We start from the raw sequence: 288358 nt of genomic DNA on the forward strand, positions 1-288358 counted from the left end.
AGCGAGCGAGCGAGCAAACGAGCAAACGAGCAAACGAACGAACGAACGAACGAACGAACGAACGAACGCACGCACGCACGCACGCACGCACGCACGGACGGACGGACGAACGAACGAACGAACGAAAGGAGGAACGAACGAGCAAACGAACGAACGAAAGAACGAACTAGTTCTGCTTTGCTGATTCATTGAAAATTCAGGACACAATATACGAACAGCAAAAACTGAATCACAAGTGGCTTAGCATTCGGCAATTTACATAAGCAAAGCAGAGATCATTAACTTTTGATTTCTTCGACACCAACCACTGTTTCAGTAGAAGGTTACAAATTGCGAAGTCTGCATTTTAAGACCGACACCCTGACCCGCAGTCCAGTTGTAAACAATACGATAAGTAATATTGCCAAAGTAAAAGCGACGTCAACAGAACTTATTTTTTATAGAATAAGAAAAACATCTAATTCGTATGTTCTGCATTTGTTTATTTTATTTTTACTTATTTCCTCATTTATTTGTTTATTTATCTTAAGTTTAAAATAAGCGATAAAAACTACGTTTCGATGTCATATTGACATTGTTGTCGCTGGTAACTGAGGCGGAATGCTATAGTTGGTCCCGAGGGTGTCAGATTATTAGATTTGTTGCAATCAAATAATCGCAATTTGCTGCATCGCACAAACAGTTTACAGGAAATCTACACCAAACGCTACTAAAACAAAATGCTGGACTAGAACATTTTAAAATCAGCAGCACTTTTTAGCTCTTATTGTATTAAATTAAGTTTAAGTTTAAATTTTTATCACTTAAGTATATAATATGGAGTTAGGTTTATATAGAACATTTTAAAATCAGCAGCATTTTTTTTAGTTCTCATTGTATCACTTAAGTATATAATATGTAGTTAGGTTTATATAATATGTACTTAAGTATGTAATATGTAATTAATTAGGGAGGGCCATATTGTAAACTACTGGGCCACCAGTAAACTATGTTACCCTCGTTAAATAAAGTCTTATTATTATTATTATAATTATTATTATTATTATTATTATTATTATTATTATTATTATTATTATTATTATTATTATTATTATTATTATCATTATTCCACCACATGACGGCATGACAGAAAATATAATGATGATAAACCCAGACCTCCAATACTGTTTACTGTGTTTAATCGTGTGTTGCCTCGACCGATAAGAAAATTCTGAAATATAAACAAGCTAACCATTCTCCGGCTAACCGGAAAGCTATTTGGGCTAGCCTTTGTAATATTATAGCCCAAAGGTAAAAAAACAACACCCCGATAAGAAAAAGCGTTTATCAGGAGCTAGGCCAAGACACTAAAAACACTTTAAAATCAAAAGAAAGAACAAGAAGACTGAATTTGGTCCAAATCGGCTAGCGGGTAAAGATCACCCGGTCGATATTCGTAAGAGGATTGACACCCTCCCCACCCCCTTCGCGAATTTGCGCCTCCCGGAAAAACTCATGTAACGCGTGATAAAGAGATCATACTTTACTTTCCAGCACTTGGGGTCGTCAACGAAAAAAAGCAAAGCTAATTTAACAGTAAAGGACTATTATGTCAATGCAAATATTTTGTGTACATCATTAGTTGAAATATAATTAAGGTACGTCCCAAAGTACATCAAAAAATCTTCACAAACGTTTATCGATTTTCTTTAAGGCTCGAGTTATGGAGACCGAAATTTCCGAAAATTTCAGTTGGGTTAATGGAAAGCGCCCATGGTCTGAGCCACACACAAATACTACAATTTTAGCCTCACATAACATCGGGCACCTCTCCTACACGTTCCCCTTCCCCTACCCTGAAGCGAAAGGGTCACCCCTTGGCGCCTTAAAAGTCTTAAAAGTTTGATAAAAAGGAGAAAAGAAAAAGCCTCTTGACTCGGGGAAGTAAGTACCACGTAATATGTGATATAAAACCACACTGACCCACATGGAGCAGAGGAGCCAAATTCGACCTTTGTAAACATTAAAATGTTCCATCATGGCGCTTGTCATACGTTATCCGATCTTTTTTGTTTACGCGACGGTTAAGCCAGCGGGAATCCTGTCTTGCTCGGAAAGCTAACGCTTTTCGAAAGAGTTTCCCGTTGGCGTAACTGTCACGTAAACAAAAAGATCGGATCGATAACTTATGACAAGCGCTACGAAATTAAGATCGACGACTTAATGTTTACAAAGGTCGAATTTGGCTCCTATGCTGTGACTGACCTTTACAAAACTTGGGATAAAAACTGTGATTTATACTTTGGCGCCTGTTGAGAGACACAAAAACTGCTGACCATAAATTATGTCATTACACAGACACAAATGGGGAATCCCCTGCATTAAAGGACTTTCGCTTTGCAATATTATAAATGATAATGGCGTCCGTACAAGACGAAAATTGCTTGAGCCCTTACAGAAAGCTTCTCGTAGGTTTATCGATTGCACTTTCTAGCAGAGAGGTAGAAACGTTAAAACTCGTTGGGGTCGATTTTATTCCACGCGGAACCACAGAAAAAATATGCAGTGGGTTACAGTTCTTTGATGTTCTCGAGCAAGACGGAAGAATTGGTCCGCGGAATCTAGCTCTTCTACACGATATGCTCAAAACAATTGGCAGGGCGGATCTGACACAGAAGATAAAGGCCTTTTTAGCGGCATCCGTGAACGATAAGACTGATGGTATGTAGTGAAAGCAGTTCTGAATTCCATTTATATAATTGCGTATGATAACGTTGTTTCAGTAATTGTCATAATTTGCTACAGTGGTATTTGTTGGTTCACTCCCTTCACTACTTTCCCGTTGAATAGGGTGTAATAAGTTTCGAAATTGTTTAACGAAACTTCGAGAATTGAGCCTTAAATCAGCCGCAATCAAATACCCGATAGTAAGATTCGAAATTGCAAAACTGTGTACGTAGTTAGTAGGCCACGACTTTCTGCCGTTTCATGAATACGTTCCAGCTGACCAATCTTAGTCGTTGAGCAAAAATTGTATCGTCATCAGGCACAAACTAATACCCCGTGCATGTTTTTACAGCTTCAGTAATGTAAACGGCCATGGGAAATGTGTTTTATACAAAAATCGAGGTTACTCTGTAAAGCTTTACTTTCCTGGCTGGCGTGTATTCATTGTTCTGCTTATAATTTAATGATACGCATATCCATGGATATTGGACACGGTAGACTTTGTTCTCAAATTAGCATGTTGTGAGCATTGTCGCCGCCATTTGCTCGGTTCTCTTACTCAATCGATGCTCGGTAATCACATTTATTTACTTTTAAAATGTTTTAAAAGTGTCCGGGCTTCCCGTGAATGAAAATGTAAGGCACTGACTTAATAATTCTATTTATTTTTTCCATGAGGGCATGGTAACGAATCCTGCGATCTAATTGGTTCTCAGCGCGGGCAAAATTTTCTTATCTCTACCCACGGGCCACGGTAACGCTTCCGTGAGTTTCATTTCTCGGCGAGACGAACGAATCCATGACAGTTTTGCTCTCCAAAATCGATCGAAGTTGCTCACCAGCTGTTGTAGAACGTTGTTTGTGCATTCGCACTGATTTTCACGCCATTGCGGTTAACTGCATGTCTCTTTTTTCTTCTGCTCTCCATAGCATAATATACCTTGTTTATTTTTTAACGTGCTTTGTTTGTAGTAAGTAATGTTAAGCTTGTAATAATTTATTGTTGTAGTGTAAGTAAGTATTGTATTAGTGTAAGTAAGTAGCGTTAGGACTGTAAGTAATGTTTAAATTGTAAGTAGTGTTTCTTTTTTCTTTGTAATTTTGTACTGTATGTTTGTATGGCAAGAAATTAAAAATATTAAAAAAAAAAAAAAAAAAAAAAAAAAAAAAAAAAACTGCAAGTCGCAGTTTACAGACCCGATTCATCCTTTCAAACACCTTGCTTCTCTGCTACTCTTCTCTAAAACTGAACGCTGCTTATCGCCCTTCAAGAATGAGATGCTTTATTAAAAAAAACAGTCAATTAATTCTCGCAATATTGTGCCGTGTGCAGGCGACCAAACTACACATATCTCAGCTTCATTCACTTTCGCAAACTTTTTATCAAAACAAAGTACTGTGGGAATTAACACAGAGGTTATTGACTCGTTTAATACAAATGTAAATAGCTCGAAAATATGTTTTAAGCGCTTTCCAGTTTGAAGCTAAAATGGAGTTAAAAATCTTTCGCGACTCGCTGATTTGTTTTGGTGCTACATTGTGTTTTTTATTTCCGTGAGTACTTTAGCGAATTAAATTTGTTTGGCAGTAAGCTCTTATAGCAAACATATCATCCTTCACTCTTGCCGTAACTTAGCGATGGACTCAACATTGGAGCGCGCGTATAATACAAACACAATTTGCACGACAATCTTAACCATACACATTGCATTAAGTAGAAAAAAAAAGTTATTTACCAGCTTAGGGTCGGTCCGTATAGCAAAAAACTCTGACCTCGGCCTCGGGCAGCCGGCACCTCCCTTCCAGACGGCGCCGGCATTAATAGCATACCGTAAAATTCCGGTTATAAGCCCTCCCCGGTTATAGGCCTATCTACCTGGAAACCAAAAAAAATACATCCGCTTATAACCCCCCCCCCCCCCCGATATAAGCCCCCCTCTGCCGTATGAGAGTACTGAAAAGGGCTAAATGTTGCTTTTTTATGCGTTTTTAAATAAAAAACGCATTTCGATCAACACTCCCGTGGTCCGTTTCGGAACGTTTTTTTATTCCCCTTATAAGCCCTCCCGGATATAAGCCCCTCCACTTATAAGCCCACCCAAAACCCCTTATGAAGTTGTATATTCCCAGGGCTTATAACCGGAATTTTACGGTATATTTCAGATTTGAAATGTATTTTATGCCTCAGCAAGATTGAATAACTTTTACTTTGTAATTTAAATAAATTTGTTTCCTCACAGAAAATACATTTCCTGATGGATTTATTTATAAATCAGAAAATGGAAGTCCTGCAATCCCAGTTAATGAAGGCAGCATCCCGTTCCTGAACAAAAAAGAATGTAAGTCGGTTATATAACTTAAATGTTTCTTTAGTCTTTGTCGGGTGCATACAATGAATTTCATTAGATAAAAATTTCTTAGTTTGTAGATAAATTATCAGAAAGATGTTGGTAGTAATTTCAATAAAAGTTATCTATATTTCTACTTCCGAAAAGGGACGATAGTATTAGGAAACAGTACATTTAGTATTTACCAGACTAATAAGACAATGAACATGACTGAAACCGGGAAAGATCGTTCATTTGTCTTACGATAGAATCGCTTTGAGGTGTTAATCGCTACGTTTTCACTGCAATACTGCTAGTCTGCATCGCCTTATGAAGACTAGCAATATTGCATTCGATGAACAATAACCACGTCTTTAATGACATGATAATACCAATCCTGAAACAACTGTTTATTTTAGCTCTGCCGAATGGCGAATTACAATATGATCGTATGCAATGGCAGCATCTAACCGATGATGACTCAGTCCCTGACGGCCCTGGGGATGACCCTCCTCCGAAGAATGAACAGGAAGATGCAACTCGCCACACAGACCATTTTAGAGAAATAGGTCAGTCTTCACTATCACTATCACTATCACTACCTTCACTATTCACTTTGTTCTTTTATTAAGGACTGCTCGATGTTTCTTACGGTGGATTTCCACTGTCGCGTAACCTTTACGTACGTAAAACGTGCGTTAAATAACGTGTGTTGACAAATTTCCACTGTCGCGTAAAAATTTATAAAAAGCGTTTCTTTTTTACGTGCGTTGAAGGTACGTAAATGCCTGTCATCCTGAAGTTGGCGCCAAAAAGCAAGGATATCGCGGGTAATTTAATTTTACTGCCGCCAAAGTAACACTACTAATGGCGTCCCCGTTTCCTTCTCCTGTTTTACCTACGCCAAAGAGTGACGTAAGAGAAGAAAATATCGCAAGAGATACTGGGTAAGAGAGCTGTATGAAGCTAAGTGGTTTAATACCACACGCTAGTAAAAGAAATGCGTGAACGTGACCACGAGTCATTTTATAAATACTTCCGAAAGACACCGTGAAGTCAACAAGAAGCTTGAAAAGCTTAAAATTGGGCCGATAATAATTAACTATCCGCTTTGACTTGAACGGCAGAGTTCAGTACACCAAAAACCACGAAGCAGTTACTTGAGAAACACTTAAGGTGGATTTCCACTGACGCGTAAATATTTACGTACGTAAAACGTGCGTAAAAAAAGGATACGTAGGCAAATTTCCACTGTCGCGTAAAAAGTAATGAAAAGCGTTTCTTTTTTACGTGCGTTGAACGTACGTAAATGCCCGCCATCCTGAATTATCAAGTTGGTGAATAGAGTGTGTTATTGGCGGCCATATTGGAGGAGTGAAACAATAAATTGTTTTTCCTTTGGGAAAAAGATCATTAACATTTTTATGCAAATATCTTGTTGTTTGACCTAGAATATGGCTGTCATGAAAACACTTTGTACCACACGCTAGTAAAAGAAATGCGTGAATTTGACCAAGAGGCATTTTATAAATACTTTCAAAAGACACCATCAAGTAAAAAAGATTTGAGGCTACCTTCCCGGATTGCCAGTTCAAAGCCTACGTGACCTGACGCCAGGCGTTTTCTTTCACTACTGCTTTCATTTAATTTGGTTCTGCAGTCAGTTCTATAGTTTATTGCTGAAAATGTTCGGACTTTCTCGATGAAAAGTCCTTCTACATCTGAATGTTTTCCCATATAAATCGACGGCGATTTAAAACAAAATGGTTTTCCACATGGTAAGTGGTGTCATGTGACAAAATCCAAAAGTATGATTGGGTAAATTGCTGCGTAACTGCAGACAGCGGCGAAAAAAGTTGAACTCAGTTCAACTTTTTTCAAAACACTCGCGATCGCTACGTGCGTATACGTGCGTGTAACGTACGTAAACACCAAGAAAAAAACGTGGCATTGGAAATTGGACAACGTAAATTCGACGCGCGTAATCGCGCGCGTAAAATTCATTTTTACGTACGTTTACAATTTTTACGTACGTTAACGTGCGTCAACAAAAACGCGACAGTGGAAATCCACCTTTAGTCCGAGGTTTGCGTAAGTCACACGCGCGGTTTGCATGAGCTGCGTTAGTGCGCATAACTTAATATCTAGAATGTTGTCGATTGCACTATTACTTAATGACATAATGGTCTCAATTTATTAATAGATTTCGCACAATTCAAATAAACGATTGAACTAGATGAAAAGAAAATATAAATTTTTAACACTTAGAAAAGTGCAGTCTATTCGCAATACTTCAAGGCGGGGTCACACCTGAAGGCCGTACGCTTTTCGGTATTTTCGAGCCATTACACTTTGATAGGACAGTACTACAACTCTTTATCGGGTAACTACTATTGTCAAGAAAATGATCACAACTTGTTGACTAATGATTGGCCGTTTGTTTCATACCATTACTGTCAAAGCAATTGGTGAAGAATTGTAGTGCTGACCCAAAGTATAAGGGCCGGGAAACACTGAAACCCATTACTAAACGGAAATGAGAGTAACTAATGTGCGAGCCTGCGAGCCAGTGCCACGAGCCGCAAGCCTCTTTTTGCGAGCCACTATTTTTCTGCCTTATTTTTCCATTTTTACTAAAATTAAATGCAAATTCACCCATTAACGTTGACAATCAAAGTATTCTGTTCAAATTTTACGCATCCACCTTTAGGTCCTTGCAATTTACCGCGAAACCGGGTCGCGTGACATTGCTGCGATGTAGTCCGATGTAAATAGTGTCACATCATCGGTACCAAGCTGGGTCACGGCTTATTTTTTTTTGCGCTAGAAACATGTCTGATGGAAATGTGATGATTAAAGCCATAAACCTGCCCGCACCCCTAAGAAGTTAGGTTTTGATTCAGAAAGTTAATTAAATGTTTCTTGAAGTACGTCAGACTCAATTAACTTCCACTTAATTCATGTTGTTTTAACTTTCTTGAATGAGTCATTTAAAATTGCTGGGTTTAGCTGTAAGGTTATAGCTTTACAATTTCTAAGATTTTTCGATATTTCGAAGCATTAAGCCCCCACCAGGAAAATTTAAAATATAGATCGATACTTGGAAATGCTATTTTCGGCATTTTTCATTCAATATTTGTATACATTTGCTGTCCGTTTTAGTATCCTTTTTTACTACTGAATTTACTCAGGAGTTTAGTAGCTAGCCCAATGACACTCGTTGGTCGGACGGTCGGACGGTCGGACGGTCGGTCGGTCGGTCGGTCCATCATCTGTAAAGATCTCATTGCAACTCCGCTGACCAGCAGATATACTAGAAGAAAGAGTGTAGCAAGACGGCCGTATAAAGGCGGCCTTTTAAATTTAAAGAGCTTTACAAGAAAAACAAGAAGCAAAGAAACAAAATATGGCTGACAGTTATGTGTGGGAAGTGTTCGACCGCCGAAAAAGTGGAAATCGAGAGCCGCAAAAGCGATGTAACGATTGATCTCTTTAGTATATATCTGTCGAGCTGGCGTCGTACATGTAGGAGCATTCGAAAACTAAATCGGGTTTCACATAAGCTTCATTAGAGCGTTGGCGTAGAGAGGATGAGCGCTTGCATATTAATTTTTATTGCTGCCCATTGGCTGTCCACTAGGTATGTTTTATAGAATCAGTACAGATATAATTGTATCAATGTGGGATGTATGTTTAATTTATGATTTTTATGCAGATTGTAACATGGCTCAAGCAATTGCAGAGATTGAGCTTGTTGAACAAGCTGGAAAAGCATGGGAAACTGTGAATGATTTACTACTCGCTGGTAAAGGGCAACATAACCTATTTGTTGGCAAAGCAGAACCCGGAGATATTCTATTACACCAAGAGCAAAGGCGTGCCGGTTCTGAATTGTTTCGTCGCGTCGAGTACGTTTTTCAATACAGTGGGAAATCATCAGCGGTGGGACTGGTCACAAACACGTTAAGTTGAGGGTTACGTCAAAATTAATGAGAGGATTCAACCACACTGTTTACGTCTATGGCAAAAAGTAGACATTTTTCTAATCAGTACTTTTAATATACCGGCTTTCTTCTAGCTGAACTGCGATGTCTTATTGCCTACTTTTAAAAGAGTTTATTTACTATTTAGTGAAAATCACAGTTTAGGCGTAGAATTTGTTTTGGTAGAGTAAATAAATTGATAAGGGATGGATTAAAAAACGTTTGGAAAAAAAATGTTTTCACCCCCCCACACAAAACTAGTTCTCTTTTAATTAACTGGCTGTAATCTTTTCTTTACTTTTACAATGGCCGTGCTTGGACGAGAGTGATTTTCGTAGAAAGAGATGTTCAAGTAAACAAGTGTGCCTTTGTTTTATCGTTGACAACTTTTTTTAGACGTTTGCTCTGAAACTTGTGTTTCAATGTTATTTTTCCAGCTACGAAACGATCAGTATCTAGGTATTGATAAACATTTAAACCTAGCAAAGAGACGTCAGAGCGTGAACCTTAAAAACGCGCAGACTTATTTAGACCTTTGCCCGGATTTTGTGATCATAGTACAATATCAGTGCATGCAGTTGTGAGTTAATTAAACGTGCTGAAATTCAACAAAACTTGTCGTCACTGAGGGATGTATAAAGAGCTTGTTCGCAATTGTAAGCCTGTAAAGCTCTCGTCTTACAGTTTACCTAATAAAACGTGTTTCTGAGCTTAAATTTTGGGGGGTTCTCCCCTATAAAAAGGACGGGGGTGCTTGTAGTACCTTTTAGAGGATAACATTTGTGGATTTGTACCGCTTAGGGTGCTAAAACCTAAACTGACCGCCGCTAGAGTTGTCGTGCGCTACCTTTTAGGGGCCTTTAAGGTTTCTGTTTAAGAATTGGTACCTCTCAGGGGTGAAAAATAAATTTGGGCCACACCCACAAACTTGAGATTCCGGTTCCTTTTTGGGGTGTTTTCGAAATTTCCTGACATCGTGTTTCTGCGCGCCTCAAAAAAGATGAAAAACGGATGATGTGATGGACACAAAAACGTGCTGCGTGGATCTCGTCACATGGCAAGCGTAACTGCATGTATCTCATAGCTGCTATCAGTAATGTCACGATCTCACTTCCTTTGCCTTTCAATATTTTCTTGCGTGAATGAGTCATTGATACCTTGTGCTCTCAGGCTTCGTGAGCGATTTTTTTGCCATCGAAATAAATGAAAACAGTTAACTTCCATCTTGCCAAATTTGTCCTTACAAAGAGTAAATCATCTCTCATTTAGTTCTGTGTACGCTGCCACAAGGTTGTGTTTTTCTGAGTATGGTACAATGAAAGAAAGTAAGGAAATTGCATCTTAAAAGCAAAGAGTCCAAAATAGTTCGCCCTCTCGTGTCGCTGTTTTTCTGTGCTCTTTTTTCTGGCACACCCAATTTCAATTTGTTTCCAATGGGAGTGACCTAATATCATTTAAAATTAATGTGACCTGACATGGCTAACACAACCACCATAATGATAACTTTTAGTCGAAAACGTTCGGTTTTTAATCTACCTTTTAATTTTGTGTACATATAGCCAAGGCCCGTACCTAGCCGGAAGGGGGGGGGGGAGATCGGGCAGCGGGGGCAGTTGCCCCCGCCAGAAAAACTAAAAAAATAAGCAAACTAAAGAGCCCCCGCCAGGAAAACTTGCCCCCGCAGACAAAAAATCCTAGGTGCGGCCCTGTAGCCTTGAAAATTTTAAATACTTTACCTTTTAGCGAACATTATGTTGAATGATTGCAATATTTTGTTATCATTAAACGCACATGGCAGGCTCGATAACAGGTATGTGGGCTTGCAATTTATTGAGCCACCATTCCATCCGCCCCCCCCCCCCCCCCCCAACCTTTGCTTCGGGAAACTTACGTTCTCGCTTCGGCAGCCATTCCATGTTTCTTCGCTGAGTGACACATCAATGTTGTCTTTGCACCCCACATCCTCCCTTATTCTGGTTACATTCTTTCGTTATTATAGGTGGTATGTCTGTTAATTAGGGTCCGGTCAATAAACCTGGAAATGTGTTTTAGGGGGTGGCTTGAAAATAATTTCAATGCTCTCCCGTATTCTATACATAATACTCGTACATAATTGAATTCATCTCCACAAGTGTATTTAATATTGCTGTTATAAAATTTAACATGTTTATAACCTTTCTTGAAATTTCTGTTGAGAGACACTGGTATGATTTGGCTCATAGTAAAAGATTATAAGCTAAATAGTAATTTCGGTTGATTTATAGAACAACATTGATAGTTCAAGCTTTAAATACCCTCTTAGTCTGTGTGAGAAAGTCACAGCATATCAATCTCCCAATGCATCTTCTTAATTTATTGTACATCAGAATCAAACACCCTGACTTCTAACGAGCTAAAACACTTATTTCTGAATCTGATAGTTATGATCCTGAAGGATCACCATGAAAACAACTTGAGATCTTTGTTGTCAAATCTACTTGTTGTGACGTTGACCTCTTTTACACAGGCTTTAAGAATTCCAGGTCCAAGATTACTTCTTGAATTCTTACTTCAATACTGTTTCCAATGTAGCCTTTGTCATGTAAGTACATCTATTTCAACGCTTAAAGCTTGAACTTTGAAATTCGTTCACATTCAAACGTTTCAAATGACCAATCTTTTTCCATTTCCTGTTTGTTTTTTTATGCTCTTTCTTCCTGTCTCTTCCTTTTTTCCTCATCCCTTTTAAGAGAGGTTCTGAATGTTTTCCACGCATCTTTCGTGCGTTTCGAGGACAGAATTATAAAAATACACAACAATGTCGAGTTTCACCGGCTCATCTGTAATATGTTTGGCGACAAACTACAATAAAAGCCTTCTACACGGCAAGACATTCATTTCTGCACCATACATTGATTTTTTATTTGAAACACTTATCACCTCCTTATCTCTCATGACAGTAAGTATCTGGAGCAATGTATAAAACACGATTTCTAAATCATAACTTTTTTATGCTGGGAAGGGGGCGGCTTGAAATCCTGGAGTATGAAGTCAGGCACGCCCGGGACATCAGTATTCTGGGAATTTCTCGTCCGCCGACCTCCTCCCATAATAAATGACCGGTCACTCGGAGCCTAGTAAACAGGAGGTGAAATGCAGCCAGTTGACTTTTGCTTATTAGTCAGGGGCGTCCTGAAAAACAATGGCTTGTCTTAAGGGAAGTTTTGAAAACAAGAAATCAATATTCTTGGAATTTTTCGCCCGCCGACATCCTCCATAATTAATGACCGGTCCCTTAGAGCCCAGTAAACAAGCGTGGAAATGCTTGTTAAGGATACGATGAAGGGGTTAGGAAATGTACTTTTTATTTTGTTTGTCTGTTTGTTTGTCTGTTTGTTTGTTTATTATTAATATTATTATTATTATTATTATTATTATTATTATTATTATTATTATTATTATTATTATTATTACTATTGCAAGCGACCACCCTGACTGATCAATAAACTATTCGTTAAAATTAACTTAATCAACCTAGTTATTAGCTTATATCTGTGAGGCCAGTGCTTAATTCTTCGTGAATTAATTTAAGTATGCATCAATTAAAGTTATTGTAGTTTTTAAGTATGGTATTAGTAAGTATTGTATAGATAAGTGCGACAATGTGAGTGTGTGTTTTTGTATTTTATTTCCTGTTGAATGTGGTGTTAAACAATTGAATAAAAAAAGCTAAAAAAAATAAATATATATAATATATATAATAATATATGTGCACATGGAACCCAAACGCTGTATTAGTTATTCATAATCTTAAAATAAAAATGCTCTTATTTAACTGCGTTCCTGTGTTGTTGTTTTTTTTACCGGTTTGGGGGCGATTTGAATCAGAGCGAAGGCGGTTTACGTTGCGAGTAATCGATCTGTCGCAATGTCAATACGACGCGCCTCAATTATGTCTCAAGTTTTACTTTAACTGTTGTTATTAACTATTAACTCCCCTCTTGTTACCATTAAATTGAAACACGAAACTCTCCGCGAGGAGAGTTAATAGTACTATATTATTTCTGCTGTCATTGTTATATGGCTAAGATATGGAGAGCGACACTCCGGTGAAGCCATAGGCGACACAGAGTGTCACCGGCGGAGCGGGAGATTTTTTTCTTCGGGCGTCCATGGAAACAAAGCGGTCAACAGCAAACGCGAAAGATACAAAAACAAGGAAAAATACGCCCGAAGACAAAATAAACGCTCCGCTGGAAGTTGAAGCACCGAACACAGATCGCTAAGGGAGGGAGGGCGGGGCGCGACATTTGAACTGTAGTCGTGGTGTTTTACCGTCGAAAGACCTAGAACTATGGTGCACTTTGTAGGAACGGTTAATATAGCACCGCTACACCAATAGGAGAGAGCCATGGGAATAATTAGCCATTTCCACGGGACTTATGACCTGCATGCATAATAAAGTACTATGCAAATGACTTTGAATAGTTAATGGTGTTAGTAACTTGAGTTAATAACAATCGAAACTTGAGGCGCGACCTGCGACAGATAATCGATCTGCGACAGATCGATTACCGTTTAAAACTTGCAACGTAAACCGCCTTCGCTCTGATTCAAATCGCCCCCAAAACCGGTAAAAAAAAAAACACCGGAACGCAGGTAAATAAGAACATTTTTATCTTAAGATTATGAATAACTAATACAGCGTTTGGATTCCCTGTGATATGTGTTGAAAATTCAAAATTAAATAAACTAAGAAAAGGGATATTCTCATGCTACTCAATTTTTACCCTTTCAAATTTTTCTCCTTCACTCGTCGCTGCGTTACTCTGTCGGGAGTCCCCTGACTGTATAGCAACAGCCCTGATTATAAAAGTTCTGAGATGAAAGGTTATATCAGTTCAGATGACGACGCACGACTAAAAACAAAATTACTGCATCTATTACAACACTTCTATTGTGCCAACCTTGTTCCCGGCGTCCTCTCTTGCCCAAAAGATGCGGCGGAACCGGTTCCTCTCCTTCTAGGCAACGTAAAGGAGTGGACCCTGGGAACGAGGTTGGTGTATTGCGGAAGCGGGCATCACAAGTGACCGCTTTTCGAGTATCTAAGGGCAAACGGCTTATCAGATTCGACGCCTGCTTTGACGTTATACAAAACTTCACAAAAAAACTGCGATTTCAGCGAGACAACGTAAACTTCCTTTAGCATTACTGAGCCTAGTAGTTCAACCTCTCTTGCAAGATGGCATTCGCATCAGGTTTGTTTTATTCTGTAGTCTAGTCGACCAAATGTAGTTATTATGCGATTTCCGTCATCGACTATCACTAAATAAGGAAGATTTAGTGCTGTGGCGATGGGATTTTCGGCTAAATGGACAACTTTTGGACGTTGGCGGGGAATGGTCTTAATAATTCTCTGAATTACGGGGGAAAATTTGCTCGGTAAAGCACCACTCGTCATGCGACATGGAATCTCGTCACCAATGATGGTTAAAGAAGATCTCCTTCAATCGTCTTCTTACGGACATCAAGGATAAGGCAAACCTTGGGTCCAACAGTTGTTTTTTTTTTTGCTTCAATTCATAAATGTAATCGACTAAAATTTACGATGTTTTGTGCTTATATATAATCCCGTGCATGTTCCTATGTTTACAACGTGAGAAACTCGTCAGTGAACAATACTGCCATGTGTAGAACACAATTGGAGCGGTTCGAGGTTTTCTTTGTTATACTAAATGATTGGTAGCAGGAAGAACCTCCCCGTGAATAGAACGAACGTGGAATATCCCCAACACGAATTTTCAACAAAGAAAGTATAAAAGGGAAGAGGAACACAAGTACACAGTTCAGTGCAAACGAATATCTAACAAAGGCATTAACTAAGGCAGCTGTACAAACATATAAGGTGCTACTGAATAAATTATGTGTGAATTTGACAAATTTACGGTTGCTTTTGCTGTAAAGTGGAAACGACTGTTGCCTTTCTAAATTTTTCTTGATAGCGAATATACTGTATTAAAAAAATGACTAATGTAGCAAAATTATCATAACATGACTAACTCCTCAAAACGACATGACGATAGAAATTTTGTAACTTGATAACTGTACAAACATATAAGGTGCTATTGAATAAATTATGTGTGAAGTTGACAAAATGACGGTTGCTTTTACTGTAAACTGGAAACGACTGTTGCCTTTCTAGCTAAATTTTTGTGATAAAAAAACGACTTATGTAGCAAAATTATTATAACATGACTATCTCCTTAAAACGGCATGACGACAGGAATTTATAACTTGATAACGCCACTCCTAGATGCTCATCGTTTCCTTTATTTCCACAAAACTGAGACGCCGGATTTAGTACACACAACACACAGTTCCAAACTTACAGTGACTACGAGTTAACACGCAAACTTCTTTGTTTAAATTTAACCAAAATAACCGAACCGAAGTCTTCACAACAGTGAATAACAAATAACATTAGGAAGAAGACGAATTTAAAAGGCAAAATCTTCCTTTCAGTTGTCCCTTGAATTCGCAGCCAACGAAACTACCGCCATTCGAAGCGTGGAATGAGATCGAGCACCTTGCTGCCCCCTCTTTAGAAACGAAAAAAATATTTTTCTAAAAGTTGCAACAGCGCTAGAAACAGTCTAGAAAAAAAATTACAGTAAAAGGAATGGCAAATTTCAAACATTACACGAGCTATAAGAAAGTTGTTAGTTCTAGTTCTGTTGCCACGATTGTGGACGACGAAGAAAAAATCCGATTCCTCGATGAGGGCAAGTTTTTTGTAAGAACTAGAAGAACTGGAAATAACCTGGAATTCGAAATCTATACAAATCCGAGGATCGTATATAACATATGTTATCTCTGCTCTAAACCTAAAGTTATTAAGGGTTCCTAAGGTCGTTAACTAATTTATCCGGGTTTGTTTTTCATTCACTATGATAATTATATATTGCATTAAGTATATACCAGAGTGCCGCATGTTTCCCTGCGTTGAACTGTTTATAGATATCGATATTGTGAAGCTCGGAGGCTACCAAGTTAAAATCATTGGAGGAGAGCTATACACAACATTCAAGGGAGACCATTACGTGGAGATGAAGAGTGGAACTCAGTATAAAATTTGGGCCTTTAACGGTAATCTCTACGGTATGATCCAGATGAGTCTCCTTTTAGCTTTTTATTATTTTTGTCCTTCGTAGTTAGCTAAAGAAAATAAATATCAGGAAAGACATTTAAGAGCGCAAAATATATAGATTTGCGATTTTATTTATTGTTTTTATTGACGTTGATGACGTGTTTGTCTGGTGTTCATTTCAGTGGAGAATTAAAAAGAAGTATTTTTAAAGGAAAAGTTCATTTCAAAATGGCACTTTTCTTTCTTCACGCAAACGACAAGGTGATTCCAAAATATGTTAGTCACCAAAATTTTAGCTTCCAAAGAGTATTCCGTCCCTATGAAATACTTGTCTGAAGAAGTCCGAAAATCGAGAACCGGCCGGCGCCATCTTGGAGTAACTTAGCAGCCGGGCGATGTATGTGTGAAGTCAAAGAGCTCAACCTGAAGGTTTAACAGATAGTTTAATCATTTTTTACTGGCTTGTTTTTCAAAATGTCTGTTTATATAGCATCATTTTGCACAAAATAATTCTGCAAGAGATAGTAAAAGTTTAGCTCATTGACGTCACGCATACATCGCCAGGCTGCTAAGAGTTATTCTAAGATGGTGGCGGCCAGTTCTCAATTTTTCAACTAATTCAGACAAGGATTTCATTGGGTTTGAATACTCTTTGGAAGCTGAAATTTTGGTTAATAAAATATATTTTAATTACCTTTCCGTCGGCGTGAGGGAAAAAAATTAAAGTGCCATTTTGGAATGAACTTCTCCTGTAAATTTGTAGAGTGGAATCCGGATTTTTTTAGCCACCCAGGGGAAACAATCAAAGGTGGCCGATGGTAATCTCGCCCGGAATGGAACTTCAACGATTTCGTAAGCAATTCCTGAGGCAAAACACTTCTTTGATTTTCAACAGTCGTTGACTGTCGTGCATGTCAATAATGCTGATAATGTTAAACAGTAAAATTGAAAAAGTCGTCAAAGCAAAAGAGGATAGTAACAGAGCGACTGATGATGACATTTTTACCGAATAAGGCCACAAAGTTTTGTTACCAAATTAAAAATCATATCTTTAATATAGTTTAAGTAAGACATGTAGACAAGACTGGGCCGACTAACAATCTGTCATGTCAAAATCCAGTAGAAAATAGTGCTTCAATTTGAGATCTCATTCGTGTAGTAAAAATTAAAGCCACAAATTAAAGCCACATGACCGGTATGAAAGCAATTCTAACGTAACATTTGTTTGCAATCAGCAATCAAAGAAGTTTTTGGTGTGTACTACGCGACTTATTGCTTGGCTGCTTAGGTTGTCATTTAGATATTACCATAGATGGTTATAAGATGGGTACATGGATAATTGACCCCAGGGAAGACATAACGTTGGAGAGACCAGCAAGTATGGCTAAAAGATTTACCTTCTACCGAGTTGAAACTGCACCAAAAGAAGCAGGCATTGCGTCAGGGCGTAAAGAAAATGGTGTTGTTGAGTGCGTGTTTACACCTGACAAAGAAGGTAAATGCTTTGGATATATGTCAGTGCATGTATATTTATCGGTTTGGGGAAAACACAAACTCAGAAGGGTTCGTATAATTTCTAAATTAGCTGTTATGCCGAATCACAGCCATAACAATGGCATCGCCTTCTTCTTTTAATCTTATAAATTTGAATTACCTGATTGTAACAGGCAATTGCAACCTTCTACACGTCGACGTTGAAACGGCAGAAGGTGCCAGTTAAGTTGCGAGGTTTACCTTATCCATTTTTTTTTCTTTTAGACATACCACAGTTGCTGTCTTTTGTGTTAACTTAGAGCAAAGGCTCTCTGGAGGAAAAATCTGTCTGTTCTATATTCAAGTCACTTTTACATATAACAAGTGATTTTAAGACGCCATTATCGCTAACACAAAGACATTTAGTTCTAAACCTTTTGTCGATGTGTGTATTTCTTATTGATTATGTGAAATAGCTAGTTTTTGTCCCATTAAAAAAATATTACTTTTATTATTATTACTATTATTATTATTATTATTATTATTATTATTATTATTATTATTATTATTATTATTATTATTATTATTATTATAAAGCAGATAGACTGATTTATGCATCACCTGCCAAACTTGTTTTTTCTCGACCTTTTGCGCGTGCGCGTTGCTACGTCAGCGTGCATTGAAGAAACCTACAGCACGGACCATAGGGAGCCCAAGCTGAAGTTATTAAATAGTGCAAAAAAACTAATAAACCGTCATTGAAGGTACCTTTGCTCTTTATTGTTGTCGGCATGGTCTTTTCGAAGCATCGCAGAGTGTAATCAATTTTTTTCGTCCAATGTTTGATACCACCAGGGGTGACAAAGTCCGCACTCCACCACGATGATCAGCGGCTATCCTTAAAGCGTGCACTATGATTGGTAGATCGTTGTCACGGAAATAAAGACGAGCAATCATAGCGCACGCTTTAAGAATAGCCGCTTATTGATCATCGCGGCGGAGTGCGGGCTTTGTCACCCCTGGTGGTATCAAGCTCTGGACGAAAGCTAATTTATGAACTAGCGTGACATTTTTTCGTCTTTTTTGGGAGTCGTCACCTTGCTGATCAAACTTAAGGACACAGTCCAAATGGGGCAATCTTTTCGACACGTTGAGAGTAATTTTGGAGCGACGGGAGCCTTTTTTGAAGCGAATTTTTGCGTTGTTTTTGAACCTGCCATTATTGCTCGCGTGTGCCCTTGTCATGCAATTTTATACGGATTATTCGTCATTGATTCGTCATACGGTATGTGACACTTTGTAATGACCAGGCTGTCAACAGTAAAGAGCAAAGGTACCTTTAATAACAGTTAATTACTGTTTTACATTATTTTATAACTTTAGCTTGGGCTCCCTTTGCCCAAACGAAAACTGTTTGCAGATAAATTAACCTTCATCAATAATTTCTGTTCATGACTGTACTATTAAATTGTTCATTTAAACTTATTTCTTTAAATACTTCTAAGTAAATGCAATTTTTATTCTAACCAAATGACCCCATTCAGGCATAGAAGCTATGAAAAGGAGAGAGTTAGAACGGATCCGGCGTTTGGAAGAAGAGGCAGTAATGAAGGTCCATTGTCAAAAAGAGATCCGATATCGCTTTGAAAGAGAGCAACAAAAGAGTAAGGAGTTTAAGTGCCGTTATAAACGGCAAATTTTTGTTTACACCATCGCATGGAAGATGCTTAAGACACGATTGGGATACCAATTCTTAAGGTGGCTCGATCGGATATTTAAGTGACGATACCTTTCAACTTTGAGCAACTTGTATGTCACCGTAAACAATCCGACTGAAAATCGATCAGTACAGCTGTACTTAAGAAAGGTGAAAGTTTCGAATGAGATAAGTTTCATCGAAATCGGAGTAACCATAGCAACATAATGATGTCACCACCCATTTTACACGGGACCGATTTTCTTGTCATACATATATGTAGAGGGATATTTTTAAAAAAGGCTAGATTTTGGACTTGACACAGTTTTCTCAAGGTCTGCGAAATTTGAAGAATTTCTGTGAGAGCATTTTCGAGAAAATTTCGAATGAAGTTTTGAGGTGCGAAAATACAACAAAAACCATTATTGCAGCTTATACGTCTCTATTGTGTCGAGCCCCGGGAATTTGTAAATTTCAGCACATCTTTAATATGTATAACAGCTGCTTGTTTTCCGAAAACTTTACAGAAACAAGCTAATTTAACAATCCAAAATACAATAACAACGAGGAAAAAGCTAGTAAAGCGCTTGTATTATCTTCAGTCTCCTAACAGTTTCAATGCCAAGGCAGAATTGTCACAAGAATCTTCAGTAATAAATTATTAGTGATTCGTGATCTACTGGAATTTACAAATATTAAAATGCGCGCTGCTTGAAACAATGGAGACAGATAATGAGGTAGCAATCCGTTCAGTAGGGTGAAAAACAGTGCAATGTTTACCTGAGTTATGGCTTTAAATTAACTTAGAATATTTCAATTATTTATAAAATCGGACATTTTATTACATACTTATTCTTCCTTTTGAGTGCCAAGTTGAAAAAAAAAATTATTGAGCGCTTTTTATTTTGCGATCATTTTAGTAACCAAAAAAGGCTCTTTTTTGACAAAGGAGCGAAATAACACTTCATACATGTTTATATTCAAGCCGATGTTTCAAGAAATCAAATGAAACGATTTCTCTGAGATTTTCGCCCGAGGTAATTAGATAGTACAAGATTCACTTAAAGCTAAAATGGTATTTGATCGGGCCTTGTCAACGTCTTCTCAAGAAAACGTTGACTGCTTTGTTTTTGTGGTATTTTAGCACCTCAAAACTTCATCCAAAACTTTCTCGAAAACGCTCTCATAGAAATTCTTCAAAATTCACAGGCCTTAAAAAAACTTTGTCGAGTCCAAGATCTAGAAGCCTTTTTTGAATATAATCCTTCTATTAGAAGAAAATCAGTCTTGTGTAAAATGGGTGGTGACGTTATCATGTTGCTATGGTTACTCTGATTTCAATGAAACTTATCTCATTTGAAACTTTCATCTTTCTTTAGTACAGCTGTACTGGTCGATTTACAGTCGTATTGTTTACGGTGGAATACAAGTTGCTCAAAGTTGAAAGGTATCGTCACTCAAAAATCCGATCGAGCCACCTTAAGGCTCGGGACGATTTCATTATGACAATAATACGGGTAGGCCGAATTGGACGAGACAAGCAATTCGTTTCGTTTAGACTAGACGACTTTCATAAAATTTGAAAGTTATGACGCATTTTTTAGTAAAAGTCGGTAACAGGATTTTTCTTAAGTAATTTGACCTGCTGAAAACGAAAATGCTTGTTACCAAAAATTCTTTTGCGATCTTCAGTCTGAAAATGACGTCACAAAAAAGGCACCTAAAATGACGTCATTGCACCGTTAACCCTAACCATAACTTCCAGAATATTAAAGCAATCACAATGAAACTTAGAGGATATATAGTTTGTCCGAAAATCTATCTTTTGTTATACGTCACGTGGGATGATTACGTCACATCACGTGACAATTACATCATAATGTCAAAACAGGCGCCATCTTGGATCCGCCATCTTGAATTTCAAATTTTTTTCCAAAACGTCAGAAAATCGCCCAAAATTACTGAAAAGTACTCAAAATAAATAAAACGGTGCAAAACAAAAAACCTAAAAAGATTTTGTGTTCTATTAATTTCATTAATAGAACACAAAAATCACAAATTTTGGAAAACATTCCTGTCAAAATGCCATTGCCATTGTAATGTCAAGTTCCCCAAACAACAACCTATCCTACCAAATTATTCCCAGATAAATTTTAGATAAACTCGCAAAGTTGGCAGTGTTCGGTTAAATCTTGAAAAAGTTATAAGCGTTCAAAGTTAGCGCGGTTACTTCCCCCTCCCACCTTCCCCTACAGGTCTGGATAGGGTTAACTTTGTGGATAAAAATAGGTTCTAAGCCGTATGCACTATATTTGCATCTTTTTATACCAAATAAATTGCCTCCAACCTAGTTCCTGCCTTTTTTTAGAATAGGCCACAGAAAGCATTCCAGGCAACCTGTGGCGTCATGTAATGACGCCACAGATAGCTTGCCATTTAACTACACAGCGACAGGATAATTGAAATGCTGAATGAAAAATATAATAAATACTGTCGACTTTATAGGCTGTTCAACTGTGGCTAAAAGTTAAAGAAACAACTGAGATCTATACCTTTACCGTTATGGAATCTTCGTTGGGTCTATAAAAAGGAACGGTTTCATTTAAAAAATGCGAACACATTCCTTGGACGTTTCGCTATTAGGAAATAGTCATTTACATCTTTGCCTTATACTTATTCATATTGGCGGTGTTTTTGCTTCAAATATATCTTAGAAGAAATAAAAGTACTGAACAACCAGCTTTATAGGCAATGATAGGGCTTTTAAGTTATCGAAAGTTGGAGCGTTATTCTTGTGCATCGTGTCCCAGAATTTCATCTTTGACGATTCATCTTGCTCCTGTCAAGACACAGTTTCCAACCTTTTGCACCACAAATTCTCTCACCTGTTTTTGCTTTTTTTGACCAAGCTCTTTGGTATTTAACAGCGACAGATCGTTCGTGGCAATGCTATAAAGTCAGGTTTGATTTTCTGGTGGCGAAAATACTTATAATTACTTAAGGATGGCGAGCAATAAAGATTCATCCTTCTTGCCCCAATCTTTCCTACCAGGAGTAGACTTGTTGCGGGAAAACTTCTTGGCTCAATCCAAACATTGTGTGTGTAATATCAGCAATCTGTGACAGGGGATTATAGAACAGTGCCGCTCTACTCAATGCTGATTACTTCTTGGATATGTCCACGATCCCTCCTGCTCTTTTCCCTATCTCATTTAGCCATTCAAGACTGTGATCAGCACTGACCTGGCTGAATTTGCTTGCATTCCATTTGAAAAGGAAGTTTCCCTTCATATGGCAACATCGGGCGGAAACTTGCAAGTACAGATCCCATATCCCCTCTCTATGAGCCCGTGTGAGAATTAAGAGGATAGAGTCCATTTCCATGTAGTTCCAACAAAACGTGAAATTGACCTTTTCTTCGGATCTTTGTGTTACAAATTCGTCGTCAAGGGCATATTTTTCTTTTCCAAAATTTGTAATTTTTGTGTTCTATTAATGAAATTAAGTTAACATTAATGCAATTATTTTCACCTTTTTAGTTTTTTGCAACGTTTTATTTATTTTGAGTACTTTTTTTAGTAATTTTGGGCGATTTTCTGACGTTTTGGGAAAATTATGAAATCCAAGATGGCGGATCCAAGATGGCGCCTGTTTTGACATCATGATGTAATTGTCACGTGATGTGACGTAACCATTACACATGACGTATTATAAAAAATAGATTTTTGGACATACTATATATCCTCTAAATTTCATTGTGATTGCTTTAATATTCAGGAAGTTACGGATAGGGTTAACGGTGTAATGACGTCATCTTAGGTGTCTTTATTTGTGACGTCATTTTGAGACTGAAGATCGCAAAAAAAATTTTGGTAACAAGCATTTTCGTTTTCAGCAGGTCAAATTACTTAAGAAAACTACTGTTACCAACTTTTACTAAAAAATGCCCCTTCATTTTTCTGAGAATGACTTTACGCAAATACCGACTAGTCTAGTTGTCACTTTGAGGGATTTCCGTACCCAAATTCGCAAGTAGACAATCAGAAGCCACGATCTACTGTCCTGATATCCTACGATATCAAGTCACTGACCTGATATGCCACGATACCATGGCCACTTTCACGTAAAGTAGTGTTACCGTGCGACGAAAAGAAAAGAGATTTTACCAATAAAACAGAACCTCGTATTTTAAGTTAAGCTGTTTTTTTAGGTTGTAAAAGGAATAAAAGCTTTCCCGCCAAACCCGGCTAAACTTGTGCGCGATCGCCCGTTGCGCGATGTTTGCCGAAGAGTGCTGAAACATTCAGACTGCAGTCGAAGTTCCTAATGTTTTTGTTAAATTTTGATTATGAAAATGTGGAGAATAAAACTTCAAACAAACGAGACAAAAATTTTCAAAAGAGAAACTTGATAAAAGTGTCAAAGACAAAAAAAATTCTTCTCGCAGGCCACACCGGGAGACGCGTGAAAGATTTCATTATCGTAACTACTAAAATTTCACCGGATTTTTGGTTGAATTTGGGTACGGTAAATACCTAATCGAACCTTTTTGGTACGCTTAGGCGGCATATCAGGCTTGTTTAGTCTCGCCATTGGTATTTTGTCTCGACTGCGTCTCGCCAAAATACGAGTCATGGCTCGACCAAACTCGCCTGATATGCCGCCGAAGCGTACCAAAAAGATACGACTAGAATAGAAAAGACTATTAAGCTTTCAATGCCTATTGCAACTTACTACTAAAATCAACACTTTTGACAATGTTTGACTATTGCCTAGAGTAAATGACAGAGCAAAGTCGAATTACAGTCTTCGAAGAGTCATTCTTATTACTGGCTATACTTGAACATTGACATGTACCTTTTTTAAAGAACATTGTCCTGACAACACGAAAAAAGGATGGACGTCAGTTTCAGAATTACCTGTAAGACGAACTTGAGATATAAAATCATTTGAGACACTTGGTATAGATTAAGGGGTGAAAAAATCAATTAATAAAGTTAATGGCCCTCCTCAAATGGTGCTCAAAAAATGGTGACCCTCCCCCCAAATATAGTGGCCCTTCCCCCCCCCCCCTCCTTCGCTAAATAATGACAGGTCCCTTACAGCGTACACCCTTCATATGCGGAACTCGAACAATGAAAATGTTTTTAACACCCAAAATAAACGACCGAGTGCTTAGAAGTGTCAATTTCGTTTTACTCAAAACCTACACATGACTCCACCTCAAAATTTTAGGATTAGAAATTGGCTCTGAACATTCATGCAAAACAAAATAGAAATCTGAAAGATTGATTTTCGCAAATTAGGAAAATAGCTTAAAACTAAAGTTATACCCAGGCAGGGTTCATTGGTTAGTCTTAAGTTTTTAAACAAACAACCAATCAGGATGTGACATTTCTTTTGGCACGTGCGAGGTGAGCATTAATGGTTTCTTAAAGTGCAGGCAAACAGGAGCGAACAATTATTCCGCATGGCCAATCACGAGCGAGAAGTTTTTCCCTTCGATATTCCGAAGGGAACAATTCATTCAAGAGTAATTTTTGTTCTCTATTTTATCAAAGCTGTGGCTAACTTACCAGTAAATAAATGACGTAACGTGTACTAGTTATGTTTGTGGGCTACACAGATATTTCAGGGCTGTATGATTTGCGCAATGGTCTCAGAAGTACTCTTGAAACCCTTTGGTCAAAAAATATTTTTTTTACGTGCATCGTATTTCCGAAATAAATGCAACAAAACTAAATACAATAATAAGAACTTTTAAAGTTTAAGTGTTCTAATTATTTTTCTACTGATTTCCTCAAGAACTCAATGAGCAGCGGATTATAACTGGCCATGTGCCTGAACCAATGTGGAGATCAGGCGCAACAACTTTACAAGGCCGCAGCTAGGGCTTTCCACAAGTTGCTCGGCAACTTTTTGGCAACTTTTCATGTTTCGAGCAACTTTTTCCCCTTCGAGCAACTTTTTCTCTCTCGAGCAACTTTTTGCATTTTAAGCAATTTTCAGACCGAAGATCTCCGAAGATAATCCGAGTGTTGTTCAAAGGCAATACGAACGTTTCCGAACGTTTACGAAGTTTGCCGAACATTTTCGAGGAACGTCTGAAGACGTTCCACCTTTCAGCTCATTCTGCATATTAAAACATTACAAAACTCGTCACTAACATGACGTCATCGATATCATCACGATTTTTCTCAGTTAAAGAATTCCTTGTTATTTAACAAATTTTCCCCCTAATATGTTGTTTAGATACTTCTTTTGCTGTAAAAGTGCATAAAACTGCTTAGAAATCTTACTCTCAAAGGGAAATTAGCATATATTTAGAGAAATTCTCTTGATAAGAAGCAGCGTTTTGGATTTTTTGGAGCAACTTTCGAGCAACTTTTATTATCAGAAGCAACTTTTTGTATTTTTGGAGCAACTTTTTGAGAAATTACGGGCAACTTTTTTGGAAATCTCGAGCAACTTGTGGAAAGCCCTAGCCGCAGCCCTCAACAGTTTGTCACACTGGAACCGTTGAAACTTGAACCATCTGGAAAGGTTACTATAGTATTGAGGCTAGTAGCAAGGTGAGTTTTAACAGGCTTGCTACAGTTTAACATAGCTTACCACGACTTTTATAACCTGGATATCACTGGATAGAAGAGTGAATGGAAAACAGCTCAGCTTGAAAAAAATACGCCTCTTTCCCCTGTCAATGCTGTTTTACTGAAAAACTGTTGTCGATCGATTCTGTTCGCTTTTCCCATGTTGAAAGGGGCGCGGGGGAAAATTCCAACGCAAAACGTTTGACGTTGTAGATGTTTACCAGTTATATGTAAAACGCACGAAATCCGCTAAAATAATGTCCTTTCCTCCGTCTCTGTAAGGCACACAACAGAGCCTGGGAACATTTTATGGTTTCTACGCGGACCATGAGGTATATTTCGCAAGGGAAGGGGAAAAAACTCAACACGTCGGGCTTCAGCAAGCCTTTACCAACGGGTGTCTGAAGTGGAATACACCTACATACCATTTTTCGCGTCTTGCAATAGATGTAATCGCCGTTTTCCTTGTAGTTGCTTAAATCTTTTTTATGTCCTTTTATTACTTTACATGATGGACTAAAATATCAAATTCCCAGTTTTGTTTGTACGGTAGCTTGTCTAGGTATCCGCGTTTCCATCCCAGGCCTTAAAAGGGGTGTTAAGGATTTTTTGGAGTTAAGTTGAACTTTTCTAGTAACCCCTAGCTCCCTTTACAACCTCAATTGATTTGTTTTTCATTTTTTTTTTTACCCCCACCCCTCCTCCTGCTTACGTGGTAAGGCATTGCAAATTAACAACAAAAGAAATTGTTTTTAAACAAAATTATGTTCTTAAAGTTGTTCATCCATCATACTCATTTTTAATGTATTATTTTGTGAAGTTTTGTAACTGAATGGCAGCTGACATACAGAGTCTATTCTATTTCTTTTATACATACCCCAGTTGATTAATGATTGTTAAGTCCATCTCTCTATTTAACTCCCCCTCCCATCAATGGGTTTTGGAATAACATAGACCCCTTCCACCTTCCGCGACAATTTTTTTTCAAAATATCAGTGTTATATAATGGACTGATTATTCAACGATCCAACATTCAAGACCAGTTCTAACAGGAAATTATTTTTTTATTATTTTCAGAGAGGATGAGAGAGACCTCCGTTTACCCACGGGCGAATTCACCCCTCTTTTTACCTCATGCGCACCACCCGTGCCAGACTAAACTGCAATACCATCATGGTATATCAGCCACTTTGAAGAAAAATCAAGATATAATCTTGATAAAGACATAAAACATTGCAATTTGTTTAGATTTGTAGTAAACTCCTAGATGATTGTAATCTGTACAGGCCCGCAAATGATCCCGACCCGCAAATGATCCCGGGACTGCAAATGATCCCCAAATTGGACCGCAAATGATCCCGGGACCGCAAATGATCCCAAAATTGAACCGCAAATGATCCTCGGACCGGAAACAGTCGCTTAACCGTAAAAGTTGGATATGCGTGGACTAAAGAATTTGGACAGGGGATTTAAATTTATTTAATCAATTTCTTTATTAATAATACAACAATAAGAAAAACAATTAACGCGAGAGAATGTACCATATTTGAACGATTTACTAAAGTAAATTCAAAACCACAACTGTATCAATATAGCTGATAAATATGCTCCGATTAGTCACCTAAAACGTGACATAAAGTTTAACAATCCAACCAACAGAAATATGAACTCTCTCCAATCAAGGGATGATTTATTTGCGGCGAAATTCTTTAAGCTAATAGCCATTCACACGCAGTCACGCAGCGTTCATAGCGACATTATAAATGTCTAGACGTAAAGTCTGGAAGAAAGTTGAGTTTTGTTGCTGATTTCTATCATATCGATCTCCGACTCTTGTTATCGAGCTACTCTCTTTCGAAAGCTGTGGTTATTTTTTTCTTTGAATGTCTTTATCAAGTCACTGAAATAAATTCTGACACAGGCAACTAAAAATTCTCTCAAAAACTGACTTCAGTACAGATTAATTGACAGTAAGAAACTTGCACGTGCAAAAGTTGACAGCTCTATGCGTGCGGTATGCAAATAAATTTACCCAGAGACGCTGTAACCGTTTACTGTATTTCATTTTATATTTGCAAGAACGAATTGTGAAGGAAAATGTGTTTTCAAATAACGGTTTCAAAATCTGTCATAAACTCAAAAATTCGCACGTAGAAATTTTGTGCGCTTCCAAGGAAAAGGAGGCTCGTGTCCACCAAGGCAGCATTGTACAGGAAGTGGCTAATTAGACAGCAGAGGCGTCTTCGAAGATTCATGTTTATTTTTTAGGTGCGTTTTCTAAATTAATTTTGCTATTTCGCGCGTTATTTTCACCGCTTTTAATCGGTGCGTTTTATTATGCCTGAGGCACTTGGTCTTTTATAAAAAATACATCCATAGACGATTCATAAAGTCCACGCCATTCCAAGTATTCTGTTGTATCATTTACACAAATCATTTCCGGTCCTGGGATCATTTGCGGTCCAATTTGGGATCATTTGCGGTCCCGGGATCATTTGCGGGCCGGGATCATTTGCGGGCCTGTACAAATCTGGCCTAAAGGTTCTTAATGTTTCGTATAGCACTTACAATGGGCAGGATTGTCTGGCACTTAAACTAACTTATACTAAGAAAATGATACATAAAGGTAAAAAAAGTCTGCCTGTGTTTTAAATCTTTCGGGGTTTTGCTTTAATTATTTTACAATATACAACCCACCGATCAGTGATGTCAGACTAGTTTGTTCAGCTACTGATGACGTCATAGGTAAGGATCAGTCGAAGTATATTTAGCTTTTAAACGTGTAGTAATTTGACGAGTAAATCGTAATAAATGTGCGAAATTCTTTACTCGCTAGTTTTATTTGGGATTGCTATTGTCTAGCAAAATTGAAATTTTTATAGAGTACGTTTTTATAATTTGCTCACTCAATCTTGATTTTTTTCCTGGCATCCCACGTTAACTGATGCAGAGCAACCCCGAGCAATCAACGCGTGACGAAAAACGTGTCACGCAACACTCAGTTCTCTTGTGTACGAGGGAATCATATCATGCTTGTTTTTAACTTGACAAAAGACCAATACTCCTTTCTGACATTGTTCGTGTGTAGGGAAAAAAGGTTTTAGAGGAATTACGTCACTTATTGTCAAAATCCAGTGAAAATCTAACTACTTTCTTCTACTGTACTGTACTACTGCTCTCGGTTACTGCCACTGTGACCTTGGGATTTCGACTACCCCCCTTTTTTGATAACGCCTCCCACCCTTATTCAAGGATGATCAAGGCCCCCACTTACCTGAAGGTCTGAATCCGCCACTGCTCTCTTCCACCTTTTGTACACCTCCCACCTCTATTCTCCTTGTTTCTCCTTCCACCCCGTCTGTTCCCTTCCTCACTTGAAGGTTTCGACGAGACTGCAAAACTGCTATGGATGCAAAATGCTATGGGAGGTTTGCTAAGCACTCGAGAAGCAAGAGTCGCACTCTGCTATCGCCTTGGGCGACCCTTACGCTTCTTTCGTGCTTAGCAACCTCCCGCGTGCATCCATAACTCAATAGTGCACCCGGTGGCGTTGTTAAGTCAACTTGACAAAGGTTATTCTACGCTTGAGGCACATTACAAAGACGGAGCAAACGACAGTAGAAGAATATTGGATTGGTTTAGATAGTTATCTGAACAACCCACCGTACAAGAAAGGCGTACCACTGCTACCGACTCCGCTGGATCTGCTGCTTGTGCTATGATTCTTCATTAACCAGCAAAACAAGGCACGATGAGACTTCTCAACCATGTTATGGGGCTGCCAAATCGAGCAAGTTCGCGTCACTTTCAAGAGCGATCAACCACAGTGACATTTATTTTCAGCTTAAATAAACTCCTGGACTTGAAGTTCTTTTCTTGCAGAGCCGAATGTTTTGAACATGTCTTCTAGCTCCGTTTTTTCATCAGGTAGCGCAATGCATAAATTAGTTAATCAGTGAATGCATAAATTGTGCTTCGCATCAAGAAGTCGAGGAGTGTGTGCTTTTACCCAATTTTCATCGAGTTTTATGCATTTTCGTGATTTCTTATACCGTCTGTTTCGCCTTGTTCATCGCTGAGTTTTTCACTTTTGTACAAAATTGAAACACCTTTGTGCCATTTTGTGTTTTCCTGCATTTTCTGTTTTCAGAGGAAAATGGCCGCCACTGATGACAAAGACGGGCCACGGCCGGTTCTACGGACAAGCCGAATAAACAAGAGTCTAGTACTCTCATTGCTGTGCTAAAGTATAAAATATATTATTATATGACTAGCTTCGTAAGCGGTCAAGATGAAACGAATCCCGTGCCCTGATTGGCTACTCCGAGCGGTCAAGATGGAGCCATCTTGACCGCTCGGGATCGCCCGCTGTGTTCCCGCAAGCGAAAAAACTTTTCCGTCTTAATCTTGAGCTATGAAACCATTTTCCGAAACAAAACAAATATTTTCTGTCTGTTTCTAGCGAAAGGGAGTCCGATGACAAAGAAATAGGTCTTGAAGCGAACGAGAACAAACTAATTATTAAAACAACAAATGCTAGCGACTTTCGTGAATTATATTTGCCACAACAACCAGCTAATACAAAAAATTAAAACGCAAAGCGACTTCAAGCCATGATATCGGTTTTGTTCGGCGGAAAATTAAGGGAGAGAAGTCGGTGACATACCTGAAGAATAAAGAATTCGGCAAACTTGTCGTTTGTGTAAATCTGGATGGAAATCTTGATGGAAGAAAGCAGAAGGCACGCCGAACCAGGCACTGTAAGTTTTTAAAACATCTTTTCACCGAAGCCTCCAACGCTCACGTCGAATAAGGTCTGGTCGAAAATTTAAATCAATGATGTAGGAAAGTTCAAGCTTTTCCCGTGAAGTGGTAAGTCCCAAACATTTTCAACAATCACAATTTCAATATTCAGGTCGTGACACCGTGACGGCAGGTTTGCACCACTATTAAAAGCGCCAGAAGCGAGCAAATACTCTGCAAAACGTCCGGCAGTAATCAAAACTCATAAGCTGGCTCAAAAGCTGGCGGCCAGATCATGGAATGGACATTCTTGTTTTTAGGCTTCAAACTCAACGTTGATTCGCAAATTAAGCCATTTAAATATCCTTTAGAGGGTTGAAAAGAGGTTAATTTCGCTGTTGTCGCATCGTTTACTTCGCGTCGATTCATTCAAGAATTTGACAGTCACTCGTTAAACTTTTAAACCAATCCAGACGCGGATCCAGGGGAGGGGTTGAGGGGGTTGCAACCCCACCTTGAGCAGCTTTTTTTTATTTGTTTGACTTTTCATAAAATTGTCTCATACGTAGTTGTTTCACTTCCATTAATTGACTGATTGTCAAGTTAAGAAAAGATAATGTACGTTTTGCGAATTGCGTTTTAGAGGGTAAAATCGGGAAAAAATTTCCGGGGCGCAAACCCCCTGGCCCCCCTACAAGATCGCGCCTGCGGCACTCGCCACCCCGCCCGTAACGTCGAAACCTATTAAAGGTGTACAACCCCCCTTTCAGGAATTCCTGGATCCGCCCCTGCAATGAAATGATTTTAGCGTGTGCCATTGAATGTGCATGCAACAGGCTTCCTTTCAGTACTCGAAAAAAGTCATATAATAAATTCTTTATTGACCAAGCTTGTTCGGTCAAGAAGGCAGGATATTAGCCTCGTTCTTTTCTTGCGTGGTTATGGACCTCGACTTCGTCTCGGTCCATAACCGAGAACTTGGCCAATATCCTGCCATCTTGACCTCACGCTTGGTCAATGACCCAAATGTATTGATTCAGGAAAGAGCTTGCTCATAGAGCTAGTAAACCGAAAACTGTCGTCTCGTGACTGTGAAACAGAATCAGCCAAACTAAGGAAAACTGACACGGCTTCACAGAAAGCCAGCACAATGCCCTCAGAAGAAGACGAGCATGATGCGTCAAAGAAGGCAAATAGGCGCATCAACAAGATGCAGATGATGCAGATAAATGCTCTAAAATCTTGTACTAGTCCCAAACGACCTAGGCTGATGACCAAATAGAATTTCAAATTAAACGAGACTTAATTACCTTTAAGTTGAAGTTTGATTATGATTCTATGAGTCATCAGCCAGGAGTGTAGGGAGTGGTACGCCCACCTTATCTCAGTTCGTCAACCCACCCAGTGTGGTCTAAAGCCTGATTGATGCATTGCACTACGCTCTCTCGTACCACTCCATACACTCCCAGCTGAGGACTCATAGAATCATAATCAAACTAACTTACAGGTAAGTCTCGTTTAATTTGAAATTTTTACCGTACTTTCGGTATTTTTCTGCAAGATTTACGAAGAATTAAAGCTGAAATCGCTTTCATCGACACGGCGCTACTTGCTACAAATTTTACTTGAACTTGACTCTTACAACGAGAAGTTTGATTGGTACATGTGTTGTCAGATGCCCTTTTAAAAAAAATCTATTTCAATCATAAAATAATAACACTGAAATAAACAAAATCCTCTTCAATTGTCAAATTATTTTGAGAGATATTTTATAAAGGCAATGAGAACTTTTTTCCGTGTTTACATAGCCTCATCTAAGCACTCGGGTGGTTTGTTGGGAGAATTCTCAAAAGTTATGCAAACCCTCGACTGCGACCTTGACTGTCTCTAATTCTCCCAGCCCCCATCGTGTTTACATGAGGCTATGTAAACACAGAAAAAGCCTTCTATTGCTTAAATAATAAAGAGAGATATAAAATCACACGAAACGACAAGAAGACAACGTCGGTGAGTTCAGAACAAACCTTATTGCGAAAAATTTGTACATTTATAAGAACAAGAATATTGTCCATACAACCTCTTACAACGGATCAAAGAATGCGAAGAATGACCATTTTCTTATTAAATGCGAAATGATATACAGCTATTTCAATAAACGTTGTCGGGTCAAAGCTTAAAGCTAAAAGGCAATACCGTATGGTTTTTTGGGTTTTCACTAAAATTTTTCTTTTGGGTTTATTTAAATGCAAAATTTTTTTTTTCGCCGGGGAGATTTTTATTTTTTTTTTTTTCTCAGGAGGCCTTTTTGTATTTTTTTTTTCTTTTTCTCTTTTTTTTTTTTTTTTTATTTTTTTTTAAAATTTCTTGTGGCCAAAAATTTTTTTTTCATGTGAAAAAAAAAAAAAAATATTTTTTTTTTTTTTTTTTTTTTTTTTTTTTTTTTCCCCCCCCCCCCCCCCCCCCTTTCCCCCCCCTCTTTTCTTTTTTTTTTTTTTTTTTTTTTTTTCCCCCCAACATCTAAAAAAAAAATATAACCGAAATCTAAAATTGTCGCTATTTCGTAATCAGATAACAAATCACAAATACTGAGCGTGCTTGGGCTACCAGTGATTCATCCGCTTTTTTCTTTGGCGCCTGTTGAGAGACACGGAAACTGCTGACCCATTAATTACACCATTACACAGGCACACATGGGGAATCCCCTACAAGGTTAGCATCTCAAGTAGTCCATTTTAGGAGCGAAATACGATCGCCTTTAAAACAACTGCGTGTGTGGCTACTACAAACACTTCCGCTTTGCAAATCTAATGACAATGGCGTCCGTAGAAGACGAAAATTGCTTGAGCTCTTACAGAAAGCTTCTGGTAGATTTATCGTTTAACCTTTCTAGCAGGGAGGTAGAAACGTTAAATCTCGTTGGGGTCGATTTCATTCCGCGCGGAACAACAGAAAAAATATACAGTGGGTTACAGTTCTTTGACGTTCTTGAGCAAGACGGAAGAATTGGTCCGCAGAATCTAGCTCTTCTACACGATATGTTTAAAACAATTGGCAGGATGGATCTTGCACAGAAGATAAAGGCTTTTTTAACAGTATCGGTGAACGATGAGACTGATGGTATGTAGAGAAAGTAGTTTTAAATTCCATTTGTATTAATTCTGAAGTATGCACGCCGTTTAAGAAGTCTGATATGGGATGGCGGTATTCGTAGGTTCACTCCTTTTACTATACTCTCACACTGAACAAAGTGCAGTTATCCATTTTATTTGGTCAAGTAAACTTTCAGAATCGAGCATTGAATCTGCTGCAATCGAATGCCTGGTGGTAAGATTTGAGGTTGCAAATTTGCGTTTGTATAAAGAAATGGCCGCGACTTCCTGTCGTAAAATTCTGATTGACCAATATTAGTCGATGAGAAAAAAATCGTTTCATGGTCAGGCACACTTTGATACCGCTCTCATACAGCTTCGATAATGTATATGACCATGGGATTTTATACAAAAAAGCGAGATTACTGTGTAAAGCTATAATTTGTTCAATTTCCTGGCTGGGATGTGTTTCTATGTGTTCTTTGTTCTGTTTATTTTTTTTAAGAATGTGCGCATTTTCATGAATATTGGACGCACTGAATTTTGTTTCGTTCTTGTTTTTAAATTAGCATGTTGTGAGCATTCGTCGTCGTCATTTGTTCGGTTATCTTACTTCATTGATACTCGAGAATCACACTTGTCAGGGATACCATTTACTAAATACAAAAGCCACTGACTTCGCTTCTTTTATTTCAGACTCGAAATATCTTCGATATCTGATCAGCAACATTGTTGCTTTTTGATTTGAATACATTTGTTTTCTCACAGAAGATACTTTTCCTGATGGAACTTTTAATAACGGAGAAAATAAGAGTTCTGCAATCCCAGGAAACGAAAGCAACAACCCGTTCCTGAACAAAAAAGAATTTAAGTCAGGTTTAAAGTTCTTCTTTATTCCTTTGTCGGTGCAAAAAACGAATTTTAGGTTCATTTACAGGTAAAATGTCCGTCTCATATCAGAAAGATGAAGGTGGTTTTGCAATGAAAATTTTTTAATTTTGAAAAGGGAGCGGCAATTTTAAAGAGGAGGAGGACAAATAGTACATTGAGTATTAACCAGACTGCAATAAGACTAATCCTGAAATTACTGGGTTTTTAATTTATTTATTTGTTTATTTGTTTAGCTGTTTTAATTGGCCCATTACCGAATGATCGTATGCAATGGCAGCATCTAACCGATGCTGAATTGGTACCTGACGGCCCTGGGGATGACCCTCCTCCGAATGACCTTGAAGATGGAAGTCGCTGCACAGGCCATTCTAGAGAAATAGGTCAGTCTTCAATTACTTGTATCCCCTTTATTCTTTTATTAAGGAAATGTCACAAATGCCAAAATTCTCAGAAACTGAAGACCTGATCAGGATAAAAGAGATATTCATGGCAAGTACTGAGGCAGTTCAAGTTATCCGAGTCTTACATCTGCACACTACCAGAAGTGCTGCAGGCTGTATCCAACTCGTTATTGCCTTTCCAGTCAAATTAAGGCTGATGGGCCTCACGTTCAGCTTGCCTTTGCATGCTTGTTTCTTCAATATACCTCTCTCAGTTTGTGGCCATCTAGCCAGGCCGTTCGACCGTGGTTACTTTGAAACATGGATACTACTGAAACGATACTTCGGCTCAGGAATTTTGTGAGTGACTATCATGTTGAACGACTCTGCCTCAGTCGCAACCATAATCTTTCTCTTTGAGGTCTAGGGCAATAGCAGTTTTTTCGGGTACTTTTCAACATTTTCCAAACGTTTTACGTGGAGTCATCTTATTAGTAGAAACAGTTTTTGTAAATTAAAATTATTTACTGTTTTCCGGGATCTTTTCCGAGGTTAAGAATATTTAAAATTCGACGTTTCGATCAGTTTCACTGATCTTCTTCAGGTTGTTGTTAAAATGACAATATGGCGGACTGTTTCTCATGTTCAGTTTAGTTTTTGTAAAGTTAACTAGTGACTACAATGCATTGAGATTTTCTTTAATAATTTTTGGAACCAACAGCCGCAGAACAACTTGAGGCAACCCAGCAAGTTTGTCAGCTGTTGCACAGTGCAGATCATACTGGTGCTGTTACAAGTGCAAAGCGTGCCGGTCAAGAAGCGACTGCTTCGCAGATAATTAATTGTTTAGCTGCTGTGGGTTATACATCGTGTGATGGGAATCAAGGTGGGTTAAAGTTTTAAGCTCGGTTAATAAACAAATTTAAAACAATTGGAACAGTTCGTCTAGCTTTAGGGAAAAGGTCGCCATAAACAACTCCAGGATGTTAACAAAAGGCGAAGAAATAGGTCACAATATCGTGACCATTTTTATTAAAAACATTTTCTGCCACTTTATATATAGAATGACTTAAATAGGCCATTTCTTTTTATTATCTCTGGATTCCAGGTTCCGCGCCTTCAGGGCCACAGACGGGTCAACAACGTGGGGCCCAAGCTCAGGGAAGTTCATCTGGACGGATCAAACCTGTTGGACCAGAGCCCGTACGATATGTGAACTTTTTGGCTTGTAAGGGCTATACCTTGGAAATAATAGGCGGGAAGCATTTCAAGACTCCAGAAGGAGAGTTTGTGGAAATGAAGAGCGGGACGCAGTATAAGATACACGTGAAAAACACACATGCATACGGTAAGAAGTGATCATGAAGTCAATCAACATGCATAGTTTTAACGTGTTCCAAAGTCATAAATCGACGTACAATTCGTCTTTCGGGAAAGCTTACAAAGTTAACATACTAGAATTTATCAACTTGATAGAAGGTCAAATGTCTGTGTCTATATAATACACGGATGAATATACAACGTACTTATGTGAAATGCAATCAACTAGTAATAGTGCGACCATTTAAATCTCGTAGGTATTGTATTCTCAGCGAATAAAGAACAACCTTTTTGGAAACAACACTAGTATGTTTTATTCCGCAATGATACATACATACTTTATTGGCTCGTCCCCACTGGGCTTTTCAGAGTCAATGTACTTTATAATTACAAAGTTACAAAAAAAACTCAAAAAGCTAAAACACACATGGCAATAATAAAGTGAAAAGATGAAAAAGGTTGAATAAAAATTAATTAAAACAGTCATTAAAAATCTTTTGCCTGAGTAGATCAGCTTGAAATCGGTCACGGATGGATTAAGTATGAGTGCAGGCTGCAACTCATTCCACAGAGAGGTCGCTCTATATCACTCCAGGGCAATGTCCACTTTTGGAAATGCGGAAAACAATAGCGTGACGTAACAACATGGCGGTTGTCAATTCTTCCCGAGTGGACTCCACTTGAATTTTACATTTGCCTTTTTCAAGTTTTCCCGTGGTGTGTTTCCTGCAAGATGGTAACACAACACAAATAAAGCATTGAAGAAGTGTTATACGCGACAATTGTGTGAAATCACGGCGGATTGTGAGCGGAGGTTAGGATTTACTTTCGATTCGTATGTTTGTTTTGGTTGTCTTTTGGGTCGTTTCTTCAGCTTTTTAAAATCCAGTGTATCTCTTGTGAAAATTTTTTCTGAGCCTTGAAAAAATTCAGAGACGTTCTACAGTTATTCCAGTTGCACTGTGTGAAATCTGAACGATGGGCCGCAATTTGGGTGGATGGGACGCGATGTTTGCTGGAAAATGAGACTGCCTATGAATAATCTTCTTTTGGGCCTCTTTTCGTTCGCTTCAGTCGATGATTTGATGGATAACTGACGTCAAAGAACATCTTAAATATAACCAGGATCGCCACAGATTATCTACTGGACGTGTTTAAACACAGGAAGCCCAGGCTCTGGCTTCGTTAATAATTTGCAACGGTCGTTGTCGGTTCGACTGAAAAAATATGCTCCATAAATCGATAAATTTCGTCCCTTAATTTCAATAAACTGTAAGCCAGAGCCAGCAAATTTTCGGAGATTCCAAGGGCGAATTGCGTGGTTTTGAGGTGACTTCGAAAATCGCCTCGAAAAAAATATAAAATATCGAATTGATTCAAGTAAATGTGATACTTATTTCTGGGATATAATTGTCGACTTTCATTGACAAAATCAGGGAAATCGGTGAAGGTCTGAAATTTGCCTTGTCCGTTTTTACACGGACGCCCTCTTAAAAGGTAAATTAGAGTCCTGTGTGACGACAAGGTCTCTTGCAGTCTTAACGTGTTCGAGTTCCTTCTCCAATAAAAATAGCCTAAAGTCACTAACCTTAGCAGTCATTTGCCGGCTTCCGAATATCGTTAGTTTCGATTTATCTGGGTGAAGTAAAAGCTGATGTCCTTATTCATCTTTGCTATCGCTTCGTGCTGATCGTGGAGTTGAAAATGACAACGTAACACTGCGATTAACAATTCTTTGGAACAGAAGGGAGGTCATCAACATCGATGTTAAAAAGAAATAGACCAAGATACTCCCTTGTGGAACGACAGCGCTAACAAGTAGTTTGGTCGACAAAGTTGTATTTTTTCGCACAACTTGGTATCGCGAGGTTAAGTAACTGCCGAACCATTCTGTCGCAGATCTGGACGTACCAATGTCCTGTAACTTTTGGTCAATGCTGTTGAAAGCTTTACTTAAATCAAGAAGTACAACTGCAAAAGTCAATGCCATTTACGATTTCGTCAGTTGTTTGAATGACAGTTGTTTCCGTTGAATGCCACTGTTTATTTCCGCTTTGTTTGGATATATAATAAACGGCCTCTTGAGAGCAGATATGACGTACAATGATCGTGATCGACACGCTCACAGACTTTAGAAAGGACAGGGAGTAGTGAAATCGGTCTATTATTGTTTGGAATCTCGTGATCTCCAATCGTCTCCATGCTACGACTTGAAGAGAAATATCCTTACCCGCTTTGGAGATATAAGTGAACAGTTTCTTGGTACTTTTTTGATGTACCGTATTTTCTCGTTTAAACGCCCCCGGCGTTTATTTCAAACTTGGCCCGATAGAGCCGGCGTTTATGCGATTCCAGGAGTTTGTTCAAGCCCTATGATTCTTAGAAGTGATTTGATCCATTGTTTTTGGCAGAAATATATTTAGACATTATTTTAAAAGCATGTTAAACCTTCAATAATTAATTGTTTAAGGGGTTTATTTTCAAATACAGCTTGGAGATCCGGCGTTTATTCGGGGTCCGGCGTTTACTGGAGAAAATACGGTATATTTCTGAGCCAGTTTTATTTGTTATTGTGTGTTAAAACTGTAGGAAGTAGATTGTAGACGTTGAACTCCTAAGAATAGCCATGATTCCGTGTAAAAAATCACGCGTGTATGCCAACTCAGAGCTTTTCTTGTTAAACTTCAGTTTTACAAAATTTTTCAAAGCATGCATAAATAAGACGCTGCCTTCTACAACTTTCAGTAAATAAAGGTTTTCTTTACGCGTTGTAATTTCTACACCTACAGGTTGCACCTTGGATATATCCATTGATGGCTATGACGTAGGAGGGTGGGTTGTCGATGGAGGACAAGAGTTTACAATAGAGAGGCCGGCTTATGAAGCAAAGAAATTCACCTTCTACCGCGTGAAAACCGCGCCGAAAGAGGCGGGCATCGAATCGGGCCGACCCGAAAATGGTGTTGTGAAGTGTCTGTTAACACCCGAAGCATTTCTGAACATCGCAGTGATTATTTCTGGTTTGCCTCAGCCACTGGATATGAATATGCCTCCATCCGCCACGGTTGGTGATCTAAAAAGAGAGGTACAGCGCCAGTTGAATGCAAGTGATGACCCGGATCAAGTTCTTTGTTCAGATAACACGGTTCTGTTAAACTCTTCTTCAGTGAGGTTAGTGCAGAGATTAAAGGACTTTGGGTCTTTGTTGTTTTATCTCATATATTTAAGAGAATGTAACCAACTGCTTAATCGTGGATGTTATAATTGGCGCCTTAAGACTTTCCAACAAGCAAGCATGCAAGTTTAGGAGACATGTTGCATGTGCAAATTCATTTGTTAAAGATCATGATCGTCGCCTCGCTGCAAAGACGACCTTTTTAATGACGTCTGATTTGCAACAGACAGACAGCTAAAAGACTTACGAAATATGTGTTAGTTCATTAAAACCCTTTTTTGTCGGTTCTTTAACTGGAAGTTACCATTTCTTGTTTCTTTTCAATCAGGAATCTTCCTCCAGGAGGCGTAAGATTAATCGATACAGAGCTGGAGATTGTAATCGAGGCATCTTCCAAAGAAATTTTTCCGATAAAGATACATCCAGGTAGAGCAAAGGTGCGCGATATTATGGAACAGATAGAAAGAAAGCTTCAAGTTCCTATCAAGGACCAAAAGCTGTATCATGGAAGAACCCGCCTATCAGACGCGCCAAGAAGTGGCCTTCCTGATGGGGTCACCTGTAGTCCACAGCCTACTGTAGTTGTCATTGTCCCAGAGTATATTCACATCACAGTAGAAGATCAAAATGGCTACTCACACGAAATAAAGATAGATAAAGAAAAAAGCCTGACAGCGCTTATGGAAGAAATACCTTCGTGCAACAACCTGCAGGAAAACGAAGAAGCCGTGTTCTATTTTAACGGAAAGCAACTCTCTCCTCAACCCAAAGATGAAGGAACCTTAACAAGCCTTGGTATTTGCTCTGGAACAAAGTTGGAGCTGAAAGTGAAAACTGCATTTATCAAACTCTCTGTTGAAGCTTGGAATTTTTCAGTCAGTGTCAGGTGCAGTCCTCAAGAAACATTTAAGGATTTGGTGGAAAAGGTGGAAATGGAGGGTTTAAAAAGAGAGGAGAAGAAAGTTACATTTTCAATGAAGGAAAGAGTCTTTGATCCGGAGCAAGACACAGGTCCACTTCAAGGTAGAGCTGATATTTCTTAAACTATTTAACAATTACACTAAAAAATAGAAACAAACAAAAAGTCAATTACACTAAAAAAAGAAACAAACGAAAAGTACTGCTCGAATGTACTCTAAAAACGTTCATCAAGAGTATGAAAGAAAAGGAAAGAAACAAATGAGCGCTACTTGTTTTCTTTTGTCAATCAGAATATGGAATTACCCATGGCTCCGTACTTCAGTTGAAGATGGATAAATCTCAATCAGTGACTGCTAGTAATTACTCTGAACGACCTGGCGATGCCAACGATTTAATGCCTGAAGAAGAGTAAGTATCACTGAACTGCTGGCATGCAACTTGTTTATTTTTGTCCAGCTCCTTAAAGCTTTTCGAAACAAATTAATCAATGTTGGATACTACTTCTTAGAACGAGCCACCGTCTCCATGGTCCCAGAAGTTTCCTTTCTTCTTTCTTTTACTGACGCGAAAAAGACGTTGCGGCTTCAAATTAAATGTGCCTGATGAAAAAACATGCAACTTGACCATTTTCTTAAATTTTAGTTAATCGCAAAATTAATAGCGAATTAAATGTCCCCTTGATTTCGTTTAAAAGAGCTACGTTGTGCAAATAGACAAAAGACAATAGATAACTGCTCTAAATGTTACAAAATGTGATTATGTCGTTTAAAGAAAGATTTCTATTTTTCAATATGCTCTTTACTGTAGCTACTATTTCTGTTTGTTCATTTGAAGAACTCTTAATGTATAGCAGATTATGGCCGTAGCAATGATTAAGCCAAAGGTCGTAAAAAGACAGCGAAACCTTTATTTTGATAACGTAAAATCCTGCATGATGTGCATGACATCGTAGCAAAAATCAGATTTTCTATTTTAATGATTTGTTAATACAGTGGTGAAGCGATGCTTGTGAATACACTCGCTGCCGGTGTCAAAAGAATTAAAGGTAAAATATTTTCTTGCATGCGTATACTGATTTAAGACATTGTAAGTGTTTCAGTTTATAGTCTTTATATAGTTTCAATATATAGTTTCAATATATCTTAAACAATATTAATCTTCCATTGCTTTTACTGTTTGATGCGTGACGTTATCCTGGTGCTTGTGGTAGGTAACTACTGAGGTCATTACTTACGAAGTAAGTAAAGTGGTTAAACAGTGAAGTACATTAAAGCCATTCATTTTTTTCTCAAACAAAAAACATTATCATGAATGAGCAAAGTAAAATACTTACACGTAGGGACCGACTGCTTTGGTTTTTGATTGTTTTATTAGTTTTTATTCATTTTTTTTATTTTGGTCGCAGGGGTTAGTCATACACAAGAGGGGACAAGCAAAATTTTATGGGACTGGCCCCTGCGATAAGTCCCACGAATTCAAACTAGTTTGAATTCGTGGGACTAGTACAGTCGCAGGCAGTATAAATTTTGAGAAAAAATGGGTAGTTCTTACGAAGAGACTTGTTCCCCGAAACTAGTCGCAGGGACTAGTCCCCACTTGTGTGCCGACTTTAGTCAGGCGTAGTGACAACAACCCAACGTAATAAGGTGTTTTCATAATTTTGAAAAGGGGATTTACTCTATGATTCTGAAACTTTCATGCAGTAGCTGTTTATTCATCCCTTGTCAAAATTTTGGCATGTTAACTATTCTTCAGTAAATTTTGATATTGCCATACCAACCTCATAGTTACATTCAGATAAATTATAACCAAAAACCGTGATTTTTGCAATAATTCCTTAACTTTCCAGTTTCTTGAATTTTATAATTCAAGCAAAGTAAATTTACATGCCGTTAACATTTTTGCTTGATTTTGTATCAATAACAATTATTGTCTGACTTTCAAAGACATCTCAAGGGGAAGTATGTTTGTCAGTCACAGAAGAACTGATTCGCAACTTTATTTACAGTCTTATGGATAAACAAGGTTTATTTTGAATATTTTTAAATAACTTTCTTACAGACCGAACAATGGAGATTTCATTTACAGAGGGTAAGTATTTGTTTTCTTTCTCAAAACATACTTCCATTTTTATCAATTATTTAACGAGCGAGAAATTGAAAAACCATTGTTTTCGACTATTTTGCTTGTTTACAAGCAAAAGTAGGAGATTAGGAGTGGTGTGGGCAAAATTTGGAACCACATATTTGTAAACTCTCAAGGGACTTTTTTAATTTCTCAAGGGACTGTTTTAATTTCTCAAGGGATTTCTTTCCGCTCAGTGGGCGATGAAAGGGTCTCTTATTATTACTGCGTCAACACTTGCAAGCTCGTGTTAAAGACGTGACTTGTCACATATTCCGGTGTAGGTGATGAAAGGGTCTCTCATTAGTATTGCGTCAACACTTGCGGGTTCAAATTGCGGCCTCGCGAAAAAGCATTAAAAACGCTAACAAAATTACAGAATTCAGACTACTACAGAGAACCTTGAAAGGAACTTTGTTTAGAATTTATTTCTAGTTCGGATGAAGTCAAGAAATGTGTTGACAAGCGGCAGAGTATCGAAATTTTTCGCACCGTGCTGTACTGCACGGCAGAAATAATTATCCACATGTTCATGTTGAAAGCGAAGTTTTAATTTGAGCGGCCGGCTTTTGAAGTCAATTGTACACTAAATGGATTTACCGATCGTTCAAAAAATTACATCCAAGTTCAAAGCAATAACAGTACATTACCATTTCGTTCTCAAAAGATTTGATAAGCCGCAATTGGTCCTTGTTTAACTCCGTGATTTGAATTCAAAACGCATTTGTAAGCACCATTACAGCATGGCGGCGGTGGAGGGAAAGATAAATCCTTCATCAACAACGTTTTAGCACTCTGTAGTCCATGGTTTTCCGTTTTAAGGCCACTTTAAAATTCTATAGTGTTTCTCCTTATCGTTTTAAGTCCCAAAGATGGTATTTTTCTTGTTGGTTTTCAAAGCCTGGTGAGACCGGCACAAGCAATTTGGGGGTGGTTTCCAATGTTTGGGTCAACACTGGCGAGCTGGTGTTAAAGACGTGACTTGTCACATATTCCGCTGTAGGTAATGAAAGGGGCTCTCATTAGTATTGCGTGTTCAAATTGCGGCGGCGTGGATTGAAGATTACTGTAATTTTTGCATACGCAAGCCAAATCGGTCATAAACTGTTTAAAAACGTTTTGTTCTTTGTATTAAAAGGAAAGTTCTTGGAGAGTGCGTTTTATCCAGTAGTACCAAGTAATCAGTACAAAGATACGCACGTTAATGCTTTAATTTGGCAAGAGTGAAGTTAATGAAATAACATAAACGGATACAAATTCCAGTGGTTTTCAACTGTTGCGGAGTGGAGTGGTTTTCAACGGTTTACGAAGTTTAAAGGAGCAATAGAGCTCTATCTACTGCTCAATAAATTTGTTTTCAATAGCACTGAACTTGACAGTTGTCATAAACTTTTCTTCACCGTTGGAAGAATTCACTCTGGAAAAGAGACAGATGTTCAGTGGAGCAAGAGAGTTACCTTGAGTGCTCAACAGATTTCCATTTGCAAGAGAGACACCATAGAGTGCTTAACATATATATAACGGGAGAATTTTATCTCAACTGGTGTGTCAAGGGGTGTGTCAGCATTGATAACAACTAAGACAACGGAATAGCGTTCACGGCTATAAATAAACACGGCAGAACAAAAGAAAACACGTGTTAAAAAAATTGAACATAACAGAAATGAGAGAAAAAAAATAACGAAAAGCGTAGCACTTTAAAAATTGTACGTTTTGGCAAACGATGGCAAATGAGTTAAGCAGTTACTGATGGCAAAAATCACGAGCATAAATGAGAATTACCAGATACTGCAACTCCGTTGACGTTTCCCCACTCGCTTACCAACCGCAGTGCGGAAATACTTCAAATTCCAAGACTAAAAGCGAAACCATGTAGCGATAACTTTATCGAAAAAACATCTGTACCACATGACACATTCATACAAACAACATCAACGCAAGTTTGTACTCACTTTCTTAAATCCCCCCACAAAAAAAACAACAAAAAGAAAATAACGAACCATTAAAATAAATTCAAACAATCCTTAACCGATGTGTCAAATTGAACGTTTCGTAAACGTCGTCTGCTATTTGTAGAACCAGACCACACAATTTGTACACGCACTTAACAAACGAAAAAAAAAAACAATAATGAGTGGAACAAATTAAAATGCAATCCATCGAATCAAAATAAGTACTATTGAATTTTAAAAAAAAAACATAGAAAAAAAAATGTTCTGTACGAGTGTAAATGCAAAACACGTCAAATAAAAATCAAAGTCTCTTCGAGATATCGGCGTTTTTGCATGAAGTATGAGTCGAAGGTTTATCCTATGCATTGTTCTTCGAACTTATCATTACAGTTTCTTTGTAGTTTAGTTTATAACAATTTCCTATCTTCGCGGAGGAAATGCAGCCATATAATTTTGTCAAAAATGGCTCGTCCGCGCCGGGTATTTATACACATATTCCTTAACATTACACAAATAAACAGTGCAAATTTCACCGAGATCTGACAATTCTATACTTTAAAATTGCAAGGACCTTTCGAGGCAGTCGATTACGGCAGCGAAATTAGCAAATGAAACAGCAAAATATGCGTTCGACGCTTTGTTTTTGCGACGCCATATTTGAATTGTTATAGGTAGACCGCTGTTCAATGTGTTCAAGGCCGTATCGTTACGATTGCTCCACGAAAAAGCACGAAAAAAAATACGGATATTTCCGACTACTGTCGGAGAAAACTTTGCGCATATAATTGGGGCGTAAACAAATCGTTACACTCAAACTGCGTTTTGTCTAGGCTCTGCGAGGGCACGTAGGGGCCAAACCACCCCCCAAATGTTTCTGAACCTATTTTGGTTTTTCAACTTATTTACTAAACTTGTGGTGTTAGCCAATTGATGTCCACTTCATTTTAGCTGAAGAATTTCCAAAATTCACATAGTGACGTCACAAAGGATGACGTCACAAAAACCAGTAAAGTAAATTTGAATTATTTTTAAAAAGTGTCCATCTGGAAGGGGTACAAGGGAAGTAAAAACTGAAAACCGTTCATCGCTGCGATTTTTGTTCCCGAATAGGCCAGTAAAAACAGATCAGTGTCCCCCCGAATATGGTTTCCACCTGTAAGTATGTCCTTGTGTCAGTTCCGCTGAGGATGGTAAAGAGACTTCTACTGTCCCAAAAATCGTATGGTAGTTTCCCTTGCCTCCAGGACATATATGGCGGATTGTCACGTGACCTTTTATTACGTCACAAATCGCTTAGCTTCCAGGAAACAAAAATTTTTTCATTTTTCTTTTCCCTTCTACTTTCTGCAAATACAACCAATGTGTATGTCAATTGCACTACTAGAAAAGAGTCAAATAGTATTACCGAAGGGGGAGGTCCCAATTGACTTTTTCCATGCATCTCACCAGACGATGTACATACTGTCGGTCACTTCTCTGATGCGCTCACAACAGTGAAAAGAAACATCCACTTTTTTAGAAATCGTCATCAGAGACGTCAAAGTGACAAGCACAACAAGCTCAAAATATTGGATGTTGTCATATTAACCACCAAGTCGCAAGGCGACAACATCAACAAAGTAAAAATCTCACCAAATACCCAATTTTAGATGAAACATTTGGGGGGTGGTTTGGCCCCTACGTGGGGTCGGATATCAAGACCCAGGATTAAACAAAAGCCATATATACAGTGAATGCTTTCGAATTATATTTGAAGATGAAATACGAAAGAATTTTACTGTCTTTGACTAAAATTCCACTCGAACTGCGTAGATACGATCGCATGTTGTAAAGGCGATTCATGCAACATTGCTGTCATTCCCTGTCAACGCGAGGTCACGTCCCTAACGACCTAGGCTGATAACGAAATAGAATGTGGCCTAATTTTTAACCGCTCCTAAGCTAAAAGAAGCCCCCATCTCTTGCATTTGTTTTAACTTCAATAATATCTTTGAAAAGAGCGAGTTTTTTGGTATGGTTTACTTTTGACGTTTGTAATTTTTAAACGATGTAAGTGCTAGCGATTATCTATTTGTGTTTTAGTTACGCAATCCATTGTTTGTGCGACGCTTTTTATAGATCGCCTTTCAGACACACGTGCGTTGAGATAAGAAAGCTGACATGTCACTTTTAAAATTGTTATATAACGATTGTAAATGTGACAAGTCACGTTTTTTTCAAGAGATCGCAAGTGATTACCCACAGCGGAAAGTAATCCCTTGAGAAATTAAAACAGTCCCTTGAGAATTTAAAAAAGTTCCTTGGGAGTTTACAAATATGTGGCTCCAAATTTTGGCCACATAACCCCTATTCTACGTTTTTAGCTTGTAAACGAGCAAAAACGTCGAAAAAAGGAACAATGACACCGTCTGTTCTTTGTAAACTGCCCTTACGACAAATTCCACTTAAAGTACTAATTACGTGGACCCAATACCACCCATTTGTTGGTATTTCACAATTTGTCAAGCGCCACGAAGTCTACTAAGCGTGAAACGATTACACAACGTCAAAAGCAGTGAAATAGATTACTAAAAACTAATTAACAGAGATTGACACCTTCTCGAAAACAGATAAGAACCGGAAGTACCAATACTAAAAACACACATACACATACACATTCACACATACTGCGTTTTAAGAAAATACGTCAATGCGCATTTTACAATGTTCCTCCCATCAACCGTACCGTTCCACCGTTCCGCCGTTCCACCGTTCCTACATTCCTCATAATAAACTAACCAGAATATCCAGAACAACACAAATTTACATATTTTAACACTTGCACTCCTAAACAAAGTGAAAAGCCTAATTCACCCTTTAAAAAGAACTACTCCATACCACAATTGACTGCCAACAGATAAACCATAGCAAAATAGTCGTAGTCTCACAGAGACCTTTGATTGTTTTTATAAACAAGAGTACAAGTTGCAATCGAAATCGTGCCTGGGTTTCACAAAAAAGAGAAACGCGCCACGAGATTGAAATCAGTAACTTTGAACGCATTAAAGGAGAAGTTCACTCTAAAATTGCCTTTATCTTTTTTTACGCCAACAAAAAGTTCATACAAAGATATGTTACTCGCCAAAATTTCAGCTTCTAGCGAGCGCTAAAACCCTACGAAATCCTCCTCTAAAGTAGCCTAAAACTCGATGACTGAACGCCGCCATCTTTGAAGCTGGTAATGTATGCGTGACGTCAAAGAGCTCAACCTGAATTTTGCGGGAAAATTTAAATATTTGAGCTCCTTGTTTCTTTGTCAAAATGCCTGTTTGTGCGGCTCCCTTTTGCACAAACAGAGCTCCAAGGGACACAAAAAGAGGCATTTCTTTTCACCGTCTGCCGTTATCGAAGAGAAAAATTGCCCAAGAATGGCTGAGAAGAATGGGCAGGAACGAAAAATTCCTGCCAAAGCAGGCACAGCTATTTGTATGTTCGGACCATTTTACCGATGATTGCTTTGAAGTGGAACACCGATTCGATCTCCTGGGTGGTAATATCCGCAAAAGAAAAAAGAAACCAGAAGCAATTCCCACAATATTAAAGAAATCTCCGGCAGTTAAAGTTCCTTTTAAACGGCACGCCAGCGAAAGGAGGCGAAAGGCTAAGGATAGAAGAGAGGTTAGTCATTTAATTCTTGATAACATTAATTAACAACCACAACAACAACCATTTTATTTTCCAGAAAACATGCAAATAACTACAGCATAAACAAACTTAGATTGGCCAAAAAAAGCTAGTCCGAATTAACTAAACGGGCTGAAAAAATAAAAAAAAAATTGTAAATGCTATGACTGGGTTGTACATGTAAATAAATATAGTAGGGCAAAAAGATTTAAAAGTTATAAACAGATAATTAGTGAGGTAAAAAAATTCCTTGGTCTAAAGTGGAATAATTTGTTGCTGTGTTAGTCAATTACAAAAAAATGCCATAAAGGTTTCTTTGTGAGTGCGATCTTAAATTTGATCAAGAAGAGTTTCTCGAGTTGTTTTTACTGATTTCTAAGACATTGATTAAAAATCCTCCCTAAAATAAAAATAAAAAGGCGAAATAACATAAATTTAACATATATCGGAATTGATCTATTTCAGTCGTGATAAGTTTTGTCATGTATTCGAAATACTTTCGTAGCTCATGGCACAAGTACGAAATGGTTTTTCCCTAACTTGTTATAACCTCCTTTATTATTATTTTATAACCCGTAAATAATTTCATTTAGGAAGTCGAAAGAATTTTGGAGAATGCAAGGATAGCCGAACAGGTGGCCGAAGAGGCCAAAAAAACAGGAGAGGTGGAAAATCGTCTTGAAGAAGAGTTACTTCAAGTCAACCAATCTGCTGATGTTTCTGATGTTCCGGAACCATAACAAGACACCATTACAGAAGCACCCGTGAAAACGTTTGTTCACGTGGCGACGCAAACGGAGCCCCTGGATTTCTCAGTTAAAAAGTGGCCAGTTGTTGAAACACCTGAAGTACGTCAAAGAAATGTGTCCCTAGATCACGCGTACGCGTACAGCAGCAAAGTGAAGCGGGACGTCGAACCTCAGAATGCAGTAACAAAAGAAAGCCCGGACTCCATGCCAGCAGTAGAAACCGTGATTTCGGAGCAGTCTGACGAGTCCGACGAGGAGTGGGACGACGACGTTGACGACGCAGGATCGGTCGGTAGCCGTGTGATACGTCAGATGAAGACTGGGGACCCGAAGATGAGGAAGATTCCGATGATGAAAATGCAGACTTCTCCCCCTGCCCAGACACCAACTGGCTTGAAGAAACCGAGCATTCCAGTAACGAGAGAAAATCGATTGTTTTTGACAGCTGCTTAAAGCAGCTGTTTCAGTTTTGCAGGAATTGTGGCGCTACTGTGATTAATGCTGATCTCAGACAGAGAGGAACCTTGATTTGTGTGACCACAGTGTGTAAGGCTGGCCACATCGAGCCTTGGTTCTCTCAACCATTTTTAAAACGGATGGCAGCAGGAAACCTCATTTGCAGCGGGTACTTCACGACAGCAACAGATACACCAGAATAGATTTAATAGTCTTTCCGATTCTTCGTTGTCATCATCAGACGCTTGGCTTTCATCGGGGACGCGTTCTGGCTCAAACCGATAAGGCTCCAGAGCTGCAGCCATTTTGTTTACATGCGAGGTTGAGCTCTTTGACGTCACGCATACATTGCCAGGCTGCTAAGTTATTCCAAGATGGCGGCGGCCGGAACTCGATTTTCGGGCAACTTGAGAGTAGGATTTCATAAGGTTTGAATGCTTTTTAGAGACTGAAATTTTTGTGAGTAACGTATCTTTGGATAACCTTTTTATTGGCGTAAAGAAGAAAAATGGTCATTCTGGAGTGAACTTCTCCTTTAAGCAAACTGCAATGTTAAAAGCTTATTTAACATGAAGTTAAACTCGAACTTCTGGGGGAAGCCTCCCGAATGCCTGCTTAATTAGAGTGCCAAGCCGATTGCCGATCGTGCGAACCGTTTAAAGTATTCGCACGTTTAAAACCTGCTGAAATCTCTACAGCTGCAGTTTTCAACATTTATTCGAAAATTATCCAGCGACCTTGTGTCAAACTCCTTCAACATAAATTTAAAGGAAATGTAATATCTATCACATTTATTGTAAATCGAGGGAACTTTACTCGGTCTAAATATATAGTGTCAAATAGCACAACGTGCCTTTGCGCAAAAGAAGAACATAGTTCTACAACGACTGTCTGAAGCCACCAAGGATGGCGACCTATGATTCAAACTGCTCGTTATTAGGTTTTTACATATTAAATTGTAAGCTCCAAGATTGAGCGGTGCTTTGGATGCTTGTGGTTGCTTTTGCGCGCACATCGCTGATCTTATCTTCAGTGGCATTCGCCGAATTTGTACAGCACAGAAATGAGTCAAAAGAGGATCAATATCCCTTAGCCTTTGCCTGCGAGCAGTACCATTTGTATACTGGAAAGGTACTAATCATGATGTTTGCAGATTTCCAGTCTCTTTGTTCATTGTTGAGATTAAGGAGCCATTTTTTGCTCTTGACTATTTTCTGGGATCTGACTTTTTCTTTCTACAAGATTTTTGTATTAAAGTTTTATTTTGAATATTTAACTTTTAACTTTCTTACAGACCAACTAATGGCCATTTCATTTACAGAGGGTAAGTATTTATTTTCTTTCTCAAAACATACTTCCATTTTTATCAATTATTTAACGAGCGAGAAATTGAAAAACCATTTTTGTTTTTATAAACAAGAGTACAAGTTGCAGTCGAAATCGTGCCTTGGCTTCACAAAAAAGAGAAACGCGCCACGAGATTGAAATCAGTAACTTTGAACGCATTAAGAAAACTGCAGTGTTAAAAGCTTATTTAACATGAAGTTAAACTCGAACTTCTGGGGGAAGCCTCCCGAATGTCTGCTTAATTATAGTGCCAAGCCGATTGCCGATCGTGCGAACTGTTTAAAGTATTCGCACGTTTAAAACCTGCTGAAATCTCTACAGCTGCATTTTTCAACATTTATTCGAAAATTATCCAGCGACCTTGTGTCAAACTCCTTCAACATAAATTTAAAGGAAATGTAATATCTATCACATTTATTGTAAATCGAGGGAACTTTACTCGGTCTAAATATATAGTGTCAAATAGCACAACGTGCCTTTGCGCAAAAGAAGAACAAAGTTCTTCAACGACTGTCTGAAGCCACCAAGGATGGCGTCCTATGATTCAAACTGCTCGTTAGGGTTTTACATATTTAATTGTATGCTCCAAGATTGAGCGGTGCTTTGGAAGCTTGTGGTTGATTTTGCGCGCACAACGCTGGTCTTATCTTCAGTGGCATTCGCCGAACTTGTACAGCACAGAAAGGAGTCAAAAGAGGATCAATATCCCTTAGCCTTTGCCTGCGAGCAGTACCATTTGTATACTGGAAAGGTACTAATCATGATGTTTGCAGATTTCCAGTCTCTTTGTTCATTGTTGAGATCAAGGAGCCATTTCTTGCTCTTGACTATTTTCTGTGATCTGACTTTTTCTTTCTACAAGATTTATGTATTAAAGTCAACTTTTTTTTTTACATTTAACGAATTTCGTTAACAATGGTTAAGGTTGGAGGATTTCAAGAGTTGCCTGTGTGACGACTGCATTAACTCCATAGTACATGTATTTGAGTTTGAATAACAACGTACGCTTAATGTAATACCAACTGTACATGTAATTAAAATTAACCTTAAATGCTATAACTTACCCCACCGTAAATGTAACACAATTTAACGCTATTTAACGCTAAATGTAGGTAGGTCGTGGTGGTGGGTAGGTAGGTAGGTAGGTAGGTAGGTAGGTAGGTAGGTAGGTAGGTAGGTAGGTAGGTAGGTAGGTAGGTAGGTAGGTAGGTAGGTAGGTAGGTAGGTAGGAAGGAAGGTAGGTAGGTAGGTAGGTAGGTGGGTAGATGCTAAATTAAGTTATTATTTACAATAAAAACATTTCTAATTGTTTAAAAACGGAGAAGAATGGTTACAATTAATTAAAACTGGACTTACAATTACAAACATACTACGAGAAATAAGAATAGTTTATCTTCGCTGTACATCTGTCTTCTTCAAAAGCATCATTGAGTTTATCTTTAGAAATTCTCAGTACCTCGGTGATCTCTGGAACGACTTACTAAGACTTCGAGTGATGTTCGGTAATCTTCGGAAAAGCTTTAGTGATCATTGGGTGATCTTAGTTAGTACAGTGTTATAACATATAGGGTTGACTTGTATTACTTTTTCGGTTGGTCAGGTTATAACATTTACCGTTAAATTTTGTGACATTTACGGTGGAGTAAGTCATTACATTTAGCGTTGATTTTTATTACATTTGCAGTTAGGGACCGATCGTTAATTACGTCCCAGGAGGGGAGAGGGGGCGGTGGTTTAAAAAAAAGTTTAGTCAGTTTTCTTCTTGTTTGAAAAACGTACCCCCCCCCCTACCGTTTTTTGTTTGAAAAACGTCCCCCCCCCCCTACCGTTTTACATCCCAGGCTTTGAAGATTGGCATTTTCGGTCTTTTTTTTTTCAAATATACCGATTGAAAGACGGCGAAAAGATCGAGCACAAAATGGCGAGCAGGAGCGAGCAATCCAACTTGATTATTAAAGAGCCTTCTGGGTAATTTTCAAGGTGGCGGATTGAGAGCTAGGTTCCAGGCTCTTGCGCGACCATGTAAAACAACCCTTACCTCGGGACCTGAAATCGCGTCAAATTCTTTCCTTTTCCCCAACCACGGGATCGAGGATAGATCATTGACGTTAAATTCCCTCGTCTGTTTCTGAGGCCCCGTTTACACGGGTCCGGACAAATTTTTGCACGGTTCCACCTTGCGTTTGCACGGGACCGGCGGAACTGGACGAATTTTTGAACGGCTAAGTGTGCAAGTTTGGGACCTGAAAAAAGCAGGTCAACTTTTTGACCGGTACGGTTCCATATTTCGTACGGACTCGTGTAAACACCAGTATAATCTCTAAAAGGACTACAGTCGATCTTTCTTCGCATCGAAGTAATAAACGGGATAGCGAAAAAGAATCCACGGATAATTTCTGTGGTATGTTTATTGCCTGGGTCTATTTGTCGAGTAGGAGCGACCTCCGTCGTCAACTACGTCTTTGGTGGCTCTGTTGTTGTTGTGCCGTTGATGGTAGCTTCACAATAGTCACGAATGGAATTTCACTTGGAACGCAAACGCCAATTTTCCTTCGATGATTAAGAGCAAACATATAAAATACTTCGTGAGGTCTATCAGTAAACAAACATCCAGAGGGATGATTTTCTTTGCATAGATCCACAGCTTTGTTTACAGTCTGGCGGAAAAACAAATTTTACTAATGATTACTAATCGGTGGCCTTTCTTTGTTGTGGTGGGTTTAAGCTTGGTGGGAGAAGCTTTCTCAATGATTGCTAAATCAGAGCGCCAAACCGATTCTCATTCGTGCAAACCGTTAGAAAGTATTCGCTAGTTCTGCTCTAATTATAAATTGCTCGCTGAAATCTCCTCATCTGCATTTTTCGACATCTTTTTCGAAAACTTTCCAACTGGTTTATGATAAACTCATTTCACATGAATTTCAGGATACTACAATATTTTGCATCAATTTTTGCTGTTGTGTAGGGCTTTGTATCAGTATAGTCTGTGACCGTACGCTAATTCCATCCATCGATAGCTATACACTCTTTCTTTTATAAGAATCTATTTTATAAGAATATCGAGGATAAAATTTGCGAAATTTTAATAATATTTTAAGAATAAACCCGAGCCTGAGATTGGAAAGGAATAAAAATTATGGGTGTTGAAACTTGCAAACACAATGCAATAATAAACTATAAAATTCGTCCTTTCTCTAAACGGGAAAACTAGCCAATAAAACGATAAAAACCTGCACTAGCCAAATGTTCGATGCTATTGACAGTTCGACGAATGGTACTAATAATACATATGTATGAATACAGCACAAACAGAAATGTCATAGGCTACAATCTAAGAATATTTTCAGGCTAACATCGGCAGAAAAATAAGAATATTAGGCCTCGGCCGGAATAACAATATTCTTATAGACTAAAATAGAATGCAGAGAACCGTCTGACATTTGGTCGAAAAATTGTACATACTAATGAGGCTGAACCGCGTAGATCAGTGCAGTGCATCTCATTGGTTGTTTGTCTAATTTCAGTTATCAAAGTCAGTCCCAGTGGAGATGGGAATCTGGAATCTTCTGTTTCTCCTGTGAAAATCAGCGCACGGCTACAAACGTATATTTTCTTTCTCTAAAATTAACTGCAACAATGATTGTTGTGGTGGTAGTTTCACTTACATTCTTACGGATTTCTTTTCATTTTTACTTTTTCTGTAGGTGGTGACAAGAGCATTGGTAAGTACAGTTTCTATTTGTGTTGAGACACGTTACTGATATCTTTAGTATTATGTTTCGGCTTGATATTTAATTAAATCAGTGTTTTAAATGAAAAGTTATGATCAAATAAATTAGAAGCCACTTTGCATCTGACCTGAGGCAAAGTAGACACTCAGTGAACATTTTCAAAGCGGAGTAAAGGCGGTTGCAAAATGTATTGCCATTTCTTGTTGAGGGTTTAATATGAGTTAACGTGAAGTAAGCAGCTACCCAGGCCTAGACAGAAACCACAGGCAGACCACCCTCTGGTCGTGTGGTGTGTTTATTATTGGAACTTGCGACTTGAGTCTTAAAAATTTAATTTCTAGGCGATCGGTCGTTTGAAATTTTTGTTCTACAAGTATTGGTATTCAACTCAACTTTTAAATTGATGGTTCAATAAAGCTAAACAAAAAGTTAACTGAGTCACGAGTGTGTTTTTTTTTTGTTTCATTCCTAATGAGATAAGATGTCATTCCGGCCAAAGGCTGGTAAAGGCCGGTAAGAGAGAAAATGGAGTCCCTTTTCTCCTTCAGAATGGCAAAGAAGCACCAGTCGTGACTCAATTAAACTTTTCTTAAACTTAACGATTACAGTCAACTCTCTCTTAACGGACACCTCTATATGACGGACACCCCCATAAGACCAACACCTGGTGATGGTCCCAGTCATTTTACTGTAACCAAGCTTTCTATAAGACGGACACCTCTCTAAGACGGACAACGGACACTTTGAAATCATTAACGGACACTTGAGAAGTGTTTTTTATCATGTTTTATTAGTGAAAATACTTCCAAACTTCGTATCGACCTAAAGCAAAGTTAGTCAGCGCCCTAAGAATACGTTATACCAAGTTTACTAACCAAAAAAAATGACGCTTTGACGGATTACTTCTCTGCTTACGTGTTGGAACACTTTTAAGAGCTCGTTTCCTACTTACAGTATTACAGTTTGTAAAAGCTCCTTTTATTCCTCGCGAAGCGAGGCCGAAGGCCGAGCGTAGCGGGGTGTATAATTTTGTCCCTCAAAGGGCTCAGGCGGGATGAAATCTCGTGTGGAGTTTACGGTCATATATATATATTTGTGAGCTTGGTGTCTGGCGGAAATGACGTCACACGGCCGCGCGCTGGTGGCCTAATGGTAAGGCGTCGAACTTCAAATCAGATCTTCGGGACCGAGGGCGGGGGTTCGAACCCCGCTAAGGTTTTTTTTTTTTCTTTTTTTTTTGTAGGTTCGAATCCTGAGCCTTTCATTTTTATCGTTTTTCTTTTCGGATTACAATAACACTGATTTCCACATAATACTCCCTCAACGCCTATTCAGGCTATAAACCTTTCATGGCCATCAGGGGCGCGCGGGCGGAGGGTTCGAATCCTCCTGCCGTTCGTTCTTCTTTTTTTTTAATGCCCTGAAATAAATGTCCAAAATGCGAATATCCAATAATTTGTCGATGATTTTGAAAATAGCCTGCGCTTCCCAACGCTTTATACCTCTTTACGAACCAGAAAGAGCCGCCATTTTGAAAGCGGAGTAGACCCTGGGAACGAGGGTGTCGCGGCCATGTCCGTTACTAGGCAACAATAACAAATCACCGGTTAAAACCGGTTATCACTCCTTATTTATAACACCCCCCCTCCCTCCCCAACCCAGAGCTTCGCGAGGCCCTGCGAGTCACGTATTACTAGTTATTTTAGTCTTGTTGTAGTTAGCGATGGTTTGTTGCATTGTGCAAAGGTTTAGCTTTATTAACTCAGAATTACTGGTGTCATGTTACCTCGACTCTCTACAAAGCGGACACCTCTTTAAGACGGACAGCTGCGGCCGGTCCCGAAGGTGTCCGTCTTAGAAAGAGTTGACTGTACTTGAATACCAGTACTTGTAGAACAAAATCTCAACCGATCGAAATCGCCTAGAAACTCCAGTCTTAAGTTCCAACAGTAGGTGTAACAGATATCTTTAAGCATATGCTTTAATGTGTCAACTCCCCTCCACATAATTTTCAAGGTACTGCAATATGTAGGGCTTTGTAACAGTAGTCTGTAGAAACACACGCCTCTAGCTTTTCGTACGCAGATTCCTTCCAACGTTAGTGAACTGCGTAGATCCGTGTAGTGTTTAGATCTCCATTGCTTGTTTCTCTAATTCCACTAATCAAAATCACTACCAGTGGAGCTAAGTGTCGTGACTGGAATCTCCGTCAAAATTCACTGAAATGGAAATGGTGGCGATTATAGTTTCACTTACATTTACTCTGTCTGTAGAGGCTCCGTTTTGCGGTGGTAAGCATAGTTTTTGTATTGAATCATTCTATGAAATTTTTAACTATTGATATTCAGTTAAATCAGTGTACGGAATAAAAAATTGTGACAAAAGAAATTAGAAACTACTTCGCACACGACCTGAGGCAAAGTAGACACTGCAAGAGCATTTTCAAAACTGACATAAAGGCGGGTGCTAGATTTATTGTCATTTCTTGCCGCGGGTTGAATATTAGTAATAAGTAAGTAGTTTGCCTGTAAGAATTGTGAAGTAAGTAGCTATCCAGGCCTACGTTATCACAATTAAGTCAAGGGAAGAACATTAAAACCATTCACAGAAACCACAGGCAGACCACCCTTTGGTTGTGTGGTGTGTCTATTCTTGGAACTTAGACTTCACTTACATTCTCGCGGATTAATGCTTGTTTTTACTTTTTCTGTAGGGCATGTTAAGTACTCTGGTAAGTATCGTTTTTGTATTGACTCACGTTATGAAATCGTCAGCCATTGATATTTAAATAAATCAGTTTCAAAACTGATATAAAATCGGGTGCTAGATTTATTGCCATGTTTATCCAGGCTCCTTCAGACAACGGAAGAACTTTTAAACCATGCCACAGCCAGTCCTTTCTCTTGTTGTGTGTTTTTTTTTTTTTATTTTTGGAACTTGAGACTTAAACTTCTAGGTGATAGATCTTTTAAAAGTGTTCGTTCTACAAGTACTGGTATTTAAGTGATATTTTGCATTAATGGTTTGATTACGTTTAACAAAAGGTTAACTGAGTCATGAGTGTGTTTTTTTTGTTCCGAGATGTATAAGATGTTCGGTAAAGAACATCTTATACATCTCGAATTGAAAACATATTATACATCTCATCTTATACAAAGAAAAACAACTTGTTACTCAATAACCCTTTTCTAAACCTTTATGAAGCCATTTATGTAAAAGATGATTTGTATACCAGTACTTGTAGAACAAACTCTCTACCGATGGAGTCGCCTAGAAATTCAAGTCTCAAGTTCCAGTATTGTACACACCACACAACCAGAGGGTGGTCTGCCTGTGGTGGAAAGTGTTGAGAATTTCCAAAGCGGAAAAGAGCAGGTGTTAAATTATCATGAAATAGTGATTTTTTCCGTTACTTCACATACCTCGTCTAGTCTATTAACCTCCCTTTCTCGATCCGTACTGTAAGATACGGATAAATATTTCTGGCAAGGGGGGCCGGAAACGGGGCGTACTTTTCGTTATGTGCCGTACTTTATATTCTTTACACAGCATACCATCCCTTAGTTTCTGTAGGCCTTTTTCGTGATCAAGTTGATAACATGTCGTTTTGCGACCGAGGTGAAATTGAGTGAACCAGAGGTGCATGCATTCACTCCAAATTTATAAGTAGTTTTGAGAAAACACCCGTCCCTTGTAGTAAGCAGATTTTATGCTTCGTGGCAGAGAGATGTCTGAAATTTAAGCTGCCCACTGACTTCCATGACGAGGCAGTGCTGCATGTAATGTCTCTCACTAGTTGTTTGTCTAGTTTGGTCAATCAAAATCAATACCATTGGAGGTATATGGTGCGACGTTATCAGCGTAGAATTTTCTTGTTGAAGTCTCAGCCGTCTCTACCGTGAGGCATGGAACGAGCGAGCGACGACAGACATGTATTTTGTAACTGCACAAATAAAAACGACGGTGGCGATTTAATTTACATTAATCGATTCACAATGCTCTGATCAATTGTCTACGTAAGCGGTGAAGATAATTCATGTTTCCCGCCGATAAATTCGCCCTTACACGACTTCAAACTTATTTCAAAGAAAGCACGAGGTTCAATCAAAATAAACATCCCACAATAAAAACTAGTCAGGGCCGGAATCAATAGAAGAATCAAACGCATAACCAAGCCTACTAATTTATGGAGTAATTTGTTTTAACTAGTTCAACATGCATTTTAAAGATATGTATATAGTGTGCCCTTTTATCATTTGCATTTTCCCCCTTTCTAGGCTGTCAAAGTCAAGGTGCTGACGGTGCTGGTAAGTTACATTCCGTCTTACAGTTTTTGTTGTTGTTGTTATTGTTGTTGGTTGTCAAAACAATTGTGATGATGATCAGCAATGCTGCCTGCATTTTTTAGACGACATTTTGTATGTGCTTGTTTTTTAGGCTGAGTGATTTATATATCATAAAAATGCAAAACACTTGCCCACGCTTTCAAAATCGAAACAATGGCTTTATTGTCCCTTTCTCTAGATTCCCTTTTTCCTTTCCTTCCTCCTATTATTTTGGTGCATGACGTGGAGCTATAAAAACGTTAGTCACAAAACTCAGGCCTCTGTTTTTAGCAGGGGGGGGGGGGGGGAGACCCTGCCTGCTTTTTCGGGCCCAAAGTCCTGGAGCCTTGAGGGAAATAACTGTTTACAACACAGACGTTATCCCTGCTACTTGTCGCACGCTAATAGGCGTTAACCCTCTTTAGATCGGGCTTTTTTGGACCTGCTCTGACCGAAAGGGACTTCGGACCACCCAAACCCCCCCCCCCCCCCCCTGTAACTTCCAGAATATATTAGCAATCACAATGAAACTTATGGGATGTATAGTATGTCCAAGCATCTTTCTTTTTGTATACGTTACGTGGGATGATGACGTCACATCACGCGACAATTACATCATGATGTCAAAACAGCCGCCATCTTGGATCCGCGATCTTGGATTTCAAAATTTTTCTAAAATGCCAGAAAACCACTCAAAATTACTGCAAATTACACAAAAACAATAAAGCTGTGCTTAAAAAACATGAAAAGGTAAAAAGTAATTGCATTTAAGTTAATTTTCATTAATAGAAACACAAAAATTACAAATTTGGGAAAACATGCCTATCAAAATGCCATTGCCATGGTGATGTCAAGTTCCTGGCACAGCATCTTACACTATTTAATTATTCCCAGATAAATTTTAGATAACCTTGCAAAGTTTGGCAGGGTTTGGTTAAAAAACTTATGCGAGTTCAAAATCAGCGCGGGCCTCATACGCCCCCCCTTCCCCCAGTCTGAATAAGGTTAAACTAGTCCGTTTTGTGTACTGTGTATGACTAGTCGCAGATACTCTACTACTCCCTCTCGTGAGTGCTGACCTTCTTGCTATTTGTTGGGTGAGTTTAATATTAGTTAGTCCAAAGTTGAACCCGAATTTCAAGGAAAAGCCTTCCCCATGTTTGCTAAATAAGAGTTCCAAGCCGATTGTCGTTCGTGAAAGCTTTCAGGGTTCTATCTAGAGGTGTTCAGGGGTAGAAGCTTCCCCCCAAAACAGCCCAGCTTTTCCCCAAAAACAAATTTGTGATAATTTATACAGTACATAGTTAAATCAATATATCATTCAGGTCAGTGTACATGCAGTTACATTGCTATCTAGACATTTTCCATCGCTACGAAGATAAGTTAAGAACTGAAACATTGCCGCTGTTTATCTCTTTTATTCACTTCTTTGTAGTGTATAAATAGCCCAATAGGAACACTTTGTCTCAGCCTAGCTAAAATTTTAAAAACCTAATCATGTGATGACCAAAAAACAATATACAATTACAGTGAAAATATATCAAGGTTGTGTCTCAAAATACACCAGATTGCATCTCAGCACATATCCATTTTTATTATTCAACACATGCGCGCGCGCCCTATATGGTCAAAATGTTAACGTTATCTGTCATCCGTACATAACAGATATCCTGCGATATACGAGGGCGAAGATTCGTCCGAAATCTGCATAAATACAGTTTTTCTATCTGCAAAATGTGTTTCGTTGACAACTTGTTGAATAATAAAACAATTATCCTGCTCACGCGGAATATCGCTGATTTAGCCAACCGGCCTACGGCCTCGTCGGCTAAGTATCAGGCGATATTCCCGCGATCGCAGGATAATTGTTAAATATCCGGACCCCCCTAGAAGGTCGTGGCCTGCGGCCACTCGCAACTTCTCCCCCAAACGAAAAATCCTACATAGAACCCTGAAAACCGTTAAAAAAGTATTCCTTTGTTTTGATATAAACTTCTCAAAAACCTGCTGAGATCTCCTCAGCTTAATTTTTCGACGTTTTTTCAAAAACTAGTCAGCGGCTTCGCGTCAAATTCCTTCTACATAATTTTCAAGGCCTATGTACTGTTGGCCGGGGTCACTCTGTCGTGTTCTTTGGAAAGACACTTTACTCTCATATTGCCTTTCTCCATCCAGGTCTATAAATGGGTACCGGCGACATAATGCTGGGGGGAGTCCCCCTTTTGTCAAACCAGTGTAGATTGTAACCAAACATGGACTTGGAAAGGCCCCAGCGGCACCCAGCCGGTGCCCGACTCTCTGTCCCGGCTGGTTAGCAAGGCCTGCAGGCGCTTGGGACGGCCAGGTTATTTTATGCTGGCATAATCTGCCTTGTTTCAACAAAAGGTACCCGGCCCGCTGACAGAAAGGCATAAAATTCATCAACAGCCACCCTCCCTACCCCTGAGGTCCCCTGGCTAGACCAGGGGGCAAGGTGAAGTGCCTAGCCAACCCCGGTGACATCCAAGCTATTATTTTAACTAAGCGTTAAGGAGGGTTGCAATCGAAATTGTGTTTGGGTAAAACAGTACGGCTTCTGAAAAGCTAACAAAACAGAGGAAACGCTATGAGATCGCGTTGCGTGAAGCTGAATCAGAAACTTTGCACGCACTTGGGAAAAGACAACTCAGATTACCAATCATAATCGCCCCCAGTAATGATAAAGCAATTGCCATTTGTTGTGTTGTGTTTACTATTATTAAACATACATGAAGTTGGCAGCTACTCGGCCTGGAATAATGGAATAACTTTAAAAAAAACTTGCACAGAAGCTGTAAAAAATACTTGGTAACCTTGGAGTATTAGAAATTAGTGTTCTATGAATAATGTATCTCTGTTCTATAAGTTAGTATATACCTTTCCGGGTTAGAACTGCAAAGATTACAGTCTGAGCAAGGAAGTGGTCGTGTGACTGAACCTGATCCAGCCTGGAGAGCGGGCGGGACAACATTGCAAGGCTACAGTTCACAACAGTTCATGACTGCTGAGCCAATCAAAGTGGATCCTTCAAGGAAGGTTGAACTGGTGCTGAGGCTCGTGGCAAGGTAATACTGAACTAATTGCACGTTTGCACCCTTACTTATAAACAACTCGCCACTTTTCTCCAATAAGGACGAGCTACCTTTAAAGCACAATTTATATAGTGCTTCATTTCTTTGCGATAGTAATTTCCGTACCAGTAATAAGGTTTTATACTGTCTTGTGTTTTTGTTGTTGTTGTTTTCAGAGAAGACGAGGAAGGCATCGTATTTCCCGAAGATGGATTCACGCCGCTGTCTACTCTGCATCCGCCACCAGTCCCAGAGTAGAGAGGAATTGGGACAGAGAAAATGGACACCCAGTATAAATAAGGCACAAGAATGTATGCAAAGTGGGATCCATAAACCTATGTTAACAAGTTTTTTCAGTATTAAGTCGCTGCCTGATCGATAACGCTCTCATTAAAATGCCGCGAAAAGCTATTTAAAACGCGAAATACATTGAGGTGTTTTCCCTTTGCATTTGCTGTGAAACTTAGGATAAATAGCTTGAGTTGTAGACTAGATCTAGATGGATTTGTAGCCAGAAATTGTCATGGAGACAAAAGATAAGAAACTGACGTTAAAATTTTGATTTTTTTAATTGATATATCTAGTAGTTGTCGGAAGCGTGTGTAGCTCGTCTCCAAGGAACTAAGTTTTATTTGAATTTAAATTTACAATATGTAACCCAAACATCAGTGAATGGCTTGCAACTAGTACCTTGAGTTACTGATAATGCCCAAGCTTTAGTTCAGTCGCAGTATATTAAGCATGCAAGCTAGTAGTAGATTTTACGAGTTAAACGAATAAACATGTTAAATGCTATACTCGCTCCACTGTTTGAGATTGCTTTTAAAATATTTTTTGTCGAGTGAAATTGTAATCTGTTCACAGTAAATGATTTTCAATGGAGTGGTTTATCTTTTACGCTTCCTCAAGAAGTCCCATCTGTTGCTACACCAGGACACTATATACCCTGAAGTTCAGACGTCTTTCTTTGGTTGCTTACTCCCGAGAAGAGACGTCTTTTAAACAAAATAGCCCCCTATGCCGGCCGGTGACGTGACTTCACTGCTTAATTCATGCGGAAAGTTTCTGTCGAGGCCATCACTTTGTGAAAGAAAAATCGCTTCAGTGAAGGATTACAGTAAACTGGTATGAAATACATGAGACGATGACATGACAAACATGAAATTTTAATCGACTGGGTACTACATTCTTTACGGCACTGAATTAATGTAATTTGATTTGATTTACACACTAGAGATGAAGTTGAGCACTTTTCGAGTGTCGTAATATGTCCTAAGCTTTAGCCAACGCCGCAACGGTTACAGAGACAGAAAGGAAAGGAATTCATTAGAAGAAAATCTCATTGATCGTGGACACTGAGTTCAGAAATAACTTGTTGCACATAAGCGTCGTGCGTCTTTTTGAGTCTGCATCATTTGTGCATGTCACAGCAACTACCTTAAAACCTACCAGCTTTCCAACTGATGTATTGGTAGAAACAAACGTGACAAATCATAAATATTCATCTTTATTCTTCAAGATTATTTCGTGATGGTGGAATTCCTCTCATGTTGGCTGACAGAATGATACAGATAGAAATCTTACCAACATTTTCCACGAAAGATAAAAGTACAGTGCTTGCATTAATTTTTTTCATTTACTTCTTGTTAAATAGAAAGTTGAGAATCTAAGGTAATTTACTTCCATTGTGTGTTTGTGCTTTAAAAATCTAGTCAATAAATAACATTCAACGAACAGCTATTATATTCTATAGCAATCTTTCTACATATAATACAAATAGTGTGCCGGAAAGGAGTTTCGTTCAATTTTTGCGTGACGCTGCAGGAAAAACTAGCGTTACAGTCACGCAATTGAGAGCAACAGCGCACATAACCTACAGGCTAAAAAATGACAATGGTAGTCCCAGTTGACTGCCATTACAGAAGTCTTTAAAACGATGTGTACAGATGAGTGATGTAATTTTTCACTTAATGTCGCATAACAAGGCGACACCGCGCAGAATCCAATGATCTGGATTCTGATTGGTTTTTAAGTCCACGCTCGCGATGTACGTCAGATCAGTTCTTCTGGGTTTCTTGTATATCGGGCACTGGTACATCCGGGCATCGCGCCCAGCGGTTGTGTTAATTGCGTAGATGTGAATGACAGGCATGGCAGTAAAGAGAACCTTTTGAGTGGGTTCCACAAGTTTGCAGCCTCTGCGGTCCCACCCGGCACCGTCAAGGTACAGTCCGTGTACATAGACCCCTTCTGCCGGGGGCTGAGTGATGTCATCTTTAAAGAACCGTGTGACGTCATTATGCAGTACAACACAGTCTAGGGCCCAGCCCTTGTGCGCACGCGTCACCTCCTGTAAAATAAGAAAAACAGTTCGTGAGTACTTCGCTTATTTCAACTTTTATTTTTCCATCGTAGAGAGGGGGTATATTTTAAGAAATATTTTTATGTATTTAGATGGACTCTTGGACCTCTCTTTAGCCTAAAGTCCCCGTTTTCTTGGGTGTACTTGTTTCGGGAAATATTTACACGTGAAAACTCTTATCGATGCGAGTTGGATAGCAGCATTACAAATTGATTTTATACGGTGTTTTCAACGTGACTACAGTCAACTCTCTCTAAGACGGACACTATCGGGACCGGCTCTTACTGTGCGTTTTACAGAGGTGTCCGTCTTATAGGGAGTTTAGTTACAGTAAAATAACTGAGAAACGGTAGGGACGGGGCCAACACCAAGTGTCAGTTTAAAAGTGTCCGTCTTAAAGAGGTGTCCGTTTAGAGAGCGTTGACTGTATTTATATTGCGAGTTTACAGGAAGGGCAATTCACACTTATTGTCCATTTGAATCACAAATACGGGATCCATCTTGAAATGAGAACCGAGATGAACTCGTACCGAGCCTGCAACATAGCCTGCGAATACAGCGGCCTCTCATTCGCTCCCGCTACTACGTAGGAAGTAACGGAGGCCAATGAGTGGCGGCTGTATTCGCAGGCTAGAAACAACATGGAACACAAAGTGATGCGATTATTACCTGTCTCATGGCGGTAAGGAATCCTTGAGGGTTAAAGAATCCTGTCATCCAAAACACATTGGGTCTTCCTTCAAAACACCAGTTTCTAAACTGACCGTTTCTTTCCAATAGTTCAGTGTACCAAAATCCCAGCGTCGAGGATTCCCAAGAGATCTGGAGTGAGAAGAAACGCAACTCAATCAAACTGTACAATGCCTCACAATTAAATAGTAAGCTTTACTTATCATTAGTAATAAAAGCAATATGTTTTAAAACAAATATATCCCGCAAGAATCTTATGCGACGTCTACCGTCGACCTCTAGAAATGCATTAAAAATTGGAAACATTTTATACACTTTCGGCGAAATATCTGAATCACGTTTCCACTTCGATGCAAGGTTTGTAAAGCCTGGTTCTCATATGATCGTCCCGATCGTCTCTGTCGCTTCTGTCGCTTCAAAAAGTTTGCTTGCTCCAATCACCTCAGACTTTGCAAACGACAGAAGCGACAGAGACGATCGGGGCGATCATATGAGAACCAGCCTTAAGAGTGCAACAATATTACCCGGCCAATGGCATCATTAATTTTTTTTTTTATGTTGGCGAAGGCAGAACAATGTAACGTTCACACGAACAATAGACAAAGTGTTGGCAGTGCACGTTCTGTTTGTCATGAAAGTAAAGGAATGAAATTATAAACTGCTCATTCTTGCGATAGCAAAAGCTTTTCAAAAAAATGTGCTACGTGGAGTCCATGCATTACTTAGTGTCTAAATAATTACACTCAGCTCAATCGATTACTATTTACCTCAGTGTTGTTATTGTCGCCAGAACTGTTAACTTAAAGTTATAAGCAGCGTCTACTACTTAAAATTACACTCGTCGATCAATAGCACTCTTCCCATCTTTGTGACTACATACCTTTTTCCAGTGAGTGGGAATCCTAGCATCGTACATGCAGTCAAGGGAATCTCTAAGGGTCTGAAAAAGATAACATCGACATATGAATACTGGACGGAACTAAAATCAAATGCTACCTTTATAACCAACAGACATTCGATTCTAACGAACCAACAAATTTTCTAGCTTCACTAAAGTCCAATTTCAAAATTTTCTCCCGCACAGACAGGAGACAATGATAAAGAAGATTATCAATTAGAAAATATAGTCTTAATGCACTACCGAGTTATACTTCGAGTTTGGGACGGAAAAAGGTATCAGACTGATTAAACAAACCTCGCTCATTATGATGGTGCCATCAATAGCAAGTTTGAGATCCGTCAGTGTCTGTCGGACAGCGCTTATCACCCTCTGCATGCGGTCGATCTCTTGCCGCAAGAAAATATTCATTGGAGAGAGAGCTCCCATTTTCTGTAGTCTGGCCTTTACCTAAAAGTGACAAATACGAATGGTTAATTTGGAGCGATAAGCATAGTAGCATCTAAAATGAATTTGGACACGCACTCACTACATACCTTTTACTGACTCGCGCGACTTAACGCTATGCGAAAAAGTGAGCTTTCATTAATATCTCATTAAGAATCAAAATCACCAGTGAAATGTGATGTAAAAATCTGAGCACTTATTACAGATAATTTAGCAGTCCGCGCAGTCGGTGTGTGTTTTTTTTTTTTTTTAAAATATTTAAAAAAAAACTTTGCTCGACACTGTATGACCAGCAATATGATTTTGACGTTAAATAAAAACAAATATAATTAAATTCTGGTCGTAAGTAGCCAATGGAAAAGTCAACAGAAAAATTCCTAAGTCTTTGGAAGAAAACCCAATGAGAAGGACAGTCTTTGTTCTATCCTTCTTGTGCTTGCTCTTTTTTCTGTTGTTTTTCTTTTTTGCTTTTGTTGTCTTTTTTTCCAAAAAGCTAAAAACAGATTATAGAAACCATTATTTGGAAATTTACTTATTCCAGAAATGATAACAACCAGCGGTCTTCCAGCTTACCTCATGCGCAATGTAGTTCTCAGGAAGCTTATCAAGCATGTCATCAGCCAACCGCTGGACAACAGCCTCGCGGGTTTCTCCTCCGCCGCCCGAGCTGTCCTTCGGTTGAATGCTCAGAATAGTGTCCAGGCAAGACTTAGCCAGGTTACTCTGGTAACTGCAAGCAGACACGAATAGATTATAGATGAACTTCTCGTCCTTAAACTAACGGTTAAAACAATATCAGAAGTTTATCAGACTAGAGCAAGAAAAAGTTTTCAAGACCGCCGCGATCAATGGATTGAACGAAAGTCTTAAGTTTAAAATACACGTTCCTCCATAAGGAATCACAACAAATCTGTCAATTCTTGAATTCTTTATTTAAAAATTCACAAGAAATACAACAATACGACAAAAAAGACAAAAGTAACGAGCTCTTCTGAAAACTACTCACGTGATGTCAGCATTTGGATGCAGACCAAACACCTCAGGGGAGTCCACAAGGGGAAGTGTGTCGATATGGTCCATATACTGTTGAACAGAAGTACACTTTGGTATATTGTAACCTTTGTAGAAATTGAAACTCTGCTGGAACATCGACTCGCTAAACCACACCTGCAAAGTTCAGAACGAAAGAGTTGTTAATCAATGAGTAAATTGATCTTTGTTATTATATGTTTAATTAAGTGTAACCGTTAGCTATTTATTTTATCTTTTTAGTTTTTAAATTTTTAGTGTCCCCAATTAGCGCAATACCGCGCTAGAACGTAGTTGACACTATAATAACGTTACTTACTTACTAAAAGGTACAAACAAAAGCGATTAACTTTGAAAACTGTTTAGCCTTACAGTATTTCGAAATCCCATCACAATCCGTTTTAATCTTCTTAAATTTTTGTCCATCCGTACCTTCTTTTGTATTTGCTGTGTTATTGAAATGTTCCTCTACTGTTTTAAGTGGATAATTCTTTATTTTACACAATCTGAGGGTCATTATCTTATGCCTTAATTTGGCTAAAATCCGTGACACAGTTCCTTTAACACGCCCTAATATTGGACTTAATGCTAATATTGCAAACCATGGAATAATAACCTTGGCAAACGTGTTGAGCAGTCGTTTATCGAAGTCATCTGTGACTCTCCCTCCATACTGCACCTCTCCCAGCATGTACCGCACCGTGTTCCAGGACACGCCCTTTTTGATATCCATGTCATCCAGATGATTCTGAACAAACTGCACGCTGGCTGTGAAGTCCGCCTGATTGAACTCGTAAGGAATATTCCAACCCAATGGACCATACTTTCGACGCTCCTGAAGAAAACAACAACAAAAATAGACTTTTGTAATAGCAATACCGCTTCAATAAGTCAAAGGTACAAGAAAAATTGAAAGAAACATCGAACCACGTTGCCAGTTACGCATTTCCACACATTTCTAACCGGTTCTGTTTTTGTGCAGTCGATCACTTCACCTATGATTGGCATGAAATTTTCTCTTTTACCTGAACAGTAGAATGAAGGAAAGCAACAGCGTACAGCATGGGTTTCCATTGAGAAAGGTTGCTGATGTCCAGTTGGTCTTGATTGATGCCTGGTGACAGCACCACAAATGAAGAGAGGTTAAGACATGATCAAGAAAGCACGCAAAAAAGCAAAAAAAACAAACTGGAATCGAGTAAAAAACCAACTTACCATTGTAGGTACGTTTGAGACCAGCTCTAAGTCCTTGGGGAGGTTCATTAGTGAATTTGATTGACATCTGTCAAAATGAAGTTAAACAAGAAAACGTCACGCAGAGTATTACAATCATTAAACTCGAAGCATGAAAAAATTTCGCGAAATCCAGCGGTTTGGATTGAATTAAACTCTAAAGTATGATTCCCCACTCCCCCCCCCCCCCCCCTTCGACGCGCGCCTTCGAGAAAAGAGGTATGTCTCTCGAGAAACGACGACGAGCAAGAAACCAGACACAAGGTGCGAAAATATGTCAACGTCATTCTGAGCGGTACTATATTTGCAAACCACCTTAACACATAAAGCAACTGAACACTTCAAAGTGTATTTTGAGTTGTTACAAACCTGCAAGAGGCCGATAGGGAAGTGATTGTGTTCCTCTGTAGTCATCCACAATCTGAACGCGTCATGAACTTGTTCAGTGTCCACCACAGTGTCCATCAACTCGTCCATAAACTCCAAACCAAGATGACAGTTCTGAAGAAGCGCCCATCCGCCCTAAAATCACAAAAAATATACATTTCAATGTGCAAGTTCTCCTTACAAGTCTCTATACATTTCTAAGTGTGTCACTTGGGAGGCCTGGGTTTTATATCAACACAAATTTCCGTGGTGTTCGATTTATGACTTTGTGTTGAAATCGTTTGGGGAATGGAATAACTAAAGTCGGAGACCGTTTCAAGGCCTGAAAATATTGAACAAAAGAAGCAAAACTTATAGTAGTGTTTCTGCTTCCTTCGGGTGAAAACTTTTATTGTATATTTTGTTGAAATTGTATTAGATTGATCGTAAACGACACTTGCGAGTTGTGAGTGACTTCTATTTAACATGACTGAACCAATTTCGATTCAACAATAACAACAACAACAAAAACCGAAACAGAAACAAGGGCTAGGTCTGCCTGTACTCTTCGAAGCACTTCTATAGTCACGTCTTCGCCCAAGGTTACGTGACCAACCTTGACCACTGGACCACATAAAAACGGACGACTGAGCGATTTGGCCGAAATGGCCTATTTTCAAGTAGGAGGTATTGAACTAATATGAACGGAAACAACAAATACTTACTGTTTGCATGAACTGTCCAACTAGCTTTCTAGCATGAATCTCCTGACCTTGGCCCATGGAAATAGCACGGCAATCTGCAATTGAAAAATAAAGAAAGAATAAAACCGTTGCGTAATGTTAAGTTAGGACGGTCCTTGTACTCGATTAGCAAAGCCCAAAAAGTCCAGAAAATGCATTCACCCTCAAGTAACCATGTATATTAATCAATACATGCCTTATTAATAGTTTCCCATCGTCAAAGACTAAACATATATTTTGGGGCTCTGCTTTTAAACGATTGTTAATCAAAATGCTTTACGTTTACGTCGTTCTTACCAAACTTGTGTCTTTTAGCCAGGTTTTCAATGAGACTTGTAGGGTCTGAGCCCATGGACAGGAAGTTGATCAGCGGTGTCTTGTTGTCACTCTCTTCCCAGGTCTTCTCCAAATCAAGGATCACATTCTCGGCGTAGTTGGATCCCATGGATTCCGCAATGTACTTTCGCGCCTGCGCCATCGTTCGGTCTGGGCACCAAGACCTGGTAATGACAAATTAAAATTTCAATACAAACATGTCTTTGTCTTTTTTTACTATAGTGCAAAAGCAGAGATTATTTCAACTGCGTTTCGCAATAATCAGAGCAACTAAAACTTCCATGGTACACTTCTTTGACTTAGAACAAGAACTGCAAGCAGTTTATAATCGTGCGGGTAATGTTTGACCTCCTGACCTCTTTCAGTGCTTTGGCTTAAAGGCACGGCACCGCACAGTAAAATATTTAGAAAAGCAGTCACTTGAGAAACACACAAGTGGTGTTTGCGTTAGTCACGGAGTGAACGTGACATGAATTTCCTTTATCACGTCATCTTTTTCTTTTTAAAACCACATGCCTAGCCGGAAAAATGCCTGCTTACGCATGCCAATATTTATTTTGTTCCGAATGTCCAATAAAATAACCCAAACCAGTTCATTTAAAAGAAAGCCAAATCACGCCAAAATAAAGAGAAGACTAAGGCCATCCCATTGTATTTCTCCGTTTAGCGGATGAGGTGTATCCCGTGCTTTGACAAATTCTTGCTGAGCTTGCAACTTACATTCGATAACGTTTCGATCTCAAAATACCGTAAATCAAAAAAAAATTGGGATATCCAGAAAATAGTCTTTTTTGCAATTTTAACACGTTCTGCTAAATTGTACGACTTATACTCGCTCCGAGCCAAACGCTGAGTAAAACACAACAATAAGTATTTCACACAAACAGAGCGCAGAGTATCAAACAGAAAATAGGTGAATGATTATTATAGCTACAAGCGAGAGATCGCGTGACATGGGTCTGAGTAGTGTATTTTAAATAGCTTGGACATGTCCAAGCGGTCTTTGTTTTCTCTATGTGATTATATTCAGCCCTCTCTTCTTGTAAAATATGGAATGAAACAAAATTATACATTTCAGAGAGCAGAGTGTATGTTAAACGCGAGTGATCGGCTGATCGCTACGGTTTTGAAATCTGTCATGACCTAATGGTTCTTTATTTAGCTTGCACCACTGTACATGTCAAACTGCGTTGTTTTGCAGTATTCAGTACGTCCGGGTACGTAATACGGCGTTTTATTTTCACTCTGAGTCAAACGCTTCAATAAAACAGTTATTCCTCATAAATTTTAAGTGGAGTGGGAAAAAAGTGCACTGCAGTGACGCTTGCAGTTTCCGGCGAAGACAAAATTGCGTGAATGACGTAGTGTTTACTACGAAAATAGCTTTCAAAATAGTCTCGCGAGACACGTAAACTCCAAAAGATGTTTAGATTTTTTTTTTTTCAAGATAAGAAAATGTGAAAATGATACCGTAAAAGTGCGTGTTGAGCGTGGAATATTGTACCCACAAATGGCGGACGCGCGGAAAAAAAGAGAGAAACGAGGCGTTTTAGGATAAACACTTTCGTGTCAAAGGGGAAGAGGAAAATTCGCGAGTTCCGAAGTTTTTTGTTTGTTAAATGGGGAAAAGACCGTTTTCCTTCCAAGTTTGAAAAAGGTTAACGAGTTTACAGTCTAGTTATTTTGTTTCCGTGTTGCAAGCAGAAAGGGAGAGATCTCGGGAAACAGAGTTAAAAGCCAAGGAGCTCGATGCCGTACACGGACCGACGACAGACGCAAGGTCATTCCTTTCCAGACGCCAAGGTCGAGCTTAGGTAGTTTAGAGAAAAGACCTCCTTGCGGTAGAGAGCCGAAGACCGGTTGAAATAACAGCTGCGTTATGGGGACTTACCCATTAAGACACCTTGTTCGCACAATCCTTTAAGCAAATTTTTTACTTCCTTCGCTTTTTAATCTTTTTACTTCATAAAATATTTGTGTGCCAGCAAGTCGTTGAAAGTTGACAAATAATTAAAAAGACGGAGACACCGAACCGCTATATATTTCTTTTTAATAAACAAATGAGAAACTTGATAAATAAATAAAAATCGCCTCCAATAACTCAGCTTTATATAAATTAATCGGAAGGCGTAAAAGCTTGTAAAATGAAGCGAAAGCGTGTTCTATCAGATGTACCTTCGTCGTGTTGCCTAGCACGTATTAATTTCTCCCGAGATTAAATTCAGTCGTCCGACGCAACCAGTAGACAATTAAAATAGCATTTTCCTTCAGATTGAAATGTGATGATCTGTTCACTAGGATTTTGAACATTTACTATCCGCTTCACTTAAAATACTGTAAAATGTAAATCCTTTGCGTAGAGCCAACTGATTTTTTTTATGCCATCGAATAGCCGCTTTATCGTCTAATTATTTGAATACAATTTTTTTTCAAAATGCAAAAAATCTACCCCTACTAATTCCCAAAAAACTACTAAGTCGATTGAAAATAACACGTTTTTATTGATGCGTTTCAGGTACGTATGGTTATTTCACCAGAAAAAAATAAAGAAACCGGCCCGAAAAATCATTGTTACGCATTTTTTCACATTTATGTTTACAAAGGAAATTTTGGCGTGTTTTTTTCGATATTCTTAAATGACTCACCAAAATCCTTAAGAAAATATGTTCACTCGTCTGGATACCGGAGCTTTCTTGATGAGTCCGAGGTTTAAAATTTTGGCGGCCCGCCGTATTTCAAGCCATGTGCAGCCCAGGGTTTTGCTTAGAACCCGAAACAAAACGACAAATATTAGACCGCGAACTTATTTCGACCTCGGTAATCTCGAAATCAACCTAGAAAGCGATCTAATACCCCCATTTAACGGTGGAGAGCTTCAAAACTCCTGTAATTTTCCCTTTTCCCCTTGTAACACGAAAGTTGTTTATCCTAAAACGCCTCGTTTTCATGCTTCAGTACCAGTTCTTTTCCGCGCGTCCGCCATTTGTGAAATCGGTGTTTTTTACTATTTTAAAAAATAGTTTGGACATGGCAAAGAAAGCAAGATTTTGCAATGCGAATCTCCAGTACTCGCTCCAAGTCAAGACTTAAATGCCGGACACAAAAATATATATATATTTCGCGTTTAACAGAGCATAGAGTACTCGTAAAATTAGACGGGAATGATTTTGTAACACAGCTTCCAGAGAGTGAACATTAAAACTTGTACGATTTGAACGTAATATTTCGCAAGTAATGAAAACTTGCGTGACCGTGACCAAGGGATCGGCTGGGCCGCGAGGTTCTGGAACGATTTACCGACAAAAAAAAAACGACAAAATCTGACACAGATTATGAATCGGGCCCAGGCCCCGCCCGATTAATAATGTATCAAAATTATGCACGGTGATAACCAAAAATACCCATTAAAGAACACTTCCTTTTCTCCCAGATTGGTCAATAGAAAAAGACACCTAACCTGATTAGCAGGAGTTTTCTAAACGTGTCCAGCGAGTTTGCATATCCATCGGGAATATCGGCTTCCTCGGGGGCATCCTTGTCAAACCAGTTTTTCCACTGTTTCTCGTTACGAGCGATCTGAAAGTTGAAATGTGAGAGAGTGATGAAAGAAAATTTTAAAACAAGTAACAAACGAGTTAGATAGCGAAGTTAGGAATAGCTACTCAGATAAACTAACGAGAAAAAGATACGAAATTGGCTTAGAAGAAGAAAATTGAAAGACTTATCACGCGCTTTGGTTGTTTTTTTGTTTTTTGTTTTTACCTGATTGAGTACGTCGGAGAACTGCGGCAGTTTACTGAGCTCAACAAGGTTCAGCCAGGTCATGTCTGTTATCCATCTGCAAGGCTTTGGCTGCACAGCCTTCAGGTCCAGGGACGCTCCTCCTTTGATGAGCGTCATAAACTCACTGTGTTTCACCTGGTACAGAACATTGCGTTACAATTAGAGCCTGTTTTAAAACCTTCATTTCTTTATACCGTGACTTAATTTTAGCCGTTTTGGTATCAAGCTCGGCATCTCCTAGCTAATACTGGTAATAACTTCTTGTCTTTTGACTTGTAGAAGGCGGACTCACGTCTTTTGCTTGAGAAAAGAGACATGTACTTTCCAGTCGGGGAACAAATGCCAGTTGATGGCGACATCACTTCCCCGAGAAGTGACTGAGCCCGCGGTTTTCGTCCCAAAAGTTGCTAAGCAAGATGACGTATTATACGCGCGACAGCTTTCGGAGTACTCGTGAGCGCTCACGCTAGTTTTTGACCGGATGAAATAATCCCGAAATTCTTGGAATTCTTCAACGAAGATTAACGAAAACTGGCACTTAGTCCTCCGACTGTTTCGGGAGCCTTACTCCCTTCATGCCCAAAAGAGTCGTCTGAGAATCGAGCGGAAAAAATCCCACACTGATGACGTATCACTACAAAGATCCACGTAGTGTTTTCCCGTTGAATAGAATAGCATAACAACCAATCAGACACTATATGGCTCTGTATAGGGAAACGTCATCAGTATGGAATTTTCGTCAAAAATCCCAGACGTCCTTTTACAAGGGTTGAAGGAAGTGATGTCCCCAACGTGGCTTTTTTATGAATTTCAACTACTTCCTTTCTCAATTTTTTCCATCCTTGCTTTTGTTAGTCACTCTCATTCCTTAACAGGTTCCTGTCATTTTTACTTACCTTTTTATTCTGCAGATCAATCTTGAGAGCGAGGAGAAGCGTGAATAAAAACTTATGATTCTCATACAGGCCTCGGCATGAGTACTTCCACACTTCGTACGTCAAGTAGTCTATAATATTGTGTATCCTCTTGGACGTGATTGGAGATGGTTGCGACCTTGAACAAAAAGGAAACAGTTGCAAGTTCTGACCCGTGAATTAATTCTCCTTAGAGATGTCTATAAATTTCTTTGAAAGTAAGTTTGGAGAATTTGGTAGCACAACTAGACAATATCCCCTAGTTGATGTTTTCCGTTATTCTCAACACCTGTTTGGTTGACAATGTATAAATACCGTGTGGAGAAATTAGATTTTGACGCTCTCGGGAATTTGTTCACTATTTCAGCAGGTCAAAGAGTCATATTAAAGTTAAAAATTCAATACAAAGAAGTTCCTTGCACCCAGCACTTACCTTGCCATAGCGTTGTCGAACAGTCCCAGGAACTGTTTGAGAGAGGTCTGGTACATACAGTTTACCATGCTCATCTCAACAATCAAGAAATACAGGATACTGCCACGGGTGGCCACTGAGAAAATGAAATAAACAGATTACGTTATTTTCTATCAATTACGGAAAACATGGTAACGAAAATAGGAACCCCGGATTTTTTTGGTGACTGCAATATCTGGGGTAAATTTGAGCAAGAGGTAGAGTTTAGAAAAATAAACAACGTTTATGCCTGGATGGATATTTTTCGCGTGTTATATTGACTACAAAACTGGTGTAATAGTTTGCTGATAGACGCACGTTGAAAAAAAAAACTTTTAAACCCAATAAACAACACAGCAGCAATATATTTCAATGTAACAATAAAGGCTACACCAAAAAATTAATATATATCGCTGGCTATGGGCACTGGTTCTGTGTTCCTACCTGGTCTAAACTCTTCTCTTGCGCCGTTGATCTTGATTTCCGTGTCAGCGGCTACAACCAACTTTTGACTGACTTCCTCAGCTGTCGCTTTAGTTGTGCTGAGCACCTCAATCAGTGATTCATCGTCAACAAGGGAACCCTGAAATAAAATTGTACCAAGTTGTTATGCAGTATAACATCGGAGCAATAAGTAGATTCTTCAAAATCGGTCTCAATTAAAAGCAACATGATACGCGGTTAAAAATGTTACTTTTGATTGGATAACAAAAAATCGAAAACACTTCGGGAGTTCGGCTACTTTAACGATCGAAGATTAGCCGGAAACGATCCTGATATTGAACGAATTGTATTGGCAAGAAGAGAAATGAAAATCGAGGACTGAATACTAAATCTTGTGAAATAATTTTTTGCTATACAGCGGAATAACAAGAAATAACGAAATCAAAAGTTATAGTTATTATCCAGAACAAGCCTTTTTTTGACTGGATGAATTAGCAAACAATTAGTGAATAAGTGGCCATAGAGAAGTTAACTTGTGTAAACTAGATGTAAAATATGAGTTTCGTACTTGTGTGCTTGTAAGCCTGTACAGCAAATTATCTTCCAGCTCTTTCATCTTTCTTTTGTTAGAAGCCACATCTTCCATAAGCTTCGTTCGCTCAGCTTCCAACTCCTACAACAACAACAACAACAGATCCATAACTAAATTACAGTGAAACCCCGATATAAGGGAAGTGGTCATAACAAGTGTACTCGACGAGGACCCACCTTGTGTAGGGGTAGGGGGCTATGCAAGATACCACCTGTCTGATTAGCCAAATGGACAAAATTTATTGGCCTCAAAATTCAAGTTGAGACTTTCATATTCGGTGTGCAGAAGCTTAGCTGGAATGGCACTAGGAAGTTTGAATCTTTTCTTAGTTTCTACTTCTGATGGAGTGGGGGCTATACAAAGAAGACACAATCTTTTAAGGTGGGAGAGGGGGTACATGAAGAGACCACCTGTCTGTTTGCAGAGTGGTGGGTCCTGTCTGAGTACAATAGTTTTGACCATTTCCCTAACGATATGCCAATGGAGCAGTAAAATAATATCGTTATATCGAAGAATCGTTATATCGAAGATCCCGATACATATAACGATATGGTCGTAAAATAACTGAAAATATCGTTATATCGGGGTAAACCTAACATATACTTTTTTACTACATATTAGAGGAGGATAAAGAGAATAATTTTGATAAGAAGGATTAGAACACAGTATCATTTTCGTATATTATCGAACAAAGCTGTTTTTAGAAACGTTAGAGATGACTCGATTACCGTAATGTTATTGCTTAAATTCGATGTTTTGGAAACAAAATGTGACTGTGTACTGATAATATCGTTATATCCGGAGGATGTTACGTTCGGTCCGCTAAATTCTCATCGTTATATCGGGAATATCGTTATATCGAGGATCGTTATATCGGGGTTCCAAAAAGTAAAGAGATCGAAAATGAAGAGAAGACTATCAATCGTCTGCAAATTTAAATAAGCTGAAGCAAATGTACAAAAATGTGTACCTAGATTTTACAACACGTGTTACAAGTTAATCTAAGAGTTACAAAAGGTAAGTCATCGTATGAGTAGATCCAAAGTTTATAAATGGCATTCACATTACAGACGGTAACGTTTATGTTTTGCCATCAACACGCCAGTAAAATACTGAACTAGGTTCCACAGGTCTGTACCGGGAATACCACCTGACAATGGAGTGATGAAAACTCACTCCATTATCGAGGTTACTCACCGCTTTTTCGGTCAGAATCACGCGACCAAGTAGCTGATCTTCCAAACCTTTCATTGTCACAGTGAAGTCAATAATGGAAGTACGAGCACTGATCTGTGAATGGAGCAGATGAAACAAAACAATTAAATGGCACCACGGCATTGTTAGCTGACAATATACATATCTTTACAACAACGATGTCTTCTGATAGCCCTTTTTTATTGTTTTGGGATTTTCTGCAAGTTTAGATCAACCCCCGATTTTGCAGTCATATGTTTTCTCGTTTTATAGATGTTTCTAAGGTGGCCCACAATGAGATTCTTTTATTTGCATGTGATATAAAAATGTTGCGGCCTTTCGAATGGTTGTGCTCCATCCGTCTGCAGTACTAATGGTCACAGACCAGACTGTTCGTTTCAAGTTTAACCCATTTGAAAGACACAGAAGAACGAAAGATTCTTCCAAAACAATCACGCGTATAGACCTTTAGTCTGTTCACAGCCCTCAATTTTTTTTCGTATTTTTTCGATCGACGAACGCGGGGAAAAATGGCGAGAAATCTGGACGCCAGCGCAAAACGCCCCCTCCCCCGCGCTTTACGCCCACGCTCGCGTAACTCGCCGATTCTCTTTTCTTGCGTTGAAAAATAGAGGCTGTGGACAGTTTAATAGACCTTATGCAAAAAATGGTTGTCATTGTTTGATGAAGTCTCTGAAAATGCTACAATAAAAAGTTTCAGTGTTTTGGTTAAAAGGCTGCTGATTCGAATCAAAAGATCTGTATGAGGGAAAGCCTTGAAACAGCACACTGATTACTTTGACCTGATCTTTAAGTTAAAAAAAATTAATTTTGTTGGCAAGTGATCCTACTGGGAGATGAAAATTAACAGCGGCAGTATTTGCATAGGGTCTATAGCATTATATATGATGGACGACTGTCACTCACCTCGGGTGTGTACGCGGGGTTCGAAAGCTTCGTCGTGATATATAACATGAAGCCCTTCATGACATCAATCTCCTTGTCTCCAACTTTAACTTTCAGCGTGCTTCCAGTTTTGATGAAATTCTTCTCCAGCACGTTGTCGAGAGCTGGGTCCAATTCTTCGCCCACGTCCTCGAGTAGCAGCGGTCTTCCCAACGAAAGGCAGTCTTCGAGATGATTTCGGAAATACTTGTGGTTTAGTGACGAAATCTGTAAATGAAAGAAAAGTAGCCATCTTGTCACTTTTTATGGCGAATAAGGGAAGATTACCGTCTAACATTGTAATACAAAAACTGGGTTGTATAAAAAGGGAGACAGCACATCAGTGAAACGAAACCAAAGAGAAGAAGGGTGGCGTTTTCTACAATCTAGCTATGTTTAAAAAGGATAAAGCAACCAACCTGCATTTGACTCTCTTTTTCTCTGTTTTTAATCCAGGCCTTTCCTTGGCCTTGCGGGTCTATCAACAGAGGGAAACGAGTTGCCTTGGTGACGATAATGCCGTTTTGGACTGACAGTTCATCGTTTGGCAAACCCTGAAGATTCCACTCTCCCACCTGAAATCACAAAAAAACATGGCTACTGAAACCCACGAACTGAAACCAAAACTTAATATTTCTTATTAATTCTAAACCTTGTCACTTACAACACAACTGCCAGTTACAAATTCAAGACATAACAGGTGGATCCTGTTATAACGATTAAAGCAGCTACCTCGCGGGAATTTCGCAGATTTTTGATCTAACCTGTTCTGAAATTATTGGTAGGCAACCTATCCCATGAAAAACATTATCTTTGAACATCTAGAGGAAGATATTACCTTAATTTGTGGATATAAATCAGACTTCGGCTGTAAATATCGATTTTTAGAAGACGCGCGGAAACAACTTGAAAATATTAGCCTCAATTTTTCAAGTTGCAATCCATTTCCATCCTAGCCATCCGAGGCAGAGACGCTTATTAACAGTTTCATTGCTTTAATATAGCATTTTTTATCAAAATGGACCATTATTTGTATGTTTACAAAGACACAAACATAAGTTTTGGCTGTTCAAAAATCTGTTATCATTCGTGAAAAAAGCCCCTTTAATGCTTACCGTTGCCGCATCTACGAGCATGCCCGTGACATTCAGGTTGGCTGTAAAGGGGATCTTGCGTGACTTCATATCCTTCTGCCATTTTCCCATCAACATGTCACGGAACTCCTGGTTAAAGGGACCAGAGTAGGACAAAAATCCTGTACAGAGTAACACGTCACCCACCAGTCTGTAATAGAAACAAAGCAAAGTTTCTCCATTACCTTAGACATCACTGGTTCTTGTTATTTATTGTGCAAACTATTACTCAGGATAGCAAGTACTACAGGACAATGTCCATGCGATTACGAAGCATCGTTAAAGGTGATTTTAAAGGCTTCGATGGACAATCAAAAGCTAAAAAAATCTAAACTTCGCTTGTTCGAGAAAACCTCGGTCATACAATGACCAGACGATATAATTGAGTTTAGAGGTCTATTTCATGTCACCGCTTCACTGTGGCTTTGAAAAAATGCAGTGAATTTTGAACGGTGAAAACTCTTCAAATTTTCGCGACACGGCCACCCTAAAACCTGTCAATCACGATCCTAAAGAGTACAAAAAATTTAACAGCTACTCCTTAGCTACTACAGCTACAGCTACTCCTTAGCTACTACTTAGTTGCGTTATACCTTCCAATCTGAGCTTCAAACTCTTTACTCTGTTCTGTCCATCTTTCTTTTTCTCCTCCTAATCCGCCAATCAGCGTAGAAGCTGCCAGCATCTTGCGGCGACACGTCTCCGCGTCATCTAGAAGATCCTGTTTATAATCCAGTTAAACCAGTTAATACTTGCACCACTTACCATATCTCATTTCTCCTTGAGGTTTCAGTGCAAAGCCAGGTGTGGACGAAAACGTGAAGAATACCATAATATCGCAAATAAAGAAAAGGAACGTTTTTCCAATTAATACTTTCAATAATCCACGGAGAATGTAATTTCAGCGTTTCCTTACACCCGGGCGAATGTATTTAAAACTTTGAAATTTGGTCGTTATACATAACCGGAATTCTGTATCTCAGGTAAAAGACCAATTAAACCTTTAAGTTGAAGGCCTGTTTCACAGTTGTTGTTATATCCAGATATTTGCGCGTACGAGGTTGATATGTGTGCGTACGAGGTCATTAACCCTATTCAGACCGGGCTTTTTTGGATCTTTTCAGACCGGGGAGGGGGGGACGGATTCCGCCCCCCCCCCCCTCCGTAACTTCCAGATTATTTAAGCAATCACAATGAAACTTAGAGGATATATAGTATGTCCGAAAATCTATACGTCACGTGGGATGATGGCGCCCAAAATTACTGCAACGTACTCAAAATCAATAAAACTGTGCTTAAAACCGTAAAAAGAAGAAAATAATTGCATTAATGTTTGTTCTCATTAATAGAAACACGAAAATTACAAATATGTGAAAACATGCCTGTCAAAATGCCGTTGCCATGGTGACGTCAAAATCCTGACACAACAACATATCCTACCAAATTATTTCCAGATAAATTTTAGATAAGCTCGCAAAGTTTGGCAGCATTTGGTTGAATCTTGAAAAAGTTATAAGCTTTCAAAGTCAGCGCGGGCACTTCCCCCCCCCCCCCCCCCCCAACCAGGTCTGGATAGGGTTAAGGGAGTTACACCAACGATTCTTTTTTCGCATGTTAGTGTAACAGGAGATGTTCGAGATTATGAAAAAAAAAACAGGCACCGTAACTTAAACAAGATTTACCTGTTTTTCTTGTACTGCCTTATCGTACAAGGCCTGCACTTGATCAAGTTCAGCCTGTTTAGCATCAAGCTGTGCCTGCGCTACATTCAGGTCGTTCTGAGCTACGTTCAGTTTCGCCTCTTGAATTGTCAAGTTGGCCTGTGAGACAAATAAGGTTACGATTAGTTATCATTACAAGACTCGAGACACATTCAGTGGCATGGAGAATGGTCTGAACCCGAGAAGTTCAGATTACAAATAACCAGTAGCCCTAACGATTTGGCCACGCCGCCTTCTAAACAAGCAACGTTCTCTGAAGAAATGCGCCTTCATCTTCTAAACATTACGAGATCATATACAAGAGAATATAATAATAATAATAATAATGATAATGATAATAATAATAATAATAATAATAATAATAATACTTTATTTATATAGCGCTATTTCTATTTCTAACCAATACCGCTTTACAAGTTATTTACAATTAAAAATTACATATCTATATTAAAAAAGTTACAATTTGTATATAATAAAAAAAATAAAAGATCAATAAAAGAACTAAAACGAATAAAAAGACTAACTAATTCACCTAAGTTAATTGTAAAAATACACTAAATTAAATATGATTAAATCATGACTCAAATTTCAAGGAAACAATCATCGAATGACTTATGTCGAAAGAGGCCAATGATGCTGCATTGCAACTTACCTTTAATGGCAACACTTCTTTGTTGATACCAAAGAACACAGACATGGCATTCGTCCACGAACACAAACCAGCGACGTCACCACAAACCTGTCAAAAGAGAATTTTAAAGAGAACACATTAACCATCGTTACATTTCATCGTACGTCACAAAACTCTATCAAAACTAACAAAGTTAAGCAACAACAACAACAACAACTTTATTTGCACCCTTTTCATTCAATTAAAATTAGCAATACAATAAATAAAATAAATAAGCTAAAAACTGCTACCATTTCGGTAGGCGGGAAACCGTCTACGAGACATGAGCTCGCAGTCTCCCTTTAAAGAGGTTACTTAGCAACATGGGTGAGCCTGCAGTCGTTACTAAGCAACATAACGTAACCTGGTAGCGTCATACTGGCTGTTTTCGTTCGTTCGTTAGTTCGTTCGTTCGTTCGTGCGTTCATTCGTTCGTTCGTTCTTAAGAGCAGTCGGTCGGTCGGTTGGTCGGTCAGTCGTTTGTTACTTCTAGCAGTTGAGGTATAAGTATCATTGTCATTTGCAGAAAATCCTGGTAAAACGAAGAATGGCTACAACATAGTCGATTTCGACTTGTTCACCACCTGTTTAAGCGTTGTTACGTTGAAAGATAAAAAGCTTTTAAGGTATTTAGAATAAGCCATAACTAACCCTTTTAGCAGTTTCCATATTATAATCCTCCATTTCCAAATACGGGGCAAGGAGTTCAACCATTTCGTCATTGATGGTATCTTTCGCAAAGCTTTGAAGCGACAGCAAGAAGTTGGACTGACTCATAGTCTGGAAAAGAAAACAGCATGCATAAAGATAAATTGATATATAAGTATTTTTGTAAATACTAGTTTCTTTTAAGTGTATAATGTATTTTTGCAATCTATTTTACTGTATTTTTGTGTTTTCAAAGATTAAGTATTAGCTTCTGTAAGTTCCTCTGAAATTTGAGAGTAAATAAAGTTTATGTTATGTTTAATTCATCTAGACATCTACGCGATAATATTCTCGTCGAAAGTCCTCTCAAAAAGCCGAAAGGCAGTGCTAACGCAAAATACGATGGAAACCAAGTGCTGTATCATCTCGTTTGAACAAGTTCCCTCGAAAATACCATAATGAAATTCCAGGAATCTTATGGACCTATGCAAAACTTCCCTCTCTCCCTCCTTTAGCCTAAAAAGGAAACTCATTCATACCTTAAGCGATTCACTCCATGACGGCTTGTTACAGTTTCTCTCCGCATCAAATACCACCGGGTCCATTTTCTTTCGAAACAAGAGCAAAACGCAGTCCATAATGCGCATGATCAGATGTGGTGGCTTGGGAAGCTTACGGACTGTGGAGATGTGGCTCGGTTTGATGGTCTGGGAACGAACAAACGTAACCTGGTTAGTATTTTACTTGCATTGTAACCAAAGGTACATGGGATATCACATCCGCAGACTGTACCCTAGGCGAAGATACGTCGCGGTCTATAAAGTAGGCTCTCCTTCCGGGGATTACACAAGGCGAGAAGTAAAGAAGAAAGAACTATTTCATAATTTCTTTCTCCCTGTTTCAATTCCTAAACTTAAGGCCAGTTAAAACAGGCGATTTTTGTCCCGCAACTAAATGCGATTTTTGTCGCGCCGAAGTTGCACGAAGTCTCCTTCTATATCGCGGGATAAAATTGCCATGAGTTTGGAACTAGTGGCGATAAAATCGCTGCGATATCGCAGAAGTTTCGAGGCTGTTTGAAAATGTGATGCAACTTCGGCGCGACAAAAAACTGCATTGAGTTGCGCGACAAAAAACGCCTGTGTGAATGGACCTTATTTAAAGCTGAGAGATCGTATTTTTACCTCGGTTTACAACGAGAAATTTTTTGGACTTCAAAATATATTAGTCTTGCTTACAATAAAGCCAGGCACAAAGCTAAGATTTAGTCACAGTTACATCGGAATTGAACTGTACTTTACGTGTAACCTTTAATATTTTATTCAAAGTACCCCCAGGCTTTCTTTCCCTCCCCAGCCCTACCCGCTAACATGGCATAATAAACCTGTCATTAACCTGTAAAGCGGCTTCTGCTTCCTCGAGAGCTGGTCTTGCGGCTTCTAACTTTTCTTCAGCCACAGCTTTGTCGACCTGAAAAAAAGAACCCAACCACACACTTATAAACGATACTAGTAAGCAGGAGAAAATAACACGGAGAAACTCCATTCACCTGACATACAATTGACAGAACAGTTTGTTAATAGCGCAAACCACTGGGAAATGAGGACAGCTTACGATGGCTTTACGCTTTAACACTCACTCATCCTCTTCGCTCCTCTAACTGGAGCATAAGGCCACCAGAAACGTCCTCCATCCTTCACGGTCTTTTGCTCGCTGTTCCACCTCATTCCAGCTAGTCCAGCCCAGGTCTTTTACGCTTTAAAGTTTGCTCTAATTCCTTTGAAATTTCTAAAACGTATTGCTGGGAAATTGTTGCATCAGACAACTAACGTATAACTTAGTACCGATTGATACAGTTCCTTTGTCGATATTATTAAACGTTTAGTTAAACTGTAAAGAAAAGAGTGTGGGTGTTTAATTTTAATTTGTTGGGGGGGTTTTGATATTTTTTAGGGGAGAGAAAAAAAAAAAGGGAATTGTATCATCTAAGATCTTACCGCAATATCGTCCACAATAGCTTGAGCTTTGTCTTTGACTTTCTGGACCTGAGCTTTGACTTTCTCAGCCGCTTGTGCTTTTACGGTAACCTCTTTCAAAACCTACCGGACGAAAGGCATCAGATCAATAAAAAGTATATTGGTTTGGGGTTTTTTTTTTTTACACATCTCATTCTGTCAAACATAAACGACATCGAAAGAGTCACAGCTGCAGACAATCTTACCAAGTCAGCCTTCTCGGATGCCACAGCGAGCTCTTTCTCTTTCACAGCTAACTCTTTGGAGAGCTGAGCGACTGATTCGCTCGCCTCCATAAGCTTGGCCAATCCCGTGTTCATTCTTTTCGCCAACTCGCCAATTTGCTCTCGTTTTTCGCTATATATTGACTTGTAGCCGTTGATAAAAGAAAGATATGACTTGGGAGTAACATGTGTCGCTCGACGGTATCTATAAATAAAAGGACAAAAAAAAGTTATTCGAAATAAACAGTTGGCGAGGGAGGCGATCGAAGCTAACCAAAGATTTTAATGAACAGTACAATGGTTCTGCAAATGGGTTGTAAATCTTTGTACATTTTTAGCAGTCGTTTTAGTTTGCAAATCAACAACGCAAAATCATGACCAAACCGGGTGACATGGCCGATTTGTCTTGTCAAGCTCAATACGAAAACTAAAACGGATTAAACCTCGGGTGAAACAGAATTGGGCGTCTGCTGGCGTTTGGTAAATGCCGTCGCACAAGACAGGCGAAATTGTATTGGACGAATTATGAATTTTTTTTTACGAACATTCCAAGATTAACACGACCAAAGACTGTGTACAGCCCTCATTTTTTCGTGTTTTTTTTTTTTTTTCAATCGATGAGCGCACGGTGAGAATGACGAAAGAACTGAACACCAGCGCAATCTGCGTTTTATGGAGAAAATGAAACGAAACGTCTATTTTTCTATTTCAAATTGGACGTTGTGTATACATATTCAACTATAAGATAGAAAGACGATGAAACATCGACAATAAAACCCGAAAATCGTCATTCCTTGTTAAGTATGCTCTACATAAAAAACACCTTCTGAAGTTAACTATTAAGTTTTTAACCACGTTAATGCGTTGATATAGTACAATTAAACAAGATGGTGATCTGAAATTGTTACCTTTGGAAGTAATCGGTACAGCTAACGGCCACACCATCATGATATATTCCCATGGCGTGCACGACTTGTTTTTTAACTTCACTCTCGCACACGATTTCAAAGTTGGACAGAAAATGATCTGCTACCGCGATCAAAGCATCTTTAGGCCAGCGGCTGAACCAGTCCATTGTGCAACCGCTGATCAGACCTGGAAACTTTAGAGACCTGTTACGGAATTTCTCACCGACCTGCGTTGAAAAAGGACGAAAAATCGTCAATATAAAATTCTTTCTTTGTGTGGTTTGTAGCAAAAAAACCTTGTAACATCAAAATCCTTCCCGGAGTAAATAAATCCCAAAAATAATTAGCCTGCAAGCTGGCCTCTATTCGGGGGCAACGTGAATCTCTCTTCGAGCGTCGAAGGCGCGAACCCGCAAATGTGGGAGAGATTCACGTTGCGCCTGAATAGAGAGCCTGCCGCAGGCTAAAAATTAGAGGCAGCAGTGACTCATAAATTCAACTAAGATACTCAATTATAAAAAAAAATCGAGCGAAAAATCAAACGCAAGCAAAGTAAATCTGCTTCGCCATGCGTCTATGCCATCTCGCCCTTCGTTTACTTTCCGGGAAAACGATTTGATTTGATTATGTTTAATTTTGTGCCACCATCATCAGACATAACACCATGCATTTCAAAATTCATTGATTAAGGCTGGTCTCATATGATCGCCCCGATCGTCTCTGTCGCTTCTGTCGTTTGCAAAGTCTGAGGTGATGGACCAAGAAACTTTTGGAAGCGACAGAAGCGACAGAGACGATCGGGACGATCATATGTGAACCAGGCTTTACTGGTGATTGCTGCACATTTATTCCAGTGTATTAAGAATTTGGCGGTTCATCAAAACAATATCCCCTAGTTGACGATTTCCTTAATTTTCATCACATGTCTGCTTGTTAGCAGAAAATAACTGGTGAACATTCTAACAAAAGCAAAGACGTACCGGCGAGAAGCAGAGCACGACGTGAAGATTATGCTTCGCTCGCGTCAAGAAGTAGTCGTACAGATTTTCCCCCGTGGGTGGTCTCCTGGGGAACTCCTTTTTCATCACAGGAATCAGTTCGCCACAGATTTCGTCAATTTCGTCACGAGCAAAGAGATTTGAGATCTCCCCAGAGGACAGTAAGTTGTTGAGATATTCAAGGAAGCCTTCTTCTTTGATTTCTTGGTCAGTGAAGATAAATGTTATTCCTTGACCCTGCATTCCGGCTACCCTGTAAAGATACTTCAAGTCCTCCATGAGGTTTGATGCATTGTAGGACCTGAAAGATTTACAGAGGAGTTTGTAAATTGATTGAGCTGACTATGGACTCACTGACTAACTGACTGACTGACTGACTAGATAGCAAACTGTCTGAGTAACTGACCTACTGACTGACTGACTGCTTGCAGGCTACAAACCGCCTGAGTGAAGACTGAATTACTTGCGTGCGGACTGTCTGAAAGGAACAAAGAATTGCTAGCAGATGGTATCGGCCTTCAAACTGTCTAAAGAATAAATACCCTAGTACGTTGTCTAAATACGTTGTCTAAATAACTGGCTTGCTAATAAACTACGTGATAGAAAGATCGGACAAAACCTTCAGACTGACTCAGTTATTGACTTGATTCAGGAATTGAAGTTGTTCTAATGTATGGAGCAACACAACTGAACGTAATCTCGATAAACTCCAAGCGGTTCAGAACTTTGCGTGTCGCATCATTAGCGGAGCTAATATGAAGTCGATCATATTACACCGATACTGAAGCGTTTACAATCGCTTTCAGTCAAAGACCAACTGTACTAACGCATAACGCATAAATGTATATAGTATAATATAGCATAGTAGTGTACAGTAATTTAATGATAATTATAGAGTTGTAATTGTAAATATCATTTTATTTGTTAGGTTAGGGTTAATTTAATTGGTAAATGTAGAGCTACTCTGTAGAAATGTTACCAATAAACCATTATTATTATTATTATTATTATTATTATTATTATTATTATTATTATTATTATTATTATTATTATTATTATTATTATTGTCAAGCAATGTGTGTTAAGTGCAGACAGGGAGTGCCCCAAGTTACTTGACTGAGCAGTTCATTAAACGCTCAGACGTGTCAAAGCCCACTAGAACGCAAAGCCGTGATATCCCACTACAGATCGCAGTGGACAGAAACTACTATCAGGTTTTAGTCTGGAACCCGACACCCAAACATAAACTTGCCTCCCAGAGAATTCCCAGCTCACTTTTACGGAATCTTTATTTTTTATTTTTATTCATAGTATATTTTAATTTAGTTAATATAAATAAACTCTGAAAAACCTCAACAGGGATGGGTTAATAAAATTGGAATGTATGTATGTATGTACTTATTCACAAACTAAAAAAGAAAACCGAACAAATGACTCTTAAATAAGAAATTAAGTTAGCTGTTGTACAGCGTGACTAAAAGCCTAGTGAATCAACAACACAAAAATTGACATTCTGGAATAATAACAGAAACAATTCGGGAGTATGAACACACCTTGTAAGTGTAATCTGGAATGTCTTGTAGCCAGCAATGAAAGAAGCCAAACGTGTCAAGCTCTGTTTTCCTGAGCCTCCCACTCCTACAAGGAGGGCGTTACCCCGTGGAGTCCTAATGATACGGGACACCTGAAAACGATTTAAACAGAATGTTAAACCAACCTTCCCGTTCATCAAGGGATACTTTTTTACGACCGTAAACCATTTTTATTTGCCATGACTAAAAAGAGTATATTTCTTTTGCGAGCCTCTACTATTCGTTTCATAATTGCCCCTTTTTGTCGGTACTCGAGTTATGAAGAAGGGGCGATTAGACCGCTCGAAAAGAGGATAACATGGACAATTTTTTCTCGAGAAACAACGAAAAGTTCATAAATACCAGAAATGAAAGTTTCGGAAAATTATAAAAAGTTCATGTTTTAAATTCATTTTTTTACCATGCATGCCATGGAAGTTCAATCGATTGATATAAACTTCTCGAGAGAGAACAACGCCCGTTCCCAACGTTCACGAAAACTGGAACCATCTAAAAATAAAACTATCAGATTTTTTACTGACTTCCGTAGAAATTATCATTTCCCAAACGTTTGGAAATCCATCAAAATGATGCCGAAAAATTGTCAAAACTATTACACGAGGAAACGGCAAGATGTATTTCTCCGTGAAGCAAGCGATGTTACTTACCCTCATGAGATGAATCATAGCGTCCCTGAAGAACACCAGGTCCATCCCGGCGCCTCTGATGCTCTCGTTATACTGCTCCAAGTACATCTTGAGTCTTTCTTCAAGACCCTCAAACGATGGGATCTTATAGAAAACAGAAGCGATATAAATCAAAATTGAAAACATTATGTGATTACTTTGGCAAGAAAATGAAGAAAAAAGATTGGGTAAAGCCGCAATGTAGTTTCCAACACTCTTGCACCGTCACAAAGGAAAAAATCGGGCAACCTTTGACCTCACGACGGTTTTAAGAAAACATTTTTGGATTCACACGAACTAAGTAATTTCAAAATGTACACTGTCAGTTCACCCTACTTTATCATTCCCGCTGCTCAAGAACAAAGAATAGAGTAAGTGAGAAAGAAACAATATTTACAACGAGATCAGTAATGATGGCCTAGGGAAGAATTGATGTTTTCTTACCAGTTCATAAACCTTTGGAGTTTCAAAATCAGCGTCCTCAGGTTCGTCGCCTGTAGCTTCAGGGGCATCCCTAAATAATTAACAAAATACTTATATTAATAAAGACAATGAGAACCACGAGTGAAACTACAAAAAGTAAAAGTTCGGACGATATTTTGGACATTCTATGAAAGAGGCAAAAGAAACAACAAAACGCTGAAAAAATAGTAAATTAACCTCAAACTGACGAGATGTTAAGGTTAAATAAGTGGTCTCCGTTAAGCGCGCAGCTTCACGTTAACACCAAAAAAGTACAAACCTTAAGAAGTCCACAAGATATGGCATATTTTCAATCATGGCCTGCAACTCCTCTCCGAGCTCCTCACCAATGACTCGCTTCATTGTCTTCTCAAACCAGTCCTTGTCGGATTGATTCGTAAAGCGGTCGGAAATCACTCGGATGCATTCGTGTTTCCATAAAGACATTAAGGTTTGCTGAGTCGATACTACTTCGGAGATGCAGTAGAGGATACCTTGCCAAATCCTGGACAAGTCTCGGAGGTTAAAGATGTAGTGAAACTTGGCTGGTGTGGGAAGCATTTTGATCTAACGTTGGAATGAAAGAAGAAAAAAAACAATTAAAAAAAATGATGAACGTTACTAAATGAGATGATAATGAATGTTAAATTGTCTGCTTAACTATATAGTAAGCGAGCGAACGAACGAAAGAACGAATGCAAAATGAACGCACGCACGCACGCACGAACGAACAAACAAACGAACGCATAACTCAAACAAACAAAAAGATTGAGAAATCAAATCATGGATGCAATGTTTAGACAAATGAAGACCTTAATACAGCCATTGTTTCACAAAACAGAAATTCTGTTTTGCTTTTGGGGAGAACAGGAGACTAAAATATTGAGTAAATTTAATCAAAAGGGATAAATCCGGTGAACACCCTCTCCAAAGTCATAATAAGGGTAAACCGCATGATTTAAATACCTTAGTAAATTGCCACAGTCTACGAGTACAGGGTACAAGCTGCTTGGCTAGCTCTTGTATGGCACTTGAAAAACCACGCTCTGAACAGAAATGGCCAGCCGCAATTACACCTTGATGAAAAGAACATAAATTGTTAGTTAACATACCCAAAAACTTTGTTACGCGCTACGCGCAGAAAGATTTGCAGCTACATTCATGGATGACCTAAACCGGGGTTCAAGATGTTACACTATAATCCCACTTCCAGTATAGTATCAAGAGAGAGGGTAACGTTTCAAAAGGTACTTTAGAGGACTGTACCTCCAAAAAAAGATACCCCGCTGGGCTATTAACTGGTGAAAATTTACAAACAATTACTTTAACAAGAGAGACGGACAAGATAGTATCTCACCAAAGATCTTGTCAATGGAGCTGTTACTTGGCAGAGTAGAGTTGAAGACACTGAACTGTCTTTTGAGTCTCTGTGGAATGTCGTTTCTGCCACCCCCTGGGTGAATCATGGCCGCCAAGAACTGGATATCTGCTAGGTTAGTGAAGTCACCCGGCTTCTCCAAGTTATAGAAACCTTTGTTCTCCATTACCTGGCGGACTATTTCATTTGTTACCTGAGGGATAACAAGACCAGGATGAGAAGAGAATGAAATTTAGAGCTGATTATAGGACTCAGATGACCCGGGAAAAAAGTCAATTTTTAAAACGTTGCTTTTGAGGTATGGCCGCCTATAGTTTTTGGCTCCCAGAGTCCCAAAAGAAACATTTGTCGACAGAAGCCAAAGTGAGTCAGCGTATGGAGTTTCAAGGTTATAGTTTTATCTAATGAAAAACTTAAAGACATTTATATTACCAAAAACATTATAAGGGAAGCCTCGAGCCATGCGGCCCATACTGGCGGAGCTTATCCCGGTTTATGTAACATTAGGCGGCTGGAAGCATTTCTTATCCCCCCTGAATGGGATGCTAGTCCATCGCAGGGTACCCCCCAGTATTTTTTCGCCAGTACCCATTTATACACCTGGGAGGAGAGGGGAGAGGCACTATGAGAGTACAGTGTCTTGCCCAAAAACGACACAAGTGACCCCGGCCAGGGCTCGAGCCGGGACCGCTCGAGTAGCATACCGTTCCATTAATTTTCAAGCGTCACCATCAGCACTTTAAGAAACTTGACCAGACAGCAGAAGATATTGGCAGCCATTTTTGCATAAGGTCTTTAATAACCAAAAAGAAACGGTAGTTCCAGACTATCGACCGCCGGAAAGTAATCATTAGTCACGAAAAATAGGTACAGACCTGGTCGCCCCATTCGTTGATAATTGGCATGTTAACATCATCAATAAACACAGTCATCTTCTTGCCAGCCGGCGGTCCGTATGTGTTTCCCATTCGCTTGTCCACGTAGCTTTCGATCGTTCTTTGGAACATCAGCGGAGTCGAGGCGGAGGAGAAGTTGAAGCTTTTACTCAAGTGTCTCTCAGGGTCATTTTTACCCATGTTGCCTTTTATCATAACCGTCTTGGCGGTGCCTTGCTCGCCGATCAACAGAGCGGCCTGATAGAACAAACAAGCAATCACGTAAATAAAACTACAAGAAGAGACTTAGGGTGGATTTCCAGTGACGCGTATTTTTTTTTTACGTACGCGAAAAAAGAAACCGCAAATTTATTTTTTTCCTATAATGGGGCTTTAGAAACATTTGAGGAAAAATTGGTGTTAATGTGAACAAACAATTATTAGTTTATCTCTATTCTGAGAAGTTTTTTTGGCCCGTTTGAATTAATTTGCTTTATCATATGCTGTAATTATTTCTATTTGTCACTGCAAAATAAAATGGTTATTGTTGTTGTTGTTGTTAATTAATAAATTTCTTAAAACTAAATGGTTCGACCAATTTTCTATTTCTTTTTTCTCTTTTTCTCTGAAATTCTTGTTTGGGTTTATCCTGTTATCCAATTCCAATTTCATCAACATTCCTTACACAATCTATCAAACTTTAAGAACAAAAATTAATCCTAAAAGATCTGATTTAAACCCCTAACAAATCAGGCAATGCTTCCAGTCAGATGGCGAGGTACGAACAAGCTCATGAATCGTAAAATAAGAACTACTGTTAGCAGCAATGCAATCAAAACAATTGAAACCGTCCGCGCCGGTGTCAAGAAATTGAAAGCGAACAAGCACAAAAGTAAAATCATTACAAACCTTTCCCTGTTTTGACACAACATGAATGAGGTAGTCTGTTCGCACGTTATCCACGTTTGGGACAAGAATGGACAAGAAGTCGGGGTTGTGGTCCTTGGGGTAGATGTATTCCTCAACTCGTTTGTTCCAGTGCTCCCAATCACCTGAGATTTAAAAACAAAAAAGAAAATTTGTAGATGATAAAGCTATTTTCCTTCAAAGAAGTTTCCAACATCCTGGCTAAACGAGGAAACATTTTTACGAAACTCGAACGTTTCATTCGTTTTAGCCGGCTAGTGGAGACATCTATTCGGGAGCAAACTGTTTTTGAAATGCTTTAGAAATACAGTACATATCTTTTTGAGTTTGTTTTCGGGAGGCAAGCTCCATTTAAAACATGTTTCCTGAACGGCTAAAAGAAGAAAAATGTATTTTGAGCCTACCATAAGCGGACTAAGGTAGTGTTTGTATGTGAATGGAATACAATCCGTAAGATAACAAGACCCTATTCAGGGTTGCCACCCATTAAAACCCAAAAAATTCCCCGACTTTTCACTGACCTCAAAACAATTTTCACTGACCTTAAATTAGGTGAATTAACAAATAAGCCCAACCTTTTTTTTGCATTTGCTTCAGCTTCTTTTGCAGACCATCAATAGCCTTCTTATCATTTTTGTTCTCTTTACGTTTTTTCACGGGACTTTGAACGCATGGCATTTGAATTTGCCAAAAAAAAAACAAATAAAAAAAAAAAAAATCCATTTTGTTTTTTTGGTTTCAGCCAAAATTCCCTGACTTTTTATTCACTGACTTAAACAAGAACTAAGATTTTCCCCGACTTTTCCCTGACCTTTTAAAAATGTTTGTTTTTCTCTGACTTTTCCCTGACTGTGGCAATCCTGCAGTTATATACTTGCTACCTTAAGGTGACTTTTGTTGCGGCTTCTTTTATCGCTATTAGTGCTCGCATTTCTCGTTCAACTTATGTCGTTAGAGACCCCTCCACCCCAAGGGAAAAAAAGTGTGACTTGAAATATTCTTTTAATATGATGCCAATGACTTTTTCTTTCTGCCAATGCAAATGTTCTCTTCAGTGAGGTTCTTAAGTGGACACTCACTCTTGATGATAATCCAAATCTGCTTGAAAAATGCTAAAATAGAGCGCAAAAATAGTAACCTTAAGGCAGATGTAACAAGCTACCTGTTTCGTTGACAAGAAATTCAAAGATGGTGTCCTGTGATCCCTCAGCGATGGGAGGTAAATCAAGCTCAAAGTTTCCTCGTGCAAACTCTTCCATCTTGGCGCGATCGTCCAGTTCTAACAGCGCACCAACACTCCACATAACACAGAAAATGTAAAGCCTCTCTAAATGAGAAGCCGACACATTCGAGCCGTCTTCTTTCCTGGGGATAAGACCCTCGAGTATCGTAACGGCCTAGCGAGAATGAAATAAACCGTCATTAAAATAGTCAAAGCGCTTTAGAGAAGTCAGAAGAAACGAATTATGTCTGTGATTAGACCGCGATGAATGATCATCGCAAGCTTACAAGAGTAAGCGAGAGTTCTTTTCGATAGGCCTCACCACTTTCCATTTTAGAGTAAAACTGTTAAAAAAACAATTCAATTTTTAATCAAAATTGCGATTAGGATTGACCAAGCCAGGAAGGTCATTCGAAATAATGCTAAATATATTTCCATCAATAGTTGAATTCTCCTTAAGAAAAACATTTTATCTGCGACTTGTAACTTGTGAAGTTTTTAAGCACACGATTCATTTCCCTTCAATTTAAAGATACTCGTGTACGTATAATTAAAACAGTTTTATAACACCGCCTGACATTAGCTAGTAACCCACCTGCACAATGTAGTTGTGTTCCAAAATGTCCATCTTGAAAACGCAATTTTCTTGCACGTAGCGAAGGATTTCTTCAAAGGATTTCTCAAACAGACCTTTCAAGACTTCTGCCTCGGGTTCTGGTCGCTTGTTGAGCCACGCCTGTGAGGAAATCAACGTGCAACAAAGACACTGCGTAAGAATCAAGATCATGAGCGATAACAGTTAACCTATGGTTTGGACGGTTAACTGACAATTACCCTGGCTACAGTGTTTTTCTCTTTTCTATTTCTCTATTAAAGCGAAGCATCGAGCCCAATTTGAAGATACAAATTTTATCCCTTAGCTCAGCATTTAAATTGACTAAAATGTAAATTGGCATCTGTCTATCTATTTCTTTTGTCTTATCTTTTCGTATTCGAATCCTTGTCATGAAAAGCCTGTCTAAGTATTTAAAAAAGTGATTCGAGAACGTAGGTGTTAAATACAATTATCTACAATTTGCTCACAGAAGAACGTCATGCCCAATATTTACCACAAAGCTATTAGCTTATACTAGCTCTCATTCAAAGCTTTTAACTAGAACACAAGAATCATTTGTTCTGTCACGCAATCCTCACCTGAAGCACAGGTCTCCAATCCAGCCCAGAAGAGCTCATGTACACCATACCGTTGCGTGACACAGTAGCTGGTGACGCGTTATCTATGTTGTGAGGCTCAAAGATGATCTTACACTGAGGGGACATGGGAATTCTGTCGCCATTAGCCAGGGTCAAGGTCTTGTTATCGTCCAGCACACTGTTAAGGTTCTCAATCCAGATGGCATCCACTGGTCCGTCTAACACGATCCAGATTCGTTCACCTGGTGACGGACAAAATAAGCTTAGCAAACCATCTACAGGCGGTCTACACGTTACAAAATTTGACTGAAGGACTATCGCAGTTTGCCAATGATAGTTGCAACGCAAAACTAATCATTGAAGCAGAAACAGAAACAGTACAAAATAAAAGGAAACAATTCAATAGATACAAGCAGAGTACAGGTCACGTAAGACAAAGTTTTAATTTTGTAACTAAATTATCAAGAAGATACCATGTTCAATCGGGTTAGTTCCTGTCTAGATTTTATTCGTTCTCGGACTACCGCCAAGTTCTTTATAGACTTTGTGGTTTAATAGTATTGTTGTTCACCCTGCGAGCAGAGCCTCTTTCAACTTCCCTGTGATTGAGTTTGGGGGGGAAGTATATAAGGAAAAAGATTGTTGTTGCGCTTGAAACACAGAAACCGCCCTGACCAAGGAGGCAAGGTGCTGCCCTGAAATTGTATTTCGAGCATGTTATAATAGTTCGGCACATGTATCTCGTAAACGCCCTCTTCTTCACTTGTTTTTGCCATTTGTTTGAACACAAGGAGATATATATCACAACATACGATTTTTCTGGAAAAGCGTTGGTAGCAGTACGAACACAGCATAGTAAAGATGAAGCATGTCCCTCTTAAATACCCCCAAATACATGTAAACCTTTTAAAAATACTACTAATTAGTTTGCCAGCAACAGTGGCTGTAAAGAACACAGTTTCAGAACAAACCTTTCTTGGCACGAAGCGTCTTCCTCCAGAGAGTAGAGAAAATTCCATCAGTCCAGTCATTTGTAGCAACATCCAGCCGTCCAAACATCTGAGGTGCAGTGATAGCCTTGGGGTTCATTCTCATTTCTCTGTGAGGTGTCCCGCAATCCGTCATAGCTTTCATCAATATGTGGATACAAGCGGTCTTCCCCGCCCCACTCGGACCCAGTACCATCATGCCGTGACGTACTCGTTGGGTCTCGAATAACTGCAAATGAAATCGGTCACAGCGTAAACAAAAAATTCCTTTTACCTCAGGTGCACTACACAGGGTTTTACACTCTCCCGAAAAGACGGCCGTAGAAAAAAAAAAAAGAATGATTCGACGCGTTTTTCTTTCCATGAACCACAAACTGAGGACGCAGGAAGTTTGGCAGACAGAGTCAAATATAGTGCATGTAAGGCCACAACCGAGTACTGGTCCTTCAACTGGGAAAGGCGCGTCTTAAATACGATACACAAACTCTTGCTCTTTCCCTCGCCCAGAAAAAGAAAAATACACTAAAAATCCTTGTTAATGTTAAGAATGAATGTTTATTACAATAACTATGGGCTTCTTTTCCCTTCAGGTTAAAAGTTGAGGAGATAGAAAAGTGAAAGTCGTTAATCCAAAATCGCTGTTTATCTTACGGGCGGGCTGCATCAAACATTCTAGCTACAAAGGTTATTTACCTGGATAAGTTTTAGTCTCCATGATGGATGGTTAATGAGTCCAGCCTCTTCCACTTGATTGGCAATTGCTTGTTCTAACTCTGGATAACCAGCTTTGTCCAACACAATGCCAGGGAAGAGATCGTTTATAAGACTCAAGAACAGCGGCTCGTCTTCATCGATCTGAAAATAAAAAAAAGGAAATCAATTCCAGAAACAAACAAATTTCACGTTTAAAACAGACTGCGCTCATAGAAAACGAAAAAAAAATTAAAAAAATTATATTTCTCGAAATGAAAGCTTGCATACAAAATCGCGTCTACTTAGTAGATTTAGTAGTTTCAGCGGAATCGACTTCCAAACCAGTCTCCAATTATGATTTTTTCATACTACAAATTTTATGAGTTTACCCACTTCAATCTTGGAACACTATCGTAACCTCGTGCGTTCCTTTACTGCATATTATCAGCAATTTGTCGTAACTATTACTAATATGTCGAGAAGTCCTTAAAGAAAGGAGCATTTCAGTAACACACCATATTATTGGTATAAGGAAAGCTAAGGCCTTACCAGTTTGGAGAGGTTCATGTCCCTGAGTACTCTCATAACAATCGTGTTCTCACTGTCTCCAACACTCAATCGTTTTGCAGCGCCAAGAGTTCTTAGAACTGACAGAATATTCCTCAAGCCAAAGTCATAGTGAACCTTACAAAGAAAACAAATGTTGACAGAGGGTGAAAAAATGAACTGACTGTAGAAATTAGGTTAAAAAGACAGTAAACGTAAACGAAAAGTAATCACTAACTATGGATAGAAAATAGAGCTGTTTATCTCTTGATGAAAATATGTACAATCTATTCACTATTCAACTAAAACAGATCTAAATCTCGAAAGAATTTACCGTTACCTGTTTGGAAAGTTGCTCTTCGCACAGTTTGTACAGAGTGAAGAATTTCCTAGCCAAGGTTACATTGTCGATAAAACCACAGCTGGCAAGCTTCACACGAATGATGATCTGTCGATCAGGCACCATCATGGCCACTGTACGGAACTGGATCTTAAGATTCTCTGGAAGTTCCTGTCTGCCAGCGTACCCTGGGTTCATTGTCAGGAAGATGCCTGAGAGGGAGTGGAAATAAGTGTCTTGTCAAGCAACATGTTTTCTTTTGCACAGTTTTCTCGCTCTTTTTTTCCTTTTTCTTTTTTGCAATGATTTTTTTAACTTGAAACACAACTTACTTAAAGGCATGCTTTGCCGTTTTGGCGTTGCTTTTGCGAAAAAAAAAAATTTTCTCAACTATTTATTTAAGTAGTTTTTTTTTTTTTTTTTTTATTTTATTCTATGGCCTTGCAGCTATTATACTCTGCGTTTGCGTGATATGCGTCAGAGATTCTGAGAGAATTGGTTAACAGTTCCCAAGTATCATTAACTCCGGGAACGTAACCGATTCCCGTATAAGTATCACCCCCAAAAACACTTCTAGGATTCTCGCACGTTTCCAAACGTGTTGGTCATTGTTATATCGGTAGATAAATGCTTGCAAAAATGTAAGACGTCACATATATAGCTAGCAAATTCAATTACCAAACTCTGGATTCATTTCAACCACATCACCGTCCGAGAATATGAACTGCTTTTTTCTCTCCTTCTTGCACATGAGCACAATGTAGATCTGTTGTGCAGCCACTGATAACACGGGCAGGTCAATACGGTTGAACTCATCAAAACAGCCCCAACTGCCTGACTGGGCAAGTCCTGAAATACGTCAGGGTAATTAGCATCTAATTATATTGACTACAATATATGAATGGCTAACTGGTAGATTTTGCTGAAGAGTGTGTAAAGAAACGTTCGTCTATCGTCTTACATGCAATTCTTCTTTTGTTAAAGACAGATCTAAGAGTCGGTTCAAAATTTTCTTTTTTTTTTTTTAAATCACGTCATCAATATGGAATTTCGGCTCAAATCTACAACTAGCTTCCTTTGCTACGCTGTTAAGGCTCGTCACGAAATCTTCCCTCTCTCCGATTGCGTGACGAACAGCCTGCGAACAGGCTTTCCGGAACGCTCCGACGAACGGCGCGAAGGACGCCGGCGGAACGCCGACAAACGGCGCGAGCTCCGGAAATTTCCCCTTTCATTCATCTCCGGAAAGCCTGTTCGCAGGCTACGTAACGACCCCCAAAAGCGTCTGTGTAGGACGCTTCTCTCAAAAGTCTCTTTTTAAGGAAACAATTGAACGCGAGAAGGCTGAGGTCTAGTACACAAGCTAGATTCCTAACTATGTATTGCTTACCAAAAATGTAAAAATGACTTTCAGATGAATCAGTTTATTTTAACTTGTCAGTGTCTAAATTTCTCTTATGATATAAGCGAACATGAACTTGAATGTGTTTACCTTTGAAAATTCTCCCCAGACCTCTGTAGTCCATCTGATCCGAGCAGTTGAATACAACTACGTATTTTCCAAGAGCTTTTCCCATGTCTTTGGTGGTTTCTATAGAAAATGACAAGAAAGCACCGTAAGGCGAGAAAAATAACTTTGCTATGTTCTTGGGTAATAGTTCACATCCCGCAAAAAGGCGAGGCCTCTAACAGCACATGGATTTTGCGAAGGATGAAAATCTTATCAAGAATCTAGTTTATCCCTAAGGTAATTTTTATTTGTCGTAGCTTTCAAGCGTCTCAAGTCAAACCTGTTTTTCCAGTTCCAGCCGGTCCAGCCGGCGCGCCACCCATAGACATAGCAAGGGCCTGGGCCAGAGTAATGTAGCAGCGATCGGTCAGCGGTGTAATGACAAGCCTTTCCGTGCAGCCCAGAAATTCGTTCTGGTAGATGAAGTCAACATCGGTTATGGAAACCAGACATTTGTCTGTATCGTCGTTGAAGTAGAAACGGATTTGTTTCAGCCACTCAAAGTCTGATGGAGTCTTGATATGCATGCGACACTGAAGGAGAAAAAGAAATTTGGAAGAAGTGTAAAACAAAACCCCAGGAGTGATTTTCTACTACTTTTAAATTCTAGTTCAGGTTCAGGTTTCAAAGTGTACAAATATTAAGCTTTTTATCTTGAAAGAACTCTTTTATTTTGTGTTAGAAGGAAGGCAACAGATTTAAGAAGTGACAAAATTATATGAGCTAAATACTGAACCCAGAAGACAAAATAAGACAAGAGGCTGTGATTTTTTCGGTGAAAGGAGAGGATCTTTTTGTGAGAGGTATTCTCGGCAAAAAAATGTCGCCACCCTTGTTCTTGGTTGACCACAAATATCGCTGTTTAGCGGCTTAACAACACTGAAGCTCTCAATCAAAACAAACCACATGGTTCTTTCTTTGCTGTCGTAAAGTACTTATCTTAGTAAGTGGTCTTTAATTAATTCTAGCTATTTCATTATTACGTGTACACTCGGGAGATAGTTAAGTGTCTTGAGTCTTTTTATTCAGCTTATCATTACAGTACACTCGGGAGATGCTAACAAGCCAAATCAAGCCCGAGCAAAGATAACATTACCACATGAGACAAGCCTTGTCTACGTTTTTAAGTTACAGTCCTTGTGGTAATAATTTCACTCACCAGGTCATCGAAGATGTCTCTCTGATGCACGTGAATGGTGATCAGCGTTTCAAACTTTGTCCTTACGACTTTAGTGAGTTCTTTAGTCGTCTGCTCAATCAGCACGTTCAGCAGTTCCAGGAATGCAGTGTTGGTTTGCTGCATCACTTTCTTGTCATACTTGGCATTTGTTAGTGCCTCTGTGGAGTCTCTTGTCCATATCATTTGGATTCCTAACAGACCGACCTACAAAGAAAAACACGCAATTGACTGATTGAAAGGAAATCAACAACACAAGCTAGTGATGAAATTGAAATCATGTTTGAAGAAGTGAAATTCTTTTTTGCCTCAAGTTATGGACACCTTAATCGACTGGCTAGCATTTTTCAAAATTTCTTAAATGTGCTTCTTTCAGCCTAAATGTTTTACCACTTGAGAGCTCAGTCCAACTAAAAGTGTTCCACAGCCCATCACAAATTCAAGGATCGTTTTTTTTTATTATTTATTTATTTCAACAGCCTAATTTAGAAATAAGGAAAAAAACAGTACCTGAGCCGGGAATGTGCTAAGAAACTCCAGCAGATTAAAACCTTGATCTTGTACAGCAGTGTGCGCCGTCCGAATCACGTGATGAACTGACTTGCGTGACATCTCTAACAAGGTACCCAGCCACACTTCAACATTGCCTTGCGCCATAACAGGTTTTTCAAGCTAAAAACAAACCACCAAAGTAAAGATAGTAAGGAATACAAAAATGCAACAACAGGAGCACTATTAACAAACTCCGTTTTTTCAGGGGGTTTTCAGTTTTCATTGGAATATATATCTCTTTCATTGCAAAAGCAACGTTAATTGGATGTGAAACTAAGGGTACTCACGATTGCATTTAGCGAGAGAAAATTAAATAAACACTTCTCACCTCAATTGATTCACCCTCTGAGGAAATGATGGCAAGAATACGATCATAGTCTTTCTCGTGGAACTTGACTGTCTTTGTGTTATCAAATACGTTCAGCAAATGAGCCTGAAACATGATCACGTAGTTAAAATTTGTTAGCACAACGGAATAAAGCAAAAGCTAAGATCATACCAATCCTACGCGGTGCAAAGAAGGGCATTTTACTTTAAGGCGAGCAGCTTTAAGTGAAGCGTACTTTCGGGTTAGTCAAATTCTGACTGGTGTCGGTACTTTCGGGAAATCTTGCAATCGTACAACATGTACTATTGATAAACTTTGTGTCAAAAGATCCGAAATCAAATAAATTTTCGACGGCACCCATCGAGGAGCAATGGAAAAACCCTCGTTCTAGTGACTCCATAAAGAAAAGAAAACAGCTGACAGCGGCAAAGTTGCCATCCAAGAGTCAGGGCTTATAAACTATAGCAAAAGACAAATGTGTTTGCTACAGAATGTACTTATAATAAATTAGCTCGTACGCGTCTTTTTACCTGGATAGTATGTGAATCGCTGGCTTGACCAAGAATTTCCAAAAGGACTGGATCAGAAACAAAGAAGAACCTTGGGAAAACGAGACGCTTCTTCTCCAAATACCTGCAGAGTAACAAAGACAGCTTTAGCAAGTTAGTCAATGTCGGAAGATTTATATTTTAGAATCTACTTAGCTTTATCACAATTTTGGTAACAAAAAAAAAAACACGAACCCAATACACAGTATGTACAAATGGATTTATAACCTAAAACATTGAAAAACAGAGGGGAGAGAATGAGGTGAACTTTAGGGTCAGACCGTTTATGACCTATTTACAATTACTTATTTTTCAGGGAGGGGGAGGGGGGGAAACCAAAAAAAAAAAAAACAAAAAAAAAAAAAAAAAAAAAAAAAAAAAAAAAAAAAAAAAAAAAAAAAAAAAAAAACCGCCACCCCCCCCCCCCCCCCCCCCAAACAAAAAACTAGAAACATTTTTGTGCAGCAGCCCAACAGAAATCCAACAATTGATGACACATCACTGTCTGCCCACTAGTGTCAATCATCACATACCCGCTAAGTGACTTCTGACAGAGTTCCAGTTGTTCCAAGAGATGTGGCAATAGCTGCCCTAGAGTCTCGTCTCCCACACAGCACTGCACCACATTAGCATTCTCATGTGCACGAGTCATGATCTTTACCCACTGTTTGTCAATGTTCTGAAACCTTTTTGCTTCCTGAAATTTAAAGAATATCAATGTAAATATGATTCTAGGTGGGCGAATGAGCAATCAAATATTAGGTAGAAAGGCTGGAAGGAAAGAGTAGGCCCCAAACCATGTAATACGTAAGGTAAAGGTAAAAAGTGTGGTAGCTATAGGTGATAGACACAAGCAAGAGCAGAGTAGTCAAGGAGCGTTTAGAGAAAAGTTTTGGTTGGTGTTAAGGTGATGCACCTAAGGTATTAATGTAAGTAGCTATGCAAACAGCAATGTTATCTGGGAGGCTGGATGAGTGGGAGGGTTGGAAAATGGGTGGATTGTAAGTGGATTAACATATGGGCAGTTGCTTTCGTAGAGGGTTAAGAGAAAACTAGGTAGATACATTGGTTTTTACGTAGGTATTTAGGTAAGCGAACGGTCAAGTGGGTGCGTGACTTTGTAAAGTCGACATGAAAGTAGTATCATTGGTGAACTAAGCACCTGCAAGAAAGGAAAGATGGTGATTCAGGACGTGGTTTAGACGCGTTCAGGCTCCGAATTTTAATTTTATCAGTGTGTACGTATGAACGAAAGTCGTGACCAACCTTTGGAAGCTGTTTTGCGATATCTCCGCCAACGAAGACAGCTTCAAGGTAAATCCACAAGTTTTGCACTGTTAGCCAGTTCTCAATGATGTCAGTTGTGTTTGAAAGCTTTTGAACCCAGCTCTGTATGTTCTTCTTGAAAGGAGCGTTATACCTGGTAAGAAAAACAATGTCAACGCAACACACGACACCACCAATCTGAGAAAGGGAAGACCTGAAGGAATAGCGACACAATTAAGCGATTTTTTCAAAGCAAGATTTAGCGACAATTTAATTTAGCGATTTTCCGAAAAATTTAAAAAGTTGTGATAATGTGTAAACCAGTAATTTTACTGACCATAGAGTTAGAAATAAATGTTCCCCAGTAAAAGAACAAACTCACTTGAATTTGAAGAACTTTTGCATTGCCAAAACAACAAAGTTACCGATCTATTACTACTTATTGGGTGGGAGGGGAAAGTGACGACACATTTTAGAGTACTAAATTTAGCGATTTTTGCCCAACTCGCTAAAATCGTTAAAATCAGTAACCGCTAACAATAGTAATCTTAAGGTAGTTTTACCTGTTGCTCATTAACGAGCCCAACACCATCAAACTGTCCTCCATCAGTGCCACAATCTCGCCAGTGTTATCACCTCGCAGTAGCAGTTCTCCGCGGTTCTTGAAGTTCGCGAAAGTAAGTTCTCTTGTGCTCCAGTCAGCAACCACTGACTTCAGTTTGGCTTCAATGTCTTTCTCTTTGACTGCTGCAATGCACACATCCTGTAAAGAAGGGGGAAAAATTCAGTGTTTGTGGAAAAGCCCAGGGAATGAGGTTGATTTTTTTTTTGTTCAACTGAAATTTTGAGAGTACTAAGAATATTTTGTCGAAGCCAGCAGCGAAAATATCACTTTCAAAGGAGAAGAGAAAAAAACCTCACAACCAGAAAAGTAATTTGATTTCACTATATTGCTGAAGGCATCCTCGCCAGAAATTCAATTACTGAAAACCACCATAAAATCGTGACATTTCGGTTGCCAGAATGAGAAAAGTGGTATACAATTTTGTATGTGATACGAAGTTTACAACGCTAGCTATTATACTTGTGCACTTATTCACGAGATTATCGTCCCGATTCTTGTTTTCTTTTCGAGTTTTCTGGCAGCCAAATTTTCATTATTTCCAGGTTGGGGAACAAATGAAAAGGTATAGGAAACTAGTAAACCTTTAAGACTTTGCACATTTTGCACCTTGAAAAATGCTAATAATCTCAAGAGTAGCCGGCGCACACCAGATCTACCGCCAGTCGCCAACTCTGTAAATTTAATGGAATAAATAAACACAACAAACAAAATAGCCACCCACCTCAATATCTTCTTTGTGTTTTAACAGTGGTGCTTCCATGATGTTTCTGAGTGAGAATGTCTCTGACTCCATATCAAACGTGTGTCCAGTGAGCCCAGCTATTCGGTCCCAGTGCCTTTGTTTCATGGCTTTGTTGGCCATCAGTTCTAGCAGCGGGCAGCTTTCGTTAAAGTCATCGATGGTTTGCTTTAAATCCTGGAAGGCTTGCCAGTCTTTTAAAGCTCGGGGAAGCTTACGGCATCTGTGGGAAGGTAAAACACAGATTAACCAGTAAATAACACGGTCTATCAGACTAAAACATGAACCGCCTAATAAAGTTCTTTAAGTGAAGAAATGATCCTCGTAGTAAATATTTCTTCTTTTTTTTTTCTTATTCGTTGTTCTTTGAAACCAGTCCTCACAAAGCCATAACATATAGGCCTGTAATGTCAACTTCAAATGTCATAAAAACAATCCTTTAGTTTTTTGTCTCACCGTGTCTGGAAGTCTTGTAGCTCCACGTTTATCTTTTCAATGTTAACATCAACCCACAGGATGTCATAATAGCCATTCACAGTATCGATGACGTCATTGTATAGACCGTAGAGCTTCTGTAAGAGGTTGAGTTCTCTGCGGATCTGCATCAGCTCTGGATACTCGGTTACAGGGAGACCAAACAGCTCTTCTCCTCCAGAATATGTCGTGTACTTGCGCCACAGAGCATCAAAACGGTTCTGAATTGAAACGACAAGCAAAGAATTTAATTCTGTGCGACGAAAGATTTTAAAGCACTGATCTGTTTCCGACCAACCCAGTATACCTCATAGACAAAATCGACTAACGTGTTTTTGTCCTGGTTGCCACCCATTTGAATTTAGTCATGTGATGATTCATTTGGGAGGCTACAATTGTTCTGTTCGACCCATGCACTCAGTTGCGTGTGACAAATTGCACAATTGTAACTTCCCAAATAAATCATCTGAATTCGGTGGCAACAAGGATGTAAACACATTAGCCGACTCCATCTGTTAACCCTGGCAGCACATTGCGCAATTGTACTTTCCCTGGACGGGTGAGGAGCCAATAGCAGCTTTCCCACCAACTCCGTTCCTCAACCCGGCATTTTTCAAGCTGCTTTAAACTAATCGTTACCTCGTGGAGAAAATCACCGTAAAAATAGCAAGATGCTCGAGAACACAACAAAAACGACATCGGCCAGGGCTCTCCCCTCCCCCCACCCCCCTCCAACCCAACGGTCTTGACCGGAATCCAACACGTTAAAAAATTGTGTGATTTTGCTTCCATTAGATTCCTCGATATCACAAGAATTTCAGTGATTAGAAATGAAACCCACCTGGAAAATGATAAGTCGGTCACTGGCCTCGCGCGGTGGGACGTTGGCAACCATTGGTCCACTCTGAAAACAAGACAAAATAATAAAGACAGTTTAATAACAGATACTAAACGAAGTGGCAGACAAAAAAGAACGTGCTGAGCACATTTTCCTTTAGAATGTCATCCAAATAAAACCATAGTATGAGATCGACGAGGAAATTTTCCTTACTAATATCGAGGATCTACATCTACTTTCTTTTGTAACAGTTGAAATTATCCCTGCCGAAGCAACGGCACCGTACTTGCATGGCCCTCTACTAAAACCAAAGCCTTTGAGAATGAAAGATTGGTGGAAAAAGAATGTTCCACATAGCGGGACTTGAATCATACCTGTTTCTGTGATTTTAGAGCAAACAATACATATCCAACTCGACTCAAACTAAAGAAAACGCTGCTATTTAGTTTACTGACGGAGATATAGATAAGCTAGAACTGGTTGTAAGAATACCGTTTACATACCACATTATAATCCGATGAGAAAGACGACACATCAACGATGAAAACCTGCACTTTGTCAATAAGATCTCCCTTGAAATTGGGCTGAATTTGAATGAGATGTCCTTGAGACTCGGTCTAGAGAAATAAACAACACAAACTCAATGCAGTTCTTTTAATGTCGTTACAATAGCCACTGTAGGGAATGACAAATTATGGCACCAAACGTCATCTTGAGACGAGCCTGGAACAGGCTAAATAAATAAAGCAAAAGGTCATCAAAGTATTTACCGCCAACGATTGAAGTTTCTGCCAAGAATAGCGAAGAGTGTCCACTCTCTCTGACTCCTCTTTAGCGACGAGTAGCTCATAACGATTCAACATCGCGTATGACTCCTGTAAAAACAAAATAAGCATGTAACATTTGAGTAAACGAATAAAGTTTATAAGACTAAACAAAAAATAAATATGAAAGTGATAAATGATCATCGCAGTGAATTTCCAATTTAAGCAAGAAAAAAGAAGCCGAAAAAAAAAGCCGAAGCCCATTTTTTAATTTTTTTTCAGGCTCTTATTCCAATGCTATTGGATTCACTCGATGATCATTTATCACTTCATATCCATCCGCAGTTCATATATGAATTATTTCATATACATTACATCATTAAAAAATAAATACTACACAAAATTGAAAGGAAAAAGTATGGGGTGAGAAAAAATGTAACTGTTGTGTATTGGTAAATAAGATCCTATTAAGGAGTTTACAAAAAAATATATTCCTCTTTCCATTGTCTTGGCAATAGTTTTACGGTGGACATTTTAAAGGGACATCAAGGCACTAACCTCAATGGGCCCAATTGACATGTCAATCATGATCTCCCTGTCTCGGATCTCTTTCAGGGAGGCCATAGCATGGCGTATATCATCAAGGTCCTTGATGGGTCGGCTGAGGCGCTTCGTGATGTCTTCTAGGAAGGTGAATATCTCCTCCATTTCTGTTCGATACCTGACGTTGCAGTTTCGACCAAATGATACACACCAAGCTCTTGTTTCCGCACACAGTGCTGTTTTGAGGCGTTCTGTCAAGATAAAAGCACATCAAAGGTCATGAGAGAGAGGACTTCCCATAACAGTTGTCAAAACAAAACCGAAGCAAGAGCAAAGCAAATGACTTAATTTTCCATAAACAGCAATAAGCCAATCAGAACACGAGCCGAAGGTGTCACCGAGAACATAAAGCGCGGGAAAAATCACGTGAGCCATTCACGTTTAGGTTTGCTTTCACATCTGATTGGCCGAAAAGACAAATCTTGGCTTTGTTTAGCGTGACTACCTCGCACGAAGAAGGGGGAAGCAAATGCCAAACGGGTCAAACACGATTTGTTTGAAAGCTGTCAGATAAATTATGCTCTCAATTACTGTGCTCTTGTAAAACTGGCGGTACTAAGATGTATACAAGTCGAGTAGTGACAGTTTTGTAAAGAGCTTGCGACATTTCTAAAAAATTCAAACATCGTTCGGCGGTTTAATGCCGCATTCTCGGCATTATCTCAAAGATGACTGACGAGTTTACCAAACACAGTCAACAACAGTTCCAGCGGTAAGTCTCAAGTTCAAAATTTCAATTCTCTTTACTTAATTCCACATATACCTCAAGTTCTAAGAATTGGGTAGTAGATTAACATGTCCTCGTTACCTGACTGCTCTTTAAACAATTAATATCATAAGGAGAAGTTACATTTTTGATCACACAATACCTGTGAACAGTGCTATGGCTCCAGCTTTGTAAAGCTCGGGTTCTCTCATGATAGTCTCCTCTAGAGCCTTGTATTTCAGAATCTGAGCCTCAAACTCTGACAGCTTTGGATCAGTCTCCAAAAACTTAGCAATCTCTTCTTCTCTGTCTTCTTTCCAAATTGGTTCGTACTTGTTGAAAAACTGCAACGCAGTCGTGACATCTTTCTTCTGGGAATTTATCGCCGTGGAAAGGAACGACACAAGCTTCGCGATTTCTTTATTCTCAGCGACGTTTTTGAAATAATTTGCTTTCTGTGGGAAAATCGCCATGCTGACTACCGTGCCAGCGTCACTATCGGCTGGCATTCTCGTGACTCTTCGGGACGGCGGGACGTCAGATCGGCTCTCGTCGTCACTTCCCGCGTTGCTTGCCGAACGACTACGAGCCTCGTTATCGGAATCGTCTTTGTCTTTCTTTTCCGCTTTAATAAGCGCTTTGCAAGTTTTGTTCCACTGCGACACGCCTTTGGACACCGACACGACATACTGGGCCGCTTTGTTTAGCCCTTGTTGGATTTCATCCAAAGCAGGCTGCATGGTGATATTTGGAATCTGCAACGTTACGTTCGCCAAGAACAGCGGCGACAAATCAGGTCCTGAATCCTTCCCTTGCCCCAAGCCGCTATTCTCAATATAGTGATGCGCTATCGCAGCCTGCACGCGTTTGCGCATTCCATCTAACGTTGTTCTCGTAACGCGGACGATGGCATCCACGTTTTTATGAATAAAATGCATCAGCAACTCCTGAGCTTCCATATTTAGTTGATCACGTATCTCGCGCTTGCGCTTTGCTGCAGCAGCCGCTGGGCTTATGACGGCGCTTCCCAATCGGCTGCTTGCAGAGCGACTATCTGGACGGCTACCACCCGTGCGGGGACGACTGCGTGCACTTTCCCCTCTAGTGACCATGTCTTCTTTTGCTCCGTCGTCTTTGTCCTTTGGTAAGTCTTGCAGTTGGTCTTCGTCGCTACCAAGTTCGTCCTCTTCTTCTTCCTCAAGTTCAAGTAGCATTGTGATAAGTTCGTTAGCGGCTTCTTCCACTCGTGCGCTCTTTGATTCCAGCAGTTCAGAACCTCGCCTGCAAAGCTCCTGTGAACGACAATGTAATAGCAAATGATTAATAGACACACGCGACAAAAGATAATAGGCCAGACTAAAGATCCATGATTGTTAAATATGACACTCTTTTTAAAGACACGAGATCAAATAATGAAGGCAAAGGTTGAAACAAGGCTTAAGACGTACAGGTTTTTTTCTCGTGAATGTAGTCATTCTTTATGCAGGGCCCCTTTTGATACCAGTCAAGTGCTAATTTGGCCACTCTGTTAAATAAAGTGCTTGACTTTAAGTAACAACGATTGCTAAAGGAGCTGTGGGATACTTTTTTATACTCGTTGCAGGGGGGGGGGGGGGGGGCAGTCGTTATCAGGAAAATACTTATGCACGGGGGGGGGGGGGGTGTCCAATCCAGAGTATGGTGACGCATTACTCTACGTGTAAGTGGCTTTCTGCATTTAACAACACAAGCAAATTTGCGTTTAGTATTCATTCTGAACAGCGCGTTTCTTGTAATTCTGACCTTTAACTAGTATCCTTCTCAGACGTGAATTGGTGTGTTTTGAAAACTGAAGAAGAAAAAAGAAAACTAGAGACGAGCTTACCTCTGTATTTTTAAGAAACTTTTCAATCGTCCACGGAGCATCAGTTGGTAACTCACAAAGCGGTGTTCTGCTCATCTCTTGCAGCACTGCTTCTATTCTGAACTTGACCAGGTCATTCGCTCTATCAATCAGTAGCTCCAGTTCCTTCAGAGCCTCGTACACGCTGTCCATGTACGTGTCAAGGCTGAGAGATGTCCAGTTCAACATGGTGAGACCTGGCTCGATTGCTGCATCCACTTTAGCGAGATGCGGGGACATGAGAGGTTTGAACGCCTGAGGAATCCTGCCTAGGACCCGCACGCTTTCTGCTAACAGCAGCTGGAGAGAGGAAAAAGGTCAATTTGTGTCAGCCAAAGAGCTCATACAACCTTCATTTTTCAATCGTTTATGTTTTCTTCCTAGTTGGCATTCTGTAATTGCACAAACATTTCTACCTTTGAGTCACTTCGCAAAAACCCCAAAAAAAAACGAGTCATAGCATTTTCATAATACATCAATTTTTGCAAAATATTTACGCAATCCTCAATCATTTTAACCGAATGGCCTTTACAAACATCGCTTGAAATGCGACTAGAACAAAACTGTGAGTGTATATTTATTTCAACTTCTTTTAATAGACCGCTCATTGAGTAAAACTATTGTTGCGCTGATATCAGCATCTTCTTATACTTTTGCATTTCTCAATCATCTTAACCAGATGTCCTTTACAAAACATTTCTTAAACTATGACTAGAACAAAACTGTGTGTGTGTATGTTTAATTCAACTTCTTTAATATAGACCACTCATTGAGGGATCAAGAGTAAAACCATTGTTGCTTTGATAAAAGAATCTTCTTTCTTGCAAAACAAACATGTAAGAAACAGCCGTTGCACGAGGTTGAGCATTACGCCGAAGGTTATAGAGGCTGACTTTATTCCAATTTATATTTCGTTTCTTACCTGAAGTCTGTTGTAGTTCTTTTTAATCGTTTGTCGTTTCTGGAGAAGGGTCTGGGCGCCAAATGGAATGTCCAGGCCCAGACGAACCATACACTCCGATTCCCGGATGAGGGTCAGAATCTGAGGGTCAAAGTTCACGAACAATTCCTTGGTTTCAGGGTGGCGAACAAGAAGGGAGGCCTGGAGACCAGATTTTGCCACTTCCACCTACACGGTGTAAAACAAAATATAATTCCGTAAGTGTTCACAGCGGTCAAACGCAAAGCGCCTGACACTTTCCACCAAAACTGCCGCTAATTAATTAGGTCTCAAATTTCAGAAATTTTCCACTTTCAAGCTAAAAGATAAGAAAGTTACTGAAAAGTTATCTCTTAAAAGCCACACAAGCATAGAGAATTTAACCGGCAGTTGTCAGTTGTCATTTTTCACTGCTCCTTTCATAACTCTTTCTTACAAACATCCTGTTTCAAACTTTGACGCAACGAATCGGCGTTAAATTTTTGCGTTTGATTCCCTGGGAATTGCAAGGGCGGTTCTGCAAGGGCGGTTCTAGCTGTTTAAAAGTCTGTGAAGGTAACCCTAACGTGTCCCCATTCAAATCATGAACTGTTGCGACAACTGTTTTAGCGCGGGTACTTTCACGCGAAGCCGTTGGTTTTTTGTTGTTGTTTCATTTTTTATTTTGTTTTAATTTTTTTTTATTTAGCGGGGGGGGGGGGGGGGGGGGGGTCCACTGTAGAAAGTGGAATGGATGAAAATAGTCGAGCGTACATTTCAGTCCCGGAATTTCAGTATGCACAAGGGCCACCCCGGAGATGAGGTAGAATTAAGTGGCCGTTGCTGAGAATTTAAGAGAATGGGGAGCTTAAGGGAGGCTTTATAAATAAAGAAAGGTGTACAAATTGGCGGACGGTCTGGAAAAAAATAAAAACGTTGCGTTCCACTTTTCGCAGCAATTTCCTAAGGCAGGCAGCCAGGGAAAGAAGCACTTTTTCGGAAAAATTCAGGAAGCCTTACGCCCTCATTACGATTTGTGTACCATACCTGTTTCACCCATGCCTGATGGTACAGCACTTCGAACTCTAACAACACCTTCGCCAGTTTGTTATAATTCTTGATGATCTTCTTTGCCTCAGCAGTCTGCAGAATTGTGGGATACTTCTGAAACATTTCCATTGGCTCTTGAATCCTTCTGTACATCTGTCGTGCCCAGGCTATCTTGCCCGCGATGGGCGGTAGGTCCCAGGCCACCGGTGGATCGTTCCGATGCCTCTGGTAAATCTTTTGAATCGTATCGATGTCACGACCATAGTACATGAGGATTCGCTCATATTTTTCTTGGATTGTGTCTTTCAAGCTTTCAAGAGACAACCTGGAAGGAAGATTCAGATGAAATCAATAAAAAAAGCTATAAATTATTTCTTGTCTTTTCGCAAGTAACTAAAGTGAAAGTTTTTTTACGTAAATTGCATGCACATTTACAAGTACACTGCTCAAATTCTTACCGCTCAAACTTTCTCATTAGCCTCAAGGCGCGCTGTGTTGAAGGAATCCGGTCAAAGCAGTTGTCCATGAAAATCTGAAGTTGAACCTGTTTTAAAATAAACATCGATATGACTTAAAATTATTTTGAAATCTGCTTACTCAGTTTTTGTGATGATTTGAAAACAAGCGCGATGAAGTTTCAAGTTCGTAGAATAGTAGAATTATGGGTGCCTGGTATAAATCTATGAAACGAAATCTTTTTTAGTAAGACTACTGGAGCTAACTGTATCTGTAAATTGACGATACTTACGACTATCTTTAAAGACTGAATCCTAAACTTTCTTACTTAATAAAAAGTATGTCTAGGAACCCAAACACTAATAGTCGATTATTTCAATGAAGTTGAAGTTATAACAGCGCGTGTAGATATCATGGAGATTTGGATTTTTGGCCATAACGGAGCAAAAATTATGACTAGGTAGCTTGCTCATTCACAAGATGCGCCTAGAACACCAAGGTGAAGATATTTAGTGAATCATTCAAAGGAGAGCAAAGTGTAATTAGTTTTTAACGATTAATCCAAGACACATGGGCAGAGTCAATTTTTGATTGAAATCTCATGCCTCCATTACTCATGACAATACCTATTTAAATTTTGTTACTTTAGTAGTCATTTTCAACAAAGTTAGACCATTATTTTGACTATTTTTAGGTTTCCATTTATGCAAATATTTCTGCTCATTCTCACGATACTGCCCCTTTTAAAGCTCTTTTTTCATTCGTTCTTGTTTAAACTGCGCCTCTTTTGTCATAAAGGCTAGGGGCATAATTTCTGCTATTTTGTAAACGAAAAATTTAATAAACAGACTAAAAACAAATGTTTCTGGAAGTCTACAGTGCACGTAACTTTAATTTACCTGAAGATCGTTGATTTGTCTTTTGAACTCGTCAAAATCAGCATCAAAATCCATCTTGCGATAATCCAGCAAGTCGTACGGTTTCTTCTTCATCGTGGTCACAATTAAAACAAATTTGTTCCAAAGTTGCTCCATGCCTTCGATTCGTGACTCGCCGAGACATGAAAATGCTTTCATTGTGTCCAGCATATCAATGATCTTGTGAAGCCGCCGTGAAAACGTATTGCTTTTGCCGAAAATGTACATTTCGCTGAATTCAAATTGTCTTTCTTCCAGGTTTTGCTCAAGTCGCTGTTTCGTCTTTTGGAAGCATCTCTGGTATTCCTCGTTCAATCGAATGCAGTTCTTTAGTTTTTCCACGAGTTCTTCTTGTTGATATTCCCACACTGTCTTGTAGCCGTGTTCTGTTATGTAGTTTTTACACGCCGTTATCATTTGATTTGTGACCTGATGAAAAAGGAACGTTATCGTTAACATAAGTTGTTTGTTTGCACTTCGCCTTACATGTAACTAGCATAAGCTCCGGTTGTTCCAGGCAGAAAATACGAATTACATGTAGGGTGTTAGCCTCTATTTTTTTAGCTTACATATGTCATAAATTATTGTATGATTCAAATAATTAGCTCGTCTTCTTAGCAAGGTTTCGCCCCTTTATTGAACCAAAACTTTAAGGTGGCTCGACCCAGTTTTTTTCTAGTGATACCTATCAACTTTGAAACCCTCATACTTAAAGGGATTAATGTCAATGACATATCTACTATATTACATGGATTACACATAGACTGAACTACAATATGATATAAATTTTTGGGAGATCGGAATGAATATCACGTGACAATGACGTCACACAGGTTTTTGCTCTGAATCGAATTTCAGCCCTTAACCGCATTTTCTCTCGAGATCCTCCACGCTACGTATACCTTGGGTGTTTGCCTTCAGCTCTGCGGAGTTTCATCGAAATCTACAAGAGGAATTTTGAAATATCTTGGAATTTGTTTTCAGATGGTATAATTTATGCGTAAAATAAAGACAAGACTTCATATAGAGAAATTTGCTTCTTTTTTGATGTTTAATGAGAAGCTTTAGCCCTCATTCCTGTTAAAAATGTCCCATATTCGATATCCAAACCGTAAGAAGTAGGTAGACTTGCGCGATTTCGAAAAATATGAAATATATGAATCATAGTGGAGCTCAATGTTTAGCTCTATTTTCCAATTTTACGCCTACTTTCGCAAAAAACGCGATTATTTCAAAACTCGTCGATGAATTTTCCCCAAAGTTTTTCAGGGTGGCAATTGATCAGTACACTACACAATCCCTGAATTTCATGCTCATTGAAAACTTTTAAGGTTGTCTAACATAAACGCAAAATTGAGTAAATATTGAAGCGATCTCGTAGTTTTGAATAATTTTGTGTTCTGGGATTTCCTATTGTTTCGAGTTGAGCACAACATCGAATTCCTGTGCACCACGCGTGAAATGACTACGCTTGGCTACCTTCCGAAAGCTTACCGAAAACTTTCCGAAATATGGCCCGTTTTAAAGAAAACAATGGAAAAGGAATTGTCACGCAACAACTTTTCTTGTGTGGTAGACGTCTTGGCTGAATTGAAAGTTAAAAATGCCAAGAACAAGAAATGCAAAACAAAAAAGGCCGCCGTACTGAATGCTATGCTAAAGAGATTTCAACATCAAAAGAAAGAAAGTGTAAACCAGGTAAGGTCGGTAAGTTTCTGAGTACGCTGTCCAGTCATTTGTAAATGACTGGAATGGCGTCAAAACATAACCGGCTTTGAGTTTCATTCATTCATTATTGTTTACTTGAACTCGAGAATATTACCATATTCCGAAAGATTTCGGTAAGCTTTCGGAAGGTGGCCAAGCGTAGTCATTTACGCGTGGTGCACAGGAATTCGATGTTGTGCTCAACTCGAAACAATAGGAAATCCCAGAACACAAAATTATTCAAAACTACGAGATTGCTTCAATATTTACTCAATTTTGCGTTTATGTTAGACAACCTTAAAAGTTTTCAATGAGCATAAAATTCAGGGATTGTGTAGTGTACTGATCAATTGCCACCCTGCAAATTTTTGGGGAAAATTCATCGACGAGTTTTGAAATAATCGCGTTTTTTGCGAAAGTAGGCGTAAAATTGGAAAATAGAGCTAAACATTGAGCTCCACTATGATTCATATATTTCATATTTTTCGAAATCGCGCAAGTCTACCTACTTCTTACGGTTTGGATATCGAATATGGGACATTTTTAACAGGAATGAGGGCTAAAGCTTCTCATTAAACATCAAAAAAGAAGTAAATTTCTTTATATGAAGTCTTGTCTTTATTTTACGCATAAATTATACCATCTGAAAACAAATTCCAAGATATTTCAAAATTCCTCTTGTAGATTTCGATGAAACTCCGCAGAGCTGAAGGCAAACACCTATATATACGTAGCGTGGAGGATCTCGAGAGAAAATGCGGTTAAGGGCTGAAATTCGATTCAGAGCAAAAACCTGTGTGACGTCATTGTCACGTGATATTCATTCCGATCTCCCAAAAATTTATATCATATTGTAGTTCAGTCTATGTGTAATCCATGTAATATAGTAGATATGTCATTGACATTAATCCCTTTAAGTATGAGGGTTTCAAAGTTGATAGGTATCACTAGAAAAAAACTGGGTCGAGCCACCTTAAGGACTTTAAAATTTAAGAATTTCTAACTTCAATCAAATTCTTCAAAGAAACGACTGAAAAATATACAAGGGCTTACAATTTTGCACAAAAAAATCATAATACGACAATTTCAGAGTCATCAATCATTTGAGAGGTTAGAACTCCATAACAAAAACAACAACTGGTTATTGCTCACTGGGCAAGTGATGGAAAAAAACCTACTAGCCTACACGGAAATTCCACTATCCCTGGGCTATCGGACAAGACACTCTTTGCACACTGCTTGAATTGTGATGAGTACAGAATTCAGGTGTGAACTAACCCTGTAAACTGTTGAGCTGATTAACAGAGTTTAGTATACAAACTCCACAGTATCTCAAATTTAAACATTTTGTTAAGAAAGGTCCCTGCACTGAAACAAGGGCAACGACAGCTCGAAACGCCAGCTTTCTTTTATCTGCTACGACAGTCAGTTTGGTTAGATGGCGCATGTACATACCTTGACAAACAAAGCTGTCATTCTTTCAGATGTGTTGTAATACCTTGAGTAACTGTTTATCATGCGAATAGCATTTATCAGGCCTGGAATTCCGTCCATCATACCAACCTGACATAAAAAAAAATACTCAGTACAAGATGAAAAAAAAAGAAAATCGTACCATCAAGTTTACAGCTACAATAAGTTACTATCACAGGAAATCAATTTCAGACAAAAATACCACTTACGGGATCACTGTTGTAGAGTGGGTCACAAAATTTTTCCAGTGTATAAAGGAACTTGACATTGTCTTTAGCTTCATTGGCATAATCAGTTATTCTGCTGTCAATGTCTCGCCATGTCTGTTTTCAAAAGAAAAATAACAGTATTAGAATTTTGAGTGTCATTTTCCTCTTTTCAGTGATCTTAGTAATAAAGGATAAAAGGCCTGTTAACGATCACAGGTCTGCAATGTGTGCAGAGAGCTGCATGTAGATAGGCCTGCAATGTGTGCACAGAGCTTGATAGAGGATCATAGGCCAGCAATGTGTGCAGAGAGCTACATGTAAATAGGCCAGCAATGTGTGCACAGAGCTTGATTGAGGATCATAGGCCAGCAATGTGTGCAGAGAGCTACATGTAGATAGGCCTGCAATGTGTGCAGAGAGCAAGATAGAAGATTTAAGGGGGCTCACAATAGTTTAAAGGTTTTCTAGCACTTTTACATTTAAGGGATTCAATAAAACGAAATAACATTTCTTTTTACAATTTCTTGGGAATAGCTACTAGCTCGATCGTCAGTGAACCAAAATATAATCATATGACGTCATCACCTGTTACCATAGCAACAGGATACGGGTGTAAATAGGAGCCATCATCGAGCTTCTAACGGTAATAGCTCAAAAATTAACTCGGTGACTCCTATTTTTCTGAATCTTACCCAATTCTACATAAAAAGGGGAGCAATTATAAATAGTTTTAAAAAATTCTCTAGAGCAGATTTTATGTAATTACTCAAAACCGTAATTTTTGACTGGCTAAAAATCCGGTCCAGAGAATTTTTTAAATTTCACCTGTAGTTTTCTCTCAGGCCACACTACTTAATTTTGAAATAAAAAAGTGGAGTCACCAGACTTTCGGGAATTTCGTAGGCTTGGTTGAAAGTCCACTCCGGGGTCTACACGATCGATCGCAGCGCGTTCATAAAATTTTCTCCCCGGCACCAAGTATACTGGTCGGCAAACGTTATTTTCTTCAGCTAATAGTAACAATAAAGACTCTTTGCGGCTAAAAATGTCGTGAAAACGCGATTTTCTCTGAAAACTGGACAAAAATAGACTTCGACAAAAAGTTTACGCGCCGCCATGTTTGTTTTTCTTTTTCATGGCTGAAAAGTCCCGCGAGTGACGCGCGTGATTCGCAAGGTTTGGTCCCAGGCCTCACGCGACCGTAAAACTATTGTGAGCCTCCTTAAGGCATGCAATGCGTACAGAAAGTTAGATATAGCATTATAGGCCTGCAATGCGTACAGAAAGCTTGTAAAGCATCGTAGGCCCGCAATGTACGTATGTGGAGAACGTGAGAGAAAGACTAACACAGGACTTATAAATAATTACTGTTCATATTACTGATTAGTTCTTCAGTTCTTTTTGATGAGATTCAAAGGCTGGCCATTGTACTCTACCAATCAACAGCTTGGGAAACATTCAATTGTTACAATGTTTATTGACTGACAGTAACAGTGTTTTCCTTTTCGTACATTTATGTACTTACAGCTGTAATAAACAAACCTTCAAGAGTTTTGACTTGGCTGCATGAAGAACTCCCACCACTGCTTTACATTCCGTGCCTTTGATCTGGTCCAACAGAGAGTTAAACTTGGCCATTCTTTTCTTCCAGTGATCAAGTTCCGCTTTTGGGCCAACATCATCAGCCTCCTTTCTCATTTGTTCACTCTCTGCCAAAACCTAAAAGAACACACAATCATAAACTTAATCTTAGCTGTAGACAATGCAGATTTTGCTGCATGCACAGTAATTACAGTGCACTGTACCTACATGTCTGTCTACGTTGGTCATAGGCATACATGTGAGAATAACTATTGGCATAGTTTTGCCTTCTAAAACATCCTCTTTACAACATGTTTTGGGGGGAAAGCGTACTCAGATTTTACTAAATGACCCTCAAAATAGTTTGTTACGCCTAATTCAGTGTAACATGGCTTGCATAGCTTTAGTTGATCTGCATCCATCTTTTGATGTGCTGTTTGAAATGAGCCAATCAAAGCCGATGCATACTGTCGATGGTTTCATGCAAATGAGCCCACAAGTTCAAAAGGTCATGCTAGTGGGCTGTGATTGGTGGATATCGATCCATATTGTTTGTTTAGCACATTGAAAGATGGAGGTCGATAGAAAGCTGCTATGCACCTGACAAAAGCGGGTATAAGGTTTTTTTTAAGCATATCCTATCTTACCACTGTTAAACCAGCTAGAGAAAAGCATCCACCTATCCAAGGCGGCTTTTTAGACTAAAAAGCAAAACTTCATGGCTAAAAATTATTAATGTACGATCACAAGTAACTTTTATGAGTAGTACCTGTTCAATCTGTTTGACCCACGCCGTCACTACTGCTTCAATTTGCTCCAGTGTCTCACTGGAACTAGCAGCTGCTATGTAATCATTGGGGGAGCTTATTCTTGTCAAGTCAACACTGTCACACTCCTTCAGGGTCACTGCATCATCTAAACTGGCCTGTGCACTGTTAAGAATGCCTGACGGAATAAAAATATTGAAACAAACCAAAAAGTAAATTTATTTATCAAATGCAGTTAAACATGAGCTTATTTTAGGTCACTGAAGGGAATCTCTTAGTTCATATTCAGTGGAAATAATGAGATATACATGTACATGTACTCACCCTGATGCTTTCAATGAGACACAGAACTACTGCAAACTCTTGACACACAAACTTTAAAAAATCTTGATGATTTGGTAAGTGCAGAATGGATTATGGAGCAATTGAAAGTATGATGTTTTATATAATTATGTTCTTGTTTATTTGCTTTATTTTACTTCAGGGATGTAGCTAAGAAAACACTTAGCCGGCTCATCAACAAGCCCAGCTGGCTTTTCTGGCCTTGACAGCTCTAAAAGGTTACCTTAGTCTTTGTTTTCATGTGAAATTTCAGCCGGATTCAAGTTCTCTTTCAGCCGGTGAAATTAGCCGGCAGCCGGCCCTTAGCTACAACCCTGTTACTTTCGGAAAAACTGTTCACAGGCTACTTGTATTCTTTCCCAGGTGTTCCTTACGCTAATCTTTGCTAACGTAACACGACACTTTTGTTCGTTTGTAACAAAATACTTTTGTCTTCCTTGAAAATGCGATAACATGAAACTTTTGTTTTTTGTTTGTTTTACGGCAGCTTCGATGACATTTGTTTAATTTAATTAAGTTACGGTTTAGACTGCACGAAAGACGATTCTCAAAAACTAAAGAAACAAATCTAATCAAAAAACATATTTTTCGACAGGTTTTTTTAAAACGCAGTACAGCTAGGATATTTGTTTCCTGGTTATCAGGTGTTCACGCCGAAAACCCCGGTGCAAGTTTTTGCATACCTAATTACGAAAGCACTGTGAAAGTCTCAAAATCTAATTTAATTAATTTGCGGTTTTTACTTGGCGCCAAGAAGTCTGCAGGAAGCCTACCGCAAACACGCAATACAAGAAAACAACGTAGACTAATCCAGGCATGCGTTTGGTGTAAATTACGTGAGTAGTACAACAAGGAGAGCAAAGGTTTTACTGAAACAAAATACCTTTGAGATCCTCATATAAAAGTAACGTAGATGTGCTCCACGTTTTACTTGGGGGGTATGGTCAGGTGCTCCCACCCCAACCCCCTCCACAGGAATAATTAATTAATTGATATTAATTAATTAATTGACTATTAAAGTTTACACGTTAGCGCACTAGCGGGATAGCGGACGACAGCCCCAACAAACCATCACAATAGTGCATTCTGCACTAAACTAAAAACAGAATGCACAACTGATAAAGAATTGCTTTTTCCTTTTTTACCTGTACTATTTTCTATGTAAAAAACATAAAAATCTGGGAAAAATCTAAAATCTGTACATGTACAGCTTGTGGGTTACCACAGCATTTCTTAAATTTGTTTGTTATTAACTTACCAACAAAATTTTCCAGTTGGTTCATGAAACCATGCCGCACACTTGCACCATGTTTGTCTGACAGCTCTCCCCAGTTAGAGCTTTTTGACAGTGCAGGAATGTAGATATCGCCAAGGAGTCTTTCAACAGAATGAAGGACCCCAACTCCACGGGTGTCCAACAAACCAAATGTTGTCTCCTAGTAAGTAAAAAGACAAGAATGATTTGGGACTTAAGGGTGGTAATGGGCCTCTGCGTTTGCACTCAGGGTCCACCAGATCGACATGTAGATGCCCCCTAGATGTGCTTTGTCCCAACCCCGTGGCAAAGGACTAGAGTCCAGCCCCTTTAAATAATTGAGACAAAGTGTCCATGGGAGCACACCCAAACAAAAAATGCTGGCCCTACAGGTTGGGGATTGGTTGAGCCCATTCCCCTTATCCTAAAAAGAATATTTAATGCAACCCAAAAAAATTGTCTGGCTCTATCCCCAATGGTGGAGGAGGAAAAAGTCAAGTCAAAATTTGAATAAAGTACAGTGCTCGACACTAACGCTAGTACACTAGCCCAGGACTAGTAGAATTTCATGCTTGGCTAGTAAAAGTACGCTCCTACTAGCCCATAGACTAGTAAGATTCGTGGAAAAATAAACCAACTACAACTCTATAACTTGGGAAGTTTTTCTCCCAGAAACCTTCATCTGGATCTAGTTTCCATAGCTTGAGTAATTTAAACCAGAGCGCTTGCGACCCACATCGCATGCGGGTTTATATCGTACGATCAACTCGCAAACCTGTCGCCATCTTGGAAAATACCCTCTGTCCTCGCTTCCATGACACTCAAAAGGGACCTGGGAGAGAGCCATAATAAGTCGGCCATCTTGGGGTTTCGCGCGAGCGACCGCGCGAGCATGATTTCAAGCTTTTGTAACACTTTACCTACAAGAAAACCGCCTTCAAGTGCCGATAATCGTGAGCCAGATTTACATTGTTCACCTGAGGACCACACACAGCATGAAGAGAAAAAGAAGTGTGATCCACGGTCAAGAAATTCTCAACCGAGTTGGATGATAGCATCGTTGCTGCGACTCAGTGAAGGAAAGATGTACTTGTGTGGACTCAAACAAATATAGCGCTAAGAGATTAGCTGATTCAAACTTGGCTGTTTTTAATTTTTTTAAAGGGGGGGGGGGGGGGGCTAGTGACTTGTCCTTGTGGGCTAGTGATTTTTTGTACCTACTAGCCAAATTGCCTAGTCTCCAAAAAAGTTAGTGTCGAGCACTGAAGTAACATAAATCATTACTTCTTTTTACACCTTGTACTTGCAGTTTCTTTAGGTGTCTCATGAAATGAGTCTCTTGTATCTCAAGACGAGGATCATCATCTCGTGAGAGGGTAGAAACTTACTTTTGAGTGGTACTGTACATGTACAAGGGGGTACATGATGTTCTTAGCATAAGAATGTTAAGAAAAATGTCACCATTATTTTTTATTATTAGCCAAGTGTTTGTTACCTGACTAATATTAGCCAATGTTAGAGCTTTTGATGGGTTGATTCTGATAAAGAACACACATGCTCCAGCAAGCTGCATGTCTCTTGTGTCTGTAATAAATACTTTGGGTTTGGTCTTGATGTTGGCTGCCTGTGCGCCACCAGGTCCAAGCCTTACATGTTCAACTGAGGAAAAATGCAATGCATGAATATACATTAAAGATAATGACATACATGTAGTGGCGTTAAAGGTATGGTACCATTTTAATAATTGATTCAAAAATTGTGTTAATTTTGGCCTTACTAATTATTCTGGAATTTAAATTGCCTTATAGGATTAGAAGCAGAAGGGATGGAAGCTACTGTTATTAATACATGTATGTTCAACTAATATAATTGTACTAGTTATCTTATTGGCAATGGATTGCAAAAAGAACATCTTTTCACTGAGTAATAATTATTATGTCAGCTTTGTGCTACAGAATTGCTTGTTCTTGTATCATTAATGAAATCAGACTAGAATAGTACATGTATCAAACCTAAGAAGTGTCTTGCGATAAACAAGATGAGAGATGGTAACTTAATTACTTTTGAGCATACATGTACAGTGTATGAGTAAGAGATCAACCCTTATGTCCCTAACAATACTCATCCCAACTCCCCAGAGCTCCCCAGCTCCCCCTCCCCCCTACCCACCCACACACACACCCACAATTAAGCAACAGAACTTACCTGCATCTGGTAAAGTTTCAACCTCTTGAAAGTAAAATATGATCCTTGTAAGGCCATCAGGCTTGAAAAAATCCTCCATAGTTTCAATCTATATAAAATCATTACAAGATCAAGACCGTTTCAGTAAACATTTACTTAATATGAATATCAAGTCATGTATATGGCATACATGATTAATGCATGCTGCAATTTACAATGTACCTTGTTACTTTAAGGCCAGCCTTAAAAAGCCTAGAGCCAAAGCAGAAACAAAACAAAAAAAGAACCAAAGCAGTTCTTGGATAGGGTCTGGTTTGAATTAGAGTAGGGAAAGTCAAATATTTAGAAAGGGGAAGGGTTGATTTAAGCAGGAGATCCAGATCAAAATTCCCAGGATCACATCTCTCTTCAACATGCAATCTTATCCCCAGAGGTGGCGATCCTTCTGGTCTTTGCCAGGAAGCCGGACCTCTAGGCTAATCTGATAGCCGGCCACAAAGCCCACTGAATCTGATTGGCTGTTGAAAACTTGTTTGTTTCACCACAACCTCTGGTGTACATGTAAAATCAAACCGGAACTAGGATTTCCTGGCTCCAGTTTTGGATTAGCCCAGAGCCATTGAGTTTCCGACTGCTGGTCAAGGGGAACGCAGGTTCTGGGAACAAGATTGTTCAACATGTAAAAGGTTTACATTTTGTAACACCATGCAGGCATTTACATGTACCTGTTAGTAGCATATTAATTTATTTTGTTACATATTTTCACAATTTATTTATTTAACACCTACTATTATATTTAACAAGAAATAAGATACAGACCTGAGTGCCTTCCAGCAAGGATTCTGTGACTTCATCATTTGTTAGTCCAAGAGTACTGGCAACAGTGCTTATCAAATACTCATGTCGGAAATCAATCATAGACCGCTTTGCTTCACGTTCTTCTCTGGCTTTTTGCTACAGAGGATATACATAAAACATCAAGATTTCTTAAGGCACCTTTACACAGGCAATTTTTGTCGTGCAACTCAATGCAATTTTTGTCATGCCAAAGTTGCATTAAGTTTTGAAACTCCTGCGATATCACCACTAGTAAACATACATGCAAACTCGCAGCGATTTCATGCCGATGCTGTTGGCGCGATATCACAGGAGACTGCAAATTAGGCGCGACAAAAAGTGCATTGAGTTGCGTGACAAAAATCACCTGCTAAACCTGGCCTTTAAGGCTGTAAACAAGGGTATCCCATCATCCTCTTTCCTCCCCCTTCACAATCTTGCATGAGTCCCTGCCCAAAATTAATTATTAACCAAAGTGCTACTGTAAAATCAAAGGGGGACTAGAAAAAGGCAAAGTTTAGAAGTGGGAAGCTGGAAGATAAAAATATTTCAAAGGCCCCTTAAATACAGTTCAAATCCCAAGGATTATTTTTCCGTTTGAGAAAATTGCTTCTCTTATACTTGATCGTCTTGATGTCACACATGACTATATAAAGAAGGGCTGATTTTCAGTATATTTATCATAGTCACTGTGAAGGTTCATTCAGTACAAACGGGCATATTGCTGACAAAATAGGACTTCACCTGTACAAACAGTCCACACAAAATCTGTGTGACGTCACTATGATTTACTGGACTCGTGAAGAGAATTTTGCATAATAATTTGACCGATTCTTCTAAACAACCAAAATCATTTCAATGGCCAATTGCTTAAAAATTAAAGCTTTAGACCACAGTGAAACAGATTTGCTGCCAATCGATGTAGAGAAGGTCATAAGTTAAAGATTTTTTAACACGCTTGGAATAGCTACAAACAGATCGCGGTCAGTTCATATCCCGGGTTCATATTCGGTCGATCGCGATGGCTCTTTTACGATGTTTCAGTTAGTATACTGTACTGATCGTAAAGCATATTAACTTATATCATCTTCAAGGCTTAATTCCGAGGCCATAATTCTTAAAGTACCAGCATAGTTTTAGAAAGGAGGCAAAACGATTCATGAGAATTACATATACATATATGTACTGTATGCAGTTTATACAGAGCTCTGCATGCTTTCAGATCTGAAGCGAACAGAATTTACGCAAAACTTGTCACATCAAATACTCAAATACACAACGCAATATCATGCTTTTATCTATCATGATACTAAAAAAGGACTCTTAAAGTGAGCATAAAAATCTGCAAAAAAGAAAAACGCATTCCTGCAGCACCAAGACATCATGATCGAGTAGCGTGACACGATATAACCTCAAGAAGTCATGAAAGTTTTGGCGCGCTCGAAGTCAAAACTAACCTGTTTTTCTTTTATTGATTCCCCTGGACCCAATGCCTGAAGCCTGGACGCCTTTTTCTGCTCTCGTTCAGCTGTTGAAGGCTTCTGCTGCTTACGAGAGCGATGCCTTCCTCCTCGGCTATGTGGTGCTGGATTGGTACTCGATGAAGGATGATCCGCCATATTAAATGGGTCTACAAAACTGTTTGCTGTCGTTCCAAAAAAGATCTTTACAAGCCCTTCCAAATCATTGTAGCTTCCTTGAACTTGTATTTCTGTTGAATGTCTTCACTTTGTTCACAAGTTGTCTTAAATTAATCCTGTCGTTTTGTTTTTAGTGACTGCTTAGTCATTTCAAGTCCTCATCTGCGGCTGACTTCTAATTTCCATGGAAGCAGCTTTGACTCTCATAAACAAAATTAATCATGCATGAAGGGCCGTGATTGGCTAGAAAAATCATTAGCTCTCAAGTACAAAACGGCGAAGAAAGGATTCAATAAATTATGAAAACAAAAGTTTTTGGCTATTTTTGTTACGCTACAAAAGGAAACTGTAAGATACAAATTATGCGGTTAGTGAGAAGTGATCGAAGCGATGTTAAAGATATTTTTTATCTGCATATGCATATCTCCGAAAGCCCAGAGTCAGGCGGCTGAAATTTAGGCTAATTATGGCTAAACCAGCTGGAGTTTCAAAGTTGTCACACCAATATTTCCCTTTTCTTTCAGTTCCCGGGTTATCTAATCAAACAAACTCGAACCAAAATTCAATCGAACACCAATCGTTCGACTGGGTTCGGTTATCGGGCAAATCGAACATCTAATTTGCTGTGCGTTCGATTATCCAGGGACCTCGCGGAGGGAATAGGGGGCTTTAGCCCCTCTCCCCCCCCCCCCCCCATACCACCATTTTACAGTAACAAGAAAAAATTAACATGAATTAAGAAAGAAATGAAAAAATTACTGTAAAGGACAAAAGTAACAGCAATTACTTTTGCCAAAATAGACTCACCTTTAACTTTAATAGATTTATAAGAACAAGTTGATGCGGACAATTGTCCTGAAGACTTTCAGTTATTATCGTATAATGTTAGACTACTACCCTCTACTAAAAACCTGGCTTTTTAAGGGCGAGCAGACTTCTCTTGAAAAAGGCATGTTTCATCTTGGGCAGTTTCGATCCGAACAATTGATTTAGTTTAGACGATGAAATTTCTTTTTTTCGAGTTCAGTTGCTAAAGGTCTCGGGGGGGGTACTCCCATAAATTTTGGATAGGGGTGTGCCGCCAAGCTTCTTAAACCCTTACCCTATTTAAGGATAAAGAAAGCGAAAATTGATACCCTTTTTAAGGCCTAAAACTGAAAAATGACACCCTATTCAAGGGAAGGAGAAGCGTTCCGTGACGACGCAAATAACGGCTAACCGCGCACGGCAAAACACAAATCTTTATAAAAATCAAAGTCGCTTTACTAACACTTGAACGGATGCCTTTTTACGTTTAGCTGGGCGTTTAATATAGCTGCTGGAATTTAGGTACCCTATCTAAGAATCACACCGGGAACACATTGCCAAAAGGAGCAAAAATGATACCCTATTTAAGGACTGAGAACCTCAAAAACCATACCCTATCGGGCGGCACATATCTATATAGCCCATATATGGGAGTACCCCCCCCCCCCCATCACCCCGGGCTAAAGGTAATTCATTTTGTAAGAATGAAAGAAAAAGTTGTCTTTTCTGTTTTTATTCGTTCTGGTACATCTCAGTTTCAGGTACTCCAACATGGTAAGAAAAGTTCATGTGCTTTAAATTGCAATACTTTTACAACAAAATTTTAAGCCCTGATCGTTTAAATTGTTAATTTATAATATCTAACAGAAATTGAAATCCAAATATTCTCGGGGAGCATGCCCCCAGCCCCCCAGCCCCCAGTTGGCTCACGCTTATACGTTCGCATTTTTTATTTTATTATTATTATTATTATTTTTTGGCCTTTTTGAAGGGAAAAAACCTTTGTTGGACATTGCTAGTTGTCGCTTGTGAAAACACAATACTCTAGCTTGTCATTTAGTTCTTGTCATTTTCTGCTTTCTCGTCGTCTTCTTCTTTGGAGATTTCAAGGTGTCACTGGATTTCTTGGGTGGGAATCATGTCTGGTTTCTTTCTCAGAGGGTTCCTCTATAAACTTCTGTCAAGAAGCTTACGTTTGCGACTCTCCACATCTCTTTGCTTTTCTCAAACCTCAGCCAGAAATTCTACACAAAACCATGTTTTACTGAAGTGAAGCTTGGAAACGATACATATTGACGACATATTTTACCTGTGAGACATGGGTAGACCTGACATCGAGACTTACATCAAGCAAGCAAACTCACACCACCCTACCATTAAATTAATAGCAGTAATGTCTCTTGACTGACTGTATTTCTAGACAGAGCCTATGCAAATGCAGCCTTCAAATGAGGACCAAAGAATGAGGCCTGGAGTACAGGACACACTTGACACGCTGGGGTGGATAACGCTGATCCACCGGATAAATCGCTATCCAGTGGATAATTGTTGACAAAACAAACTACGCTATCCACTGGAAAGTAATTTATGATCGGGTGGATAGCCGCGTTATCCACTCTTTGAACAACTGGGGCCAGGTCAGCCAAAAGTAATATTTGGGTACTGCTACAACATGTGCATGAAAGCAGTTTCTACAACATAGTTACACAATGTAACACGTCAAAATACAAGACGTCTGACAACCTTTTCCTCGCAAGAGTACTTATAATTAACGCATTTTTAATTAAAACTACTACTTTGTAAAAGATGATTACATAGATATCACTAGTACTAATGATTCATAAATCAAAAGCATAATAATCAACGTCATAGAAAGACATACCACACCGGGATGAAAAATAGCAAAAGTTTGGACGTAAATTTCTGCCAAGAAGCAGCTGAGGTAATGCTGGAATATTAGGAGCAATCTGATTCCAACAGTTGGGTTCTTTTAGTTCACGATATTTTCAAGGTACGACAAAATCCTTGAATTCATGACCTGCCAGTTTGAATTTGCTACAAAAATGAGGAGAAATTTATTGGGAAAAATTCCTAACAGTTCGTAACTGCTAATTCCCTCTGAGGATTTAAAGGAGAATTCACGCCCCTTAAATTTCTAATAGAATAACAATGCTGGTTTTGGCACAAGAATCCTGTTTGAAACTCCAGTTATGCAAGATTTGTACTATATAAGACCGGTTTAACATGTTCCGTGTAGTGCTGTTATTCCTCCTGAGCGCTTAAGATTAAAAAACGGTGGAAAGAAGCATTTTGGAAAAAGAAAACGCTGGAGAATAAATCTCTTATTAGACATCTTAGTGTGTTGTGTCGCCGAACAATTTTACTCGTCATGTGTATTTTGGCGAGCCCGAATACTGCTCTACTCGTAAGAATGTACAGCCATTCTACACACCAAAATTTCTAAGATATGAATATATTTTTGCTGCACTCAAATGTACGAGTTGTCAGAGAAAAAGACGCAGGCCATCCAATTTTCACCTGGTTCATCGATACATAATAAGCATTCACTGATACAAGTTATATTCAAGGTTTTCCACATTATACAGTAAAAACCCGCAAGTAAGAACCTATTGTTCTTCAGGTTAGCCTAAACAGGTTTTTACATAAGGGTTATTAAAGCAAATTTAGGCTAATTAGGTTCTTAATAGGTTCTTAATTTCTAAAGAAACAAATTCAATGTTGTTATAGAGATTTTAGTGGTATTCGGCCTTTCTCTGGTATAAAATTTGCATACCACATACTCAAAATGAAGCACTAGTCATATCATATTTTCCCAACAGTAAACATTTTTAATCAATTTTAGAAATTAAGAAGTAACCTGTTTCCAAATTCAAAGCTAAATATGTTCTTATAAAAATGGTATCTAATTTGCAAATTTTAGCCTAACAGGTTCTTAAATGTTAGGTTCTTACTCGCGGGTTTTTACGGTACTGTACTCAGTCATAATGCAAAAGATTGGCTTTAAGAAGTACAAAAAAAGATTTACAAGCAACCATTGTAAAAATCATCGACAAGTGTGAACTAGTTTTCATGGCTAAAAGAAAACACATCCAATCATATAATATGTATCTCTAGTACATGACTGGATATTTTGTAACAATAATAATGACACATATTAATCTTCTTCACACTATTACCAACAGTACTAAATAGTACTAAATTGAAAAACAAAGCAATCACTTTATTATACAACACAGACAAACTACATTGGTCAGTTCAAGTCACTTAGTACAAACTGCCTAAAGAACCCACATACTATTCAGTATAAGTAGTATAGTTTGATGAAAAAAGCACAAATATCCTAGCTATTAAAGTAGAGTTGAAAATATATCTTGCAGTTTACAACAAAAATGATCAATTTTCAACTATCGATAGTTTTCTATGAAAGCCAAGTGGCAAAAGAAGTTTCAATGAAAGGGACTGCACATCAACACTGATCCACTACATTGCCCTACAAATAATGGCCTGTTTATGTGGAGAAAAGTTATTCCTGGCAAAGGGTTACCCTACATACCGAGCCACCTTTGACAAAAGAGTTTTTCATACATTTCTTTATAAAATGCTGCAAACCGTTTATATCAGAAATCGCACAGTTGGCTCTGTCACCAACCTTTGAAGGTTGGGTGATCCTGAGGGGCAAGCCAACGTTTTCCCATGTAAACACTGTCAATTGCCTCTTTTGACTCACCTACTGGGACAAGTCTGGACATGCAGAGCATGCGTGAAACTGCGAGGGCCAATTTTTGGCTTAGTTTACAGGGATAACTTTTCTCATATAAACGCTTGTTAAAAGATGGCTCGGGGGGGGGGGGGGGGAGGGTAACCCTCCTACCAGAGCCCTTAAAGGGACATGGTCAGCATTCATGATTTGAAAAAAGTCCACCACAACCCGAAAGCAAAAATTCGCATAGAGAACCTTCAGAAATTTGCTTCAACCTTCTCGGTGTATTTTTTTTCTCTAAATTTTCTTATTTAGCGAAACACTGAGAAGATCGCAGCAGATTTCTGAAGGTTCGTTTTAAAAAAAAGTCTGCCATGAACTGTTTTCAAAATGTGAAAACTAGTGTCCAGGTCAGCGTGGTAAAAACGCTGACCATGTCCCTTCAATCTACTGTTATTCTTAACACTTCAAAAAGGAATCAAGAATTGACTTGAAACATCAGACTGAAGACCTTGCTGTTCCTTATAAATGTGTATATGCAGATTTCCATAGAAACATGCATGGTTGAAATACTTTTAAAAAGACATGCAAATCCTTTCCTCTGCAACTAAGCTTTTTACTACAGCATTGCCACTAAGTGTAACTCAAAATTTGAGAGATGTCAAAACAGGTAGGATGTTAATTTAAAGTGCTTCTATTCATAAGTACTTCCTTCGGGTGGCTGAGAAAGCTTGGCATTTTCTTTTTGGGACATTGCTCTGCAAGAAGAACAAACATGAGTGATTGGTAAGCTGAATCAGTAACCCAGTAGCAATGTTTTCCATTAGCAACAGCGACAGACAAAAATCCCCAAGTAGTAGTAGGCAAGTGTTTAATTGTACAACAAGAACACCATAAAAAAACTCAAGGATGTTTTGACTTCACAAATTGATTTAAAACCCATTTTGCCTTGTTAACTTAAAATAATGCAACACAAGAAGGCAAGGGGAGTAAGGAAATTTATTGTAGTTGTTTTTGTTCAGCCAGGGGACTTATGTAGGGAGGAGTCACCTCTTGTGACTAGACACTGCTAGAGCAAAAGACGCCTTCAGAACTATGGCAGATTTACTTTTGAAATTTCTTTCTTGCCCTAAATTGAGTTCCTTGTGACATCTTTTCTTTGGAAAGTTATTGTAATAAATATCATTACTACCTAGGAAGAATTTTCTATTCAGTTCATTAGCCGAGACCCATCCCTAATCTGAAACACTGTAATTAAATATATTACACGTGTATTACAGCAAGGAGCCCAAAAGAGTGTGATCACTTTTAATTCACATTCCGTCTGCAGGCAGACTATCCAATCAGAGGCTGAGGATAGCAATTTTCTGCTTTTGATTTGAGAGATGTGTGCATGAAAAAGGCAAATTAATTAAAAGCACTCACACTTTTGGGCCCCTTGGACATGTATACAGATGTAAAAATCCAAGAAATACCGTGTATATTGATTTTTCAATCAAGCACGCACCTCTTCAATTCATTAAGGATACTTTTGATAGTGTATTCCCTTTTCCAAGGTGTCATTGCCTTACATGTCCTTGGGTCAACCTAGATGAAGCAAAAAATAAATATATTCAATACCTTAAGGTCTGAAAACAACCACCCTCCAAAAAGGAAGTAAGCCTTTGAAAGTACTTGCAAGATAAATTTCATGGTTGTTAGTCCATGTAAAGGACTTTTAGAAACCAAAATCCATTTCTTAAGGAGATGCTACTAAAAGAATACTGAACTACCATTATACACTGTAAAATCACTAATGCCAAACATTTAATTCTGATTGGCTTTTTATTGTATGGCTACAGCACATGATCAGGCAATTAATTATTGCATGTGCACAATCATGGCCATGTGATTACAGTATGAACATGGCTAATCTTAATATTACCTTATATTAATATTAGCCCGGGAGTTTGAAAACTCAATTTCGACATTGAAATTCTTAAAAGAGTTAATTTTCTGCTTGGCGTGAACAGGTATGAAATTTGTTGTTTTCATGATTGATGTCTTTTAGTAAATTTATGGTATAAAGAGAAATGGTTTACAGATGAAATCTCACTTTAAATATTGATATGCTCATTAGAAGATAAGAAGTACAATAACAGATTATTTCCATGAAAATATAATAAACTGTTTTTACTTTCCTCTTCAGGGGAGTGCTTGGCCATCTAGTGTGGACCAAAATAATTTAATGTACTTTAGAACATGTATGAACAAAAGCAAGGCTAGTCCTTGGATTTCACAGTAATGATCGTTTACCATGTCAGAAAAAATATTGTATCGAAAATGTTTTTGGATAGTAGACAGCTGTTATTATGTTGCAATGTACAAATATTCAGATAACCTTTCTGATCAACATTCAATTGAGTTTTTGTCAGCTAGCTCCAATCAGCTAAAGGCAGTAGAGTTATCTTGATATTACTCTAGCTATTTTAAAACTAAAATGCTTCTTGCTCCATTGCCTGTAAGATATCGTATAGTTTTTAAAATTTTGTTGATTACTTTTAAAGCCGTACATGGTCTTGCTCCAGCCTACATAAGTGAACTTATTTCCGTTAGAGAAACTGCTGGAATGAAGCTGCTGACAACTAAATCGAAACTGCTGGAAGCGTATAGGTCTTACCACACCCAATCTCAATCTAAAGTTCCGTCTGAGTAAAATGTAGTTTTTGGTTCCTTTAATTATTTGACTTTAATTTGCTAGCAAATTAGCTGAAAAGTTTTATGCTTAAGACGGAATCCACTAGGAAGTCGAGTAATATTTATTAAAGTTGGACAAAAATCAATTTCCAGAATAATTTAAATCCTATTGCGTTATTTCCTACCCTTAATAAAAGGTAAAGATGTAAGTAGTTATCCGTGATAACACCAACAACAATTTCTTATTAGAGTCTGAGAAAATGAATTTCAAAGTTCACAAGGTATGGGCAAAATCTCACGTGTAGCCATTTTGTAAATTCGTCTTAAGCGATTCAGTGGAATTCAGCGGAACTTCAAAATGTGTTTTCGATGTGTGGTGTTGTTAGAAAAGATTTCTTTTGATAAGATATTTGAAGCAGTAACAAAAAAGTTTGCAATAAGGTGGAAATAATTCTGGTACAACAATTTCTTATCAGAGTCTGAGAAAATGTTATTTAAAGTTCACAAGATATGGGCAAAAGCTTACATCTTTTAAGAGATTCAGTGGAATTCAGCGGAACTTCAAAATGTGTTTTCGATGTGTGGTGTTGTTAGAAAAGATTTCTTTCGATAAGATATTTGAAGCAGTAACACAAAAGCTTGCAATCAGGTGTAAATAGTTTTGGTACATAATTTTGTCCAATAACTACTCGAAGTCCTGGCGGATTTCCTCTTAAACCTTCTGTTTCATTACCGATTGTTATCCACAATACTGTCACAGTTCCGTAAAAGTGTTTCCCATGCAATTTGAAATTCTTGGGTTTGCAAGGCAGACTTTGATGCCAACCATGTAAACTTCGTGTAAACTAGTGATTGCACTGAGCAGTTGAATTTTACTTACCTCGCCTTTAGAATTTACTCCAGACATGTTAATTCTTGTGAGAAACCGAACTTTAGGTGGTTCCATAGGATAGTTCTTACCACACTCAATCTTAAGCGAGTATATCCGTCCTTCATATGGGCACTGTGAAGGAAGCAGTTACAGAGAAATGAAGAATTTAATAAAGGGAGACATGATGTATATGCCCTCAACTGCATTGTTGAGTTATCCATGCCAAGTACACAGGAATTCTGCGAACATGAGAGAAGTGCTTTTTAACAGAACAAGTCATAATTTCAACAAGTTAGTGACTGGGATTGTCGAACAATGCAATACCGAAAAAAAATTTGGCCAAGTGGACCAATCAAAATGTTGATTGAGAACAAAGAATAGTGACTTCTTTCATAAACAAAACCAATGATGTTGAAGAATACAAATAGTTCAACAACAAAGTTTGAAAACCCAATAAAGTTGAGAAAGATGTGGACCTCTCGGGAACAAAGTAATTTTATGATTGGCTTCATGTAGTTTGGATCCTAAATTATAGCAGTTTTCAACGGTTTCAGTTTGCAGTCACAAAACCAGTTTGCAAGCAAAATTAATTGAGTAAAATTAAAGTTCAGTTCAAGCTTAATGATATCCGAAACTGCAACTTGAAAAAGTTTCCTCGATACTATGCAAAACAGATATCCCTTTTTAGCAGTACAAACTTGTCGCTCATAACAGCTTGTCTTTTCATGTGAAAGTAAACCAATAATAAGCTTAATTCTTCTGTCTACAAGCTTATAAATGCACGTTCAAAGCACCCAACAGAATCGCAAGTTATCCTCGCCTAGAACTCAAAACAGCACTAAAAGCTTTTCATGGCCTTCACTTACTCTTGGGGGACCGAGAATCATTCCATTCCAGTGGGTTAAAGTCATATCATCGTCAATTTCCAGACCCCAGCTAACTGTGCCGTCGCCACCTTTCTGTCCTTCTTCAAGCTCTTCAAGCAAGCGAAAATTGCGAGGCACAACTGTAAAAATATAGCAGTCAAGAAGAATAAATTTAACCCTGAAGAACTACAGAATTTAAAGCAGCTAAATTAAAAGCGAAACAGGCAAAACTGAACGGCAAAGATTATCTCTTTTCGAACCTACGGCACCCGCCATCTTGGATTTCAACCACACCAATTTATGATGAGGGCTTGAGACGAGCGAAATTTCCGGTAATCGATTATTGTTCGTCAGCAGCTCGAGTCTTCCGGAACAAAGCTCGGCCCTCTGGTCGGCGAATCCAGGGGTTACGCTGAGCTGAGGAAAGGATCTTCAAAGTTTTTATTTTATTTTTTTCCTCAATCCGGACTGTATATAAAATTCGTTGTTCTTCACCAGGCATAACTAATCGATGATCAATAACATCAATTGGTAATCAATGAGTAATCGATGGGTAATCAGTTGATTAGTCATTGATTATTGGCGATGATCAATGAGTAATCGATGAGTAATCGAAACCCAAAAATTTTGTGGCCTATCGATTACTCATCGATGACATCGATTACTCATTGATGTAATTGATTACCTATTGATGTTATTGATTACTCATCGATGACCCATCGATTACTAATCAACTATCATACTGCACACGAAAGACACATTCCTTGCTTTCTTGTAACATTCTTTTGTGATTTTTTTATCTATGTTAGTCATATTTTGCTTTATAACTGGCATTCTTGTTGACGAAATTACGCCCTCACAAAAGGTCAAATAACCTTCCGGCATATCAGGACGTGAAGGGCTAAGCACAAATACAGATGATATTTCAATATTTCTCTTTACCCAACTCTTTATTTAATAACAAAACAATTGGACAGGAAAACCAACCAGTCTGGAAATGAAACTATAACAAGTACGGAGACAAGAATCGCCGACTACATGGTTATAGATTTTGTTCGGTGGATGTTTGTCAGCAAAGTAAAACTGCTTCGGCTTAGGGAGACATAAGCACTTACATTACGCACCGGAACAGCTGCAAGCACTTTTACTTTCTGTGCTTTTTTCACGTTTTACCATGATATTGTTAGATTGTTATAGCGTGTAATACTTTTACAAGTTCCGGTTTTCAACCACGAGACTATATCGATGAGTAATCAATGCAATCAATGACTAATCGATGCAATCGATGACTAATCGATGAGCAAAAATTTTGTGGCCTATCGATTAGTCATCGATTACTCATTGATCCTCGGCAATAATCAATGACTAATCAACTGATTACTTATCGATTACTCATTGATTTTATTGATGTCATTGATGTCATCGATTAGTTATGCCTGGTCTTCAGAATCAGTTTGCCAGAACAAATGAAATTGTGTAAAGCAAGGCAATTGATATAGTTAGAGACCACATGTATTAATAACGGTGGAGCCTCCCATGATCCTAAGCAGACACTTTTTGGGCTCCTCCCCCGGGGGACCCATTAGAAAGGATGTTAGTTGGCGATTATTGTGTGCAAGTGTCTACAAGGACAGAATTTTCAATATGATACTCAGAAGTTTCGTAGGGGAAATTGCGGAGGAACGTGTGACGAGCCCAAAGAACATATGCGTAGGAGGCTAAATTTAACCCGTCCCCAGACTTCGCACACCCAGGAGAAGAGTAAAATATGATAAAAAGAGTAAGATCTGGTACGCATCATATTTTTTTTTTCGCTGTCTGCTATTCGTCGCTTCTTAGAAGAAGTGAATACAGTGTGCATGTAGCTATGACATGTCTGCGGATTCTGTGAATTGAACGACGGGAACACGAGAATATCGAGCGCTTTCCATTTCTAACGAGAAACCAATTGTTTCGCGGAAAATCAAATGGAACGGTCCTCAGTTCCCCGGCATTGGAAAATGTTCGGAATACCACAGTACCATTTCGCTTTTTCGCACAATAAGGACGCTCTGCAGTGAAAATACGCGACTGCTCCGGTGGGAAATGAAATGGAACAGTCCTTTTCACTGGAAAGTTTTCAAATGGTACCTGATACTCTTCCAGTACCATTGTGTTTGTTGAAAACTTGTACAGTTCAATGGAAAGCGCTCGTTGTTCCATTGCTGAGTGGATTTATTCTATGACTAATTCAAGTAAAGCACAGGCTATGGAAATTTATTGCTAGAATAGGCATTGAACGAAAAAAATGATACAAACAGCCACGAAAGTTTACAATTCACACACTTCATATGTGCTGTTTAGTTACAGCTGTGAAGTTTATAGTCAACTTTTATGCAAATACTTAGGGGAGTAAATTTCGAATTTTGGCCTCACTTAAACTTTAGCTATCAAGGTCTCGCGTTTAGGGTTGCACGCAAATAAATATAGCAATATAATTCTATGTTTTTGTTTTTTTTTTTTTTATTTGGTATTTTAGGGGGTTAAAAAGCTTGAATCACGCCTAGATTTGCCGGTTTCCTTCGAGTTTTTAAACGATTTCAGCTCCCTTTTACGCCATGCTACACGCAAGATTCAGTCAGAGTTTGAAAATGCAAAATGACAATGTACAGATTAGATGGTGTCTATTTTAGCTTGGGTTTCAAACTTTAAACACTCTCTTTCCACTCAAATTTGAACACGCTAATACGATTGCTTATGCTAAGAAAGAACACCTATAAACAACGCACATTTCACAGAGATAGAAGTATCCAAACAGTATTTTTACTATGTATATTTACTATAAATACCTTCAGCTATCGAGCAAACACAAGTACTCATTGTGTTCCTTTTATTATTTTTTCCACTTGTTTTCTCCATCGACCCCGTTCTCGTTCCCAGAGCCCTCGTTTCTTTTGGTTCACGCGGTCGGCGAAACGGTATGACAAGAGAAACGAGTAGCTCTGGGAGCGAGAAGATACATGCACAGTCAGCAGGATCTGGAAGGGTATTTTCGGGATCCGGGATTTGACGAAAATACGGTGTGGGATTCGGGAAAACGCAAAATATTTTGACGGGATTCGGGATTTGACTTCTCTCCGGGAAGTGGGATTCACCAAAATTTGGACACGGGATGCGGGATTTTTTGCCTGTCTGTCGGGAATTCGGGAAATCGTCACGACCCTAATAGACGTTCTAGCTGCGAAAGCGAATCAACCAGGCGAGCGCTAAGTGGTGTCTCGCTTTAAACCAAACTATAGATAAGATGCGGTTGTGGTTGTTCCTGTTCCTGTAAACTTTTTATCAAGGACAGTGCGTACGCTTTCAAGACGAACCTCTTCCCCAGGGAGCTTTTCCTCCTGCTCTGAAGGGAACAGCGCCATGCGGACGAGGTTGTTACAGGACGACCCTTCACGCCGGTCTTATACGCTGTCATATCGTGCTCTTTCATCATACTGAGGTATGAAAAGCTATTTCAATCGAAAGGGCAAATCTACACCTCACATTTATTAGCTTTTGGAGAAATAAGTATTTTTAATGTCTTTGGGGGGAAAGAAAAAACGGGATTCGGGATAGCGATTAAAAAAGTGCAGGATTCGGGATATTCGTAAAAATGGAGCGGGAATGCGGGATCAGGACCCTCCCTTCCAGACCCTGAGTCAGGGCTCAACTGACTTATCATCATCATGTTTCCTCGCGTCTGTTGGGGCTCAACTGACTGCTCCTTTCCAAAATGTGCTACAAAACGTAACATTTGAAATGAAATAGCTCAGTAAATATGTGCTCCAAGTGCTTGAATGCACATTTGTCTTGAATGTGAGTAAGTTTCCTTCAACATGCTAAGCTTTTTTTTGCGATTATAACACACTTTCTTGACACACCAAAAACCAACAGTATAACATGCTGTTAGTTTACAATAGGGTATCTTTTTCAACTGTCGAAAGCCGTAAAACTTGCATGGTTGATCTATGGTTGTCCAGTCGATAAGGCTTCCGTCATCAAGAAATAAAAAACACGCCAGCGTGTTCCACATTCTAATGCGACAATCGAGTATAAAACCAAGCAAGAAAATATACAACCAACTGAATAAAGAAAGCATAAATGTTACACTTAATTAAAGCTTTTGGTTGTCTTCTGTGGAGTCCATAATTTTGGTGTTTTTGTGTTTTACTACTGACTCGCGGCAAGCATGTATGCACATCTCAAGTCTTCTCTGGAATCTAAACAAAGCAAAATTAAACATTAGTCTACTTAAGGTTAATGAAAACGATATTGTTTAAACTAATCTCATTCACGTTCAAGTGTTCTATTACCGCACGCATAAATGACGCGATAGACTTTCTAAAAGTCGTTCGCTTCTCGTTTCCGGTTTGGTGGTAGTAGACCCCGGTGCGAACTCTCTTAAGCTCTCGCGCTTCGCGCTGTGTGAGCTCGACTTGTAAGCAAGTCTAATGACACGATTGTCATCTTGCTTAAGTTAACTCGATCTGGCTGATAACAAATCAGATGTTGTAGCTTTGATTATTTCTGATATAATTCCCGGCGTATCCAATCGAACGTTCGGTAATTGAGCACAAATTGATCGATTGGGTTCGGTAATGAAACATAATCGAGCTCACAATAAAATTTGGTCAATCAAACATATATTAATTCATGCTGCTTGAGTTTGCACGTCTACAGCAATCAACGAAAACTACTGCAAAATTCAAGTTCATTTATCTGCTTATACCTCAGATGGCTGAATTGTTGCCCTAAAGTTGCTCTGGGAGAAACAAGTTGCTCTAAGATGCTTGAGAAGTTACAATTTATTTTTTCGAGTACAATTTATATAGGCCTAGGTCGAGGGGAATGATATCTTCCCAGAGGGTTAATACTCTATTGAAAAACTAATCGTTGATCACCCGGTTTTTTAAGGGAGGCTCACCTGCGGCGGTGGAGTACAAGTGCTAAAGCAACATGTCTTTGTGCGCATTAGACGGCGGACGTACACGACTGTCCAGATCCCAATGGCAAACTCAACAACGCCGAGAACCAACATAATCGCAGCGACAGCCATTTGTGCCTCATAATTGCTGTTCGTTCTGTTATGTTTGCGCCCAGAATCGTAGTTTTCGTCTTGATATAGAGCAATTGCTATGCTGTAGAGGATGGTGAGTATTCCACCATACACAGCACATGTTATGGAAAAACCCATGAACACACCAACCTGCAAAAAACATACAAAGTGAGGTTTATGACAGGAAGTACACTTTAGGCTCTTGGCAGCTAGCTATTGGGTGAACTATTTTTCACCCCCCAAAAATATTTTATGGGCTATGACTTAACGTATACCAGAAATGAAATAGAGCATACAAGAAAGGCCGCCTAAAGCAGACAAGGGTGAAGTTTTACTTGTAATAATGATAGGTTTAATGTTGGGAAATTTAGGGGATGTGCATGGAAAAGGAAGTGAAAAGCAAGACATTATCATCCAGTAATGTTCTACTTACAGGAGAATTGCGAGAGACACTTGGCTCTTTGCAAGTGCCACGGATACCCAGAATTCCTGTGACGCACATCTGAAATACAACAATAATGACATTACAATAAGACGAAACGTATAGGGATACTGTATGGTCATTGATTTCTTGAATCTTCCACCAAGAAGTACATAAGAATTCTTTGATATCTTTCTGTCATCCGTATAAACATGAATGAAAAAGTAACCCTTTGCAATAGTGGACAACGGTGGATTGTTAACTCAAAAGAGACCTGAAAGGCGTTACGTCGACCAGTAGCGCACTTTGAAATAATTGCCCAAATTTTTCAAGTTTGTCGTTCGTAGTCTGTCTTAACCTTTCGCAGTCGTAAAGATCCTTAATCATTTTCGCTCGACGTAGCTTTGCTACTTTTAGAAATTAAAAAAAAGTAGTGACTCGTTGACATCAATGTTTTTGTTTTGCGGTACTGAGCCAAGTAGCTTGGTTCTTATGTCGTGCTTGAAATTACAGCTGAAAGCAGAAAGCCTTGTTTGGTCAGTTTTAAGTGCGTGTAAGCATTATTTTTCGGTGACCAATCCTTCGCATAAGTTCTACATATCTTTATTATTTATCTTTGAAAGGGATTCGAACCTCTTTCCTTTTCGCGGAGGCTTCTTTGTCGAGCGGGGAATGAGAAGAGACCCAGAAGAGGGGAAAATAGACTGAGGGGAGGCTGGGGAGACGGGCAAATAGCCAAGCAGGGGACTCTTGATTTTTCTCTCGTTTTACATGCAGGAATATACTTTGGGAAATGAGAGGTGTAAAGATGGTTGTAGAATTGTTTCATTTCACTAAGAATAATTTGCGAGTCTTCTGGTTTTTTTTTTCGGGCGTTTTGAGTTTTGTGATGCGTTTGCTCCTTGCAGTAGTTTTTCTTTCAAAGCTAAGAATTACATTTTAATTCCTTCAAATTCTTACCACCCCACCCTACACCTAACAAAAAAGCAACCTTTTGTTTTCCTGATTTATTTTTCTGTGTTTCAGGTTTTCACCTCGTTGAGATGGTTGGGTAGCCGCCCTTGCAAGGTCTCACATGAATGGCTCGCTACCCATCGAGAGAACAACAGGACAATCGACAGGAACAATGCTCCTAGCCCCCAAAAACAATAGCAACTGCCACACTATAGAGGGCCAGTAGCATTATAAGCTAACAAAAGCTACTACACACTGCTGTTTTTAGAAGTAAATGGTTCCCCAGATCTTAGTCAATTTGAGATTTTTACTATTGTTTAATTTGTGGAGTAGTTTTATTCCTTTTTTAGCCTTCCTTCTGGAAAAAACTAAATTGTTAATCAAACATCTGACATACAGATAATTTACCATTTTTGTTATTTCCCAAAGAAGCCTTTTCTCTGTGAGTTACTTTATGCTTCTCTACTCGTCAAGCCAGCCAGTTGACACAAAACAACATGCGTACAGGCAAACACATAGCGTAATTTGGTGCGATAACATTATTTCTATCCCACAGCTATTAATTTCCTTATGATTAGAGATTTTGAGAACAATGTTTGAGAGACAGACAATTAACAAATACAAAGTTATTTGCATATGCTTAACTCCGATTGCATGTTTTTGATCATTAGGCAATGTTGAGTTTCACGATCAGTTAAAACATAGTTACCATGGTTAAAGACGCTCAGGCGTCGCGTTTAGGTTTATATATCTGCTTTTTCCATCGATTCATGATCAATGACGCTGGTCTCGAGCACTTACAATTTAAAAACCAAGGACAATCCAATATCAAAACCTATGACCAAACAAACCACTGTTATGCTGCATACACACACTTGAAAACCATAGGCTGGAAATATAATGAGTGACTGAGAAGAATTGAAGTTCAGTACACTATATATCTCGTCTGAAGTGAAACGAAGTAATGAGAAGCCTCTTCAATAGAAAACATGCAGTCTTCGTAAGAATTTACAGGTAAATGTATGAAAAACATTGTATCGCGGCAAATTTGCATCCATATCATTGTATCGACATTTATAAACATACCTGTATAATCCAAATACACATGTAAACACTTTAACACGATGTTCGCTAGAGATCTAAATTTGGCGATTAAGGGACTGTAATGAGAGTTTTATGTACGTCTTTTACAGAACAGTAAGCCTGCACTTAGCGACGGCCAAGTCTTGAATCGGGTATTGTTTTATTTCGATTCATTCCTTGTTTTTGGTTGGCATATGCCGCAAGGAAAATGTACTTAAATTGCTCCTCAACTTTGCACTAACCATGCCGAATAATTCAAGCTCAATCAATAGCTAAAGCCAAATTGTAAATATTTTTACGTTGTCAACTATAAAAATTACGGTTATTAAAATTACGGTTTGCGTAAACACGACTCACCCAAACACCCATCCAAATGCCATGGCATCCATTGCCTGTCCAGAAGTACTCCACGACCCGGTCTGCGATGCCGAAGGACACAACAAGAAACCCGACAATGATATGTGCGATTGCAAGAATCCTTGCCGTATTGATGATCTTTGTTGAATCGTTCGCCATGTTTAATTACATTAATTCGACTGATGAGCGCTTTGAACAATAGACAACGTCATCAATTATTATGAAATTTGCAAAACAATGCAAATTGAAGTTCGCGTGCGAGCTTCTCGAGCTTTGGGTAAACCAGACAGACTCTCGCTAGTTGATCTGGCCTGGAATGGTCGAAAGGAATTTTATTCTCTTGCACGTTTATCTCCTTGTTTCCCTTTGTACAAACCGAGTGCCTACGGCACGCTAGCTTTTTTACGCCACCGAAACAACCTCAGGTGAAAATATAATTCGACTGCGTTTACCTGCCCCTTTCACTCCCACCAGAATGCCATATTTTTCAAAAAGGAGGTTGATGCCTGGCAGCTGGGCACGGTCTATGCCTGGTAGTCAGAACTTTTCACGGAATTTTCCCTGAAAATTTCTATCAAAGTTCTTGAGAGTATAAGATGTTGGCTTAGAAATGTCCTCTGATTCCTATATAAAGAATACGGGGATGTTTGCCCGGGGGGGGGGGGGGTACTCCCTATAATGGCCTATACGGGGAGGCTCCGCCCGAAAGGGGTACCTTTTTCAGGCTTAAGGTATATGAAAGGGTAGGGATTTTACAAGTTTTGGTATACGAAAGGGTATGGAAGCCTGTCATTTAGGTATTTAAAAGGGCCTTTAATTAAGATATTTCGAACAGACGCAATTTACGGCTGTATTGTTTTAATGTATTAAGCGCTACATGAAAATGACAAGAAAACGTCCTGTTTTAAGTCTATGCAGGAGCCCATCAACTGGAGCCTCCATACGTACTGTACCCTTGAGTCAACCCTTTCCCGTATATTTTTATTTTTAGAAACACATTTCCCGCGAAAACATTGCTCCTGTGGTCAGACCACATGCAGCGTTGCTAGGGCGACGATGTAAAAAAAAAAAATGGCGGCCAATGTCGTACGCACATTCCCTGTCCGTTTTCCTTTATAATTTTGCTTCTTTCCTGATTTTACAGCCGAGAGAGCCTGGTTTACTCGTGAATGAATAACGGTTAAAAGTTAATTAATAAACCACTTTTTTGTCCTTGAAAATGAAGTCAGTTTAGTCATGGCACAGGCGGACCACCCTATGTGTTCGTGGTTAATAATTGTTGACATAAGGTCATGTTGACTTTTATTGAATCATTTAGAGTAAACTTTATATTTTGTAGTAAATCGAAGCCGACGTAATGTTTCTCTATATATCTTCTATATGCGCCATTGATTTCAACATGACCTTGTCAACAATTATTAACCACGAACACATAGGGTGGTCCGCCTGTGGTCATGGCGTTGATCGGAAATATGTTGCTTGTTTGCATCTTACCGATTTCTGGTTTGCACGGACTTATTACATGCAGTGTTAGACGTAAACAGTACTGTGAGATTTGACGATGGATTTGTTAGATCTATTCCCGAACGAAAGCAGAAATAATTTAATATGAGCCGAGCTGTGGCAAACGCGTGTTCTTTGATACGGCGACGAACACAAACGTGATGACTTCGATGCACATTTTGACTATCCGTATGCTCCAAGATCCAGCCAATATAAGATCATCATGCTTCGAATAAAACCTCAGGAAAATGATATGTGTTTGTTTCTTCTAAAGTTGCAACTTGAATTATGGCAGAGATCGTTGAGTCGCTGTTGCAGAGGTGAGATATTGCGCATCTTCAATATACGCGTACAGGCCAACGGCTTGAATGTTACATCTTTCTTCGGTTAGAGACCGTGTGATCCGCTTATTTTAATCCCCGTACATTTCTTTCGCTTTGTATGTTTCCAAAGAGAACTCTATGCCTGTACTATCTAAAGCCGAATGGGTCGTTTAGCCGGAACGGCTGTTTAGATTTTAATTCTAATGTTTGTCTGGTGTCTTCGCCACGAAGGGTTCACAAGCTAGCGCTCGTCTGAATTATTGTCACTCAGAGTTTTGAATGCCTTGTAGAATTTGATTTGCAATGTGTTGGTACAGGCCAAAGTGCGTACCTTGTTTATAAATTTATACCATTGATACGTTCGTTTAGTGTGAATGTTTACAACCCAGTAAAATTTATTGTTCACAACAACGATTAAATCGATCAACCTTTTATCAAGCTGCCTTCTTATCGGAAGAATTACACGGCAAATAATATTGACCAATCTGTTGCGCCTATCCATCCTCTTTTCAAAATATATTTGTAATTTCGCAGTTGCGAAATCGGTCTCGGCGCCTTTCGATTCGAATAATTGTTCTTACTTTTTTGACAGACCTGTACAAAATTCCGCAGTTTTTTAGTCATAGCATTACTTGATGTCTTCCTTCGAAGAAATACTGAATTTAGAGGACGACAAGGAACAACATTCTGCAGTCTTTCCTTCTTGTTTCGCTATTGCTTTAGATATCACAGCTTGCGTAGCCACAGCGGAATGCGACAAATGATTGACAGAGGTGCGAAATCTCCCGCGCGAGACCCCGGGAGATTAGTTCTAAAAATAAATTAATACGGGAAAGGGTTGACTCCAAGGGTTAGTATGGGAGATGAAGGCTCCAGTTGATGGGCTCCTGGTCTATGCCATGTCTTTCAGGTATATGAAAGGGGTACCCTTTTTCAGTAAAAGGTATATGAAAGGGGTACAATTTCTGTCAAAAATGGTATATAAAAGGGTAAGGGGTCAGAGCTCGGGGCGGAGCCTCCCCGTATAAAACTTTGTTGAGTGTCCCCCCCCCCCCGGGGATGTTTGTTAGAAAATAGAAGACCAATTTGGGCGTGGTTTAAGCTGTTTTTATAATAATAATAATAATAATAATAATAATAATAATAATAATAATAATAATAATAATAATAAAGACTTTATTTAAAATGAGGGTAACACTAAATAGCAAAGCTAACAAACCTGTGGCCCTCCCTAAAAATTACACTAGAATATTATAAAAACACTATATACATTGAAAATTGAATACGAGTATGCATAATAGTAAATGATATATGAAGCTAAAAAGTTAAAACTATACAATAAAATGATGTAAAAGCTGCTGCTCCGAAAACACCCGATCTCTGAGACCCCTTTAACCCCTTTATATAAAATATACCAATTTAGAATTTTACTTTTTATATTTCCTTAACATGCCAACCCAACCCCCATCGCCCCCTCCCCCCCCCCCCTCCCGGGATTAAGGCTTTCGCCAGTTCCTGCTTTCTGAAAAGAGCACAGTGACAGTATCATTCACTGGAAAGCGACTCATCTGGTGTAAAGTTTATCCACTTCTAGACTTAAGTTAGTCCAGGCGATACAAACCACAATGTTTTTTGAATTATAAACTTTAAAATACCACGTCAAAAATTTTTGATCGAATCAGTCCGGTTTATTCCATAAACTGTAAATTGTATGTTTACCGGGGTTAGAGTCTAGACCTATTCAGAATATGCATACCAGTTTGTTTCGCAAGAAAACGACGGTAATCCACTACTGAAGAATACTCGCAAATCGTATAACTGATACTTGTTATTTTATTCGATCTGAAATTAAAATGTACAATATATTCGACTTAACTAAATTAACTAATAAGAAAAACGAAACAGTAAAAACGAGCGAAGCGGGAATAACATATAAAGGCTTTAACATTCATTATGCCATGCGGTCAATCCGACGTAACATTCAGAAGCTCATAAAATCTCTAAAAACTAACAAAACTGAAGTGATTGACAATATTATAAAACAACGTTTAAACTTACTTCTATGGCGAATTTTCTTAACTTTTCTTGATCGGGACAGTCATAGATCAGGCAACGGGTGAGCAGTAAATTACGGTGAACGTGTCCAACACAGATCTCGGGTAAAACTAAACTACTTAGTTAAAGCTATTCAATCATACTATTTTGCGTTTCCTTTTGGGCGTTTACATATCTACCGCAAGTTCCTTACTTGTAAATTATTCGCATAGTTCAATTACTACGTTAACATTCTCCGCCCCGATGAGGGCAGTGTCCTCATCCTAAATTATATGATAACTAATCAGTCTCGTATCCTTCTGCGGGATAAATGACTACAATCTTTGTAATGGGCCTCTGGTACTCTGAGGTTGGCGTCTTAATCTTGACGTTCCGAACTCTGCCATCTCTCCCTGGATACACATTGATGATTCTGCCAATGGTCCAGTTTCCACGGACAGAGTTGGAATCCTCCATGATGACTATGTCGTCCACTCTCACAGTGCGCTTTTCAGCATTCCACTTCTTTCTTGGAACCAAAGACGGAAACACGTCTCGGGTCCAACGTCTCCAGAAAGTATCCACAATCTTCTGTACAAACTCTACTCTATGTCGGGGGTTTCTGGTTTCTCTGAACGGTCCTTGCGGCACAGTTGACGAAGCTCGTCCGAGAAGCATATCGTTTGGACACAGATATGCGCCGTCATCCGGGTCGTTAGGAACTCTTCCAATAGGGCGTTGGTTCATGAGGTTAGCCACTTCCAGTAAGCATGTGTATAATTCAAAGGGCGTCAGGATTTGTTCACCAATTACTTTCTTCAGGGATATCTTGGCGCTCTTAACCAAAGCTTCTGCGCAGCCGTTTTGATGTGGTGCTCCAGGAGTAATAAACTGCCATTTCATTCCCTTTTCAGCACTGAACTCTTCAAGCTCTTTAACATCCCATCCTTGGATCATCTCTTTGAGTTCGCGCTCTGCGCCCACAAGCTGGGATCCGTTATCACTCATCATCAGCGCAGGTTGTCCTCTGATAGCGAAGAATCGCCTCAGCGTCTGCAAGAATTCCATAGTGGAATAATCCATAGCCAGCTCCAGGTGTACAGCTCTGGTATTTAAACAAGTGAAGATCACTCCGTAATGTTTAGTGGTTTTGTTTCGGCTTATCTTGACTTTGTACGGACCAAAGTAGTCACACGCTGTGTAGTGGAATGGGGGCGTGTACGGTTCCAGGCGGGTTCTGGGCAGGTCAGCCATGAGTTGAGTTTCAGTTTTTGCTTCAATCTCTCGGCAGAGTACGCATCGGAATTTCACGGTCTTGGCCAAATCATGAGCTCTTATGATCCAAAACTTTGTTCTGATCTTTGCCACTGTAGTTGCCACGCCTGCGTGTCCGATTTGATGAAAGTGTCGAGTTATCAGCAGAGATATCCAATGGTCTCGGGGGAGCACAACCGGGTGTTTGGTTTCAAAAGAAACCAAAGCTTCATCTACTCGACCACCAACTCGGATGATTCCATTTTCGTCTGTAAATGGACTCAAATTTTGCAACTCTCCTTTTTTCAGGCGGTCTTGAAGGGTTTTCTGGCTTTCTTTAATCCAGTACTTCTCGGCATTCTCTAATTCTTGAGGCGTGAGTGATCCACCGTTCAATTGAATCTGGTCAGTGGAGTTTTCGGGCGATTTCTTTGCTTGGCATTTCGTCCGTAGGTTCCGGATGAATCTCACTACATAAGCGGTTGTTCTGACAAGTTTTCTCCAACTTGAAAACTTCTTACAGTCGATAACTTCGGGGGAACAGGTAAGCAAAACGGCTTGAACTTTACGGCGTTCTTTTTCTACTTCATTCGGGTCAGCAATTGAAGCTTGTTGAGGCCACTCCTCCTCGGGCAGTCGTAAGAATTCTGGTCCCTGTTTCCATCTGCCAGTAAGTCGTTGTGCTGGTATGCCACGAGATACATCGTCAGCCACATTTAACTCTCCAGGCACGTGTCTCCACTGAGAGGGGTCAGAATTGCTTTGAATCTCTGCGACTCGAGCTGACACAAACGGCTTGAACTCTCTTGCTTGACTTCGAATCCACGACAATACGATGTTGCTATCTGAAAAGAATGTGACTTTCTCAAACTGAAGTCGAGATTCCTCTGCTATGGACTGGTAGAGCCTAGTGGCCAGTACTGCTGCTTGTAGCTCCAGGCGGGGTATGGTCAGCGGTTTCAGTGGGGCTACTCTTGACTTAGCTGCTATGAATCGTGTTTCATACTTGTTGCTTTTGGTTTGCCATCTGATGTAAGCACAAGCTCCAAAGGCTTCGTTGGATGCGTCAGAAAAGATGCAGAGCGTTGGAATTCCAATCGCGTCTTCTGGAGTCAGGGATCTCTCAAAGGTCACGTGATTCAGGTCTCCCATTTCTTGAAAGAAGCGAACCCATTCTTCCCGTGCTGGCGAAGGTAGTTCTTGATCCCAATCTAGGCCTTGCTGCCATAAACGCTGCATTCCGATTTTGGCACGAACTAGAAAGGCTGCTGCGAATCCAACTGGATCAAAGATTCGGGCAATTTGGCTCAATATTGCTCTCTTGGTAAAGGTAATATCCTTGGGCGGATTCACGTTAAACAGAAGCACATCTTCAGCATGATTCCAAACAGTTCCTAGTATTTTCTCTTGTGATGCACCTTGCAGTAATTTCATTTCGGGTTTCTCTTGTTTGGTAATTTCGTCCTCTAAAGACCGGTTTGAAAGCCATCCTTTGACTTGAAATCCTCCTTTCAGTAATACTTCATCCAGCTGAGTCGTCAGTCGCTTGGCCTGCTGTACTGTGCGAACTGAATCACAGATGTCGTCCATGTAGGTGTTGTCCTTCAATACCTGGGCAGCTTCAGGATACGTACTTTTTGATTGGTCGGCGGTTTTTCGCAGCGCGATCTGTGCCATAGCTGGTGCAGGCTTATCTCCGAATGTCAGCACAGTCTTAACATAAACATCAGGCTCTCGATGGGTTTCCATGTTCCTCCACAGGTACCGGTGGACATGCTGATCTTGCTCGGGGATGAGGACCCTGTGATACATCTTTGAAATGTCACCAGTCACAGCAACGTCATGCTCTCTGAATCTCAGGGTAACTCCGAAAAGGCTGTTCAGAAGGTCAGGTCCCTTCATCCAATAATCATTTAGGCGGTGACCTTGAAATGAAGCGGACGAGTTGAATACTATGCGGATGGGCGTCGTCTTTTCGGGTCTCACTACCTCGTGGTGGGAAATGTAGTGGACTGGGCCTTTGTATTTTTCCAGCTCTTGTTTCGTGAGTTTACGTGCGAACTTCATCTCCGTCATTTCGATCATCTGCTTGTCATACGCTGCTGCATGTTCCGGTGTTTTTGACAGGCGACGCTCGGTTGTTTCCAGTTTCTTCTTGGCTTGTACTTCATTGTTAGGCAGCTCCTTCGGATTCCGTTTCCATGGATACGGTACAAGCCACTGGTTGCCTATCTTCATGCAGGAATCTTCGATAACTTTCGCCTCTCTGCGTTCCACGAGGCTTAATTTCTCAACTCCACATCCACACGGCTTAGCAGCAACTCCCATTGTCTCTGTGGTCCAAAAGTCAGTCATGTCTACTGGTGTGGGTACCTTGACGTTAAAAACGCGGTTCACTTGCGTACGGATTCCGGGTGTGGCTCCAAAAACGACCCAGCCAAGCGGAGATTGGCGTGCAATCAGGTTAGCAGCTTCTCTGGTTTCACCCGTATGCAGCTTGGGGTGATCAATTCCAACCAGTAGGTCAACTGGGCCATCTTTTCTGCGAATTTCCGTTTTCCCAAGGCCAAAGAATTCAGCGAGATGACTGAGCTTGATTTCGGTAATGTCGCTGCTAATACAAGGAATGCCCACTGCCGTTATGGTATGCGTTTCGCGTCGGTTGGCCAGTGATCGTATTCGAACACGGAACAGCTTCGTTTTCAGTTCTTCTTCTTCCCCTCCGACCTTTGCCAAGGTGATAGTGACTTCTTTTCCCTTCAGCCCAAGCTGTTCGGCCACTGACTGCCTAATTAAGCTTACTTGGGCTCCGGAGTCAAGAAGCAGGTTTCCTTGTTTGACGTTTTCTGATCCCAGGATTTCCACGCTTACGATGGGAAGTATTGGCTGTTTGCTGGTCGTAACCGATGAAACTGTCAAGGCTGTAGCAGGGTTCGTTGCATTGGCAGGGTGTAACAGGGGGTGGTGAAAGTACTTGCACTGACTACCATTAAATGTCTCACTGCACTGACGTCTGCGGGAACAGTTGGAAACACTGTGATCGCGACCAGCTCGTTTTAAACAGCTGAAACAACCATGATTCTCCTTGACGGCTTTGAGACGATCGCTGGGGCTCATTGACATAAATTTTTGACACTGGTCCGTCCAATGCGTTGACACTTTACACAACCAGCACTTGTGGCTTACCGCCTTCTTTTCTCCGATTGCTGATATCTGATTGACATGCGTGACGTTGTGTTTAGAACTTCTCAGTGGTGCTGTGGCTCGCATTCTCGACTTCATTTCGGATGTCATCCATGACATTAACGCTTCCAGCGTGGCGTGACCTTTAGTGCTCTCCAAAAAACGTGACCAAACTTTACGGTCATCCGGACACATTTTCTGTTCAATAATTGCTAACATGTGATTGTTGTCCATGTCAGTTTGCCGCCCAACTTCCGAAAGGGTGTTAAAACTTCTTCTAACCAGATGCACAAGATCGCAAAAACGGGCGTCTTCTTCGTCACGCAACGGCTTGAAACGAGCGATGTCTTGCGTGATAGTGTCGGCAACAAATCGCGGATCTCCATAGATGGATTCCAGGTACTCCCACGCGGCATCGTAATCTTGTCCAATTCCTTTAATCAATTCCAGTGGTTTTCCATGCAAGTTTGCTCTAAGAATAGTGATGGCATCGCGCTTGCTGTATCTTGACTCGACCAGATGCTTAAAGTCCGCTTTGAAAATGGCAAATTCTCTCACGTCGCCAGAAAACTGCGGCATCTTAGGTTTTTCCATCCGGAAAGCTGATTGCGTGTTTGCGTTGGCGGGTGGCGTGATGTCTTTAGACGTTCCATTATTCCCCGGTACGACTTTGTCGGGAATTTCTGTATTATCGGCAGGGTTTTGTGCTTTGTTTTGATTTAAACTCGGGGTTTCTTTTTGACCAGCTGAAGTTTCTTCGTGTTTTTCGGCGTTATCGGCGTGATTTTCGTTCTGGCTAGCATTAATTCCGGTGGGCTTTTTTGATGGGTCGGCAGGAGTTCCGTCGGTGCCTTTTTCGCTGACTGAAATCCCATCGGTGGTTTCTTGGTTGACCAAAGTTCCGGCGGCGGTTTCATGGTGTGGTTCTGAACTTCCGACCGATTTTTCCTTTTCTTTTGAAATCGCAATTTCTCTCAAGTAATCTTCTGTATCAACTTTTAGCCTTAAATACATTTCCTGGCAATCTTCCATCCAAGCTTCTTCATGTTCGAACTCACTATCTTCTTCGAGCAGCATTGTGTATTCCTCGTGCTTCGTTAGTAACTCCGAAAATGCCTCTTCGTATTTTTGCAGTGCTTTCCTTACTTCTTCTGCTGGCCGATTACCAGAAACTTGAAAGCTTAAGGTTTTTCCATGACGGGTTAGCGCAGCCTTGCCATTTCTTCGTTTAATTTTGGCCTGTTTAATAGCGTTTTCTGCTTCAGACATTGTTTATCGTCTTATTTCTTTACGAACCTTGGTAAGCCAGAAATCGAATGATGTTTCGCAAGAAAACGACGGTAATCCACTACTGAAGAATACTCGCAAATCGTATAACTGATACTTGTTATTTTATTCGATCTGAAATTAAAATGTACAATATATTCGACTTAACTAAATTAACTAATAAGAAAAACGAAACAGTAAAAACGAGCGAAGCGGGAATAACATATAAAGGCTTTAACATTCATTATGCCATGCGGTCAATCCGACGTAACATTCAGAAGCTCATAAAATCTCTAAAAACTAACAAAACTGAAGTGATTGACAATATTATAAAACAACGTTTAAACTTACTTCTATGGCGAGTTTTCTTAACTTTTCTTGATCGGGACAGTCATAGATCAGGTAACGGGTGAGCAGTAAATTACGGTGAACGTGTCCAACACAGATCTCGGGTAAAACTAAACTACTTAGTTAAAGCTATTCAATCATACTATTTTGCGTTTCCTTTTGGGCGTTTACATATCTACCGCAAGTTCCTTACTTGTAAATTATTCGCATAGTTCAATTACTACGTTAACACAGTTTAAGAACTGTGTTTAAGAGCTGCAGATCCAGCAGAATCAAATTATTAAAACACGGCGTTCAATTTTAATTCCAATTCTATTGTGGTTTAATTAAATATTCTAAATACAGTCAACTCTCGTTATAGCGGACACGCTCGGGACTTCGTTTAGTGTCCGTAATAGCGAGAGTCCGTAATAGCGGGGTGTGAGGAAAAAAAATGGCATTAACATAGGTTCAATAGTATGGGTTATGACGAGCTTATCAACAGTCGTGAAACAACTCAGTAGTCGTTAGGTATGGAGAATGACAATGATCGAGGGTTTGAGGGTTTGATCTCTCCAAAGGAGTCGTCTGGAAGAAAAGGGCGCAAGCTGAAGTGAAAAAGCAAAGTCTGGTGTACAGCTACTGAAGCAATTGATGCAAAAATAATTATTGCAGAAGACTTCTGAAATGTGTTTCGACAAATAGTATTCAACACACTGCAATTTTCCGTGATAACGTTATGTGAGAAGTTCATGGTGTCCGCTTTATTGAGAGTCAAAACAATAAAATTGTTCTTTTGGTACCACGAAAGTGTCCGTAATTCCGTAATAGCGAGAGTCCGTAATAGCGGGAGTCCTTTCCAGTCAAACCTCTATAACTTTCGCCGGGGATCTGAATTTTGTCCGTAATATCGAGCGTCCGTAATAGCGGGGTGTCCGCAAGGCGAGAGTTGACTGTACGCAGAAACTGGGCCACTTCATGTTGTTTTGCAGAGGACGGAAGAGAAAATGTGCAAGGATTTACAACGGCTCGTGTAGAGCCATTGCTCTACGATCGACATCTCGTTGCCTTTATTCATGTGGTGTCTACACTTTATGTTAATATCGCCTATCTACAAACACTTTTACTGACTACAAGTGTAAATAGACTACAAACTCAAGGCTTCAAAGGGACAAAGGGTTGTAAAATCTAATTAATTGACTGGTTCGGGGATATATAGTGTCCGCTGAGGTTTCGGTCGAAATCGAGTTCGCTATTAATCCATACACGTATCCGTGTGCTGCGGTTAAACGAACAACTGTCAGTTGAAATCTACTCAAGCTTCCACGGTTGAACTCCAACTGTCTCATCAACTGTCTCATTCCGTTTTCGGCATGACAGCGCACAGCGCAAAGTAACCTGAGATCATGCCCTCCCGCAGGTTAAGCGCAAAGCAAATAATTAAACAATGGAATGACTCCCACAGTCAGATGTATCACATGATTAACCACAACATAAAAGAACTTATCGACTATGAATTCAAAGCATTTTAGTCGCTTGGCAATGTCTAAAGAGTTCGAGGTCTCACTAGCTAGGACAACAGGCTTTACAAGCCTTAAAGCACTGAATCATTATGACTGAGTACCCTTAGTAAGGGTCAAGTCTAGCAGCAGGAGCCAACGGATAAAAATATTATAGAAATGGCGTGCGTAAGCGAGTCCCAACAGTCCCAAGGAACAAACGGAAGAAGCCAAATCACCGAGGAGAAACTAACAAAGTTTTTAAAGAATTTGCCGGTTGAAAAAAGTCCGAGTGAGTTGAAAGAATTGCAAAAGACTTGCGATATTAAGCGTCCTAGTAAACAATGGAAAGATATCGTAGCCGTTGAGGTAAGTCAGAGATATGTAGTCCTATTCGATCTCCTTGTCCACAGTCACTAACATATTTCCCTCAAAATCCTCGACTTGATTTTAATATGCATTTCTTTGACATTATTAAATCGTAGTTTGTACATGGTGGCAAAGCGAAGGATGCGGTTGCTTCTTCGTTTATTAAGAAATACAGCGACATCAAAGGCCCAGAGGGTGGTAAAGGGATGTCTGACAAGTCAGCCGAAACGAAAAACAGCGTCGCTCAGAGGGAACATCAGGTGACTATACACGTAGCCTGTTCCAGGCTCTCGGTAGTTATGGGAGAGCGAATGACGCGCGCGGGTGAGCGAGGAAAAAATGAGGCGGAACGAAGGCGTTTTATCCTCGCTTGCCCGCGTTTTTCGCTTTCCTGTTCAACTACCGAGAGCCTGGAACAGGCTGCTATACACGTAACTTAGGAGTCATATTTGTTTCAGAGCGGGGCGATTATTCGAGGGAATACCCAGATGTCTTTTGAATACTGTCTTATAAAAATTAGTAAAACGTGCTACTACTACTGAATTTTTCTTATCTTCCACTCTAGCGTAATCGAATAAAACGTTTGAACTTTATAAACACTGGCAACGTTTGATTTTCCGCCAACTACACCAGGATTGAACGCAAATGAGACGCACGTTCCTCATGTCAGGCATCACAAAGTGTCCTCATAAATAAAAGTTCTCCAAAGCACACCAAAATCTGTCATATGAAAATGTTAAATAACACAGTCAAACATGAAGTACTCATTAAACAATACTTGCGTTCAATACTTTTCTTAGCTTTTCTTAGCTGCTCGAAGTTAGCTTCCCCGGGTGCCAGAAGGTTTTTTGTTTTTGGGTAATCTGTGAGCGGCGAAGCTGCGCATGAACCGAGCCGCAGACTCGGCCGGTTGAGCCCAAAATGGCGGCCATCTTGGCGCGGCCAAAAACAGCGTTGTGACGTCAGACTAGTTGTATACGTTTATGCTGCGCTGAGAAAATGTTAGAGCTAAATCAGAAGCCCATTACTGCTAAATCGCGTGTACAGTTTACAGTAAAATAACCTCTATGATCTTGTCTGGTCAACGGTCTAATGGTCAAACAACGATCTTAAAGAAACTATTTAAATCTCTAGCTTATATAGCCTCCTGCGCGGATATTTTTAACTCGTTACGTACGCACTCCTCATTGGGGAAGAATGCGTGATGTCTACGAAGAAGGCTATGACTTATAGCAGGAGCCACATTAGAGACGGAGACCGTAAGCGCGTGCCGTTTCTTGTATTGGGGTTAAAATAGTTAAATATGTTGCTGTCACTCTTTTCGAATGTTTGGAGCATTTCGCTGCAAAAGAGTTTCTCTGATTAAACTGTCTTGTTTTTATCGAGTTTTAACAGCACGCAGTAATTGTCGATGTTTTGTTGTAGATGTTATTGTACGAAAAACCGCATTTACTGTCAAACTATCAGTATTACTTTCACAAAATGTTCTTTTACATGAGAAATTTGTAGTACATTTATTTATTTCTTTTACAGGGCCGTAACTAGCAAGAGGCAAGACGAGGCACTTGCCTCGTATAGATTTTAACCCAAAATTAAAAACAAGATATGTTTAGTTAAGAAAATAATCCCCAGTTGAACAAAATTGATTTGCTTTCAAGAAATACTTTATGAAAAATGTATAAAAATGTGTTTCAGAGTTTACAGATTTCTAAATATTCGGGAAGGCTTAACCTCCTAGCACGATTTTGCCTAGTCTATGGCAAAGGTCTCGTTACGGCCCTACTTTTAGCGAACGTTTCTACAGTGGTCGTGTAAGCTTAACTTTGCTATTTTGTTCGTACGGTATGTACGTTTTCTGCTTCACTGATGCGGTGAAAAAAAAATGTTCGGGAATGTTTAACCGCTGCTCTCGAGGAAGTCATAATTTTAATTAAAACAAGGAAAATATTTTGCTTCCTCACTTCGGTCAGGTTTTTGCTATGTAAACGGAGACAATGGTTTTGAAAACATTATCGTTTCCAATTCTGCCTGCATTGCGACGTGGAAGGTACGCGTTGCAACGGAGCAATATCGGTCAGCCTCGCTTTCAAATCGCAATTCCACTCTGAATAGCTCGCTCACTATGCCCTTAGCAAATATTCGATTGCTACCGTACTACTATGCCGCACTTTTAAGTCGTTTTACAAGGACGGTTTCTTTTCCGCCTCCCCCCACGGTTGAATTTTAATTTAATAGCCTTATTGTACTGCCTGGTCGAATATTTTATAGAGACGGATACGAAATATTTTGAAATAGTTTTGAAATATTTTTGTGTAGGCTTAACAGTTTCTACTCCTGTCAATTCCTCTACTATACAGAAGGCCACTAAAAGATATACTACTAGACAGGATACAAAAAGAGAAGGACAGACCATTTCTGGGACTAAATTACAGAAGGCCACTAAAAGATATACTACTAGACAGGATACAAAAAGAGAAGGACCGACCATTTCTGGGACTAAAGTTCATACATTGTTCAATCAAGTATTGCAAAAAAGAAGTCAAAATAAACTTGAGGGCAACATTACACAGGAAGAGCAACAAGCGTTAAAGTTTATTAAGGAAATAGAGGTCAAGTTTAATTGCAAAATCATATGGCAGGGCGAGAATGTTATAAGTGGTTTTGCCAGAAGTGGGCAAAGATTGCATTACTGGACGGGAAGATCCGACGCTGTTGGCCTCATGAACAAAACTGACAAGGATAATAGCCGTGTGATTGTAATAGATTGGAGGACTTGTGGTGACGTAACAGATTTTTGGAGATACGCAGGGCAATACAAAGAAAAGCTTCACCAGTGCATCATTTACAGGAAATTACTGGCAACTCAAATGAGAGAGCACTTCAAAGACCAAGAGATACCCGAGCCGGGTATCATGATTGTGGCTATTGATACAAGCAACATACACGTTAACGATCCACGCTTATGCTTGGACTTTAAAAACCTCGAAGAAGTTGGAATTTTTCGCACAATGGATCAGTTCGACTGGAAACCTAAGAAAACAGTAAAGGTACGTTTGTAGTTCTCCCTGTGGAGAAATCGTACGTTTATTAAATTTTACTGTGTTTGGGCGCCAAAGAATGTCATTATCTTTGTGGACACTTTGAAACCCTGACAATCAACCGTAATATGCGCAGATATAATCAGTTTTCTTCTCAGCTGTCTGGGCCCCGGATCTGTCGAAGGTAGATCAAAGTTGCTAAACTATCCTTGGAGAAGGTACTAAACTGGTTTAATTGTACATCAGCGATTATAAGGCTCAGCTAACTGAATTTAGTGCGAAATTAACTAGAAGTCACCTGAAGCATAAGAACCGGCTGACTTATCAAGGTCACCAACTCACATGTATGAGGCTGCATGTCACGTATACGCAATCACACAATTGACAACTTACTAGCTACTTACGCAATGTAAAATTACTAGACTAAAGTGACTTAAGTGACGAGCGACAGGTGGCACGACATGTCCTCAGGTAAAGGTTAATTTATTGCGGGAAATTTACTGTTTATGGTATGTGTGTCTTTCTTTTTTTTTTATGGAAGGTCAATGAGCCACGTGAGCCAATCACCATCCCCTCACTTTCCCAGTGGGAAGAAGAGGTAAAGAATATGAAAGACAGTGAGGTCCGAAGCTTGTTGCCAACAGCATTGCTTTTATGCGACATACTGAAGGAAAATGTAAGTTTTTAATGGTCAGTGTTTATGTTTTGTTGATTCTTATGAGTTACCTCGATCGACCAACTCAAGTCGTTCTTCATTTTGGACGCAATTAAAACTTTTTTCTTTATTTATCTTACCGACATACCAATTCAATACTTAAAATAAGACTTAATTTATATTATGTCATTTTAAAACCAGCACATAAAGTAAAAATTCAAACAGGTTCAATACATTTTCAGTAATTTTTTAACTGAGCCTCTGAAATAGGTTCTCCGACGAGTATGAACAAATTACTGTACGTAAAATAACGATTTTGAATTATAAAACTTTACCTCCTTCCCAAACAAGGCAGACAAGAAAGGGTTAATTAAAGGAGCAGTGTCACGATATTTAAGCCATTTTTTCTAGTGGATTACTTATAAATTGAAGAAAACCTCAAAATAATAGTTGTCTAACATAGAAAAACAACAAAGGAGTATAAAAACGCGAAAATAACTGAACGAAAGATGGTTTCGACTGACGAAAATTAAGAGAGATCACGAACAGCAAACTTGAAAAAACTTGCCAGTTTTTTCGTTAACGTATTTGGCACTGATGTTTTCGAGCCGTTTTTGGATGCAGTGTTCAGTTTAAATAAGTAAATAAATGAATAAAAAATAAAGCAAACAAAAGAAAGAAAGAAAAAAACATAAATTAAACAAACAGTGAATGAATGAATGAATAAATAAATACATAACTTGAACATGAAGGAAGGAAAAAAGGAAGGAATGAAGGAGCAAGGGAGGGAGGGAATGGAAGGGAGGGAGGGAGGGAAGTAAATAATTAACTAATTAATTCATTTGTTGGCAGCATCACAGGCCAGCCATCGCTGATGACGAAAAAGATAGAATGGTCAACTCTTTAAGTGGGATACAAAGTAAGCGTATCGCTACTTTGTTGGAAGAATGTTTCTCTCGGCTAACTTTGCTGTCAAGTGAAACTGGTGATCAGCTTATTCAGGACAGGTATGATATGTGCAAGTCAATTACTTATACAAGTTCTTTTAAAGATCAAGTGAAGTACATAGCTATAATACTAGATCTGCAGTTCGTGGGTGTTACTATTTTAAGCAAGAAATAAATGAAAAAAGGTTAAAACTAGTAAGAGTGGACGGAAAAATATCCTCCATCTAATACCATGATAATACCTATCATCAAACTAATTCTCTCTTTATTACTTAAACTGCTGTGACTTTTAGCTGAGCCTAACTGTGTTTAATAATTTTGCCAATTTCTCTCCGAATGCCGGGTTGTTGTATTTTTTTCTGACTGTATTCCCGTGGTATGTTGAGACTTGACTACTCTTTTCTGTGGTTCTTCCCGCCACGATAAGCTTTTGTTGCAGCCGCAAGTAGTGAATCTTTTGTTTGTAATATTTTGCAAAAACAAACATTTCCTAATTCTGAAAAGATGCTGGCTGTTCTTATGAACTTCTCAGTGGAACTCTCTGACGATAATGAAACAAGTGTGCACAGGTCTTGCTAGTTTATAGATTTTCCTAACAGTATCGAGGCATTACTACCTGGCATACTGTATATCATCGTTATTATCTGTTGCCTTAGACAACCAATTCTAATTAATAAAATAATTGTCAGTCATTTTGCTTTCGAAAAGCCGGTTTTAGAATTTTTTAATGCACCAATTTTCAGTTTGCACAATCAGCCTAATCTTTGCAATTATTAAGTCAAAAAAGTGTAAAGCAGATTAAACTCTGGTAATGTGAAATATTGGGTATAGACCGATTTAATATATTTGAAATGCTTTTGACAGATTAGGAGCTTCCAGCAGAAATGAAGAGCAGCCTGCCGTCAAGACGGTAAGTTAGACGTGCCCTCTCTAATGTTAGATGTTAGATAAAAAATCTAATTTGGTTCGATTTTGTTCGATTATTAAGCGCAATCGAACACCAATTGTTCGATTGAGGTCGATTGGTTTTTGGCTCTTTTGTTTGGATATCCTAGGCGCGACAGCTCTTATCGGAATATAACGTTCGTAGCTAGGATTCCAAAATATAAAAAAGAAATTCAATAAAAACTACTAACTTCTCCTTTTCTGTGTGTTACATGTGTTTCTGTGGTGGTTTGGGGTCGTTTTAAAGCGATTCCAGCGAATTTTGACTAAATACTAGGTGACGTTAAAGAACCCGCAGCACTGTTAGAAAATTAAAGTGAAGAGGAAGCAACCTTCATTGCTGTAGTCTGGCCTGTTTTATGGAATGGGTGGGTGAGGTGAAACCGTGACTGGACTGATAACGGCTGTCACACGTGCCCTTACAAGCTGACGGCCGATCTCCTTGTTAACTTTAACTATAAAGCACTTTAAACATTAACATACGAGAAATACGCTACATAAATGCATTATCATTCTCTTTTTTGTCACTAAGGCGAAGATGAAGTCCTCCTTTATGGACGGCATAACGGCTGCTGCAAAACAAGCACCCGACGGGGAAACCCTTTTGGAGATCATGAGAAAAGATTTTATAGTGATAAGCATGGTGCCCGATGGTGATTGCGCGTACCAGCTAATGTGTATTTGGCAGAAGATCCACCAGTTACGTCTAACTGGGAGTCAGATTCGAGTAGAGCTAATAGAGGAAAAAGTTTCTTCACAGCAGATTCTTGAAATGCGGAGAGAAATTGCGAAAGTGCAGGAAGATGAGTTTCGCAAGGATAACGAAATTATGCAAACCCTTATCATTCAGAGCCTTGAAGATTGGTCTACTAAGCCGGAGGGGAACAATGGGAGAAATGCCGAAGTACAAAATGCACTGCAATCTCGACCTGCTGGAACAGAAGATAGTGAATGGCTTCGGTCTGAACGTGCACTGAATCTTCACTCGTCCCTCATCCAAAGAAAACACGAGGTTTATGCAGAATCAGCGGAGATAGAAGCATTCAGTTTGACGGTGCAGGCTCCCCTGGCAATTTGCCTGCCAGGAGTCTGTGGTCGGTTCCCTAGGTCGGCCGGGGCAAACATCGAAAAAGATAAGGAACCTCTCGTTGGAATCCTCGATGGCAATCATTATTACCTTGCTGTACCGAAAACGTGGATTGAGGACGAGCAAGGGCAATGCAAAGGTATGATATAAATACTTTATAATTGAATAGATGGGCTGTTGTGATTATGAAAAATGTTTCCGTCGATGTCGCTTGTTACATAAATTCCGGAATAGTTTTTACTCTCGTTTGCGCGTTATTCCAGTCCCTGAACTCTCCCTTCCGCGCGCCCTTTTCAGGGGTTGAACCCAGGCGCGCGAAGAGAGAGTCCAGGATAACTTGCATGCGCATGCTCAGAACGAACCGATCAGTGATGCTTACTTGGGACGCGCACGCTTATTATAATTATTATACACTGTAGAAACTCACTGTCCTCTCATTGGCTAAGAGCCTACAGCTAATTCTGGGAATCCGCGCAGCCTACAGATTAGTGAATAATCTGCTAGCAGATTATTCACTAATCTGTAGGTTGCGCGCGCAATGCATGATTTCCAAGAGCAATGTGTCAGGCATCTGGCGGCAAAGGAAATTCAAGTTCGTCGATTCGCTTTTTCAACCGAGAAATAATTTGACCTTAGTTTAAAAATTGCTGGACAATAAAGTCTTAGAAAACACAAAATGGCTAACAAAAATTGGGAAGGAACTACGAAATACTTTGAGGAAAAAGCATTCAGCCGGAATTAGCACAAGTTTTGAGACAGGTAGAAATCGTTTTTCATTATTTTCTTTATTAGAAAAACAATGTATAATAAAACAATTATAAGATTCGGTTTTTGTGATATCCGGAATAATCAAGGTCTCGGTAAATGTTATCAGCCTCAGCCTTCGGCTTCGGCTGATAACACTTACCTTGACCTTGATTATTCCGGATATCACAAAAACCTCATCCAATAATTGTTTAAAATGCTCGCTCAAATGACGAATTCAACTACGCGAACGAATGCGTGAATAAATGCAAGAAAAAATGTGCTAAATTGCATTTAATCAATAAACAGCTACAAAATCCTAGAAAGCTAGACTTTTTTAAAGTTATTCTGGTGATTCTGCTTTATGTGTAGTTGAACTCGTCATCTTTGCGCGCGCGTTTACAAAAGTGCTGCCAAATATGGCTTTTTCTCCGATTTCGGGAAAAAAAGGCGCATGCGCATGCAAGTTATCCTGGACTCTCTCTTCTAGTGCCTGGATTCAACCCCTGTAAAGGGCGCGCGGAAGAGAGAGTTCAGGGACTGGACCAGGGGGGGGGGGGGGGGGAAGAAACGAGGTCTGGGACCGAGTAGCGATGCTCTCACAACTTGCAAAGCGATCAATTCACGATGTAGTCAGCGGTTTTTGGACGATGATGCAACAGGCAATCTTTTCCCGCGAAATGGAAGCTGCTATGTCGTGGAATCACTTATTATAAAGGGGTTCAATTCTCTTAACTAAAAATCTAAAAGCAGCGTGTTTAAATCCGAAAATTTCGTCATCGTCGTGTAGTTTTAAGAACGCAGAATTTTGTGATGCCGTGCTACTTTTCAGTGCTGAAATGCAAATGTTTGACATGTTTGTACCACGATTTTCAACTGGCCCACATGGGGATTGTAAATGAAGTAAAACAAAGAAAGACCAAGTCAACAAACAACCTCAAACAATAGAGCGGCAAGAACAATAGCTCCGACCAGCGCGGGAATATTCGATCGCCACGTTTTCATTACCATTCCAGTGATGGTTTTATTTCATAACAAACACCACATGACACCAAGAACCTTTCCGGAGAAATTTTCGCTGCTTTAAAGACAAAACTTAGAAAGTCTTTTTTATTACTACATATATAAAAAAAATCGAACTCTCTCACTGGTCCCATGTTGTTTTTATTTTGGCAAGTTCACAAAGAAAGGAGCTGCTCATGCGCCTTAGAGACATCCGCTGACTACCGCCCCGATGATTGCTTTGCAAGTTGTGAGAGCATCGCTCAGATTTCATATAAGAGAATGTATGGGAAGTTGCTTCCCCCTTCCCCCCTGGACTGGACTATTTGCACGTTTGCCTGGGCTTTGCTAATAATCCAAGTTAGTTTTGTTTATTACGCGGACGTTGATAATGACGATGGTGGTGATGGCACCTATAATCATTCTTTTGTTTTTGATGGAGCAGAATCAACACACAAATATACGCTTATTGGTAAAAAATTATAAACTTTGCATATTACATAATTAATCTGCAAACTGTAAAAACTATTTCCATGTCTATTTCTTTTTTTGTTTGTTATAGAGGAAACTGTGAATCAGTTTGAGCAGACGCCGACCAAAAGCAACGATTGCCAGGAATATGATAAACCCAAACACTCTGCTGTCAGAAAATTGTCATTAACTTCGCATGATGTAAGTCAGCGTAGTGAATAACAATGTATGTCTATTAAGCAATAGCGAAGCGCGCAAATGACGTCATGACTCAGAGAAGACTCAGACAAACAAACCGGAATGGAGGACGATTTTTCTAAAACACTCTCTAAAACAGCCGGTGTTCCTAAAACACTTTTTTTGAATCGAAAACTTCGCCTAGTTTCCTTATATTTCTTTCAAAACACGTTGATGTTGTCTGAATCTCGTGGGGAATGTAATCATTTGCATTCTATTTTTAAACCTCGCGCGCTTTCCTATTATTTCTCGCGCACGCGTTGGATATGAGATGGTAGAATGTAACTATCTCATACAAACGAGAGTACCCTGCGAGTGAAATAGTTGTCTATGAAAACACCCAAGGAATTGCAATATTTAAGCTCTTCGTCTGTTCTCACTCACGCGTACACCTACCATATTTGTAGACAGTTCACAGTCCCCTATTTGTTTGTGACGGCTGTGTTAGTCGCGATCAATTGCTGAGTTCGACTTTCCGCTATCTTGGTTTTTCATTCCCTAGCGGAACCTGGGGAGAAAGTAAAATATCTGTGGTGAGGGTGCGGGGTTGAAAAATGACGCGGAGAAAAAAAGGCATATTGTAGTGGAAACTTTTCTTTTCTTTGCGGTGCTTTAATAATGCTATGGTTTCTAAATTGTGACCTGCAAAATGACAATTCTGTTGATGGGAGGGAAGCCTACAAGCTTTCCTTCCATTGTACCAAAATAACAAAATTAAATCAAAACGCACACGTGGAGGCGGCATGCGATGGCGTGATTTTTGAAGGAGGGCTGATCCCTTCCCGTCTTTAAAGTTTTTTTTAGTAATGTGTAGCAACCGTTTATGTTTGTCGGGTACTAGACTTTCTGACTAGGGGAAAAGTAAAACGAGGAGGCAAACACAAACTCTCGGAGAACGTGGTTTGCAAATGGTTAAACATGGCGTCCAGAGACAACGAAAACCCATGCGCTTGGTGCAATATAGAAATTTTAGTCGATATAGAGACAGAACTCTCCGATCAAGTTTGCTAAAGAGATGGCGGATATCACGGACTTAATACAGGAGCAGAAAACTAACTAGAAACCCTTTATCAACTTCACGGTAATTTAGAGCGATATACAAGAAAACAATCCCTCGAGATGTGCGACATCCTGGAAGGTTCTTATGCTTCGACTGAAGAGGCTGTACTCAAACTTACCAGCGCTCTTGATGTCTCAGTGACAGCCGAGGATATAAATATCTCTCATGCAATCAAAGGTAAATTAAAGAGGGGTTGTGGAGCGTACCAAAAAAGATAGAGGATTGCAGTTATCGTCCTGAGAAGGAAATGGAGATGGAACGGCCACACTTTAAAGAAACCTGCAACCAAAATCATCCGCTTGTTCCCTGTGTGGAATCCTCAAGGAGCCAGGAGGAAGGGAAGACAGAACACGTCGTGGAGAAGGACTATTTGACAAGAATATACGGATTTGGGGATGTCATAAAATAAAGAAAAACGGACAGCACAAAATCAGGTCTGATGGTAGGCATGAATAGATTGTGCCAGTTAATTCAGGAAAAGTTGCTTCACAATATACCCAAAAGTTGCTCTAAAGTTGCTCAAATATCAAAAAGTTGCCACCAAAACTTAGCAAAGTTGCTTGCTCTCTATTGAAGCGCTTGCAGGTCTTCTAAGAGTTGCCCCAGCCGCCCAGCGTCTATGGCAACCTCGATGGGGTCAATGTCTGAATTATTTCTATTTTCCTCGTCTGAAATTTCATTTGATTGCGATGCCATAAGTGACTAGCACTTCAGCAAATACCAAGATGGCCGGCGGCAGGCTCTATGTTGCAGCGAGTAACCGCTGGATTTAAGCGCCCGTTAGATAGATAGCCGCTCTCCAGATTTCGAGGCCGTAAAGCAAGTGTTATTTTATTGTCATTTTATTGTATATCCTTAGTTTTAATAAAATCAGTTTTGATAAATTCGAAATGAAACGACCTTTTATGGTTTGGATCGGTTTTATATCAATTTGTTGCTCAAAAGTTGCCAAGGAAGGCAAAAGTTGCCCTAGGTTGCTGGTACTACAAAAAGTTGCTAGAAACGCTAAAAGTTGCTCAAAAGTTGCCGAGCACAATCTATTTATGCCTACTGATGGAAAGATGCAGTGGAAGCCCAGGAGTGGAGGGACTCTCATATGATCCTTACTGCGCGCGACACTGCGCGCGTTATTCATGTCGCAACGTCACGCCACGTCATGCACAAGCGCGCGCGCAGAGAAAACTTTATAAACACATATAGGGTAGGTAGCTGCTGCGTAAACTTTGCTTGTAGTTTCCTCTCTTAAATGATCGGTGACTCCCACTTTTTCAGGATATATAATCTTTTATAATAAATCTCTACCGACTGACAAAAAATGGGCCAAAATTGAATGTTGGAAGTATGTTATTTTTTTTATTTTCTCTTCTCGCGCGCGATCAAACCAGTCACATTTTGCAGTCTTGAATGTTTGCAAATGCAGTTCTAAAGACAAGATTTACCTTAAGGGACCTCAAAAGCGAAATATTATTGTTCAATAGACCCACTTAAATAAGCTCAGACAAAGAAAGTTGGCCTGCAGCAATTCATTTAAAATATTTTGTGGCCAGAAGTCGCTGAGGTCATATCGAGTGACGAAGTCAAATTTATCCAAATAAGCGCCTCCTTTCAGATATCGTATCTCGGAAACGAATTCGGTGACCCCCATTTTTTTACAATTCTGACATGAAAAATTCGTAAACTAGCAGTGGTGAAAGTTTAAGAAAAATTGCAATCGTAGAAGATTTTCGCGCGAACGTCCTTTAAAAAATATGTACCTGTATATTACCTATTATTATTTACAGTTCTGCAAGTAAATGCTAAATTGCTAATTTAGTTCACCACTAAATTTTCTCCGATTTTAATTGTTTTAAATTGATCACTTGACGCGATAGTGTTCATCCACTCCCAAAGACATGATATGCATATAATACAATAAATTAAACGACCAAAATCAATCATACTGATGAAAACCAGCCGTTTTAGTACTTACCACAACGTTGCAACGTTGGTCAACGTTCTAACACCTTAATAACACTTTAGCAGATCATCGAAAACAAAGACGAAGAAGAAGAAGACGAACAACAACAACAACAACAACAACAACAACAAGGAGAAGGAGAAGGAGAGGTAAGCCAATCCTCTTTGGGATAACAATACTCGAATGTTCGGTAAATGATCTGTACCCTCTTTCAATTTTATTTAAATGGCTTTTTAGATTCTAAATGGTCGAATATTTCACTTGAAACAAGATTTTCTGCAAATTGCAACCATGTACCACATTGGGGAGCTTGAATCTGAATTACAATTTTTCTGCAGTTTTTCTTGTCATCAAAGTAACCTCAGTATTCTTGTCCTGCTTTGATTTCCAGAAGAGTAAGAAGAAAGTGACATGTCATTGCAATAGAGGAAAGAAATGCGCACATAAGAGTGGCAAGGGGTCGTGTGATTGTAAAGCTGCTGGCAAGAAATGTTCGGAGGCCTGCAGTTGTAGTCCATCCGGCGAGTGCAAAAATAGAGTAAGTGTTCACAGTTATCAATATTCTTTACTCAATATACATAAGCTTCTTGTACTGAGCTTTGCTGCGATCTGCTTTCAAGAGAATGAGAAATAATCGTGATTTTTGTTGCACTCAGTCAAACGATCGAAATCGAGTATTGCAACTCCAACGATCACTAGCAATCTTACCGATAGAAACCAGCCCTTATAGTACTTACTTACAATCCTCTTACTCCTTCCTGGAATTTTATTCTCTCTGCTAAACGGCTACGAAACTGGAGAATGGAAACGGGAAAAGTACGTAGATGAGTAGAGACTGTCAAAAGTTGCTTGACACAGGCTTATCCTATTTCATACCAAATCTAGACTATTTTTTAACCTTTATCCCAGTTGAGTTAAGGGGGGATAGGAAGTTGGCACTTTTCTTTGAACTCATAGCGGTGCTAGGAAACGGTGCAAATCTGTGTCAATCAAGCCGTCACTAAGAAAGACGTCTTCCAAGAGCTTGTTTTTCTCGGAAAGGTTTTGATATCATTTCATGCACGCGTGTAGAATGGGAGCAGAGGTGGATTTTCAGGGCCGTACCTAGGACTTTTTGTCTCCGGGGGCAAACTCTTCTAAACTCCGCTGCGGGGGCAAACTTCAATATTGCTACAAGAAATAGCCCAGCAAAATCAAACGCTATGTTAGAAATTTAGTTTTCTTGGCGGGGGAAACTGCCCCCACTGCCCTCCGCTAGGTACGGCCCCGATTTTGCGTTCGGATGTTTCACGCCGCCGAGATATTTTTCATTTTCAGCAGACGCCTGTAGACTCTGGTCCTGTTCCAGAGAAAAAAAGATGAATTTGCAACCCTGATCCAAACAAACACTGCAAAAATAGGTATCCTATTCGACAATATTACGTAAAATAATGGAAATAGCCTGCTTGCGGAATACGATAACGAATAGAGGATATCACAAAGAGCTCACTTGGCTTTGTCTGTGGCTTGGAGATATAGCGACGAGGGGAGCGGAGTTTTGTAGCTATACTTGATCTTAATTAATCGGGATTCTGGTGAAAAATCGGCCCTGTTCCACAGTCAAACCTAAAGTAAAATATACCCTTCTCCAGAGAGAAAGGGTGATTTTTATACCCTGTTCCAGAGTCTGAGAGGCAAAAAGCATACTATTTGTTGAGCGGCACATACCCGTATAGCCGCTCCTGGGAGTGCCCCCTCACCGGGCTTTTTCTCCTCCTCAGTGTGTTTACCCTGCTCATACCAATTAAAAATATAATATAATTATAATTATCTATAACACTGTACAACGCCTAGCTCGCTAGCGCTATCTTGCCAAGCAGGTAATAAAACTTTCAAACAATTGATATCAATGTTCTTACAATCTTTTAGTGATGAGTACCAACGGATTTGTGGCATTGGTGGTGCAGTATTGAACAGAGACCCAGTCCAAACGTCCGGATAAGAATGCGCATCTTTTTTAAAGTGAAAAACAATCTGGTGCCTCCCTATATCGCGGACTTATTTGTGGTAAACAAGTCACCATCATCTAAGAAATTCAGAATTTGTCTTGCATAGATTCCGAACTGTTGCATTCATCAAACAAAGCATAAGCTATTTAGGTCCTGTAATTTGATTAGATCGTCTGAATTAGTTAACATTTTTAAGAGGTGCTTCTAATCAGTTAATCTCTCAAATCTAATGTGCAATACATGTTAAGACTGTTTTCTATGTAACTGCTCATTACTGACTATTGTGCAATTGATTGTTTCACGGTTCTATCAATCTTTAAAATTACTTATTTTAGCACTTGTTGTTATATAATTGTAGTTATTATTGTATTATTATTTATTATTGTAGTAAGGTGTCCACAATTAGCACACATCGTATGCAAGCGATTTCTTGACACGTTAATAAAGTTATTATTTCAACTTATCTTGGCCATCCGTCCACACTAAAACGACGTTTTCGATTACCGGAAAATGGTCGACAGAGAAATTTGAAAAAACCGGCTAGGTGGTATAGTGTGATCATTGTCACAGTCCCCTTTCGACCATTACTGTGATCCAAATGGCGAACGATTCCACCTCATCATCAGTCCATCGGACTTCTTCTGATTTCGACTTCATCTGGTTATTTTTTTAGCTCAGATTGTGTACTTCCCTAAACATCCTACAACGCGGGAGGTGGCAAACGTGACTCGACCCAGTTTTTTTCTAGCGATACCTATCAACTTTGAAACCCTCATACTTAAAGGCATTAATGTCAATGACATATCCACTATATCACATGGATTACACATAGACTGAGCTGCAATATGATATAAATTTTTGGGAGATCGGAATGAATATCACGTGACAATGACGTCACACTGGTTTTTGCTCTGAATCGAATTTATGCCCGTAACTGCATTCTCTCTCGAGATCCTCCACGCTACGTATACCTTGGGTGTTTGCCTTCAGCTCTGCGGAGTTTCATCGAAATCTACAAGAGGAATTTTGAAATATCTTAGAATTTCTTTTTAGATGGTATAATTTATGCGTAAAATAAAGACAAGACTTCATGTAAAGAAATTTGCTTCTTTTTGATGTTTAATGAGAGGCTTTAGCCCTCATTCCTTTTAAAAATGTCCCATATCCGATATCCAAACCGTAAGAAGTAGATAGACTTGCGCGATTTCGAAAAATATGAAATATACGAATCATAGTGAAGCTCTATTTACCATTTTTACGCCTACTTTCGCAAAAAAGCGATTATTTTAAAAGTCGTCGATGAATTTTCTCCAAAATTTTTCAGGGTGGCATTTGATCAGTACACTACACAATCCCTGAATTTCATGCTCATTGAAAACTTCTAAGGTTGTCTAACATAAACGCAAAGTTGAGTAAATATTGAAGCGATCTCGTAGTTTTGAATAATTTTGTGCTTTGGGATTTCCTATTGTTTCGAGTTGAGCACAACATCGAATTCCTGTGCACCACGCGTGAAATGACTACGCCTGTGAAGTCCTGTGAATTTTCAACTTTCTATTTGGAATCAATTGCTTTCCTGAAATTTTCAGCTGACTGGGGATAGCTCTGAAATCTAAAGACAAGCTGAATGACTAATTTTAGTAGTTTTTGTGGGGGCAAAGCCGCCACATTGTTATCGATTGAGGGATTTATTTATTTATTTGTGTGTGGGTTTGCTTGTGTCACGTGGTCTTCTGCGAGAGAGCCTGGGGATGAGTCGGCGGTGCGTGTCGAGTAGGCCATATTGGATTTTGGCGTGTCGTACGCCATACGTTTCGTGTGGTTTCTTTGATTTCAGCTGTTCCTGTAGTTGCTCGTCATTACAGCAGCTCACGAAGTCATACTAGCCAACATTTCGTTTGGCTGGAAGTCTGTGCAGGTTGCACATCAATTCAAGAGGAGCTTTTACGCTTACGCAAGCCAATATTGAGAGCCGCAGAAACAGCACAATTTAATACATTTGTACTTGAATCAGTCTATGTGGCTATATGTTCTGATATATGTAAATTATTCTGCAATGCATACCTACGGAGCGATATAATAAACAAACCATTTTAGTGCTACTGGTTAAAAAAGAAAAAAAAAGGAAAAATGAAAAAAATTGTCCCCTCCGCGATTCGAACTCGGGCCTCTGGCGACCTCTCGTTCCCCAGTCAGATGCCTACCCCAGTTGCTACTCTTACATTCTTAATGACGTAAGGGCGAAAATATCATATATCAATGTAATAGACATTCCGCTGTTTATCTGTTATCATGTGCATCAAAGAAATGTTTGAATCACCTGCTGCTCATAAATTTTCAAGGAATGAATTTGCAAAAAAACACAAAGATTATTTGCCGCAATAAATAGCAGCCTTAAGGTAATTGAATGTACTGAATGAATTCACAAAAAAGAAGAATCAAATTTGAAATTTTCAAGCCCCCACACGTACGCATCGCGGACCGATTTTTTGAGAGACGTTATCGTCGGCGTCGATTGAAACCTGAAACCTCTCTAATTTGAAATTAGTGCGGGCTTGAGTAATATACGCATGCTCTACCATTCATCTAGTGCCAATGCAGCGTTTCCTTTTCAGATTTATCCGTATTAGTGTGAACGGTGAAGTTAATAAAAAACGATACGCCGGAAACGGTAGTGTGAACGATTTGCGGGGCGATAAGTCCGTTTTCGAATTTATCCGTATTAGTGTGGACGGAGCTTTATTTTGCTATTAGCAATCTTGTGGGTTTGTGGAGGAGTGTCACGTCATGGGCTCTGGCATAGGGACGACAAAACTTGTTCCGCTTAGTGGACTGCATGGGTACTAAACATTTCGTTTGGGTTTTGATCCAGTCAGCCATATTGCTGCTCGGCGTGTCGCGTTTTGTTGTTTGTCTGTTTGAAAATTGTTTGTACAGTTTTGTCATGCACTACCACGCATACTCAGCCTCCTTACAAGCGCAGGAAAATTCCGGCTTCTCACATGCATACACAGCACGAATTAATATATTATGAAAGCAACACATACAAGATTAGAACCATTAGAACAGTTTGAGAATCTTGAAGCCACTTAAAGAAAAATTGACACGTACTGAAAAACACTTGGTCAGAGCGAAAACTACAAAATTTTAATGGTCAGCATGTTAACATAATGGACTCGAAAGCAAGAAAAAAGGTCCTTTTTACTCGTACCGTTTGTTAATATAAGTTTCGTACATCTGTAGACGATATGAATTTGACATCCTCTCTGCATCGCGCTTGCATGTTCTTAAGGTCTGAATATTATATCTTCGCGAGTAAAAAGTGAAAGTGTTTCTAGTAATTTTTATTTAAAATGGAAATTCATTCTACACAAAGACGTTTGATTATCAGACTTTTTTGGTAAACTATGAAAAGTGACAATTTAAGCCAATAGTCAGCGGGCTTGCGTTAAGAAAACCCTGAAGTTAAACTTATTGGTGATTATCAGTAACAAAAGACAATATGAAATGGAAAGATTTATCGAAAAAGATGGTGTATTACTTTACTATAATGCATAACTTCTTTTTAGAAAAGCAGGATCTTGACAGTACGATTTACAACTTTAATAGCATATGGTGTGAACATGAACGTTAATATTTCTCTAATAAAGCTGTGCGTAATTTAAAAGTTCCAGAAGAAGCCGTGAATCAAAAGTCAACAAGATCAATTGAATGTCATTCTATTTCTCTGATTCAGCTTTTTTAATTCCGATTATTTTCCAGAAAGAAATAGATTAACGTCTTAACAGTTTCATTGAAATATATACAAACAAATGACTACTATATTCAACTTAGTGTCCCTAGTGCAGAATTAAGGAAAAAGTAAAGAGTTTGAATCATGAATGGCCCAAGCAATGCGGATTGCTTTCAAATGTCAATGTTTTCGTTTAGTCTTTTGAAGAAAGTTCCGCATACGAAACGCATTTTAATTGCTCCAAGACGTTCTTTTCAGTCTGCCCAGTCACGTGGTTATTTCTACCAACGTTTCTCCCCTCGGATCGCTGCTGTTTCTTTTCTTTTTCCACCTTCTCTTTAAACTATCGCTGAAGTCTTTCTTCAGAAACGCGTAAATCAACGGATCCATGATGGTGTTGAAAAGCAACGTGTAAAACGAAGCGTAAAGCACCGGCGCTGTGATCAGGTGAAGCTGGTTAAATATTTCGCAAATGTTGATGTAAATGAGTGGCATCCAAGAGAGAAGAAACATCCCGAATATCATGGCAAACACGATGACTGCCTTGTCTTCATTCCCTGCTCGCTCTCCGGTCCTGTTCCCCCAAGTGGAACGCCTGCGGTTTCGCAAAATGAAGCGGCGGACCACGCGAAGCAGCCGTACGTAAATCCAAATCATGGCCAAACATGGAAGCAGAACGAAGCCAAACACTGTTACAATCATGTAAATTCTGTGATATTTCGTCGTTGGATCCGCGTTCCAAGCCAGTGGAAGTATCGCGATGCAAAACGGTACAGCCCAGCACAAGGAAATAATTACAGCTACTCTGGTGGCGTTCATGGTGACTCGGTAACCGAGCGGTCTCGTCAAGGCAACATATCGTTCGTATGTAACAGCGCCAATGTTGAAAATTGACGCCAAGAGAAGAAAGGCGATCACATACCCTGTGATTGGCTCATGCGTCAGGGAAAAGTTCTCGTAAATGAAGATTGGGATAAGAGCGGCTGCAACGAGAAGATCCGCTACCGAGAGCGAGACGACAAATGCGTTGGTAATTGTCCACAATCGCTTCTCGATCATGACTATCAAGCAGACGATGATGTTGAGTAGAGTCGATACAAAACCAAGGACAGCCCATGTTACTGAAAGCGGGATCAAAACAGTCGTATTCACTGCTGGGTAGCCTTCGTTACCAGGCGCAAATGTCGCTCCAGTCGATGTGTTGTTCGCTAGCTGCATCACTGAATTATGATTCCTCAAGTAAATGACCGAGCTTTGTCTCAGTTGTGTTTTTTTATTTTATTTTAATACGCTCAGTGCTTTGTTATTTTTAGCAATCGAACGTGGATAAACAGGAGTAAGCAGCTGTCTCCCCACGCTCCAGTAATATTGGCAAAGTCTTAATCTTAACGTTTGCCACCCACTTCAGTGATGTAGTGCTGAAGAAACTTCAACTGCTAACTTGCAGTCATGGATCGAGTCAAGAATCACTTATAGCCTGGTCCCAACTACTGCTTTTTCGTCGATCTGTCAAAAAAAAAGATGTTCAGACAACAAGTTAATGAAATAAATTTTTTGAAGCTGACACTTTCTAAAGAAAGAGCTAAACTAAATCAATATTTAATAGAGGAACTGCTCGGAAGATGAAATTTAATACTTCTCTGACGATAATTTGTAGCGTGTTCAGTTTAAAACTAGTTTTCCTTAGGAAATTGAATTAAAAATTGTGCTTGTACCTTTTTTAAATAAATCAAACCTATTTCTCAGGCCGGTTTACTGCGGGTAAGCGTGATCGACTTCTTCATCATAACCTTCTCATGCAAATTGCATCTCAATTAACAAAGACACAAGCAAAATTAAAATGTGTTTATGGCGAGCCGTGCCCACCAATTATTTACTCCTTCGTTTCTTTTTTGTGAGAAACTCTTTTAATATTTTACTTGAGGTGATCAAAGTTGGGTTTTGTTTGATGCATTAAGCAGTTTGACGCACAGTAATTAAAGATGGAGGGCCAGTGTGGTTTAGCATGGGATGTCATTGTTCCCCTCTTAGCGGGGTTTCTCAAGGCCAGATGATGGCTGTTGTGAATATTTCTTTGCGATTTCAAAACAATTGCCTACATTTGAATAGGGAATTCGGATTTAAAATTGACTTTATCGGATGTCTGTAGCAATTTTTCAGTTCTTTACCTGTCCAATTTTGAAAAAAAACTATAGAATTAAGTACTAAAATTATTAAGCCTTTTGCTCTTTAGTGTTTTGAGATACCTGGTGGTTACACATAATTTTCAAACAAAGATTTCTCCTTATACTTGTTTAGATTTTTGTTCTATAGACTACATATTAAATTGTTCTGGAACTCATTGATTTGTTTTTATAAACAAACTCATGTTTTCACTTCTAAATCTCGCATTCTTCCCAGAAAGGCCAAGTTTGCTTAGAAATGTTGGAGGTCTCAACTATTGTGATAGAAAGTAGAATTATTTAAAAATGGGAACTCTTTTGTTTACAATCTTTTTCTTTGTTAGTGACTATTTTATGTCACCGCAGTGTTTTGCAAGAGATAAGAATAACTGAAGCAACGAAATTTTAACTCACCAAGAATCGGTCATTCATGCCTTGCTGCATAGATTCAAATGAGCTATTCGATTAAATGAGAACCGTATTTGCCACAACTGCATACATGTCACAACTTTCCCTTTTTATTTACACAGTTATTTTTCCAAGTAATTAGTGTTCTTAGCTACCCGTCTGCATGGAAAATAATGAATTCGGTGACTAAAGCGGTAGATTTACTTTAAACTTAGACTTTAACTTCCTACCAAGAAAATTATTTTTAGCGGGAATGTTCCCAATATTTTGAAGTTATGCTCCTATGTGTTCAATTTTATCGAACAGAAAAGAGAAAAACTGAGAAAGAAACCGCTAATATAACAATACCCAAGTATATAGAAAACCCTCCGGAGCCATATGGTATCTTGATCCATTTTGGAAGCCATTACATCAACAACGGTCATCATTTTCTAACTTTTTCCAACTTTGTTTAAATAAATTTTAAACGGGGATATTACGAGAATTGTTTTAGGCAAAAAGCTTTGGCTAGCTGAATAAAGTGAATTACTTTGTGAAGAATGAATAATTAGCTAGAATATATGAAAAGGACTTCCAAATGGCTTATTCTGTGGAAAGCCTAAACAAGTGATTGACAGGCCCAGAAGAAATAATGGTAGCGATATAAAGAGTGGAGATTTAATAACACTTCAATTTTTATAAGAACCAGCTTATTTTACAGCACCTCTTCCTTTGGAAAGTTGACATTTTGGCAAGGGTTGCTTTCTTTGCCATTTCTTGTCAGAAATGTCAAATGCGTGCACAGTATGTTCACATTTATCTTCTTGCCATCACGTGGCATTAGCTTGGTCGTAATGGGGTTTACTGTCGATCCTAACATTAAGCTGTCAACTGTCAGAAAAGGTTGCGTTTAACGTCATTAGTCATTAAACATCCTCATTTCTATTAATAACAACTTCTATTTTCAAAATAGTGTCATTCACTGTCCAATCGTAAAAAGAAGGCTACTAAGTGTTCAACTCTCGAACATTGAGGTTATTATTTTAGGTAATGTTAATATTTTAGTCCTTCTTGAATTTAGTTTAGCCTGAGAGTATCCCAAGCAAGTGAATAATTAGTCCATCGCATGTAGAATTACGACAAGTAAAATTAGTTTACAATAAATCAGCGGTGGAGATCAAAATGCATTCAAATTAAAAGGGAATCAAAAAGATTTTACTCAATAACCACCGACCATCAAATGACCGCAAGTTTGACCGTCTTATTGTTTAAATGCAGTGTTTTAAACCGGGTCAACAGTCATGCTTGGCTATAAACTCCTCATTCAGTGTCTTAATTTTGATCTTCGACTGGCAAACCCATAACCCTAAATAAAATCGTAACATGCTTAAGGTGTCCAACACCTTAAGCAGTTCTCTTTGTTCTCTCTCAGTTAGTTCTCTCTCAGTTAGTTCGACTGAGGAAAACAGCATCAGTGGTTCTTGAAATACTGCATTGTTATATTAAAAATAGTCAAGCTGACAAATGACGGGATGATATAAAGAGAATCGATCATTAGCGAGGGACAGCTATTATCAGTGAAAAAAAATATATTTATATAGATATTGCTGAAGAAAAAACTCTGAGCGTGCAGTCTATACTGAGGAAGTTCGTGGGCCGAGCCGAAGGCCAGGTTTATAAACTTGCAAAAACAACGAGCCGGTTCAATTAACGTTTTCTTTTGATTTTTTTTTATATTGGGTTTGTGAAAAGATGGCATCCATTCCCGACCAATGCGGAATTTCGGAATTCAATGTTGAGTGAGTACGTTCACCTATTCGGTTTTAAGTATCTTTACTAGAATTTAATATTAAAGGTGTTGGCCAGATATAACTAGAAAACGGTTTCTTTTGTGCCACTAAAGCAAGGCGGCAAAAGCTATTTATGACCAGTCCAATCTTAGCGGTCCGTACCGCAATTAATTCAGACCGCACAGGAACCTAATCAGAAAACTTATTTTCTTCACGGAAAAATCTATTATGCAATTGAGTAAATGACAATCATCAAAGAGCAATTTTATTTTGACATCCATGTACATCTTGTATTTTCCGTTATGTAAATGAGCGCTTGACATAAACGTGAACTGAGGAGAGATTCGCCCACACATGTGCCCACTGAAAGGGTTTATTTGTTCAAGAGTTCAGTGTTTGCTTAGCTGGTTCAGCTTAAAAAACATTCAGGCCAAAAAAAATAAAAATTCAAGGGGGACTTCAATTCTATCACGAAATTAACTCTAAAATCACCTAAATGTTTGAAGGTTGAAAACTTAAACGCCGATAATTAAGGACACTTTTTAATTCGAATAGGTGCTTTTAGACAACGGTAAATGGCAAAATTTGCGGTACCATGATTTTAACCATTCGGTCCCAAGTTTGAAATGTACAAATTCTCCACACAGGGTGCAATCACACTGGCCAATTACGACTAACGTTAGAAGTGAACCAATGCATGTATGGTAAGCGCGGCGGGAAAACACAAGCCCGGCCCTGTTGTTTCTGGCTTTAATGCTGATTGGTTGACGGGAGTTTCTTTACTAACAGCAGTCACAAAGTAAAGTACATGTAAAGGCAAAACCCAAAAAAAAAACGGTTAAGTTTCGGTCGACACAAATGATTTTCTTAGTTTGTCTCACCTGATTCGTCTGTGTGACCTTGATGCCCAAAAGATAACGTTGATCGTGAGTGATTACCTGTGAGCACGGAAGAATAACTTTCTGCTCTTTTCTAACAAACAGACAAATGTGAAAATGTTGTTTATATATCGTGCACTTAGCTTTGATATAGCTAGTTTGCAGAAATGCCACCGTAACAGTGGAAACAATTTTAAATGAACTTAACAAAAGACAACCAGAGGGAGTACGATATCTTGCTTTAAATTCCTATCACATGGCATTCTCTACGAAAATGACAACTCGAGACAACCCACTAAGATTTCGGCTACAAGAGAGTGAAATTAGCTGGTTTTTGTTCTGATAACCTTTTAATGTGAAGGTCAAAGTGGCGAAGACAATTTGTTTATAATTAATATCCGGTTGAGGCAATGTTTCCAGGGTGTACAAAACAAAAAAAAAATATTACGTCGAATTAAGAACTAATGTATTAAGTAACCACTGCTGGCCGTTACTCTCTATACCAGGCACTTTGTGTATCACGAAATAACCATGCAAGCTTTCTTGCTAAAGTTCCCCTGAACAATAAATGAGCAAGATAGTGGAAAATACTCGCAAAATAGTTCTTACTCTTGTGCATCTATTAGATGTACCGGATTTGCATTGAACAATTGTACAGGCAGTCAACAGCTCGCTATTCAGTACTAATAGTATTCTTCTAAAAGTTATAACGCATCAGCATACATTAGGAAGCAGTTCATTATTGCTACTGTTGTTATATTAAAAAAGGCGACATCTCTCCTAGTCTGTCTTCTCTTCTTATTTATCAAAGGCCGCAATTTAAGGTATCTGTAGTTGATGGCTGTTTCACGGTCACAAGAAAAAGCCCGATGATTATTATTAGACAGTGACAAATGTTCAAAACATGAAAGCAATATAACAGAAATTTAACACGCAAGGATAAAGCCAGAAACTGTCAAATCCTTTTGCACAGCCCTATATAAATTTAATTTCCATACACTGACCGACCAACTTTTACAGTGACAATGACTGACTGACTCGCACATAAACAATTCTAGTTAAATTGCTACCAAAGACAGTGCAAGACAAGCAGTGTTTTCGATCTCGCAGGTCCACTGTCCTTTTGACCTGTCTTGTTACACAAAGACCGCATCGTGGTTTAATTAAGCTGATTTGCCGGCACTCTCGTAATCGCGGGTACGAAATTGATTCGTGTTGTAGTCAGAGACTTTGATGTTAGAGACTTGTGTTTAAGTGGATATCTTTCCGGCGCGACTGTTGTGTGTTGGATAAGGATTTGTAGAAATACCTAAAGTGTTAATCATGTTGTTTTGGCTTGGCTTTTTTTTTAACCGCAAATAAAACAATTTTAAACATTTTATGCAAGAAACGACAGGTAAAATCGTTACAACATACCTTAAGTTTCGAGGCGTAAGTACATGGTTTGGGTATACTCGAAAAAATATGCCAGAAACGAGAAACATTGCTGTTGAGATTTTCCGGGGCTTGCCTTTCAATGTTGTAAAACTGTACGATAGAACAAGAAATGACAAACTAACCAACAGAAAATGTCAACGGGGCGCATAATTTAAATATCTTGTTGATTTGCTTCCTAATAGACACTTCATTTATTTGTTATCGCAGATATCGACACTTCTAAAAGTCTATCAACACAAATATTCTCCAGACAGCAGGGGCACCCAACGGAATATTTCGTTAAAATATCTGTTCGGAAGACGATTTGAGATCTAGAATTTTCGGAACATTCATTGTAAATTTTTTTGCTTGCCTGCCTTTCCTAGGATTTTCGAATATCTAAAAAATGGTATAATTGTTCATTTTTAACGGATTTTTTACTCTAAAAAGGTCACCTAGAATTTTCGAGAGCCTTTCTCTGGCTGGAATTTTCGAAAAGGTAAGTTTTGATCCCTATAACTTTCGGAACACTAGACTTTCAGCTAGGAAATCCGAATAGATAAAAAAATTTTAGGGGATAAAAATATGCCTATATCTACCGTTTAAATACTAAAATACGTTCAACGGTGCTATCTTTAAGTGGTTTTGAACTATATTCTCGATGGGTGCCCCTGAGACAGATCTCCTTACAGCCTCATACATGTTAAATCAAATGATGTCATTTGGGGAAATTAGGTTCCACTTGAGGACTTTGAATTTTTACTTAGTTTTTCGATAAGTTTGCTAATATTTTTGGCTTACCTACCATATGGACATGGCGTTCGGAAACTGATCACTGCATGCACAGCTTTGGATGAAAGTTTAAAGGTCAGCCCTTAAGTAGCAACTGATCGTGCTAATGTGAAAAGGTAAGTGGTGTTCTCATGTGAAAGCAGCTAAAGGCCAAGCGCCCAGGCCAGAGCGCCCTGCAGGTAATCATGTTCTGTGAGGAAGTTATAATATTCAGTGTTTAGAGAACACGCAAGGGATAATTCGTGATCACGAATGGATCGTCCTACGAGATAATACCATATTAGCTGACAAAAGCTCTTATTACCATGAATGTTTTTTTTAATTTAAAGATATACGAAAGAAAACATATTTAAAGATGTTAACCATTATACTACATTTGATTTGCTTGATAAGTGGAGTTAGCACAAGAGAATGTTCACTGTAAACACGTGGAAAAGCTCAAGTTAGAAGGCCAACATACATCTGTGATAAATAAGTTGAGCCCGTGACCTAAACACTAATTAAAACACTCTTTCTCGATTTGATACGCCCGCAGCCCACGAACGCAAAAATTATTCTGTTGGAAGAAAAGTGTTTCTAATTTGTAGCCAATTGGCAAGGGTACAAAACGAAAGCCATGTTAGTGTTATTTAAAATTCTAAGAAGTAAAAACATGAATAAACTGCAATCATTAAAAGAAGAAAACTCTCGTACCATCCATATACACAGTCGGCATCTGACAGAGAGAAATGGAAGTTTAAACAATAAAACTATTTTAACTATGGACTAAACTGCATCTGTAAGAAACATGTTTATGACTCGTAGGTATTTCTGCATTCTGATTGGCTGACAGTGGACATGTAAAGGACTTTTACAGTAACCGAAAGTAAAAAAGAAAGTATGAATTCTTCTACTGGTATCATATTCGCAAGCAAATTTTACAGTGCTTTAAGGACGGTGCCTCCTATTGCTACTGCGCACTTGTTCTGCGCATCACGCAATGCATCAATCACACTGCGCGCGCGCTTTTAATTAATTTGCTCGCTCAAAATGACGAATTCAACTACGCGAACAAGCGCGCGACTAAAAATAAAGAAAGTTTTCTCTGCGACGAAATCCAGTATGGGCATATCCTAAGCTAGGAACAGCGGAAAAGCAACATATCAGTAACCATTGACCTCTAACCACTGAAAATGGCTCACGTTAACAGTTAAAAACAAATCGCTAAGCGCTAAAACGTTACCCACAAACTGCTAACCGTGACAAATGGCGTAGTGCACGCGCGAGATGCAAATATTCAACCCGCTAGGGAGGGGATAGGAAAAATGTAACAGACCCCAAAGGCGATTTCATAGAACCTGAAAACAACTGGTATAACTTTTAAAAACGCGTGGTGACCCCTACTTTTTATTTTATAAAATGTAAGTGGTAAGTCTATAGAGCACATGTTTAATTTTTCATGAAGTGAAAAACAATTTAGGCCGATTTTCTGGCCGTGCAAGTGAGAGCTGCTAGAGTCAAAAATGGCTCAAACGCAATTATTTTGTTAATAAAAACGTGGATCATGCAGTTCCGAAGACATTCAGTTAGTTAGTTATTGTAAAGATTGTTATATTTAATGTTCATTTCGTTCATGAAAAATCAATTTCAAATGGAATTTGCAAGGAAATTGTATTTAGTTTTCTTTATTTTAAAATGCCACGTCAGCACTTTTTTCCAGATTTCAAACCTAATTATCTCGAAAATTTGCGTGGCTACCCCCAGTTTTCTTTTTGAATTTCAGTAGCCCTTTGTAACATCTACATTTCTTGCATAGTCATCGGCCGGGCAAAAATACTTTGTTATTAGTAGGCACCGTCCTTAACACGCTCGTGTATCGCTCTGTTTTCTTATCTTTGCAACCGGATGCCACTTCACCTTGGGAAAATAACGATGTGACCTATTGGTGCACCCTTATTCATCTGATGGTTTTTTTTTTTTTGGGGGGGCTCTCACCCTGATGTGAGCTAAGTGTTCGAAAAGCCCGGCTAACTTTGACTTCAGTTGCAAACACTGACGCACGAAATTAAGATCTATCTTCCAATTTTAATTGTGTTTCATTATTTACATTTTCTCCGATACTAGAACTTTCCACTCAGCTACGACAGTGAACGTGCACGTTCCCTGAACTGGTTTAGGGTTACCGACCACGTTCATTTTCGACTCTTTCAATCTTAGGAGTCTCGTGTGGCAAATTATGACATCAACTTGACAATCATTACAACACTGACGAAGAATTAGTCTTGCATCCCACTTTTATGCGTGATTTGATGGAGTACTTGAAGAACATTTCTAATAATAATAATAATAATAATAATAATAATAATAATAATAATAATAATAATAATAATAATAATAATAAATAATAATAATAATAATAATAATAATAATAATAATAATAATAACAACTTTCTTTTCGTGTCAAATCTGTAGTAGCTGAGGGGAAAAGTCCCCTCTACTAATTGTGGACACCTAACCTGCCTAACTAAAAAATATATATAAAATAGAAAATAGTTATATACTGCATTTAAAAAACCTAAGTACAAACATATTAAAATTCTGTTTCTTTAACTATATTAAATATAAAAATTAAATTATGTTAAAAGTAAAAATAATGTCATGTAATGTTGGCTGCCTTGTGTGATCTAAGGCACACCTAATGATCATTGCATTGGCCTTAAAGCTGCTGATAGAGCTATAGCTTCGGGGCTTTGAAACCGTCCAAACGAATTCATACATGAAGATTTACACAGCTGAACAGTTTACATTTTAAACCATAAGCTCAGTTTTTAAAATCCATTTCAATCTTTAGTTATGTTCACTGCCGGAATAGTTGTGTTCAACCCTCAGTTCAATCTTTAGTAAATAAACTGTAGTTATGTTGGTGTTATTTATGAAATGCAGTATGTGTCATGCACCAACTTGGACACCGAGTTCATATCTATAAAAATTGATATTAAGTTCCTCATCTCATTTAATAGGCCATTGTTGTCTTGGTCACGGTTATGGCAAAATGACCTTAATACCAGCTTTTCATTAAATTTTTGGCGCTTGGTTTCATTAAAGAGATTACCTGTTTCTGTAAATGTTTTGATATACAAAGCCTTTCGTTAAAGTACTCGGACTCTTTTCTCAAATCTCATTCGGACAAAATTCGACGCGGGCAATTAAAGCTGATTTCTATTACACTTGTATTTTGAGCAAGTTTTTTAAAAAGACGATTATTACTTTTAGTTGCATGTTAACCAGCTTGTCTTTCGAAAAGACAAATACAATTCTGACTGAAAAGTGTTTTAATCGTACTTGCAGGACATAACAAGGGAATGGACTGAAAAGCATAAAGGTGTAGGGTTTTATATGTTTGCCAACAAACTGAATATTTGCAAGCAACTTTCGTTAGCAGTATACTCAGTGGAGGACATAATTTTAGATATAACTGAGTTGTACAAAGGACATTGTTACCTTATTTCTGCTGATTCAGCCTATGAATTTGTTGAAACCGGAGATGGGTCATTAGTTGAAGCGAACTTTATATAGCTCCCTTGTCAAGTACAAACTGTCGATTCTCGTCTCCGTGCATTTCTTATTAAGGGAACCCAATTTAAATATCACACACAAACTGATATTTAGGATTTTTGCATTTCTTATTAAGGGAACCCAATTTAAATATCACACACAAACTGATATTCAAGATTTTTAGGGGATCGTTCTCAAATTCCCATTACATATAGGCTTCATTATCTACTGATATGCCAGGAGATAACTCTTAGGGCTAACAACGACCCATCGGATATCATCTGCGATTTCATGAAATATGCACTTATATCATCCAACGATTTGTTAATTCAGTTTTATCCGTGCACAATCTTTACCACCCAAGTCTTATTTACAGTAAACTAAATTCACTGTTGCATAAATTCTCGATTTAAAAACGATGTAAAATTTAGTTGATTCTAATGGGCTTAAGCCAGATAAATAATGCGGTGATGTGGAGATGACATTTCGAATTTGCGAACCAATTTCATCAGAAAAACAATCAAGTATAAACGATAGTCAATCTGGCTTTTGTATATGGTAGATTTATAGATCGAGAGTGTTTTCGCTATCTACACCGCATTTTACCTCCAGTACACCAATTCCCACTTGTAACCTTAGATTTGAGTAAATTTGGTTTTTACGCGTGAAAAATACACAACGAAAACAGATGCGACAGTTCATTTTATTTTATTAAGACTGATATAACTATAAATACGACGCTGAATTTCTTTGTTTGAAAATATTCCCTGCTTTTCAGTCCTATCGTGGTATTTTTACGACCGGTTTATCTTTTCTTACTATCTTTACCCCCGCGATTTGAACTCAATTTATGAGGTATTATTACTGAAATGATTTTTAAAAATAGATTATGTTTGAGATTCTTGCGATGCAAATTTTTAAAAGGACGGCAATGAGACAGGAGAGTGACTCTGATTCTTTTACGAGAAATTAACTGAAAAATCGCTTGGAAAAACTTTGGGCACTAAAATTAATACAACGTTTTGCTAACTTCCAACGAATTGTTTGACTCACACTCAGCACGGGGTCTATTTCTCGGCAAAAATCCCAGAGTTATCTGAAAATTTGGTTTTGCCTTAAGTGAAAATGCAAATATTAAGGGTGCTTTTACATGACGAAGCAATTTGTCTTGTTACGATATTCACTGAAGCTAATATCGAGAGTAACAAAAACACGATAAACACGACCGTCCCCACTTTAAATTAGCATTAACTATTGGCTTACTTTCTCCAACCAGAGGAAATCCCAAAGGAGATGTTTAAGTCTTTGAGTAAATAAAATTAGGTACACCATCTGTATTTTCTTTTTCTGACGCACGCTGATCTCAATTAAATTTTCCTCACGTTTCATGAGTTACTATTAAGTCATCTTTTGTGTTGCAGATACTACAACAACATTTGACGTATGCTTCGGCAAGTGTTGATCTAAGTTTTGTTTCCAAGAAAATTGAGAACTGTTAACATCTAGCCTTCTTCTGCGATATAAGATGACTTTCGGAAGCATTTTTTATGATAATACCTGATCGTGAAGCATTATCTTTGTCTCAAATTTGTACTTTTCAGATTAAGCATCCGTTGTTTTGTTTCAAAAGTAAATACAGTTTCGAGGATATCGCGGAAGTAGGGTTGGCAAAATTTGTCACATTTAAAACAAAGTCTCTTTGCCTTTCGCTTTAATATGTAAGAACATATCCAAAGAGACTTTCATTACGTACCTTTGTTTTCGGTTTTCTCAACTATAAAGCAACACCACAAATGCTGTTTTCTCCCACGCCGACATAAGGTTTAACCAATATTTGGAAAACACAGCTTCTATTATTTAACATCTAAAAACGTTTCAAATTGGGTTAAAATAAATAATAAAGTACATTGATATGGAAATTCAAATCAGGATAACTAGCCAATCTGTTACTCGAGAGAAACTTTGGTTTGTAAAACCTTTTGTCCAAAATAAAAAAGCATATTGACAAACTGTGGTCAGGAGAAAGGCACATATACCACAAATTAGTTCAACTGAATCAGAGCAAAGTGTTTCTCAATACATTTTAAAATTAATGTCAAGCTTTGTTAAAGGACTTATAGGGATTAGTGTTTTATTTTGTTTCGTTTGGACAATTATTCAGTGTTTGAAATATTGTAGCTTGAAAGACTTAATTTTTGAAAAAAAATAACTCGAAGAAATTTAAATCTGCATGTGTTTTTTAAGACCGTGGTGTTAACAATGAGAGATTTAGAGTTAAAAAGTAACTTAATAACAATTCCTAACTGACTATCGCATATACTATAGGTAAATTATCCAACTGACGGAAACAAAAATCTTCAACACAGCAAGACGCAGTACTTCACACAGTCTTGTTTGATTATTTAGTTGTTTAACCCCATAACCCGAATTTTTAAAGCGAGACAAGCATTAAAAATTTATGTTACCTCGTTTCTCTGTAGATTCAATTCTCGCTGAGCGGACGAACGATGGATGCTAAAACGTTTACGTGTTCTCATGAAAACGTGAATATGTAATTACGACACGACACGAAAGCTCCTTTCTCTCAGTATACGAAATACTTAATTACTCGGTGCTTAGTGTCCTCGCTTGTGAATGGACAGTTAAACACAATAGAGAAATAAATAAAGGAAATAAGTGTCATCGTGGTAAAATATGAATTTAAAACTGTCAAGAAAGGGCAGATATTTTTTTTAGCCAGACTTCCCCCGTTAAACCAAAACAGCCTCAATACGTTTCTGAAAAGCTGAACCCATGAAGGTCATTCGGCCCTTTGTAAAATAAAAATTAAAATATAGTGATTTGATTTGTGACATACAACTGACAGGCAAGCCAAATTTACACTTATGCTAAGTGACATAACTGACGTGGTCCACAATTTATAATTTTGCAACGTTTGTAATATTTTCAAGGGAAGAAATAATTCAATGTACACGAGGAAGTGAATTAGCTTACGATAATATTTCTTACTGGAAGTTATTTAAGGATGCCGCCCTTTCATCAGGAAATGTTTAAATATGTTTCACGCCGGCGGGGGGATTTTTTAGTAATTGGCTGTTTGATGGTCTTCATTCCTGCAAGGACAAAACATCTCAAGCATCGCATATGTTATATTGCACGTACACTATTCGACGTGTCTTCAAATCATGGAAACTTTTTATATTTTCTTCTGCAACGCCAATATTATTCAATTTTTTCAACTACTTTTATCGCGTATGTTCTGCTAAATGTATTGCTTGGAATAAATTCATAATAAAGCCCCAGGATATTGAGAGTGTTTTGCTAAGCAGTTACTTTTGCACACGCAACTGTGAATCAGCATTCCGGAGCTAAATAAGTTTCTATTGAATCTGAATAAGAGAAGAATGTTTCTGTTACTTTTGAAATATAAAATTTTTCGTGTATAAAAGACAAATGTTTTCTATACGGATTGCATCGAGAATACAGCTGAAATGGAGGAACTAAGCAGCATTTGGAAGCCAGTGCATTTTTTGTGAAGATGTAACCGATGAAAATGAATTAGAAGAGTTGTGTTGTCGATGTATCCGCCATGTTGGATTGCAGCTTCAGGGCACCAAATGAAAAAAATCATTGGCGACCAAATCAGTAAAAAATGGCTTCCTCAGAAACGTAGTAAATCTTCTTTGTGTAATATTATTGATTACTTATAAAAATATCTTTATCCAGATTTGACACTTGCTATGTATAACAGTCGATTGATGAGAAGATATTGGCTTTGCGCTATTTTGAGCCGGGGACATGCTAAGTCGGACAGTTATAAATCTCAAAACGAAGTCATGATCTCGAACGCAAATCAGTGTTTAGTCACGAAATTTTGCACGAAGATTTAATATCGTTAATTATATGAATAAACATTTAAGATTTTGAAGTCTATATATGCTTACGCCGGTCGAAAAAACCTTTTGTACGATATACTTTGACTTAACCTTTCTTTCATTACTGCCATTGTATGGAAATCATGGAGTATTTCTAACGACTACCAACGGGTACTGGAGCGAACAAAAAAAATGTATAACAAAGATATAACAAGTCGCCAGTCGAGAAAGCCTTCGAAAAAAAAAACATTGTTGCTATTCATTCAAATCAAGGCCTCTTAACAACTACAATTCAGTTATAGCTATAGCTTGTTCTAGCGTCATTCGGCCACCCGGATGGAAGTTGTCAATCTATTTTTAGCACACTACAATTAAAACTAAATCATAAAGTTACATTATGAAAAAATCGCATTTCTTGTTTCAAAGGAAAGCTTCTGACAATCGATCACTAGCTGAAAGATTTTCGTGTTACACAAGGAAAAGCTAAACAGTGTATCAATAAGAAAGGTTGAAAAAAGAAACCCGCACTTGTAACTGATGTCTCAGGCAGTCGAGCTAGTCCCTATGGTTGGCAGCTTCCTCGTGTAATCTGCAATTCAATTGTGTTGTAATTTTTCCGATTTTAAAAGAACAGCCTTTTGTGAGGTTCATTTTTACTCAGCTAGTTTAAACACACTAGACTCCACCGAAAAAAAAAAACTGGAAAAAATATTTGCTCGATTTTGCTTGATTTTTCAATACATTCAGTTAATGTATGATATATGAATGTGATATAAACAATCTATTGAATAGCGCCAAGGCAGGACTATTAAATGGTTCTAATTTACCTTTCTCCCTGTTTGGCAGCGTTTGGGCCTTGCATTCAGTATTTTTCTATCTTCATTGAAGCAACGAACTACATTCATTTTAGCAAACAACAATTCAAGTAAATAAATAAATATGCCGTTTCACCCAAATCTCCTACAATCAGGGCTGGGCAGAAAAATGACCTTGTTTTATCCGTGTTTAAATTAAAAGGCCTGGATCCTGAGCATTGAATACACTTCCTTGTTTATAAATGTCTCATTTTAATTTTTTAGCGTGACAAAAGCCTTGCACGAGGAAAGATACACAGTTTTACATAACAATTTTAAAATGTAAATAATTACAGTGCGGAAGATTTAAAATGTTTTGCGCGGGCTGTTTTTAATTCTTCAGCGGGAAATGTGCTTATAAATATGCGAGAAACAAAACTCTTTATGGAAGGACATTAGCGTCATGCTGCTTGAATGATTGCCTAATAGCTGGGGTTCAGAAATACAACTGTCAAATTTATGAATATCTGAAGGAAAATATATTTCTTCTCAGATCCGAAAAAGCAAATGATGATGAAACGGGCAGGAAATGAAAAGGGAACGATTTCTGGCCGTTGACAGAAACCGTGCCCTTTCCATTTACGATTTACTGATTGCTCTGTTACCTTATAGTTAACAAAAGCACGGTTGCCAAGCAAATGCTTTAGATCTCGGAGTGACGTGGGCTGATGTTCATTAGGTATATCTAATTTGCTTAACATCAGCCCTCACGATGCGAAAAAAAATACTAGCTTGCAATCGGCTTTTTTCTCGTGTTCATTTATCAAGTGCTGTCCATAATAGTAGTTGAATTTTCGAAAATAAGCCTCAGACTTACATTTGTTCAAAAGGTATTTTTGGACGTGATTTTAAGATAGGTTGGAGGCCTTTGGCGGAATAGGGCTTTTGTTGCCTTAACGACCAAATGGTGTCATTAGATCGCGGATTGAGAGATCCGGGCGAACGATTGATCAGGGTGCTTGTTGGGCAAGGTGCTTGCTTCTCACGGTACTCCTTCCCATCCTTAAGTAAGAAAAAGGGAATTGTCGTGTCTTTTCCCGCGAAAAGGCTAATTATGATAATTTATTTCATTGTTATATATCACGTGATTTTTGAGTTTTTGTCAGCTTGCCACGAAATTTTAAGCCCTCTGTTTCTCTCTCGTTTCATCGTATTATTTCTGGATGTATTATTACGTGATGAATTTCTGTTGCGGTGCACAAATGTCGTCGAAGGAGTCGAATATGGCAATTGTGTTCCGCTGGGGTCAGCGCTGAATGAGCCGGATTAAAGTTGAGTTAGGAGAGCTGGAAATTCGTGTCTTGTTTACCAGTGTTCACGTGATTGCTCCCACAGGAATTATAGCGACGAGTTGTTGGAACAACTTGAACAAAATTCTGGCAGGTTACCTGGGATGGAAGGCATCTCAGGCATTATTTCAGGTTACATTTGTACGTCATAGGGCCGGGTCGCACTAGTGTAAAAATTTTTTTTTTTTACAAAAAATTTTTTCTTAAATTAGTTTTTTTTTGGGCGTTTTTAAAAATTTTTAAAAATGAGGGGAATTTTACAAATTTTTAAAATGCCCCCTAAAATTCCTCTCCCTCCCCAAAAAATCCCACAAAACAAAAAAAAAAATATAAATATAAAAAAAAAGAAAAAAAAGGAAAAAAAATTGAAAAATATATTTTTTTTTTTTTTTTTTTTTCTCCTTTTTTTTTTTTTTTTTTTTTTTAAAAAAAAATAAAGGGAAAAAAAAAACATACGTCGCACAAAGAGAGGCGTTACTGTCATAACTCGTATCAGACGAACGCATGATTAGTGGGAAATTATTTTCTGTCATTATTTTGACAATTTTATTCGTCTTTCGAGATAAATGCGACCAAAAAACATAAATTTAAGGAAAATGGCTAATTCGTCAAATTGCGAGCGAATATTTCCTCTCCTTGGTAACATTCTCGCAGTTTAGACAGCACAATCTGCGTAAAGTATCTCAAATCCACCCTCTACTGTTTCTTCGATTAGAGCTGAGATGCTTGTCTCTTTGTTAACAATTATGGAAAGAAGAAAAGGTTTAGTCCCGACTAATGGCCTTTCCAAAGATAAATAGATTAGGGTTTTTACGAAAACCATGGCTTTTGTTTGACCGTGTTTCGTGAACAATGCGTATTAAAATACATGCTATTCATAAATGCCAAATTATAGACCAAAGAGAAATAGAGAAGAGTAATTTATTCACATGGAGGCAATAAAATAGTTTCTCATTTTAGACCTTGAATCGTTAAATCCTTACACTGAAACGAGATTAAGGTCGGTCTATGAGATCAGTAAATGACTGCCTGTATAAGCACTTTCCTACTTTTAGTTAACAAATGATGAAGTCATACCGCATGTAAAATAACAAAGAAAGTATTCATCTTTTTATGCAAGGAAGCGCTGTGTTTTGACAACGAATTTTACGCGGTAATAGTCGGTGTGAAATTGGATAAAAATAATAATATTATAACCCCGCGGTACAGGCTCATGTGCCTTTAACGACCGTAGATATATACGGAGACATAGCGAAAAAAGAGCACTTTTACCTTCGTTTTAGGGACAAGTGTTAAGGGTCTTGGTTTAGACGGAATCGGTTGTTTTTCATTAAAATGGTTCTACCGCCGCCTCGCTCAATAATTTTAAAGAAAGAGTATGACATGTTGTTTAGTTTACAATCACCTCTATGCGGTAAACCTCCCAAGAATATTTCTCGTTTCTTTGTCAGGGAATCGTTAACTGCCCTTAAACGAGTATATAAACTGAGCGAAACTGCAGATGAAAGGCAAACTGAACAATATTTCTCGGTCTCAAGTAATAACTATGTTTCTAGTGAGGTCTTTTAAATGCTCAAGTGAAACTGAAAATATATTCCAAGACTTTTCTTTGTAAAGAACTTCAATTTAACATATTGTGCTGAAAAATTTGTAATTACGCCATCGTTTTTGCCTAGTCACTCTTGTGTTGAATAAAAAGATTATTTCAGAGATACCTGGAGGTGCTGATAAATAAAATAATGTTTTGAGTATGATCCAATGTTTTAACATGCATTTTGGTGATAAATATCTATATCTAATGTCCCTCTAAAGAAATAGCTATCATGTGGTTATCAAAACACGTATCATCTGGTAATAATTGACTTAATGGTCACCGTATTGCATGATTGCTAGTCGTGCTGTTTTACATTGCCACACATGAAGCATAGTTATCGCTGGCTGTATTGGGTTGTTTTATTCTGTAGGCACACTGATATAAAGAAAAATCACGCGAAACGAGACATAATCGCATATATAATTGGAAAATTTGGCAGACAACAGCAAGGCTCATAAACAACGTGATGCCAAAATTCACTTAATTAACCTCCTATAGTACACAAAAAATCTCAAAAAGTGTGGAAGGCTCGTAGATGTTCATTGCGTTAAACCCTATTCACCGATATACTTCTCTTTTCTTATTAATTTCTTTAAACACAAGTGCTATATAAACGAACATGTAATAAGCAAAAGCTTGACATCAAGGTCTCCCGAAAGAACACCCTTGGCTTACATTGTCGTAACTTATGGAAGATGTAAACACAGCGCATAGAGGCCATAGAGCACACGAATACATGTTGAATAGTCGACAAGTTATAAAAGAAGAACCTGATCCAGCTCAACATCACATTTAACTCACCAATACTTGAGGGGTCTTCGAACCGTGCCAATATTCCAAATGTTTTTAACGAGAAGAAAACGTTCATCCGTGGATTACCAAGTGCACAATTATACATCTACTTTTAACAGCTATATTATCATAATAATTACCTTGTTGACAATGCCTTCGCTCGATATTGTTCCTGGGTGGATTTAAAAGGGATTTCTACTATCATTTTTCTTTTGGAAAGTAAATAAAACCTTCATAGTGTAACTGCAGATGGAAAACATGTGTCGGTCAAGCTTATAAAATTAAAGAGCAGTGACCCGTGCATGCTATTTACATAAAAAAGTACACTGCTTTTCTATTACTTCGGCCTAATTAGTCCTAAAAATCTAATTACCGATTTAATCATTACAATGCTATTTTCCGAACTGACGTGAGCTCATATTTCCCAAGAGAAAGCTCTGAAAGCCTTTCATTGGAATGCAGTTGTCTTTGGGAGTAGAGGGTGCGGCAGGAGGGGGGAGGGGGTGGGGTACTCTTTGAAATTGTTGCTGTGGGCATACCGCCCGGGTCCCAAAACTTTTTATGCTAAATAGTCCTTTTTTTGGCTTGATCTTCTAAAAATATGTGCTCTAAATCGGTATTAGATTGTTGTTATCAAATCCAATGGATTTTCTTTGTAACGTTTCTTTTTCATGTGTATGCTTGAAGACGATGTTGATTGATATAAAGATCCTTAAAAAGTAAAACATAATTTCAGACCAAAAGGCGAAATTTGTATTGCGATTGGTAGAAAACTAACACCATTTTGTGCAGACGTTGCCTTTAAAGTTAAAATAGGAGAGTATGCCATATTCCTCTGTGTGCAAGAAATTACTGCTCTGTAGTTTTTGAAAAACGAACTTTGTTTATGTACGAACATGGGCGTGTTACACGATAATTATTATATTATTCAATGGCAGAGTTTTTAAATTTGTCGAGTCAGTTGTATTACAGCTGCAAGGATGAGGTTTGCGAAATGTAATTTTTCAACAGAGTCATGTACACTTTGCGAGAGAATGCAGACTCAAAATGTTATGGTACCCGAAATTCTAGTATTCCTTTAATTATAAAATACCTTTAACTTATTTATGTTATTACTTTGCCGTTCTTTTAAGACTATTTCAAGGAATGGTGATATTATTTTTAACTTTTCAATATTTTTAACAAAACGTGTCAACTTGCATAACAATTATGTCTGGAAAACAAAACTTAACTATAGGTCTGAATTTCTTCATCATGATTGAAAAGGATTTGGAAAGGATTTTTTTATACATTCATAAAATGGATTTTGCAGGCGGTTTTCATTTTGCAACACCTGCTTTGGCTACGGATTTTACTCAGACGTAAAACAAAAAGAAAACCAAGTTGATTTTCTATTTTTGTATTTTTTTTTCTAAAGGTGGGGGTAAAACTAAGTTAAAAAAAATATTTCATACTTTGGCCCTCAGAACCAAATTGAGTTGTTCGAATGCCGAATATTGGTTTAAAAATGCTAAGCACATACTAAGTATGGAAACAGTTGATTCAAACGCAGGTAAGATTTGCTTGCTACGGCTAATAACGCCCTAAAGCAATTGTTATTGAATTGCTCTTTACAATTGCCGCCATGTTGATGTGCTGTTGGAGTCAGTAACATCGATATGCTTTATGGCCGCGAGACATCGAATAGTTATCTCCAAAAAAGGTTGAAAACATGATGTTTCGAAAGTTACACTACATACTTTATACAGCACAACTAAGATCAAAAAAGACTGAAAAGTAAACAGTATTAAAATTGCTAAACATATAAGAAGACAGGTGATTAAAAACCAACCTACGTAATAGAACTAGGGAATGTCTTGATGCGCTACTAAATTCTCTGAGCTAAATTTTAATAAATTGCACAGCAATTAGCAAGGAGAATTCCTTTTTTGATCTTGAGGCTAAAAGAGTTAAAGAGAAATGAATAAAAATTGGCAAAGAAAATATAGATCTTAGAAATGTCATTCAGATAAAGAATTACAGAAAATTTTTCATGCAACTCGACAAATAAATTTATTTTAATCGGCCTACGCACAGAAGTTTATTTAGCTAATTACATTTTCCCAATTTCTTTTGTATTCCCTAACATCAGAGACGCATATTTTCATAAAAGGATGTGTCCTACGAGCTCCTCGAGCTAGTTGAATTTCTTCAGTTGCTCGCCGCTCGGAAATACAAAAATTGTCTTGAAATCTCTTACGTAAACCTGTCTATTTTTTGACCGACAATTTTATATTCTTTTGGCAATTAACTGCTTCAGATTGGCTATTACATTTTCGTGCTTCAAGCTGAAAGGAACACGGAAAAATTACGTCCAGGAAACAGATATACTTATTTTAATCGCGCCCTAGAGATAAATGACAATTGACGGATAACATTTGTAAATTATCTGCTAATTAATTCATTCCTTCGGAAGAAAAAGACAAAAACGAGAATGAAAAAAGAGTGGGGATGACGATTTCCACAGCTTATTTTAGAGTTTCTAAGTCGAAACGTTTTAATCAAAATATCTTACAGTATGAAACATGTTGTCCATTTTTTTACGTATAATTATTTTCTGAATCTGAGAAACTGACTATATGCTGCGAACGTCGGTATTCCAATTAGTGCAATAAAGGTAATAAATGTTCGGAGTCTCACAAAAATCATTTGATTATATCATGGGCAAGTGATGCACAATTACCGTTAGAAAAAGGTTGTCGAAGGTTTCTTTACAAGTAAATTTAAAAAAAGACAGCAAAGAATATGTCAGACTCCGTTCGGTTTTCGTCGGTTTATGAATATTCTGTATCAAGTGATGTATGTTAACACCGAATTGAATAGAAAACGAAGGAATATATCGTTTTAGTTTTCGCATTATCATTTACAATTCAGTATTTTGCGTTTTTGGAATGGTCTATGTTTTTTAATAGGGAGTCAGCTGGGTGTTTACTGTTTTAACTTCCAAGATTTCATTGAATCGAATATCAGCTCTGTTGTTTGATTTGGATGAAGCGATTGCAGATTTTTATATAAAAATTTTCAGCAAAGCGTCAGTAAATTAGTGGTAATATCACTATAGAATAAAACACAGTTTAGCTACATACCTTGCCAGTACCCTTCCTAACATTGCGACAGGCGAATCACTTGACTCGTTTTCGGACTGATGTATTTTCACTTATCACCAATATGCAATTGAGCGGCAAACGTATGAAGACTGCAAATACGTATGCTATAATGTGTTTGAACGCTACCGGTGCGTCAAATTCAATCGGCTCTTTAGGTAGATAAGTCGTTTATAGACTGATACGGCGGCAGCAATCAAAATCGAATGCAAATTTCGAGTTTTAACGTGCTAACAGCTCAGTTTTGAAAACTAGGAAGCAAAGTTTTCACAACAACAGTATAATCTAAAATTTACGACACACCCACTAAAAATGTGCAATCAACTGAAATTAAAGTTGGATACATTTAGCGCTATAAACTTTAACCGGACCATTTAATTAGTGTTACGTTCATGATATAGGTAGGACTAAGGCGATTATTAGATGTTATGTTTTATTGTTATAGCAAATTTTTCTACGAAATAATTATACTTCATTATTAATTCATCTTATAAACTACAATTTTGAAAATGTGAGAAATTCTTTAATGCTTTGCAGGATTTTAAGTATTGCATGCTTAAATGAGAATTTTTCAAGTTCGCTAAGACTTCTGCAGTAAATCCATCTGTCAATTTGTCATATGGTCGCTTATCCATTGCAAAATAATTGGTTCGTTTTTAGACTATGTACAATTTTTACACTAAAACTTTTATTTGTGGATCGCGCTTTTAATAAAATTAGTAACAGTATTTGTGGGGGCGAAGTTTTATTTATGTTTAACTGGACCCGGCAAAAAAAAAAAACGAAAATCACAAACGGCAATGTACAAAATAGAGAATGTTACAGCGATCGACATCGGTGCTTTTTCAAATATCATTTATATGACCTTCGTGTAAATAGAACGGAAATATCACTTTGGAGCTTTAGGCATTAAACCTGTAAAGGATATTTTCAAGTACGCAATAAAGCGAGCATAATGTGTCGCAGTTTTTTCGCATGAATTTTTCATCGAAGAAATGAATGGTCTATCGTTCGGCAACTAGGATGCCGGGTTTTCGTGGCATCAGTTTCATCTTCTACTTCACTTCAGGCCAAAACAAAACCCACTTGAACCAATACACATTTCGCCATCTGTTCCAAAGCAATATTCCATTTGCAAATGAAAAGTATTAGTTAATCTCTTTGTTTTGGACTATTCAGAAATAAATTCGAATTACATTAGCTCTACCAAAACGAATATATCGCTCTAGTACGAACAAGCTAGTGCCTTTTAAGGCGTTTCATCAGTCTTGCATCTTTCTGAAGTGTCCCAATTAATCTTTTATCTCAATACATAGCTAATTTGAAAAGGCAATTTACAGCACAAATGTTAAATTTCGCAGATATTCCACAAAATCAGCATATTCTCAATAAACTTCACTACAATTGTTTTTGTCACCTGTATATTACGAGCTAATATAATTTACCAAACTTGTGCTCGTTTATGAAGTGTATAAACTTCGTTTTTTATGTATTTGCGAGTTTGACTGTGTATTTCATCTGAGTCGAATAGGATAAAGACTTGTCTTTACTGGAATTATCTTCTTCTTATAAATATTCGTTTTACGCGTCGATTTGTTGACTACACCTCTACAAGTACATTAATTAGTAGAAGAAAGTTTCGTTTTGGTGGAAATTTGGCGAGTATATAACCATACCCACAAGATTAACGATCTGTTAAAATAATTCTTCATTGGCATTTCCATAAAAAAAATTGCTTGAAACCTCATTTTTGTGTTTGCGAACTTTCTCTAAGAAGAAAACAAACATAATTTTCAAATGAGTATTAGATTTATAATTATATATACTTGTTTTACTGACAAATAAACTAAAATGTTATTTACAACCTGCCTTTTTGTCCATTAGTTGAAAAAGAGTCGGCATGTTTATTTTTATTTTTTATGCCGAAGTCATATAAAGATGGTTGTTTTAGCTCTTATGTCCGTTTCTTCTGCAAGGTTCTTGCTTCTGGTAGAAACCTTTCTTAAAACCATGTCAGAATCATGTTCATTTTCTTTAGCGAAACACTTTAACTTCAACCGTTTTCTCAGCATCTCACGGAAATCTTTCTTGTAAAAAGCGCAGATAACGGGATCCAGGATTGAGTTCAAGACCAACGTGTAAAACGAGATGAAAATCAGTTCATTAGTGACAAGTTGATTCTGGTCGAATATCAAACAGATGTTAATGTAAATCAGGGGCAGCCAACATAGGAGAAACATTCCGAGCACGATGGCGAACACGCGTGCCGCTTTTTCCTCGTTTCCCGCTCGATGTCCTGTATCATTTCCTTTGGACGTTCGCTTTCTGTTTCTCAGCACAAAACGGTGGACTACTCGCAGCAGGCGCATGTAAACACAAACCATAGTCGTACATGGGATGAAAATGCACGTAACCAAAATTACTGCCAGGTACACTTTGTGAATGGTGGACTTGACGTCGGTGTTCCATGCCAGTGGTAGAAGGGCTAACAGTAATGGAAGGATCCACGAAATGGCAATGATGGCGGACACTTTGTGGCAGCTCATGATGGTTCGGTAACGAAACGGTCGTGTTAACGCGACATAACGCTCGTACGTTACGCCGCACAGGTTGAAAACTGTCGCTAACAAGATAAAGGCTACGAAATAACCGCCGATTATAGTGTTTGCGTAGTGATCGATAATATACACCGGAACAAACACGAGGGCTACGAGCAAGTCGGACACAGATAAACTAACGACCAGATAATTGGTCATAGTGCGAAGTTTTTTGTCGATGAACACCATTGCGCAAACAAGAATGTTTAATCCAGCCGAGACAAGTCCGAGCAAAGCCCAGGATATGATCAAAGCAAGAAACGTTCTCGAGCTAACTGGTTCTGATGTGTAGCTGTTTACTTCTGATGCTGTGCTTATGTTTCCCATATTTAGTTCTTGCATGGATCGTTCAGGCAACAGCGTCACGGTCTTTTATTTAAGGCTCTGTTCCGCAGCTGCTCTTAAAACGAATTGCCCCGAGATTAGTCAAACTTTCTCCTTTAAAGTGCTCTCTTCAAGATGCCCGAGGCGATAACTGGGTTTAAAATCATGTAGCTTTTTCTGAAGGGCCAACGGGTTGTTCGTTTGCTTTCTTTTTGATTGCGAGGTGCTTGATAGCGAACAACATAAAACTGAGGTTTTCCTTGAAGGATCATTAAAATTAAACCTGTCTTGTAAAAATCCTTTTAATAACCTCTAGAGGATTTTTCTCAGCTCTCATTGGAGGAACCTGAAAAAAGTTTCTTTGTTTTCTTGTGTGGTAGACTTTTCTGTTTAGCTGCCGAGATTAGGCGGCAAGAAGACAGCTTTATTCGTATGAGTCTCGAATTAAACAGCGTAGATGTCGTTATGATTTGGAACCTAACATGGTGGTTATCAGCCGATATTAGTTGAAAAATCAGTGAGAATCTTGTTCATCGGCGGTAATTGAAATCTGCAGTAATTGGGCGTCATTTCATATCTGAACACTCTTCGAAAATTTGATTAGAAAACACCATAGAAATTACAAACGTGGGAACTTTAATTCTTTACGAATTGCCGAGTTTGCTTGGATAGAAAAACGTGTATTCGTGGCAAATATCACATTTATGAGAGCCTTTCAATCCAGATTAGGCGGAAGACTAGGAATTAACAATTTAATTCTTCGCGACGGCTGCAGAAGAAAAGATTTTAAAGTAGTTGAAAGTATGGACATGTGTTTTGGCTCCTTACATCATTAAATCAGTACAAGAAAACGAAATCATAGTCTTGTAAGCGACAGTAATGGTTGAATTAAAACAAAACGAAATATACTAGAACTTGTCAACATAGCGCAGAAAGTGTGATCTACGCAGGTAGAAATTTAGCTAATACAATATCACTAAAAAAAATCGAGTGTTGCTTTTCGTGGGACGTGATCCTCGAACGTATTTGATACGTTTATTACGTAGGTGATTTTATTTAAAGCACGGCTCCTTAACAGGTTGCTAATGCACAGTGTTTGCTGCGTAATTGCTTTGACACAATTGAAAGACATTTTTGATCGACTTGCGAAAATAATAACTGAGTTCACATTTGAATTTCAAAGAACAGGCGTTACTTACGTACATTCGTTTCGAATTCGTTCAATTACAAGGCTTGCTTTTCTTTACATCATCTGCTTATTGACTCAAATGGTCAATTTCTGTGGGCATGTGAAAATTTTTATTTTGCGATCGAAAAAAATTGTCACAAGTTTTTATTGTAAAATAGAAAACACTAAAAATATCCTTGAATACATTAAGCTGCCATGCAAATTATTTAATGGGAACATGAAATTAAAATTACATGCAACGTTCTTAGAAAACTGTTATTATATCTGTCGATCCTTCTAATTCGTCTTCAGTCCTGATTGTAGTTTAGTCATTTGCGATAAGATCGATCGTAGCACGTTTATTGCTTCCATTTATTTCTCTATTGTTTTTTTTTTTCCCTGAAAGATGCCAAAAGTTTTTTGCTCAGTTATCATTTCATTTTTCCATTGTCCATTTTAATGTACAGCAAATGGTACAGGAAGGAAAGACAAGTGTATTTTTAGGACTGCATTTCAATTGCTCTTTCCTTTTCTTATCTTGCTTACTAATACGACAGGAACCTATGTAGTTTGCATGATCAAGCAAAGAAAAACTTGTTCTCCTTTACACGTTAGTTAGTGTTTTTATTTTTTGCGCCAAATACCGTAAAGTTCAGCGGTAACATTTTCCAATTGCTACTCAGTCGCTTTTTTGGGGTAGCTAAAATGTGTACTGCATGAACGTTAATTAAACTTCTCAGAATAAACACAATGCCAATAGCACAAAATAATAATAATAATTTAACTTCTCGCCCTGTTGGTAGGTTTTCTTTCAAATAAGCTAGAAAAACTATGGAGTAGGCTTGTATTACATAAGTGAACAATTCAGTGCACGAGAAGCAATAATGAAACTCCTGTTCTGATATTGAAAAGGACACGAGAACCAGCTTTACTTTTTATTTTCAAATATCACTCCCTTTTGTTACAAAGCAACTTGGCCAATGGTTTATCATTTCTGTTAACTGTATATTGAACATTTTCCAAAGCAGGCGAGTTGTCAAAAGACAGTGTGTCGCACTCAGCGAGCCCTTCTAGCGTTGGGTGGGGGAGGGAGAGCCCCGGGGAGAGCATTGTTTACATAGAAGTTAGGTTGAAATTTATGAGACTTTAAAATGGACTGCGACGAATGTCTGCTAATGTGCGTTTTGTGCATCAAATTAATACCAACACATTCAGAGTGATGTCCACTGTGAACAATCAAGGTCAAGGTAAGTGTGATCTGCTAGGTGTTAACGAAGGTTGATTAATTAACGAGTCTTCTTCCATTACTGACACTACTATTCTGGATATCACAAAAGCCAAATCATAAATTCCACTGTTGCTAAGAAAAATGTGATTAAATAGACTCAGATGTGGGTAAAATATTTGAATTTCTTTAGAGTTTTGCAAAATTCAGTTAAGAAATGCGACAACAAAAAAGGTTAACCGTAGTGATGAAGTGAAAAAATAAAATACAATATTATGTAATCGGTGGAGGGCATTGAGAATGTTTTTCAAATTAACCAATGCAGTTTTGTTTCAGAATACAAAACGACATAGGCCTTTTCAATCAGTCACATGACCTACTATTCCTTAAATCTAAAACGCCACAAAGGGAAAGAACGTGACTCCATAAGTACATCAATTTAGAGCTAAGTTTTGTTCACACTACTGCTGAAGGGCAAGGAATTTGTAATAGGTTGACGTTACATACTGTTCTACCTCTCAAGGGTCGATTATGTCAGGGATGAATCTCCAAAGGAGACGAATCTACTAGGTAAGGCTCAAGCTTTATTGGACCACTGAAAGATACCGTTTATGTCTGATCGGTCTAAATTGCCAGCACAGTACGACGGCGTTTATATTTCTTCAAGTGCAACCGTAAACGAGACCTTGTCGGGTTAAAAAAAAAAAAACATTTGTCCTGAACATCCTAAGTGAGACCAAAAACCGTTATTTACACCCCATTACCAAGACGATGAGCATCCCTGTCTCTTTCATATGAGAGTCCCCCTCACCCCCCCCCCCCCCCCCCCCGGGTACAGGAGTCCTGAATTGGTGCAAATTGACGACTAACTTCAATTTTACTTTCGTTAAAAATTGGAAGTTACAAGCAAAACAAAACAATTATTGCAATACAATATTCAGGGTAACCGCAAAGACTGCGCTCGCCTTCCACCAAGCTAGCGCGGGTTCGATTCCCGGACGCGACGTCATATGTCGGTTGAGTTTGTTGTTTGTTCTCTTTCTTTATACTCTGAGGGTTTTTCTCCGGGTTCACGGTTTTCCTCCCTCCACAAAAACAACAATACTAAATTCCATTTCGATCTGGAATCAGTGGGATCAAGAAAGGCCAATATATTACTTGTTTTTTATTAACACTTGGCTGTATAAAAATGCTAGAAAATTATCATGACTTCCTTGAAAGTTAATTAAGTTGCTAATCGTCAATTGCAATCTCTCGTAGATCAACGAAAGCCACCTTCCGCTCATTTTCCCACAGAGCGTCTTGACGTTCGTGTGGGAAAACCGCTCCCTCTTTTGGTGAGCCGTATATCCGAGAAACAGAAACATGGCTTGAACCTCTTCCATTCACTCTTTGTTCTCTATCAAGAACGAAGCAATTCGTGCAAATCTTTATTTTTCGATGATCAAAAAATTGCCGAAAGTATCGCGAGCAATTCTGATTCCTGGCAGCATAAATAACTGGATAACAAGCAGATCTAAAACAAAGGGTTACTTTGGCCAAAATGTACAGTGACATTGAGCACTTTGGAGAGCTTTGTTCGCATACCACGGTTAGCACCAAGGTTGGAATAAGGCACAAGAAATAAGTTGCAATGATCAATAATGTAGTGAACGCAGATTTAGAATAGGCAGCCGCTATGTGATTATGTATTGTTCCGATGACATGGACACGTTGCCTACTTTTAATAGCTACTCGGAGAATATTTAAGCTTGCGTAGGCTATAATAACGAATGGCACAAGAATGCCAATTGTAAACAACAACCCTCGCAAAATATCGGCTAAAGTCCATGTTCTTAAATCTTCGTTCGCCAAGAACGACGCTTCGCAGTTCACAAGCAACCACGCCACATACTGCCAGCGGAGCCTGTCATTAAAAATTAGGTCCCAGGGAATACCGTAAACGACCGACACAGTCCAGATTACCACGAGAAAGATCTGGACCCGCGTGCGAGTCATTTTATGGTGTACTTTCTTCACCACAGCAAGGTATCGGTCGATAGATATGCCAAGTAGACTTAAAAATCCTGCACCCAAAAAGGAGTTCAATATCGAAGAAGCCGTGATGCACCATGCAGTTTGGTTAAACTGTTCTCCGTGCACGATTAGGGTAGAAAGGTGTGTTGCAATGCCCAAAATGGACGATGCAAATTCGGCTGTTAGATGGCTAATGACTAACATGTTGGTCGTTGTACGCATTCTGACATCTCTTGCAAAGGCGTAAATTAGCATACCATCACCCAACACAGCAAAGACGTAGAACAAAAGAACAGTGGTACACACTATAATTACGTGTGTTTCGTTTGGGTGAAGAATCAACACGCATTCGTTCTTCTCTGACGGGGTCTTGGTTAGCACTTCTTGTTTTGTGCAGTTGGAATGGAAGGCCATGAACTGCGTTGTTATCCACTTTTCACGGTGTCAGAAACAAGAGAAAGTAAGTCTGCTGTCAGCTGAGCTTGGACTTGCTTCAACTCATACAATAAAGATTAGATTCAGGATTATGTAACTCTGAAGCATCGACGATTCAACCAGCTCCTCTCCTTCATTTCAGATTTTAAATTTCATTCGTTAGCGTTGAGTCACTGTTCTCAAAAGGCTCGAAAGATAAAACTGGGTACCATAGAGCAGGCTACAAATCAGTCAGCGTTCTTTTGCCATTCTAGACATCTACTGTCAGTTGAACTTGAACTTGTTTCAAGAGTTGATTAATTATGTAACCGATTGAAGCAGCGACGATTAAACCAGCTCCCCTCTCTCAGCTTTCAAACTCCATTCGTTAGCGTTCTAGGCGCTTTTGAGTTACTGTTCACAAAAGGCTCTAAAAATATAACTGGGCTAAGTACCATAGAGCAGACTACAAATCAGTCAGCGTTCTTTTGCCATTCTAGATCCTACTTACACTGTAATTTACATACAGTCGTCAAAACACTTGAAATAGTTTCCTGCTGTGTTCAAAGAGAACACTGAACCGTGGACGTGATTATGGTCGATTATGACACCTGTTGTGAATCACAACAAGGACATAAAATTCCGAAAGTGAAAAAAGAAGGCGTTATACCCTCAAGAATTTACTCTAAGACGTTTTCTAGTAACGGCTGACGTTTTCGCTGCTTTCTATCTTTGATCTGCACTTTGAAGTGCTGATACGTATCATTTTGATCTATAGGGTCACATGACCACCAGCTGCAAAAAGCTGATTTTAAAATTCACCATATCAAAACGCAGACGAGAGCCTCAATGATGCATCAGAGATGATGATGCATTTTATAAATGATCGACGAGGCGTAACTTGAGCAATACAGTGAATTTTCTGGCGTAATTATCGTAAAAATCAGTATTAATAACAGACTAACGCTAGAAGCGTCCTACTACAGTAAATTTTTCACCAAACGACATGTTTCGCGTCTATCAGTATTCGTAGGAAAACGGCATCAGGTCTGGACTATCGTTATAAATAAGAGGAAAAGTGAGTAATAAAAAAATAAGCTAAACGTGAGTTCTGATGCGCTGATGTAAACAATCAAAATATGGTGTAACATAGCCATTTTAATCGTGAACTGTCTGTTCCTTTCTAAAGCCCACAAAGGGCCCTCGCTTGAGACATGACAAATATCAAGCCTGGAAAAATTATGTTTTCTCGCGCGTTTTTTTTTTTTTTTTTTCCCCCCCCAAAGGGAAAACTTTGTTTTCTAGTCTAAAAATCAAATATATTAGAATTTTTTCTATCAAGACAAAAAGGTATCAATATCACATATTCGCTAAATATGCTAGTTAGTCTAGTTATCATGTGTTATACCGTGAATTATTTTGAACGAGTGACTTGATTTCTCAGCGTATACACTCGCGGAGACGACAATTCTTCGATACGAAGAAAAACTGTAAATCAAACTAGCAACTTGATTACGATTGTCGTGAACGACACGAAAATGTACTATGACTCTAAAACATGTTTTATTAAATAAAACCCTACGATAGTGGTGGCCTCAGTCTTGCCTCGACCCCAGGAGTCCCTCCCTGTTTCGGCACCTCGCCAACTAAATTCAACGAGGCCTGGGAACGAGCTGGCAGGCCTCAAACCATATTCACAGCGTCCATCGCGCAAAATCCAAAGCCACTCCCGCTTTCGTTGCCTCAAAGTTAAGTTTTGAGTGGAACATTACTGGCTGACTGAAACGACATTTAATTCCTGCCGTATGCCTTTTTGGTGAGTAAAAAAAAACTGAACTACGAAACTTCAAAGTCAAATTTAAACCGTTGTTTCTGTTCTGTTTTATAGAGGATGGCTTTCCAAGTCCACAAAAGCTATTTTACGTGATTTCTCAAAAGTGCACTTGGCCAAATTTTCAGAGACTGTGGTTGCAAATGTATCATCACATTCATGTCCCGCGTGAGTACTTGAACAATGGTATACTTTCCCATTGTTTGAACCGCGTCTCCTGTCAAAGTTCAGGTATTTCCTGCAAGCCTCCGCTCTTTTGCTAAAGAACTGGTCTCGTACATCTGGAGACTTTGCGGCCTCGTACAGCAAAAATCACCGGAAAACAAGCTGATCTAAAACTTATCGTCACCTTTGCAAAGAAAAACAACCATTTGGAGTTACATTTCCAGTAACGATCCTTACACTTCCAGCCCAACGCAATTATCGGTAGTAGGCAGAGGAAATAAACTGAAACGATGATAATCGTGGTGAATGCAGACTTGGTGTAAGCTGCCGCGACGTGATTCACATTTGTTCTAATGATATCGACACGGCGGCGGGTTTTAAGAGCTGTGCGCAAAATGCGGTGACTTGTAAAAGCAATTGTGAACAACGGAAGCACGACGATAATAACGAGGAAGGAATACTGGAAGATGTCAACAGTAGTGCCGCGTGCCGTCGACTCTTCGGTGATTTTTACACGGCAGTTTACAGTCAGCCAGGCAACATGGTTCCATTTCAGTCCTCTATCAAAGATTAAGTGCCAAGGAACCCCGTACACAGTTGATAAAGTCCAAATTACGGTCAAAAAGACTTGGACCCGCAGTTTTGTTACTTTGTGATGTACCTTTTTAACGACCGCCAGATATCTATCGACAGTTATGCCCACCAGACTCAAGAAGCCGCCACCCATACAAATCTTCACCGCGGATGTACCCGCAGCACACCATGCGGATGTCAGAGATGGTCTTTCATCAAATATCAGCGTGGAAAGGTGCGTCGCAATTCCAATACTTGACGCTAGCAACTCAGCCAACAGGTGACTTACGACAAGCATGTTTGTTGTGGTCCGCATTTCAGGGTTTTTGGAGAACACAGCAAGCAGAATACCATTTCCAATCACGGAGAGGATGTAAAGGAAAAGATTGATGTAGATAATGCTTATCCACCAGTTTTTCAACCAGTGGGAAGTTTCGCTTTGAGGATGATCAGTGATGTTCCGTGTATCATTCAAAAGCGTCTGCATTGAAATGTTGCCGAATGAAGTTGAAGATTCCATCAGGAAGTTTTTTGTTTGATGGCTTAAGAGGATGGAGGCGTTTCTTTCCCGCGAAATTAAATACAATCTACACAAGTAAAGATGAAGAAGGTCGATTGGCCCTGTTGTTCATGGCCAATTTAGAAGCAATCTTTATGCTTCTATCAAAGCTTAGAACATTCCACTTCGGTCGCGAACATGTGCTCCCAGAAGCGTCCTTAATAAATATTCTTCCTGAACAAAACCACGAGCTAATTAATGAGTGATTATATATGCGTGATTAAAATTTTGTAAGCCGATTTCAATACAATTACCGAGCCTCTAATGAAATTACAATAGCATGGCTTCTGATCAAAAGAAACACGCTTTGTCATTGTGCGCGGGTAAACAAGGAAATAACTTCAGTTTATTGTTTGGTCTTTTGTATCGGCTCTTGTATACATGTGCTCCGGTACAATAAGGCGAAACCAAGATATGTGAAAGGCCAGTACACAGTGTAGCAATGAGTAGAATTATAATTTCTTTGATAACAAATTGGCCCTCAGTAACGAGCGATTTATTTTGTTTGTTTGGTTGGCTTTTTGTGTGATTTATTGGGAAAAACTGTTTTCGGTTGCTTTGGTTTATCAAGTTTTTTCAACCGGCCTCAAACTAGGTTGTAACGGTTTATCAGTATTCTGCATCCTACCCGGCACAATAAATCGAGCGAAGTCAAAGTCAATATATTAATCGAACTTAATTCGTGGATTGAGCTCGATTGAGTTCGGCAATCGAACGAAATGAACTCACACGCAATAAAATTGTTCAATCGAACGTTCGATTTTCGAACTCTTGATGTTTTGTTAAACTGCCGTTGAAAATCAATAACAAGTCTGTTGTTGTATGCCATTGCTTGTGTCAGGGTTAGTAATGTCCTGGTCATTTTGCAATTGCAAGTTAACTTGCAACAAAAATGGTCCAACTGATTCCGGAATACGCAATATGACGGGAATAACGATAGCTTTGTTCTATTTTGTTCTTTGTGTTGCCGTGGATTGTTAATTTTTGTTATTGAATAATCAGTAAAAAGGACGAGAAAAATCTGTTTTCGATGGGCCACCGATGGACTTGCTTTGTATGTAAAGGTTTACCAGAGCTGAGTAACTGAGCAGGCAAGCGAATCTATTCACCGAACACAATCGAACGCAATTCATTCGATTGTGTCGATTGAGTTCGGTTGCCGAACTCAATCGAACACATTCTGACTGGATGGATCTTGTTCGATTGAGTTCAATCGGTTCGGTGTTTGATTTCGATCGAACTAAATCCAAAGATCGAGTTCGATTGATTCCGATTTACGGTTACATCATTCTTCAAACTTATTCAAACTGTAAGTGTTGTTTAAAACGAAAAGTAATAGAGATCCTTGCAAGTCACAGCGAAGTGAATGGATTGCGAAAACAAATATCAGTTTATCAGCGAGAACGTTGATCCACGATGCTTAGAACTCCTTTCTTCACAGGGGAGTTGCTATTTTACTTATTCACATTGTTAAGCTTTTTTATTTACCTTTACCCTGCAAAACTTACTAACAAGACATTTCTTGCTCACTATCCTCATCACTAAAGTAAGATACATTACTTACATAAACTTATAATACATCGCCTATACTTAAAAACATTTACTTACTAGAAAACACCACTGACTTGCTTAATAATGCGTTGATAAATTACACTACATGGTTTATTAATTATAATACAACACTAGTCAGTTACTTACACTACATCACAAATGGCTTGCAATACATATTTCACTACCCATGTACCGAACACTACGTTACTTACCTTCTACAACATCACTTCCAACTGATACAATACAATACAATACAATACAACAACTTTATTTAAACACGGTAAAAAAGTTTAAAGCTAAAAGCTTGTGGGGCCGTGTACAAATTAAAAATTTAAAAAGACATATAAAAAGACATCCTAATATTGAGAAGATAGAAAAAATTCACTATTATAATAACAATTTAAAAATTCAATAAAATTTAAAAACATCATCGTTCAGTCTGACAGTCTGCGTGGATAACGCCTCGAAGCTAATTAAACCTAAAAATTAAACCTAACGAATACGATAAAGTTAAGATAATGTAACTTAAATATTTACTGATTCTTAATGATAATGATGATATAATGAATATTAACCTCTACATTTTTTTTCTCACTTCATGTTAAAGTTAGTGAGTTTCTTTTCACGCATGGCGATGTATTTTTCTAGCTTTTTTTCTCTCCCGGAGACGGCCAAATCCACAAATTGATATTTATTGTCATGAGCCTGCATCGTCGTCCCCAGTCGCTCGCGATCGCTGGGGATATTCTAGTTAAGTAATGAGGAAAGCGGGTGGCGAAGGGGGAGGTGGAAAGGGGAGGAAAGGCGAAGCGACTAACAAATCTTGCATCCAAGATGGCGAATTAATCCCTTCCTCGTCCCCAGTCGCTCGCGATCGCTGGGACCTTGGAAAAGCCTGTGAAGAAGGCAGCAGATAAAAAGGAAAAACTTGCCTATGAGAACAAGGTGCTTGAGGGTTTGAGGCAAAGAAGAGCCCTTTCATGCGCCAAATAATATTTCGTATTCTGATAAAGTCGTTATTCTGACATTGTTAAATTTAATCGGAGCTTTGAATAAATAAACCAGGCCAGAATTGTCAAATCTAGCGTGCCTAGTAGCTCCTTCAACGAGATCATCCAAATTTACTTCACAGCGTGCCACACCCTAAAAAGAAAAGAGTAGACTTGAGTTGAGGTCTTAAGGCAAAATCGAACGCCACTACCAGTTTTCATTGTTTCGAAATTAATTTTCAAGAGAGTGAAACATTCCTGGCTGACCGAAGCGACTTTTCATAAATTATTCCTCAGTCTGTTAATAATTCAGGTGACGGTAAACATAACATTTAAACCGGCGTTTTTGTTCCGTTTTAAGGAGGACGGTTCTCCAAGGACCCCCAAGTCCACATAAGCTACTTTCCGTGAATCCTCAAACGTACATTTGTCCAAATTTTCAGTGACAGTGGTTTCACGTGTAACACTATGCTCATACCCTGTGTGAAAACTTGAACACTCGTATACTTTCCCCTTGCTTGAAGCTCGACTTCGATCAAAGATCGGCCATTTCCTACAATTCTCAACTCTTTTGTGAAAGAACTGGCCTATGTATCTTGAGAAGTTGCGGCCTCGTATAGCAAAAATCACCGGGAAACAAGCTGATCTAAAACACAATGTCACCTTTGCAAAGAAAAACAACCACTTGGAGTTACATTTCGAGTATTGATTGTTACACTTGGCGCTTACCGCAATTGTCGGTATAATGCACAGAAAATATATTGAAACGATGATAATTGTGGTGAATGCAGACTTGATGTAAGCTACCGCGACGTGATTTACATTTGTTCCAATGATTTCGACACGGCGGCGGGTTTTAAGGGCCGTGCGCAAAATGCGGTGACTTGTGAAAGCAATTGTGAAAAACGGAAGCACGAGAAAAACGACGAGGAAAAAATACTGAAAGATGTCAACAGTAGAGTCGTGTGACGTCGACTCTTTGGTGCTTTCTACACAGCAGTTTGCAATCAGCCACGCAACATAGTTCCATTTCAGTCCTCTATGAAATATTAACTGCCAAGGAACCCCGTACGCAGTGGATAAAGTCCAAATTACGGTCAAAAAGACTTGGACTCGCAGCCTTGTTACCTTGTGATGTACCTTTTTAACGACCGCCAGGTATCTATCGACAGTTATGCCCACCAGACTCAAGAGGCCGCCACCCATACACATCTTCACCGCGGATGTACCCGCAACACACCATGTTGATGTCACAAATGGTCTTTCATCAGCCATCAGCGTGGAAATGTGCGCCGCAATTCCAATACTTGACGCTAGCAACTCAGCCAACAAGTGACTTACGACAAGCATGTTTGTTGTGGTCCGCATTTCAGGGTTTTTGGAGAACACAACAAGCAGAATACCATTTCCAATCACGGAGAGGATGTAAAGGAAAAGATTGATGTAGATAATGCTTATCCACCAGGCGTCGCCTTGGAATTGATCAGTGAAGTAGAAGTCCCGTCCATCAGTCAAAAGCGTCTGCATTGAAATGTTACCTAATGAAGTTGAAGATTTCATCGGGAAGGTTTTGGTTGATAGCTTAGGACGATGGAGAATTTTTTTTTCTGCGCTTCCTGAAAGCGCGGGCTACAAGTTCCGAATTCAAGAAGGCCTGTTGTCCCTATTGTTCATTGCCACAGAAGAAAGTAAACTTCATGTGCCCCCAGAAGCGTCCCTGATAAATATTCTACCTAAACAAAACCACGTGCTAATCAGTGACTACATATATCATGATATATGCGTGATTAAAGTTTAGTAATGCCGATTTCAATAGAATTACTGAGCCGCTAAACAAAACAGCACGCTAGTCTCAAAAGAAACAGACTCTGCCCTGGTGCGTGTGTAATAACTTAAGTCAAGGGCACCCAATGAGTAAATTTTGCTACAGGTGTCGGAACACCGTTTTTACGTTATAAGTGTCCTTGTTGTGCGATTTAAAGGCTAATTTTTAAACGCTAAGAAAACTAGATCTATTCGGATACTCTAGCAGAACTTTTAAACTTCAGTAAATTTAAGGGAACGAAATATTATTTACCGAATTTACGGGCCGCTGTTGCCTTCTCGAGAATCGTCGCTGGCCTTTTTTGTACTCAAAAGGAAACAAATGGCATTCCTTTCCCTTCGTCACGAAGTTTGAGGTGAAGAAAACTCCAGTTTCTTCGATAACAAAATCATTCCCTTGGTCGTGTTCCGATTCGGATTAAATCGACCGGTATAGGTTGGTTAGATTGGTTTGGTTTTTTCGTGTTCTATTATTAGAAAAAACGTTTTCAGTTGGCCCGGTTTGGTTGATCAACTTTTCAAATGGGCATCAAACTAGGCTAAAACGGTTCATTTAATTGTATTTTCCCAATTAAACACTTCTTCCCAAAAATTTGTTAGGTTCTTTCTCGTGGGCTATTTGCAAAAATAGCCCACGATCTCATTTTTAAACAATTTGTAATATATCCTTTGGTCATGTTGAAATAATTTCGCTTTGCCATTTTTGACCGTTCGACAAAATAGTACAACTATCGCGATTCAAAGGCCGAATTTTAACTGATTTTTGAGGGTCATAACTCTCAGGCTATACAAATATCTTGACAAATAAGGAGTGCTAAAGAGACAGTTATGCTATGAGTTTATTATATCTCAATATCTAGTTTGGCCCGTTAAATTTAAGCGCGTTAGACGATGAACTATGAAGGGCATTCTTACAAATTGCGCGCGCCATTTTTGGACGACAGAGCGAAAACTGAACCTCGACTTTGAACTACCGTTTTAAAACTTAATTCATCATGCCTTGACCCAGATTGTTCATGGGCATCGTTTATTGCACATTAAGGCATTATATTTAAATCACACCTTTTAGAATTGGCCTTGATTGTAGATGGAAAAGTCCTCGAGAAACCGTCTAAATCAGATACAGCACCGTTGTGTAGATAAAGTGTCACCCACCAACAGATGAAGAGAAGTCCTGCATTCAAAATTCGATCAACCTTACGCAACGTTGATTAATAAATCGAAAAATTCATCCTATCTACTTTCCTGGTTATCTCCTGCTGTTATTTCTCATTTATTTTTGTGCCACCAACATTCTCTCTTGGTGCCACATATTAGTAGAAGGTATATTAACCTTCGGCTAGTCTTTGACCGCGACGCAGAAATATTATTATTATTATTATACCACAAGCTGCAAACAGGTTTTACTCGGGCCACCTTAAACGCAGAGAGCGTTTCGTTTGCTTTTGCATAACTTAATTTTAAAGGTAAGGGACTAAAGTTTTGGCAGTGACTACCAATTTATGCGATTTTCGAATGTATTTAATATTTGATCTTTATCCTGGCGCTTGTTTTTACATTATTGTGTAATCGCAGTATCACAGTGTTTTGATTTACAGCTGGATTTAGTACTGTCTGTGAATATGGATAATCCCGAGACAGGACAAACAAAATGCAAAATGCGTTAAAATTCACTGATCCGAAAAGTTCATTTCTCTCTTCTCTCTAATTAAGAGAGAAAGGACAAGAAAAGTCAAGGCCATGTATATTGTGCGTGTTTTCAGGTACAACTCATTATTTATAGAGTTTGCACATTGTCACGAGCAGTGAGATGCTAAGTAAGCAATGCAAGTGGATGATCACACAATAGACTTGTTCGGGTTCAGTTAATCAATCCTTAAGGACTTTGTCGGTGTTTTTTAACCAGTCTATTCAAAAGTTTTTTGTTAATAAGATACTAGCTAGTTCATGTTAACGCTTAGCGATTGGGTATTGTGTTTATCGAAGATGCATAATTCGGAAACTGCCAAAGGACAGGTAGAACCAAAAACAGAAGAGAAGTAAGATGTTTGTTTTGCTCAATCTTTCAAGGACGAATTGGTAGGCAAATTGGCATGCATCATAATTTTGTTTGAACGATCTTTATCTGAATAAAAAAAAATATATAAAAAACCTTAAATATTCGTATGGTAATTGCTATTGTTCTTATGTGTCAGTTGGTGACAAGAAGTGTGTGAGAGAGATAAAAATTAGTTGCTTTTTTAAAAAAATAAAAAAATCTTCGTGAGGCATTAAAGCTTCACGAGAGGTTACTATCACAACTGGTAAAACTTACACTTACTATTTTTGTTTGTTTTCGTATTTAGGTCTTGGTTTTTACTTTATGGGTCTTTGTTTTTTGACCACCCAGTCCTGTCTACCGCCCAATATCAGACCATCCTCTCTTGATTTCATACCTTTTATGATGTAATTTGTCAAAAAACTGAAAAAGCATATTTTTAGTCTATGATTTTATTGAAATTAGCAGTACATTTCCCCCATTGTTTCGTCCTCAAGTTCGATCGGGCGGTATTTCCAACTTTCCTAGATTCGTCCACGAAAAGGCTCTTTTGACGAAATAAAAGAAAGATTCAGTTTTTTGTCCTGTCTCGGGATTCTTCATATTTACAGACAAAGCCAAATTGTGCTGTAGCCTATCCAGATAGTTATGGATGCTTTGAGAGAGTTGTGTGTGCGCCAAACAGATAGCGCCAGTTTGAACTGAACTTAAAGCCTCTACAGTTATTTAAAGAGTAACTAAATTTCCCTACGGAGCGTCGCATGTTGCAATTTGCCCCGTTCCTCTCCACGGTTGAAGGCGAGTTTGTCAAGATGGCGCGGCCGCAAAGCTAGAATTTCAAATCCCGTACCCAGGGTAACTGGTTACGGATCGAGACGAAACAAAAATGAAACCTAGCGCTCGAAAACGAGCGTTTCTCGGGCGGCTAAGATCTTTCGGCTGCTGTGAGGCAACTTTGCCAAGTTTAGACCTAATTTTAATTGATTTTTGTGTAATTGTTGGAGCTTCGGATGCAGACCGTTGGTCTTCTTGCATGGCCGCGCCGCCGCTTTTCGTTTCTCTTTTCAATAACGCAGTTTAACAGGTATCCCTATAGTGTCTCTGAGTCACTAAATGAATCTCCGTGTATTGCTTACTCACTAGCTACGCCATCACTTTGGAATTTTACGGCTCGAATCTCCGACGAATTTTTCAATGTTGCAGGAAATTGTTTACTGTGTCGGCAGGCAAACGGGAATACTTAAGAATATTGAACCTTACAGTAATTATAAAGCTGCTCTTCTCTGTGTGTATGAGTGAACGCTGGCTTACAGGTATAAGCAGAGGAGGCGGTCCTGCTTATTTTTTTTTTTTTTTATTTTTTCCTTTTTTTTTTCTCCCCCCTCTTAAAAAGGTACAAAAAAAAACAACAAAACGGGAAAAAAAAAAAATATTAAACAACATTTTTTAAAAAATAGCTAACAATTCATCTAACAAACATTCATACATTTCACTTCATGTTGTTGATATATCTGACAAAGAACAGTAGGTAGTTTCTCGACTTTTTGGTCGAATTTTCCCTTAACAACTTGACAACAGTTTTATTGTAAAATGAATGATGAATAAACGAGCAAAGTTGCACTGTTTTGTGCGCCCCTTGTTCTAAAGATCGTTTAAGTCGGAAAAAGCCAACTTAACTGGCTTTCCTCTGAATGGTATGTTTTTTCGCTCGTAAATCTTGTCAATGTTACAAGTTGAACTGTGACTGGGATTTGGCGGACATATATACACACTACTTGTACCTAATCCACGGTCTGGCGCCCGGCAACACATTGTTGCATATGCCCATCGTATATACCTGAATTTCTTTTCAAAGAACGACTTAACGTAACCCGAAAACTTCCGATTGCGAGCGATAAAAATCACCGGATAACACACCGACCTGAAGCTCATAGCCACCTTGGCGATGCTGTGTAGTGTGAGAGAGTAATAAGTCGAACTTCCTTCCCGAAAAACATACAACACCATGCTTGGCGTGAGACAGAGGAAGTACACAGCCATTATCGTGATCGTTGTGAACGCAGACTTCATGTAAGCATCGGCAGGATTTCGCGGATACTCCAGCACGTGAACTCGGGCTCGCTTGTGTATGGCGCTACGGAGGATTCGTACACTTGCATAAAATATTATGCAGCACGGAACGAAAAACGACAGTACCCAAAGTACGACCCGAAGCGTTAATATAGGCACGTAGTGGTGCTCTCGTAAAGTCAGGTACTTCTCGCAGTTTCCGAGGACCCAGGCTATAAACCTCTTTCCGGGCTTTTTTATAAGGATTAAATCCCAGGGAATCGCTGATACCACAGCTTGACTCCAAATGAAAATGATTACACGCATGACTACTTTCTTGGTGAACTTATGATGACTTCTTTTCACGACAGCAAAGTAGCGATCCACAGCAATGGCCGCCAAGCTAAGGACGGAAACAAAGAACAAGAACATGTTGACGGTGCCGGCAAAAATGCACAGGTTCCCGCCCAGGACCTCGAGTCGAATAAGGCTTGATCCGTAGACGAGAATACCATTAATGGCGAATGAGAACTCCGCGGAAATGTGGCTTATAACTAGCATATTGGTGGGCGTTTGCATGCGGTAATCTCGCCAATAAGCCACAAGAAGAATTCCGTTGCCCATCATTCCTAACACAAACAGTATCAGTACTACAATTCCTTGGCTGAGAATGGCAGATTTGCCGTTTGCAATTTCAGACTCGAAAACCATTTCTTCTGTCTAACTGTTGAGTATCCTTTCAAGCAGTACTCTGTTAAAAAAATGACAATGACGTCTTCTCTTCCTGCGAGAGTTGGCAAATTTGGCCAAGTTGTGAACACTAGTCTATCAACGATATCTTCTGTTGATTTCTTATTTTTTTCTTTTTTCTGGTATGAGTTAAACAACCGTCACGTGACTTAATTACCCGTTGAATGGCGAAGTGTCATAAATAAAATCTTATTATCTGAACGACAATGTGCAATATTGAATCACTTAACGTTCATGAATCGAATCCCAAAACACTATTACGACAGAAGCCCTGTTATCGCCATGAACAATAGTATGTGTAGCTGGCTGTTTGAAACTAGTTGTGTGCTTCGATTTAATTCGAATATAAACGGTGTGGTTTTAGCGGTTTGGCAACTGATCAGTTGTTATTTTGGTCTCGAGGGCCTTGGTGAAGTGTTAAGGATTAAGATCAGCAAGAAATATCTCAACAACTCGTCAATATTGGCTTTAGATGCACTTATCCTTACGTGAGGTCTGCTGTAAGTTAAAGCACGAAAGAGCCTCGTCATGCTATTAAGACCTGTAGTCGGACTGATGTTGCCACAATAACAGCTTTAGACTCTCGTGACGTAACAAATTCCTCGTCTCATTTCTCTTGTTAATATTACCGACGTAACTTAACGTGAGTAAGCTTTCACAATGGGCCCTAGTTAACATTCCTTTCCAACATTTTCAAGAAGAGCAACTCAATTTGTTTGAAGCAGTCAAGAGCTTGTTGTCGAGTTCTGCTTGTTCATTGGGCAAACGAGAAGCACTTCTTTACTACCTGAAGTAGTTTGTAAGCTGCAGGCTAAAACACTTAAAACGTAAAAACAAAAACAAAAGGAAATAGGAGTTCAAGTTAGGCTGGAATGTTTTTGAGTGTTTTCTTTTCCTTAAAATTGCTGTAATTACGACAATTATCAGTGCCAGAAGCCCAGTCAGTGCTGTATAACAAAGATGGACTAGTACTAACTGGTAACTTTGTGTAACTTTTTCCGTGCGTTGGTTATCAGAACTCGCTATTTTTATCGCAAGAGCGGCGAACATGCTAAACAATATAAGAACGTACTTGGTTTATGGGAATATTGTTATTGATCGGGGAGTTGATCACCGTTTTAGATGTTATTGAGCTGATCGTACTTTGTGATTACGTATTCATATCGACTGCGTGCGTCATAAAATAAGTGTCGATAAGTGTTTATCCTACTGTCTGCCGCTGCACAATATATAGCACATCTCGGTTTTGTTAAATGATTGGACTGAGTAGCGTTTGGATAGTTGGTGGATAAAGTTCACTGCCGGAACTGACACTGAAACGGCAAAAATGTTAACAGCCGGACAACTGGCAAATGGCCCAAGCCCGGGACTAGAGAGTTTAGCTCCTACACCGTGTCTCGACATCTACATCTTTGATGACAACTTAAAAACAGCCAAAAACAACTGATAAATAATCCAAATATTCAATGACAACAAAAATGTATACCTATCTTAACAGACGCTCAGGAATTTCAATTCATGAGATTTGAACAGAAAACTGCCTAAAAATACTAGCTCTATAAATGATACCGATACCAGTGATATCCATATCCTTTCGTCCTTCAGCTGTTTGCTTGGCAATTACACGAACTGCACGGCATTGACTGTTTTATAAGTAATGCTGATAAAAATTACCAGCATTTTTTTTCCGTGCAGTGTAGGTAAGGATTCGTTCGTTACAAACGAAACCCAAACAAAATGGATGATTTCGTGATAATGCATCTGTAAGCGACATAAGCTCCAAGTGAGAGATCGGACTGGGATAGTAAGCTTGGAAAAACTTGTACAAAATCGGATTAGTTGAGGTCAAGAGCCGGAGTCGGATCAGGTGTATTGTTCAGGATTCGAAAGTTCTCAACTTAGATGCCAGATGGCAAAATATTTCATTTGGGTGGGGCTGTTCCCTCCGATTAAAATACCCCTATACCGTTTTTACGAAATGTTATCTTCCTTCTTACAATGTCTCAGGAGATTTTAAAGAAGATTCCAAAGAACTTCTATAAAATTTTAGAACGCCGAGTTGTTGTAAAATCTGTTAGTAATAAATACATCTAATTTCTTAAAAATAATACAGAATGATTAAAAAAAAAGGGAACATCTGCGTTCGAGCCCAGTGACCCATCAGGCCGGAGCTTATCCCTGTTTCCGTAACAGGAAGCGACTAGGAGTATTTCTATTCCCCCCTGGATGGGATGCTAGTCCATCGCGGGGTTATAACCACAGCATTAAATTCGCCGCTACCCATTTATTCACCTGGGTGGCTGATGATGTAATGCTACTTAACTAAAAAAATGTTTTCAAGTTTCTAAAATATGGTACTATATGCGTCTATAAGTGCCTGTGTGCCAGATATGAGAAAGTTTCTGCGTGTTCAATTTAGTCAAGTTGTTGTGTACTGACTCTAACTAAGTAGCTGTATGTGTGCTAAGGAAGGAATTAGTTAATTCGAGACTAAATCTGCTTGTTTCTGTTACCGACGAACACCAACCATTTCGGCCAACTATTCCGCTAGTCAATCTCCTTTCCAGCCGTTGCCCTCTCACCATACCTCCCGCGACTCCTTTCCCAAATCAAAATGAAACCAACGGCACAACCGTAATAATTATCTAAGGAGCGATATAATAGGCGAATTCTGGCAATATATCGCGATGCTTCAATAAGCCCTCGATTTCGCTTTCAGTCAATTTATAAGATACCTCTTTTGCACTGCGCAAAACAGCTGATTATACTCTTTGAGGAGGTGATGCTAAAATTTCAAGTTAAACTATTTATGAAACCATCTATGATTTAAAGACGCTTGTTGTTTAGAAACGGCAAAGCGGTAGAACTTTTTATTGATGAAGTATAAACTATACCCGAGCAATTTCAGCTCTTTTTTATTCTTCCACTTTTTTTGTGTTTGCTGTTATGCATGTTTTAATGTGTATTTTCTGAATTATATTTTATTAAATAAGCAGTTTATACTTCATTAGTTTTTAACTTTGCCCGTCAAAGTTCTATTCGGCGTGCGTCAGTACTAAAGCAATATCGAAACAAATGATGCACGGATGAGGTCAATACGTGGAAAGAACAAAGTATACGTCACGGCCTAATGGAATCTTTAAGTACCACTTATTTTATACAATAAACCGTTTTCACGCAAGCTTGCCGCCATTTCAGTTGGGGCGAACATTGCACGAAATACAGTCTTTGTATACAAAAAAGGCAGAGTCCGATGTCGAGTTCTTTAGTAAAGGGATCTGGCAAAGAGGGTTTGGTGTGAATACTGGTTTTTCAGTTAGGACTTAAAATTCAGGCCATTTTTCAGCTTTAAGAGTTGAGCCATTCCTAAGCTGTCAGCTAATTAATTTTGACATATCTCAATAATGTCAATTTAACTTTTATTTCTTACATTTGTTTTTCATTTTGTTTATAACGTTTCTCTTGATCAGTTTCCAACCGTGTCCATCTGTCCATTCGAACAGTGCTAGTTAAAGTGTCGAATATCATCCGATGGTTTTCGGAGACTTCCATTGCTTATCAATCGTTCAACCGCTCCTGCCTCTCCATTAAAATTAATAGCGGCCATTTTGCATGGAAGTCGTCATATAGGCTGCTACGCCTGCACTTAAGTAACGCTTGCTAAGAACTGAAAGGATAGCCATGGGGTCCAAAGGCGTCTGTCCCACGGATCCAAACAAACCATGAGCTATGATAGGATAAGTGGAGTTCGTCTAAATATAAAACCAATAACTAAGTCTTCGTCTTCTTTCGTTTTTGTTTCGTTTCCTCAGAAACGATAAGGTATTATTTTGGCTTCGATGTGAACTATTTACACAGTGGGGGCTACTATCCAATCAGAAGAACGGTCGTAACCACAAAGTAAATACGTTTGACCGAAGGCAATTAATTTCGTAAAACATGTTCTTCAAATATCGGAAAGATATTCCTCTGCATGATAAAAAATATTGAGATTCGTTGCAAACAGAAATATCTGACGACTGCAATGGTTTTAAGTTTGATTAAAGCGATGTATTGTAAGAAAACTAGAGAAAGCTCTCGTAGCGTTTAATTGTTAAGTAAACATTCTAGCGATTTTCTGAAACGGAAGTAAATTTCCACCAATCAGTGTTTGCAAGCGCAAACAAAAACGGGATGACTTGTCGTGTTTGCTCGCACGGGGGGCTGCTATCCAATCACAAGAACGGTCGTAACCACAAAGTAAATACGTATGACCGATGGCAATTAATTTCGTAAAAACAGTCATGTTCTTCAAATATCGGAAATATATTCCTCTGCATGACCAAAAATATTGAGATTCGTTGCAAACAGAAATATTTAACGACTGCAATGGTTTTAAGTTTGATTAAAGCGATGTATTGTAAGAAAACTAGAGACAGCTCTCGTAGCGTTTAATATTATTCTGAAACGGAAGTAAATTTCCACCAACCAGTGTTTGCAAGCGCAAAGAAAAACGGGATGACTTGGCGTATCTCGTGTTTGCTCGCACGGTAGAGCTTAAGTGCGCTACAAAGAGATGTGCATATTTGCAGGTGACTTACAAAGTTAATTTCACTTCATGTAACAGAGGAATGTATAAATGTAGGAGATTGCCCTATTCTATTTGTACAGGAAAATCTCACGGCATCTTCGGCGTCACAAACAGCGCGAATACACGCAAAATTACGTGGGTTCTCGCGTGGATGTACCCGGAATTGCGTGATCAGTGTCACATCGGCGTCGCAAAAACATTCGAGTCTGCACGGAAAGTTGAGAAGTTCTGTTCAAAGCTTAAATTTTGTATGGACAGTATCGTATAGCAAGGTGTGCAACAGCCGTTTCGAGCTAAATTCGTCTCCTTAGTTGATGTAACGCTCAACATTAACTACCGTTGCAACTGCTGGAGCAGATTTATGAGATAAAATTAATGATACTGATAAACATTAGTTTGGATTATTCAAAGCCATCGCGGTCTGATCGAAACTCCACAGTATCGCCAAAAATGCAAATCGTTATTATCAGTGTTACCAATGCAAGGCTGTTACACTGACAACAGAAGCAACTTGCCTGTGTCTTATTCTGTGGAGATAATTTTATATTTGCCGGGAGAGCGTACAGCGCGGATCGAGCAAAATACAATCCTTGTATGACTATATATAACATATAACATAAAACTTTTTTTAAACTTGAATTTTGCTTAATTAAAAATCCTTGTTAAAAATCTGTGTATGGTAGCTTTTTACATTAATTTGCCCTGGTTGTTTACGTGTCTTTGTAAAGTGACAACAGGCATTTGATTTTGAAGAAATGGCTTCGAAACAGTGTGCTCATCTCTGTTTTTGTCGGCCAGGGTTTTGGTTTGTCTTGAATTTGGCATTTATTTGATTTGAGCATGTGATCAACTCAGAGAAGTATATACCTCAAGCTTTTTGTCAAAAGGTAATAATTTCATCTACGATTAAAGTGTTGTTTTGCATTTTATCAGAGATCAGTAGTCACAAAACACTTTATTTATGGAACTGATTTATTTTAGGATTGTTTGTTTCAAAAAATAAACCATTTAAATTAATTGCATTACTCTGATCTTGCATTTTACTCTTGTGGTTTGATATTTCCCCACATTGATAGGAATATATTTAAATATTTTCTGTAAGTTATTTTTCCATTCATGTAACATTCAAAGTTATGCTATCAGGTGCCATTTTTAAGCAAAAAAAGTGTTCTGCAGAAATAAAAAAAATCATTTTAATTTCCACTGGATGAGTAAAAACGATAAAGGCAAGCTCCCTTCACTTAACTTAATTTGGAGAGAAAGACACATGCTATTTCTATAAAGAGAAATATTAATGTTACTTGAACTCTTAAAAGCCAAACTGCAGCAGGACGTAGTTTATGTCTCCTTTACACAAAATGGACAGTAGGTGTTAAATGGGAATTTAAGTTACTACTGAATATGAAGTTCTTTTTTCATTCTTCACTCGTGCATAAATTCGGCAAATTCAACATACACTAGGACCTTCTCCGAATTAAAGTAAACCCCAAACCCACCTCTCCTTAAGTGTTACACTATTCTCACCCTTCCGCAATCTGGAAACGAAACACTATTTCTTTTTGTTTCGTTTCCTCAGAAACGATACGGTATTATTTTGGCTTCGATGTGAACTATTTACACAGTGGGGGCTACTATCCAATCAGAAGAACGGTCGTAACCACAAAGTAAATACGTTTGACCGAAGACAAATAATTTCGTAAAAACATGTTCTTCAAATATCGGAAAGATATTCCTCAGCATAATCAAATAATATTGAGATTCGTTGCAAACAGAAATATCTGACGAATGCAATGGTTTTAAGTTTAATTAAAGCGATGTATTGTAAGAAAACTAGAGAAAGCTCTCGTAGCGTTTAATTGTTAAGTAAACATTCTAGCGATTTTCTGAAACGGAAGTAAATTTCCACCAATCAGTGTTTGCAAACGCAAACAAATACGGGATGACTTGTCGTGTTTGCTCGCACGGGGGCTGCTATCCAATCACAAGAACGGTCGTAACCACAAAGTAAATACGTATGACCGATGGCAATTAATTTCGTAGAAACATGTTCTTCAAATATCGGAAATATATTCCTCAGCATGACCAAAAATATTGAGATTCGTTGCAAACAGAAATACCTGACGACTGCAATAGTTTTAAGTTTGATTAAAGCGATGTATTGTAAGAAAACTAGAGAAAGCTCTCGTAGCGTTTAATATTATTCTGAAACGGAAGTAAATTTCCACCAACCAGTGTTTGCAAGCGCAAAGAAAAACGGGATGACTTGGCGTATCTCGTATTTGCTCGCACGGTAGAGCTTAAGTGCGCTACAAAGAGAAGTCTATATTTGCGGGTGAGTTACAAAGTTAATTTCACTTCATGTAACAGAGGAATGTTTAAATGTGGGAGATTTCCCTATTCTATTTGTACATGAAAATTCACGGCATCTTCGACGTCACAAAAAGCGCGAATACACGCAAAATTGCGTGGGTTCTCGCGTGGATGTACCCGGAATTGCGTGATCAGTGTCACGTGCGTCGCAAAAACATTCGAGTCTGCACGGAAAGTTGAGAACGAAAAAGAAGACAGTCAAGTTGAACTGTTCTGTTCAAAGTTTAAATTTTGTATGGACAGTATCGTATAGCAAGGTGTGCAACTGCCGTGTTAAACTAAATTCGTCTCCTTAGTTGATGTAACGCTCAACATTAACTACCGTTGCAACTGCTGGAGCAGATTTCTGAGATTAAATTAATGATATAAACATTATTTGGATTATTCAAAGCCATCGCGGTCTGATCGAAACTCCACAGTATCGCCAAAAATGCAAATCGTTATTATCAGTGTTACCAATGTAAGGCTGTTACACTGACAACAGAAGCAACTTGGTTATTCTGTGGAGATAATTTTATGTTTGCCGGAAGAGCGTGCAGCGCGGATCGAGCAAAATACAATCCTGGTATGACTATATATAACATATAACATAAAACTTTCTTGAAACTTGAATTTTGCTTAATTAAAAATACCGGTTAAAAATCTGTGTATGGTAGCTTTTTACATTAATTTGCCCTGGTTGTTTACGTGTCTTTGTAAAGTGACAACAGGCATTTGATTTTGAAGAAATGGCTTCGAAACAGTGTGCTCATCTCTGTTCTTGTCGACCAGGGTTTTGGTTTGTCTTGAATTTGGCATTTATTTGTTTTGAGCACGTGATCAACTCAGAGAAGTATATACCTTAAGCTTTTTGTCAAAAGGTAATAATTTCATCTACGATTAAAGTGTTGTTTTGCATTTTATCAGAGATTAGTAGTCACAAAACACTGGGGTATTTATGGAACAGATTTATTTTAGGATTGTTTGTTTCAAAAAATAAACCATTTAAATTAATTGCATTACTCTGATCTTGCATTTTACTCTTGTGGTTTGTTGTTTCCACACATTGATAGGAATATATTTAAATATTTTCTGTAAGTTATTTTTCCATTCATGTAACATTCAAAGTTATGCTATCAGGTGCCATTTTTAAGCCAAAAAGTGTTCTGCAGAAATAAAAAAAAAATCATTTTAATTTTCACTGGATGAGTAAAAACGATAAAGGCAAGCTCCCTTCACTTAACTTAATTTGGAGAGAAACACACGTGCTATTTCTATAAAGAGAAATATTTACGTGTTACTTGAACTCTTGTAAGCTAGACTGCAGCAGGACGTTGTTTATGTGTCCTTTACATAAAATGTACAGTAGGTGTTAAATGGGAATTTAAGTTACTACTGAAGATGAAGTTCTTCTTTTCATTCTTCACTAGTGCATAAATTCGACAAATTCAACATACACTAGGACCTTCTCCAAATTAAAGTAAACCACAAACCCATCTCTTCTTAAGTGTTACACTACTCACCCTTCCGCAATCTGGAAACGAAACACTATTTCTTTTGAAATAGCTGCTTGTTGAAATAGCTGCTTGTTCGAATTAGTTTACAACACTTGGGTAACCAAGCTTTTGTTGGACCGAGAAGTCCTGGATGCTAAACTAATTTGCAATTGCAGTTCCCGTGCCCACTCCCCGAAACAAAAACCATTTCCTTTGGGGGCAGGTATGCCTACAGCTGGCTAATTTGCATTTGAGACTATGTATATAATACCATGGGAAGGAAAATAATCCCTTCGATCATGTGAAGCTCGTAAGATCCAAAGGTGGCCATTTTCTTATATGGAAGGTAAAGGTGGCCCACCTGGGGGGTCTCCAAAGGAGACCATTCAGTTACACAGGGAGTGAGATGTAGTGAACATTGGTTTAACCGGAGTAGTTGGGAAATATTTCTAATTTATCTTATTTCAAAAACATGGCCGTAAAAGCCGATTTTTCGAAGCTTAAATATTCACAACAACAATTAAGAGATTTGAATATTCATATTGGTAAGTTGTGACCACACAAACAAACATACACATAGAGTTGAACGCCTGTGCTTTCCCGTGCCTGCTGCACCGGTAAAAATGTCACTCGTTGCTTTTTTAGGCAACGTTAGACAACTTCAGCTAACTCCGTAGCGAAAGAAAATAACGACCACAAAGCTATCCGAGTTTTACATATCTTCTCTGCCGTTCAGCCGCCAACACCTCCAAAATAAACCAAAACTCATTTCCGGCTGCCAAACTTTTTTGCATAGCCGACCATGTGGGGAAAGGCACAAGTTTGTTGCCTTTTTCAAACCTAACCAGGGGATTGAAAGTGCTTATTGAACTTACGAGCTCAACACGAAATTTAGAAACAATACCCATTGTTTGTTCAGTTTAGTGATTGGCCAAAAACCAAAATCTCCTAGCAACGGTAAAAGTTTTTCCTACCCAGTGATATTATTATTTCGCCGTAACGCCAAATGCAAATTAGTTTAGCATCCAGGACTTCGGTTAGTTATTGGCTTTATATTTAGACGAACTCCACATATCCTATAGCTCATGGACAAACGTAAAAGTGCTCGGTGGCTTATTTTTATTTGAAGGTAAAATTTACACCATATTTAGGAGAAGTCCAACCTGATCATCTCATCTAGGTGTTTTAGGAACATTTCTCAGCCAAAAGTTAAAAGAGACTGCCATTTGTCAGCTTACAGTTAAAATTTTGGCCAATTCTCAGCTATCATCACGGCCCGTGGTAAAAGATTCTACTTTTCAAATTTGAGAACTGAAAGTTCACAGAAAACTCGGTAATCTTGTTGTTGTTGTTGTTACTGCAGCACAAAAAAAAAACACTACTAAAAGCTCGCTGTAAAATTAAAGACAAATGTAACTAAGAAATTTTTAAACGTGATAAGGTTAGGGTCCCAATGGGGTTTAGGACACCAGGGCTCAGTGGAAAGCATTCTCGGGGCTCCCCGTTCTATAGTCTCCTTTTTCTCTGGGGGAGCATTGCGTGACATCTCAAATAACGGCTGCGAAGGAGACAACACGTTCTGACCCCGTTCTGCGGCAAAGGGCTCCAAGTAACAAAAAAATGGGGCTCCAGGCTCCACAGCGAAATTGTTTGGGGTCCTTTGCAGTTCTCAAATTTGATCATAAAATCTTTTACATCATTTGTTTGTTTACAGTGTTCAAATATTTCACAAATATCAATACATCGTGTGTTCCAATTAAAAATGGCGGAAAGCTCGTCACGGTGTAAGAACTCGGAAAGATCGATCAACAAAATTATTCGCTTTCATGATTTTTGAATGAACTATATTAAGCAATTATAAATTCTAACATCAAAATCAAAGTTAAGAAACTCACCTCTATTCCAGGAATGAGAAAAAGCGATATCACTCTGCAAGTCGCTCCGGGCATCACGGCGAACTGATTTCTTGACAAACAGTAAACTAAAAAGCTCATAATGTTTTGTTTCAAAGTTCCAACCGGCCTAACTCATTGATCTATATATAATAATTTTGCCATGTATTTTCAATTTCATAAAGAAAGTACCTGTTTTTAACTTGAGAAACGTATCGAAGGGCGAAGGCATAATGTTTTGAGCTGGCTTTGCCGGCCGTGGAGATTTATAGCCCGTCCTTGCCGTCACCTCTGGCCAGTGGCGACCCTCCTTGTGTTTTCCCGCCATTCGTGCCACAGTTGAGCGAGGGACTGGGAATGAAGCTGACACGTCATGCAACATAAATAAAGGTAAAACAAAGCAAACTTGAATCCTGTGCAAGAAGTCTTTTCTTATGGGGCGAAAAGACACAGAAGGAAGGTCGGATGTGGAAAAATTCAGGAAAAATATAGGTGGGTTCTTTAGTCCATGTTTACTTTAGTAAATGTAGCTGTAAAATCGTCGATTGACCGTGCAGTTGCCAGAGTTGTGGAGAGAGTCAGAGAGATCAATTTACGTGGAGTCGATGGAACCTCGCTGCATTGCAGCCTACTGTAAAAATTTACCGTGGTCTTTTCTGTAGCTTCAATGCGCTAGTACAAAGTTTACATTTTAAAGCTCTTTTCTGGTCACAAATGGCCGTTTTTGCAATTGACTCGCGGTTGCTACTTGTCCGCCATGTTGGTTTTAGAGGTATCGGGTTTCCCTTATGGGGACAGGGTGGGAGGGTGGTCACGAAAGTGAGGGTATGGAAGGTTGGAAATTTGTACGGTGCAAAAGGCAGGAGCATACCGTATGCAACCATATCTTGTAGACTCCCTGTGGTTAATATGATAGACTGTACGAAGCGCAATATACCTTTATATTCTCACTAAATTTCGCAAAAAATCAAGAGTCATTTCGCGAGTGTTAAATTTCGCGATTTTGAGAGAAATATGTAGCTTTGACTTCAGAACTGTAACAACATAATTAATTTATGATCGTCATCGTAAAAAACAGCAAACAAAACAAGTTAAACATGACAGAGCAAAAGGTATTTCACAGTCTAAATACCCAATAGGTACATCTACAACTGCACAAGCGAGATTTTGAAGAACTTAGCGGCAGAGGACAGTTTGTACAGTGAGAGGGATGCAGTGGAAGATAGCTGATCGACGAAATCAAACAAAAATCTCCTAAACATGAAGCTGAGACATGTTGGAATAACTCAGTAATAAAGCAATAGCTTGTCATTATTTTATTGATATTAAATGGTATTAAAGTTCGCGATTTTAATCTTCGCGCAACACTCACAAAATTAAGTGAGAATAAGGTACTCCCAGATTTTTAAGTCAGCCCATTTTATATTATGACTGACAGGCAATTTTATTGGCTACTGCTAACAAAGGAAAACAATTACAGTCCTTGTTCAACTGTCAAGCTATCCCCTGTTCATGTAGCTTTCCTTTGAATGTCATGTGGCCAATAGTTTTCCAGTTCAATTGCCCATGTTGCAAAAAAGAAGAAATACTAACTGGCCATACTATTTATATTCTTCTTTGCTTGTCCAGTCAAATAAATGTGCTACTGCTCATGAGAAGAGTTATAATGTGGCATACAACATCAAAACTAGGATTTTTGTGGGGGCAAAGCCGCCACATTGTTATCGACTGCGGGATTTATTTGTGTGTGGGTTTGCTTGTGTCACGTGGTCTTCTGCGAGAGAGCCTGGGGATGAGTCGGCGGTGCGTGTCGAGTAGGCCATATTGGATTTTGGCGTGTTGTACGTTTCGTGTGGTTTCTTTGATTTCACTGAGCTGTCCTTTTAGTTGCTCGTCATTACAGCAGCTCACGAAGTCATACTAGCCAACATTTTGTTTGACTGGAAGTCTGTGCAGGTTGCACATCAATTCAAGAGGAGCTTTTACGCTTACGCAAGCCAATATTGAAAGCCGCAGAAACAGCACAATTTAATACATTTGTACTTGAATCAGTTTATATGGCTATATGTTCTGATATATGTAAATTATTCTGCAATGCATACCTACGGAGCGATATAATAAACAAACCATTTTAGTGCTACTGGTTAAAAAAGAAAAAAAAAAGGAAAAAAGAAAAAAATTGTCCCCTCTGGGATTCGAACTCGGGCCTCTGGTGACCTCTCGTTCCCCAGTCAGATGCCTACCCAACTGCGCTACGCTTACATTCTTAATGACGTAAGGGCGAAAATATTGTATATCAATGTAATAGACATTCCGCTGTTTATCTGTTATCATGTGCATCAAAGAAATGTTTGAATCACCTGCTGCTCATAAATTTTCAAGGAATGAATTTGCAAAAAATCACAAAGATTATTTGCCGCAATAAATAGCAGCCTTAAGGTAATTGAATGTACTAAATGAATTCACAAAAAAGAAGAATCAAATTTGAAATTATCAAGCCCCCACACGTACGCATCGCGGACCGATTTTTTTAACCTGTGTTAATAATACACCAAGTGAAATATTGATCCATTCAGTAACTGATCATGGGACACTTATTTAACTTATTAAAACATCATAGCCTCCACTTGGTACAACTTGCATTAGGCCCTCTGAATTTTCATCGCTTCTGTAAGGTCTTCAGGTGTCTTTTGAACAATGACATTCAATTTTATTCTGGAAAGCAAAATCATTAATCCAGGTCATTCTTCAAGCACACGAGTACACAGTACACCATGTATATAGCATACAGTGCATAGTTCACTACTGACAAGATATTTTTTCCTAGACTTGTTTTTACATTCTTTGTTATTAATATTTTGCTGTATCAGGAAAACAAGAATTCAAAGGCCGTAGTAAGAAGAAAACACTGTCAATCCGTGACAAAGCACAGTCCAAGAAATCAAGTGGAACTATTCAGGTAATGATTAAGTTTAAAAAATGAGTACAAATTTGCATTTCGTACCAAAAAGGGTGTGAAATGTGGAAGATTAGCTACTTTTCTTTTTTAGCAGAACTTCTTGTTTAGTCTTGGTAGGTTCACAATGTACTTGTAAGTATCCAGTCAGTGACAGTGGGGTTGCATGATTGGAAGGCTCAGTTGGATTGAGGATGTTGAGATGTGGTGATTTTTTGTTCCATTTCCACAGAGTTTTCACAGTTTTCATACGGGTCACTACAGGCATGGGGTGAAATTCATTTACAAACTCTGCTAGACTGAAAATTAATATATAAGGCAAACATTGCAGGAATTATTGCATGCTGAGTATCATAGAAGTTGATTTACAAAAGTTACAGAATATACCAAATTAAATTATTAACAAACTGGACACTTTGAGTTTTATTTGATAGTCAAGTTCCTTTTCTGACAAATGTTCCACTGACTTTTGAGAGAGCCAAAGTGTTAACAAGTAGTGTTCAGTCTGAGGCATTTTTATGCACACTCAAAATGATTGACTAAGTTTTTAGGCAGACAGTTTGGGAACCACCTGGCCTGGGTTTGATTCACAAACTTAGCATCATATGTGGGTTGAGTTTGTTGTTGGTTCTCATCCTTGCTCCGATAAGGTTTCAGTTCGCTGGGTTCACCATCTTTTCCCCCTCCAGCATTATAACCAACGGGGTCTTCCAAATTCCAATTCGATCGAGAATACAAGGCCCCACAAGCTTTTTAATCCGGTGTAATGGTCTAAATAAAGGTAATTTATTAATTAATTTAATTAATTAATTATTTATTTATTTATTGACCTTGAACACTGTCATGATGTTTGTAAAATTCTTTGAGGGAAAGCCAGGTAGTGATCTGCATTTAACTTCTTCTTCTTACAGTTGCAATCGTTTAGGTCTTTAGTGAACAAAAGGCTTCCCTTGCGTGAAGTTACAACTTATGATGTATATGAATCATACTGGTATATTACTATTTTTGGTTACCCTCACCATTTAAGCTCTTATAGTGTGGTTGTCTGGGTAAGGCTGTTGAAAGTAGTGAAATTCACTGAAATTCACTACTTTCAACAGCCTTTGACACTTACATGTAATCTTGCATGTGCATAATACCTTTTTCTCCAGTTTTTGAAATGTCAGCCACCTTTTAACACATTTTTTTCTACTCTTCCCCATATACATGTAACTAGATGAGGTACTAAATTTTACAAAGCTGAAGATGTTTTATAGACCTTATTTTTGGCAAAGTTAAATGTCAACCAGTACAGACACATTGGTAAATTTGTCATTTTCAATTTTTTATTTAGACTTATAATATACTTTGTTGTTTGGAAGCCGGAAATGAGCACTGACCAGATGGGCTTTTTGGCTCACTAGTTTTTACTTGCGAATAAGAGCATTCCAACCCCAGAAGAAAAATGAATGGATATAAATAATTAATCATGCCAGATAAATGTTTGTAAGAGATAAATTATACTGTTCTTCCAGTGTTGTCTACCACGACTACCATTGTGTTAAATACTAACCTCTGTCAGGGGTGCAGTTAATTATGAGACATATTTGCTGGGCAATAAAAAATTTTTTTTGGAAGAATGTATATGACACTATATATGAAAAATTTGAGGAATAGACATATGCAAGGGGTGCATTGAAATTTGCATTATTCTTTGCCCCAGTTGATCAGCTAGCTGATCACACCCTGACGAAAGAATTTTGTATACGGATTGAATAGTTTGTAGAACCACATGTTGTCAATCATGCATGTTGAATCAGAAGCCATCTTTGGGAAGAATACTGAATGTAAAATTTATCTCAATCTTTTTCAGATTGTCTTATTGTATTTGTTTGTTATCCTTGCTGTCCTTGTGTCGCTGTACTTTGTGTTTTACACTGTGTATGCGAGCAACAAAGCTGAAAGCCACTCAAGCTGACAAAAAGAGACAAGAACTGAATACCAAAACTTGTGGCAAGGTATGTGCAATTCACTGTGGTAACCCATGATTGGATATGCAGACGGAAGCTACATTGTTATTAACAGAACTCAGTGTGGCGTATGGATGCTTTTTTTTTTACGATATCAGTTATCCTTATAAAGTAGGGGTTATGATTTGACTGATTGCTAGACAAACCAGGCAGATATGCTGGGGGAGGGGACTTGAATTTATATGTATGGTGAGGTGAAAGTACTCCCCAATTGCCAGCTGAGGGATTGAAACTGGATAACTTTGATGGTAGTTCAGTTAGTTTGCAGCCATCAAATAACGTGTATGAACAATAAGTTATGTGATGATAAACTGAAGGCATAAACAGACCTAGCTATTTACATTTGATTTATCAAAAATCGAAGTTTTCTGCATTTTAAAATTGAAACATCCCTACTCGAGTCAGTTTTACCAGTTCAAAATTCATTATTGCAATAGTAATAACGCAATATGTACTCTGAACTGGCAGGGTAACACAGTTAAGCTATATAAAAAAATGGCAGAACATTTTGACCAAGTAAGGCTGTATGTCTTGATACTACTTTCGACTCTAAAATTCTAGCAGTAGAACCTATTTTGAAACCTCTTGCATTTAATGCGAGCACTGACATAAACAATGTCAGCAAGCGCAGATCTGCCCGATAAAGAGCCCAGCTAGGAAGGTGTGCGTGAGGACGCACGACAATTTGAGATCCCGTCTTGGGTTTGAATGAATTATGGAACAACGAAGGCCAGAATAATTGTATCGTTGTTAAAATTTTAGTAATAACTGAATCAATTCTCAATTACAATTTATTGTTAGTTCTACATTTGTACATGTATAATTATTAATAGCAGTTAAAGTTTCACTAGAATTTTTTAATCATAATGATTGTAATTAGTTCGTAATTCTATCGTGGGAAAAGAAGAACTTACAATTTTCAAAGATTTTAAAATGCAATAGTTCAGTCTAATGCTATATGGATCAGTCTTCCGTGGCAGCGCCAAAGCAAAACAGACACCAGTCTTCGCACTCTGGTTTACTGTCTCTTTTCTCCCTCCTCGCAGCACAGCCTCCACGTGGCGGCAGATGAACCTCGATGCCAGCCGTGCATATTTTCCCGCCAAAAAACATCGCGCGCGAAACAGCGGAGACAACGCGTTTGGAAACTTCTGGTCCCCAGGCCTCGGGCCAAATTCTTCTGACCTCTTCTTCAACAAACAGCAACCGTCTACAAGGAACTAGTTTTGTAAAACTGAAGTACCGTAGAGTATACCGGTGTTTTACCTCCTGTCGCGACTGTTTTGTTGATAATAGTCTTGGTAAAACCTCTGTTTTCCAGCTGTGCGTCGTCCAGTTTGCGAAGGACATCACTAACGGCCGCTCTATAGTCGTGGTTGAACACACGAATTGCCATGTTTTCTTTCGCTGTTGAATCTGCAATTTGTTAGAGGAGCAGTTATTAGTATAACTTAAAGTTAATAAAATGGAAATCTCTTTCCGTCTGCTAATTATTTTTAAGTGGACAGACAGTCAAACAAATACAGGATTCGCCAACTTATCGCAGTTACCTGTAATCTCTACCAAGCCGTCCTCAAAAAATTATTTTTGCTTTACATGCGCTTTTTAATGTGTGGTGTTTTTACGAGTTGAAACTAGGAAGATGCAATTTCTGTTTTTAAGCTGCTTAAACTTGTAAAGACCTGACTGGTTTCATCGGCTTAAAGGCTGTTTCGTTCAAGAAGCGCAAAAGTAAACGTTATCCAGCGGGTAAATTGTATCCGTTATACAATCGTCCAATTTATCCAGTGCCGGAATAGGAATTCATCCGCTTGAATAATTATTGAGTCCTTGAACTACTGGGTTCAGGGATGTATGCATTTCGTATGGGAATTTTGCTCTTATACATTTGTGAAAATTATGTTTTTAAAAAATTTTGCGATAAAATTGCCAGATCATAATGTGTAAAGGGAACAAAAAACGGAATCACATTTTGTGAACTAGATAATGCGTAACGTTTTAAAAGTAAAAGAATAAAACTTGACTTCATTCAAAGGGACTGCTACTGGTGCCGTGTTTCCACGAGAGAGGTTTATTGCGGTTGCAGTTAACCGCGGCTCATTTTGGTAACTTAACTGCAATTCAAGTATTAGATAAGCTCACTGTTTTCACAGAGCTAAATAACAAAATTAGCTTGTGAACAACTGATGGCGGTTGACGCGGGAAATTGAGCCGTTCTCGTAAAGTGCAATGCGCCGTTTCGAAAACTTTACTAGGAATTTGGGTTTATTTAAATTTTACTCCTTTAACGTTATTTCTTCAGAATTTCGTTGTCATGTAAAATTGCCACATAAGTTACAATTCGTCTGACTGCATATTGCTCGTTATCGCTATGTTATAATTCACTATCTGAGCGAATTGTTAGCCTTCACATTGAAATAAAACGGATAATGGTGGACAATTTGTATACGTTTAAATATACCAAGTAAATAAGTAGCTTATTGCATGGTGGCTTACCATGATGAGTCTGAAGTGAATCGGTTGTAGATACAAGAAGACACGAGACCAAAAAGGTCACGGTTATACACCAGGTGATGTTCGTCATTCTACAAGGGGACTATCCTGCATGGAAGAAAAAAAAGGAACTTAATATACTGTTCACAGTCTCTCTATTTATCACCGCAAAAGAATGCGAACGAAATAGCAGCGACGCCAGGGCGAGTAAGAAGAACGAAAGGTTCCTCGCGACTATTCCCGCGAATCGAAGGAGAAAAAAAAATCGATAAAATAGAGAGGGCTGTGAATAGCTAGACTTAAGTTCAACCGGTGATGCGACCTGCCAATCAAAGTAAAGTAATGCGAAAAGTTTAACATTACGCCGCAAACAGTGTAGGAACCTAAATATAACTGGTTACTATTCAACCTCGTTCCCAGGGTTGGGAACGAGGTTGTTACTATTTTGGAATTTCACCACTTTTTAGTGACCTTATTTCCCATTAGTTTTGGCAGCCATTATTAGTTAGTCTCATGGACACGTTTAAATTTCGTTTCACTAACGATCATCAAGTTTAGAATCGGCGAACAAACGTTGTGGTCTATTGCCATACGTAAGTTTGTAGGAGGATATCCGTATAGAATTTCGCGACGTTTGTAACCTTAATTAAACAATGTTGTCGTTCGACTGTTTTATTACTCAATGCCTTTTTTGATGATTGTAAGACAATACAAGACGCCATAATAAATTTCGGTGCATTGATCGGATGCTAATTTATTAGCCAATCAAAATGCAGCTGTAATATGTAGTGAAATGCTACCAGGGTTTCTTCTAGCAATAAAAAGCCTCGGATTGTTTTAGAAAGTGAAAACCCATGCGATGATTTTAAAGATTTCCCTTGAGACTACAACCTAGGCCATTTTTTTGAAACATTAAACGATTATTTGTTCTTCCATTACGCCAAAAAGCAAAAAACGGACGGCGATTTGTTTCAGCGAATTGGAACGGAAATTAGATATTTTTTTCACTCCGGCTTTGACATTACTTTTATTCAGGTTAAATTATTTGTATTACTGAATTCATCCGTTTGACTCGACTTGACTTTGTCTTTATTTTGAGTTGTCCCGTCCATTTTTGCCGTTATCGCTCTCAAGGATCTAAATAATTTTGAAAGTGCATTCTCTTGAAAATGTTTTTAAAAAAGTAGCCCGACCATTAAGGATCCATGCAACAATTATGATATTTAAACTACATCGATTTTATCGCGGTCTGAAGAACCGCCGTATATAAGTTTGTTTGCGCGTTTAGCTTCATTCATATTTGGAATTAGGCGAGGTCAAAATATGTTTTCCCTCCTCGCACAAGGAAACAACTCAGTATTCTGAGTTCATAATAATCGACTTGTCTCACCTTAACTTTCTTCACAACCTTGTATTGCTGTAAGGTTCTGCTTTTGAACAGTTGAGTAAAGAAGAGACAATTTATATGTTTTCGGCCTTAGTAATAAAAAACCCAGCCGCTTTGAAATGGTTAGCTTTCGATAATTACATGCCATTAATAAGGAAATGTTTGATAGCTCTATTATCATTCTTTTAACAACTTCGAAGCCGCAATTAGTAATTTCCTTTTGTTGAATGGATTTAATAAGCTCAATTTAACGAAAGAGGTGATAAAGGATCGTCGCACCTTTTTCTTCCAATTGGATTTTTTTTTAGGATTCCACCGGGAAAGCCTGTTCCTTAATTTAGCCAGTTAATATCTCGCCGTTTTTGTCTTCTGTCGCGGGATCGTTACAACAAATTGCACTTTTCTTCCTAACTTTACATCTAGTTACGTTATTGCAGGGTTTAATTTTGTTTGCTTAATTTTTGCGGTTTTCCGTCTCGTAAATGTACCCATTCTTCTATTGTTTTCTTATATGAAGTGCTACCAATGAAAATGGGATTTACAATTACATTGTTACATCGTTGTAGCTATGTTATAACCGCCATTCAAGTGGTTTCAAACAGTTGTTGTCATTACTAAAGCTAGGACGTCTTTTTGGGATCTTTTAGAAGTTTTCTTTTTATTATTAATCATTTCCTTTGACGTTTAAGAGTTTTATTAACTGCCTGCTATCACATGCTTCAAAACTCAGAACTATCTGTCATGTCGCATGATACACGTTAAAGGTTTGGGGGAAGCTAACTTCTATTCAATGTCGAATGACGAAAATGCTATTGTTGGTAACAATGCTCGCAACACATAGCAGCGCTTGTGGATTTAAATTAGCCAAGATTATCCCCTTGTATAAAAAAAACACCTTTAAACTAGGCAAAGCATTCTATGCACCGTCATCACCTCATAGAACGGCAGCTTTTTGTACTTCTTGTTGCACTTCTAGCGTAGGCCGTTGTTATAATGCGTAGTGTAAGGAACTGAAATAATAAAGCGATGTAGGCGTTGCATATCCGCTAACTTGCTCTAGAAACGAGTTCGCGTGAGGGCTGAGACAACACTGAGACATCTGTCGTGGAGCGCTCGTTTTCAAGTATTTCGAGTTATTATTTAAGATTTTGGAAATGTCGGATTTGGCGGTAAATAGAAAAACAAACAACGCGTCAAGAACTCGCGGGCAGAGCCACGTGCCGATAGCAAACAGACTCTTCCGTCCGCTTCTGACACCAAACAGCTGTCGAAGTTAAAAGGTAAGACATCTTACCGCGGCTGTGCATAACGTGAAGTTGCGTGCAATGCGTGGTTTGCGTGTTTCGCTACGTTTCGCCAACACTTCTTCTGTAGCTTTAAGCATGGTTTTAACGTTGGGTGCTTCCCTTGTTTCACATGATGGAGCACGCCCGCTCATTTGACTAACATTGCACCAATATCAGGCCACATTCTGTTAATTTAAGCTTACACGTGCAAGACAAATACAATTTCAAACAATTACTACAACAAGAGACAACTTAGAGTTCCAACGTACTCACAAATAAACTGAAGGGTACAGGAAACTGAGTAAAATCAGCTAAGTACCACAGTTAAGAACTGACAAGAGGGCTTATATTAGAGAGTGCGAATCTGTTCAGGCATACATTAGGCTTATAATTTAGACCAATGAGGGAATCCTTAAAAAGAGAATGCCTTTTTGTGAGGATTTTGTGTTAATATATTGCTTGGTCGATAGTTTAATTCGGGTGGATGGTAAATTTAGCGGCTTTGGAGATTGACTTGCGGGCAAAGTTTCTGAATTTCACCAAGAAGTGAGCCTTGTCCAAAATAATGTTAAGGCCCTTGGTCACAAGCCGTGAAAAGTTCCGTAACAGTCTGAATATTGTTACAGAAGTGACAAGTATCGCCGTTTTCTTCTATCCTGAGCCTGAATAGTTTGCTTTTATTACACACATGGTTAATAAAAGGAAGTTTATGCAAGCTCGGAACTGACCTGTGTAAGACCTTTGGCCTCCTAGGCGGGCCTTAGAAGTATATTGTTAAAATATGAAGTAGCGCTTTTCTTTGTAATTTAATAGGGAATGATTAAAGCTCTCAGTTTAGCTGTACTATGAGCCTTTTTTTTAGAATGTCATTATAAATAAAGCCTCAAGTATTGAAAGAAGTTTGTTAAGATGTTGTAAGTTATTAGTTGAAATTCCGCTAGGGACATTCAGACTTCCGTCTTAACTCCTTAATTAAGCCAACAGATTTTCTGGGGATAGTTATAAACTGCCACAATTATAAGGACAGTATATGCTGGAGAGACCTGAAGAGTTTTTAGTGTCCAAGGGTTACGTTGCACCATTTTCTCTTGGTTGCACTAAAACACTCGGCACCTATAACTGGAAGCCAGGTTTCCAATTAAGCCGCTGTGTAGTTTCATTTCCTTTCTTAATTTTCTGTAACGGACCTCTGAATCCAGGATATTGAATTTAATAACTTCGAGAACAAATTAGAAATAAATAAAACACTTCAGGTGCCCTAGCGGAAATAAACCATGGTGTAAGTTCTTTAAATATTTGAGCGCGAAATTTCAATTTTGACGAAAAATCTTGCTCAAATACAGAGATTGTTATTCAAACAAATTAAACGAAAGTTTTTTCTTTGAAGTTAGCATGACAGGAAATGTAAATCAGCACAGTTACGTTGAACCTCCACTAACGTGCATCTCTTATAAGTGGACACCGCTGCTGATATATTTTTTTGTTCCAAGGGTGGAGATTATTCTTTTTTTTACTGTTCCTGCTTCGTGCGTCGGAAAATAAGGCACTGTAACCAGAATGAAAGAAACGACCTTCTCCTACAGATTCCAAACTTCCACGCGCCGATTCCTCAATTTCCTGTTTGAAACTAAGCTAAATCCTTGCTTGAAAATAAACATAAATTAGTAAAAGAAAACGTTTTCATAAATTTTAGATACAATGTCAGTCTTACCGATTTTTTCCTTTTAAAATTTAGACTCGTTTAAGTTTTAAATTTTTAGCCGTTTAAGTCTCGTTTAAAGGTTTGGTTTACCAGCCGTTGTCAATCATTTAAACTTAAGATGTTGCCCAAAAAGGCGTCTCTTGCTTTTGGTTTTTGAGGTATTGATGTTGCTTGAGATGATTAAAAAATGCGAGTCCTGTTCTTGTAAGGTGAAATCTTACCGATCGGCAAAAATCCGTTGTACCTCACCACGGAGCCGTTTGAATTACTGAAAAGCTGCAGTAGTTTGTGAACGTCCACTAGAAACTGAAAACAAATGCAAAGGTTTTTTTTATCAGCCAACGGGTTTATGTTGACTTAACGGGCGACCTGTCAACATGATTTTCTGTCACCTTTTTACGTTTGATTTTGACTAGCAGAAAGCGGTAAAACAGGCAAGGATACACCTTACATTCGCGGGTTTACATACTGCGCTTTAGGTCAACTCAGTAAGCGAGTTGTTTTGTGTGCAATTTTCATTTAAAACAGGAGACTTGAATTTAAAGAGGAAGATATCTTTGCTGGGACTAAAACAGTCGCAAAAGAAATATGAAAACGATTCTTGGAACCGATGTTCTTTGCGCATGCGGTGCCTTGCAAACGCTCTACCACTGAGCTTTGAAGCCACTCAGGGGGAGCAGGTCAGTTTTTACAACACAATTTTTCGTGAAATGAAGAATAAATGATTAATTCTTAACTTGTGAACCGCGGTTTTGATTCAGACAACTCTCACTTAACAGGCACCTCTATAAGACGGACACCTGTTGGTGGTCCCGTCCCTGCCGATTTTTAGCCAATTTACCGTATCCAAACTCCCTATAAGACGGACACCTCTCTGAGACAGACAGTTGGAGCCGGTGTCGACAGGGACACCAAGGAGTTGACTGTATGCCCTATTATTTTCGACACCCATTTTTACGTAATAAGCAATGTTCCGTGAACGTGACCAATCTTCGGACCCCTTGAATTGATCTTTATCCAGTCTTGAGCAGGTCATGGTTTTCTTTTTGTTGCGCACAGAACAAGGAGCGGTCAGGTGGCGAAGACGTCATACAATACAGTAGTTTGGACGTAATGTTATAACATATAATGTTCCTTTGGTTTCTATATACTAGTTTGCAACGGGAGAACCCCAGCAGCGGACACGAGGGAGAACGAAGAAAATAAGTGAGTGGCAGCGAGTGGACAAACCATGAGAACGCACCGCGGAATACGCAGGCCGATGGGAAGGTTGGGGAACGCGACAGGCGTTCTGATTGGCTGTATTTCTATGGCATGGTATAAATACTGGTTTGAAATCCGAGTTCAGTGAGGGACTCGAAAAGAGGACCTAGGTCGAAAATAAGCTTGCATTCACTTTCAAGAGAATGAAAAGTGAGTTGGGTGCGCATGCGAGGTCATTTATAATCACGGTTCACGGCTAATAACAAAAATCACGATTCCCGAGAAAAATAAACTATAGCCATTTCACATTTCACGGGAAAAATAAGACTTTTTACAAATCACGAAAATACCCTTTACCACCCTCTTAAAAATTTATTTTTCTGTCGCGCGAACGACTGGGGACGAGAAAGCGTGGACGGCAGCCTGCTCACCACGAGGCAGCTCACGAATTCCCCATGGCTCAGTAATTAGAACATCAATCCCAGTATCTAGGAGGTCATGCGTTCGACTTTCAGAGTATTCCACTTGACAGCAAGATTTATCCATGCATTTAAATTCTAACATAATTTTGGGGAATTAAATTTGCACATTTAGACTGTTTTCAAATAGACCACTGACAACATCTAATTCTATCTTTTACATTCAGTATTAATTAATGTCAATAAATGTCAAGCGGACAGCTGACGAATAAAGAAAATCATCAACCGTGGACGGCGCTACGCATTAGTTAACTGTACGAGCGAATTTATAGAACTCCGTTGAATAAAAAAAATGCATCGTTATCGATTTGGTATTTAGAAATTCAGTATTTCTTGATTATTTATAGTTACTTGAGTACAATCCCAAGGCAAATTTAACTGAAACAACCCGAAAGTTGTAATATTCAAATAGTTGTCTCCGATTGTTTTTTTTTTATTATTATTTTTTAATTATTCTGAACTACTTCACATGTTTTTAACGTGTTACGCTGTTTACTTAACCCACCGAAAGCGAATACTAACTGATTGAAATATATTTTCCATCCTTTTCTTTCTTCTACATTGCACCAAAAAAGGTCTTAAGATATTCTCAAAGAAGAACAATGATATATCCGTTACAAGGAGTTCGTGGTTTTCAAACCGATCCGTGTTTTTTTTTTTACTTCACTCTTGCGTTATCATTAGACCTCACTGACTCATGCAAATCAATCTTTATTATCCCAAATATTAGGTTTCGTACACGTGTGTTCAAAAGTTCTTAATTTTACGAGCCTTTATTAGGAAAATAGTTCTGAGTAATATTACATCTTTCTACTACACTTACCGAAAAATCTCACACTGAAAAATTGATGACAAAATTTTTACATCGCAAGGATTGAATTGTTCCGGCTGGTTATTAGTTCGGCAGCTTACACGTGGAATTAAAATTTATGTAAGGGCTACGGTGTGTGTCTACAGTAATAATATTAATAGTATGTCATCTTTAAAGGCGGTATAGCTAAAACCTCACTGAACCGTTGCCGCAAAGCAAAATAGACAAGTATTAGGGTGCGCGCACTGCGGAATCGCTCGCTTGACATTCTTTTCCTGTTGACATCTTTTTGAAGGGAAATGAATTTCAATCCCAGCAGTGCATTGCTGGTTTTTCTCTCTTTTCTTCAGCGCTTCCTGGTGTACTTGGGCGGACACTTCGCTCCCCCATACACCAGGGATACTTCGACGTATTTCATCTTCAACTCTTGCCATGTCTTGGCAAGGGACACGTTTCCAGTAGCGCACAGTCTTACGGAACTCTGCTCTGCTCTCATCTTCAGCTTCTTGAGAGAAAGTTGTTGTCTTTCTGTAGCCCCGTTCTGTCAGAGCTGCCTTGGTCAATTTTCTCTCCAAATCCTCCTTGCTAGCAGTGTAACGTCTGTCAAATATACGGATGTCCACCTTTCGCTCTGCGGTCGTGGCCTCTATTAACGAAGGCAAGGATTTTATTATTAGCTTTTAGAGAGGATCCGAATACGGAAGGTGAACTGAAACAGGGTCATACGCCCGATTACCAAACGATATGTATTGTTTACAGGGTAAGAAATGCAATGCGTCTCATGATGCAAAGTCGGAAATGAAATCTTGAGTCCTCTTTTATAGGTTGTGGAGCTTGTTTTAAGTGTTACGAGCGAATGTGTTGTCAAGCGTTGAAAGGTCTGGGTGTACGTCCATTTTGTTGTATACTTAAATATCGATTCTGTGTTTTTTGACCCAAATTATCTAAAATATAAAAGTATTACCTTTTGCATTCGTGAAACAATTTCTCATCCCTGCCGTTGTAAACGACTTATAGAAACAAATAACGACTTGGACACTTTTTGCGTGTGGCGGAATTGTGTTCTTGTTTTTGCCACTCGGCCTCGAAAACGTTACCCCCAACAATGAAATGAATTCTTTATCATGTTTACAACACTTATTAAAACATACCCTGTATCACTGTTGAAGCCAGAAGAAAAATCAACAAGAGCAACATCTCGCATGGTCTTTGCAGCATCGCCATGATTAAAACTTCCTGACTATCTTGATTCTAAGAAAATATCGTTCTGACAAGTTTTAAGGCCACGTCAGACATTTGTACATGCATGTTAATAAGTTAATCTGTTATTGTCGCATCAAAGGAATTAGCTTTTCAGGAAGTCAAATTCTCATAATTTGACTGAACATTTAGTACCATGTATTGCGTCTTGCGTAATATTGTCGAAAAAACTGCTCGATCGGCGTGTACCGTACTATTATATAGTAAATTGTGCCTAGCTTAATAAATTGCCATAGCGGTTTTTAAGCTATGTGTATCTAATAAGAGCTAGGAAAATTGAAATATGTCATTGCTTTGACATGAAGTTCTAATTGTAAGCCTTCAGACGTACGTTATTTCAGCTTGAAGATAAACATTTTTTTTCATTGTTTTTTCTAACCCGTCGATCAAAATTCAATTTCCCTTTACCATGTCAATATATTATTATGCAGATAAGTAATGAGAATTTTAAAAATCAACAAGAAACAAGCGGTAGTGTCTTGATGTACGGTGGTACCCTCGCCTTACCTGAGACCACCCAGCAGACCGCGTCGTTATAAAAGCCAGTTTTTCTTGGCCTTGGCAAAACCTCCGTCAATTTTGTATCTGAAAACGTATTCACTGATCCGGCCACCTTGTCAATGCGATCAGCGAAATATTTTTGATGCACATACGTTTATTTTCTTCAAAAAAATTACCCCCGTTGACTACAAACAACCTGATGAGTACTGTGTTTGGAATAACAGCTCAGAATTGAATGCTTGTTGAATACCGCATTTCGTTTAACGTAAAAGACATTCACAAATTTTCTCACAGTGTTTCGTTGATTCCGTCACCGTATTCGTATGTTTTACTGTATGAAAGGCATTCTATTCAAAATAACTTGTGATGTTGACATATTTGCTGAACAAAACAAACACTACAAGCGTACTGCAATTAGCACGGCTATAATAACATTGATGAATCCTCGCCAATTAGTTTTTAATTGTTCAGTTATAGCGATATAATTTGGGATAAAAAAAAAAATTAAAAATTGTTCTGCTGTCAAACAATCAGATGCGAGTATTTACGGGGGCGGTATTATTAAGGAAATAAACCGGCATGCAGAGAAAAGAACTAAAGGTCACTGCGTGACAGTTTACACATCACGGTCGTTACGCGAGTTACGTTACGCGTAGGTCAAACTTCACGTTTGTACAATACGCGTTCTTCACGGTTTACTGAGTGTAGAAAGGCCTGGCAGTAGGGGTGGCTTAGCGACCGATTTCTAGCAAAGCTTCGCCTTTAGAAACTTTTTGGTGTGAGAAAACCCAGGACAAATTAAGTAAGATTGACTTTACCCTCGTTCAGGAATGTCGACTTGTTTCACAGTTGTGTATCTAAGCTAAACTTATTTGATATCTCTTTTCATGAAATACCCATACACGGATCTCGTTCGCGTAAATTACAACTTGCGTCCCGTCTCCGTCTCCGGTCGGTCGGTTGGTCAAACTAACAGACAGACCGACCGACAGACAGACAGACAGACATACAGACAGACAGACAGACAGACAGACAGACAGACAGACAGACCATCCTGTTCTCCAGTATGAACTAGCACATTAAAGAAAATCAAAGCTGCAAAAAATCCAGAATTTCGCATGAAGAATTATTACTAGTACACGTAAATTCGACCATATAACACCTCCCCATGAGTAGTTATCTGACGTATACGGTAGGCATTTAAATTCTTGCGTTCAAATGTGTCAAGCTAGCGATCGTTTTGCAATACGTTCTGTTGTGCGTGACCGTAATATGAGAAAGAAGGACAGTTTGAATATCCCAGTTTTTTTATATAGGGCTACTACCCTTTGGAATTTCTTACCACGTGCTGTTACTGCAGCTGAAAGATTATATACATTTAAAATAAACTGAGAGAATTTCTCTTTGATACACATTTTCTTAGTTAGGAGATTTACTTTTCAAAACTTTTATATGATAATGTTTAGGAATCTTATCCAGTCAGTCAGTCAGTCAGTCAATCAGTCAGTCAGTCTGATGCCAAATGATATCTCGATTGGTTTTGTTAACAAATAGCTCGAGAACATGAAAGCAACTGCTAGCTGGTCACATACGAAACTGGCTGTATATATAAACATATATCTTACTTCTACAAGATTTTAAATAACTTCTGCAATAAAATATTACAGTATACGGAGTTAAATTTCGATAATGAAGCAGTTGTCATTTTACGCGATGTTAATTTTTGAAAAGTCGTAGATGTTTTAGTGAGAACATTTCAGTGCTTATAGAGCTCTAATTTGCACATCCTGTGTGTATCCGATGTTAAATAATACACAATAATGTAACACGCAGAAATACTACAAAAATGTGGCTTCTATTTCCCTAACAGTAGTGGTTCAACTCAAATTAAACCTGCAATATAAAGCAATGCACTGTCTTGGACCAAGTGATGAATACCCGATATTGTCTTTATATGTCATGAAAAGGCAAAATTCTCAGACAGCCTTCGTGGCCGCGGACATCCAAACAGTCTGGACTATATCACTCTGGAGATAATTAATAGCTAACAAAGTGTGTTAGGCTTTTCAGGCGTTTTCGATATTCCCATTTTGAAAGTTTTACTTGGGCCAAGGTCCCCGGAGGGGGGACTCCCATATGAGAGTGACGGGGATGCTCGTCGTCTCGCTGAGGGGTATAAATTTCGGACTTGGGGTCTCGCTTAGGGTGTTCTGAGGAAAATGCAAGAAAATGACAATATGTTTAGCCGTCAGGGTCTCGTGAAATATACAAATATAAGTTCTTTTTCTCAGAATTTTGGTATCTTTTAGGGGTCTAAAATAGCTTGAGCCACGCCCAGATTGGTCTCTTTTAGGGGTTCTTTTCAAAATTTCCGACGAGCATCCCCGTTCCTTTCCATATGGGAGTCCCCCCCCCCCCCCGGGCCAAGGTCCAACTAACTGTCAAAAGAAAGCGTGAGTTTCCTTTCGTTTTGCGTTTGCTAAGCTCTATAATGGCTTAGCTTGTAAAATACTCGAGCAACATTTGTAGCCAATTGAGGCAAAATACAGTAGAAACTTCCGATCTCCCGATTCTCCGGCGGATCCCGAGCAGTTGTCGTTTCCCTTGGATAGTACTTCTCTGTGACTTACCCCCGATTTCTCGAAGCAATTTTCGTATTCCCTGTCGGTTCAAGGAATCGGGATTCTAGTGATCAATCCGAAAGCATTCGTGGCTTGCTTGGTTCACGCGCGCTCGCCGGTTTTCCAGCTCTTAGATTCCCGGCATCGATTGTATTTGTTTTACTTCGAGCTCTGATTGGTTCAATGATGTGATTCCCGGAGTTTCGAGTTCGATTTTAAATATATACATGGATCAATATAAATGGGCATCAGTAAAGACAGTTGATATTTGACGCTACAAGCAAGCAGTGTTGAAAAACGGGTTTTTGATATAGTATAGTTAGTTGAGGGGACTACTAACTATGTATATAGATATGGTTTTATGTGCCGCGCGGCACGAAGAGAATTGAGTATCTGTGCAGACAGTTTTATATCTTATGCAGATATTTCCCCTCCATACAAATATTTTTGTTATTCATGTGCCACAGACCTTCGCAGGTGTGCCACATTGAAAGAGGAGCCCCGACAGGGAATTAGAGAATCGTCCTCATAGGTGCATCGAAATAAAAGGGGGGAAAGTATAGCAAAAGGCCATTTTCTTTCAATGGCTGTCTCTACTACCTTTGAAGAACATTATAGGGATTTAAACGATATAGCTAAAGCCTACTTTCTCGGCCACAACTGCAACAATCTTATCTTTTACTGTGACCGTGACAGTGGCGTGTCGCGTACTGTCGAAAGAGGCTGGACTAGACAATAGATTGCCGACAATAATAATGTAAAATCCGCTTATTCGACAAAGTCGTTTCTATTAACGTGTTGCTGATAAAAACAAAACGTGTTCATGATAATGCAGCTGTTAATCTGGTTAATCGTTGTGCAAAGTTGGAGTGAGTGTGTAAACTGACTTGCTTTCTTTATTACTACTATCGAGATTTATTTTTCATCAACGAATCCTTAGATGAGACTCTAAGACTCGTGCAGTAAACATTTTTTCAGATATGAAATTAAAATTTGCTATGTGCTTAGCAGTACTCTAAAAACAATGTCGTACGTTGTGATATTTCGTGCTTAGTGGACTTCTAAACAACTGTTTTCTGCCAGAGAATTGATCTTGACAACATTAACATTATAAAAGGATTGGGCTCGGAACTAATAAACGCCCTGCACTAATACAAGTGACACAAAATTTCAATGGCCAAATTTCTTTTGTCTGATTCAGCAATAGAGATTACAAGATCAAATCATAATTCTAAGGGATAATGTTTGCAAAACAAGCAGAGAAGCATAGCCCAGGGTGAGGCTGGTATTCATCGAAGAACCGATTTCATTCAACAGTACTTCAGAAGTTAAATACACCATGTGTTACGATATATTGGTATTTGTACTTGAAATATTCGTGGCTATGGCTACGAACTAGCTCTCGGCGTCCAAAAGACGCATCGAAAACAGATTTTAGACAATTGCAGTATAAACTAAGAGCCAAAGATCTATAAACATTATTGAATAAGTACTTATCAGTTTTGTTTTGCCCCGGAGTGTGAAAACCATTCTGTTACGGTAGAACAAAGAATACCTTTGTGTTTCCCTGAATATGCACGAAAGAGATATTCAGTAGCTAATTCACTTAATGAAAATAATGCAAGAAAAATCAAAGTCAGTTTAAAGAATGAAATTTATTTCCCAGGATTTTGCTGATCTTGTTCTTGCCTTTAGTTTCAAGTATTGTCCAATTACTTAGTCAGCTGACGTAGAATCAGTTTTTTTTGCGAGGCGTCTGTTTAATCGTCGATCTTCGCTGAACGCTGAACGGCTAACGCTGAACGCAAAACTCGTCTCCTTTCTTGTCGCCCTTTTAATTAGCCTTTTGTTGTATTTTCAATGATACATGTGCCACGCAAAATTAAACATCAAAAGCACCTGGAAAACTATCATCTCGTATTTACGTGAATACTTTGGTCTATATATTTTTTCGTGTATGATATTATATATTTTTTATTGAATTTCGTACAGAATTGTTGTTATAATTTAGTCAGTTTGTTTCTCGGAATGAAATCCCTTAGTCATTTTCTCTATTATGAGCTTTTCACAAAATGCAAATCACCTTAAAATAATTGAAAGTTTGGGTTGCCAAAACACAATTCATTGCTGAAACAAGAAGGGACATATCGTAGCGACACAGTGTCCCAAAATTACAAACATGTACTCAGAGGAACAGACCATTTCGCTTGGGCGGTTTGTGTTCCCATTGCAGACCACGTGAGGTTTTCTAGAGAATTTTCCTTTTATCCACATAAAATTTATTCATTCATATACACGCGACTATCAGTTGAAAAGTTGAAAGCAACAATTCTCAAGAGTATCATCACATGGTCTGTAATGGGGCAACACAAATATCTTTCTGGGACACGTCCCCTGAAACTGCGACCTGTATCCTGTCTTGTGTGACAGGACCTTTGTTGTAGTAAATTTGGCGACAACGCCATTTTCGTGTGTTGCTCACTTTATATTTGTACACCAGTAAGATTATTACAAAGAAAGGATTAACCTCTCTTATTTTGTCATTAATATGACAACTCTGCAACACGTTTAGACTTAGAGAAACAACATATAAATGTATACAACCGAGTAGATGTCCGGTTTCACTTGTTGAGCAATGGAATATCGTGCCCCCAAAACCGTGCCAAACCGTGCCTGAATTTTGTTTGAAAGTAAAATAAAAGAAGTCCATTACTGAAATTGTAGTGCTAATGACTTCTTAATACCTCTTAAGACTACCATCAATTAGTACGATTACGTAGCAGAAAAATTCTATTTTGGCACGTAAACGAGTGCTAAACAAGCCGTCCAAGCTGTCCTTTTATAATTAAGCTTTTTTCTAAAGCCACGTTGGCGTTTTCTGTTATTTATAAACCCAGTTTGAGATTAAAGCACATAAAATTTAAATGTTCATTTGAGCTTATCTTTTGATCAAATGACTAGCAATTAATCTGTGAATAAAGATAGAGATTGAGTTCACTGCTTCAACAAGTAGTTTGCTTATTTTTTGAAGAAGAAACCTGTAAGAGTTATTGGCCCGGATATACTACAGGTGTACTTGGATCCGAAGGAATGATTGTTAACGTTTGCAAAGTAAAGCCCTTTTGTTGTTATGTTGTTATGTTGTATCCGTTTTAATTTTATTCAACGCATACGAAAACACGTGGTAACTCAGTGAGTTGGATAACAGGAAGCCGTTCTCATACAGGAACTTAAAGTTGTTTTAGTTTCGAGTCGTGTTTTACATCTGCTGAGGTCTTTTGAGGTTTTTTTTCTTTTCTCTTTTTGCCAATTATCGCATTGCGAAATAAAAGCACTTGTAATCTTGGCATGTTTGGGAGTATTTAACAATTGAACAATTATGAAATCAATCTCCATGCAACACAACTGCTCGTATAGTGAAATTCAAAAAAGTGTCTCTTTTCCTCGTGGGAAACCCACTGATTTTAATTAGAATGTTTCTGTGATCTGTTGCGACTTCCTTATCACCATGTTACTCTTTGGCTTTAATCATCCACATCCAATATTTAAAAAAATCTTTAAAACGCGTGATTCAGACAACGTATTGGAAGTTCATTTCGTTTTCGTTTCAATAAAACGCATTGAAGTTTGCTAAGAAGCTTTAGTTTGAGATGCCTTAGCAACGTACGTTAACGCGACTCAACATCTGAACTTGTTTACTTAGACCTGTATCGTCCAAATTCTGTGTTCCACGTGGTATTAGTATGAAAGTTTTACAATAACATTTGACCAAATGTGACTTTTTTGTTTTTAGTCGTCTTCGGTAGAGTGTTAAACTATCATTTACAATTGAATGATCCACTAGCGAAAAGGTATAAGAACTGGAAAGGGTGGTTCTCGCAACATTTGGTATTTAAAAACAAATACATCGCGTAAAGAGATACATAGCTCTTTAGTGGAGAAGCTGCAATCAAAACGTAGAAGAATTGACATGTATTTCGCAAACCTAGTCATTGAAAACGTTTACACCTGAATAACTGAAATTATAATTCAACACTTTTAGCCGTGACTAAAACCAACACATTGCGATTTCTACTATTTCGTGATAGCAAACTTTAAAGGACCGATATCGCAAAACTGAGCGTTATTTATAAAGCTTGTTGTGCAGCGATTAGCTTTGTTCAGTGACAGAAATTAATATGTTAATTCACAGATACAATTAATCATTTCCATTCGCCCAAACGGTAATCTTTGAAGTTTTCAAACTCTGCTCTTTATGAGATTTTTGCAGAACTGCGAAAGAACTACAGCGATTTAACGACCGTTAAAGTACACTTTTTCCCTGATCCGTATTGTAAATTTTTAACGTAAACCTTTGTGAAGAACCTATGCCGGCGAAGAAAAATCCGTTAAAGCTATGATCTCAAAAGCAGTAAAAGCCTAACAGTTAGCGTCCCAAAAGTGTACGTGGAAAGATTGATTGTTGCGTGACAAAAACTGTCACGTGTCCGCAACGTGCAGTCGGGCACTGATACTCGATATGGGATAGCGACTTTATTAATTGGTCTTTAAAATCCATTTAAATGCTTTCCCACATGACTTTTCATATTGTCAAAACTTGTCATGAAGGATTTTGTCTATGTTTTGTAAAAAAAAATATAAGTAAATTACAGCTGAAATGGCTTGTATAAAATATTTTAAACATACACTACTCTACAAAACGTGGAGTCTTTTACCTTCTGCCAAAACACAGTAACTGCAGAATGAATATGTCTCAAATAGTTATTTTTTGTTAAATTATAAGAGGACTTTTAAAAAATGCTCAATGATAACTTTCTTTATTCGTTGTCATGGGAAATCAGAGTCCACTTCAAACCCACAAATGCAAAGTGCTATACATGAACCTAGCCATGTTTTGCCTGAAGCACGTGCTCTTTTAAACAATAGAAAGTGACGAGCGCTGTTTAAATGGTCCCCGATGTTTGTCCAACGTAGTTTTGTGCAAAATGTTTCACTTTAAGTTAATTCACTCATTTCACATAGATTAAGGTAAAACTCGTCTTAAGGACGACTTCTCTGAGATTTCTCAAAAGTTTAGCTTGCTTGGTTTTATATCGTATTGTTTACAGAACTGTTAAATGACAGAGTCGAAATATAGAGCGCGAAGCATGCTCATTTAAAACATATTGCGCGAAGAAAAAAAAACTTATCTAGATATATTATTAATACCACTACCCACCGATGAACACATGTTATCAAAGCATTCTGATAAGATCTATGTTATTTTGCTCTTCTTGCCTTAACGTTAATTATCTTAAAGTCGGTATGGGCAAATAAAAGCATGCATCAAAATGGAAAGCACTCTCTCAACTGAAAAATTAATCAGCTATCCCGAGTTAAACTAAAAAACTACTCTATGAATGGGGTGCTCCTAAACATGATCTTCATCCTATATCAAGCCGCATTTTCTAGACAGCTTGCGCCTCAGTCAATAAAAACTCTGTCTAAAAGAAAAGTTAATACCTTTTGTACATAGAAGTACGTTTGTCCCATTGTTCTAATCTCATCGTCACCACAAGGACTTTCAGGCTGATGTTGGATTAAACTTCAAGTTTCACCTTTCACTGGTTTAATCCGAACTTCCCCATAAAGTTCAGATGACAATTTTTTCGTTTCTGTTCTGTTTTCGAAAACAGTGCTATTTTGGGGTGATCCTACTTGTATGTGTCATTAAGCTGATTACGCTCGATTTGCATTCGGCGAGATGTTGTTGAAAGGACGTGAGTGATCTAACGCACGAACGACTCGCGTGAAAACCACGTGTCGCGTAAGGGACTGAAAATTTCGCGCTTTTTTCGTGAGGTGAATCTGGATATGACTCACTATAAAATCGAACTCACGGACAAATGAAAACATTGGTCTTGGATAGATAAGGTGCTTATCGATTTAATACGGGCTAAAGAACTCTTGATCTAGTTTAATTTCCCTCGTTCACTAAATAGAGTTGAAAGTGTTTTTATTCGACAGCAAATTATCGCCTTTGTACATATCACTCTGTCAGGGTCGAAAGAAAAACTTTGCACTTATTTCAACCGAACAGCACACACTCCTGAAGATAATTGGAGAAAAACTAACTTATAATCCGTAATAAAGAAAAAGCTTTATTTCCTAATTTGTTTATTTATGCAAAAAAGATCATTTGTATAAACGATGTATAAAAGGCTAACTGCTGAAATATCCGGTGCACATAAACTAAAACTAAATATTTATACAATTTTGCTCCAAAAACAAATTTAACAATGATTAAACAAAATGTCTGGGTTTGCAGATGCCTTTAAGTTGAATTTTTCTTCGCGTAAATATATTTACAATGCATGCCCTAAAACTGAATCGATTTCCACATAGCACGTTTGCGAGGATCTATTGTTTATCTGTTATTATTTGGTAAATCTTGAAATAAAAAAATGTTCTCTTCGATAAAAAATGTTCTCTTCGTTTCAAGTAACAGCTATGTTTAAGATAAGTAAATACAGGGCGGATATTTGGAAGACATTGTCTGTAGCAAAGTTCTAATTTGCTTGAGACACGAGCTAAAATGTCAAATTAGTTCGCCTCCTCGTGTAGAATTTTTCAAAGAAGTAGTTCAATAAGTCCATAGATGCCAAGGTACCTGTGGAGGCTGCATGTACTGAAATCCCCGTCTTGGATACTGCAGCAAGGCAGGGGATGGCAAAAAGCGCTGAGATGAAGCACACATAAAACAATTGCAAGAGGAAGTTGGAGTCACAGGATGCTGACTTCCATGCGGAGAAGTTTCATACCTTATCTCCAAAGGCAAAGAGTACCTCTGCGATAACTTATGTCTTGAAAAATCTCCCCGGCTGTACTCGGCGATGAAGCTTGGGTGTATCCGCCAATTGCAGCCTTTCTTGTTCAAAGCCACTTCCCCGCGCACAAAGCAGTCGTGCAGAGACAGGTTATGGCGAACTGTGTTCTTCCAACGGGCTCTGTTCTCTGTGAATTCTGGATGTTGTTCTTCGATGAATTGGTAAATCTCGCACAAGGCAAGTCGCTGGCGTGGAGAACTTAGAATGGCGTGTGCTATCACTGCTACGTACGACAAGGACGTCTTTTGCTTTCGCTTCTGTGCGCTTCTCTCCAGTGGTAGAACTGCCCTCTCGCTGCTTAAAATCAATGCTGGTTCTCTGGCGCTTTCCATCTTGTATACGAGTGCCTTTTTTTCAGATGCTATACCTTTTGCCTCCTTAGCAGGCCTTGCCGTCTCCAAAACTAGCTGCACTGCTCTGTTATATAAGATTAAAAGCACGCTCCTTTTGTCTCGTAAATTAGTTTTTGAACCATTAAGAAATGCTTTGTTTAAGATTTTTCAAAAGGACAAGACGTAACCAAAAGCACTTAATGTGTTATGGTAAAATATTATCCGAGTAAAACAATGCTTTTAACACTGTAAAATTAAGTGGACAAAGTCCATAAATTTACGTTCACGTTTGATTGGGATATCTGTCAATGTTGTCGTAGAGACATTCCAAAACCATTTAACATTGCATGTGCTAGACACCTGTGTATTGCTACAAATTTAATTCCGCTCGAAACAGAGGAAGTATTTTTTTTTAATGCATGCTGCCAAATTTTCCCTGTTTTCGCGACCGTTTGTCTAGTAACAGCATTGCATTTTATTTTTAAATATAATTCCGCTTGAAATAGGGGGAAGTAATTTTACTGCGTGATGCCAAATTTTTCCGTGTTTTCGTCACAGTTTGCCTAGTAGCAGCGTTGCATGTTATTTTTTAAAGAAGTACCAACAAATTTCGCAAATGAGTCTGATAAATTTATATTCATAAAGCATCAGTTCGCTACCAGGCTACAAGGTAAAGGTAAAGTCTGTATCGAGCAAAATAGCCCATACGGGCGGATAAGGCTATAAAAGATGATATTAAATCTCTGATACAAGAGGTTGTATACTAGACCACTTTATATTTTCTATCGTTTGTGCGATAAGAAAGCTATGATCCTTTTCACATGCGCATCGCATCACATCACCTTTTGTGACATATATAATACTACAGGCATGAGCAGGGAAAATGTTTTTAAAACTTATTATCTTATGTTCAATTTGGCATGAATAATTTACTTCCGACTTGAATTCGTTCTCCGTAGCACGTATGAATCTTGCCTGAAGGCAATCATCAACGCATATGCACTTTGTTATCCAGGTTGTTTTCGAAATGCCCGCTCAGTGGTACGTTTACCCGTGTACGTAATCGCCATTGTAAAAATTCTTAACTGATCATTTGCCTACAATAGGAGACTCTATAGCGTCAAGTCTTGAATTTTTTTTTTGTCAAATTGTAAAGTCCACTCATGTTTTCGTTTTAATTATTATGATTATGTTCAAAGTCTGCATAATTATTTCCTTCACTGGTAGCAAAGTACTGACTCAGTTCTCCCTTTCCGAGAAAAGAAGCCAAAAACAAAACCATAATTTTTGTAAAAACTTTGAAATTCACGATTTTTCAAAGTTGAAACGTACTTTGTTTTGAGTATATTCCAATGAAATAAACTTGGTTGTCAGGGTTTTACCCAAGCGTTGCAGAACCATAAAATCGATTAACTTCCCGAACACCTGCCCTAAGCTTGAGCGATGTTGATAACCACTTTGTTTCCAAATTATTGTTTATTGTTGTCGAGTAAATACCGATTCCGTACGCGGTTGTCCGGGTGACTCATAGAAACCCATCGGAGTTAAGTCATGGTTATGGCCTATTGAGAAATTTCTAAGGAGACGTCAAACACAACAGAAACGACCTTGGTTTGTAATTGGTGATTGTGGTTTAAGGGTACGCAATTATAGTTAGAAATTAACTAGGCCACCGCACGCTCATCTTGTTTGAGTGCCTTGGCGCGAGCGGGAAGCCTCGAGTAGTAAACTGCATGGTTCGCTTGCAGTTCACTCGCCGGCAAGAACGAGAACTACCCTCCTTCCTTTTTCTCCATACCGCTTCCCTAGCGGAAATCTTTCTCACAGGCTATAACGAGACCGGAAAAATATTTTCTGATCGTTTCATTCTCGACAAAAACATGCGTATCCTGCTTCTTATCGATTGTTATAAATACAACGTTAGCATAAATTACGTTAGCATACATTACGCGTTAGACTTTCAGCTCTCTGATTGCTGATTCATTTCTCTTCAAAATATTATTTTAAAAAAATAGGACCCGGCTATGAGAAGAAAACTGATCATTTAATTGATTCTCACCGCTTGAACTGAATGAAATGTATGGAGATTAGTAAAGAGAATTTGTCAGTGCCAGTGCGTTCGCAACCTCGGCCATTCATGTTCCTGTTCTCAGCCATTCATAGCCTCGCATGATTTCCAAAGCGTTTTAAATTTCATTTGCTAACATCAAATGTTTTATGTTATTGTTCACATAGCATCGTCATGATTGAAATATGTATGGAAAAGCTCCTTCCGGTTTCTTTGTTTGGCGTGGGTTCGGTCGAATATCAGTTCGAGATTGTTCAAGGATTCCTTTTAACTCGAAATAACTCGATAGACCCTCGAGCAGTTTGAGCCCTGTCCGGGGTCTGTTCTTGGGCAAGATATTTTACTCTTGTAGTGCCTATCTCCACCTAGGTGTATGTAACGACGAATTTAATGCTGGGGGATAAACCAGCAATGGACTGGCATCCTAGCCAGGGAGTTATTATTATTATTATTTAAGCGTCGGAGATAAGCGTCGGCCTTATTCCGGGGCCACTGGACCCTTAAAGAGACTCAGTGTAATTATCAACTGATTCAATACGGAGACTTTTACTGAGAGGTCTGAGAAAGCTGGCTCGGCAGTCTAATTTTACTTTCATACTTATATTTTATAAAATTGGGTCGTTGTCATGTTTTTTTAGTTATACTGTACCAGCTTGCAGCTTGACTCTGAAGGTGATTTCCGTTTACTGAGGTTGCCAAAACGTCAGTCACCAACAACCACAAAACAGTTCTTTTCAGAACTACTCTCACTCTGACGATCACACTATACGACCTACTTTTTGTTATTTTTGACTGATTTGCTCGGTTCGATCCGTGCACTTGGTGGGAAGATATTCATGGCCATGTTTCGTTGTCCACGTTTATGGACCTTAATTTCGGCCTAAAATTATACAAGCTAGTCCAGTTAAGTTTTTAAGATATTGGCTCTTTCACAATTTGGGTAATTAATGTCATAAATAAAACATCCTTTGTCGACTGACAAACGCGGCACATATCATGCATGCATGCATGCATGCACATTTTAAATCACCTTTACAATTTGGATAATAAAATAATGTCACAAATTCAGAAATAAGGATTTTTGTCACTCTCCTTGAAGTTTAACCCATGCTATAGTGATCATCAGCCTGACGTATCTGAAGAAAAGTTGCTACAAGATAAGATCAAAGGCTCTTCGAGCAACCTCATGGTGAAGTGCCGACCTTCGCATTTTTTTTTCTAAATAAGTGTCCAACAAAGTAATGCAATCTCATTTCTTTTGCGTTCGATTGTTTATTTTTCCACATGAGTTGCGTCATTGATGGTTCCTGCTCTCAGGTGTCGTAGCGCTATTCAGTTTTCACCACAAAAATATTTACCGGTTAGTGTATTACCTTTGAACCCTTTTAGCATTAAGTAAATTTGTTTTCTGTCAGCACGTATAGCGTTATTTTTGAGCAGCGGATAGAATTTGAGAGAAAGATACGCCCAAGCACTTCGTGTTTCTGCTCGACTCAAAAACATGAGAAACAGATGACGTGACACGAGGTGACGTGACGCGACACAAAAACTTGCTGTGGATGTGGTGTTAACTAAACTGAACACGTCACATGGCGAGCGTTATAATTTTTTAACCGTTACTACATGTAACTCATAGCTGCTATTAGTAATGTCAAAATTTCACTTAATTTGCCTTTCAATGTTTTCTTGCGTGAATGGGTCATTGATAGTTTTTCTTCTTCAAATAAGCGTTCAATAATGTGCCTTTGAATGTTTTATTTTTCCATGGGAATTGTGTCATTGATGGTTCGTGCTCTCAGGCTTCGTAGCGCGAATTCTATTTCATCACTTTTTTTGCAAATAGAATCGAGGCAAAACAAACTAAACTAGCACAACATGTGGCACAATACAGATTTAGAGGTGTCATTCAACTCTAGAAATGGAAACCACGCAGCGCGGACTAATGACCTCTAGACACTTAAATGGCCACAATCTTACGGCTCTATTCAATACATAATGCCTCCAAATAATAACAGTACCCTCAGAAAGAAGTCAGAAGCAAATATTAAAGGTCGAATGATCCTTTGATCCTTTTAAGCATTAGGTAAATTTGTTTTGTAAATATGTCAACTTTTCTGTCACGTATAGCGTAATTTTGAGCAGCGAATAAAACTTGAGAGAAAGATGCGCGTTTCTGCACGACTCAAAAAGATGAAAAACGGATGACGTGACACGAAGACAATGTCACGTGAAACAAAATCGTGCAGCATGAATGTTTTGTTTACTAAAACGCGTCATATGGTAAGGGTTATTGCATCTAGCTTCTAGTTTCTAGCAGTAATGTCACAATCTCACTTCATTTGCGTTTGAATGTTTTCTTACGTGAATGGGTCATTGATAGTGTATGCTCTACGGCTTCGTAGAGCGAATTCTATTCTCTTTTATCACCAGAGGATAAGTGTAATTTATCCTCTTTCGATTTGTTTTGTGAAAGTTCAACCTAGATATGTTTCCTGAAAGAGTCATACCCTGGGAACGAGGCTGTAGGATAATTTGTTTTTGATTGATATGTGCTGAATGGCGTTTTAAAGAACCTTTCTGTCAGCACGTTCACGGTTAAATGCATGAATTAATTGCGGTCTAATATCAGAATGGAGTAAACGAGTGACGGAAACACGTCACTTCAAGTTCGCGAATCATCACTACACCTCATTACCATTCGGTAAAAATTGATGTTTTTTTACAATGTTTCAAATATGCAAAAAAGGAGGTAGAACTAACTATCGAGTGGTTTATCTTAACGATCCAAATATCGCAAAATTCTAACCGCTTAGGGACCAATACGAATACATCTTTTCATCGTGGACCAGCTGCAGTTGGGCAATAAATAAATAGCTTTATAGAAAAAAAAAACCGTTGCTTTGGAAATTCAAAGTTTTCAGTAAACAAAACGATTTTGTGACCAATTTTTTACAGTCAACTGTCTCTATAATGGACACCTTCGGGACCAACATTTGGTGTCTGTTATAGAGGAAGTCCGTAGTAACGAGAGGTATTTTCAGTAATTTTTATTCACTGAGACTTTAACTGCTGTCCACAATCAGGCAATAACGGGGTGTCCGTAATAGCGAGGTGTCCGTAAGGCGAGAGTTACTGTAGGCTTTTAGTGGGAGACGAATGATGGACAAGGTACCTTACTCTCAAAGGGCCTATACAGTCAACTCCCGCCTTGCGGACAGCTCGCTATTACGGACACCCTGTTATAACGGACAGGATTTGAAGTCCCAGCGAATGAAAATTACTGAAAATACCTTTCGTTACTACGGACACCAAATGGTGGTCCAGAAGGTGTCTGTTATAGAGGAAGTTGACTGTATACACCCAGGAGTATATGAGATAAATTAATGGCTACCAGCAACGGAATGGTTGAGTCAACTTCAGAGCATGCTGGGGGTTACCTGTGATGGCTTGGCAACCCATAATAATAACAACAATCCATTATTATCAGTACCCCTAGCCGCTTTATATATATCCGTCACTTAGTCAGAAAAGTGGGAAACACGAAGAAACGTATTGTCTAATCGACGTACGAGCAGTACGCGAAACGTTAGAAGGATCATGCATTGGGTGAATTGAACATTTCAGTAACACAGTAAATACAAAAGGAGGTAGTTGAAGAAGATTGAAAAGGATTGCAAATGGGTTTTTGGAAATATTGTTGGGCTGAACAGTTTTCAAGGTTTATCTTGTTTGCTTGTAACTTTAAATTTTACCTCTGGGAGACGCATTTGGTTGCAATAAAGCTATGGTTAATGCTCTTTATAAATTCTGACGCTGACTTATTTGAGCGTAAACAACGCTCATAATCTACTCAATACGTTTCGACCGAGAATCTTCGGTCTTCTTCGGTTTTTAACATGGCAGAGAAAGCAAAGGCATTTTTAACGGTTTCACATTTGTACGCGCGCGTGAGTGACTAATACAAGTACACGCGAACGCTGCGCGAGACTATGAACAATATGTAAGTGACTTATATACATCAGGGATGTCTATGTGTTCATTTCCCGCATTCTGGTCTCTCTGCGAATGCCACGCTTCTAAGAAAAGCCTCTTGTGGTAATCGCCTGACTGCACCGCTGCATGATTGAAATCCATATAATAAAGCTATGGTTTTGTCATTAATTTAAGATCCATAAAAGTAAATTCAGTGTTTGGCAAAACTTAATAAATTAACTTTTTTTTCTCTCAAGCATCTCAGCGGTCCGGAATCCTGAATCCTTTAATCTAATTGGCTAATTGCGCGCGCTCCAGCAGTCCGGTCTTTCTCATCCAGACCCCGCATACGGACCGCTCACGGCGCGAAATCATTTTGCACCTTTGAGTCTAACGAAAACATGAAAGTTTTGCTCTCCAAAGACAAAAATAGCCTCACCATCCATTGTTAATGCTTAAAGACAAAAAAGCAGTGGACTTAAAGGCCTCGAAGTTCTTCAAAAGGCGAGGTATTTATTTATTTCTCAACAAAATCGAGTTGTAGTTTACGAGTAATGTCCAGGATAGGTGGTTTTCACTGTAACGCCGCGAAAAAATAAATCCAAAACTATTGAGTAAAAAAAAATCAAGAATATTACAGGTTGTAGAAAATTACTATATAAACTACTTGTCCAAGTCTCAGGTCTGTACGTTATTCCGTACTGGAGTTATTAGTCAAAATGTTTTACGCAAATTTAGAAAGCACAGTAAGGAATCGCCATGTTGGAGCCCAAGCAGTTGGGCTCAAACATGGCGGCCGGAAATCAATGAAAACATCTGGCATTAAATTCTGCAACAAAAAGCGGGCAAAACACCCTCACGAACAAGTAAACAGTCACAAAAACAATTCTCGCGAAACCTCAACTGTCCAGATTGTTAAAAATCGCAGGATGAGGCATTTTTTAAAGAATACGTGACAGCCTTCCGGCGGCCATCTTTGATCTCGTGTGGCGTGAAACTCCGAAATTCAAAATGCTCTAACTTAATGAGGGCGAATGCTATCGAGCTATAAACCTTCAAAAGGATATATATTAAGGACTTCTTATAGCCATTGAATAATAAAAACTCAGGGGTCTTGCGATTCTGAGTTTTAGAATTTTGATGACGTCACGAGAAAACTAAGAATTGAACGCAATGACGAAAACTACAAAATTTTGTATTCTTACAAAGATGACGAAAAATCGCTGTCTCAACGAAAATGACGAAAAATCGCAAAGGGTCGACGAAAACGACGACATTTATTCGCGAGCTGAAAGGAAGGGGGCAACGAAAACGACGAATTTGACGAAAATGACAAAAAACCGCTGTCTCAACGAAAATGACGAATAATTACAAAAGGTCGACAAAAACGACGAAATTTATTCGCTGAACAACAAAATTTACGAAAATGACAAAAGATTGCATTAGGGCTTTGAACTTTATAACCATAATAACATTGATAAAAAGACCATTTCTTTATAACATACTACTTAACCCGCAAGTCATAATTTATAATTTCACTTCCATGGAGACTTAAATTTTAAGGGAATGGCTACAAGATTGTTATGAAATCTAAATTTTACAAAAATCTTAATGACATGATTATTAGCCAACAAGTTTATAGCATGAGTTGGCATAATTAAATAATATAATAACGAAAAGAAAACTTGCATTCCTATGTGTTCTTCTGGCGCTTTTATCATTTCCATCTGCAGGTAAAATAGTGTCTTGTATAAATGCTATCCTGTGTTATTGCGTTCGACGAAGGAGAGCGCAAGCCTAATTTTGTTTTAGCGTCCTGTATCTTTTGAGTTGGTATGCCTGTGTACTGTTATGCGGGATAAATCGAGCTGTAATGCGCGCGCAGATGTATGGACTCCAGATTGGCCGCCCCGATTAATTTTTGCAGGGGCCATTTCTCGACCGGGAAACTGGTAGCCACAGATTGCCTCGATTTTATGCAAAACAAGATGGCGTCCCAAACGGAGCTTAGAAACAAAAAAAAAGGGTTAAACACGTGTTTCCAAAATTGTAATTTTGCCAATTTTGCCATGGAGAACATTAGAAGGTTATCATCCAAGGTAACAGAGTTGTCTTCAGCCACCGAACGTCATAAAAAGAGTGGAAATCGAGTAAGTCGATGCGTAGTTTCGTACGGAGCTCGTTCGTAGGTAACCCAGCGTATTTTCCTGCAATTATATGTTGCACAAAACTACAAATTGTTAGAATTAAATGCATCGAGAGTAGGTATTGTACGGATCGAAATTGTTTTATCACTTCTTTCAATTTGTGATATATCGTTATTCCTAGAAACACTAGACGTTTTGACGAGGAAATCGTTGTGTGAATGTAATATGCGTGTAATGGATTACTGTGTGAATTATCTGTATTTTTAAGTACTTTGTGGAATTTTAAATCGAAGTAAAACTATTTCCAGAAGTTTGTGGAAGTTTAAATCTCGTTAGTGCCAAACGATAACAGGTCAAGTGAAATAAATAATTATTTTGTGTAAATATTATATTTCATTCATCCTATGTTCTTTTGGCTCGTCACATCTTTCTCACACTTATCCTCCTCGCGTTTAGTGAGGTATAAGCATGGAAACTAACTTTGACATAAGGCATACTACTAGTAGGCCGACCATGTCGGTTTTTTTGCCACTGCCTGCTTACCTTGAGTCTATATTTTACCTATAGGTCGAACGCACTCCCCTAATCTCTGATTACTACTAGTTAATATTCTTATAATTGGAGGAGTAGAAACATATTGAAGCCATCATTGCGGTCAATCTTGTAACTGATGTCTATAATATATGCCACAGGTTGTTGATTTGAATCTAATAAAAGTGAGTCCATCGTATTTAGCTTTTAACAATCCGGACTATTGACACTGTTGTGAACTGTACCCAATTCAAAGTCTTCAAGCTTTCTTTGTTTATCTTCGAAAAACTTTGCTGGCGTATTAATGTAGAATTTAGTCGTGCGTTCAATCCTGGACATAAGTTGTACCGTTCGCAGTTTGCCGTTTTTTGTTCATCTCGCAATGATTTTCACGCCGTTGCGGTAAAATTCATTCAGTTTTTTAGACTCTATCTATGTGCAAAACTGCATTGTTTATCTGTCACTTTTTGCTTAAACAGAACACTATTTACCATCATTCAAGGAAATGAAATTCTTTGATTACACCCGCTTTCAGTGTTACGTGCATAGCGGCGTTCTGTCGACATCCATCTTTCGACGTGCTAAACAAACAACACGGATCGAAATCCGCCAATCACAGCCCACTAGCATGACCTTCTGACCTTTTCGCACAACGGTATGTATAGGTTTTGGTTGGCTCATTTCACACAGCACGTCGAAAGACGATGTCGAAAGATGATGTCGAAAGATGGATGAAGAAAGATAGCTATGCACGTAACACTGAAAGCGGGTGTAAAAACGGACAAATTTATTATCACAATATTGTGCCGTACGTAGACGCTACGCATTCCATTCAGTTTGGCACTGTTTATCAGAATAAGAATCAACGCAGAGATTGTTAATTTGTTAAATACAAGTGTATTAATAGCTTATTAAACTGCTTTTCGGTCAAAGAGTATTTTTGAATCAGAAAAATAGGCTTAGCAAAGTTGCAAAGCTTCTATCAAGACTTTTCAAAACATTTAAGCTTATAGAGAATTGTTCGGGAAGCCGAAATCGGTTTTGTGGCATATTTGTGCTATATTTTAGTATGACTTCATTTACTTTTCTTAATTTTCTGCAGTGTAAATTAAGCTGAACATTTCTTGAGTACTGTTCATTTTAAGCGAAGCTATTTTATTTGGAATTAATGTCTTGCTTAATGCTTGACTCTTGCTTGTCGATCAAGTCGGACTCGACATTAATATCAAATTCGCGCGTATACAAACAAAGATTTTGTGACAGATTTTTTCACGGTTTCTTAAATCCAAACAAACTTAAGTAAGAAAAAAATAAAAACGTTATTCACCGGGCTAGGTCGGTCCGTATTGGGAAAAACTGTACCCTCCAGGGTCGTAACCAGGTATATTTTTTCATCGCTGATCCCAAATTTTAGCTCTAAATTTTGATTCCTGATCCCCAAAATGTGGCAACATTTGATCCCTGATTCCATTTTGATCCCATGTGATAGGCCGATCCGGATCCCATGACTCCTGACCCGGGATCCCGGGTCCATGATCCCGATCCCGAGGCTGTGATCCCGATCCCAAGGCTGTGATCCCTGATCCCATATACCTGGTTACGACCCTGACCCTCGGTCTTGAGCACGGCCCTCGGCCTGCGGCCTCGGACCTCGGGTACAGTTTTTTTTTTCAATACGGACCTCCCGGCCGGCAAATAACATATATATAACTCGGCCGTGACTCAGTCCTATTAAACTGTCATTAAGAACTTCTCTTTAACTTCTCTTTAATTTCTCTTAAGAACTTCTGAGTCCCCGATGGGAATCGAACCCATGGCCTCCCAGATACCGGTTGGGCGCTCTAACCAACTGAGCTACGACAGACTCGTTGTGAGCTGGGCCATTTTACTAGGTTGATAAGTGACACGCGTCCTGCATACTGCTAGGATCAGCAATGTCAAATTCATCAAGTTTGTAGTAAATTTTAAGCTCGGTAATAAATAATGAAGATGAAGTGTTCAACATGACTCGAGCATGGGACAAAGAAAAATTCTGAGTTCCCGACGGGAATCGAACCCATGGCCTCCCAGATAGCGGTTGGGCGCTCTAACCAACTTAGCCTGCAGAACAGGCGGTTTATTTTTTGCGGGGTTATTGCGAGGTCGCGCGAAATAAAAACTCGCACTTCGAGCTTCAACCCGCAAAATAAACCGCCTGTTCTGCAGGTTTTCATTGTCACGCCACTGTCACGCCGCGAAAAAATAAATCCAAAACTAATGAATAAAAAAACCCAAGAATATTACAGGTTGTAGAAAACTACTATATCAGCTAGTTTTCCAAGTCTCAGGTCTGTACGTTATTCCGTACTCGAGTTATCCGTCAAAATGTTTCACGCAAATTTAGAGAGCGCAGTATGGAATCGCCATGTTGGAGTCCAACTGCTTGGGCTCCAACATGGCCGCCGGAAATCAATGAAAACAACTGGCATTAAATTTCGCTACAAAAAGCAATCGGATCACCCTCGTGAACAAGTAAACATTCATATAAACACTTCTAGCAAAACCTCAACTGTTCAGATTGTTAAAAATCGCAAGATAAGGCATTTTTTAAAGAGAACGTGACAGCCCTCTGGCGGCCATCTTTGGTCTCGTGTGGCGTGAAACTCCGAAATTCAAAATGCCCTATCTTAAAGACGGCGAATGCAATCTAGCTAAAAAACCTTCAACAAGATAAATATTAAAGACATCTAATAGCCAGTGAAGGACAAAATATCAGGAGTCTTGCGATTCTGGGTTTTAGAATTTTGATGACGTCACGTGAAAACCAAGGGCCATTTTCAACCTAGTAAAATGGTCAAAAACTTTGGCCTGCGTTGACTTCCTTGCAAATTTGAACTCGACCAAAGTGAACACAAGGCATCGGAAGCAGTTAGTCAACGCAAGTGCACGCAAGTCCTGTCAACTTGAGAGGCTCTTTATCATGGTAGCTCATTTTAAACCAGTCACGCGATTGGTTTACTCCCATTTTGTCACAGGTACTTGTCACATGAACAGAACACGAGGCGGAGGACATAATTTAATGAGATGAGACGATCTGACCCTTCATATCAAACCAGTCTTAAATTCATGCGACAAGTCGCGAGTCCATTCGACTTTGACCTTTCAAATCAAACCAGTCTTGAATTCGTGCGACAAGTCGCAAAATGTTTTTTCTCTGGGAAGAGCGTTGCGTGTCGACCCAAAAGGAATCGGGACTCTAAGAAGGTTTGCAAAAAAACAGTTCGAGACGGCCACAAGACCTGTCAATTTTGTCATAAATTCTGCTAGACACTGACGTATGTTTTAAAGACCAGTCACCACCCCTTTTATGGTAAAGCTGGTCAGTGAATGCAGTCGAAGGTCTCATCTAATGGAAATTTGGTAAGGGGGAAAGAGCTAGCAATATCGAAGGAAAAAGTGGAATTTGTACCAGTTACTTTACTAGACTCTCCGCGAAACTGGACCACATCTTTTGTTTTTGATAAAGCATTTATTTTCTAAGGACGGCGGCATTAAAGAGGGTCCAAAATAGGCTTTTGCAATCCCACATCCCGCTACCCTATTTGCCTCTTGTCCCGCCATTCTGCCAAGCTGATAGTCTCCATCCCGATTCCGCCTGCTCACGTCTCAATTCATCGACTTTTTCCATGAAGCCTATAAGGATAAGTTTCCTCCGTCCGTTATACGCAAAAAGAAAGTTTACGTGAATTGTTTAGCTTAGTAGCTATTACTTTTCTAAGCTAAGGGAAGACCAACTGTGTGAAGGGCTCCAAGTTTCTTTATAACATGGAAACCGTATTACTGAGCTACGGCTGTGAACGCCACTTATGCCACTAATGCGATTTTGATACTTTTTCACCTTGGCTCTTCAGGCATAGGATTTGTAAAACGAATCAACTGTTAAACCGTAAAGGACCGCTAAATAGAGATGTTATACCGACTAAAAAGTCGACAGCATAAGTAGCTTACTGATGGCCAAACCACTGTCCTCTTCTAAAACCTTCACCCTCGAGCGCACAAGTTTTACTGCCCGAGTCGTATTCAGTTGCTCAGTTTTTCTTCTAGGGTGGGATTCTGCTGTTCTTGTTACTCTAGTCGGGAAACAGTTGATTTTTCTCAACCTGGAGAAAATACTGGTTGTATGCGCAGTGAAAACAGTTTGTTTGATTAAAAGAGTTAAAATTGTTAAACAACTTAAGAAGATCTTGCAAGCTGGTTTTAGACTCGTTTCCGAGGTCCTGCTAGGATAAATTCCGAGAAGCGACGCAGCATTTTAACATCGACATAGAAGAAATAAAATTGTGACGAACGACAAGACTTGTGTTGAAATAGCGACTATGGCGACAGCAAAGGAGAGAATTTTGACAACTTCGGCGAATCTCTCGGTTTCTTAAATGTTCGACGGCAAACTTATGAAGTCACAACTCCCCTGCACCATTAACAAGAATTGGTCATTAAAATGTTTCGTAAATACAGCGATCTCTCTAAAGCTTCCCTGATGAAGGGAATTTTTCCAGCAGATTTAAGGGGCAGAAGCTTCTAGTGGATAAACACAATGGCAACCAACTAACATATTACATTCTGATTAGCAAAGTACAAGCGTATAAGGCAAATTAGCTCGAGATCAGATGTCATTGCAGCCGAGCGAGATGCAAACCCACCTTTGAAAAACCGCAGAAGATGAATGCCAGCACACTGAGATACCTGTTGTATGTTATTACACGACCCTCGAAATATAAACGATTTGTTTGGGAGAACGGTTTATTTCAAAAATGAAAATATCAAATTTGTTGATGCCCGAGAAACTCATGCTCCTGTGTACTTAGTTTGACCACGTGTACGTGTCATGTGTTCTTAAGATAGTCACATCGTTTTTTAATCTCTCGACAGGACATGCACGAGAAACTCCTGCTCTGTGTACTTAGTTCAGAGTCACGTTTGTTTTCTATGAAAAGAGGCTGGTCACATGTACATGTCGCATTTATTGACATTATCTGTCAACAAATTAAACTGTAGTTTTATCGGCTCTTTCAAAATTCACGAGAAACTCCTGCTTTGTGTACTTAGTTTAAAGTCATGTTGTTTTTAATCGGTAGAGAAATTAAAACTGTTTTAAATACCATATTAAAAAGCATGGGGAACTCCTGCTTTGTATACCTAAGTTAGTCACGTTGTTTATAATTGGTCGAGAAATTAAAACTTTTTATTTTGGTAGAAACACAACAGTCACCGAAACAAAGTTTCTCAGACAACAAAGATCGTGTTTGATACTTCTTCATCTCGCCATAAATTTCAGAACATCACACATTCCGCCTACAAAAAGTAACACATCCCGGTCTCGCCAAAACAATTTCATCCCGTATCCCACCACAAACATTTTTCACATCCCGCATCCCGCCTTGATTTTGAGCTCCATTCCGCATCCCGCCAAACCTATTTTGGACCCTCATTTTCCAAAAATGCCAGCGGTCCGTCTATTTTTCTATTCTCTTAGGTACGCAAAATTACAGGAGGGTGGATATTAACCTTTTACGGTGTTTTCACTCCCGTGAAAACCATGGTCGTTGTGATGAAAATACAAAGTATGTATTAGAGTGCAGTTTCCAAACTATTGGGTGAATTAAATTAAATATAGAGCAAGTACAAATAGTTCGTTCTACTCCGCTATACTCGTTTGCTCTTATTGGGAGACTGGTCCTTCGCCGTTTGCTCCTCAGCATTTGTCGAGCTGTCACAACTGCAAATTGTCAATATGTATTAAGCGAGGACTTGCTTTCTAGTACACAGTATTGAAATACTGTATTAAAACAGCTTAGTGGGGACACAGAGGCACTGTGGGAGCAAGTGAAACTGCGAAATGGTGTTTAAGAACAAACTGAAAGTTATTCTACTCAAGAAAATAACCAAGTTGGACTAAAACATGGTTTTCGAATTTGAATCACGAGACAAGAAACAAGCAATCACAGTATACTTTTTTAAAAGGTTAATCTATTGCAACACACGTGTTATTGAAAATTACGGAATAAATTTTATAGGGCAATACGTTGAACGGCTTAAGCTGACAAAATGCAGTTCAAATTCCAGTTCTTTGCCCTTTTTTCGCTTTACATTAACTTGGCTGTTTTTTATTAAATGTTTAAACGTCCATCGTCTTATACAGGCAGTAACGCTCTAATTATTACTTACACTTACGCAAAATCTATCCCATCTCGTTCAGTTTTCGGCCCTACTGACTCGACAGCACCTCTTATATGTAAAGAACCGCCTGTGTTCCCCGGTAAAAACGCTCAATGCATGTAGTGATCCCACGGATAATATGGATGTTGCCTGTACGGTACATGCATGCCCTGCCTGTGAAATTGGAGCATTCCAAAATGTGGTGCAAACGCCGAAGAGGTTGGCTGGCACATGTGACAAGAAAAAGCTGAGGCAGGCATCGGCAAGGGATGCGGACAGAACCCACTATCTAAAGCAAATGGAGGAATCTGCAACGCCTTGCGTCTGGAAAAATCTCCGCGGCTGAAATCAGCCACGAAGCTGGGATGAATACGCCAGTAGCAGCCTGTCCTATCCAAAGCAATTTCACCTCGCTGAAAGCACTCGTGAAGGGATAGATTGTGGCGGACTGTGTTCTTCCAACGGACTCTGTTCTCTGTGAATTCAGGATAGTTGTCTTCGATGAAGCTGTAGATCTCGGACAAAGAGGCTTCTTTATGCCGAGAACTGAGAATGGCATAGGCAATGACCTCGATGTAAGACAAAGGACACGAATTTCGCCTTCGTTTTTGTTTCTTTTCTTGTGTTTCTTGCGTGCTAACATTTTTCTTATCGCTTGGGTCGCCAGATGATTTGCGAAGACGCTCCCCCTGATTCAGTTGCTCCACTTTCTTCATTTTCACGTTAGCTTAAAATCTTACCCAAGCCAGCTGAGAGTGCAAACTACACCAGACAGGCACACAGCACGTTGAAATAAGAATTATGTGAATGATGATTTAACACGCCCTCTTTGTCGCGTTAACCGCAAGATTATCTTTTACAAGTAACAGTTTCCATTTTCACAAAGAAAAAATTATCATGCGAACAATAAAAGACTGCTAAACTAAATAAAGCTTTCTAAAAGTACCTGTTAGCCAAAACAACAAAGTACATTAATTTTATATACCTTTTTGTTTGGGATCGTTGTTTTTACTTTAAGGTGTTACTAACATTCCAAAACGTCTCAAAGGCATCTGGTGTCTCAAAGGCGCAGCAACGTAATTTTACCATTCTCGATCACGCCAGTGGATACATCTGAACCACAGAATGAATAAGAGGAAACTTTTCGGAGTAACGTATGGTGAATGACTTAGAATTTTTTATTCAGTGATACGCTTGAATATAATCATTGGGTGCTGGTAGCTAACGAGAACACGTTGTTGTGGATACATTGTTGCTTATGATGTTTCTTTGGTGGGCAAACAAGCGGGATACAAAACAAGTGTTTTGTGTCTGGGTTTTCATGCCGCGCAAACGGGGAAACATTTGCTGCCGACACAAAATGTTTTTGACAAAAATCAAAAAGCATTTTTTGTGTCTCGGATACAAATTTTTTGTCCGCGACAGATGTTGCGTTTAAGGTCAAACGGGGAAACATTTGCTGCCGACACAAAATGTTTCTGACAAAAATCAAAAAGCATTTTTTTTGTGTCTCGGATACAAATTTTGTGTCCGCGTCAAATGTTGCGTTTGAGGCCAAACGGGAAAACATTTGTGTCCGCAACTATGAACTTTTCGCAACATTGTATCTTCATTTGCCACCATATTTACTGTTTCAATGAAATCAATCATTTCAAAATAACTGATAACTATTACCTCACTTCGTTTACGGCCGCGTATTAGACGCTGTTCCTTTGACTTTATACTGTAAATTTTTAGTGCCAGTTTATCAAAATCGGCAACGAGAGTTGAAGAATCGGGCTTTTATACTTCTATTATGAATCGAAATCTGAGTGATTTGCATGATAATAGTTTTTCCCACAAACTCACCGAAAGCTTTAAAATATTCACTTTGAACGTCTGATAAACCCGTATTAGTGAACTGTACTTTACTAGATATAATGGTCGGGATACAGTCAACTCTCTCTAAGACGGACACCGTCGGGACCGGCCCCAACTGTCCGTGTTAGAGAGGTGTCCGCTTTATAGAGAGTTGAGGTAACCTGACACCAGAAATTTTGAGATGATAAAGCTTAACGGCTATGCACAACGGATACACGTCTGTTTTAAGTCGCTTACTTTAGCAAAACCTAACAAGTGGAACAAAAATAATATCAGAATTCGACTCATTTGCTCATTACAAACGGTAATACTGTAAGTATAACACTATCTCTTCAGTGCCCATGCGCAGAGAAGTAATACGTTATAGCGGATTGTTTTTGGTAAGTTTGGTATTCTGATGGCGCTGACTTACTATGATATATGTCGATACCGTGTTTTGAAGTATTATTAACTAAAAAATAACTTTTTGTGCATGTCCGTTAGCGGTTTCAAAGTGTCCGTTGTCCGTCTTAGAGAGGTGTCCGTCTTACAAAGAGTTTTGTCACAGTAAAATGACTGAAAAACGGCAGGGACCATAACCAGATGTCCGTCTTATGGAGGTGTCCGTCTTATAGAGGTGTCCGTTAAGAGAGAGTTGACTGTATATCGATCACTAGCAATCAATCTCCTGCGATTATACATTAAGACAACCCGGCATGAATACGTTTTTGAAAAAGGTTTTTCGTGATCCGTGAAAGGCTTTTTTATTTCGCGTGAATTGCAAAATGGCTGTATATTATTTTCGTGAAACGTGATCTGGTTACATAGCAGTGAACTGTGAATCGTCTTTTTTTACAAAAATTGCAAAATGACTGCTATCTTTTTTTCCACGAAATGTGACTGCAAACCGTGATTCTTTTTTTTACTAAAAACAATTGCGAGTAAAAGTTTGAAACAAGACTACATGTAGTAAATTGGGTGACCAGTGTGTGGGACTGATTGTTATTCTGGGCCCCAGGTCACTTAATACTCCGATCGGTAATTTAACACCTTTTAACTTGGTTTTGTGTAATGGCTACTTTATTTTATTATGCGTTACACTTAAAATGACCATTTGTTTTTTCGTGAAATGTGATCTAGATCCCAGCTTTTATTTACCACCCTCACTGAGATTAACCGACCATTTTGACATACCTTAATTTTAGCGAGTTGGGCTAAAATCGCTAAATTAAGTACTCGCTAAAATTTGTCTCGGTGAAATTTAATTAAAAGGTCGGGCAACAGTTAAGAACGTTTGGGAGAGAGCTGGGATCGCCGGCATCGTGGAGATTAACTGATTTCCAATTCACTTTGTTCTTTCTGACAATGATAATGTTCGTTCAATTTCAAGTGACTTTGATCTATTGCTGAACATTTATTTCCATCTTAGCTATGTATTAAAAGTGTTTTTTTTTTTTAATTTTTGGAAAATCGCTAAATGTAATAGTCGCTAAATCTTGCTCAGAAAAACTCGCTAAAATTAGTAGTCGCTAAAAATAGTAACCTTTTAAAATTGTCATAGTCTGTAAGATTCGAACTTTGTCCGGACACCGTACCTCACCGATTTCGCTGAAATTTGGCATGCAGTCTTGTTTTAGGGTCCTAACTACCAAATGGATATTAAAAAGTTTCAATTCTTTTTATTTTGGAATATCGAGAAGGCCGATTTGAAGCTTCCGTAACGGCCCGCTAATATGGCGGATCGAAGGTGTTCTTGTTACTTCGACACTGAACCTTTCGTCACAGTTTCTCGATCATACTTGGTACAGTTATAAAGAACTATCTTTCTTCTTTCAATTTATTAAAATAGATTCGGCAAATGTTGAGTTTGAATGATCAACGGCCAAGAAGTTCGAAGGTATGTTAACGATGTTTTGAACAGCCTCAAATTCACTACAAAATGAAAGGCTTATAACTCCACTGTTATCTCGATTTAGAACTAGCCATTTACCATGAACAAAGCTTGTTTATTGGTGAATTGATTCAATTAATAAAAAAGTTGGGGAAATGTAACAGTTAAGAATAAAAAATTATAGAACCTCTAGTAAATTGGCCATTTCAGCGCCATTTCAGCGGATCAGCTCATTTAACAGCACATAATCGGGAGAAACATGAGAGGGTTACGGTCGTTTAAAATAAGCAGTTTTCATGTATTCTTTGCTTATCTTAAACAAATACATGATCTTTACCAAAGATATGGCGATTTTTGAGCGTACGATCGTTTTTCCAAATTTTTATATCGGCAACTTTGTTGTCGAGATTATACGCTGTTGTTATTCAATATTCGTTTCACAAGAACTTCTGTTGCTCGCATTTTCCAAATCACTGTTTAAGAAATTGCCCATTCCGTAACAGAGTCATTCTTAATGTTTCTTTAAAAATTACTAGGAATGCAAGAATGTCATAGAACGGTTTTATACCAGTGAAAATACCTGTCAGACATAACTTCAACTGTTCGTGTTATCTGGCTGTTTTCCCGAATATGCAAATTAAGAGATTCTTAAAGTGCCTATCTTTAACTATTTCACGCTTAAAAATTCCTCTAAATCTTTTCGCCTACCTTTTGGCCAAACGAAGTTTTGTGTCTCCAGGTAAATTGCGCGTTATCAGCAATGAAAGACGAAAAGATACAGAAGCTCGAGTAAAATTTAAACTGCTGTGAAATGGACATCGTTTGAGCTTGACGTGTATTTATAGATTGCGCCCAGTTAATTAAGTTAATTCATTTGGCGATCAGATAAAAATCAATGAATGATCAGAGTTAAAAAGAAAAGTCCATTTCTAAGCACGAGAGACACAGATATTTGTTTCAGAAGCATTTATGCATAGAAATACCGGTTTATTATTGACTGACGCGGTTAAAAATACTCGGCTTCCAGCGGTAAATCTGCATTTATAATAGCTGGGAGTTTTTTTTTTTTTTGGTGTTGTTGGAGGGGTGGGGGGGGGGGGGGTGGTGAAAGTGGTTCCACCGTACCCTCTTTATATCTCTGGACACAGTGGTCTGAATGTTGAACTAAAGAGCTAATCTGCTAATAAGCATAATGCGAGCTGATTTTGAAATAAACATGACTTTACGTTTGTGTCATCACTAATTATTACGTTCGAAGAAGGCGTGGCTTACTTGCGGCAAGAACAACGTTAAAACAGTGAAGCTAACACATTTTCCTCATTGAATTGAAATGAATGTCGAATCAATTCTTTTTATGGCAAGTTAAAAGAAACAAATGTTTTTCGTCCAGATTTTTACAAAAAGAAAGCAGGTGAGTACTTGGCTGTTTTTGTTTTCTCGGAATTTTTTTTTTATCACAGTCGAACCTCTCCATAAGGACACCTCATTAATACGGCCGTCTCTATTACGGACAATCTCCGATTCCCCGACAAAATTCTCATTTATTTTCTTTAAAAAAGTCTCCATTCGTTCGAAGAAGGCGTGGCTGAGTCGGGGCAAGAACAGCGCAATAACAGTGGAGGTAACGCCATTTCAACAACAAAACCAGCCAAGTACTCACCTGCTCTCTTTTTGTAAAAATCTGGACGAAAAACATTTCTTTCTTTTAACTTGCCCTAAAAAGAATTGATTCGACATTCATTTCAATTCAATGAGGAACAAAAGAGGACGCGGAGGCACCAATTCAACCCCCCCCCCCCCACCCCCTCCAACAACAACACCAAAAAAAAAACCAAACTCCCAGCTATTATAAATGCAGATTTACCGCTGGAAGCCGAGTATTTTTTAACCGCGTCAGTCAATAATAAACAAACGTAAAGTCATGTTTATTTCAAAATCAGCTCGAATTATGCTTATTGCCAGATTAGCTCTTTAGTTCAACATTCAGACCACTGTGTCAGAGATATAAAGAGGATACGGAGGCACCACTTCCATCCCTCCCCCCCCCCCCCCCTCTCCAACAACACCAAAAAAAAAAAAAAAAACTCCCAGCTATTATAAATGCAGATTTACCGCTGGAAGCCGAGTATTTTTAACCGCGTCAGTCAATAATAAACCGGTATTTCTATGCATAAATGCTTCTGAAACAAATATCTGTGTCTCTCGTGCTTAGAAATGGACTTTTTTTTAACTCTGATCATTCATTGATTTTTATCTGATCGCCAAATGAATAAACGTAGTTAACTGGGCGCAATCTATAAATACACGTCACGCTCAAACGATGTCCATTTCACTGCAGTTTAAATTTTACTCGAGCTTCTGTATCTTTTCGTCTTTCATTGCTGATAACGCGCAATTTACCTGGAGACACAAAACTTCGTTTGGCCAAAAGGTAGGCGAAAAGATTTAGAGGAATTTTTAAGCGTGAAATAGTTAAAGATAGGCACTTTAAGAATCTCTTAATTTGCATATTCGGGAAAACAGCCAGATAACACGAACAGTTGAAGTTATGTCTGACAGGTATTTTCACTGGTATAAAACCGTTCTATAACATTCTTGCATTCCTAGTAATTTTTAAAGAAAAATTAAGAATGACTCTGTTACGGAATGGGCAATTTCTTAAACAGTGATTTGGAAAATGCAAGCAAAAGAAGTTCTTGTGAAACGAATATTGAATAACAACAGCGTATAATCTCGACAACAAAGTTGCCGACATAAAAATTTGGAAAAAACGATCGTACGCTCAAAAATCGCAAATATGTTTGGTAAAGATCATGTATTTGTTTAAGATAAGCAAAGAATACATGAAAACTGCTTATTTTAAACGACTGTAACCCTTTCATGTTTCTTCCGATTATGTGCTGTTAAATGAGCTGATCCGCTGAAATGGCGCTGAAATGGCCAATTTACTAGAGGTTCTATAATTTTTTATTCTTAACTGTTACATTTCCCCAACTTTTTTATTAATTGAATCAATTCACCAATAAACAAGCTTTGTTCATGGTAAATGGCTAGTTCTAAATCGAGATAACAGTGGAGTTATAAGCCTTTCATTTTGTAGTGAATTTGAGGCTGTTCAAAACATCGTTAACATACCTTCGAACTTCTTGGCCGTTGATCATTCAAACTCAACATTTGCCGAATCTATTTTGATAAATTGAAAGAAGAAAGATAGTTCTTTATAACTGTACCAAGTATGATCAAGAAACTGTGACGGAAGGTTCAGTGTCGAAGTAACAAGAACACCTTCGATCCGCCATGTTGGCGGGTCGTTACGGAAGCTTCAAATCGGCCTTCTCGATATTTTCAAAAATAAAAAGAATTGAAACTTTTTAATATCCATTTAATAGTTAGGACCCTAAAACAAGACTGCATGCTAAATTTCAGCGAAATCGGTGAGGTACGGTGGCCGCGAACGTTTACAAAAGCTCGAAAATTATGGAGTATTACACTTAAGGTACTTATTTACCTGTGTTTGGACCTATTGGCGGTGTTATGTTCCAGCTTGTGGTCTCCTCGTGGCAGGTCCATTTCAGAAGATGTTGTGTGCTCCTCGTGCTTTTCTGTAAAGGCCCGGCCAAACGCACGCAACATTTCAACTCAACATCTTGTAACATTGTTGGATCGTGTTGCGAGACGCGTTCGAAAAGGTATCTTCGTGGCCTGGGCCCAGTTGTTAGTCGAGTGGCGTATGTTACTACTTGCCATTCTCATCGTCAGAGCTGCTTGTCTCTTTAATCCGGCATGCAGAACCCGTGCACATGCATGGGACCCATGATTTGAATTGCTGGGTTTAAATAAAAGGAACAGCCAATCAAATGAACCGTTTCAAATTCCCTTTGCTAATACGATTGTTAATTCAAAACGGTTGATTTGATTAGCTAGACTTGAAACTCCTAGAAGATAACAGTTGCCAAACAACGTCTCAAGGTTTCCAATAAACTGGCAAATGAAGCAAAACCCTCTTTCATGTTAACTGTTGATGAAATTCCCGTAAATGATCTAATAAACGCGCAGGGTGTCTGTTAAATTGTAGGGGTCTTAGGAGGGGGCATTAAATGAGGGTCTGAATGGGGGGGGGGGGGGGTTAGTGTTATTTGCCCATAATTTTTAGTGTTTGCTGTTACACTGGTCAAATTTTTAATGGTAACTGTTTCAGGAGAAACACTATAATTAGTAAGCAAATGAAAGATCATCGCAGTAATGTACTCAACTTAAGCAGTTGAGAAAAGCAAGCCTGAAAAAAAATTTAGGCTTGAACGGGAATCGAACCCATGACCTCTGCACTAGTATCGCAGAGGTCATGGGTTCGATTCCCGTTTAAGCTGGAATTTTTTTTCAGGCCTGCTTTTCTCAACTGCTTAAGTTGAGTACATTACTGCGATGATCTTTCATTTGCTTAAAATGTATATCCGCAGTACAAATATATGAATTTCATATATTCATTTCACTATAATTAGTGTTTGGATGCTTTTTCGTGAAAAATTTTAGCATTGTAAATTCTTATCTCCTCTTCAGAGATCACATAAAATCACTCCTCAACTAAGAGAAAATTTCGGATTCCTCCTCGGAAATCTTTGGACATCTTCGGAAATCTTCGGCAGTCTTTGGGAACATTCGTGGGTCTTCGGAAATCTTCGGCGGTGTTCGGGAATATTCGGCAGCTTTTGGAAATCTTCCGAAATGATCGAAAATCGTTCGAAAATGGCCGAAAACTTCTTGATATACTAAACAAATCTAAACATAATTCTCATCTCCTGTCGTTTCCGGTTGATGTTGTTTCCGGCGCATAACGGAACATAAAAATTTCCAATTTCACAACGCGCGCAAATAACATGGAGAAAACTATGCGTCTTTAAACTAAAGACGTTGAGTCATATTCAGCATTTTCCAAAATCGCCAGAGGTCCGTCTATTTTTCCATTCTCTTAGGTACGCAGAATTACAGGAGGGTGGATATCAACTTTTTACGACATTTTTACTCCCGTGAAAACCATGGTCGTTATGATAAAAATACAAAGTATGTATTAGAGTGCAGTTTCCAAACTATTGGGTGAATTAAATTAAATTTAGAGCAAGTACAAACAGTTCGTTCTACTCCGCTATACTCGCTCGCTCTTATTGGGAAACTGGTCCATCGCCGTTTTCTCCTCAGTATTTGTCGAGTTGTCACAACTGCAAATTGTCAATATGAATTAAGCGAGGACTTGCTTGCTAGTACACAGTATTGAAATAATGTAGTAAAACAGCTTATTGGGGACACAGAGGCACTGTGGGAGCAAGTGAATCTGCGAAATGGTGTTTGGGAACAAACTGAAAGTTATTAGAAAATAACCAAGTTGGACTAAATCATGATATTCGAATTTGAATCTCGATACAACTGAGAAACAAGCAATCACAGTATACTTTTTTCAAAGGTTAATCTATTGCAACACATGCACGTGTTATTGAAAATTACGGAAAAAATATTATAGGGCGATACTTTCTACGGCTTTAGGTGACAAAATGCAGTTCAAATTCCTGTTGTTTACCATTTTTTTCACTTTACATTAACTTGGCTGTTTTTTTTTTTATAAAATGTTAAAATTTCCATCGTCTTGTACAGACAGTAACGCCCTAACTATTACTTAGACTTACACAAAATCTATCGCATGTCGTTCAGTTTTCGGCCATACTGACTCGTCAGCACCTCTTGCATGTAAAGAACCGCGTGTGTTCCGCGGTATAGAAGCTCAATGCATGTAGTGATCCCACGGATAATATGGATGTTGCCCGTACGGTACATGCATGCCCTGTCTGTGAAATTGGAGCATTCCATAATGTGGTACAAACGTCGAAGAGGTTGGCTGACACATGTGACAAGAAAGAGCTAAGGCAGGCATGGGTAAGGGATGCGGAATGAACCCACTATCTAAAGCAAATGGAGGAACCTGCGTCGCCTTGCGTCTGGAAAAATCTCCTCGGCTGAACTCGGTCACGAAGCTGGGATGAATACGCCAGCGGCAGCCTGACCTATGCAAAGCAATTTCATCTGGCTGGAAGCAGTCGTGAAGGGATAGATTGTGGCGGATTGTGTTCTTCCAACGGACTCTGTTCTCTGTGAATTCAGGATAGTTGTCTTCGATGAAGCTGTAGATCTCGGACAAAGAGGCTTCTTTATGCCGAGAACTGAGAATGGCATTGGCAATGACCTCGATGTAAGACAAAGGACACGAATTTCGCTTTCGTTTTTCTTTCTTTTTGATCTGAATGATGATTTAACACGCCCTCTTTTGTCGCGTTAACCGCAAGGTTATCTTTTACAAGTAACAGTTTCCATTTTCACAAAGACAAATTATCATGCGAACAATAAAAGACTGCTAAACGAAATAAAGCTTTCTACAAGTACCTTTTAGGCAAAACAACAAAGTGCATTAATTTTATATACCTTTTTGTTTGGGATCGTTGTTTTACTAACATTCCAAAACGTCTCAAAGGCATCTGGTGTCTCAAAGGCGCACGGCAACGTAATTTTACCATACTCGATCACGCCAATGGATACATCTGAACCACAGAATGAATAAGATGAAACTTTTCGGAGTAACGTATGGTGAATGACTTAGAATTTTTTATTCAGTGATACGCTTGAATATAACCATTGGATGCTGGTAGCTAACGAGTACACGTTGTTGTGGATACATTGTTGCTGATGATGTTTCTTGGGTGGAAAAACAAGCGGGATACAAAACAAGTGTTTTGTGTCTGGGTTTTCATGCCGCGCAAACGGGGAAACATTTGCGGCGGACACAAAATGTTTCTGACAAAAATCAAAAAGCATTTTTTTGTGTCTCGGATACATCTTTTGTGTCCGCGACAAATGTTGCGTTTGAGGCCAAACGGGGAAACATTTGTGTTCAAAACTATGAACTTTCCGCAACATTGTATCCTCATTTGCCACCATATTTACTGTTTCAATGAAATCAATCATTTCAAAATAACTGATAACTATTACCTCACTTCGTTTATGGCCGCGTATTAGACGCTGTTCCTTTGACTTTATATTGTAAATGTTTAGTGCCAGTTTATCAAAATCGGCAACGAGAGTTGACGATCAGTAGAATCGGGCTTTTATACTTCTATTATGAATCGAAATCTGAGTGATTTGCATATTATAGTTTTTCCCATAAACTCACCGAAAGCTTTAAAATATTCACTTTGAACGTCTGATAAACCCGTTTTAGTGAACTGTACTTCACTAGATATAATGGTCGGGATATATCGATCACTAGCAATCAATCTCCTGCGATTATACATTAAGACAACTCGGCATGAATACGTTTTTGGTAAATGTTTTTGTGATCCGTGAAAGGCTTTTTTATTTCGCGTGAATTGCAAAATGGCTGTATATTATTTTCGTGAAACGTGATCTGGTTACATAGCAGTGAACTGTGAATCGTCTTTTTTTTTTTTTTACAAAAATTGCAAAATGACTGCTATCTTTTTTTTCCACGAAATGTGACTGCATACCGTGATTCTTTCTTTTTACTAAAAAAAAATTGCGAGTAAAAGTTTGAAACAAGACTACATGTAGTAAATTGCGTGACCAGTGTGTGGGACTGATTGTTATTCTGGGCCCCAGGTCACTTAATACTCCGATCGGTAATTTAACACCTTTGAACTTGGTTTTGTGTAATGGCTACTGTATTTTATTATGCGTTACACTTAAAATGACCATTTGTTTTTTCGTGAAATGTGATCTAGATCCCAGCTTTACCACCCTCACTGAGATTAACCGACCATTTTGACATACCTTAAGGTTACTATTGTTAGCGATTTTAGCGAGTTGGGCTAAAATCGCTAAATTAAGTACTCGCTAAAATTTGTCTCGGTGAAATTTAATTAAAAGGTCGGGCAACAGTTCAGAACGTTTGGGAGAGAGCTGGGATCGCCGTCATCGTGGAGAATGACTGATTTCCCTGAGGACCATTTTCTAACATTTGCAATTCACTTTGTTCTTTCTGACAATGATAATGTTCGTTCAATTTCAAGGGACTTGGGTTCTATTGCTGAACATTTATTTCCATCTTAGCTATGTATTAAAAGTGTTTTTTTTTTTAATTTTTGGAAAATCGCTAAATTTAATAGTCGCTAAATCTTGCTCAGAAAAAATATTAAGGTACTTATTTACCTGTGTTTGGACCTATTGGCGGTGTTATGTTCCAGCTTGTGGTCTCCTCGTGGCAGGTCCATTTCAGAAGATGTTGTGTGCTCCTCGTGCTTTTCTGTAAAGGCCTGACCAAACGCACGCAACATTTCAACGTAACATCTTGCAACATTGTTGGATCGTGTTGCGAGACGCGTTCGAAAAGGTATCTTCGTGGCCTGGGCCCAGTTGTTAGTCGAGTGGCGTATGTTACTTTATTTTTTTTTCAGAGGGCACGGTAACGAATCCTGCAATCTGATTGGTTCTTAGCGCGGGCAAGATTCTCCTATATCTGCCCACGGGCCACGGTAACGCTTTCGTGAGTTTTTGTCTTGTGTTTACGAAAATTGAAACAGTTTTTTGTGCGCAAATTTAAGCTTTTATAGGCTAAAACTCGCTACTTCATGGAGTCAGACAGCCCTGAATGGCATAGTGAGAGCGAATTTTATTATCCCGATGAGGTAGACGAGAACGTAAACACTGAAAACATTGACAAATGCAAGCAAGTCAACGAAGCGACCGACAAACAGCAACAGTTCTTGGCTGAAGTGCATGATTTTATCGAAGAACAAAGGCCTGAAAACACGAAGAAAAAGACTCTGTATGACATAAATGTTTGGAAACGATATCTAACTTCAGCTGGCGAAGAGCGAAACATTGAAGACATACCTGCAAAGGACCTCAACCTTCATATTTCCCGTTTCTTCATAGAGATAAAGAAGAAAGATGGCGGCCAGTACGAGCCAACGTCACTAACTTCGCTTCATCGAAGTTTACAACGGTATTTGAACGACCACAGTTCAACCCTCAATATCCTGAAAGACAAGGAGTTCTCCTTGTCCCGAGATGCCCTTTCCTCAAGAAAAAGGCAGTTATTACGCGATTTCGGCAAGGGAAATCGCCCACAAGCCGCTCGTCCTTTGACAGATGCAGAAGAAGACTTGATGTTTGAGCGAGGCGAATTTGGCGACCAAGACCCTGAAGTCCTGCAAAGAACCGTCTGGTGGCTCTTGTCACTCCACTTTGGGTTCCGAGCACGTGATGAGAGTCGAAAGCTGAAGTGGGGTGATGTAAAGCTCCAGATTAATGGTGAAACCGGCAATGAAGAACTGGTTTGGACCGCGGAGAGAGGATCAAAATGCCGCAGTGGCGAAGGACCTGGCCGGCCATTCTCTCCAATAGCACAAGCAAGCAACAACACACGCTGCCCTGTTTTCTTTTACAAAGCCTTCAGAAGCCATCGTCCGACAGAGATGAACAATCCAGAGTCACCATTCTACCTGGCAATTAAACACAAACGAAAACCAAGCGATGCAGTATGGTATATGAATGCTCCGCTTGGAAAGAATTCTATCGGACAGTTTCTGAAGACGGCGGCAAAAAGAACGGGATTACAAGGGAACGTAACAAATCATGCAGTCCGAAAAACATCCATAGGCCGTCTACTGGATGCAGATGTCCCTCCTAATTACGTGGCACAACTAAGCGGCCATAAAAATCTGAAGAGTCTCGATTCGTACAAATCTGCTTCTCTCACTCACCAGCGGAAAATGTCACTCGTACTGAGCCGCTCAGAGCACATGGAACACAACGCAAGCACCACGACAAGCAACGCGCTTGCAGTAGCTACAGCATCTGCCAGTACAACCGAGCCCAATACTTCAGTTTATCCTCCAGAAACTCCAGGAGCAGCATCAGCGAAGGGTTTGTTCTCTGGCGCCACAATTGGCAAAATAGAAGGCTGTTCATTCACCTTCAATCTTGTTGATGAATCAAAGCAAGGCAAAAATCCGAAAAAACGCCGCATTATTATTGACTCTGATTCTGAATGAAAAACACTTTCACACACGCTGAAGTTGGACTTTTGTACCGACAAATTTTTGTATGTGGTTCAATTAACTTTTACATCTCGGTGCATCCATAGCTTTTCAGATGTATAATATAAATTTTCAATGACATTATATTCTGCGAAATTTCAAACGCGGTTGATGCCACACGGCATTTTGATTGACAGGTCGTTTTTTTGACAAGGAATCCATTAAAGTGCAACAACAAATCCATTTAAGTGCAAAAGCGTATTTCAAAACGGTTTTTATTAGATGAGAAAGTTGAAAACTATATTTAAATAAAAATATTTCCTCTTTGAAACTGTCAGTTTGTCGTAGTTTACTGCATTCGCGTAGCGCGATGTGTGTGCGGAAAGGGTCATCATGAAAGTGATATGAAATGGAGAAAAAAAAAAATAAATAAGTTATTTACCGGCTTAGGGTCGGTCCGTATAGTGAAAAACTGTCGGGGGGGGACCTCGGTCACAGTTTTTCACTATACGGACCTCCCAGCCGGCAAATAACATATATATATTCCATTCTCATCGCCAGAGCTGCTTGTCTCTTTAAGCCGGCATGCAGGACCCGTGCACATGGGACACACGATTTGAATTGCTGGGTTTAAATAAAAAGAACAGACAATCAAATGAACCGTTTCAAATTCCCTTTGTTAATACGATTGTTCAAAACGGTTGATTTGATTAGCTAGACTAGAAACTCCTAGAAGATAACAGTTGCCAGACAACGTCTCAAGGTTTCCAATAAACTTGCAAATGAAGCAAAACCCTCTTTCATGTTAACTGTTGATGAAATTCCCGTAAATGATCTAATAAACGCGCAGGGTGTCTGTTAAATTGTAGGGGTCTTAGGAGGGGGCATTAAATGAGGGTCTGAATGGGGTGGGGGGGTTAGTGTTATTTGCCCATAATTTTTAGTGTTTGCCAATTACACTGGTCAAATTTTTAATGGTAACTGTTTCGGGAGAAACACTATAATTAGTAAGCAGATCAAAGATCATCGCAGTGATGTACTCAACTTAAGCAGTTGAGAAAAGCAAGCCTGAAAAAATTCAGGCTTGAACGGGAATCGAACCCATGACCTCTGCACTAGTATCGCAGAGGTCATGGGTTTGATTCCCGTTCAAGCCTGAATTTATATCAGGCTTGCTTTTCTCAACTGCTTAAGTTGAGTACATTACTGCGACGATCTTTCATTTGCTTAAAAATTATATTCATTTCACTATAATTAGTGTTTGGATGCTTTTTCGCGAAAAATTTTAGCATTGTAAATTCTTATCTCCACTTCAGAGATCAGATAAAATCACTCCTGAACTAAGAGAAAATTTCGGATTCCTCCTCGGAAATCTTTGGACATCTTCGGAAATCTTCGGCAGTCTTTGGGAACATTCGGGGGTCTTCGGAAATCTTCCAAAATGATCGAAAATCGTTCGAAAATGGCCGAAAACTTTTTGATATACTAAACAAATCTAGAGATGATTCTCATCTCCTGTCGCTTCCGGTTGATGTTGTTTCCGGTGCATAACGGAACATAAAAATTTCCAACGTTGCGAATTTTACAAGCGTACATTTCATAACGCGCGTAAATAACATGGAGAAAACTATGTGTCTTTAAACTAAAGATGTTGAGTCATATTCAGCATTTTCCAAAATCGCCAGAGGGCCGTCTATTTTTCCATTCTCTTAGGTACGCAGAATTACAGGAGGGTGGATATTAACTTTTTACGACATTTTTACTCCCGTGAAAACCATGGTCGTTATGATAAAAATACAAAGTATGTATTAGAGTGCAGTTTCCAAACTATTGGGTGAATTAAATTAAATTTAGAGCAAGTACAAACAGTTCGTTCTACTCCGCTATACTCGCTCGCTCTTAATGGGAAACTGGTCCATCGCCGTTTGCTCCTCAGTATTTGTCTAGTTTTCACAACTGCAAATTGTCAATATGAATTAAGCGAGGACTTGCTTGCTAGTACACAGTATTGAAATACTGTAGTAAAACAGCTTAGTGGGGACACAGAGGCACTGTGGAAGCAAGTGAAACTGCGAAATGGTGTTTGGGAACAAACTGAAAGTTATTCTACTCAAGAAAATAACCAAGTTGGACTAAATCATGATATTCGAATTTAAATCTCGATACAAGAAACAAGCAATCACAGTATACTTTTTTAAAGGGTTAATCTATTGCAACACACGTGTTATTGAAAATTACGGAAAAAATATTATAGGGCGATACTTTCTACGGCTTTAGGTGACAAAATACAGTTCAAATTCCTGTTCTTTGCCATTTTTTTCACTTTACATTAACTTGGCTGTTTTTTTATAAAATGTTTAAACGTCTTTCGTCTTCAGTATACAGACAGTAACGCCCTAATTATTACTTACACTTACGCAAAATCTATCGCATGTCGTTCAGTTTTCGGCCATACTGACTCGTCAGCACCTCTTGCATGTAAAGAACCGCGTGTGTTCCGCGGTATAGAAGCTCAATGCATGTAGTGATCCCACGGATAATATGGATGTTGCCCGTACGGTACATGCATGCCCTGTCTGTGAAATTGGAACATTCCAAAATGTGGTACAAACGTCGAAGAGGTTGGCTGACACATGTGACAAGAAAGAGCTGAGGCAGGCATGGGTAAGGGACTTACCCATGCGGACTGAACCCACTATCTAAAGCAAATGGAGGAACCTGCGTCGCCTTGCGTCTGGAAAAATCTCCTCGGCTGAACTCGGCCACGAAGCTGGGATGAATACGCCAGCGGCAGCCTGACCTATGCAAAGCAATTTCGTCTCGCTGAAAGCACTCGTGAAGGGATAGATTGTGGCGGACTGTGTTCTTCCAACGGACTCTGTTCTCTGTGAATTCAGGATAGTTGTCTTCGATGAAGCTGTAGATCTCGGACAAAGAGGCTCCTTTACGCCGAGAACTGAGAATGGCATTGGCAATGACCTCGATGTAAGACAAAGGACACGAATTTCGCTTTCGTTTTTGTTTCTTTTCTTGTGTTTCTTGCGTGCTAACGTTTTTCTTATCGCTTGGGTCGCCAGATGATTTGCGAAGACGCTCCCTCTGATTCAGTTGCTCCACTTTCTTCATTTTCACGTTAGCTTAGAAACTTACGCAAGCCAGCAGAGAGTGCAAACTACACCAGACAGGCCAACGGCGCGTTGAAATAAGAGTTATCTGAATGATGATTTAACACGCCCTCTTTTGTCCCGTTAACCGCAAGGTTATCTTTTACAAGTAAGAGTTTCCATTTTCACAAGGCAAAATTATCATGCGAACAATAAAAGACTGCTAAACGAAATAAAGCTTTCTACAAGTACCTTTTAGCCAAAACAACCAAGTACATTAATTTTGTATACCTTTTTGTTTGGGATTGTTTTTTTTTTTTCTTTAAGGCTTTACTAACGTTCCAAAACGTCTGAAAGGCATCTGGTGTCTGAAAGGCGCACGGCAACGTAATTTTACCATACTCGATCACGCCAGTGGATACATCTGAACCACAGAATGAATAAGAGGAAAATTTTCGGAGTAACGTATGGTGAATGACTTAGGGCCTGTTTACATGATTCCGGAATGACTTTCATTCCGGAACGAAACTCGTTCCGGAATGAAGTTCGTTCTGCATTTACATGACAGAGTCGGTCGGTTCAACCAAAGGCATTTTCACGTGCGTGGTTTTCGCGCGAGGTCAAAACAAGATGGCGCATGTTTCGCGTAAACATATTTTTGTGGCCATTAATGGCCGTATCTGCAATTTTAACGAGTAATTTGACCATAGAGCTGCTTCTTTGGGCTAAACAGTAAATGCTATTACGTTTTTCGCTCTGAATTCAAACTGTGGAGTCCGTATGCGGTTTCGCGAGTTGCGGCTTCATCTCGGAACGAAATTCGTTCTGTGTTTACATGATACCAGAATGAAATGTCATTCCAGAACGAAACTTTCATTCCGGAATGAAAACCGGAATGAACTCATTCCGGAATGACTTGACTTTCGTCTCGGTATCATGTAAACAGATACAGAGAAATGTATGGGGATGGAATGAACTCGTTCCGGAATGAAAGTCATTCCGGAATCATGTAAACAGGCCCTTAGAATTGTTTATTCAGTGATACGCTTGAATATAATCATTGGGTGCTGGTAGCTAACGAGAACACGTTGTTGTGGATACATTGTTGCTTATGACGTTTCTTTGGTGAGCAAACAAGCGGGATACAAAACAAGTGTTTTGTGTCTGGGTTTTCATGCCGCGCAAACGGGCAAACATTTGCGGCGGACACAAAATGTTTCTGACAAAAATCAAAAAGCATTTTTTTGTGTCTCGGATACATCTTTTGTGTCCGCGACAAATGTTGCGTTTGAGGCCAAACGGGAAAATATTGTGTGTCCGCAACTATGAACTTTCTGCAACATTGCATCCTCATTTGCCACCATATTTACTGTTTCAATGAAATCAATCATTTCAAAATAACTGATAACTATTACCTCACTTCGTTTATGGCCGCGTATTAGACGCTGTTCCTTTGACTTTATATTGCAAATGTTTAGTGCCAGTTTATCAAAATCAGCAACGAGAGTTGAAGAATCGGGCTTTTATACTTCTATTATGAATCGAAATCTGAGTGATTTGCATGATAATAGTTTTTCCCACAAACTCACCGAAAGCTTTAAAATATTCACTTTGAACGTCTGATAAACCCGTTTTAGCGAACTGTACTTTACTAGATATAATGGTCGGGATATATCGATCACTAGCAGTCAATCTCCTGCGATTATATATTAAGACAACCCGGCATGAATACGTTTTTGGTAAAGGTTTTTCGTGATCCTTGAAAGGTTTTTTATTTCGCGTGAATTGCAAAATGGCTTTATATTTTTTCGTGAAACGTGATCTGGTTACCTAGCAGTGAGCCGTGAATCGTCTCGTGAAAGTTTGAAACAAGACTACATGTAGCAAATTGCGTGACCAGTGTATGGGACTGATTGTTATTCTGGGCCCCAGGTCACTTAATACTCCGATCGGTAATTTAACACCTTTGAACTTGGTTTTGTATAATGGCTACTGTATTTTATTATGCGTTACACTTAAAATGACCATTTGTTTTTTCGTGAAATGTGATCTAGATCCCAGCTTTACCACCCTCACTGAGATTAACCGACCATTTTGTACCTGTGTTTGGACCTATTAGCGGTGTTATGTTCCAGCTTGTGGTCTCCTCGTGGCATGTCCATTTCAGAGGACGTTGTGTGTTCCCGTGCTTTTCTGTAAAGGCCCGGCCAAACGCACGCAACATCTTGCAACATGGTTGGATCGTGTTGCGAGACGCGTTCGAAAAGGTATCTTCGTGGCCTGGGCCCGGTTGTTAGTCGAGTGGCGTATGTTACTACTTTCCATTTCCATCGCAAGAGCTGCTTGTTTCTCTAATCCGGCGTCGGCATGCAGAACCCGTGCATATGGGACACACGATTTGAGTTGCTGGGTTTAAATAAAAGGAACAGCCAATCAAATGAACCGTTTTAAATTTCCTTTGTTGATACGATAGTTCAAAACGGTTAATTTGATTAGCTAGATTTAAAAACTCCTAGATGATAACAGTTGCCAAACAACGTCTCAACGTAAAGCAAAACCCTCTGTCATGTTACAGTTAATGAAATTCCCGTAAAGGATCTAATAAACGCCCGGGGTGTCTATTAAATTGTAGGGGTCTTAGAAGGTGGTGTTAAATAGATATGAGGCATTTATACTATTTATAAGAGAGAGGTGTTAAGTTCTCTTCAACTTTAACAACGTAAGACGCGTAGTTTGCTCGCGGAGTAAGATACAACGCAAAACTGCGCTAATGGAAAGCCTAAAGATGTCGTCCAGGGTGGACGTGTTCATCGTCATCGGGGTCAGCCATGTGCGTTGGCATCGTCGGCCTCTTCGATTTTAAAAATACTTTTAAATTGCTTGATTTTAAATTACTCGTTTCCTTGGTTTTTTAGGCGATTCTCTGTAGTGGAACTCTTTGTGACCGTTATATCGTGGCATTAGTCATTTTCCCTTTGCTTGATTTGTAATAAAATATTCCCTTGCCCGACATCCCATAACCTTTCTAATGGTGCGTCCCTGTTTTTGTTGGAATTTTGAAAAGACTCTTCAATCCCTGCATGTTCGTATGCATTATTAATGACCACAAAAATAATATAAGTGTGCGGAGAACAGACCTCATATTTTGCAACCTAAACCACAGGTTTCAAACACGGGATTTGAAAGATTGGAGTACACCTAGAATCCAGTAGCTCAACGACAGAATAGGAGGCGGAGATGATTGACATCCGGAGATGATTGACAGTCGTGGACCGTCGTTTTGCCTATCACTTGGATGAGAGTGGGGTTTTCTTTTATTTATTTTTTTTTTCATGCGTTTTGTCTTCTTTTTACGTATTTAATTTATTATTTATCTCTTTTTTATATATGTATCTCTTTTTTACTCTGCACTTTGCGTTTTCGAAACTTACGTTTTTCTGTAGCAAGTGCCCACTCAGTGTTTAGGACATGTCTAGACTTTATTAGCCTGGTACTGTCTACTTGTTTATGTATGCATTGGGTTTAGTTGGCATCAAAATGAAGAGCTCGCTGGTTCTTGTCTTGTCGCTGTTTGTTTTGTTAAGTTTACTTTCGATCCAGTCCTGTATTTGTTGTGATAAAACTGTCGGAAGACGAGGAAATAGAAACCCGTGTGCAATTGCAGATGACATATATGATGCTTTACTTATGCTTGTGAAAGGAAAACCACCCTTTTTCTTGTAAAAGAACAAAGCACAGCTCAAAAGTCTGAAAAGAGCAAAAAGGTTTTGTTCTCTAAAGATCGTCGGGTGTTGAGGAGTTCGGAAATTAATCGCCTTGTTTCTAATGAATTTCATCGCACAAAAAGAGCTGGTTCAAGAAAGATTGTATGTGTTACGAATGGATTCGGTTTGGTGAAGTAAACGTTTACCAGACTGAACGCAGGATTCTCGGTAACACAACAATTTTACTCAATTCCAGCTTAACATGTCGCACCCTTCGACAATCAACTCAAAAAACTTCTCGTCTGAAGTTCTTCTCCGGCGGAAAGTCTCTATCACGTGGCCTAAGCGAAAGTCTAAAAATAAACATCCTCGTGGGAAAATACGTCACATGGACAATGTCACGAACAATGTCACGCTCAGTTTCGGAAGTAACACAATTTTTTGTAACATAACCCCCTCTTGAAAAGAAATTTGCTAACATTTCTCAATAATAACGAAAAATTGACTTTACAGAATTGGGGGTAGTCCAGTGTCTTAGATTTGTCCTTCTTACTCAACCACTCGGCTCAGGTAGTCTGCTCCAACATTGTCTGATCCCTTGATAGCTTCAACTTTCAGGTTATAGCTCTGAAGAAAGATCGCCCAGCGCATAAGACGACTGTTCACGAACTTAGCACTGTTCATGTACTTGAGAGGCTCGTGATCTGTCTGCAGTACAAAACGTACTCCATACAAGTATAGGTAAAATCTCTTGATCCCCCACACAATGGCTAAACACTCCTTCTCGATAGTAGAATAATTCCGCTCCGCGTTGGACAGTTTCTTGCTAGCGTAACAAACTGGAAACAGCTTTCCTTCATGCTCTTGCATTAGAACAGCGCCAAACCATTATCTGATGCGTCAGTTCTCAAGTAGTACGTCTTGCTAGGATCAGGGAGATGCAGAATTGGCGTGCTTGTAAGGTGTGCCTTGACTGACTGATAAGCTCTCTCCTGGGCTTCACCCCACTCCACTCTGTTTGGCTGGCCCTTGCGTGTTAGGTCCGAGAGGGGAGCTACCACTGCAGCGAAATTTGGGATGAAATCTCGATAGTATCCGGCCAATCCCATAAACGAACGTATCTGCTTCTTGGTGCTAGGTCTTGGGGCGTCTCTAATCTTAGCCACGTTATCCTCATAAAGTCCTACTAGACCACACTGCAACTGATGACCAAGAAACTCAACACTGTCTACGCCAAAAATGCACTTGCTTGGTCTGACTGTCATCCCGAACTGTAGTAGTCGCTTGAATAGCTCACGAAGGGCTTCGAGATGCTCCTCCCACGTACGGGTGTGGACTAGGATATCGTCCCAGTAGAATTCGACGTTTGGCAGACCCTTCAGTAACCTTTTCATGGCGCGTTTAAGGGTTGCTGCGGAATTAACCATCCCAAATGGCATTTTCAAGAACTCATACAACCCATCAGGCGTTACAAAGGCTGTCTTCGGGATATCTTCCTCCGGTATGGTTATCTGCCAGTATCCTTTGCTAAGGTCAATCTTCGAAAAGTACTTGTCACCGTTTAATTTCTGGAAAAGCTCCTCTGCAGTTGGCATTGGTTCAGGATCAAATACAGTTAGCTTGTTTAACTTTCTGTAATCAACGCATACCCTGTTCGTCCCATCCTTTTTCTTCACAACAACAACGGGTGACGAATACGGCGAATTAGATTCTCTGATCACGCCCATCTTAATCATATCGTTAATATCCTCCTTAAGAGATTCTCTGAGGCTGTACGGAACAGGATACGGCTTAGATCTGACTGGCTCCTCTGACGTAAGCTTGATGTGGTGCTGAACCAAGTTCGTGGTACCAGGCGCTTCGGTGAATAGACTTGAGAACTGGTGTGCCAAGTCCAGAAACTCATCTCTTTGGTCATCTCTAAGATTGGGTCCTGTAGTCACGTCACGGATAGACTCCTTCGGTACATATCCTCCAATCTCCAGGAAGTCGGCTTCAGCGTCTGTCTCCTCAGTCTCAGCCTCAATTGCTACCGCGGACACTTCTGCTGGCTCCTCTCGCTCAAAATACTTCTTGAGAAGGTTGACATGGTAAACTCTCTCTTTGCCCTTGACTTTGACCTTGTAATCGTTAAGGCCTACAACAGCGCTGACTTCAAAAGGGCCTTTCCACTGCATTAGCAACTTGTTGTGGTCAGTTGGCAGTAATACAAGTACCTTGTCCCCTGGCTGGAGCTTGCGGACCTTCGTTTTGCGGTCATAGTAGTGCTTCCCTTTCTGCTGGGATTTCTGCAACTCACTGTGGGCAAGGTTGAGAGTATCTTCTAGCTTCTCGCGCAGCTCGAAGACATACTGGTAACTGTTCTTTACTTCTGGTTCTTCTACTTCTTTCGTCCACAGTTCCTTCAGAATGTACATGGGTCCTCTGACAGCTCTCCCATACAATAGCTCAAACGGTGCAAATCCTGTAGACTCCTGGGGAACTTCACGGTAGGCGAACAGCAGCGGGTTGATGTAGCGATGCCACTGCTTTGGCTGCTCACTGCACAATCTTTTCAGCATTAACTTCAGTGATCCATTAAACTTTTCGGTCATACCATTACACATGGGGTGGTACGGAGTTGTCGTCAGCTGCTTGATGCTCAAGAGACGCATTACCTCCTTCATACATTCAGAGACAAACTGTGTTCCCAGATCGCTAAGGATCTCTTCCGGTACTCCAAGGCGGCTGAAGATGTCTACTAGGGCTTCTGCAACGGTTTCTGTATCAATGTTCTTCAACGGCACAGCTT

At 38.9% G+C, this 288358-nt stretch overlaps 16 protein-coding genes and 1 long non-coding RNA gene across 22 annotated transcripts in view; 5 read left to right on the forward strand and 12 right to left on the reverse strand.

Moving 5' to 3' along the window:
• The first annotated feature begins 14081 nt into the window (after positions 1 to 14081).
• Positions 14082 to 25205, forward strand: LOC144652055 (uncharacterized). Its single transcript, XM_078512094.1, has 5 exons — positions 14082 to 14256; positions 16016 to 16156; positions 17434 to 17640; positions 19163 to 19282; positions 25120 to 25205. Exons 1-5 carry the CDS (start codon positions 14241 to 14243, stop codon positions 25203 to 25205), a joined length of 570 nt encoding a protein of 189 aa, XP_078368220.1. The 5' UTR covers positions 14082 to 14240.
• Positions 25206 to 33435: 8230 nt separating this feature from the next.
• Positions 33436 to 63291, forward strand: LOC144649951 (uncharacterized). The gene is made up of 15 exons (XM_078509547.1): positions 33436 to 33764; positions 34861 to 35007; positions 35729 to 35893; positions 36116 to 36355; positions 39117 to 39498; positions 39831 to 40525; positions 40714 to 40831; positions 41416 to 41468; positions 42485 to 42514; positions 50662 to 50691; positions 54419 to 54436; positions 57159 to 57176; positions 58723 to 58752; positions 61679 to 61853; positions 62036 to 63291. The coding sequence occupies exons 1-15, from the start codon at positions 33455 to 33457 to the stop codon at positions 62115 to 62117; spliced, it is 2493 nt and encodes an 830-aa protein (XP_078365673.1). The 5' UTR covers positions 33436 to 33454; the 3' UTR covers positions 62118 to 63291.
• A 59-nt stretch (positions 63292 to 63350) lies between these two features.
• On the reverse strand, positions 63351 to 125032 carry LOC144649943 (dynein axonemal heavy chain 5-like). The gene is made up of 78 exons (XM_078509532.1): positions 124653 to 125032; positions 123178 to 123312; positions 122380 to 122467; positions 121670 to 121833; positions 120178 to 120355; positions 118580 to 118755; positions 117772 to 117948; positions 116230 to 116343; positions 116003 to 116110; positions 112823 to 113269; positions 111926 to 112011; positions 111465 to 111792; positions 110421 to 110627; positions 109481 to 109798; positions 107780 to 108908; positions 106866 to 107101; positions 106314 to 106418; positions 106047 to 106160; positions 105547 to 105609; positions 104688 to 104926; positions 104214 to 104454; positions 103431 to 103630; positions 102868 to 103021; positions 102135 to 102298; positions 101584 to 101686; positions 101054 to 101158; positions 100684 to 100845; positions 100156 to 100380; positions 99277 to 99529; positions 98979 to 99077; positions 98165 to 98335; positions 97487 to 97698; positions 97150 to 97284; positions 96601 to 96762; positions 95890 to 96136; positions 94919 to 95160; positions 94320 to 94460; positions 93665 to 93899; positions 92485 to 92627; positions 91576 to 91833; positions 90680 to 90893; positions 90289 to 90398; positions 89603 to 89889; positions 89305 to 89374; positions 88843 to 88965; positions 88157 to 88287; positions 86586 to 86904; positions 85606 to 85832; positions 84680 to 84902; positions 84456 to 84557; positions 83854 to 83928; positions 82998 to 83165; positions 82462 to 82590; positions 81793 to 81879; positions 81102 to 81239; positions 80013 to 80140; positions 79402 to 79570; positions 78706 to 78861; positions 78269 to 78514; positions 77345 to 77437; positions 76124 to 76228; positions 75556 to 75694; positions 75094 to 75208; positions 74643 to 74799; positions 73726 to 73881; positions 73421 to 73539; positions 69925 to 70127; positions 69610 to 69683; positions 68888 to 69040; positions 68501 to 68567; positions 68311 to 68399; positions 67902 to 68120; positions 67263 to 67423; positions 66830 to 66986; positions 66107 to 66259; positions 65792 to 65851; positions 64891 to 65043; positions 63351 to 64209 (listed from the first exon to the last, which is right to left on the reverse strand). Exons 1-78 carry the CDS (start codon positions 124812 to 124814, stop codon positions 63823 to 63825), a joined length of 14088 nt encoding a protein of 4695 aa, XP_078365658.1. The 5' UTR covers positions 124815 to 125032; the 3' UTR covers positions 63351 to 63822.
• A 3830-nt stretch (positions 125033 to 128862) lies between these two features.
• On the reverse strand, positions 128863 to 134075 carry LOC144650003 (ubiquitin-conjugating enzyme E2 variant 2-like). Its single transcript, XM_078509636.1, has 5 exons — positions 134037 to 134075; positions 133777 to 133916; positions 132920 to 133042; positions 130871 to 130950; positions 128863 to 130121 (listed from the first exon to the last, which is right to left on the reverse strand). The coding sequence occupies exons 1-5, from the start codon at positions 134050 to 134052 to the stop codon at positions 130058 to 130060; spliced, it is 423 nt and encodes a 140-aa protein (XP_078365762.1). The 5' UTR covers positions 134053 to 134075; the 3' UTR covers positions 128863 to 130057.
• Positions 134076 to 137457: 3382 nt separating this feature from the next.
• LOC144648265 (uncharacterized) lies at positions 137458 to 141824 on the reverse strand. The gene is made up of 4 exons (XM_078507882.1): positions 141666 to 141824; positions 139284 to 139352; positions 138719 to 139000; positions 137458 to 138014 (listed from the first exon to the last, which is right to left on the reverse strand). The coding sequence occupies exons 1-4, from the start codon at positions 141822 to 141824 to the stop codon at positions 137997 to 137999; spliced, it is 528 nt and encodes a 175-aa protein (XP_078364008.1). The 3' UTR covers positions 137458 to 137996.
• Positions 141825 to 145411: 3587 nt separating this feature from the next.
• On the reverse strand, positions 145412 to 146645 carry LOC144648386 (uncharacterized). Its single transcript, XM_078507963.1, has one exon. The coding sequence runs from the start codon at positions 146606 to 146608 to the stop codon at positions 145826 to 145828; it is 783 nt and encodes a 260-aa protein (XP_078364089.1). The 5' UTR covers positions 146609 to 146645; the 3' UTR covers positions 145412 to 145825.
• A 21-nt stretch (positions 146646 to 146666) lies between these two features.
• Positions 146667 to 151231, reverse strand: LOC144652057 (uncharacterized). Its single transcript, XM_078512096.1, has 2 exons — positions 146748 to 151231; positions 146667 to 146694 (listed from the first exon to the last, which is right to left on the reverse strand). Exons 1-2 carry the CDS (start codon positions 151229 to 151231, stop codon positions 146667 to 146669), a joined length of 4512 nt encoding a protein of 1503 aa, XP_078368222.1.
• Positions 151232 to 153042: 1811 nt separating this feature from the next.
• Positions 153043 to 163597, forward strand: LOC144649955 (uncharacterized). 2 transcript variants are annotated; one of them, XM_078509552.1, is made up of 8 exons: positions 153043 to 153423; positions 153540 to 153683; positions 155856 to 156470; positions 157003 to 157137; positions 157969 to 158123; positions 158928 to 158973; positions 159541 to 160234; positions 162404 to 163597. In XM_078509552.1, exons 1-8 carry the CDS (start codon positions 153235 to 153237, stop codon positions 162532 to 162534), a joined length of 2109 nt encoding a protein of 702 aa, XP_078365678.1. In that variant the 5' UTR covers positions 153043 to 153234; the 3' UTR covers positions 162535 to 163597. The 2 variants fall into 2 exon arrangements, with proteins under 2 accessions (XP_078365678.1, XP_078365677.1); XM_078509551.1 differs by having other exon boundaries at positions 155781 to 156470; positions 162404 to 163596.
• A 2099-nt stretch (positions 163598 to 165696) lies between these two features.
• Positions 165697 to 168017, forward strand: LOC144652727 (uncharacterized). Its single transcript, XR_013570612.1, has 3 exons — positions 165697 to 165715; positions 165958 to 166104; positions 167475 to 168017. It is a non-coding gene; the product is annotated as an uncharacterized LOC144652727 (long non-coding RNA).
• A 2518-nt stretch (positions 168018 to 170535) lies between these two features.
• LOC144652729 (adenosine receptor A2a-like) lies at positions 170536 to 190900 on the reverse strand. Of its 4 annotated transcripts, none has more exons than XM_078512780.1 (2): positions 190791 to 190900; positions 170536 to 172793 (listed from the first exon to the last, which is right to left on the reverse strand). In XM_078512780.1, exon 2 carries the CDS (start codon positions 172503 to 172505, stop codon positions 171555 to 171557), a length of 951 nt encoding a protein of 316 aa, XP_078368906.1. In that variant the 5' UTR covers positions 172506 to 172793; positions 190791 to 190900; the 3' UTR covers positions 170536 to 171554. The 4 variants fall into 4 exon arrangements, with proteins under 4 accessions (XP_078368906.1, XP_078368905.1, XP_078368904.1 ...); XM_078512779.1 differs by lacking the exon at positions 190791 to 190900 and adding an exon at positions 190660 to 190746; XM_078512778.1 differs by lacking the exon at positions 190791 to 190900 and adding an exon at positions 186949 to 187078.
• A 4821-nt stretch (positions 190901 to 195721) lies between these two features.
• Positions 195722 to 197263, reverse strand: LOC144652730 (adenosine receptor A2a-like). The gene has a single exon (XM_078512782.1). The coding sequence runs from the start codon at positions 196730 to 196732 to the stop codon at positions 195722 to 195724; it is 1011 nt and encodes a 336-aa protein (XP_078368908.1). The 5' UTR covers positions 196733 to 197263.
• A 2667-nt stretch (positions 197264 to 199930) lies between these two features.
• Positions 199931 to 202295, reverse strand: LOC144649927 (adenosine receptor A3-like). Its single transcript, XM_078509520.1, has one exon. The coding sequence runs from the start codon at positions 201535 to 201537 to the stop codon at positions 200341 to 200343; it is 1197 nt and encodes a 398-aa protein (XP_078365646.1). The 5' UTR covers positions 201538 to 202295; the 3' UTR covers positions 199931 to 200340.
• A 22257-nt stretch (positions 202296 to 224552) lies between these two features.
• Positions 224553 to 230614, forward strand: LOC144650007 (uncharacterized). Its single transcript, XM_078509644.1, has 4 exons — positions 224553 to 224665; positions 227044 to 227132; positions 228982 to 229126; positions 230185 to 230614. Exons 1-3 carry the CDS (start codon positions 224608 to 224610, stop codon positions 229084 to 229086), a joined length of 252 nt encoding a protein of 83 aa, XP_078365770.1. The 5' UTR covers positions 224553 to 224607; the 3' UTR covers positions 229087 to 229126; positions 230185 to 230614.
• On the reverse strand, positions 230349 to 231739 carry LOC144650005 (uncharacterized). The gene is made up of 2 exons (XM_078509642.1): positions 231635 to 231739; positions 230349 to 230554 (listed from the first exon to the last, which is right to left on the reverse strand). Exons 1-2 carry the CDS (start codon positions 231720 to 231722, stop codon positions 230349 to 230351), a joined length of 294 nt encoding a protein of 97 aa, XP_078365768.1. The 5' UTR covers positions 231723 to 231739.
• A 6644-nt stretch (positions 231740 to 238383) lies between these two features.
• LOC144649928 (uncharacterized) lies at positions 238384 to 241687 on the reverse strand. Of its 2 annotated transcripts, none has more exons than XM_078509521.1 (2): positions 239651 to 241687; positions 238384 to 239145 (listed from the first exon to the last, which is right to left on the reverse strand). In XM_078509521.1, the coding sequence occupies exons 1-2, from the start codon at positions 239721 to 239723 to the stop codon at positions 238694 to 238696; spliced, it is 525 nt and encodes a 174-aa protein (XP_078365647.1). In that variant the 5' UTR covers positions 239724 to 241687; the 3' UTR covers positions 238384 to 238693. The 2 variants fall into 2 exon arrangements, with proteins under 2 accessions (XP_078365647.1, XP_078365648.1); XM_078509522.1 differs by lacking the exon at positions 239651 to 241687 and adding an exon at positions 239464 to 239589.
• Positions 241688 to 281432: 39745 nt separating this feature from the next.
• Positions 281433 to 281885, reverse strand: LOC144648266 (forkhead box protein I2-like). Its single transcript, XM_078507883.1, has one exon. The coding sequence runs from the start codon at positions 281883 to 281885 to the stop codon at positions 281433 to 281435; it is 453 nt and encodes a 150-aa protein (XP_078364009.1).
• Positions 281886 to 286436: 4551 nt separating this feature from the next.
• The window catches only part of LOC144648267 (uncharacterized), a 2205-nt gene continuing 283 nt past the window's right edge, over positions 286437 to 288358 (reverse strand). The window contains exon 1 of the mRNA XM_078507884.1: positions 286437 to 288358. This exon is cut by the window's right edge and continues 283 nt beyond it. Within this exon, the coding sequence (XP_078364010.1) occupies positions 286437 to 288358 (1922 nt within the window).

Source organism: Oculina patagonica, chromosome 4, assembly GCF_052425735.1.
Source record: "Oculina patagonica isolate OP01 chromosome 4, crgOcupat, whole genome shotgun sequence".
In the NCBI taxonomy this organism is placed as follows: Eukaryota; Metazoa; Cnidaria; class Anthozoa; order Scleractinia; family Oculinidae; genus Oculina; species Oculina patagonica.

Coding starts and splice junctions, on each gene's coding strand:
- LOC144652055 (XM_078512094.1), top strand. Junction 17,641..19,162: donor GTTTACACCTGACAAAGAAG/GTAAATGCTTTG, acceptor GACCCCATTCAG/GCATAGAAGCTATGAAAAGG. Junction 19,283..25,119: donor TGAAAGAGAGCAACAAAAGA/GTAAGGAGTTTA, acceptor GATTTCCTCAAG/AACTCAATGAGCAGCGGATT.
- LOC144649951 (XM_078509547.1), top strand. CDS start 33,455: ATGACAATGGCGTCCGTAGAAGACGAAAATTGCTTGAGCTCTTACAGA. Junction 35,894..36,115: donor ATCGTGTGATGGGAATCAAG/GTGGGTTAAAGT, acceptor TCTGGATTCCAG/GTTCCGCGCCTTCAGGGCCA. Junction 40,526..40,713: donor AGACACAGGTCCACTTCAAG/GTAGAGCTGATA, acceptor TTTGTCAATCAG/AATATGGAATTACCCATGGC.
- LOC144649943 (XM_078509532.1), bottom strand. CDS start 124,814: ATGGCGGATCATCCTTCATCGAGTACCAATCCAGCACCACATAGCCGA. Junction 91,834..92,484: donor TTGTGTCAAAACAGGGAAAG/GTTTGTAATGAT, acceptor TTGTTCTATCAG/GCCGCTCTGTTGATCGGCGA. Junction 69,041..69,609: donor TTGGACAGTTCATGCAAACA/GTAAGTATTTGT, acceptor TTGTGATTTTAG/GGCGGATGGGCGCTTCTTCA.
- LOC144650003 (XM_078509636.1), bottom strand. Junction 133,043..133,776: donor TGATTCTCGGTCCCCCAAGA/GTAAGTGAAGGC, acceptor CTTCCTTCACAG/TGCCCATATGAAGGACGGAT. Junction 130,122..130,870: donor ATCCTTAATGAATTGAAGAG/GTGCGTGCTTGA, acceptor TTCTTCTTGCAG/AGCAATGTCCCAAAAAGAAA.
- LOC144648265 (XM_078507882.1), bottom strand. CDS start 141,824: ATGGCGAACGATTCAACAAAGATCATCAATACGGCAAGGATTCTTGCA. Junction 139,353..141,665: donor GCATTTGGATGGGTGTTTGG/GTGAGTCGTGTT, acceptor GTTGTATTTCAG/ATGTGCGTCACAGGAATTCT. Junction 139,001..139,283: donor GTGTCTCTCGCAATTCTCCT/GTAAGTAGAACA, acceptor TGTTTTTTGCAG/GTTGGTGTGTTCATGGGTTT.
- LOC144648386 (XM_078507963.1), bottom strand. CDS start 146,608: ATGGATTATTCCACTATGGAATTCTTGCAGACGCTGAGGCGATTCTTC.
- LOC144652057 (XM_078512096.1), bottom strand. CDS start 151,231: ATGTCTGAAGCAGAAAACGCTATTAAACAGGCCAAAATTAAACGAAGA. Junction 146,695..146,747: donor CCCAGAACCCGCCTGGAACC/GTACACGCCCCC, acceptor GTCCGTACAAAG/TCAAGATAAGCCGAAACAAA.
- LOC144649955 (XM_078509551.1), top strand. CDS start 153,235: ATGGCGTGCGTAAGCGAGTCCCAACAGTCCCAAGGAACAAACGGAAGA. Junction 156,471..157,002: donor AACCTAAGAAAACAGTAAAG/GTACGTTTGTAG, acceptor TTTTTATGGAAG/GTCAATGAGCCACGTGAGCC. Junction 157,138..157,968: donor GCGACATACTGAAGGAAAAT/GTAAGTTTTTAA, acceptor ATTTGTTGGCAG/CATCACAGGCCAGCCATCGC.
- LOC144652729 (XM_078512780.1), bottom strand. CDS start 172,505: ATGCAGCTAGCGAACAACACATCGACTGGAGCGACATTTGCGCCTGGT.
- LOC144652730 (XM_078512782.1), bottom strand. CDS start 196,732: ATGCAAGAACTAAATATGGGAAACATAAGCACAGCATCAGAAGTAAAC.
- LOC144649927 (XM_078509520.1), bottom strand. CDS start 201,537: ATGGCCTTCCATTCCAACTGCACAAAACAAGAAGTGCTAACCAAGACC.
- LOC144650007 (XM_078509644.1), top strand. CDS start 224,608: ATGGGGCGAAAAGACACAGAAGGAAGGTCGGATGTGGAAAAATTCAGG. Junction 224,666..227,043: donor AAAATTCAGGAAAAATATAG/GTGGGTTCTTTA, acceptor TTGCTGTATCAG/GAAAACAAGAATTCAAAGGC. Junction 227,133..228,981: donor AATCAAGTGGAACTATTCAG/GTAATGATTAAG, acceptor AATCTTTTTCAG/ATTGTCTTATTGTATTTGTT.
- LOC144650005 (XM_078509642.1), bottom strand. CDS start 231,722: ATGACGAACATCACCTGGTGTATAACCGTGACCTTTTTGGTCTCGTGT. Junction 230,555..231,634: donor TTCACTTCAGACTCATCATG/GTAAGCCACCAT, acceptor AACAAATTGCAG/ATTCAACAGCGAAAGAAAAC.
- LOC144649928 (XM_078509521.1), bottom strand. CDS start 239,723: ATGGCGATGCTGCAAAGACCATGCGAGATGTTGCTCTTGTTGATTTTT. Junction 239,146..239,650: donor GGCTTCAACAGTGATACAGG/GTATGTTTTAAT, acceptor CTTCGTTAATAG/AGGCCACGACCGCAGAGCGA.
- LOC144648266 (XM_078507883.1), bottom strand. CDS start 281,885: ATGAAGAAAGTGGAGCAACTGAATCAGAGGGAGCGTCTTCGCAAATCA.